The sequence below is a fragment of the Thermobia domestica genome, chromosome 3, assembly GCF_964235325.1.
Source record: "Thermobia domestica chromosome 3, izTheDome1.hap1.1, whole genome shotgun sequence".
In the NCBI taxonomy this organism is placed as follows: domain Eukaryota; kingdom Metazoa; phylum Arthropoda; class Insecta; order Zygentoma; family Lepismatidae; genus Thermobia; species Thermobia domestica.
Genome location: NC_137456.1, coordinates 101922646 through 102211003, shown reverse-complemented (window position 1 = coordinate 102211003; position 288358 = coordinate 101922646). Strand labels below are relative to the sequence as shown.

Here is a 288358-nt window from a genome sequence, read left to right as displayed (position 1 = left end):
TCTGTTATCCAAACAGCGGTATATTGTACAACTATACGGATTACATATGTTTACTACGGAAATCTGTACGGAGCATATGGTATTCATATGTTACGTACGCACAGTTTTTTTCCGCTTAGATGTTACATCATGCCGCTGTATGATATCTGACATCCAACAGTATTGCCTATATTACATACGTGTACGTATGTTCCATACGTCATATCCATCTGCATATGAGATACTTACCGCGTATATACAGTTCTTTGCTTCATATGGAAAGTACGTAGTGATCAATCTTAAAACCGGAAGCAGTAGATTTCTGCTACTTCCGGTTTGAATATAGAGTTAAGAAACAAGATGGTACGTATTCTTAGAACACTAAATCGATTCCAAAACAAACGGAAAAGTCTTATCATTTTTTTCCTTTTTATAGATCAATATCGAAACCGGAATTTGTAGTGGATTTTTATTACTCTGCTCTTAGTAGAGAGTTAGTTATGAAGATAAAATGTATTCTTGAAACGCTTTCATTAAAGCGGTTCTTGCTGCCTATCACAGTTTTCATTGCATATTTTTCAACGAATTATTTAAAAACGGAAATGGCTAATATCCTCCACTCCTGTGAAATGGATCACCTCCATCAAAGAGTTCTATTAATAACTTTTGACCCTGTACGTCCCGAACAAAGTTGGCTGTGATTTATCAAGTACTTCTTAAGATTTCGTGTCTCCTAGATGAACACACGAACACATAGCGTAAACATACACTTAGACGTGTTTTTGTTAAACCAAACTTCAAATGACCGAAAACATGTAGGCGTTTTAAAAACATGTAGCAGTTCGAAACTTTTTGTGGTCCCTAATCCAAAAACTTATTCTTGGCCAAGATCGCAATCTTTTGATTCATTCTTTTGGATCATCCCTAAGTTTCGTGTTCCTTAAATAATGTAATCTGCATATTTTGACTTTTGACAAAAAAAATGAGGTTTTATTTCTGTGCAAATTATAATGTAGGATATTTTGAGAATAGAGTAGGGTGCCGCGGTAACCCAGCAGTACAGTACTCACCTCTGATATGTGGGGTTCCTAGTTTGATCCTAGCTCACTACAAGTGGACTTGGTGATGGATAGGGGCCGCGGTGGCTCAGTGGTAGAGCGTTCACCTCTGGTGCATGGGGTCCCGGGTTCAAACCCTGCTCCCGCCAAGTGAACTTTGTGGTGGACAAACACCGTGTGCGTGGGTTTTCTCGGGGTTCTCCCGTTTCCTCCCACTTTCTTCATTCCACTATTTCATTCATTTCTCATAATCACCGTCTCCTTTAGCCTTACCGGCATAACCGTGGGACGTAAAACTCAAAGATTTCATTTCATTCCATTTTTGGTGATGGATAAAAACTGTGCGCGTGGGTTTTCTTGTTTTTTTTTTCTATTTCCTCTCGCTTTCTTTATTCCACCATTCCATTCATTAGCATCATCTCCGTCTCCCAGAATCTTGGTGTATAATCGTAGAATATTAACTAGACATTTCATTTTATTCCAGTTCAGAACGAAGTACTTGTACATAGATATGTCTATTAGAATCAGTGACGACTTTGTCATTGTTTAGTCGATTTTAAAAAAGAAAAACTTGGTCACCGACTTCTTTTCGAAAGTTCTGTATTCTTATCTATAAACGAAGTTAAAATAGTGATCTTCTATGAACAATGGAGAATTTTCTTCAAGCCTAATGATTATAATTTCCTACGTAGAGCTATGAGAACATCGTCTTTAAAAGACAAGAGAATGGCCAGATGTTTTAAACAAGATTGTATATACTTTGTGTATACTTATGTGCTTATTCTGTGAACTCGAAACTGTTTAAAATCAATTTCGTTCTACGGAAGGAATTACTATGCATTCTTTTGAATAATTCTCCAGTAAATTCGCTGGGCAAAAAGATTATGATGTATTCATTCCGGAACGATTTTGGACTGAATTCAATTATTATTGTTGCTCTGTCAGTGTGTATACATGTAACTAGATATGCATCTGTAACTTTATATATATATATATATATATATATATATATATATATATATATATATATATATATATATATATATATATATGTGTGTGTGTGTGTGTGTGTGTGTGTGTTGTAGAAACAAGAGTTTGAGCTCACCAATTCAGAAAATTAACTAATGAATTAAACAAACTGGTTAGAGCGATAAGCATTGCGGGTGGTGCTTTCTGTTATCGCGCATTGGTTTTAATACACTTTCTTTTGTTGTTTCTCAATTAAACGTGTCCGGTTGATACAATAGTAAAGCACAGTTTTCAATTTGTTCGCTGCATATATATATATATATATATATATATATATATATATATATATAATGTGTGTGTGTGTGAGAGTGTGAGTGTAGGATGTGACGGTGTCACAAAATCACATGTTGACGGCTAATTTTCCAGATTTGTTACCTCAATTATTGATGGAACGTAACGGTTTTATAAAGATGCAAAACAAACACAAAATGATATCAGAAGTCTATCTATCTCTATGTGTAATCATATTTACTATGGTTTGATTGCGGATGATATCAACATCAAAAATTTAATATGGAATGCGTGAACATGATTTGATATTTCCGGGTGTAAATCCCGCAGTATTTAAAATTGATATGCCAAGTGATTGTTATATGCATGACTGTGCGCATATTACGCTTAAATATCGTCTACAGTCTCCTTCCGATCTGTTTCATGTATTTAATTTGTTCCCTAACTCAATTAGATCTTAATAACAGCATATTTTTGACACACATCTATGTTCGATAAATATACGTTTTCCAATTATTATTTTAGCATGTGCAATTAAATAACTATCAATTTATTCCACATATTTTATAGGTTTTGCACTTATTTAGCTTGCTTTTGTTTTCCTAAAGATATACGATGTATACGTTACTCAAACATGTTACAAGTGGTCAAAATTTTACCGTAGTTGAATTTGTGGGTGGAAAATGAAAGCGAAATCTTTCAGTTTAATGTCTTACAATTATGTCGTTTTAGTGTAAAAGAAATGGATGATTAAGGCAAATGAATGATGATGGAAGAGCCGGTGGAATGAGAATGTGGAAAGAAAGGGGAGTACACCGAAAATACCCATAGACACGATGTTGTCTACCAAAAACTTACTTGGCCGGGGATTGAACTAGGAAATCCACGTACCAGAGGTAAGCGCTCTACCACTGAGCCACCGTGCCCCCAGTTTGTGGATGGATTAAAGTTGGTCATCCCTTTTAGCACTGAGGTAGGCGCGTACCCAGAAATTGTTTGTTGGGAGAGGCCCACGCATTGGAAGGGCCCACTACGTCTATGTAATATTCAACGGGTATTTTTCTACACTCGAAAATACGATAAGCAATTATAAAATATTTGAAACAATTGAAATAGCTTTTACTAGTTTGTCGAAACGGCAGCGAAATGAATCTAAAAGTAAATAAAACAGATAAATGTCCTGAACTAAATGATTTATAAAGATATCGGTATTTGCATAAATTTGGGCGATATAAATGCTATATGAGCAGTAAAAATTATCGAAACAGTTATTGTAAAAGTAGCTTTATAAACTTTGTAAAAGCCTATTATTATTATTATTATTTATATGGTATTCTGTCGTTAGTAAATATTTCCAGATATATTTTCGGAGAAAAATTATAAAACTAGATTGTTTTTATAAGAGAAAGACTACAGATGAAGTGTAAGATGAAAGTTTTGTGCTACATCAATTATTCCCCTGTTAAACAGGTATAGTTTTATTGAGAAATTGTACAAATGAATGCTGAGTTAGGAACTTTTTTGGAAGGGGGGGGGGGATCCGAGTCCCCGTGGATGTGTTCCTGCATTGAGGCATTATGATAAGGAATATAGAATGTGAATAAATGCCCACATGCGTGTTTTAAGGCGCAAGTTGAGTCCATGATATTATGGGGAGGACAATTTTTCATTCAAACTTGTACAAACAAACGCAAGAATGGTAAATCTGCGGCTGAGAAAAATATACATATTTGACGAATTGAATGGTAAAATGATCAGAGAATGAATGATTTGCAGGAGAAGAAGAATAATCTTAAGGAAAAATGGTAAATATGAGTGGTTATGCTCAAAACCTTTTCGGAGATGACATTCATGTGAGAATCCAATCTGGTACTACGCTCATATAAAAGTGCACGCGTTAACCACTAGGCCACGAAGGAGACGAGCCATTGCATGCCTGTCAACGTAGTTAACATTTGAATGAAAACATACATTATTCTAAGGAAGAGAAGAAAAGAAATAGCATAAAACTTCATAATATATTTTCGATAGAATTTTATTTATTTTGTACTCTTTCCTATGTAAATCTAAGGTACACTGTAAAAATAATAAAACAGCATTTTAACACTTTTAGGACAGATGTTGAGGGGTAAATATATCAAGTGTGTGTTTATAAAGTGTGCTTTGTGTGTCCAAAAGCGTTCATTCTCCGAAAACATTTTAAAACACTTCTTCTCGGCAAACAGTTCGAGAACAAAGTGATGACATACATTTTGCACGTTTTGTACATACATCTAGGACGTACTTGGAAACACAGTATCTACAAGGGGTAAATATGTGTCATCTAGAGGTGTTCAAAAAGTGTCGATAATGTGTACAGTGTCCTACTGTGTATAAAAGTAGTTTCAGTATTTTTTTTTGCAGTGCAGTCAATCGGCGGCCTGGTTTCGGTCTCTAGTGCGGGCAAGGTTTGTTTTTCGTTCTACAACGATTGGTGGGTTCCTCTTATATTGTCACCCACGAGTCGAGTTGTTATTTCTATGAGAAGATATAAGACAAGACAAATGTCATCTAATTTAAAAAATACACTTTCCGATACAAGACAGAGCTCTTCGAATTAAAGGTAGCACACTTTTCAATACAACACATTATAATAATATCTTCCCAATCGCGATAGAGCTTTCATGATCTGTTTCATAATACTTTCCCAAATGAAACGGATCTTTCCCAATAGTAACAGATACATTTTAGAGACGAGGTATCACTTTCAGTAATTACTCCTTTTAGAGACGACATAAACATCTTCCAGTAGATATGTACATTTTTCGAGACTGGATATCAATTAGACATTAAATTAAACATTGTACATTTCAATTAAACATTATACAAACATCATCTAATCTCTGTTAAAGAAAAAGTAACAGTTTTGTCTTTTGTCAACAGTAACGAGTCTCAAAAGCACATAGCAAAAGTTTTGCTTAGCCACATTGATTTATCATAGGTTAACAAAATCGTAAGATACTTTGTCTGTGTTAAATTACTGAACGTGCTTCTAATTCACTTTTGCTATTTGATAAATCCTTCAGAGTACAGTAGCTTAGCAGGAAAGCGTTCATCTCTAATGCAAGAGATCCCTGACTCGACTAAAGATTATGTGAGTTATAAACACCGTGTCCGTGGGTTTTCTCAAGGATTTTTCCGTTTCTTCCCACATATGCATTCCACCAACTATTTCATAATTATTTCTTTTCATTAATCATTCATTTCCTTTAGCCATCATAACTATTGGGTCGTAAAACTATAGATACATTCTTGTAGTCAGTCATTGTCAATCAGTGGGATAACAAAGGCTTGAGTAGATTTGGTTAGTTCAACAGTTTGTTTAGATGACTAGTGTTAATAAGACCTATTTTTATCTTTTAACCATGTGTTTCATTATAACAATTTATGACATATAAATGTACCCTTAAGGCATGTAGGACAACCTTTATATTCTGCCAATATCATCTTTATACTGACGATCTATTAATATACTACCCGTTTTCCTTGCGTGAACTACTATGTGTGTGGATATAATGCAGATTTTTTACAACTGACACTTTCAGTATAGAAAAAGATAAGAGTATTTTAGGTGCAGTCAAGTATTTCACCTTGTTTTGTAAGGAATCTCTCAAAGTTTGTATCATCCGTTCATTGTTTACAGTATTTGTATCACGACATACATTAATGTAGTGATTCAATTTGTCTCGTACCCATCTAACCTTGTGGATGTTAAAATTGTGGACAGATTGAGATGAAATCTTTTAACTTTTTGACCTGAAATTTCTTGATTTGCTCAAATATACAGTGTGACACAAAATTTTCTCTCATTTTTAAAGTTTAAGGAAACAAAAACGTAAGCTTGCTTATTCAAAAATATGAAATGGTAAAGAAAAATGTTTGTAATTACTTTATTATAATTTTAATTATTCTGTTCCTCTGTTGGCAATACCACAATTATTGCTAATAATACCCAATAAAACTTCCCATCTATTAATCGGCTGTAGCACTGTCTATGGAGAGGAGAGAGAAGTTGGGGTCATTGTTTCCGCTCACCACTATATTGTCATTTTCAATTGTTATTATGGTTTGGTCGGGTGCTCATCGCGTGTAAGCAGTCGAAATGTCTTCTTCAAAATGAGTATTTTGTGATTACGGTAGAAAGAGCTTCTCGCTTAGTTTTGTTATTCCTTGTAATTAAAATATTCCTGATCGGAAGACTATCTTGCAGTAGGTAAAAAATTTCGGATTAACGGGTTTAACGTTGAAAAACTCATCCATCCTTCCTATAAATGCTTCTACGTCTAATAATATTGAAGCTGTGAGACAGTTTGTCTCGTAGGTTCCATAACGTCCTGCAGGGAAGCACGTGTACCTGTTGGGCTTTCTAGGGAGAATGTAAGAATTTGACAAGAAGAGCTTCACATTCAATCAAACTATTTTCAATAGTATTTTGTATTTTTGAATAAACAACTTTCTATCTGTAAGACTTTTTCTTTTATTAGCCTGTAAAATGTGGGAGGTTCTGTTGAGTCATCCTGTATATACTGCCTTAAAGGTGGCGCTTTAACCGTATTTGGTTCTATAGTGCTAGTAAACGATAGTAATAGAGTTTGTTTTCACTAGTTTAATTACATCCAGGTAATAAGCTTTCTGAAACAGGATTAGCGGTCATCTTATTAAATAGATCACGTAACAAGACAGCTGGTGCTGACGTAACTACGAATTTCCTCTTTGAAAGTGTACATATTAGGTAGCTACGCATTTATTGAGAATGTAACGTAGCATGGGAAGTAGTAGCACTCTTGAGGAAGTAGCTGTATTAATGACGTACGTAACGATATGAGAGAGAAACCTGATGTAAATGAAACCTTAATAAATTTGCTATCATGTAATATGTTATTGTTTGTTGTTCCGTACCATAATAATAAACTGCAGTGAATATTATCAAGTCTATATTGGTGCATATTACTCCAAGTAGTATATGTACTGTCAGTACTATCTTGAGAAATAAATAGACGCTAACATGAAAATTATATTACTATTATAATAGTGGAAACTGGACTATTCTAGTTAATATTTTCACACATTCATAGGTGATTTTAAAAATTCGACATGAGCATGACAAAAAATATTAGGGCCGTCCAGTAAGTAAAGAATGATTCGATATAACTCAACAAAAACAAAAAATATCAAAACAAAACTTCATTTACAATACTAAACCTAAGACAACTTTTCCACATATTTGTCATTATTATTCAGACAATTATCATAACGAGATGAAAGTTTTTTTTCAATGCCGATAAAGTAATGCACGAATTCACCCTACACGTACAAATTTCCCTACCATGGCGACTGCGTGTTTTACAGTTAGCTCTCTTTTATGTTTCACTTTGAGCTGAGTCTCGTTTTTGTGCGAACACGTTTGTTGCAGTAGCACTTGTTCAAAATGGCGGTTGCAATAGTGAGTCCCGCCAAATGTGAAACAGGCAGTGTTATTCATTTTTTTGAATGCGCAAAATGTTCGGCTAATAGAAATTTATACGCAAATCGAGCAAGTTTATTATAAAAATGCAGTGAATGAGTCTTCTGTTAGAAAATGGTGTATTATGTTCAATGGAGGAAGAATAGACGTGCACTACAAAGATCACAGCGGCCAGCTTCATTCGTTATGAACAACTTGAAAGAAAGAATTGAAAAAAAAATCTGAGGGATAGGGGTTTCACCTTAGACTCTTTGCAGGAAACTCTTCGAGGAATTTCGAGATAGCTCCTACATAAAATGGCAACAGTTTATCTAGGTTACAGAAATGTGTGTTCGGTAGACTCGGTGGGAGAAAAGATTAAAATGGGACGCAAAGCTCTAATCATTCAACTAATGTGTGCCTAGCCTTATTTATACCAGTGGGTTTTTCGTTGGTATATTGTAAAAATCAAGATATTTTCTTATGTATTGCAATGAGACTTCCTGCCCGATTGCTGTGGGATATTTTTGGGTTCTTTCTGGGATAATCACAGGACGACTTTTCGACGTATTGTATTATTTTGTGAGAAGAGCATCCCACTGAAGTTCACGGATATTTCTATCAAGTTTTTACTGCAGCTTAAATAATTCAGGACAGGAATCGGACATGTGGGACATCCTAAGAAAGTTCAATAGACATGTTGTGCTATGTGAGAGAGTAAGAAAAAGTAAGTATTGTTAGTGTCTATAACATAATTTACATGGACAATTGTGCACCGTACACAATTACTCCCTCTTTTATCTGTTTGTGATACTACTGGATAGCTACACTACAAACACTTGCTGAAGCTGACTATGGCAGTGATTTGATTGTATAGTACTTGTGGAATGTTGTGCAATGAACATTCATACTCAGTTCTATACATTTTTTTACAAATCATTTATTGTATCATTAGAATAATATCAGCATGTGTGTATTAAGATCAAAATATAAAAGATAGGCTTTGGTAGAGTGCTCACTTCTGGTACTCAGAGTTTATGGTTCGATCACGTGAGTGTGTGGTAAACAAAATCAAATTCGTAGGTTTTCTTGGGATTTTCCAGAAACACATTCTTGGAATTATTTTCGCACATACACATTCTTAAAATGCTTTCACAGTAATTTACTTTCATTAAACATCCGTATCTATTACTCTACAGAGTATAATCATAGCAAAATATGATGTATTAAGCGAGACTTGCGTTCTAACAGTTTTATACAATGCATGAATTCATCATCAAATCAAAGGCTATTGTGACAAATACGTACAACAAACCTCACCTCTAGAGTAAATTTAATACTTCATTATCGCCAATGCTTGAGAGGGCTCATATTCCCTTTGATAAACTTCCATATTGAAAGTGTCTTTCAATTTTAGTCTCTACTCCGTTTATAGCAAACCACAAACTAACAGAGTTTATAACATACTTATCATATCTGAGAATTAGTTGGTTTCTTTTATCCTTCTAAACAAACTGTGGTCATTTAAAAAAAAATAATGGGATTGAATACTTTTCATGATTACAGTCACAGTTTTTCTTCCGGATACAATGTGCTTTTTTGAATCAGTATTTGCAAATGTTGGGTATGTTTTTCTTCAATATTTCATAACCCACATTGTCTTTACAATTCACACAATATTATTATGCTGTGTAAAATAGTTTTTAGTAAAGGAAGGTAAGGATATTTTATCCGAGTATAATACTTGCATCTTCTATACATTATATTTTATTCACTCCATCAAAGTTCATTTTACTATCTCTAGTTAAATGAATTTTCTGATGGAAGGGAGCGTTATGCTTTTTTCATCATTAATTTATGCTCAAGTATTGTCAACATATCATCTGGCTAGAAAATCAGAGTGCCAACACTTAGCAAATAATTAAACTTATATTTAAAAAAAATAACGATATGCAAACTGAAAGTGTGAGATATATTATTTGACGGTATGTAATAACTATTTTTTTACTGTCCATTTATTCTGTTCTGACTATAATGTAGAATATTATTATCCGGCTCAACATATCTTTTTCTCTTACAGAACAAATACTATTTTAAAACACGCACATAATGAAACAAATACCATATACTCAACTTGTATGTTAAAAAAAAAATAGAAACCTATCTCTCTCAATTGCTGAAAAATATCGCTTTTTTAATCTTTTTTCCCCCTGCCACACACACACACACACTTTTAGGTTGCCATGCTATATTATAAACGAGCACTCGTTAATGGCTAAGTTTTGTCGCACACACATTGTGTACGGAAAACTTCCATGAAATGTTAATAGCCTGTTGTAGAAAACTGAGGCGCGAAAATGCAAATATGTATGCATGAACAACTTTTTTTGGTGCTGGTGCTGTTTTTTGTTATAAGCATCCTGTGCTATCACATTAGAAAGTTTAAAGCTATGAGTACATTGGTACATTATGTACAGTGCAAAAGTAGGCTATGTTAGCAATGTCTATATATATAGTCTTCGTAAAAACCTAAACAATATTGTCGTACAAGATTTTTATGATAAGGTTCATGTTGTACACAATTTTTTAGAGCATCATGTTTTCTTACAATTGGTCACAATATTTTTTTGAACTCTGCAACTATTCACTAGGGATTGTAGGACCTCGATTATATTGTAAATTTACATTATGAATTAATTTTACCAGACCGATGAAAGTGTAAATTCAGTTTCCAGTTTCTCATACCACTCAAATCTACGTAATAAACTGTATTGATTTAAACCAGCAAGTCATTATTGCATGCTTTCCGAGTTTACAAAAACATTATATGAAATGATGTAGTATGTCAGGAAATACTCTCCTAGTACTTTTATGAATTATTTCTATTGGCATGAGTTTCATTTCTGGGCACTCCAGGTGCAGATTTACTTTTGGAGAGCTTGATCGTTATTGTTATAAATACAACGTCCTGACATATGCCATATAAACCAAAAAAAAAAAGGCTGTGCTAGATGTCAAAAAAGGCATAAATGATATCTAACCAACTAAGGCCAGGGCAAAGCTGATGGACCCACACAGAGGACGGTGAGCATGCATACAGGCTAGGATAGTGGAAACATACTATATGCTTCATATTACCAGACTTCTTACCTATGAGATAGCTTTCTCGTTACCACTTAAGATCTCAAGCCTAAGTCGTGAATGTTGTTTACACTCTAAAAACAATATATTTGGAACAACCAGAAGTATGATTGAATGCAACAATATGACTCCAGCAATAGTCTACTTATAGCTGGAATGACAATATTATATGGTTAAAAATATAGCAGGATCAACAAAATGTATTATTGTTTAAGTCAGTTTTATGATGTAATAACTATGTTAATTATGGTACTTGTAATTATAAAACCACCACATAACTGGAAATACCAAGACCATCATAATATTTTATAATTGCAAGTACCATAATTGACATAGTTGTTACCATCATAAAACTGACTTAGACAACAATACATTTTGTTGATTCAGCTATATTTTTAACCATATAATATTATCCTCCCAGCTATATGTATTACTAGAGCCATATTGTTGCATTCAATCATACTTCTGGTTGTTCCAACTATCCCATTTTTAGAGTGTACCAAGGTAGGATCCTCCGAGGACCTAATTTCATTTTCCTGTCAGTTGCTTCTTGCAGTAGATTACTCAAAGTAGGTTATTTGAGCGTCTGAAACTATATTTCGACATATTAGACTTTCAAACAATGATATACATAAGTATGGGTAGTCTACAGAGCGGATATGTGTACCTGTCGGTCGGTTCGTGGGTCTGTCTACCGGTATCAGTAGGAAGATATATAGAAAAGTCTTTATTAACGGACTCAAGTCCCAAGAATATGTTCCACCTCATCCATTGAAACAAGAAGTGACAGAAATTAGCCATTCAAGTTTTAATGTTAATCGCTACAGAACAAAAATTATAACAGTGACAAGCATTTTTTAAAAATCGATTCAATGTCTGAAGAAAAGATACCGTCGTCATTCATATCTATCTACTGAAATCGGAAGTTGTAGAATTTATATTCCGGTTTGAATACTGATCTCAATAGATAAGGGGAAAACAGTAAATGAAATCGATTCAGCGACAAAACAGTAGATTCCATTTATTCCTTCAATCCTCTATTCAAACTAGATGTGATACAAATTAAACATTAGCGTTATCGACGTTGATCAGCTTACAACTGAAACGGTAACATGTAACTTCAATAAATCATTTGCAATCTGTTCATCAGTTAACTCTCTATTCAAACTATAAGTGGTAGAGGTTAGCAATATCCGGTTTCAACGTTGATGTCGTTGTTTAGACATAGACATAAATAATAGATAGTGACCAAATTCTGTATACAGTTAGGTCTTCACCAGATCTAATTTCAAACGAAGCCACCATTTTTTTTTTTCGATTTCGACTCTAAAGGAAATTGGGAGGCCAATATTTATTTAGTATTATATGCACAATGAACTATAATGCCTGTAAGTTAGACAACCAAACTATTTTTCTTGTGGTCAAGGTTGCATACTTCTCAGAACTTTGAATATATTTGTATTAACCTTAATTTTTCGGTGCGGAGAACAAGCATGTCAACTGGCCCAACAATAGGGACAATGCCGAAGACAATGCTCGTCATCATATATATTTTATGAATTTCTTTATTTTCACAACTTTTATATAAACATTATTCTTCTCGGCTTGTGTATAATATGAAAAACGTTGGAAATGAAATGCAATGAAATATATTAGTGAATGTCCCATGATTAACCCCTTTAGGTTATACGTCTGTGAAGTTGTCCCGCCCACCTAATGAATTTTTCTTTTTCTTATCTACATCGTTAGTTTATCGTTAGTTTACGTTAGTTTTGCTAAAATTATCGTTAGTTTTGCAAAAATAACGATTTTATTCGAAAAATAAATGGGCAGGCCAACTTCACGGTTCCCCGCCCACAAACGAATTTCAAAAGTTTTTCATATCACATCGTTAGTTTATCGTTAGTTTACGTTAGTTTTGCTAAAACTATCGTTAGTTTCGCAAAAATAATGATTTTATTCGAGAAATAAAGTTTCCCGCCAACTGTGAATTAGCCCGCCCATATTGAATTCTCATAAAATTCCAACTCATATCGTTAGTTTACGTTAGTTTCGCTAAAATTAACGTTTGTTTCGCAAAAATAACGGTTTTATTCAAGAAATAAAGTTTCCCGCCAACTGTGAATTAGCCCCCCCCATATTGAATTCTCATAAAATTCCAACTCACATCGTTAGTTTATCGCTAGTTTATGTTAGTTTTACTAAAATTATCGTTAGTTTCGCAAAAATAACGGTTTTATTCAAGAAATAAAGCTTCCCGCCAACTGTGAATGAGCCCGCCCATATTGAATTCTCATAAAATTCCAACTCATATCGTTAGTTTATCGTTAGTTTATGTTAGTTTTGCTAAAACTATCGTTAGTTTCGCAAAAATAACGATTTTATTCGAGAAATAAAGTTTTCCGCCAACTGTGAATTAGCCCGCTCATATTGAATTCTCATAAACTTATAACTCATATCGTTAGTTTACGTTAGTTTTGCTAAAATTAACGTTTGTTTCGCAAAAATAACGATTTTATTCGAGAAATAAAAGATCCCGCCAAATGTAAACACAATTACATAGCAGGCACACGCCTATCATGTTCCCTCAGATACAGTACATGAGAATGTGTCCAGTATGTGCCTTATATACTTCTTAGGTATGCCTGTTATTTAAATGTGCTGTTAGGGTTTACATTTGGCGGGAACTTTTATTTGTCGAATAAAATCTTTATTTTTCCAAAACAAACGTTAATTTTAGCAAAACTAATCAAAACTAACGTCAAACTAACGATATGAGTAGGAAGTTTAAGGAAATTCAATATGGATTTGCTAATTCGCAGTTGGCGGGAAACTTTATTTCTCGAATAAAATCATTATTTTTGCGAAACTAACGATAGTTTTAGCAAAACTAACGTAAACTAACGATAAACTAACGATGCGATAGAAAAAATTTTGAAATTCATTTGCGAGTGGGAACCGCGAAGTTCGCCTGCCCATTTATTTCTCGAATAAAATCGTTATTTTTGCGAAACTAACGATAGTTTTAGCAAAACTAACGTAAACTAACGATAAACTAACGATATGAGTTGGAATTTTATGAGAATTCAATATGGGCGGGCTAATTCACAGTTGGCGGGAAACTTTATTTCTTAAATAAAATCGTTATTTTTGCGAAACTAACGATAGTTTTAGCAAAACTAACGTAAACTAACGATAAACTAAGGATGTGATATGAAAAACTTTTGAAATTCGTTTGTGGGAGGGGAACCGTGAAGTTAGCCTGTCCATTTATTTCTCGAATAAAATCGTTATTTTTGCAAAAGTAACGATAGTTTTCGTAAAACTAACGTAAACTAACGATAAACTAACGATGTGAGTTGGAATTTTATGAGAATTCAATATGGGCGGGCTAATTCACAGTTGGCGGGAAACTTATTTCTTGAATAAAATCGTTATTTTTGCGAAACTAACGATAGTTTTAGCAAAACTAACGTAAACTAACGATAGTTTTAGCAAAACTAACGTAAACTAACGATATGAGTTGGAATTTTATGAGAATTCAATATGGGCGGGCTAATTCACAGTTGGCGGAAAACTTTATTTCTTGAATAAAATCGTTATTTTTGCGAAACTAACGATAGTTTTAGCAAAACTAACATAAACTAACGATAAACTAAGGATGTGATATGAAAAACTTCTGAAATTCGTTTGTGGGCGGGGAACCGTGAAGTTAGCCTGCCCATTTATTTCTCAAATAAAATCGTTATTTTTGCAAAACTAACGATAATTTTAGCAAAACTAACGTAAACTAACGATAAACTAACGATGTAGATAAAAAAAGAAAAATTCATTAGGTGGGCGGGACAACTTCACAGACGTTTAGGTTATCTATGATGATTGATGCTTATTAAATGATGATAATAGAAGAATTAATGGAATGAGATTGTGGGAGGAAACGAGGGTAGCTCAAGAAACCTACGGGAACGATATTATCCACCACAAACTTACTTGGCCGCAACGATCCTACGCACCATAAGTATGTGCCATACCACTAATCCACCGTGCTCACATGAGAAACGTTGGTATTGGAATTAAAGTTTGTACCTACATTCAATATTAGGCATTGCTGTTTGGATACAAAGATTTTAATGTTTTCGTACTTATTGAGCGAAATTATCAGTCTCGAGAATCAGTGATGAAACAAGTCACGAAGACTGGGTAGTAGACAGACCTCTGAAACAACTGTTAACGAAGTGACTCGATTTTTCTGAGTTATCGAGCAGACTGGATCTAAGAACCAAAACCCAGCTCCAGATCAGGGTGACCTGGACAAAAGTGATCAAAATGACCAGATGACTTTTGACATATGTGTTGAGAATAAATGTAACAAAGAAACGGTAGATTTGATTTTTTTCAATTGTATATTTACACTCGCTAAAGCTCGCTGGGGGCTCCGCCCCCAGGCCCCCGGTCAGGCCTTTGCCATGAGGTGTCATGTTCTAGAAAACTATTCCTTCAGGAATTCACTTCCCTTTACAGCAGACACCTGTTACCAACACATACTTCAATTCAACCGGTATTATTTCTTCCATGTAACTTTGAAAAGCAAACACACAATTTATTAGAAAGAACTCTATTACAACTACTACTCTGGCAATCATGTGCATGGCTTATTATGTACACTTTGCGCACACCTATACATGTTAGAGACAATAACAGAATTTATTTTCTCAAACATAAACAGCGGACACTGTCTTCCAATAGCCTACCTATTAAACCTTGCATTTTGCGAAAACACTCACTGTTTACAAATGTGATTTTTGCAACCTTTCAAATATTTATTCGTGACATTTTTTAATATTATGTTTTGCAGTGTAATTTAGTACAATGTATTATAATAGTGTCCTTGTAGTTAATTGTACATATTACCTGCAGGAAAAGTAATTCATATCTGTGATATAAGGGTGGGAAAATATTTCAGTCTTCCTGCACATTTAGTCTTCTATTTACAATAAAGACTACAATTTACTAGATAATTTACAAATATGAATATTGTTGGAGATTGTTTAAATCTTTTTCATAGCATTTGAGTGAACACTACTTTTGTACTATAATGTAGTACAGTGGATTATAATGGAAACCTTGGGAATAGTTGTACATATTACCTCAGCAAGATTTCTTGAAAAGTTTCATATATACTGCACAAATTCCTGCAGTCTCCCTGTATACTTATTCATGTATTTTCAATGAAGATACAATTTGTAGGTGATTTACAAATATGATTATCATTGGAGGCTTTTTAAACATTTGTTGGTAACATTTGAGAGAACATTGCTTTTGCACTGTAATATAGAAAAGTCCCTTATAATGGAACCCTTCGGCATAGTAGTACATATTACCTGCAGCAAGACTTTTTGAAATATTTCATATTTACGGGACAATTTCTTGCAGTCTACCTGTATCTCTCGTCTTGTATTTTTATGAAGAATAAATTTGTTCGAATTTACAAATATGAATTTTGTTAAGGCTTTTTAAACATTAGTTCATAACATTTCATTGAACACCAGTTTTTGCACAGTAACGTAGTACATCTTATTACAATGCTGTCCTTTGGTACAAAAGTAATTATTGGGCAGCAGGACTTGTTGAAACGATTATTTATACTGGACAATTACATACAGTCTTCCAGTTTTTTTACTTTTATATTTTCAATGAAGACGATTATTTACTAGGTAATTTAGAATATGAATATTATTGGAGGCTTTTAAAAAATTTGTTTATAGCAACTTAAACAACACCACATTCTACACTTTAGTAGAACATTCTATTAGAATCGTTTCCTTCTAATTTCTTATTACAATCAAATAACAAGAAATCATTTCCTTAATCATCCTAAAAAACACATATATAACACGATTACAATTCCGATTTTAGAGGTGTAATTCCACGGACGCGGGCCCGCTACGTACCAGTAATATGTTAACAGTAAGTAGGAAGTCCAGAATCTAAGGAATTGAGTAGTGTAGGGGAACGACGTGAGCCTACTGTGCAAAAGACCTGAGTTCGAATCCCAACAAGTTTTTCTCTCACTTTTTCTTTCTTTGAAAGTTTATTTTTATAGCATAGGTGATTGAAAATAAGCTTGCCTTTATTATATACGGCATTTCATTCCAACCGGACCCGCAACTAAAACTATTAAATCGAAAGCGGCACTTTTCCACGTATCTTATATATTAAAATTATGTACGCTGCCGACGAGACAATTTTCAAACGGTGCCCATTTGTGTGTGTGTGTGCGTGTATGAGCGTGTGTGCGCAGTAGCGTACGCAGGAATTTATTTCGGAGGGGCCAAACTCAATATCAGTGTATTTTATATTGAAATTCCTAAACTTGTCCCAAAAATTAGGCTAAATTTACTCAAAAGTTGAAATTTCGGGAGTGGTCCGGACCCCCAGGACCCACCCCCTGCGTACGTCCCTGTGTGTGTGTATTTCCTTAAAATTAATATTTTATACTTTCCATTTGTGATATTCACTTCAAATTTGGTATACGCATATATCTTAGCAAGGAACATAAAAGGGGAGAGAGATATTTTACAATCGTTTCCGGTTTCAAGCAGACACTGTTGTCGCGAGACAAAATGTATTGTTGTCTTGTATGGACACTATATCGTGAAAATGATGCCCAATATTTTTTTCAGACCCTTTTTGGGGGACACTGCCTCCTCAGAGCGCCCCTGGCGAGTTCAAAATAATACGTTTATAATACAATAACAAATAGAATGTTATCAGCAGTGCCCCCGGGGTAATACTCCCCTCCCCCGAATATTGCTTCCGATAGAGACACTGGCGATGCTCCATTTCCAAAGCTACATATGTTTGATTTTAAATACTTCAGTATCGTTTCGAAACTTTACACGAACATACTGCCTAGCTTCGAGACCATCTCAACAGTTAGCGTATAAATATATCCTTTCCGTCTATGTCTGTAATAACGAAAATATTTTGTTCACGTAATGCCAACAGAAACTATTTTGATAAAACGAAGCAACGTGATAAGAAAAAAAGTAAGATAAAACAAGGTTCTGCGGGGAATCGAACCCAGACCTGCTACTCAGAAAGCAGACACTTTACCGCGGAGCTAACTAACAACGTTGAATTTTGTTTGTTTTATTCTCCTCAATATACCACATAAGAGTCCAAATGAAGGCAATTCAAAAATATGGCAATTTTGCATTCAAGATGGCGACTTCTCGAATCATTTGTTTCTTCACTTAAACTGAACTACGTCCTTAATAACATAGCGAAACCTGGCTTACCTACCAAGAGCACAACTTACAATTTTCATGGTTACAAATTTTTGAGATGCCATTTTGAATCGAAGATGGCGACTTTTCCAACATGGCGGATTTTTCCCCTCACATGCGCTGTAATCTACACACTTGAACGCAATTTCGTGATTCCACCATATCTACAAGTTGTGTAGAATTAGACGCCCCCTTATAATATTCCTAGCACTTTCTTACACCGAACATGACTATTTCTTTCAAGTTTAAGGGCGGATTCGCAAACTACGCATCAGAATAAACATCACCTCGAAATTTCAACGTCCTACATACAGCCATTACAAATTTCACATTTTTTCGATTTGCGCCGCGAAACGTAAACGAATTTTAATGCTCTTTTTTCTATCATAAACTATGTTCCTAGCTTCATTGCCTGACAAAATATGACGTTTCTATGGTGTGCGGAACTACTCTAAAAACCAGCATTTCGAAACGGCGAAAAATTTTGACACTTCATTTACATGGAAAATGTCGCCTTTTTCGTGATATCGGAATTTTCCCATTACTCACATCCCATGACGAATAAGTATGCAAAATTTGGTGTTTGTATGTTTTGTGGAAGTATGCAAACAATTAAGTGTGTTTCGGATTATAGAGGTATATAATTCCACGGACGGGGGCCCGCTACGTACCAGTAATATGTGAACAGTAAGTAGGAAGTCCAGAATCTAAGGAATTGAGTAGTGTAGGGGAACGACGTGAGCCTACTGTGCAAAAGACCTGAGTTCGAATCCCAACGAGTTCTTCTCTCACTTTTTCTTTCTTTGAAAGTTTATTTTTATAGCATAGGTGATTGAAAATAAGCTTGCCTTTATTATATACGGCATTTCATTCCAACCGGACCCGCAACTAAAACTATTAAATCGAAAGCGGCATTTTTCCACGTATCTTATATATTAAAATTATGTACGCTGCCGACGAGACAATTTTCAAACGGTGCCCATTTGTGTGTGTGTGTGCGTGTATGAGCGTGTGTGCGCAGTAGCGTACGCAGGAATTTATTTCGGAGGGGCCAAACTCAATATCAGTGTATTTTATATTGAAATTCCTAAACTTGTCCCAAAAATTAGGCTAAATTTACTCAAAAGTTGAAATTTCGGGAGTGGTCCGGACCCCCAGGAGCCACCCCCTGCCTACGTCCCTGTGTGTGTGTGTATTTCCTTAAAATTAATATTTTATACTTTCCATTTGTGATATTCACTTCAAATTTGGTATACGCATATATCTTAGCAAGGAACATAAAAGGGGAGAGAGATATTTTGCAATCGTTTCCGGTTTCAAGCAGACACTGTTGTCGCGAGACAAAATGTATTGTTGTCTTGTATGGACACTATATCGTGAAAATGATGCCCAATGTTTCGTTCAGACTCTTTTTGGGGGACACTGCCTCCTCAGAGCGCCCCTGGCGAGTTCAAAATAATACGTTTATAATACAATAACAAATAGAATGTTATCAGCAGTGCCCCCGGGGTAATACTCCCCTCCCCCGAATATTGCTTCCGATAGAGACACTGGCGATGCTCCATTTCCAAAGCTACATATGTTTGATTTTAAATACTTCAGTATCGTTTCGAAACTTTACACGAACATACTGCCTAGCTTCGAGACCATCTCAACAGTTAGCGTATAAATATATCCTTTCCGTCTATGTCTGTAATAACGAAAATATTTTGTTCACGCAATGCCAACAGAAACTATTTTGATAAAACGAAGCAACGTGATAAGAAAAAAAAACGTAAGATAAAACAAGGTTCGGCGGGGAATCGAACCCAGACCTGCTACTCAGAAAGCAGACACTTTACGGCGGAGCTAACTAACAGCGTTGAATTTTGTTTGTTTTATTCTCCTCAATATATCACATAAGAGTCCAAATGAAGGCAATTCAAAAATATGGCAATTTTGCATTCAAGATGGCGACTTCTCGAATCATTTGTTTCTTCACTTAAACTGAACTACGTCCTTAATAACATAGCGAAACCTGGCTTACCTACCAAGAGCACAACTTACAATTTTCATGGTTACAAATTTTTGAGATGCCATTTTGAATCGAAGATGGTGACTTTTCCAACATGGCGGATTTTTCCCCTCACATGCGCTGTAATCTACACACTTGAACGCAATTTCGTGATTCCACCATATCTACAAGTTGTGTACAATTAGACGCCCCCTTATAACATTCCTAGCACTTTCTTACACCGAACATGAATACTTCTTTCAAGTTTAAGGGCGGATTCGCAAACTACGCATCAGAATAAACATCACCTCGAAATTTCAACGTCCTACATACAGCCATTACAAATTTCACATTTTTTCGATTTGCGCCGCGAAACGTAAACGAATTTTAATGCTCTTTTTTCTATCATAAACTATGTTCCTAGCTTCATTGCCTGACAAAATATGACGTTTCTATGGTGTGCGGAACTACTCTAAAAACCAGCATTTCGAAACGGCGAAAAATTTCGACACTTCATTTACATGGAAAATGTCGCCTTTTTCGTGATATCGGAATTTTCCCATTACTCACATCCCATGACGAATAAGTATGCAAAATTTGGTGTTTGTATGTTTTGTGGAAGTATGCAAACAATTAAGTGTGTTTCCGATTATAGAGGTATATAATTCCACGGACGCGGGCCCGCTACGTACCAGTACTATGTGAACAGTAAGTAGGAACTCCAAAATCTAAGGAATTGAGTAGTGTAGGGGAACGACGTGAACCTACTGTGCAAAAGACCTGAGTTCGAATCCCAACGAGTTTTTCTCTCACTTTTTCTTTCTTTGAAAGTTTATTTTTATAGCATAGGTGATTGAAAATAAGCTTGCCTTTATTATATACGGCATTTCATTCCAACCGGACCCGCAACTAAAACTATTAAATCGAAAGCGGCACTTTTCCACGTATCTTATATATTAAAATTATGTACGCTGCCGACGAGACAATTTTCAAACGGTGCCCATTTGTGTGTGTGTGTGTGCGTGTATGAGCGTGTGTGCGCAGTAGCGTACGCAGGAATTTATTTAGGAGGGGCCAAACTCAATATCAGTGTATTTTATATTGAAATTCCTAAACTTGTCCCAAAAATTAGGCTAAATTTACTCAAAAGTTGAAATTTCGGGAGTGGTCCCGACCCCCAGGACCTACGCCCTGCGTACGTCCCTGTGTGTGTGTGAATTTCCTTAAAATTAATATTTTATACTTTCCATTTGTGATATTCACTTCAAATTTGGTATACGCATATATCTTAGCAAGGAACATAAAAGGGGAGAGAGATATTTTGCAATCGTTTCCGGTTTCAAGCAGACACTGTTGTCGCGAGACAAAATGTATTGTTGTCTTGTATGGACACTATATCGTGAAAATGATGCCCAATGTTTCTTTCAGACTCTTTTTGGGGGACACTGCCTCCTCAGAGCGCCCCTGGCGAGTTCAAAATAATACGTTTATAATACAATAACAAATAGAATGTTATCAGCAGTGCCCCCGGGGTAATACTCCCCTCCCCCGAACATTGCTTCCGATAGAGACACTGGCGATGCTCCATTTCCAAAGCTACATATGTTTGATTTTAAATACTTCAGTATCGTTTCGAAACTTTACACGAACATACTGCCTAGCTTCGAGACCATCTCAACAGTTAGCGTATAAATATATCCTTTCCGTCTATGTCTGTAATAACGAAAATATTTTGTTCACGCAATGCCAACAGAAACTATTTTGATAAAACGAAGCAACGTGATAAGAAAAAAAACGTAAGATAAAACAAGGTTCGGCGGGGAATCGAACCCAGACCTGCTACTCAGAAAGCAGACACTTTACGGCGGAGCTAACTAACAGCGTTGAATTTTGTTTGTTTTATTCTCCTCAATATACCACATAAGAGTCCAAATGAAGGCAATTCAAAAATATGGCAATTTTGCATTCAAGATGGCGACTTCTCGAATCATTTGTTTCTTCACTTAAACTGAACTACGTCCTTAATAACATAGCGAAACCTGGCTTACCTACCAAGAGCACAACTTACAATTTTCATGGTTACAAATTTTTGAGATGCCATTTTGAATCGAAGATGGCGACTTTTCCAACATGGCGGATTTTTCCCCTCACATGCGCTGTAATCTACACACTTGAACGCAATTTCGTGATTCCACCATATCTACAAGTTGTGTAGAATTAGACGCCCCCTTATAATATTCCTAGCACTTTCTTACACCGAACATGACTATTTCTTTCAAGTTTAAGGGCGGATTCGCAAACTACGCATCAGAATAAACATCACCTCGAAATTTCAACGTCCTACATACAGCCATTACAAATTTCACATTTTTTCGATTTGCGCCGCGAAACGTAAACGAATTTTAATGCTCTTTTTTCTATCACAAACTATGTTCCTAGCTTCATTGCCTGACAAAATATGTCGTTTCTATGGTGTGAGGAACTACTCTAAAAACCAGCATTTCGAAACGGCGAAAAATTTCGACACTTCATTTACATGGAAAATGTCGCCTTTTTCGTGATATCGGAATTTTCCCATTACTCACATCCCATGACGAATAAGTATGCAAAATTTGGTGTTTGTATGTTTTGTGGAAGTATGCAAACAATTAAGTGTGTTTCCGATTATAGAGGTATATAAATAATTCCACGGACGCGGGCCCGCTACGTACCAGTAATATGTGAACAGTAAGTAGGAAGTCCAGAATCTAAGGAATTGAGTAGTGTAGGGGAACGACGTGAGCCTACTGTGCAAAAGACCTGAGTTCGAATCCCAACGAGTTTTTCTCTCACTTTTTCTTTCTTTGAAAGTTTATTTTTATAGCATAGGTGATTGAAAATAAGCTTGCCTTTATTATATACGGCATTTCATTCCAACCGGACCCGCAACTAAAACTATTAAATCGAAAGCGGCACTTTTCCACGTATCTTATATATTAAAATTATGTACGCTGCCGACGAGACAATTTTCAAACGGTGCCCATTTGTGTGTGTGTGTGCGTGTATGAGCGTGTGTGCGCAGTAGCATACGCAGGAATTTATTTAGGAGGGGCCAAACTCAATATCAGTGTATTTTATATTGAAATTCCTAAACTTGTCCCAAAACTTAGGCTAAATTTACTCAAAAGTTGAAATTTCGGGAGTGGTCCGGACCCCCAGGACCCACCCCCTGCGTACGTCCCTGTGTGTGTGTGTATTTCCTTAAAATTAATATTTTATACTTTCCATTTGTGATATTCACTTCAAATTTGGTATACGCATATATCTTAGCAAGGAACATAAAAGGGGAGAGAGATATTTTGCAATCGTTTCCGGTTTCAAGCAGACACTGTTGTCGCGAGACAAAATGTATTGTTGTCTTGTATGGACACTATATCGTGAAAATGATGCCCAATGTTTCGTTCAGACTCTTTTTGGGGGACACTGCCTCCTCAGAGCGCCCCTGGCGAGTTCAAAATAATACGTTTATAATACAATAACAAATAGAATGTTATCAGCAGTGCCCCCGGGGTAATACTCCCCTCCCCCGAACATTGCTTCCGATAGAGACACTGGCGATGCTCCATTTCCAAAGCTACATATGTTTGATTTTAAATACTTCAGTATCGTTTCGAAACTTTACACGAACATACTGCCTAGCTTCGAGACCATCTCAACAGTTAGCGTATAAATATATCCTTTCCGTCTATGTCTGTAATAACGAAAATATTTTGTTCACGCAATGCCAACAGAAACTATTTTGATAAAACGAAGCAACGTGATAAGAAAAAAAAGTAAGATAAAACAAGGTTCGGCGGGGAATCGAACCCAGACCTGCTACTCAGAAAGCAGACACTTTACCGCGGAGCTAACTAACAACGTTAAATTTTGTTTGTTTTATTCTCCTCAATATACCACATAAGAGTCCAAATGAAGGCAATTCAAAAATATGGCAATTTTGCATTCAAGATGGCGACTTCTCGAATCATTTGTTTCTTCACTTAAACTGAACTACGTCCTTAATAACATAGCGAAACCTGGCTTACCTACCAAGAGCACAACTTACAATTTTCATGGTTACAAATTTTTGAGATGCCATTTTGAATCGAAGATGGCGACTTTTCCAACATGGCGGATTTTTCCCCTCACATGCTCTGTAATCTACACACTTGAACGCAATTTCGTGATTCCACCATATCTACAAGTTGTGTAGAATTAGACGCCCCCTTATAACATTCCTAGCACTTTCTTACACCGAACATGACTATTTCTTTCAAGTTTAAGGGCGGATTCGCAAACTACGCATCAGAATAAACATCACCTCGAAATTTCAACGTCCTACATACAGCCATTACAAATTTCACATTTTTTCGATTTGCGCCGCGAAACGTAAACGAATTTTAATGCTCTTTTTTCTATCACAAACTATGTTCCTAGCTTCATTGCCTGACAAAATATGTCGTTTCTATGGTGTGAGGAACTACTCTAAAAACCAGCATTTCGAAACGGCGAAAAATTTCGACACTTCATTTACATGGAAAATGTCGCCTTTTTCGTGATATCGGAATTTTCCCATTACTCACATCCCATGACGAATAAGTATGCAAAATTTGGTGTTTGTATGTTTTGTGGAAGTATGCAAACAATTAAGTGTGTTTCCGATTATAGAGGTATATAAATAATTCCACGGACGCGGGCCCGCTACGTACCAGTAATATGTGAACAGTAAGTAGGAAGTCCAGAATCTAAGGAATTGAGTAGTGTAGGGGAACGACGTGAGCCTACTGTGCAAAAGACCTGAGTTCGAATCCCAACGAGTTTTTCTCTCACTTTTTCTTTCTTTGAAAGTTTATTTTTATAGCATAGGTGATTGAAAATAAGCTTGCCTTTATTATATACGGCATTTCATTCCAACCGGACCCGCAACTAAAACTATTAAATCGAAAGCGGCACTTTTCCACGTATCTTATATATTAAAATTATGTACGCTGCCGACGAGACAATTTTCAAACGGTGCCCATTTGTGTGTGTGTGTGCGTGTATGAGCGTGTGTGCGCAGTAGCATACGCAGGAATTTATTTAGGAGGGGCCAAACTCAATATCAGTGTATTTTATATTGAAATTCCTAAACTTGTCCCAAAAATTAGGCTAAATTTACTCAAAAGTTGAAATTTCGGGAGTGGTCCGGACCCCCAGGACCCACCCCCTGCGTACGTCCCTGTGTGTGTGTGTATTTCCTTAAAATTAATATTTTATACTTTCCATTTGTGATATTCACTTCAAATTTGGTATACGCATATATCTTAGCAAGGAACATAAAAGGGGAGAGAGATATTTTGCAATCGTTTCCGGTTTCAAGCAGACACTGTTGTCGCGAGACAAAATGTATTGTTGTCTTGTATGGACACTATATCGTGAAAATGATGCCCAATGTTTCGTTCAGACTCTTTTTGGGGGACACTGCCTCCTCAGAGCGCCCCTGGCGAGTTCAAAATAATACGTTTATAATACAATAACAAATAGAATGTTATCAGCAGTGCCCCCGGGGTAATACTCCCCTCCCCCGAACATTGCTTCCGATAGAGACACTGGCGATGCTCCATTTCCAAAGCTACATATGTTTGATTTTAAATACTTCAGTATCGTTTCGAAACTTTACACGAACATACTGCCTAGCTTCGAGACCATCTCAACAGTTAGCGTATAAATATATCCTTTCCGTCTATGTCTGTAATAACGAAAATATTTTGTTCACGCAATGCCAACAGAAACTATTTTGATAAAACGAAGCAACGTGATAAGAAAAAAAGTAAGATAAAACAAGGTTCGGCGGGGAATCGAACCCAGACCTGCTACTCAGAAAGCAGACACTTTACCGCGGAGCTAACTAACAACGTTGAATTTTGTTTGTTTTATTCTCCTCAATATACCACATAAGAGTCCAAATGAAGGCAATTCAAAAATATGGCAATTTTGCATTCAAGATGGCGACTTCTCGAATCATTTGTTTCTTCACTTAAACTGAACTACGTCCTTAATAACATAGCGAAACCTGGCTTACCTACCAAGAGCACAACTTACAATTTTCATGGTTACAAATTTTTGAGATGCCATTTTGAATCGGAGATGGCGACTTTTCCAACATGGCGGATTTTTCCCCTCACATGCGCTGTAATCTACACACTTGAACGCAATTTTGTGATTAAACCATATCTACAAGTTGTGTAGAATTAGACGCCCCCTTATAACATTCCTAGCACTTTCTTACACCGAACATGAATATTTCTTTCAAGTTTAAGGGCGGATTCGCAAACTACGCATCAGAATAAACATCACCTCGAAATTTCAACGTCCTACATACAGCCATTACAAATTTCACATTTTTTCGATTTGCGCCGCGAAACGTAAACGAATTGTAATGCTCTTTTTTCTATCATAAACTATGTTCCTAGCTTCATTGCCTGACAAAATATGACGTTTCTATGGTGTGCGGAACTACTCTAAAAACCAGCATTTCGAAACGGCGAAAAATTTTGACACTTCATTTACATGGAAAATGTCGCCTTTTTCGTGATATCGGAATTTTCCCATTACTCACATCCCATGACGAATAAGTATGCAAAATTTGGTGTTTGTATGTTTTGTGGAAGTATGCAAACAATTAAGTGTGTTTCCGATTATAGAGGTATATAATTACAGTAATCATTCTTTCATTTATTTTTCAATAGTAAAAAGTTAAACCAAAGCCTAAGAGGGTTGTTTAATAATTGAATTTGTAAGTAATCAAATAACCTTTTCCTGAGTTATTTAATACAACTAACTATTAACAAAGACATACAACTGTCGAAATTAACACTAGTTCAGTTCTGAGTGAAAATTGCAGATCAGTTTTATGCTTTTTTTCTTTATTTGAAATCTTTCTCGTAACTTCAGACACCATGATGTAATGTTATTATCCTCATTACTGTATCACCCAAGTGACCCAACAGCTACAAAACTTCAACAGTTGACCTAACGTGACGAGTGTTTTTGTGCCGAATTTTGTTTGTCCAATCGAATCAAAACTGTACATGAATAAATGCCTAATGTATAGAAACGCATATCTATATACCGAGTATCTACGTATATATACACACACACAGACAGCTCTTTTGGGTCAGGGAATGGTCAAACGAAAAGATGAAGAGAGATAGGAACAATACACAATGGGGGGAAAAACGTAGAAAGAGGAGCGTATAAAATATGTTACCCACAAGGGAAACATAAAAATAAACGTTGTCTCTTGCTAATAAAACAATCCTGTGTTATGGTCTGCAGAGAGAGAGAGTGAGAGAGAAAGTGAGGACGGGAGGGAGAAGAGAAAAAAGACCTACTACTGGAGGAGGTTCGGTTGTAATTTCAGCGCTAGCAGTGAGGGAAGAAGAGAGCGTAGGTGAAAAATAATGGCAAGAACTGAAGCCAGGCCAGTGGTGTTGCGGTTTTTCATTTTTCTGCTCTATTTCGTGGTTTAACTGTATCTCATCTACGATACACACAATGTCTTTACTTCATTGTTGCATTCTATATACGTATATATACTGCACCCAAATGTGGAAGAAAGATGGATTACCGTTGGTTTACACAGTATCTGTTTTCGATCCCATTTAACACACACACACACACACTCACACAAAGTTTAGAAACCGAAAATTTAAATTATCATACACTACAAAAGCATAAATCAGTATTTTCATATACTTTGGATATATTTTAAGAAACAACTGGGTTTTCCGGTCATTATTTAACATTATTAAAAATGTCCTGAAGTGTTGTGTCAGTGAACAACAAAAATGTTTGGAATACGTCTTAATAATGGCTAATAGAAATTACTCTAAGAGTGTTCAAGATGTTTCTGAACTTCTGATGTGTCCAAAGAGTATGCGGGCATTAATGACTTTTTAAACTTTACTATGCCATTCTACACATTACCACTTCACGTTCACAAATCCTTTCTGTCCCTGCAGGAGTTCATGTGGTTTGGATTCCATGTTAATCAGTAGGTCCACGTCGCATATAACCTCGCTGCTGAAAGAGACGTTAAACTCAAAATCAACTGAACTCAAATCGCTTCTGCTCGTATGTTCATTAGATGCATCAGAAGTTCAGGTACATTTCGAACGTTCTTGTTAACCTCTATTAGGATACGTTTTAAACATTTTTTGTGTACACTTCAGGATATTTTCGGACATTTTAAACAATTACCAAAAGGTGTTTCTAAAGATGTCCAAACACTAATTTATGTTTTATAACGTATTTTTTGTGACATTCTGCTATTTTGAAAAATGATATAAATGCCTATACCTTTGATACATGAAGTCCTCTGCTCGATTCCCTGGTAGAGTCATAGAATTTACATTGTGGATTTAACACTGTAAGTAAATGGCTACGGTAGCTGAATTAGTGATAACGAACTGTAATCTAGGAATCCGGATATTGAGAATGGTATATGGAAAAACCATGCATCACCGAGTTGCAACATGATGAAACCATGTGACCAACAATATCATTTTTAAGCTAAAACATCGGAAAGAATCAAAGCTATACTAACGTATAAATTGAAGACTATGTATTAAAACATGTTTAAGGCAACTAAAAGAATATTCAAGGTTTTCGATTTCTTTTATTGTAATAGTTAGTAAAAATATACTTTGGATTTCTTTTATTTGTACAGCTAGAATTTTCATTGTCCAGGTGACCACCTGGATGAAAAAAGAGAAAAGAAAATTCGTTCGTATTTCTTATTGTTAGACCTGATTCTAATCAACAATCCTATCTTAGCAAAAGTCACATCGGGCCTAGGCTAAGCTTTGAGTAATAGAGTATTTTGATATTCCATCACGGTCTACTGATCTTGCCCTTACGGGAATTGAGGTTTCTTGTGTATTCTACCCCACTTCTCTTTCAAATAACGCAACTATCGTGGTTTCTTGTATAATCCTCTGGCTTAATTACAGGTTAGGTCAGTATGAGCTTGCTGTGACACGGAACCATCAAATGAATTAAAGTCACTGATAATTTGTATTTTAAAGCTTAACCTAGCAGGCCTACATTTGGTGGTTGATGACTTCTGGAAGGAGTGAGCCTTTATATGCCTATTAGAAATTTGTATATATTGTTTGATCCTCTGTCTAGAGAGGTGGATTATTTTGTACGGCATATAGAAGCTTGTAGTCTTATTCAAAAGCACCTGACCATCCACCTCTCTTTCAAGAGTTCTGAGTCTTTACCTACAGTTAGAGTTTTAAAAATGTGGACATTTTTTGACCAGTTAAGATATCTATTTAGTCAAAGTAATAGGAGTTTCCTATGTACGTTTGTCGAAATATTCCCCTTTATAGGAAGGTGGATGACCAAGAATTTTTGATGAAGACTGTTCATAATCCTGTGTTTAGACTTACGCGTATTACACATTCTGACATCACGCAAGATCAACTTAAAATTTGGAAGTGGAAGAAACTTGAAAGTTATGTGAAGACAACACCCTCAGAGTGTCCGACCTTGTATGAGTGATCACCCAGACCGTGTGAAATTAGACTAAGTATTCCTACTGTTAAAGAAATGTGTATTGAGTTGTCAGTAATATTTTCTCTTGCTATGACTTGTATGTCTAATAATACCTAATTGGATATGATGGGCCTTATGCAGAGATGTTCTGACGCGTGATTAGTGTCATACTAAAGAGTTCGACTAGCATATGTTTCCTGCAGCAGTCATGCCTTTAGTATGATGCTAATCATTTGTCAAAACGACTCTGCATAAGGCACACTATATCTAGATGTAAGCAAAGCGTTTGATTCCGCAAATAACTTATTTTTTTTCCTACAAATTACTCAATAGACTTATTACATCTGACACATCACTTAAGCTCACCCGTCAGTGTAAGCCATCAACATTTTATAGTTATCTCTGGTTACACCACTCTTCTCTCAGTAAAACCTGGTGTTCCACAAAGGCGTGTCCTTAGTTACTTACCTTTTCTCTTGTTCATAAATGATCTTCCTGATCCGACCCACATCTAGAAACTGTTACTTTTTGCTATAACTGTTGTCACTTGTTTCAGGGTAAAATGGGTAACGTGCTGTATCTGGATTTATATATATGTAGCCATGCATTTCAAGTAATAAGTGTAAATTAAGTTCAACGTCTCGGTTACTTTACTCTTTTACTTTAGTCCTTTATGAACCCGCTGATACACAATGATAGACTGGGTGGGAGAATACAAAATTTTAAATGAAGTGAGTATTTATTGGGAGTGATTAACTTGAAATATGACTTTTGATTATGAAAATTTACTTTGATAATCTTTCGACTGTAGCACTTTACTATACCATGTACTACAGTCTGTTCGACTGTACTATGAGTGACCATTATTTAATTTATACCATCATTTTAAAAATATTTACTTTTTAATGAGTTTCATGTGAAAAACAATGAAAGTTCACTGTTATACTTGCATCGCTTATTATACTTGTTTGAAAAAGACAAAAATTAAAAGATAAATTTGATTTTTTTTTACTTCTTACAAAGAGCAAACGTAGTGAAATGAAACCGATTGAAACAGAAAATAAGTAAAACCAATAAAAAATATTTGAAGAAAGAGACATTTTTCATTCTATCAAATTCAGTTTAGATAGAAGCAATTTAGTAATGGCCTGTCAAACACAGAACATGACGACTTTGTTAGATAAATTATAAAGAACGTTTTATCAAAGAGTTTAGAAGGGCTAGCAAAAAAACAGGAAGAATTACTAACGTGTGCAATATATAAATATTATATTTATAACATATGTAGTGACAAAAAATGTAACGTTTTTTGTCAATCAAACGTTTCCTTTGTGTTTTGCTTAATGTTAGTTTAATTCTAAATTTAATTGCTTTCACTGCTTGGAGGCTAAGAGAAATAATATTTGTATTTCAAACTGAAACTACATTTATATTAATAACTTTTTTCTATAGCGTTGTTTGTGTAGATATGAAATGAAAACGATAGAATAAATAAACTATACAGTGAGAAAGGCACTTACAAAATGAAAAATAATTACTGATCTACTAAATTGGAACGGCTCGATTAAAGTCTCTGGTCTTCCAGTTTATGAACATCATGTTTGTTTATCTAGACGGTTTGTGATCAGTGCATCATGTCAAATAACAGTATATCTATGGTTTCAGGCTGAAGTTCGTAACTCGTGTATAATTTAAATTATTTTCAAGTTACTTTACGATATTGGAGTCAACATTGGGAATGCTGCACCATCCCGAGAATTAAGCCAAATAATACAATTATCAAAAGTATATATTCTAAACATTCGATTGACTGTACGAGAGCACAAAAATATACTGAAATTCAAAGGTAAATTCTCTACGAGAAGATAAGTAATTCACTATTGTCATGCGAAGTCATTCGTTCCAAAATCTGAAACTATGTACATAATTGTTACTTCCTTGCCATCACACTGTGAAGCAGCATCTATAGTATACCATCACCATGAGGACAAAGTTAGACTGTTTTGAAGTAGTACTCGAAAGTAGCACTCGAAGGTGCTTTTAAATACTGATAGAAAATTAAAGTGCGTAAACATCACAGTATCTCAGGACGCAATAGAGGTGAGACAAAAAAATAAGTTAACATTAAATGGGTGTTCTTATTGTTTTGTTTTGCTGATTAAACCATGGTGTGCCGATATATTATTGAGGAACGAAGGAAAATAGCTGCCTGGATGGAGGACTTTTAGTCCTCAAGCATCGTACAGGAAAAATTCACTGCCTGGAATGGACGGGATGCACCTTCACGCCTGACAATTGGCATGATCTACGAGAAGTTTGTAAGAACGGAGTCCGTTCAAGACGATTGCAACGGACACAATGGTAGAAAGAGATCTGTCCGCAGTGAAGAAAATATAATCCTCGTCCAGGGAGCGATGGTAGCCACCCCAACCAAGTTCTCACGCAGACTTTCTCTGAAGATTAACATTTCTCAAAGGTTAGCGGTTCGAATTATACACCGTGATTTAGGAATGAAGCCATGCCACTTTCAGATTGTGCAGCATCTCACAAACGCGGAAAAGAAAGCACGTGTGAATGCTGTACAAATTATCTTGGAAATGGTGCACATGAAGCCGGACATTCTGTTCATGTTTTCTGAGGAAGCAATATTCCACATCAGCGGTCGTGTAAAGAAACACAACTGTGTCATCGGTTTGGTATTACCTTAACGACATGTTCTGTAAACGTTGGATTGGTAGAGATGGTCTCTTCCATTGCCAGAATGTTCCCCCGACATGACGCCATGTGATTTTTGATTGTGGAGCATGGTCAAGGATCGTATGTATGCCAGCAAACCTGGCAACTTGGACGACCTAAAGCACCGCGTCACTTAGCTCATCGCTGCTGTTCCTGCCAAATGGCCCAGAGGGCCATAGAATCAACAATGAACAGACACCATAAGTGCATACAGCAGGATGGGTGCCAAATTGAAACCCTGTAACCATACCCTGTAAACTGCCATTTAATGTTAACATCTTTTTGTCTCAGCCTGTATATTCGTAAAAGTCTCACTCTTTCTGCTTAAAATGATACAGAACTTTCGAAGTTTCAGAGGCAGACAAGTGAAACTTATTTCTAATATTTGTTACTTTTCTTTGCATTCATCTGTAAATCTACATATAATCACCTTCAGTTACATTATACACATCTAGAAGAAACTCAAATTCTTTCCCTATATTGGACAATATCCTTCTAAAGATCAATACTATGGTCAAGGATTATTTTTGTGTCTTGTACGTACGGTGTAAAATATAAAATGGTTTGTGTAAAATGTTGTGAAGAGAGAACTGCTTTGGATTTGTAACCCACATGTGAAATGACGTACTGATAATCTTTAACTTTAGGCAAAGGACTCACGCAATGTCGCTGTAGTGTCTTTTAATGCCGATGGTCTATCTTGTTTCATATCAATCGTACAACTTATGCTTTTACTGTAAGTATCGAGTTGCCGTGCTAGGCTTAAATTTTCTTTGAAAAGTTTTTGGCGACATATATATTGCTGAATATTACATTAAACAACAGAAACCTTTTTCGATCTAGAATAAAATATACCTTCAAAGGAGTATCAAGAAAACAAATCCCAATTTCTGTAAGAAATATTAATTCAATGAAATTGAATCATACGTTCCTTGGTTACTATGAGTTCATTATTTTGCAATTAATAACAATATTGCGTTATTATAAAGAGAACATCGTTTCTCCTTAATTTACTTCAGAAGATATGCTTGTTTTGTGTTGGCTTGATTCTTACAAGGTGAAAAAATTAAATATAAAATCTTTCACTTTTACATCCCACGCTTACAAACAATCAAATTAACTATCTAATTCTGTGGTCTGTGCTATCCGAAGGTTCAATGCTGCGTTCATAAAAGCTCTCTACTGACTTCTGTTCTTAGCCAACTCAATAGGGTTCTACATGATACTTCTACGAGATTCATCTCAATATTGTTCTTTCATCTGCGCCTAAGTGTTTCTAATGATATTTTTATAATTGGGTTTCCAGAGAGTTAAAATTTTTCAAATGTTTCTGCTTTCTTCCAATATGGTTAAATGACTTATCAACCTGAGCCTGCTGAACTTAATGACCCAAATAATGTTAGGCACATTTCATAAAGTATGCAGTTCCCTCGTTATATAAAATTTCCACCATTCTCCATTCTGGTCCCTCTTGGGTCCGAATATTAGCGTCAGAATTTTATTTTTGAATACTTTTAGTCTGCATTCTTCTTTCAAAGTAAGTCACCATGTTTCGCAATCATACAACACAACATGTGTAATTCTCGCTTTATACATGGTATTTTAAGCTTCAGCTACTTAGAATTCGCGAAAACATAAGGGTTCGAACTGATTACTAACATGAATTTCCTGCTTTTAGTCGACATTTAGTCTCTTTCGTGGATATAGGTTTGATCTGTTAACGTCAATCCTAAATATTTAAAGGTATCCACTTTGTCGAAAATACTGTTATTGCATATTTTTACGTCTCTATTTGCAGCATTATCGTCCGACAAATTTCCATGCTGGTTAACTATATATATATAGGGTGGTCCTAAAATAGGTATACTTAGTTCTTTATTATCCATTCTTAATGTCTTCTTACTTATACCTTAAGCTCAAAACACCCGAAGGAAATAAACCTATAAGCTAGAATGTTATACTTGATCAATGCAGGAGTGTATACCAACTTTTGGGCCATCCTGTGTATATATATATATATATATATATATATATATATATATATATATATATATATATATATATATATATATATATATATATATATATATATATATATATATATATATATATATATAGGCTCCCTTTGTTTTAATTGAAAATAGAGGAAGGAAAGTAATGTTCGATTTAGAACTATTTCGGCTTAGAAAAGTTAGAAAACCAGTTGGATCCGAATTAAATTCGGTTCAATAGCTGTTAGGAAATAGACATTTGAATGATATTAAGCTATTACTTTTCTATCATAAAATTCAAGGTTCGTTTCTTGGAGTGCATAATTCCAATTTTTGGTTCTTGATGGTAATACGGATTCAGCGCCTAATAGCAAGCCCCATATGGACATACTCAAAACCAGCTACCAGCTAAGAGAATCTGTAGAGTGACAGAGTTAGAATTTTTAAGAAATACAATTAACATTTATTCTTTCCCCTCTGCTTTGCTTTTCGTTATAAAAAAAGTATAATAAGACACTGTAATATTTTCCTGCCTTGTCAAAGATGCGATAAAAAAACTCAAAAATTTATTTGGAAATTTAAAAGCATTTAGTGATTTGGCGCGCAAAGCAAAATCTAGAAAAATACTTTTATATATATATTGTAGTATTCCACACATGGTTCTATTTGTAAACAGTAACACGTGCTCTTATTTACAAATAATACCACGTGCATTTACTACAAGCCTTACGAGATGCATACGACAGAACATAAGCACAATCACATGATGGAGAGGGACACTAGCGCCACCACCACACTGGAGCTGCAATACAATTCAAAGGGTTAACGCAACGGATATCAGTCAGTCCTTGGCTGGTCAAGCCCCCTCCCTTAGCTTGCAGTGGTGCTCTGGGAGAACCCTAACCTAATCCAAGCCTTCTAGGTTCCAGCGAAGCTCTAAGGATTCTTTTCCACTTAGTTTGCAACGGAGCGTTGTTGGGAATTCTAACCTTTCTCTCTCTCTCTCTCTCTCAGCTTACAGCAGAGCTTTGAGAGATTCATTACCACAAAACCACCCACCCTGTAGTGTAGCTTTGTGGTTCTCCTTTTCCGCTTAGTTTGCTGCGGAAGTCTGCGGGGCTCTAACATCGTTTTGCTTGCAGCGGAGCATTGATAATTCTACCTCACCTCACTTAGCTTGCAGCGGAGCTTTGTGAGTAATCCTTAGTTTGGGCATCTTGGTCTTGGGACACCTGCTTATCGTAATCGTTAGAGAACTTTACATATATATTAGTGAAATTGTGTTATACTGTATTACATCTGGATGTTCTGCAATAACATTGGTAGTGAGTGAAAACGATTTCCGCGTATTACTCTACCTTCTACCTGCTTCAGCAGAACTTTACAATATATATATATATATATATATATATATATATATATATATATTAGGGTTATCAAACCCCCTACTGTTCACAAAGTGACTTGTCCCTGGGCTAGAAATATTCCATTTATAGTATAATACAGCCCTGCGATTTTTAAAATAAAAATCAAAGTAAGTTTAGGGGGTCCGCCAGAGGCATAAACTTATATGAAACAGAATAGTTATCTAAAAATTTGCTCAACATGTGGCGCCACATAGCTTTATCGTGAATTTTGAATAAAACCTACATAAGGGTAAGATATTTTTCTCTTAGTATTTGCACTATTAAGATTTTAAAATCGTAAGTCCCCTTTTTATATACTGTTCACTTTTACGCAAAATTCTAAGTATTACGAACCAAGGAGTTTCTACGGAGAAGATGTTTCTTCCTGTTTTTATATAATTTCACAGTCTCCATTCCACCTTCTCTAATTCAATTTTTAAAAAATAACTGTTTTCGTACTGTATATGAAGAGATGACGTATGTTGGAATTAGGAAATCTTCTAGTGTGTTTGGATTAGGAAGTGCTAACACTGAGGACGACACCTTGCTCACCGGCTCTCGCTTACGAACATGCCTGTAAGTTTTAAGGTGTGTAATGTATCATGCTGAGGGTGGGCGAAAGATCAATCGGACAAGGTGAGAAGTTGCAAATCTTGTTTTGTCGCAGTTAAAATTTTTTTAAATAACAAAGCAAATATTTCATGATTTCAGAACGAAATTGTGTGAGAAAATAATGTCGTAACTAGATGATAATGCTAAGATATGGGCTATACTTAAAAGTCGTCGATCCAGTCCAGCCACTTTATCAAAAATTTAGGAAATGGAGAAACAATTAAAAAAATATTTCAGTTATGACCTGCCAACGTGAATAGTCTTATTAAGAATGAAGAAGTTAAACGTTTTCTGGAATCTATGAAAACCGACCGTTCAGCGACATTCGGATCATATGACAGAGTGCTGGCTAACAAAATCAGGCGTCAAAAGATTCGTGAGGAGGCACAAGAGAAGAGGAGGAAAAAGGCACATGAAGAGATGGTTGCATCCGCCATAGCTATTGGAACTGATCTTCCCTAGATGGACAGCGTGGACGAGGAACCAACCAAGAGTGAACCAAACTATACAGTAGAATCTGCAAATCCTTCTGTCACCAATTCAGCAGCACGCTCCAACAACCATCGTTCAGTGCGTACTGGGACAAGTGTTTTAGTCCCACATGATATTATCCAACGACCAAACATCGTACCTTTAGCAATTCGCTTGCAAATGACCCCTACACAACAGGCTATTTAAACCTAAGCGTTGATGAAGGAAGCAGTTGGAGATACATCAAAAGTCACTACGTCGTACTCCAGTGCAGATATGACCCAACGAAAGATTAGTCAACAGATATCAGGATCCTTAATGGAAAACTGGACTCCTCCAGAGCTCGCCATCGTACACTGGGATTTAAAGTTAATGTCATCTTTGCCCAATAAGTACATGAAAGAAGAACGTCTTACAGTCGTTGTTGGGAACAAGAAAGAACTAAAACTACTGGTACAGGTAAAGCTGCACACCTGTTTACAAACCTGTGGTTGGTATGGATACTGGGATCATTATTGCCAAACTTACAGTGGGTCTGTTGAATTCATGGCACTGTGAAGACAACATAGTAAACATGACATTTGACACTGCAGCATCAAAAACCGGCCATGTTACTGCTGCTTGCGTGATGTTACAGGAAAAGCTGAATCGAACTCTTATGTGTTCACCTTGTCGCCATTATATAGGTGAAATTATAGTTGGACAAGTGTTTAGATTTGAATATTGAAATCAATAAGTCACCTGATATTTCCCTTTTCACAAAATTTCGTGAGCACAATGACGAATTACCTCATATCAGTGAACACCCTCTCTCACGATTTGATACAACTCCGTTTAACAAAAGTGAACAAGATGTACTTAAAAATTACAAAATGATTTTTTTTAATTTCCCAATATTATTTCAAACAAAATGAAAATAGTTCAGTGCAAGACACAGTTCTGAGAAGTGACTTCCTCGAGTACATTGAACTCTGCACCACATTCCTCGACGGAGAAATAATCTAAGACTCCAGTTAAATTCAAACGACTGGGTCCTGTTCACAGAGCGAGATGGACGGCTAAATTGATCTATGCCATTAAAATGTGTTTATTAGAGAAACATATTCAGACCTTACCTCACGATGCCATCATTTCTCAACGACAGTTTACAAAGATTAGAGACTTTGTCATATTTGTTATCCATGTGTACCGTGTGTGGTGGATAACATGCAACTCTGCAGTTGATGCTGCGTGAAATGATTTGAAGCTCTATCAAAATCTGCTGCTGTACAAGAACATAAATCCATTATTTTCTGAGAGTCCTTTGCGATACATGCATTTCAACGGCACTTGTGGCATTTAACATCAGAGATGGTTCCTCTGAGTCTTTTCAGCAGCGCGCTGTCCTTCGAACAGAAATGCTCTCTTGCCAGTAGACTATTAGCTGTGAAACCTGCTACTCCTCTAGCAAATCCAAATGAACGTTATGGAACAGGATTTGGTAAACCTCGGTTTCCTGAACAAATTACCAATACTACATCTCTAACCGATTTGGTTGGATCAGACTGCTGGTTTACATTTCCCACCCTAAAACTCAAAGACGACTTCCTCGGTGACGAAGTTACAGGCTGGCCGGAAAAATCCTTTATTTCAAAACACTTCTAAATATCAATGCCGTGAATGTTATCAACGACTGTGCAGAACGTGGAATCAGGCTGACTGCGGATTTTCTTTCTTCAGCGGAACAAGAGGAACATTTCCAAAACACTCTGCAAGTGGTTGAACGCAATACGAAAGACAGTCCAAGTTTACGCAAACGACAACGGAAAGACTAGATGCCACGTGTTAGTAATGAAATATCTTTGTTTAGATTACGTTACGGATTAATATTGAAAAAAATATATTGCTATAAATATATAAATGAGATATAACTTTAAAATATATTGTTAAAATGGAAAAATGTGTATAATCCCTTCAATAAATACTTTTGCTTATCAAATTTTCATTTCAGTTTTTTAACACACTTTGAGTCTTTGACACTTGTAATATATATTATATTTTAACTACTTTATTTTAATATATTCTTAGAAATGAGAGAATTTGTGTAATCTTTGCAAAAAAAGTTTTTATTTACCAAACTCGCATTTCAATTATTTCAATATTTTTGACACTTCTATTATATGTTTGAGGTGCTGGTGGACCACCTAAACGTTCGTAAATTTTGCTAAAATCTTGTGTGAAGTATTAACTCCCGAAATAGAACAAAACTGACCTAGGGACAAGAATCCCCAGCTAATTTTTCAAAATTGTGGGAGGTTTGATGCACCCCAATATATATATATATATATATTAGGGTGGTGAAAAACTATTTGAACGAACTTCGGGAGCTGATTCCCAATTCTGAAACCAGCAAAAGCTTCCTCTGGAACTTTGGTCAGTGAGGGATAGTTTCGGCGATATATGGTACGGAAAGCGTGGAAAAATGAACTTCAGAGGGCTGTAATTCAAAAACAACGCAACGTAGAGAGTGTGGTTTAGAACATGACACACGAAATCATATTTTCTCGATTGAAAAATGTATGTTTCAAACCTCCGCAAGTTGTCTTCGAGGGATTCCTGAAAGGAATGTGAGGATTCTCCAAAGAAATGTAGGGATTCCCTTTAACCTGGCAAGTAATTGTGTGAAAGGATTATCCCTCGAAGGCAACTTGCGGAGGTTTGAAACATACATTTCTCAATCGAGCAAGTATGACTTCGTGTGTCATGCTCTAAACCGCACTTTCTACGTTGCGGGTTTTTTTTTTTTTTTTTTTTTTTTTTTTTTTTTTTTTTTTTTTTTTTTTTTTAATTACAGACCTCTGAAGTTCATTTTTCCACGCTTTAAGCACTTACATTGCCGAAACTATTTCTCATTGACCAAAGTTCCAGAAAACTTTTTTGCTGGTTTCACTGTCGAGAATCAGCTTCCAAAGTTTGTTCAATATTTTCTTACCACTCTATATATATAATCTTTGAGTTTTACGTCCCACGTTTAAGCCAGTTTGGCTAAAGGAGACTGTGATAATGAGAAATGAATGAAATAGTGGAATAAAGAAAATGGGAGAAAACTGAAGAACCCAGAGGAAACCCACACACACAGTGTTTGTCCAGCACAAAGTTCACTTGGCGCTACCTGGGATCGAACCAGGGACACCATAGGGTGTTAACGAACTATACCAACAAATTTCAAGAGGTGATTCCTCACATCAAAATAAGAGAAAATGTTCATATGGACTTATGGCGAAAAGTGCATAATTTCAGAGCTAGGGCTGTCCAAAATCGTTTAAAAAGCCAAATTTCAAGAGGCCCTGTTTCAAATTCGAGACACTGTGTGTGGTGGTCCTTATCAGCATAAAGGATGTCACGCATTCTCAATCCAAAAAAGCGTATTTCATTAATGTACAATGGGTGAACAGATTATTCTTCACAGGGTGAAATTCCCAGACATGCCATTAACAGAATTTTGAGATATGCTCTGACTTTATGATTGATCCAAAGAAGGCAAACGATAAGCCTTGATAGCAGTAAACACGGAATCCTTTGGCGCGATATCGGAAGTGTTAAGGATCGTCAGCAGCACGGTTTCTCGTACTCGGGAAAACGCAGGGTGCGATGTTTCCTTTAACGCTTATAAGTGAAGCAATCGTGAAATATACTGTGACGAAATACATATCATCACACGTTATTCCGAACACAAAGAAACATGGAGCTGTCGGTTCCTAACACTTCTGCCTTCCCTCCGAAGCATTGGATGTCCATTGTTGTCAAGGTTTACATCCTGCCTATTTTAGACCCTTCTTGAAATCAGGATATATCTGAAAACTATTCAAAACATATCTGGGAATTACACCTTGTAAGGAATGCCCTCTACACCTATTGACAATTGACGAAATATGCACTTTTGAATTGTGCATGCCTGCCTTCCTTTACACTGATAAGAACCACCATCAACAGTTTCTATAATTCGAAATAGGACCTATTGAAATTTAGCTTTTTCGCGAATTTGGACAGCCCTAGATCTGAAACTATGCACTTTTCGCCATAGGTCCATATGAACTTACTTTCTTGTTTTGATGGGAGGAATCATCTCGTACAGTTTGTCGGTATAGTTCATTAACAAATTGTATATATATACAGTATATATATATATATATATATATATATATATATATATATATATATATATATATATATATATATATATAGAGAGAGAGAGAGAGAGAGAGAGAGAGAGAGAGAGGTAGATAGGTAGATAAAGGGCAACGAGCAACATACTTTTAATCAGAATAAAAATTCATTTTTCTCGAAATTTACACCTGTGAATATACCTTCAATTATCTCATTTTGATCATGGTAATGACATCTATAGATTATACATACCTCATCTTCACACAATATTAATCATACTGTGTACTGACGTCTTGATAGTCTCGTTAAGGAAAGATCGGTGAGGATATAGTTCAGCATTAATTTCAACACAATAGCTGCCGTGGTTATCGAATAATATCAGTTTTTAGGTTTACAAAAATGATTATCTCGAAAATTGAGCATGATGATTTACATTCATCTGCTTTTTGCTATATTTTTTGGTTCGTGATGATTTGCTTTATGAGGGATACCACTATAATTTTTTTAATGGGTAACCTCCTATATTAAACAAAACTAACTTGAAGTTTACGCAATTTCAAGTCAATTTTCAATTTTCCAATCTATCATAATTTTATTCAGATCAGCGATTCTTGCTGCTGTTATACACAGAATAAACAAAAATTTAGACATAGTGATACACAGTACATTGTGAGTCCTATTTCTGGATTGCAGAATTGCCTTGATTAGTCGTAGTAATAAGCTACTACTGTAAAGTACAAACTCCGTGTGTCGTTCTTGGGAAATACTATTCTAAGCAGACAGGGTAGAATTTCTAAATTCCTGCTAATCTGTTGATGAAGATTGTCGTGGTCGGACCGCGCGTTGTACAACATCTCATCCGTTATCAATATATGTATGACGGTTGCGATCAGGGATCGAGGAGATCCATGGGAGCAATGTAAATTCATTACAGTGTTCCTCGAACCACTCTGATAAGACACCATTCTGATAATTGTGTAGAATGGAGCATTATCCTATTCAGAAAATTCGTTTTCTTCTGGAAATACAAATTTCATGAAGGAGTGTACGTGATCATAAATATATTGTAAATAGTCTGTAGCCCATCAATAGTTATCAGGGGTGCTAAACCATCTGAACAAAACAATCCCCCACTTCATCACACTTCCGTTATTCCTCTGTATTTGCAATAGTGACATTGAAGAATCGTTCACATTTTTTTTCCATACCCTGATTCTTCTCACAGCATGGAACAAAGTGAAATCACTCTCTGTCACTGCTCAACAGTACAGTCTCGGTGGCCCCTAGTAAACCTGCAGGCGATATTTCTTGCTTCTTTCCTTTTAACAATGGCACTATCGTAGAATGTGGCTACAATAACCCGTTCGTGTTAGATTTCGACGAGTGGTGTTTTCTGACACTGGATTGCTAGCATTGGTATCAGCTGTTACTCTGCTGTTTACCTACACAATTCTACTGACTCGTCACCGATCTCTCCCATTGACCCTCGTTCTACGGCTAGAAAGTGCTTTGTTACTGGTGCGTTTCTGCTCCCTGATCGATTCGTTACACGGACGAGAAACTGTTGTCCTTGAAATTGCTGTCACTGCCTCATTTTTGGAAATGTTCGCACCTACGTACCATTTCCCTTTCGAACGAGGTAAAGTAGTTTTACTTACCCATAGCACCAACACAGCACACGTTAATAATATTGACTGAGAACATGGCTCTGCTCAGTTACCTTGTCGACTTGCGTCACTACAAACTTCACTTTTTACTTACTAGTTACTTCTATTTTTTTTTTTTTTTATCTATCCTGAATATGTCTTATCTTCGGGCATTTTCTTCCAGTATACGGTAATACGATTATAGAATATTAGACCCATATAAAATAATTGAATTGAAACAGTTAATCTGAACTCCGGAGAGATATGAAAAATAAAAGTTTCAAAAATCTTCGATTCGTAAATATTTTAAGGTGATTAGTTCCAAAATGCCACCAAGTGGTTAAATTCGCAGCTTGTCGACTCTCAACGACGGACTTCGTTAGAAAACTTCAGTTTGAGGCAATTAGATTCTAGTTGACCGTACCCATTATTTCTTCTTCTTCTTCTTTCTAACTTTTGTTCTTCGTTTTCTTTTATTACGTCCTTTTTCCTCCTCTTGCTAATTGGTGGTTTTCGAAAGAAAAAAGTTTCTATTTTTCACAGAATTTCTCACAATTCCATGCTGTCTTCACTTTTTTACTTTTTACCAGCTTTAGTAGCGGTTACAAGTGGGTATTATATATTTTTTTTAATCTCAAACTTTTCTTTGCAATTTTGTAGTTAGAGAGAGAAAAAAAGTAGCGAATATTTTTCAGTTGCTTCTTCGAGAGAATCTTTAAGCTAATTGTATTAAATTTAAAGAGTGCAGAAGATGTGCTCTTTTTTTTTAAAGCATTTTCTTCGGCTTTAAGCTTCGAAATGAGCGTCTAACTGGGAACCAGAAATAGTTAAGAAGCAGCAAAAAAAATTCTCTCCTTCAGAAATTGTGTAATTTTGTGGTTTTTTAATATAAAAAAAGAATAGTTACTTTATCTGCTAGCTGCAAGAGGCCAAAGAAATTAAAGAAGCCTGGATGCACATTAACTAAACTGAGCGTAATTAAGAATTTTATGTGTACAGTACTTCTTTAAAAACGCGTTTCTTTTCGTTTTCGTTTTCCTAAATGTACACGTATTAACTATCCTGTGGTGAGAAACTTCACTTAAGAAGAACTTAGAGAAACCTTGCTTTTTCACACTATTATATATATATTTTTTGAAGGTTTATTTTTCAGAACAAGCAAGTGCAAACTTCAAAACAAAGTTTTGATGGGTTGGTACAAAGGATATAATACCTTATTGCTAAACATCGAACTGTGTTAATGTAGCTTATTTTCAGTTTCAGTTTCACGACTCACCATAATGTCTCTTACGCTAGCGGAAAGGATGATTAATGAATATAAATTATTATAATACAATTATTGGTGAAACTATAATGTGAAATGAAACATAGAATCGCGAGAAAAACTCTTGGAAAGAATGTTGTCTTTCACAAAGTCACAAGGGTAGGAATCGAACCAGAGACCCTCTCAGGGCTGACCACAAGTGGGCAACCCCTAGAAATATTGAGTTCAGTTCCTGCAAAGCTCATGTGGTTCGGATCCCATTTTAAACTGTAGGTTCATGAGTTATATACAGGGTGCGGCACGTAAAACCGGCCCGTCGTAATATTCTGGTATATTGTGTTTTTGGCAACACTTAAATAATCTACCTTCCTACCAAGAGATGGCGTGTCGAGGTCGGGTCGACTTACGTGACCTGCAGCAGTCACGTGCAGCCGCAGCCAGTGAAACTTGTCGAAACCAGTTGAGAAAAAGGCCTCGTTGTGTTAAGCCGGGTGAGTGTCAGTGTGTGATAATGCCGTATTCGATACCCGAGCGTGGTGCCATTGTTGAAGGGTTCATTCTCACTGGATCTTTTGTGAAAACAAAGAATTTGTTTCGGGAGAAATTTCCAGGACGTTCTGTGCCAGCAAAAAGCACCATTCAGGAATTGATTGAAAAATGGCGGCGTACAGGATCGGTTCAAAATGCTTCCAGGAACAGACGACCATCTGTCTGCACGACAGTGAACAGTGACGTGTATATGTGAATCCTGGAGGAGTTTTATACACACTTGACAGAAGAGGAGCGTCAGTTATGTTACTTTCAGCAGGACGGTGCAACATGAAACACATCAGTTGCATCATTGTCCCTTGTGCATGAGATGTTTACACCAGAGAGGACAAACAGCAAAGGCTTGTGGCCTCCTCGGTCACCAGACTTGTCCACGTGTGACTTTTACTTATGGGGACTGTTAAAGGGAAGAGTATACGAAACAAATCCACACACAATTGAAGAACTCAAGACCAGGATCCAGGTTGTCACCAATAGCATTACAACACAAGAACTGACAAGGGTATATATGAATCTCCTCAATCGTGCTCACATGTGTGTTGAAGTGGGCGGAGGACACTTTCAGCACCTGCTGTGAAGGTGAGTAGTCATATTCAATACGTTACATTTCATTTATGTGTTGTAGTTAATCATATTCAATACATTACATTTCATTTTATGTGTTCACTTTACGGGCCGGTTATACGTGCCGCACCCTGTACATTGCCGGATTTAATGTTTTTGCCGTTCCTAGGCCGAGAAGAGTCTTCAGCCCCTCGCCCTGACGTACAGAACTTTTACACAAGTGGAAAATTTTAAATGAAAAAAAATATGCATATCTTTGTTTAGATATTTTTGTATAAAATTTAATGAATTTTGGTACGATGATAAGGTGTTGTGAGGCACACACATATGCGAGGACCCGTAACGCACAGCACAACAGCGTCGAGTGCCTGCACCTGCGGAACTATCTACTGAAAACACTCGTACAATGTTAAAATTCCACTCAATTTACCACGTTAATAATAATAATAATAATAATAATAATAATAATAATAATAATAATAATAATAATAATAATAATAATAATAATAATAATAAATCGTCTCCTTTAGGCTAAAGCGTGTAACCGTGTGTCTTTAAACAAAATTTCATTTCATTACTTACTCAAATTCTGCAGTATTTTTCGTTTTGTTTATTAGGTCCAACTTGCGCCCTGAGAACATTGCGCCTATAGGTCCGGGTTTAGTGATGCTAGTGGCAAATAGAGCTCTGTTCATGTAGTCTCGGTGCTGAAAGGACGCTAAACTCAAATCTAATGCAAAACTAAGTGACTTAGACCTTCTCGTAAAAAAAAAAAATATATATATATGTAGGCTATATTTTCCAAAGCTTATTCATTCAGTTGAGATTTTCCAAGTATCAAATTCCCAACAACAACAACAGAATAATTATTACTTTTCTAAAGATTAAATTAAACAAAATTATATCTAAAAAAACATGGATTTATTTAGTTTCTAAGCATCCTGCGGCAACAAAAAATAAAGCTTACTCCTTTGATAATTTAGAAATCTAGTCACTTTTCATTTGTTACTTGATTATTTTTATGAACACGAAGTTAACAACAGTGAGGGCCCATGAAATGTGTCTGGGGGCCACACAAATATATGGTCTGCCCTCACCTCACACAAAGATGGAAGATCTATCACTGTATGTTTCAAGTGAAAATAATAAACGGAGTATGTAAAAATTCAAGAAACAAATTTGACAAATTTGCAGCGACGTTTTTGAAAAAGATGAAAATATTGTATTATTGTGAGCAAATTTCATCTTACCTTACCACTTATAAGTAAAAGAAACTTTGAAGTTACTGATAACTATTTCAGAGTTATTAAAGAAGGAGCATATCTATACTTAAATTTTTATGGGAATATTTTTCGAGCATATGTGTTTCTTCTATACATTTCAAAGTATTACTGCCATATTCTCTCTTAAGAAAATTACCATTATTTCAACTCATAAAAGGGCAAGTGTCCGCCACAAATTCGAAAATGCTAATGAGGTCGCCACTTCCTTAACTTCACCATAGTTTATAGGTGATATCTGGAAGCTTCAGCATTCTGGTTTCCCTCTAGTGGAAACTTGAAAGAGGCAAGGTGAGCCTCTACACCATGTATGAACTAAGAGACAATATAAGAATAAATCCTACTTCCAGCAGGGGTTGAACCCGGGTTGACCTGTCAGTAAACAACGCAAACGATACCGATACCTCTCATATAATTGCTAAGAATGCAGGAGAAACATTCGGTACATAATAGTACATGTCCACTGCAAATAGAAAAAGAATTCTGTCTGATACTGACTGTGGGAATAAACTTTAAGGCATAGTTTCGAGCAAAATGAGGAAGGAAAAAAAAAACTTTTGGTCACTAATGATGGCGGTAGTAGCTGTAATTCTCGTTTCCTCTAAAGGAAGAAACTCTGTATTTGTAGTTTTCCTCTTGCTCTTTGAGACTCCCTCTCTCTCTGTTTCTCTGAATTCAGAAGATTAACGTCCTAACAAGATATTGACCGGAGATTACCAGACAAAGGGCATTTTACTAAACGAAGGCACGCCCAGGACGGCAAAGAATAGAGTAGGGTGGCAAAGGCCCTTCGTCGCTAACTACCAAAAAGTTTTCATCCTATAAGCTTCAGTCGATCCTTGCGCCGTCTGTCGGATAAATGCCAGAAGCTAAAGAGAGAGAGAGACCTTGGCTTGCTTCGTAGCAGAGTTGAGTCTTCTTCTTTCCATCTCTCAGTAGAGCATTGATTCTGTTCGGTCAACTGGACTGATGACCTAAGCTGTTCCCGGATAATGGAAGAGGGGTGTTCATAGTTGAACAGGCCAAGACCTTGAGCTCTCGAGGCCTGACTGCTTGCTCCTACACAGAAGCAGACCTGCTGGGAAACGTGAGAAACCAGTAATTGAAATCTGGGATGAGAGACAGAGACAGAAAGTTAACCCAATGAAGGAACTCTGTAAGGGCAGAGTCCATCCATATAACGACCTTTCATTCAATTCAATACATTTGATTTTCTCTTCTTTCATTTTCATTGAATTATATTGACTCCTTGATCTTCTATTTGAATTAAGACATCTCCTTAAATTAAAGGGAACTCATCTTCTTGACTTAATTTCTTAAATTAAATTGATTTCTTTGTGTGTGATTGAATTATTAAATTATTGAATATTTGATTTAAAATATTACTTTCTTTAATTTATATACATATCTTTCTATTATAATTGTACTCAGTGTTTGATTTAAATTCGCCTTCCTTTTAATCTAAATATACAGGGCGTTAGAAAACAAGATCAACAAACTTCGGGAAATGATTCCTCACACAAAAATGTGGAGGGGGAAAGATATAGACCAATGTCAGGCACGTAGCCAAGGGGGGTCCGGACCCCCCCTTTCGAGACCAGAAATGAAAAAATTAAGGAAGGATGAAACAAAATGAAATGAGAAAAAGGAAGATCAGCGTTAAAATCGAAAAAATACAGGAAGCTTTTGTTTACTCTTTCTTATGAGGAGATTTGTATTGTTTGAAATACATGGTGGCGAGGTGAGCGAGATATCCTGGAAGAGTCAGGGAATTTGAAATTTCTTGAAAGGTTACGGACGCTACTAGTCAGGGAGATTTCAAGCGCCCGAAAGCATAGTGCCGTTGTGTAACAGCGTGGACATTTTTTACCATAATTTTTCGTCATCGCATCCTTGCAGTATTAAACATGTTATTTCAAAAACAATTTTGTACTGCTCCTTTATTAACCTGTCATTCGGAACACACAGTAGTTGACGGAATGATAAAAACAAAATTTTATCTGGAAAGGAAGTTCTGTTAACATTTGATTCTACACAGAAAGGAACGCAGATATTGTAAAATATTTTCCAAGAAATTATTGAGTATGCACTTTTCATAATAGTTGAGGTCATAATGAAAGGAAAATTGCTATATTTGAATGAACAGAGGAACAAACTAAACATTGTAAAATCTTTTTCAATATTTTTTTTTATTCTTTCACTCGAAATTTTTTCATAGTTTGTTATTAAAATACTTACCAACATATCATCATTTTATTGTCCTAACAAACCAATATATGTTTATAGTAAAGTAGTTTAGATTGATCGAGCTCCTGGGCCTTCAGAATTTCATGTCACGCCTCCTCCGCCCGTTACGAAATCCTGGCTAAAAGAACCAATATATGTTCCAGTAAAATAGTTTAGAATGGTCTAGCCCCTCGTGTGGTGACCACAGTATTTCATCTCACGGATACCCCTCCCCCCCCCCCTTCACGAAATCCTGGTTACGTGCCTGCCAATGTTGGTCGACAAATGCGTCATTTCAAAGTTGTAACCTGTCGAACATTTGTCGGAACTATGAAGTAAAATTTCATAACTTGATGATAAAATATCTGCTCAAGGTCAGGTAAGAAGAGTTAGGGGTTATTTCGAGTCCAAAATTCCATTAGTATACCAGTGATGATGAAGAAGTGCCAGAAACTTGAAGCACGCAAGAAAATTTGTGTTCTCTTCCATAAATATGAAAGTGATAAATGGATACACACACTAAATTATATATATTTCTCGACTTACGCCTCATTTCGTAGTAGTTCGACCAATTATCGGTGGGGCATAACTCCAAAATGACACATTAGACTACCCACATTGGTCTAGATCAGGGGTAAAAAGTGGATCTGAAAAGGTAGGAGGACGCATGACGTCCGCTGTGCCTATCTTTGGCCATTGTAACGTTTTTTTAGAAAGTGGAGGACGCCACAGATATTTTCTGGAAGTAGGGGGACGGCGTTCCCCCTCACTTTTATCCCTGGTCTAGATAAATCTTAACTAATGTTGATGAAAGAATATCTCTGTCGAACTTCTCTTCCAATTGCACTCTCCTCTATCATTTCTTCCCTTACTCTAACACTTATTTGTTAGTTCATACTGATAAAATAAATAATAAATATAGGTGCAGTCTTGAATAAAAATGTTGGCTACAAATCAACCACAAGGACTGTGAATTATATGGCAGCTTCTAATGAACTGATCTGATTTTGACCGAAACCTGACATGGAAGTAACTCTTGACTTTGCGTAGTACGAATATGGTATATTTTCGCGTACAGATATTTGTTTTCATAATCTATCCATGATTCCTTCAAGTTATGGACCAAGAAATGTGGGGTTGGATTTAAATTAGAGATTATATCGTATACAATCTACGAAATTTGGCATGGAGATAGAAAATTGGCAAAGAAATTTGGCATAGAGATTTCTTATGCATAAATGGAAACAAATTGAACAACCAAAGGTCATTATCTTTTCTTTTTTTTTTATGATGATTTCAAACCAAAACTAAATTTCCCTACATACCAAGTTCGTAAAAAAGTGTATACACACTTTAACGAAAGGAAACTGTATATTATCTGTTAGTACTATTTAATTATAAAGCACACGTTCAATACACATTACAATAAAGAACAATATAAGTATCCAGCACCTGAAGCAATCCTTTTCCGGAAACTTTTCTAAAACCATAGCCAAAGAACAAGGCTTACAGTTGTGTGAGATTGTCCGATTCTTTCTTTGTCCATATCATAAATGGTGTCGATGCTTCTCAAACTTGTTAGCAAGACCGTTTATTGTCAACCGTGTTGGAAGGAGGATCTGTTTCAAACTCAGATCTTCAATAACGTTGAACTTCAGCGAAAATTTCAAACTTGAAATATCACTTTAAAATGTCGCTGAGAACGATGTGCAGTGTGCAAAGGTAATTTTGTCTCACTGTCATACGTCATACAGCACGTATTATAGTCACGAGAGTAGTCATGACATTTGTTGAAGAAATGCAATATTAAATATCATAATGAAAATTGAACTCAACTTTTCTACACATACACAAATATCATTTATTAATAAATTGTGTACACATTTTTTGACGGAGTCTATACTGTTGCTAGAATGGTGCCTTTTAAAGGGAGATGGATGATTAACTTGTTTTTCGCAACTCACTTACCAATCTTCCATAGATTCTCTAAAATTTATAGAAGCATAGTTCCTTTGAAGGAAAACATGTATTATTTAGAGTTATGAATTGATAAGCGCAATACAAACTTATTTTAAGGTTTAAGTTCAAGACCACAAGAAGATAAGTTTCCTTTTGGTGGTTTATTTTTATAAAAACGAAGAAGTTGAATCAAAAAAAAGTTATCCAACAAAAATAATAATAATAAAAAAAGAAACCAAAATTCGAACCGACATAAATTTCTACATATAAATCAGCTGCAGTCAAGCTCCAATTCCCAAAGGAACTGAAAAAGAGATAAAGAACGCGACGCAACTGCTGCTCTGTACAAAACTTTAGAAGACCATAACTTCCATCTATGGCGTTGGGAACTTGCTATAAGTTTCTCGTTTTTCAAGCAATCCGTTTTTTTACAAACTATTACCATTTTCGATTTTCAATACACAACATACAAATACAAATATAAACATGAGGATTTTTCTTGCTAAATTATTTATACTATTAATAAGTTTTTTTTTTTTCTATACTTTAGCTTGCTTACTCAAATTTCTAGAACATCTGGTAATATATAGACTGTATATTCAGGATACCTATATGAGAACATGAAATAATATTTTTACATCTAATACGTACACCAGGTCTTTCAAACCATTTTAAAGTATAAACTAATAATAATAATAATAAACTTTATTTACGAGCTGATAACAGCTGAAATGCTGCAAGAATACAGCACTTTGTTCTACAGAAACCTAGCCACAACATTATTTTATTACTATAATATAGTAAACGAGATGAATAATGATTAACTTTTTAACGTGAAATAGTAAGAAAATAATGGTAAACAAAGTAATGTAGTCTGCCAATTCCTAAAACACTGAGACGTCAAAAATTAAAAGTAAAGATAAAAACAACTACTAAGTTATATTCTAAAATAAAGTCACATTTTAATACATGCATCTATTATAGCGTGTTAAAATCCTAGAGATTAAAATATGTTTCTCATTATGTGATTACAATAAAAAAAGATTCCCTTGTACCATATATTGGGGTTGTAAAACCCAAATTTTTAAAAATATAGTCTGAGTTACATCGGTTATCATGTATCTTCTCTACAAATACACAGTCGATGAATTTTCAAAGATAGCTCTAGGTCGCTTTTCAATTTACGAAAATCTGATGATACAGCTATTATATATATATATATATATATATATATATATATATATATATATATATATATATATATATATATATATATATATATATATATAATATAGATAGATATAGATATATATACAGGATGTTAATGAACTAGACCGATCAACTGTAAGAGGTGATTCCTCACGTCAAAATAAGAGATAAAGTTCATATGAACCTGTGGGGAAAAGTGCATAGTTTCAGAACTAGAATTATCGAAAATCACGAAAAAGCCAAATTTCAACGGACCCTATTTCGAATTCGAGAAATTGCGGATGGTGGTTCTTATCAACGTAAAGGACGTTATGCATACACATTCCAAAATTGCACATTTCATTACAAAGTACAAATTATTCCCTACATGGTGAAATTGAAAGACATGCCATCAACCGAATTTTGAGATATGTTCAGATAAAACCGTGGTATTCGTCGGGGTTCGGATTTACCTGTGAACATAAATACAACACTCATTTTTATTTTCTCTCTCTACGTAATTCGCCTTTCTCTCTCTCTCTCTCTTTCTCTCTTTTCGCCAGCTGTGCCGCGACGAATAACGCATTCTCCAATACCTACATCCTTGTCAAACCGAAGCTGGGAAACGACGACATAAGTACCGTAAAGTGAAAGTATGTGTACATTACTAAACTAGGCACAAGTAATGAGTTAGAGATTAACTTTATTAACTTTATGAACAAATAATAAAACTCGATTTAAAATATATAATACATGTAATAACACTTAGCATGAATTATTCCACATTCAGAATAATATTAAAATTTCAACCAAGCAAATGAACTTTCTGCTTTACAACGTTTACGGCCGTTTTAATTTATGTATCTGTATCGAGGTGGCTGGGTGGTGCAGTTAAATGATATTCTACTCACAATGGTCTTCTACTGGTCAACTCGTTCGGGGTCGTTGTGATCCTAATGGCTTCAGTGTTCCATGTTGAACAATTCCACGGGTCCGCTGTCGTACTCCGTAAACAGAATCTGACAATCGTCCAAGGTGATGCAATGGCCTCTTCCCATTCGGTGATCTGGGGTTAGCTGACAAATGTATTTAATCGAACTTTGTCAGTTAAAAATTGAGAGTAAAATGAGTATTGAGGTGCCAACAAATACCAAATAGCACACTATCTATAGTGCGTCGTTAATCACTACACTGCGAACAAACTGAGAGGTTTGCTTTCACGAACATTAACTTTCTTTCATATTTAAGGATAATTACGAACTTTCAAACAATACTTCGACTTTTGACGCTCAACCCTGACAAGGGGAGCCCGCTTCACTCACTTTTAAAAGAAAGAACTTTGAAGAGCACGGACGCCTAAGGTCCGGCGCCAAACAGCACAAGCGCGCGAATAATGTAAAATTTAGAGCAGCTCGGGCTGACAAGCCCGGCGGCTACGACTGAAAGAGCGCGAATGATCCTCTTGTCCAACTAGCTTTTAGATACAACCCAGCATGGGTGAAGGGTGAGAGTCCCGAAAATCAGACACAAAGAGACAGTCACCAAGCACATAGATGTCACGTGATCAGGGTCCCTATTTTTTGACCATATATGGCCGAAGGATTGGAGCTATACGCACCAGCACGTATACAAAACATACCAAACCGATGAGAGAAGGTTTCGAGATCTTTTTTCCATATACGATGCTTGGTCAATTAAGTTCAAAAACTAACGTTGGCTTTTCCATTTTACTTAAGTGCGAGAAATAAGCTTGGGGGTCGGTAATCCTGACTTTATGATTGGTCCAAAGTAGGTAAATGACAAGCCTTGATAGCAGGGAACACGGAATGCTTTGGCGCTATGTCAGAAGTGTTCATGATCGTCAGCAGCACGGTCTCTCGTACGCGGGAAAGCGCATGCTGCGATGTTTTCTTTCACGCTTATAAGTGAAGAAAACGTGAAATATACCGTGACGAAACACTGCATCACACGTTATTCTGCACACATACACACACACACACATACATACATACATACATACACACACATACACATACAAAACATGGAGTTGCCGGTCCCTAACACTTCTGACTTCCCTCCGAAGCATTGGATATCCATTGTTGTCAAGGCTTACATCTTGCCTACTTTGGACTCTCCTTGAAATCAGGATATATCTGAAATCTCCATTGAGACCGTATCTGAGAATTACACCCTGTAGGGAATATCCTGTACACCTATTGAAAATTGATGAAATATGCATTTTTGGATTGCGTATGCGTAGCTTCCTTTACATTGATAAGGATCAACATCCACAGTTTCTGGAATTCGAAATAAGGTCTGTTGAAATTTCGCTTTTTCGCGATTTTGGACAGTCATAACTCTGAAACTATCCACTTTTGGCCATAGGTCCATATGAAGTTTTTCTCTTATTTTAAATTGAGGAATCACCTCTTAGTTTGTCGGTATAGTTCATTAAAACCCTGTAGTTATATATATATATATATATATATATATATATATATATATATATATATATAGAGAGAGAGAGAGAGAGAGAGAGAGAGAGAGAGAGCTAGATAAATAGATAGATAGATAGTAAGATAAATGTTTAATATGATACATCACATTTTTTTTTACAAGATTTTCTGCTTAACAGACAATACGTATTAAATTGTCTTTCATCATTAATTCTTTGTCTGTACGTAAGTTATTTTGCTACTAAGTTAGATGAGATAGTTCTGTAAGATTTTGAAAATTTAATTACCTTATGTATGCTGTTATAGTTATTGGATTTATTTTACAGGCAATAATAATACTAATAAATAAATTATGTTATCGAATTAAAATAGAATATCTGAGAAATATCTTTAACGTATATTCTATGGTAGTTGAGAGAGACACCTATGAATTATTAAGATTTTTCAAGGTGTTTGATTTACCGAAAGTCTTTTTACACATCTATTCTATCTGTATGTCCTCCCGTGTCCGTCCAGGTGGCAAAGAAACTCTCGGACTACTTACTTGGATTAGCATCAATTTCCGTTAGAATGTAGAAGGTCGACAGTTAGGAATCGAGTTCTTTGTTAAAAGTTATATTCAAATCGAACGTGGTATAAGAATAATTTTTTTAGGATGTTACGTTCATGATTTAAGAGCAAGAAAGGTAGTAAATAGTGAGAAGCGGATTCTTGCAGTGGATTGATTGTCCGAAGAATATATTTCATTTCAGTTCTTACGTAACTGAAACCAGAAGTGTTAGAAAGAGATTACGCTATATCATTTCAATATTTAACTTCCCAGGCCAAAAACGACAAAGTAGCGAGTACAGGGTTTTCGGTATCGTTTTAGCGTTCTCAGAATAGAAACCAGCATCTCTCTTAACCCTATATTGAAACCGAAAGTTTCAGAAATCAATCACTTCCGGTTTTAACGTTAATTGCCATAGAGTACAAGCGACAATATAAAAGTAACCAAGGAAGTTCTGTAGCTTTTTGTGGAGGTCTGTGTTCAATTGGCTCTCACACCGTGAGTAGAATGCAAATGGAGATAAGGCGAAAGGCACTTGTTGGTGTGGGCATATCCAACATACTACCTGGTTGTGACAGTTCAGTTACACCGTGAACTTGCGTAAGGACAAAGTGAACATGGGACCTTCACAGAGCGTCATAAGGGCGTGTACGAGTATGCTGTACGAATAATTTAATCTGTGGTCAAACGCCGTTGCAACGGAGCGGAAGATATGACAAGCTTTTGATGAGGGTATCGTGACTACGCGGAGAGTACAGCGATGGTTTGATAAGTTTAACGATGGTAACAAAACACTCGAAGATGCACCACATTCCGGAAGACAAACACATGTACAAATTGATCTTCAAACAGCAATTGAGGCAAACAGTGACCAGACGTGTGAGGAGCTGGGACTGCAAATCAGTGTGAATGGAGAGACCATTCCTCAGCACCTCAACCAACATGGGAAACACTATGGGTCCCACATTCTGGTTTCGATGGGTCCCACATGATTTGACTCCGGGCCAGAAGGAAACGCGAGCAGATATCTGAGTTTATTTGCTGTCTCATCTTATGAAGGAGCCATTTCTGAACAGAGTGTTGACATATGACGAGAGTAGGTCCTATACGAAGTTCCATAGCGCCGTCATCATTGGTTAGCATTCCATAAACCGATTCCAAAAAGAGTCCAAACCAGCACTGCACTGGAAGAAGATCCTCCTTTGTGTTTGGTGGACTAGTCGTGGCATCGGGAACTGCTACCATCTGGTCAGAGCATCAATGCAACTGCATACTATCAGAAGTTGAGCCGTGTTCAAGAAAAACTCAGAGCTCTGGAGCCAGCACTTCTCAATCGCAAAGGAGTCCTCCTGATACAGGACATCCTTAGGCCCCACGTGGCTAGGATGACCTGGGACACCATTCTACGCCTTAGACAGGAAATACTATTGCATCCATCATACTTTCCGGACATTGCAACTTCCGATTATCACCTGTTCCATTTCTTGCACAATCATCTTAGAGGAGGTCAGTTAAAATTCCTAGTAGAGGTGCAAAATTCACTTGATATCTTCTTCGCTTTACAGCCCACCAAGGTCTACCACGATGGAATCCATGGCCTTCCAGAATGTTGGCAGAAGGTCGTCGATGCTAACGGGGACTAATATTGATCTTCCAGGTACATATTGATGTTCGAAGGTGGTAAATGAAAAAGCAGCATAACTTTCTTGGTTACATTTACAAATACCCCATGTCGTAAGTGTCGGTGGACCACCAGTGGGCAACTAGCGACATCTTGCTAAAAATTGGTGGTCCCGTAGCGACAGTCCACTATGTCACCACTTCCGTTTTGAAAATTATACCACTAGCGGCCCACCAGTTGCATATACGCAACGGAACGCCAATGAGCCACAAAATTACTCCCCAAAATATGTTAAATTGCCTACATGCATGTTTGTTTACATTAAGGTAAGTCTTTAAAAACCCTAGAAAACAAAGTACCCCAGGAGGGACGCGAACCACCGACCCTACGATTACTAGACGCGTGTTCTTCCGACTTCGCCTCGAATGTGATGAAGAAAGCCTCGCTTGTAAAGGGACAAATCGTTGAAGTCTTTTTAATTTTGCCAGTCAGAATGCTTCTTTAACTGTGTATATCCGACGATAACCGTTTGGGATCAGGGGAAATACGTGCACTATGTAATTTTATAACAAAATGATGCATGTCTACTTACTTTAATTCATAGTTCTCTCTTATTAACTTTCTAACGATTTGCAACAGTTGCTATATAAATTCATACAATTATACGCGCTCATCTCAAGATTTTTCACTTCATGATGTAGAGGTAGTGGTCACTCTTGACTTCCGGAGCTCACTTTAAGAATAATTCGTCAGGAGAATATAATATATAATAATAACCACATGAACATGACTGCCGATAGTTCGTGTTGGTCCCTTCGCGATTCTCGTGAAGAATGGAAGGAGCGTGGACTGAAATGAAGTCCTCGCTGGTACGCGGTGGTAACTTCAACAACCCCAATTCTCGATATATGGTTCAACTCGACGAAACCCTGCCACCAGTGGCACACTAGCGGCAATCCTTCGATGCATCACTATACCCATGATCGGCATTTACATGCAAGTGGGCCACTAGGTGTTGCCGACGTTTTTGGCATGGGGTAGTGACAATCTGTTTTCTTCAATCGATTAAACTTCCCAAGAAATTACTCCATCTCCACTCTATCTCTACTAAACCAGAAGTGGGAGAAGTCAATCACTTCCTGTTTTAATACTGGTTACTATTGAATAGAAACGGTAATAAATAGCAAAAAGTGATTATTTTGCAGTCAATTAAGTGCCCAAGTGTATATTCCATGTGTACTTGAATCTCTTTACTAAAACTAGAAGTAATAGAAATCTACTACCAGTTTTGATTTCAATGTTATTAAGAAAATATACCATACAAACCAAACTCCTTCACGCGGTGTACATGTGATACTGTTACTTACTTATACAATAATACAATATATGTGAGACGAGGGCGCACCTACGTGGAAGCTCAACTGGCCCGGACCCATCCCCCAAACTTTGTAACTCGGAATTACTTTCTTAATAAAACGATAGGGTCTACTTGTTTAACAGAGAAATGATTAATGTAGACTAAACATTTGATCTAAAACTTCATTTATAATACTTTTCTTCTTATGAAAACAAACTAGTTTTGTCGTTTTTTCTTTTTATTAAAACATAGTAGATAGAACTAATCGTCCTTTAAGGCGGAGAATAACACTGGTTCAATATTATATAGATATGTTGTCTTGTGTTATTGGAACTCTCCCCTGAATTTTTGACCCCTCCCAACAAAAATTTCTTTGAGCGGATGCCTGATGCCCTGGACTCCTAGGCCTCCGTGGCATTACTTGTATTTCTTAATTTATATAGCACCCAAGATTGCAAACTTAGCATTTTATAAGCTCTTCGATGGCACAGGCGAAAGAATAATGTGACATTTCCCGTTTGTCGGCAAAAATAGAAACAAACAGCAGCTAGAATCTGCATTATCGTCAAATCAACATACAGATATATGTATCTGTCTAATATCTAACAAATTCTAGAATCGCTTTTTTCCTAAACTCTGTTGGGAAAGATATGTCAACTCTCACGTCAAACTTAGTAACCACTTATAATATCAAAGTGTAAACAAGATGTCTTGATACAGCAACATTACTCGTTGTGTTTGAAGCCTGTTCGTGTTCTTATCATATTCATTATATAAGTAGTTATTTTAACATCTTGCTAAAATGGAATCATGGGTCAAGACTGGTTCTTTACAAAAACAAAGTAATCCGCTGCAAGAAACAGAAGATTCTGAACTGGCTTTTGTTACCGTAGATTCAGCGTGCAAAGCTTATCGTAGGGTTAATGCATCGACTTACATTATACGTAAATATATGCATAACTAAAGGGGCCAAAGTAGCGAACAAGGAGATATTGACTCTCTGGATTTTCGATTTCGACGTGTGTTCAGTTCTTCGAAGTGCATATCAAGACATACTAATTCGCTTACTCACATGCCATAGTGCTTATTTATATTAAATGCTATATTACAATGCTAGAAAAATATATGTACTGTAGTTAATAAGGATACGTAAATAACTGTTATTTTATGTTATGTACCCGTATTATTAGCCCGCGTGCATTTTAAGTGTGTGTGTGTGTTGACAACTCCACTTGTGTAGGTCTTTTGTCTCTCCCTGGATAAAAAATTGTACGTTTCTGGGGCCAGAGTGTTAGACCTTCCCAGAACATTCTTTTCCATCCTAGAGTACCGTTGTACCACAGGCTTAAACTTAAATGTGTTTCATGATAATCTTTTCAATCTATTTCTTTCATATAAATTACTCACTCGATTCTCTAAAAATCATTTTGTTACACACCTATTAATATATATATATTTATTAGCAGTTTAATTTAAAAGGGATCTAATAACAATAATAATAATAATAATAATAATGCTAAAAAGTTAATTAAATTCATTTCTAATTTATTTATAATATTTAATGACTTCTGAAAAAGGGGCACAATAATATTTTCATGATGCATTGAAATTTAAGTATGGATTCGATTTCTATCGTTTCTAAACCAAACGAGTAGGCTAATTCATTTGACCATTTACTTTCAACGTCAAAGATGTACATCTACTGTTTAACCTAAGAATCTGAATCATATGTGCTCCTACCAAGAATCAAACCCTGTTATCTCATGGCGAAGAGCGTTTGTTACCCATGTATCTACAAGGATGCTCCAAAATATACGTAAAGTTCCGCACGTATAGCGGGATCCGGATTTACTGAACTCACGTGAGTGTTTCTTGCCTTAAATCTGACCTATACAGCATAACAAATGACTGTGTTCTTCTTATAGGTAATGTATAATTATCTATTTGAATAAGAAGAGTGACACACATACGCATTTGTCTTCGCATGGTTGCTTTCACAGTTACATTTAAGATGTAAATAAATTTAAAATATAGTTCAAAAATATTTAATCGTTTCCGATATTATTAAATTCCGAAATTGTGAAGGGCATTAAGAAAGTATTCTATCTCTTCTTTTAATGTATCGTTGTGTATGAGTGTCGTAGAGCAATGCTTCGAAAATCTACTGTGGAGTCCCTCTTGTCTTAAAAACTATATGTGTCAGTCTGTTTTTCTACAAGAAGTGAAACGAATTTCTCCTACCTTCACATGAAGTGTGAGTTAGCACAGAGCTTCTTGGCTCCATCCTATGTGTTCCTTCACACTTGCCGCAAGGACATCGAAAGCAGAAGTTTTCAGTCACGATAAAAGTGTCATTGTATTGTATGGGAGGGCAGGCCTTCAAATGACTGTTCTGTGATACAAGCGAACACTGTAACGAGTCAAGCCATATCACATAAACAGAGACGAACATCAGGCATCGTGACTTACGCTATGTTGCCAAATCTCTCATGGGCATTAAACAATATTACAGACTTTCTATAAAATTTTTGTTCCATTATTCCTCATTCTTATACAAGAATGAGCTCTTTCGTAGCTATATGATTAACGTATGCGTCTTCCTTGCGGGAGATCATGGTTCAATTCCCGGCGGGAGCTCATGAGGTTCAGATTCCTCATTATCTATAGATACACGTCACATATAGTATCGGTGCTGAAAGGGATGAGAAACCTTAATGAATCAACCAATAAATCATGTCTATGAGTAATTATTAAACTATTTTGGTTCATTTAATTGGGATAGCACGTGACGTTGTGAAACATTGTGAGTTTATTTTTTAGTCTTTGTAAACTAGTAATTATTTTTAAGGTCCTTCGAAGAGTGTATAAATTTGGGCACCAACAGTAATGACGACATACACTGGGAACCCAAATTTCCAGACTGTAAGAAAATGGTTGAAAATAGTTATTAGCTTGTTTAATTTGTAAATCGTACCTGGTTTACTTTCAATGATTTTATATTATTCATTGTTTTTAAGTTATACGCTAAAATTAAAAAAAAAATAATAATGGGAGTAAGCTTTTTTAACTATAGAAGTCAGATACAGTACATGTGATGTTCTAGGATGAACTCAAAAAGATGTGAAAAAATAATTGGACTGAGCTTATCGAAGAATCTTAACGATATAAGTTAGATACAGTATATATTATATTCTGGGATGAACTCAAAAATAGGATGTGAAAAAAATAATGGGCTGAGCTTATCAATGAAGTGAGACGAGCTAACGATAGAAGGCAGATACAGTGTATATTATATTCTGGGATGAACTCAAAAATAGGATGTGAAAAAATAATGGGCTGAGCTTATCAATGAAGTGAGACGAGCTAACGATAGAAGTCAGATACAGTATATATTATATTCTGGGATGAACTCAAAAATATGATGTAAAAAAATAATGGGCTGAGCTTATCAATGAAGTGAGACGAGCTAACGATAGAAGTCAGATACAGTATATATTATATCCTGGGATGAACTCAAAAATATGATGTGAAAAAATAATGGGCTGAGCTTATCAATGAAGTGAGACGAGCTAACGATAGAAGTCAGATACAGTATATATTATATTCTGGGATGAACTCAAAAATATGATGTGAAAAAAAATGGGCTGAGCTTATCAATGAAGTGAGACGAGCTAACGATAGAAATCAGATACAGTATATATTATATTCTGGGATGAACTCGAAAAGATTATGTGAAAAAGTAATGGAGCGTAGCTTATGGATGAATCTTAAGGTTGAAAGTCAAATACAGTATATATGATAGTGCGGGCTGAACTCAGAAGGACTATGTGACCAGGAGAAAACATCCGACGAATGATACGATGTCTATAGAATAAATTTTCAATATTCCGTTTACATAAACTAGAAGCCAATTCCATCATGTCTGATTCTACAGTTACAATATATATATATATCATCTCAGGAGAAAAAAATATGTGAATTTTCTGCTGATTATATATCAAATGCGTATATGTATTTACATGTATTTGTAGTTTGGCGGCGACTAGTTTTCGATACCTGGATAATATTATTAGTAATAACATGAAGTGTGAGCATGAAATAAAAGCAAAGGTAGGAATGGAAAAAGAAGCTTTTAGGAGGAAAAAAAATACTATTTTGTGGGGCCTTGAATAAAGAGTTGAGAAAAAGACTTATAAAATGCTTCGTGTGGAGTATTGTGCTGTATGGGTCGGAGACATGCACCTTACGCAAAAATGATGACAAACGACTGGGAGCTTTCGAAATGTGGGTGTGGAGAAGGTTGGAAAGAATTAACTAAATCGAGCGGAAAACGAATCAGAGGGTGTTAGAAATGGTGGAGGAGAAAAGAACAATTTTAGATATTATTCAAGAGAGGAAAATAAACTGGTTGGGACATTGGGTAAGTGTTAACTATATCGTGAGGGATGTGCTAGAGGGTATGGTGTCAGGAAAAAGAGAGAGAGGGCGAAGCAGACTACAATTAATGGATGATATCAAAGCAGAGAAATCGTTCGTGAAGACGAAGATGTTAGCAGAGGACCATGGAGCATGGAAGCTTCTCAGTCCTTCTCAATAATGGCAGAATATTTATGCTGATCATATAGTTTGGCGTTTGTAGCCTATATATTTTGAAATAATTAAGAGAGAATTGTAAAATAATCACAACAAATTATATTAATATTGTTGATTTAGTAATATGCAGTATATTCGTAACATTATTTCTTTTTCACATGTTAGAAATGATTTAGATGTTGGAAACACTGCTGTCAGTAGATATTGTATTTGGTAGCGGTTTAGAATGAGTGGGTGGTGAATATTTGTCCAGCAGCTGTGTCCATAGCTCAGTAAACCATTCACCGGTCGGGGTATCAGTCAAAATTTTCAATCAACCTTCAAATGGTTTTTGATCAATGCTCCCTCCCTTCCTCCCCCAAACCCCTCAACTAAAAGGGTGTTTATGCATCAAATATCCACCCTGCTACTAGAAAGAAGAGAAAGAGAATGAAATGAAAACAAAAGTAGAATACAGCGGCAAAAAATTAAATTCCCGCTATGTTTTATGCTAGCAATTAATCCCCTGCCTTAATAATCAATTCCAAAAAAATAGGTGTTCGTTGATGGAAACGGTTTCATATCACAAGGCTAGAGGCAGAGGGGAGAAATTGAGAGATGCGGGATTGGAATGCAACACTGCAAATGGAAAAATGAAAAAAGGGAGGGTGAGGTCGAGTTACGGAGAAAGAGAGAGAGAGAGAGAGAGAGAGAGAGAGAGAGAGAGAGAGAGAGAGAGAATGCAAGTGGTAATATTCGACACTATCAGCTTCGAAAATGAGTTTAAATCACATTGAAAATAACATTAACGACATCTGGTGTCCAAATGGGAAATCAAGTTTCAAATTGGGGTTAAACCATGTTGATAGGTTTTTTCGCATGTGATAGGTATAAGAGCAAAATCTTTGAGTATTGTAAATAGATACGGACGGATTATAATAATACTACTATAGTGTGATTAAAAGTGTGATTTATATCGTAAGGCGAAAAATGCTGTAAATATATTATTGCGCTTGTAGAAATAGTACAAACTTTGACAAAAATGTTTATAACTTCTAAAATTAGGCGATTTTATGTCTAGATTTTTAAACTATGCATAAGAATGGCTATGATTGTCTGTCTCTGTCTCAGGGGCGAATCCAGGGGGGGGGGCGATGGGAACGATTGTCCCTCAGAAAAGGAAACTTTGTTATTTTATATATAAATAAAACCCAATCCAGAGTTCGCAGCTCTTAAAAGTAGCTCTAAGTAGCAGTATTACAACCCACCGTCCCCCCCAGATGTCCGTTTTGGATGCGTCCCTCCTCTATCTCTTTGTCGATGTACTGTATATCAGATGAAAAACAGGGAAAAAGATATGAGAAATTTGCATTTGATATGATTTCAATTTCCCAAGAGTGCGGCCGCGGTGGCTCAATGGTATAGCGTTCACCTCTGGTGCATTGGGGTCCTTGGTTCATTCCAGCTCGCGCCAAGTGAGCTTTGTCGTGGTCAAACGCCGTGTGTGTGGGTTTTCTTGGGCTTCTCCCGTTAATTCCCACTTACTTCATTCCACCATTTCATTCATTTGTCCTTATTACTGTCTCTTGCAGCCTAGGCGACATAAGTATGGGACATAAAACTTTAAGATTTCCTTTCATTTTCATTTTGTTTCGTTCCCCAAGAATAAGTTGCTTTTACTCAAGCCTGTAAGTTGCAGAAAAACAAATCCGGTTTTAACGTTTACCACTGAATAGAAACGATCATAAATAGCAAGAAGCGGGTTTTCTGAAATGGATTCGGAGTACCTAAAATTGGTATCAACCTTTGTCCCTTTACTAAATTCGGAAGTTGTTGAAATACTACCACTTCTGGTCTCATAAGGAGAAGGCGGACTTCGGTAAGTGAACTTCGGGGCCATTTTTTACGAGTTGGTAGTGCACATTTAAAGAGTTAATATTACAAACTGGGAGAGCGCAATGGGCAAAAATAACGGAGAAAAACCGTATTAAAGTTTTCTACTCGATGCATATATCGTACGACGCGCCAACTTATCAAGTGACGACGTGGCGAGTTTGCCGTGAGCAGCGGTGTAGTGAACATCGCTGTGGTGTGCCTCAGATCTCAACGAGCTTCTTACGTTCGTTTGAAATTGTTTGAGTGTTTAGTTTGCTGTACTCAGTCGTGTGTTCTCCGTAATAGGAAATACAGTGTACCAGTGAAAAATAACAGTTCATACCAGTGACAAGCAGTTTATTGAATATAGTACCCAGTTTTGTTGTTTCTTGCCATGAATAACCTTCGGAAAAATACTGTGCGGCTTGCATTTGACAAGACGACACGAAATATCCGGCCTTCGGTTGCGCCCATCCAAACTTGGTTAATTAACGAGTTACAGTTATCGATACACGATCTTGAAGCTATTCAACTTCACAATGATGATTATAGCTTATATTTAAAATTTAAATCGCAAGAGAATGTTGACACATTTTTACGACGACACCCGGAATCACTGGATTTTCGACATGAAAATGGAACAATAAGTCAGATCATACTTTCAAATGCTAGTATACAGTACACTCGTGTACGCATTTTGGATCTCCCGATGGAAATTAGTAACGATGAACTTAGTGCCGTCCTTTGCCCTTTTGGAAAGATCATGTCCATAAATGAAGAAATGTGGTCGAATACCCTCCCTTTTCCCATTTACAATGGCAATCGTATTGTGCAAATGTGTTTAGGAAAACATATTCCCTCAAAAATTGTGGTACGAGGTTGTCGTGCTACTGTGATGTATCAAGGTCAACCATCCACGTTGCAAGTTCCTGCCCTCGCAAAACGAAAACTCAGATGCCTTCCGTTCCCGTAACTGGATTTAAGATGACCGAACTTTCTACTGGAAAAATGCCCACCACTCCGAACTTTTATCCATCTTTTAGTGCAAAAACCATGACTAATGAGCCTAATGCCCAAAATATGGAATTGGAAAACACTTCAGTTGCCGAGGATGTTAATCTCCATGCTGATAAGGACTTCCCCCTTCTTTCAAGTCATTCTGAACCACTTGCCACAACAGACCCAGAGGAACGGAAAGAAGATAGTGGTGTCACCTGTGAGCACCCTATACAACTACGAGAGCCACAACAAGCTGTGCATACTGTTTCTTCGTCTGAGTGCCCACAAAAACAAGAAGAGTCTGTTAGCTCTCCTTCCCCTTCCCCCTCCACTGTGGTAGTTCCTTCTCCCCCTTCAGTGGCTGTAGTGAGTGACCCAGTTTTCAAAAAAAGGAAAACAAAAAGGTTGCAAGACAATGTATCGAAAACAAGTGAGTTGTCTGTGTGGAATTCTCAGACTGTATCGCTGCCAGCGGCAGTGACACGTGATAACATAGCAATAGTCAATGAATAACACGTTGCTCCGTGTATACCTGTCGATTAACACCATGGCCTCACGCAACCGTCAAAGCAAGTGTTCCATGTAAAGAATTCCTTCCTCTTCAAGGGCAGGAATGTTACTTGTTTATACTTGAGAGGTAAGACGCTCCTATTGTCCTTCGATCCACAATACATCGCTATCGTTGGTGTTTACATTCTATGAACATAACCATAGTGTTTACTAATGTGTCGGGAAGTCCAAGGTTTTGCAGGGAAGTGTTTGCCCTGTATTGTTTATTTATTTTTTTTAATTGTTTATACATTGTTTATGCAAGCAATTCCTAAGTCCAATTCACGATCCTATATCTCGTTAAATATTCGAGGGATTTCTAGTGATAGTAATCGTAATCTATTACGTAGTTTTATCATGCAAACATCGGCTGACTTCATATTACTGCAAGAAGTAGCGTTTCAGAATTTTGACTTCTTGCCTATGTATCGAGCCTATGTGAACTTGGGCCCTCAGCACCGAGGTACTGCCATCTTGTGCAAAAGAGGTGTCGAGGTTAGGAATGTTGTGTATCTTCCATCTGGCAGGGGTATCGCCGTAACTTGTGATGGTCTTAATCTGATTAACATTTATGCCCCGAGTGGTTCAAATAATAGGAATGCCAGAGAACAGTTTTACAATGAAGACATTTTGCCCCTATTTCCCACTATTCCCACAAAAATAATATTGGCTGGGGACTTTAATGTTGTGAATCGTGGGATAGACACTACCTCGAAGTTCATTCCTTCCCCTGCTCTCCAAAAATTAATTTCCTCCCTTAAACTCAAGGACGCTTGGGTTCAACACCGACAGGATCTTCAGTTTACCTATAAGACTCAAAATATGTCTAGTCGCATTGATCGATGTCATACAACACCTGACTTAATCGCTTCTGTCACCGATATTCATTTACGGATTATACCATTCAGTGATCACGCAGCAATACTCTGGACATGCAAATACAACCTAGGTGTTTCGGTTACTTACGGAAAGACGGAGTGGAAATTAAACAATCAATTACTTAATCATGTTGAAACGAAATGCATCTTTCGTCTGAAATGGGAGTACTGGCTCCGACAACGTCATTACTATCCAACTTTAAATGAATGGTGGGTTAAATACGTTAAGCCGAAAATGCAGAGTTTTTTAAATGGCAAGGTGCTGAAGTACAAAGAGAAAAACGAGAAAGTCTCGTATATCTGTATCGAGCTCTCCAGGAGTTATGGTTCCTTCCCAGTTCACAGCAAAATATGATAGCAATTAACAAAACGAAGGCTTGGATCAAACAAATCCAGGCTACTTCGGTCAGAAAATATGCCCATAGCCTGCCTCCTGGTGGTTGTCTTCCCGATGAACATATTACCCTGTATCATTACATTGCTCAACATAAACGTCGGGTTGCTAAGGTTATTGACGTAATAAAGCATGATAATCGAACGATCACATCCCTCCCAGAGATACAGCAGGTATTTTTCGATCACTATAGGAACTTGTACGCCAAACATGACGCACCTCAAGATGGATACCAGCAATACCTGAATCTCCCCCTTCCCGTCCTGTCGGACAGGGAGCGACAGTGCTTAATGTCGCCCATCACAGAAGAGGAAATAAGTAGGACGCTGGCTCAGTGTAATCGTGATTCCAGTCCTGGGGCAGATGGATTATCGTATGCATTCTATCAAAAGTATTGGGATATAGTCGGGAAGGACATGCTTGCCCTCTATAATGAACTATTACGATCTCCGAACTTTCTACAAAATGAGGGTCACGTGATATTTCTTCCAAAATCTGCAGACGTCACAGATGAAACACACTATCGGCCTATAACTTTGTTAAATACCGACTTAAAATTGTTCACCAAACTTTTAGTGCAGCGCCTGCGCAATCTCTTTGCTGATAAAATTAGTCCGTTTCAAGCAGCGCTCAATAAAGAAAAGAATGTGTATTATGCACTTACGAAGATACGAGATGTAGTAGGATACTTTCTTTTTGCTAGGAAACCGGCCTGTCTTGTATCATTGGACTTTCAAAATGCCTTTGATCGCTTATCACATGATTATCTTTTTGCAGTGCTCAGTGCATATAAATTTCCGCTTAGCTTCCTTAACATCATACAGCAACTGTATAACACGGCGACAGCTCGACTACAGATAAATGGTTTTCTCAGTCAGTCCATTTCACTGAACAGCGGAGTTCGTCAAGGATGTCCAATGTCCATGTTTCTTTATGGGCTTGCTCTTGAACCTCTCTTATATAAGTTGGCTGCGTATATACAACCTCCGCTTCACGACCTGCAAAATCTCTCCGTCACGGCCTATGCTGATGATGTGAATCTTAGTTGCACGACATTACAACAGTTTCACTATATTATTGCCCAATTACGACAATTCAATGATATTAGTGGTGAACGTATCAATTTCTGTAAAACAAAAGTGTTGACATTTCATAACTGGAAAATGGATGGCATTCCAGAGCCCTTCTCAACTATTGAAGTGGTAGATCAAGTTAAAATATTGGGTGCTACATTTTCGAATAGTGACAGTATCCATTATGAAAGAATTTGGGATCCATTACTGAATACTGTGCGCGGGCTGTGTCTCCAACAAAAATTACGCAAATTAGACCTTATCCAACGTATTTGGTATGTAAATAGTTATTTGTGTGCAAAATTATGGTATTACGCTCACATATATCCGATATCGGACCTATATCTTCGAAAACTTCATTCTGTTATTGGTTGGTTTATTTGGGCAGGACTTTATTTTCGTGTCACACGTAATACCCTTATTCTACCTTGGAAACAAGGGGGCTTAGAGCTGATTTCGATACGTGAGAAATGTAAGGCGTTTTTCTTAACCAATAATTATAAGCAATATCAATTTCCTGACAGTATTACACATCAGTGGCTTTCGTGCTGGATGGTCTCATTTCCAGCACCCAACCCCCCTAATATGGAATCCCTCAACGACGCCCCTATGTATATTAAAGAATGCGTACAAGGTTGGTCGTATCTACCTCTCTTGGATCCCACCAATTATTTCAATGTCAAAATTCTGGGTCAGTACTTACTTGCACCTCTGTACAACGAAATGGTTCCGCACGTTCAGCAAAAGTTTCCCACAAAAAACTGGAAGATGATATGGCATAATGTGCACAATGTCACTCTGTCAACGCAGGTAAGGAGTACCTGGTATATGATTGTGAATGAGCTTGTTCCTACTAATGTTAAATTAAAACGTATTGGAGTACTACAAACGGATATATGTCAACAGTGTGCCCAACCTGATACGATTGAACACAGACTGCAATTCTGTGCTCAATCCCCGGATATCTGGAGAACGTTAACACGAATGTTAAGTGTCATATGTCGTTTACATGCGACTGTGTTTGAACCTCAGTATATACTGTTTCCAGAATATCGTTTCTTTACGATCACAAAACACAATACTGTCACCTGGCTAATTGGACAATCACTTTTCTATATCATGGATATGTATCCGTGTGGCAATATCTTTGATTACATTATTTTTCTGAAAAATGCTTGTAAAAGATTTTCTGTACAGTGCGAAAACAAATATTTTGCTCACTACTTACGAATCTTGTATAATGAATATATGCACTGAGATGTTATAAGTTCCTGTAGTGTAACCAAATGAAAATATATAAAAAAAAAAAAAAAAACGTGGCGGAATAAGAAAAGCCCTCCCTGCACTGGTCTAGTGGCTGGCACGTGCGCCTTTGGTGTACGGGGTCCCGGGTTCGATTCCTGGTGGGAGAGCCTTTGTGATTTTAATTGTCCTCGATGTTTCTGTGTTCGTATCCCTGTCGTTCCTAGGTAAAGCCAGTTAACCGCGTAAAGCACGTAAAGTAAGTCAAGTTGTAGTTAGGTCAAGTAAGTTACTGAGGCACGTTCCGTGGCTCAGTTAACTTAAAAAAAAAAAAGAATCAGCGACTCAAGTGCAAAGGGTCCCGGGTTCGATTCCCGTTAGAATCAAACTTTTTTCTTGTTCTTTTTTTTTTGCTTTAACCAATAAAGTAGGCATTTGTAATTATAAGTAAAATATTAATTCACCATATTTTTATAATGAATAAAACAATAGAAATTTTCAATCACTTGTAAATTCTTTTGATGTTCCATGTTAACTAGGAACAAAATTTAATTTCTTCCGTAAATATTATTGTTACTGCAGTCATTGTGTAAAAAAGGTTCTTCAAGTTTCGTTTTTACATCTGTTGACAGTGTGGGAATTACAAGGGGAATGAAGGGGAATCTGCTTTGGTTATAGCAACATCCAGTATTAGCAAAGGGGATTTTCCTCCTCAACTCCTTTGTAAATCGTACACTGTCAACAGATGTAGACACGAAGCGTCAAGAACATTTATTACACAACAACTGTCGTCAAGGGCGTCGATCATGGGGGTCCGGGGGGCCGTTTTCCCGAAGCTCATATGGGCCCCATGTATTTTTATGAATATGTGTTTTCATATGTATTTTTTATTGTTACGTGTATTGTTGTATGTGTTTTTTTTTTATAAATGGGCCCCCAAATTTACAGAGAAATCGGCGCCGTTGATTGTCGTAACCATAATACAACTCGTGATATCAGTATATTTACGGAATAGATTAAATTTTCTTGCTAGTTAACATGGAACATTGAAAGATTTTACAAGTGATTTTAAAACTTCTATTGTTTTACTCATTATAAACATATGGTGAATTAATATTTTATTTATAGTTACAAATGGTTACTTTATTAGTTGAAGCTAAAAACAAAACAAGGATTGACGAGAATAGAACCCGAGACCCTTTGCATATGAGTTACACACTTTACTCACTCTGCCACGCAGTCACTTGATAAATTTGCGCGTTGAACAGTATATATGACGAGTAGAAAACTTTTGAAGACGAGTTTTCTCCCTTATTTTTGCCCATTGAGCTCTCCCAGTTTGTATGTAATATTAACTCTTTAAATGTGTACTACCTCCTCGCAAAAAATGGCCCCGAAGTTCACTTACCAAAGTCTGCCTTCTCCTTGTCAGTATTTTAACTCCTATTCAGCAAACATGGTAAGCGATAGCGAGAAATGTTTTTTATTGTGGATTCAGTGCTCTAAAAATAGATTTCTTCATCCCTATTCCACTACTGAAACCGGAAATGGTTCCAGTTTTCATTCTATTCGTCTTACAAGTTAGAGCGAAAATGACAATAAGTAACGATATTTTGTTTTCTCGTATGGATTCAGCGTCTGAAGAACAGGTTCCATCTCCTACCTTGTGCATCTATTACTGAGTTGATATACCCACTACTTCCTGTTTCTATATTGAGACCTCATAGTTTGGAAGTGTAGTGTAGTATGTTAAACATAAGTTAACTTATTGAACCCAATTGGAATATCTTCAGGCTAATATATTTATCGAAATACATTACACCTTTGTTGAAAATAATAGAAGTTTAACTTACATTTTACACACAAGGATTGAAGTTGGTTTAAGTGATATTAATACTTGAAATACTAGTATCTAATCGTTGTTTCATTCTTATGTGACAGATAATTGATAGTGCGGTTCTTCTAATGAAGCACCTACTTAAAATACTTATTATTTAGCAGAAATATATTGTATTTTATTTACCACTGTTCATATCACACATTTCATATATAAAGTCGTAGCTGATTGCCGTTAGAAAAAGTCACACTATCAGAAAGGAAGCAGATGAATAACCCATTATACGCTAGTAGGCCTTATTAATTACCAGCATCGATTACCCGCTTCGCTGGGTTAAATTAAGAAAAAGTAGTAAGATGTTTCGTTAGTCAGTCTCTTTTTACTATTACTAAAGCGCTTCTTGATATTGGTCCATTTTCGATTATTTTTATATATATCGCGTTGTATACCCCTGTCCTCCCCATGTTGCGGGCCACGACATCGGAAGTGTCATTGTTCATCCTAGCGACCCTGAAAAGTATGAATTCAACACTGATATTGGTAATTTTGATTATATATATATATATACCTCCCCTTTCACAATTTTTGCGGGGCTCAATTTGAACTTAAATGGCATCAGAAGTGGCACTGTTCATCTCAGCGACCATAAAAACTATGGATTCGACACTAATATCGGTCATTTTCGATCATTTGTATATGCCTTTCCCCTTCTTTAAGTTACATTGTCAAAGGGATATGACAAAAATTATCTCATGTTCGAACTTAATCTAGGTTGAAAATTTGATCGAGATTGGTCAAGTGGTTCAAGAGATATTAAGTTTTATTTATTTATATATATCTCCCCCTCCTACATCCACCCCCAAGTTATATCGTCAAAGTGAATAGATAAATGCCATCCCAGGCCCGAACCTCATCTATGTTGAAAATTTGATTGATATCGGTCAGGTGGTTTAAGAGTGAAGTCACATAGACAGTCACTTTCATTTTTATTTTTTTTTTTACATATATCTCCGCCTCCCCCTCCCCGAATTTGCACAGTCAAAGTTAAATGATAAAAATTATCCCAAGCCTGAACGTCATCTATGCTGAGAATTTGATCGGGGTCAGTTGGGTGGTTCAGGAGTTAAGTTTTATTTATTTTTTATATATTTGTCCCCTCCCCTCCCCTCTTCTAAGGTCTACCGTCAAAGTGATATGATAAAAACCACCCCAGGTCCGAACTTCATCCATATTGAAAATTTGATAAAGATCGGTCGGGTGGTTTAAACTTGATGAAGTCAGAAAAACAGTCACTTTAATTTTTACTTTTTTGACATATATATCTCACCCCTCCTCCTCCCCTTCGTTGCATTGTAAAAGTGAAACGAAGTAAACGTCCCCACGCCCGAACCTTATCTATGTTGAAATTTTGATCGAGATCGGTCGGGTGGTTCAAGAGTTATTAAGTTTAATTTATTTTCATATATTTCCCCTCCCCTTCCACTAAGATCTACTGTCAAAATGAAATGATAAAAAGAACTTCCCAGGTTTGAACTTCATATATGTTGACAATTTTTTTGAGATCGATCGGGTGGTTCAAAAGTAATTAATTCAGGAACATAGTCAATTTTAGTTTTATATTGATTGATTTTTGTATATCTCCCCCAACTCCCCTTCCCTACGTTGCTCCGTCAAAATGAAATGATAAAAATCATCCCAGTCCCGAAACTCATCTACGTTGAAAATTTGATCAAGACCGGTCGAGTGGTTCAAGAGTTATTAAGTTTTATTTATTTTTTCTATGTCCCTCTTCTCCGCCTCTCCTAAGTTATACCGTCAACGTAAATAACTAAAAACACTCCCAGGTCAGAGCCGCATCTACGTTGAAAATTTGATCGAGATCGGTCGGGCGGTTCAAGAGATTAAGAGTCACAAACATAGTCACTTTCAATTTTATAAAATAGATTAAAGAACTTTATTTCTCTACTGAAACCGAAAGGGTAGAAATTTGTTTACTGGTTTTAATATTAACTGAGAAAATATCATATTTCACAAACCAAATTTCTTCACGTGGCCTACACGTGAAGCTGCTACATGTTCTCTTATAGACAAATAATATTATAGAATTTTACATATCTTGAGAATGGGAATATTGTGTTAGACGTGATACAGAGTGACATTCCATGACAACAAAAACTTCTGCTCTAGTATGATATAAACCCAGTAGCACACGAACACATAGTCTATAAAAAGTTCTGTAGCTATTAAACAACTGGAAACCTCTTGCGTAAAATTTCGTTTAATTTACGTCGTGCTCTATGTATGTTTAGCGATGATGGACCACACAATTGACATCAAGTATGAGTGTTTGTGTCCATTTACCTAATAATAATGATCAGTAAATTGTAATAATAATAATAATCACAAAGCCTTTCTGGTGAAATCGAATTTCAATGGCGTCTGTAATGAACATCAACGTTTAGAAAAGCAATCAAAATAGCCCCATTGTACGCTCTCCATTGAGCAGAAAATACCATAAGTACTTGTTTATTGTTTATCTATAATTGGTTGATTTGTGTTCATGTGTGTGTGTGTGTGTGTGTGTGTTTTGTGTGAGTGTGTGTGTCATCGCACTGCTTACTAATGCAATTATCTTGTTCTCATATGTTGTTATACATATACTTTTTTTTAAAAAAAATAGAGCTTGATGTTACAGAAAGCTGTATTCCTTACTGGTTATCTGGTATGTTTTTTTATCTATTACGTATTCTTAATAGAGAAACCAACAGCGTACTACAATCGAAAGGGAAAGTTTAAAGTGTTGTCCGGTTATAGTAATTGATTGAAATGTATGACAGGCATACGTAATACTACTTTATATTTGATTACATGTCGCGCTTTCTTAGATACGATACTACGTAAAATACCTTATATATCGTTATTTAATAGAAAGAGATGTGTCTCGATATATTAGAATATTATACGAGGTGCATCGAGAAAATAAGTTCCAATGGACTGTAAACTAAAAGAAAAACATCATTAGAAAACTATTGTATTACTATGAAGTTGTTGACACAGATCGTTTCAACATTTGCACCATCCTTCTTGAGCCATGTCTTGTAACGCAGCACCAACTTTTGTATACCTGCGTCAAAGAGTTATTTCACCAAGGACCTGAAAAAAAGATGTGATAACAGTCCGCAACTCAGCTGCGCTGTCTGTTGCATAACCGTGGGATATAAAACTCAAAGATTTCATTTCATTTTCAGCTGCGCTGTCGACATGTTGCCAGGCCTGAAATCGCTTTTGGTGATGGTTGTGGTCAAGGAAATCCCACGAGCAGTGGTCGGCCACAACAGAGTTCATCATGCACATTAACGCGGTCTGGTGTGAATTTTCTGCTCTATCTTCTGCCGATACCCTTACTCATGACATCTGGTCCAGTGGCGTATTTAGGATTTTGTTTCGTTGGGGGCTATGCACAACACGTGAATAAACAATTATTTTTTTCCTTTTGGGTGCCGACAAATTTTAATGAAGTTTTGCATATAACAAACTTATTTCGGGAGGCTTGAGCCTGATTGCCAACCCCCTAAATACGCCACTGATCTGGTCTATATACTTAATGTAACTGCTAGTGGATCTCTGGTGCTGACAGCTTCCCAGCGTGAAGAAATTTTTATTGGCGTATCTATTTCGCACTCGGCTGGAGCTTTCACGCGTTCAGCTATGTTTATCATACCACGGTTCTCTCACTATTAACTCCATACACATTCGCGCCAAGTTCGCAAAAGTGTCCTGCTTTGATCACTTGTGCCATCTTGGGACACTTTCGGAAGTTACTTCCTTTATGAATTTCGTACATATGCACCAGGATCCCGGATTTAGTCAAGGGCTTCATTAGGTACGGAAAAAAGTACTACACGTGCATATAGTCGTGTATTGACCCTACATATACAAAGACGATAAAGTGAAGTAAAACAAACTTACAAAATTAGAAGTAATCCCTGTCAACAGCAATAATCCATTTCAAACATTCAGATAAATGACGAATCCCATTCAACGAAACGTGCACAACAAAATTCGTTCGGTACGAAGATTACCTCAAAGAAGGTTTGCAACTGTCATCTCCCCACATTGTTGTATAATGAATGAAACAAATAGTTATCCGATAGTCCGGTCCGGACAATATGGAGTACACAATAGCATTTACCAGTCAAATTTGATAATAGTGTCCGGATGGCGTTAGCAACATATGGATTTGCATTGTTCTAGCGAAACTCTAAAAAACTCAAAAACCACCTTGAATCTTGAAAATCTTCGATTACTTACTTCCGAACAGTATTTTCTTTGTATAATAATTGAAAAGATGAAAAACTGATAACGTATGCATATAACCATGAGCGTTGGCTTTCACGGATTAACTCTCTCTCTCTTTCTCTCTCTCTCTCTTTCTCTCTCTCTCTCTTTCTCTCTTTCTCTCTCTCTCTTTCTCTCTCTATATTTATATTGAAATGTTTTTCGGTAGGGTCAATAAATAGCACGAGATAAGCCCTTCACCAATTTATTATAAAAATAAGTTTCGCTAAACAATTTACAAAGTTTTTCTGTAATATTAATAAAAGCCTTTCCAAGTCCAGTTATATCCTTAACACATGGCAGCCGCTTCGGATATTTAAGGTATAATTAGGTTTGTACGGGAATTTCTTCGCTCAGGGCAGCCTCCGAGGTTTGTTTCTTAAAGGAGTTTTCTTTGTCCGTAGCGACCTCGGGAGACTGTTTATGAGGAACCTCCTTTACCCATGGCGACCTCCAGAAATAAGGTTTCATTAAGAACTCCCTCGTCCAAAGTGACCTCAGGAGAAGATGTAGCTTAATTGATCTATCAAGAACTGATACTTTAGTAATCTTGCAGTCCATTTTTATAGGTGTCTGGTAGGAGGTTCGTCCATCTTCAGTTTCCTCCAGATCAGCTTCGTATCTTCATGTTTCCTCCTGCTATCGTCTGCTCGTAATTGTGTTGGTAAATAATATCACATGCTTACAGTTATGACATCTGTTCGTAGAAGCAACGTACACTAGAAGACGGGCATCATTACAATATATATGCAAACTCTGGTGTTGAGTTTCCCTTACTACCCGGATTACTTGAATGATTATTTCGAACATACAGAGTGGATATAATAACATCGTTTTCCGGGAAGTTAACCTTCGCTGAATTCGTGTCTAATTACTACCAGGAATTCGTCATTCGTCTAATTTGCAAAAACCCTTGATACCACTTATAGAAGGAAAGTTTTATTATCTTCATAGTGTAATCACCGAGTCTCATAATCTCATTATTAATTTATTATTTAAAACGAAATACATAGTTCATTTCTCTAACTTGGTGTTTCCAAACTAACAGTATTAGAATACTCTGAAAAAATTGGCAATGGATGAATAAGATTTTGTCAAAAATGATTACATGGATGGAAAAAAATGATTACATGCATATTTTTTTTTTAAAAAAAATAAAGGAAACTAAGAAAAAGGAGGCAAAATTATGTATTTCAGATTTTTCAATTTTTGTGGAGTTACGAATAATGAACTTTGTTTTCTTTAAAATGAACAAGACAGAGATATAAAACAAGTTACTCATGTAATTTGTTTCAAATATTAGAAGCATTCCTGCTAAAACTTAGACAGATGCAGGGGGTAGCGAAGAACTCTTCCCTCCTCCCGCACAGCGGCACTTGCACCAGTGCTGCAAACGCCCGATGAGATAGAAAACTGTGCATCTTTCACCTCTCCCCTGAGGAGTTCATGGAAAATTATTTGAAGAATGTTTTCCAACTGAACGAGCGATATTACACCTACAGTGGAAACAGGGTCAGCTTAAATTTAAATTTCCATCGTCAATCATTAAAATGGAAAAGAAGTGTGGTAGACCGTAGCGTACGCAGGAATTTATTTAGGAAAGGGTCCAAACTCAATGTGAGAGTATTTTATATTACAATTCTAAAATTGCCACTAAAATAAGGCTAAATTTACACAAAAGTCGAAATTTCGACAGGGGGGCGTACGTCCCTGGTGGTAGACACTACCTAGAACAATGTTACACTTAAATGTGTTTGCTCTCTGCACTCTATATTGGAGTTGTATTGGGTATTGTGCTGCAGGTAGGATTTAATAAACGTAATGGGTTTAATAGATAGTATGATTATAATCAGTAACACTTTCCTCTATGTGTGGCTTTGATAATATCTACATGCACATTCCGAAACATGATATTGATTTTGTAGAGAGATTAGATGTAATAATATCCATGTTTTATGTTTGATGCGTGTTGGATAATAAACTAATGGTTACTAATTATTTGATCGATTGATTAGAGTTTAACGTCTTTTTCAGCACCGAGGCTATATGAGATGTGAACCTACAGCTTTTACGTGGGATTCGAACTACATAAACTCCTACCGGAATCGAATCCAACCATGTAACCATATAGCAATGAGAGAGCATACTAAATTGCGATTAATAAGATAAAATACTCCAAACTTAAATCACATGTAAATTAAATTACTGATAATTTACGATGTTCGGGTTTTGTTTCAAACACAAAAGAAGTATAAACTTAAGAAATTAGGGTCATTTTTAATTCTTGTTCTAGTCATATATTTAGAGCTTAACGGTTATCAAAGAGCATTACTATTTGTACTAATATTATTAGGTGTTCTTTACATATTTTGAAGGGAACAGTAATTCTTTCAGGTCGGGCGTGGCATTATAAAAACACAGCTAGCTATTCTGTTGAGGAGGGTGTGGTATATAAAGATAACACCTGAATGGAGGGGGGATCAATCTTATAAACCTCATTTGTATTTAATTTGTCAAATAAGTTATTCAATATCTAGATGGCTTGTGTATGTGGGGTCCCTGGTTCGATCCCAGCTTACACCAAGTGGACTTTGTGGTGGACAAACACAGTGTGCGTGAGTTTCTCAGGGTTCTCCCGTTTCCTCCCACTTTATTCATTCCACCGTAGCATTCATTTCTCATAATCACCATTCCCTGAAAGATTTCATTTGAAAGATATAGATGGCTTTTAAGGTGTAATGTTTCTTGTGTCTCTGAAGAAAGATTGATAGCTGTTCCTAGAGAATCCTTTAGAGACAGCGTGAAACAGAAATACATGGATATATACCACGTATTCTTAAAGGTAAGTGTTGTATATAAACACAACACCTGGATGGAGGGCACGGATCCGGTTTAGATGACTTGCCCTACAATTGGTGATGAATATTGCCTGCACAGCGTTCAGCTGCGGTGAGGAATATTGCAATTACTGATTGCTCTTAAACTGAAAATTCCACGTTCCTGGGCAATATCAGAAACACGTCTTACTCATTCAGGCACTATAAGGCAACTGCTGCCACCTATACCCTGGCCGGTGAGCGATGATTTCTGATAGCTTTGCACAAGGCCACAGCGAATGAGCAGAAAACAGCAGGTTAACCAACCTTAGGCTCAGAACCTGTCGCATTTCTATGGCAACCACCGCAGATTGCTAAACTTTCACTCACCCGCTCCCATCCTCAACGAGGAAGCAGACGATTCTCATCTTGCGTGAGACGCATATGGCAATATCGCACTCCTCAGTTGTCCTTGCGAGTTGAGCTGTCAGAAATCATCGTTCGCCGGCCAGGGCATTGTAAACAAAGTCTGCACTGCTTAGAGACTAAAAATAAAGGATTCGGAAGCCACAGGAATAAAAATAAAAATAAAGGCTGCGGCAACAGTTCGAAGCCACAGGAATGAATTTCTGCCATAGATGCAAGGGGCGTTTAACGCGCCGCGCATTGTCCTGATGATTTTCTACATGTCACAAATTTTAGTTACTTCCGCCGAATTAGCGTCCTGACAATTCTGCCGAATTGTCAGGACTTATAAACGATTCATTTGAAACAATAGAGAATTGAAATTGTACACAAAGGCTACAAACGGATATAGCTACGCAGCTAATGTATACAAACATAAAAAAATTGCTTGCTTCCTAGTCAGGTCATGAACCTTACAATCCACCCTCGTATATATGGTTGATAGTAGGACATCTTAATATTTAGCATTAAGTTCTCTCAAGGTTAATAATTTTACAAAATTGTATTCATAGTCACTTTTATACGACCATATTTTGAGTTTTCCTAAGACATTTTGTTTCGAGTCATAATTAAATGTTACCGGCGGAATACCCGTATCTATAACTCTTCCCTTGACTGAAAGTTTGGGGAGAAAGGATCACTTTATCAGTCGGTATTTTTGCTTTTTTCTCCGCATCTGGTATGGATTATTTTGTTTTATATACAGGGTGTTTCAAAACAACACCGACAACGTTTGGGAGTGATTCCTGACAACAAGACAAGACAAAAAGTATAGACCAACCTGGGTGCACAAACGATTCCTTTCGGAGTTAAAATGAACTTTAAAGGCCCATAGCTCCAAAACTAAGGAACGTATCGTAGTCGGGTCAAGACTTCACTTACGACTTATGTGCTCTATCCAAATTTCCAATTTTCAGAATCCTGTGGTACTTCCGCAACAATTTTTATAGAGGTGGTTGATGAGTACTTCAAATTATATGTTGACCCGACTATTGTAGGTCCATAGTGTTGGAGCTATGGATATTTAAAGTTGATTCTTTCATGTTTTCGGCAGCTTGTAACTCCGAAAGGATGCATTTGTGCACCCAGGTTGGTGTATACTTTTTGTCTTATTTTGGTGTCAGGGATTATCTCCCAAACGTTGTTGATGTTGTTTTGAAACACCCGATATATATATATATATATATATATATATATATATATATATATATATATATATATATATATATATATATATATATATATATATTACGATTATACATACATTAATCACTTACTGACTTTTTAGAATGATATTTTAAGCTGGTTATTAGTCTAAAGAGGAAGAACAATGTAAACCACTAACGCAAAAGGAAGAGTAAACAATTTCTAGTTAACAAAGTTCGTAGAACCACAAATGAAAGCACTCCTCTTCAGAAAATCAATCCCTTCATTCTGGCTATAAATTACTGTGAAGTGCAGAATTTTCGGTTTACGATAAACGTGTGCGTGGGTACGTAAATAGGAAATTCGTGGTAATTACGTCAATAGGAAGTTTCATATGTAATGCTTCGCATTTGCAGTACTGCTGTTCCTCTACATTTTAAAATTAAAATCAGTTTCAATGAACAGTTTGAGTTATTAGCGGACGATAAACATAAACGTGAAAACAAATATACAATATGTAAACTAAAAGTACCGGTACATTTGAAATATTGAGTTATCTACATCTGTGAATATGATTTCCATGTACCTTTCTTTAGATCTGTCCAAAAATTCTCCTACGGGTAAAATATCAAATGGTGCAAGAAGAGAAGGAATTTGTCTCCTGGTTACAGTTCTGCTACAGTTAGCTGTAATATCGAAGTAAAGATAATTTTATCTGCATGGGATAATTGATAAATCTCAAAGTTAATCCTTTATCGTTTTAAATCTCGTATGTGTTTTTGGAATTTGAAACGATTTGTTAGTTGTCCAGAAATCAATATGCTGTATCTTCAGTACGCATTTCAAAGATATCTGGGGATTTTATTGGGTAATTGAGTAGATTCTTAAGAAAACTCTTAACTGAAGTTCTGTTTGAAACTAAATTTTTATAAATTATGTAATTTTACTTATTTTTATTATCCACATAATATGAATTGTCAGGACTTGTATTATATAAACCAGGGGGCACAGAGACTCTGAGATAGAGCTCTTACCTCCGGTGTGTGGGGTCTCTGATTCGATACCAGGGGAAGTAAGTTTGTGGTGAACATAATCGTGTCCGTGAGTTTTCTCGGGATACTTCCAATTTCCTCCCACATTCTCACTTCACCAAATTCTTCCTTCATCATTAGCTTGTCTTAAGTATCCGTTCCCCTTAACCTAAAGGACTTAGTCGTACGACATTAAACTGAACTATTTCATTCCATTTTTTTTATTATATAACCGAAGCCGCCGCGTTTCCTGGAGGAGAAAGAGTATGATGACGAACGACCTATAATGTCAGCATTTATCTTGTATGATGGTCTGCACACTTGCCAGTTACTCTAGATTTAAGTCCCTGTCGTGATTGGATCCCACGTTCATTGTGTTATATGTCCTTCATAAGATTTGCGCCCCATGAGGACGCAGAGCACGAAAACGTAAAACAAAATAATGTTTGAAGAAACAGTAAATACTCTTTTTTTTTGGGAGTATTATTATCTTAATTTAATTTCCCTAGTAGCAAGAAAGCTTTCGGCCAGTTGGCGCGTGGTTGGCTTTTGGCTTTCTACGCTTGCACATGCTTTCATACAATCTGTCTTTTGTTGTACTTGCAAACGATGCTTTAGAACCTTCGCAGAGCGTCATAACATCACTGGCCGTTCATTGGCTATTGACTTGACTTGTAAAACATTTGCGTCATTCTTGAATGGAACACTGAATACAAGGTTGCCACCATGTAACTTCGTTACTGGAATCCAGCTTGCGGCATGCTTGCACGTTTCCCAATCAAGCTGGATGCAAGCTTGGCAGACTTGCAATTCAAGCTTAGAGCAAGCAATTTGCAAGATATCTTTGCTACTAGGGTTAGATTTAAAATACATATTAAGTTGATGTGAATGAAATGATCGCTTTGATATCTAGTGGAGTAACTCAGTAACACAACACAGTAATGAACTTAACGTCAAAGTTTATACACATCCAGAAACCAGATGGGGGTACCCAGACAGTCAGGAGTCAGTGCGGTGTTGAATAGGGTAGTATTAAAGACCACTATGGAAAACACAGTTGCAAGTGAACTCAAACTGGGACAATCAGCAGAGATATCTGATGAAAAGAAGAAAACAGAAAAGTTTTACTAGGAATGACGAATGATTGTACTATTCGGCATCAGTTTGTCAAAGTTTGTTCTGGTGACACAACATTGCAAAATAAGTCCGAAGGGTACCAATAAACATCATGTTCAGATGACTCATCAGAAACACTCCTGCAAAAGTCTTCGTAACAATGCAGACGAGTTAGACATATCAGACGGTACTTCCAAAACTTTTTTTTTTTTAGAAATAAAAAGAAAAGTTTAATTTTAATAAACTGGTTGTATTTTTTTTAAAGCTTGTACATTGATCTATTATTCTGCATAATTTCCATTTCGGTCGATGCGTTTCGTAAGCGCTCTTGCAGTTTTGGTGTGCCCATGTTATACCAACTTGCTGGCATGTGTTTGAGGAAGCGTTGAACCTTATCTTTCAGTTTGTCGTCACTTCTGCTGGCTAAATGTTCTTTCAACTTAGGAAACAAGTGGCAGTCACTAGATGCCAAGTCCGGACTATAGGAGACAAGGTGGCTTAGTGGTAAAGTGCTTATTTCTTGTGTGGGGGGGTCTCTGGTTCGATCCCCGGCCAAGTGTTTGTGGTGGACAACATCATGTCCGTGAACTTTCTCGGGATAATCCCGTTTCCTCCAACTTTCTCATTCCGCCAATTCTTCCATCATCATCCACTTGCCATAATCACCCGTCTACCTTACTCTAAACGGTACACTCGTGAGATGTTAAACTGAATTATTCCATTTACTTTCATTTTTCCGGGCTATAGGGTGGTAGGTGATGATGTCTCATCTTAACTGTGGCAAGAGAGTGGTGCTTTTCCTGACGATGTGTGGGCAAGCGTTGTGATGGGGAATGTTTATACCCTTGTTCAACATTCTTCTTCTCCGATTCTGAATCCCTATATGAGTTTTCTTCAGTGTGCTGTAATCGACATTACGGCTTCTAGGACAACAAGCTGTAAGGTCGATCAACAATATCTCTTCTCTATCCCAAAACACAGTTGGCATAACTTTACTGCAGATTATGTTTGTTTGAATTTTTACCGCCTGGGCGAAGAGGAATATCTCCACTCACGTGATTGTTGTTGGGTTTCAAATGTGAATTGAAATGTCTAGGTTCCTTCACCCGATTTTTTTTAAAGAGTGAATATAAGCATAAAGAGCCATTATTTGCATTGATATACGTCTTTTGAAAAAGAAACTAATTACAAAATTAATAAAACTATTTTTTTATTTTTATTTTTATTTTTTATTTTTTATTTATTTTTTTTTTTTTTTTTTTTTTGTCTTACGAATATTCGGACCAAGGAGGAACGGGAATGGGGAATGGCGGAAATTTCATAACGAGGAACTACATAACTTATACAGTTTACCCAACATTGTTAGGGTCGTCAAGTCCAGGAGGCTTAGGTGGACAGGTCATGTAGCTAGAATGGAAGAAAGTAGAAACGCTTTCAAAGTCTTGACTAGAAGGCCAATCGGAAAACGCCCATTAGGAAGATCTAGGCGCAGATGGGAGGACAATATTAAGATCGATCTCGCAGAGATTGGAATATAAAGTAGAAACTGGATGCAGTTAGCTAAGGATAGAAGTCAGTGGAGAACTTTTGTGAACGCGGCATTGAACCTCCGGGTTCCATAGGCCATAGAGTTAGTTAGTTAGTTAGTTAAATTTTTTTGTCTTATGAAACTCGAAAAATCATTACCACAGAACTACAAAATCTCATCATTAAAATCAATGGTGGCAAGTCTATTAATTCACGATTGTGTCTGCACAGTGAACTCCAAGTTCATTCCAATTATATCTACCAATCTTCTAGATACTAAGTTTACAATAGAGAAAAAACTTCCTTGCCAAAAAAGAAAAAAAGAAAGAAAGAAAAGAAAAGAAAAGAAAAGAAAAAAACGCTCCTCATGTATATTCTTACAAGCATAGAAAACATCCACCTGTTGAGCACGATCAAAAACATTTATAATTTATTGAAATTAAACAAGGAAAATCTATGTATTTAATGGGCACAACCAGTGGCGTATTTAGGGGTGGCTATCGGGCTTAAGCTCCCCGAAATAAATTTATTATATGCACAACTTCATTAAAATTTGTCTTCATCCAAAAAAAAAAAAGTACTTATTCACGTGTTGTCCATAGCCCCCCCAAAACAAAATCCTAGATACACCACTGGGCACAACATAACTTAAAATGTTAATGCAGTGCAATAGCCCACTAATTTGATTTAGTGATCGGAGAAAATGTTTCCTGTCAATTATATCGATTTAGCTTAACTTTCTTTTGTTTACTTTTGTCCACGAGACGAGGTGAAACAAGAAGTAAGGTTTGCTTGTCTCGTCTCGTGAGTTTTATACACGTTTTATTTCGTTTCGATTCTCCAAAAATCCTTTATCGCGTTGTCTTGATTAAAAAAAAACTTTTCTCGTTTCGTCTCGTTTTATACATTTACTTACACAATTTATGCTTTGATTTTTTTTTCTAATTTCATAATTTATACCTGTAATTTATCAGTATCATCCTGCGTCACAAGAGGTCTACGACTGCAATGACTTGCATATTTGTAATCGTTGACAAATGTTTTTCTTTCTTTTTTTTATGTCTTCGTACAAACACTTTACCAATTACGAGTCTTCATCCCGGCGAAATTAAAATACCGCTAATTTTACAGTAATTATGTGATATCTTCAAATAGATAAAAGATAATTGAAATATGGAACAAGAGCTCCCTAGACAATATTATTTTGCGTGAGGTACCGTTATCACAAGTCTCCTAGTGGCTTTATGTTTTCAGCTGTTTAGAAACGCGAAAATAAATGCCGATTTTCAAAATGGCTCGAAATCGAAAGCAGATAAGTGAGTCGTGATAACGGTTTCTCATGTAAAATGATATTGTCTAGGGCGCTCTTGTTCCACATTTCGATTATCTTTTATCTATTTGAAGATATCACATAATTAATGTAAAATTAGCGGTATTTTAATTTCGCCGGGATGAAGACTCTTAAGGTTTCGTACTATGAATCCTATTACACTAAACCAGCGTTCGTCCCGTAATACTTGGATGAACTATTACTGTTCACGAGACCCCGTAAAATTTCTCGTCTCGTCTCGAATCTAAAAAGAGACTTCTTGTCAGAGTTGCCAACCACAGAGGAGAAAATTATCAATTTTCACCTTTAAAATTATCGTATGTTACAAATAATCATAGTATATTCGATATGCGCGTGATAATTGTAGAAACAGGTATTATAATACTACTAATAATAATTGCAATAATATATGTAATAAAATTATCTTCAGTTTCGAACTCAAAATCTTCTTCACTCTCCTCACCTCTATATATAAAATCCTTATTAAGACTACGCTGCGATTCCAGGTTCGATTCCTGGTGGAAACACTCGGTTTAAAAAGTGCGAAAAGCTTTTTAAGGCCAATGATCCTGACTGAGGTTTTTCGGGGTGATCCTCATTCATACCAAGCAAATGTCAGTGTGGTACCTAACATATAGGTCCCAGGCCGCTTTCCTCTTCTCCAATCCTTTTGTTCCTTTCCTTTCCCCGGATAGTGTGCTCGCCGAGGGGCGGGGATGTCATACCTCACGCGTGACGGGCTAACATGACCATAGATGCCGAGAGCCTAGAAATCTAACTCTTAAATCCTAATCTCTTCTCTGAACAACCACATTTCTACCCCCTCGTAAACGTAATTGAATTTAAAGAATGAACGCAGCGTTGCTATTTGCCAATTCTCGAATTGTTATTGATTTATTTTAGCGGGAATGACTGTTTAAAAATTCGGTGTAATTGTGTACTTTATAATTATTTAATGAACATCTACAATTTATTTGCACAATCAAAAACTGCAAACAAGTGTGCGTTCTAAAATTATCGTATACTCACCTATTATTGTATGTGCCATTAAGACTTAAAATTATCGTATGCCACGATAAATTATCGTATGGTTTGCAAGCTGCTTCTCGTCTCATTTTCGTAATGATAAGAGAAATTTCTCGTCTGTACTTTCGTTACATCTTTTCTTCCCTTATACTTTACTGTCACATTCTTCATAACACAATTTCTTCCTAAAATTTGTAATATTTTATTATTACTACGTCATTAACCCTAACTGAATTTGTTTAACAAATCACTTTAACTTTATTGTTTTCTTTTAACTTTCAGCTTGACGCAGGATGGGAGGTCTACAGCTTGGTCTGCTGGGGCTCCTTCTGCTCCACGTGACCTGCGGAGAAGATGTTACCGAGACATCGCCTCCTAGTTGTCGTGTTTCGGAGTTTTTCTGCGATACGGGACAGTGCGTCGCGTTAGACCGATTTTGCGATGGCGAGGACGATTGTGGAGACAAGTCGGATGAACCTCGATACTGCTCACGTAAGTATGCTTTTTCTTTCTTTTTTTAAAATATATTTTGTTTTCTTTGTTCTGAAGATAAAAGCTACCATGATTTTTAAATGTATTCTAAAACTCTTGTTTCCGTACGCATTCTGTTATAAGATTTTTCGAAGTAACCTACAAATATTTGCATTAACATACGGTATTTATTTATCAGATATAAGTTACTGGAAGAAATTTTACATTTCAAGCTGTTTCAAGTATTTTGTTTCCGATAGGCTTTTTTTCTTAGCCAAGTTTGGTTAAATTGTTATGAGCATTCTTGCAATTAATTTTCGACATCATCTTTACCTCCTACATTTGAAATCTTCTGTTGCATATAATCAGTAGCGGAGCCAGAAGAGTTGTTTGGAAGAGGCAAATCACCTTCTAGATGATTATCGTAAGCTTGAAATAAAGATTTTTGATTTTTATTTATTTTGAGTTTAGCGTCCCGTTTAGCAGCGAGGCTATATGAGACGTGGAACTACAGTTTAATGTGGGATCGGAACCACATGAGCTCTCGCCGAAAATCGAGCACGGATCTCCCACACCAAAGACGCGTACGCTAACCGCTTGGCCACGAGGGAGCTCGCTTGAAATAAAGAGTTTTACATCGAAATTTGAATAAAGCAGTACAATATATTGTGTATAGACTTAAAGAAAAAGTGACATTTTAGGAGCGCCGTGGATCCCCCAGTGCATATAACTGACATTAACAAAATGACTTGTACCAGTTTCCATTATTAGGACCACTCTAGTTAGTACATCCGTTTGTCCGTTACTCCGCACAAAAAATCTTGAACGAGTCGAATTCGTTAATGGTTCCAATCAAGGACGCCGATTTCTCTGTAACTTTGGGGGGGTGCATCGTAACAACAACCATACATGTAACAATAAAAAATACATATAAAAATATATATTTATAAAAATACATGGGCCCACATGAGCTTTGGGGGGCGGGCCCCCTCGGCCCCCCTAGATTGGCGGCCTTGGTTCCAATCCGCTTCCATCATTACGGGTAACAATGGCTTTATCTCTCGCTATTCACATTCCATTTTCTACTATTGAAACAAAAGTAGCAGAAGTTAGAGGCTTTGACGTTAGATGGCGGCAAACATTCTCCAATGGTTTACATCTACCGAACGAAATTGAAACATTTAGGCATAATTCTTATTACGAACTTTTGTGACGCCAAAAAATATCTCGTCTGTTACCAGCAATAAGTAACAGATTGTACTTATTCTTTTTTGTCTTTTCTTAAGATAATACACATTCTTCTTTCCACACATGCTGTTTTGTAAAATTAAAACAAAAGACCAGACTACCAAATTAAGGAAAAGAAGTAGACAGGTAAGCACAGGTAAGCTACTCCATTTCATCCACTATGTATGAATTGAAATAGGGTTATTTCCTCAACTGTCTATTTCCCCAACTTTCCAGAAAGGTGTCATTTCCTCAAGTGCTTATCTTTCTTCTTAATCTGACGATCATTAACCAAAAGAAGGAGAACAACTTCTGAAATTCTTAACTAATACAAGAAAGAAGAGGGGTGGTACTTCGTTGCTGGCTATTTGAGCTGTTGCTGATAACTAGGGTTGCAGGGTGTCAAATAAAATCATACTTTGTCGAACAAAATTGCATATAATGTTACTTGTTTTATAATATTAATGCAACTGAAAATGAACGTATGAATTCATTGAACTGTTCTTTAGAAACAAATCTCAAGGCAGAATCAAAGTTTCCTTGAGCGCTTAAAACCTTGCACTTACAAGAAACATTATTTTTATTATTAAAATTGCTTATGTCTTCAGTGATTTGAAGCTGTAACTGTCGGGAACTTAAGTCGTGTAGTACCCAAAAGTTCCATAATACCTATTTACTTATCTATTTAATACCTATTTATTTTAAATTTATTTTCATCATTTGAAAACATTACAAATTCTAGTGAGATTAACAGTTTTCTTTTAAAAGCCATTCGACGTGGAATTGATGATATTCTACATTTTTAAATAAATCTAAAATAAGGCATTATTATGCTGTATAGAACATAGTGATCCAAAACAGTGCTATTCAACCTTTTTTCTCGGTTACCCCTAGACACAATTCGCCATTCAATTGTGTACTCCTGAAGCTGTTTAAGAGAAATTAAATCGAAATGAACTTATTAAACTTAATACACGTTTTGTTGATTAAAAAGGGGGACAAATAGAGACCCAACAAAATGACAATCTGTGGGCCAATCAAAACACTATTTATAGGGGGATAAGTGCACATCCGAAAAAATTAACATGAGCAATTTAAAAATATATGGGGGACATTCAGTTCTACTGAAGAGGATTTTCGCCTCATCCTCCCTGATAATTCGTACACTAAAGACAATGTTAAAAATTCAAAAACTAAAAGTAACTTTAGACCTAACCTGTTAATGAGATAACTGAGCTTGTTTCCGGAACGCCAACTACTCTATTCTTTGTCGAATCTTCGAGAGTGCGAGAATCAGAGCGGATTCTGGATTCAAGCAATTTCTGTTTCGTTTTTATTGATGTTAATGCAGAGAAACACTGTTCACACACACATGTTTATGGAGTTGAGTTGATTTTGAGTTTAACGTCCCTTTTCAGCAGCGAGGCTATATGAGACGTGAACCTACTGATTAACGTGGAATCCGAACCACATGAGCTCCCGCCGGGAACCGAACCCGGGTCTCCCACGCCAAAGGCGCGTACGCTAACCGCTTAGCCACGGAGGAGCTCTCACATGTTGATGGAATGGAAGAAATTGCCAAATAGCACTGTCACTAATTTCATTTTACTCTTTTCGAGCATAAATACAAAAGTCACAAATTGACAAGTTATCCAATTTCATTTGCAGTGAACTGTCAACGGACATTTCCAGCAGACCCCCAGAGGCAGCATTACGTACCCCCAGAATAGTGACGACGCCAGTTGTAAGTTCCTAGGGGGCAAAGGAGGGGCAGATACATTTTCGGGGGGCGGCTATTTTCCACACCAAAAATGACATTTATTATGTTTGACTTACTTTAGATTGTGTATTTCGTTGTTGTTTTTATATTACGCCTATATGATAAACTTATTTCAAGTAAAATTTGTAACTAACAAATAAGTAACGTCTGCACATGAAATATTTTTCAATGCAACTTTTGAAACCTAAATTGAATTACTTTCGCGTTTGCTACAAGTAACAAATTCGTCTAGTACTATATGCTACATATAAATTTACGAGAGGCTGCTGAAAATCTCCAACCCAGAAGAGGTGTAGGTACTAGGTAGAAAGATGAAACTGTGGTTTTGAAAAACATGTTTTCAACAAATTTTCATATTAATAATGAAATTTTTATTGCTTTCTCAGGCCTCTGAAGTGATTATGTGTGCCCAAACAGCGAATTTCACGAACATCCAGATCACAACTATTATAACATTTTTGTTCCACCAAGGATAGTCACCAAAGTAAATTAATGAGAAAATCAGTGAAACACTACGGGACTCTCCTCCATTATATACAGTGGTGAAGAAGTGATGGCTTAGTTCAAACGTGGCGGTTTCTCAACAAATTATGCTTTACATCCAGGATTACTTTACATCCACTGACTGTTCCCGAAATCATGGATGCAATTTGTGACATTATTCTTGAAAATTGCAGCATTTCAGCCAGTGGTAGATATAACCTGGGGCTGGGGTTCCTACGCCACCCCAGTTTTTGACTGTCAAAAAGAATTTAAGCTATTATTTATACACTTTTTAAAGTGTATAGTAAACTCACGATATACTTATTATAGTCTGAGGTTTGGCTGCAACCACCTTCCCCAGTTTTTACCGTCTCAGTAAAACTTGTGTCAGAGATTGTGGGCATTCTTTGGAACGCGTCGGTAGTATAATTCAGAATGGCTTGGGTATGCGCAAGTTCTTAACACAATGGGTTCCCAAAAAATCTGTCAGGAGAATAAAAAAGTGACGGCATTAAGAGAAGTCTTCTTCCAATTTGAATGTAATGCTGATCATTTCGCTCACGAATAGTAACCATGAACGAAATATGGTTGTACCACTATGATCCTGAAAAGAAACAACAGTCAATGGAGTAGTAGCACTCATTTCTCCCTCGCCCCAAGAAGTTCAAGACACAGAAGTAGTTTGAAAAACTGTTTGCAACATTCTTCTGGGATAAGTATGGAGTCGTACTTAGGGATGCACACGAGACAAGATTTATGGCTGTCTCGTCTCGAAAATGTGCTGTAAAAGTGATGTCTCGACTCAAAAATGTATATTTCTCTATTGGAAGAGCCATGTCTCGACTCGAATTTTATCAGGAAAATCCTGTCTCGACTCGTCTCGTGCGCACCTCTAGTCGTACTCATAGACTACCTCCGCAACGGTCAGATATTTAATTCAGAATCTCTACATTACTCACAAAACTGAAAGAAAAATTCAAAGTTCAACACCGCGGAAAATGAAAAGAAAGAAATTGTGTTCCTTTAAGAGAATAGGGTCTACACCTGTCCATCGAACCCCTGCGAACACAATTAGCATTGCATAATCTAGGATTTCAATGTCTAGAACATCATCCTTATTCCCCAGATTTAGCTCCGTCTAACTATTGCCTGTATTTATTTCCCAAACTTAGATCTGATTGAACTTTAGATCTGATAAGGGTAGTGTTACGAACAGTGGTGCGAGGAAGTCTCCAGATTTTTTTAACTTCTGCAAAACTGGAGCACTGTACAAGGTAGTATATTGACTCTCGGGGAAGTGTAAAAGAAGTAAAACTTCACAATTCCACGCGCACTCCTGGGTTGGGCTACGAATTTTTCAGCAGCTCCACGTACATTTCTAGTCAATATGGTAGACATCATGTCAGTACTTTGAAACAAAATAAGTAAGGGAGCACTAGTGCATACCAATTACTAACTAAAGATCAACACTCTGACAATACGTTTTATTGGGAGCTAAATAAATAATCGATTTAATTCCATACATTTATTATTATTATCATTTGCAGGAAGGGAAAACACAACTTTTTTTCCTTCAAAAAATTAAGCCCTGGTAGTCGCAAATTAAGCTGTTATAAGCCCATCCTCTGAATATTGAACGCCGAGAATAATGTTTCAGGAAATAGAAGTATAAAACCTTTAAATAAAACAAAATATGAAACCGAAAACTTCAAAACTGGATAAATACATACAAGTTATACAATTGGTTTTACCTTTCTTTTGTTTCTAATCGAAGTTGATCCAATGAGAAGAAAACAAGTCGACCAAATCTACTATTGTTCGCTAGGCACAGTAATTAAAATTGATAAGAAAGAACTGTAACTAAAATTTACCGGAAAAGGCGCTAAATTAGAAAACAGAAATATGCGTGCATACCCAGACGCTCAAAGAAGAAAGCTTGAGGACTAATCTGCCACATAGTAAATGCATGGAAAGTAGACTACAATTTGACAATGAGATTGGTTATGATACTGATATAAAATACTATATGTAGAATGTTTTATGATTGTAGGAGTCTGGGGGGGGGGGCAGTCTGGATGGCAGTCAGGGGGGCAGGAGTAGCCACCAGGGGGGCGCTCGCCCCCTTTCCCTCCCTCTGGCGTCGTCATTGCCCCAGAAACATCTTTGCGTACCCCCGGTTAAATAGCACTAATCTAGAACATGGAAAGCACTAAGAAATAGAATAGTAAGAATTTTGATATGGTATATTTAGGTGCTAAGCATAACACGATAGATTTATGAGGTCATAACATTATTATTAAACATATAATAATAAATAATTTATGGGTAGCAATCCTAGGGTTTTATTTACAGGAAATCTATCCTGTATCTCGTTCTGTCAACTAGACCAAAAGATCTTGTGATGCATGTACATTATTTGGTCAAAACAATGATAAATGTTTTTAAAAATAATAGCGTGACTCAGTTTTATCGAGATCTGTATTACCAGTGTTCTAAGTGAAAAAAAAAAAAAAGAAAGAGGCGGTATGTTTTATTATGATTTTGACTCAGCATACCTATTGAGTGCCAAATCAGAGAGCCTATCTGGTCATTTAAATATTGTCTTGATCACTAAAAAACCAGAGACGGTATGTCCTCATTACTGAAAAATCAGAGGCGGTATGGCATACCACCGTATATCGTCTCACCTCGACCACTGTGTGTTACCATATTGTTTTGTTTTCAATACTGGAGAATTTACTATAGTTTTCTTCAATCAGCTTATTCGAATTATATTATACACAATCCAAGAAACTAGTATGACTTACTTAGGCAATCGTGCGTATAGGACAGTTTATTTTAAACAATATCGCCTGTAATTATTTATTGAGTATTTAAAGAAACCTTTTGTTTTGAATGGTTCAGATGCAGGGTTTTGCCTTCGTAATTCAAATGGGATACTGAAAACGTGAAAACTGCTATGATTGAATTCTAAATTGAAAGCTTGTGTAGTCTATATAGTTTAGGAATATTCAGATGTCCTTTGATATAAAAGACCTTCATTCTTAAAATTTAATAGTAAAATTTTATCTAACCAACCAGTGGCAATATTGTATTTATTTTATCACGCATAGAAATCATATCCCCCCATTCTGGTTGTTGGCCAAGATTTGTATCTCTGTCTTGGATTTCTAGTTCATGATCAATATCAAGATAAGGCACTTGAGGAAATGTCCCACATTTTCTGGACTTGAGGAAAACGCACTTGAGGAAATAACCCGATAGCGTATGAATTTTTTGTATTTCTTTTCGTTTAATTTCTTATTTAAAGATAAAAATGATAGCAGTGGCAGACTCAGAGGGGGTGATTCGGGCAATCGTCCCCCTCCCCGGAAGAGGAAACTTTCTTATTTTTTATATATTAATAAAACCCTTCCTAGAGTTTGGCAACTAGGTAAAATGTCTATTTTTGGCTTTAAAAAATTTAAAATTTTCGAAATTTATGTTTATAAATCCGTAACTATAAGTAATAACGCAAGTCAACTTACGCCAGATGAACGTTAGTCCTTACTGGACAAAACCAAGTACAAATTGTTGCAATTGGGTAGTTAGGGGGAGCTCTCAAAACATTCGAATTTCGGTTCTAACCCTTGCTTTTCTTTACTTGTGATAGTTGGGATGTTTTTTTAGGTACAATGAGATTTTTAATTTCATGGTCAGCTTGTTAGATATCGACAGGATACTTCTATAATATGTTGGTAGTGTACCAACGTTTTTTAAAGATAGTTTGCATCTATTTTATGGCAATGTTTCCAACCATGAAAAATTTTAATTCCTGTCCCTCTATAATTTCCTCTTATTAACTAGATTGGAACAAACATGCCAGCATCTGAAAGCTTCGTCTTTGACCAACATAACGGACTATAGAATGTTTCAATAGAAGAATTAGGAAAGCTGCAACACCTGCATAACTTTTGGCTTTTGCTTCTGAGGCGAAAAAACTAAAGATTTCGTGTGTGTGAGAGCATTTTTTCTTTCAATCTCTGTATGGCATACAACAACTTCAAGCTTTAACTGTGCCTTTTTAATATACCACAAAATGTTTTAAAGTGATTTGGAACTATGTGGCAACAGTGGTTCCAGTTCCAAAAAATTTTGAATTTCTCTTATGGATTTTTAAAAAATTTTACTTCTACATTTCCCTACATAATTTCCCTCCCTTTAGTAACACTACAATCAAACTTATGTCATAAAATTGCCTCATTCTTCTCTTAACTATAATAATCGAGTAAATAGTCTTTGGTATACAATTCATTAACTGAAAGTCTACGAAAACGTCAGAAAGCGCCCCGTACCGCAAAAACTAGTATTTCGGAAACTTTGGAAGAGCGTTGAAACCAGTAGCGTCTTTTCAGATGTGGCTAGGAATTGTGGGGATCAAAATGGTCCATCGATGTAACAATTTCACGTTTTTATTACTATATTAACATACAAACCAATAAAAGCGTATGGACTTCTCAAATTCAAGATACATTATCCCCTCTCTTCACTCTTCAAATGCATCTCTGGTTGAAAGAGGGAATTAATAACACTTAGAAATCGATTCTATCAACTTTCTATATTTTGATACTATCAAAGCAGGATAAAATAATGTATAATTCCACATTTGCTTTGTCTTTTTTCTTTTTCTTTTTCTTTGTTTCTTTTTTCTTTTCTTTTTTTGAGTCCAAAATAATTTCTCAAGACCATTTTCCCGTATATCCTTCCCAGCAAACAATCATATAATGATGATTCTAACTTTGCCTTAATAAAACGAAGCTTAGAGATTAATGTAAATTGTCAGGTTACGAGTCCTAGTAGCCCTGATTTATACACCAGTAGGTACTTAGACTAAGAATGAACGATGTATAAATAATGCATTCAATCTACTCCACCTCCCATTTCAATACTCACATATCTAGACGTCTACGAAGGAATTTATTTCTGTGGGGAGGGGGGCAAATTCAATATGAGACAAATTATATTAAAATTTGAAAAATCACTCCTAAAATTAGACTAAATTTACAAAATAGTTACGATTTCGGAATCCCGGACCCTCAGGACCTACTCTCTGCGTACGTCCCTGTTCATGCCCTTCTTTTATCACTTTCACAGTGTTCAAGTGAGTTGAATGTAATTTTCCCGCGTATGTTCGTGCGAAGTTGTATACGTGTATTCCTGTTTATTTTTTATGGTTAAAGTCTAAAGCAATTTCAAACTGAGGAAGTACGTATATGTAATTACTACAGGATGGTTTTGGGGCTCAACTTTGTAATGCCAGTATATAATGGGACTACAAATTGAGACTGGAAAACATCAGTAAGATATAGGCTTAAGTCTCGAATGATCTTAGTTCGTGTTCATCCTCGGGCTGCGGTGGCTCAGTGGTAGAGCGTTCACCTCTGTTGCGTGGAGTCCCTGCCTGGTCCGATCCTAGCTCTCGCCAAGTAAGTTGGTAGTGGACAAATATCGTGTGGGTGAGTTTCCTCGTGGTTATCAGGTTTCCTCCCACTTTGTTCATTCCACCATTCATTCATAGTCAACTCGACCGTCTCCTTTAGTCTGACCTGCATTTAGCGTGGGACGTAAAACTGAAGGATTCCATGTAGTGTTCATCCATTCATTAGTAATCTTTTAATGTTTCCAATTCATAGGCTACTAGGATCAACATTAGTCATGATGATAAGAGCTCCTATATTGACTAATAACATGTATTCCTCGACATAGTGATTTTTTTTTTTTTTTTTTTTGCTTCATTCCACATCAGCTTTTGCAGAATTTGCTGATCAAAACGTAACGCAGTGCAAAAAATACAATAAGCAATTATAACTGTTGTGCCCGCTATCGCAAACTAAAAGGCAAATTTTGCATAGCGTTCATCCAAACCATCACAGAATGAGACCTCTTGACTACGTTTGTTTGTACGTGTGTACAGAGTTCTAACAGAGGACTTCGTTTCAGAATTTCGGTTACATAATGAGATTTCAGTTTGAAGAGGAAAACTTTGGTTAGTGCTTCCGGAGAAACGCTGTCTGTGATTTACAATATTTCAAAGCGTGAAACGTTTATTATTATTATTGTTATTATTGGCAGAGAAAGACAGAGGGTGTAGTGTTTCTATGAATTTGTGCTCGAGAACATTTGTCTAATAAGTTGTTGAAGTACTACAGTTAGATTTCTGTGTGAGTTTCCTTGTGTTCAGGTCCCCTTTGTTGCGTTTTGCAACCAACTGTGGGATTACTGTTTGAGAAGTAGAGAAATGTTTTGCGCTCTTCTACATTCTAGCCTTTTGCCTTGATTTTACGCCCTGATGAAGGGAGTCCTTTGATGACAAGAGTTATTCAAGGAGGATTGATCGTACTGCTGTAAAATTTTGCATCACGGAAGTTAGAGGATATGCTTTCAAGAGTTCTACCTGTCTTCAAGAGTGGGTAGCTACATAGAGTAAGGGTAGATTCTTCTCCTTATTTACTCCAGAATAATATAATGTTATGTAGTTAAACTAGTGATGTAATGAAGTTCCAGCTTGCTATATAGTGTTATACGTAGTTCAATAAAGAGAGGATGTATATATTTCCACATACTGAACAAGCATTTTGTTGAACTTTCTAGGTTATTTCCACATTATTTCCCTTTAATTACAAAATGTAAGAGTTAATATTAAAATTTTACAACAGTACTTTCGAGCATTGAAAATTATATCTAAGGTGTCCTATTTCGTTACGAGCTCGTGCACTCTAATTGATGAGGACTCACATACACGCTTCCTCTGAGTCTCGTGGAGTAGTTCGTTCCATATCCGAAAATTGTTCATTTAAATTTTAATTAGTTTTTTTTTTTTTTTTTGTACAAGAAAGGTTTTTTTCTCCACAAGAAACAATAGTAAATTTAGAGACTGAAAGACCATCAAAGAGACGACTTTCAAATGTTCAGTCTCTCTTCATACCACTTTTCCACCACCGCCTGCGCCATATCTAGCCATCGGGGTTCTTGATTATCCAGCAGTACATTTTCTACTGTAGAAGATTTCTTTGTAGGTACAATGGACATTTTATTCCACTCCTATTGAGATGTTTTCCAGAGATCGAAACTCTGCCCACATCACTACAAGAAAAGCTATGTTTGAGAAGTCCAAGGAAGCCACAGGAGTTCATTGCGCTGGAAGCAAGACTCTTTACTGAGATATCAGTGAAAGGAATAGCATGAATCCCGATCCAAGCTACCATCCATCTGTAGAATGCTAGGCTGTGTGACTGGACACGTTGTTCCGATGGAGTTCCAACATGCTGATATCTGCTCCACACGGCATGGGTTTTCGTTGTTGTAAATATCCGTCAAAACACGTTCCCCAAAACCTGAAGTATCTATTTTGATATTGTTGGCAATGGAACATAGCTTTAATTCTCCTCTATAAAACAGTCCAGCCACGACCACGAAATTGTGTGGATATCTGTCAGTATACTGACAAATGAAGGTGCTTCATCCTTTAGCATCGACACTTCTCCAAGTAATCAGAGATAGATATTTTTGTAGAAATTAACAGTAGAGATTATACAAATTATATACATAAAAAATGAAACTGCAATGATCTGGACATAAAAGAACACATAATAATTGGTGGATAAAAGCATTCTTTGAAGCATCTTTGATAATCACTTAAAGCATGCACTTTCTCTATGATTACGTGGGTCTTGTGGGATCAGCAAGACAACAATACACAGTATGATTAATAATATATGGTCCAAAGTTAGGATTAACCATTAAACTTTGGTGTAACTATAACATTGTCCAAATAGTATGAGACATATATCAATCTTTATAACTCACAATGAGCTTGAGAAAATGGTACATACTTGAATGTAGATCCTCATGTGTGATTTACGAGAAAATCAATAAAGAACTAATTTTATGGAACTAAAAACTACGTTGATCATTGCAAATAATAACTGATATAATTTTTATTCTGCTGAAACATGATGTTATGTTTATTATAGGGTATTCCATAAAGAATGCAACTTTTAAAATGCTTACCGTTTCTGTTCTAGTTAGTTGGCAGCACTGAACCTACACGATTCGCGTTACATTGAACAAAGTGTACATTGGAGTTCGGCAGTGGCTGTTGTAGTGGGTGCCTCGTGTCTGGTGGTGCTCCGTGAGGAAGAGGGTTAAGTGGGCCTTGCTATATACCTACACTACACTTACACTTTCTGTTACATTTACACGTACGTACATCCCCTTCTTTTTTATACGTTTTCTTTTTCATTTTCTACTTCCCACTTACCCTTACTTTTTTGCCCTGTTCATCTTGGGTTTTTGCCCTCTTTCCCTGTCTGAACTTCTTTCCCGATTTTGACCTTTCCCTAACTTTGACTATTTTCCTGACTTGTGTCCATTCTTCCCGATTGTGTCCTGTATATTATTCTATTTTGCTTTTGAATCCTAAATCCTCTTTTTGAGGTACACATTTGACCATTTAGCATTTGTAGCACATATGACTAGTGAGCTGGTGCACCTACCTATTTGACTGATAATAGTCATAAGACAAGACAAATGAACATTACACGTTACACTGAACTAAGTTGGCAACGTTGCACATTACACGGTTTCCATCTCTTGTCTTTGTGCTTAGCAGTCACGGAGCACCGAATTGTCATCTGTTTTCTGTACAGGTAGGAATGGAACGCTTCACGGCGGTACAGCGTATTGTCATAATGAAAACTTATTACAAATGTGGATGAATATTGTGCAGTGACTGTTTTCAAGCTCCGTGGAATGTTTGAGGAACATAATACACCGAATAAGACAACTGTGATGAAACTGATTGCTAAATTTGACAAAAACCGGTTCGATTGTAGACATTTAAACATTCGGGGCTTCCGCGTGTTAGTCATTCTGCGGAAAACATCGCCATCGTTAGTGATAATGTTGTTCGGTGTTCGTTGATGTTCACAACAATTGACTATTTTCGGAACCAGCATGCAACAAATTCTGAAAGAAGATCTTTATCCTTTGGGCCTATGAAATCCAACTGACACAAAAGCTGAGGCCAAACAATCACGAAAAGTTACAGTCTTTATGGAACACCCTATACTTATAGGGAAATACCCTATATTTATTATTTTTATGATATACTATTAATTTACAATTTGTCTTTGCATAACAGTGACACACACACATTCCTAACCAGGGGTAGATCTAGGAGGGGCGATTGCCTCCCCCCAGAACAGAAAAAATCTTATTTTACATATAAATAAAAGTTATCCCAGAGTTTGGAGCTCTTAAAAGTAGCTCTAAGTAGCAGTATTACAATCCACCGCTCCCCCCCCCCTTCAGAAGTCCGTCCTGGATCCGCTCCTGTTCCTAACAGTGGTACACATGCCAGTAGTTGTAATAACTTATTAACAGCACATAAGAAAAATGTTCTTAAAACGAGAACATGTAAAGCAAAACACGTTGCTGGGTAAAACTATGGAACGTTCTTTTTCGGGGGGTGGGGTGGGGTGGAGGGGAAACATTGTTTATAGTCAAGAGTAATTACATGAAACGGAGAAGTGACGTTTGCAAGTCTATATGTAAATAATTATCTCACAGAAATGTCTTCTTGTAGTTTGAAACGTGTACTCACGTATACTAAAAGAGAGAGATTCCTTGCGGTACACAGCTTGATGAATGCAATATTTAACTGCATTCTGGTCTGTTTTACTTATATCTGTTCTACTATGCATCTTGTACTACAAGTTCCTCTATTATGGTGGTCCAAATTCTGTGGAACCTCTGAGACATATAAATAAGCAGTGGAGGAAAATTCCCGGAGGTCCCTGTGTGTAACAGCGGAACCGTTCTTGTCTCTGTTACGAGCCCCAAGATGGTGGTATGCTCTTTATTTCTCTACATAAGAGGAAGAAGAGTTTGGTAAGAACCATTTCTTTACATCCTGTTTCTTTCCGTATATTTTTCTTAAGCGTCTTTCTTTGGCTTGGTTTCGTATGGTATAAATTTTAGAGAAAAACCCCCTCAGTAGCACCTCTTTATTTATTCTGTGAATCTAATTTGCATTACTGCTTATATGGAAGACCGAAAAAAATAAGCATGTTCCTCGAGGTCCTCTTTAGCTCCATACATGTTTCTCCTGAGGTTATATACTTTCAGTTGGAGAGCTTTTCTTGTTTCTCACACTTCCTGCTGGTTTTAAGACCTAAAGCCCTGCAAGTATTTCTCACATAGTTTATTAAGGAATTCTGATTGCTTACAGGTCTTTACGTGTTGATGTTGTTAGCGTGTAACTCCCTGTAGCGTTAAATTTCTTTCAGCTTACATGGCTGATATCTTCTAGAAGATCTAAATTTAGCTTCTTTCTTCTCTTGTTAAATAAATAAATAGATAAATAAAGGAAAACACACATGTTCAAATCCAAGCAGTGCTAAAGCAAATAAAATGAAATTAACATAGTTTACAAAGATTAAATTTAATTAAAGTAATTTAAACAAGGAAGTTATGATAAATAAATACATCGATTAGTTAGTTTTATAAGGGACAAAGTTAATGATTTCATTAATAAGAACATGCATTCTTCCAATAAATTTTGTACCGGAGAGAAAAATCAAAATGTGAGCGGACAGCACTAAAGACACTGTTTGCTAAAATAAAATAAAATAAAATAAAATAAAATAAAATAAAAGTATAAATAGTTCCCTGTAGAATGCGTAATCGCAATTAATTTATCGTACCTTTGGGAAAGGGGAGAAGCTAAAGCTTCTCCGGAAATATGCTTACAAAAAAAGAAATAAACACTGGCATAAGATGTTGATAAATAGCATAATACTATTTCGGAATAGTCCTCTCATATAATAAAGAAATGCAATATTATCCTTTTTTTTTTTTTTACGTTTCTGCTTTTTAAAACACTTTTTAAGGTTCCTTCACATCTTTTCTATATACACAATGTATTAAAATTCTCGATTTTACGTTTATGAAATTTTAATTTCCCTCTATTTACCTACACATTTGCTGTTTTGTTTGAGGTGTTACCTGTATTACCCGGGATAAATTTAAGCCAGTGAATACAGCATCAAAAATATCTCATCCTTCCTTGATCATTTGTGACAAACTGCATAAAAATCACACGTGTTAGAAATTGTATAATCAAATGGGAACTGTTAGTTCTAAAAGTAAATAAATAAATAAATAAATAAATAAATAAATAAAATTACCTTGTGAAATATGACGAATAAGAGGAAAGTTTACATCTGTAAAAAAAATATAATTTAATCAGTGCCATTATTATTCAGTATTATTTGCATTCAAAAATTGTGGAACATGTACAGGATACAGTTCGGGTAGCCCCTTTTATACGCCTAAAGCTATCGAACATGTGAAAGTCAGAGGTTCCTCATACTCAAGTTTCCGCCTGGAACAAGTTATTAAGAATAAAAGAAAGAAATATTTATATTCAAGAATGAAAAATTACAACGAAAATTATAAACAGAAAATTAGTAACGTTAGTTTATTGGCAGGTAGTCGAACAGAAGTTATGAACCTTTGAACCAGTTCAAACAGAGAATTAAGTCATTGATGGTGATTTCGCTGCTGAAAACACGAAAAAACATTTTAGCGATGGAATCATATTAATATCTCTGTACGCATAGTGGGTCGAAATTTGCTAGTCAGTGACATTTTATTTAAAATAATTTGGCCTCGCACTATATAATGTGCCCTCTCCAACCTCCAAGGCGTAATTCGCGCGGGATCTCTCACCTAATTTGGGATAGGAGGCAACCATAAACATGACAGCAAAGTTTGTTTCACCGCAATAAATATTCTGAAATCATCACCATTAGGACTGTTCTACCTATAACAGACATAACAAAATCTCTGACTTTTCTAATTCAGAAGATTGGATAGTCTGTGGGCCCGTAATCCACAACCAACCCACCTGCTTTGTAGGCCAGAATGTCATGTCGCTGCCACCAATGTTAAATCAAACATCAAGTTACAAGCACCAAAGAAAGGAGCGTTAATAATTTGCTGTACACAAAACCAGCAACTAGTAAATCAAATCTATATATATAAAAGAGAACGTACAAAATCCTTTGTCCGCTCATCACGCTAATACGGCTGAACCAATTTCTTTCATTTTTGGGGGGTTATTAGGATTTGGACCCTAGATGGTTTTTATCATATCACTTTAATTTTTAATTACCAGTGTCTTGAGATAATTGACCATTCAAGTGTCCATAACGTACAAATCCTTTGTTATTAGTTCATCATAGGTAAAAATAAACGTATTTATATGCAACCCGCATGACCGTGTCACTCGGCGGGTTAACATAAATGACAGGCGATATACAGCGGAAAATAGCTTGAATCTTCTGTTTAAAATTTTTTAATTGATTTGCTTATTTTTACAGACACTTTTACAATATGCCAGCACCGGGATGACCGCAGCGAAGCGGGGCGGGTTAACATAAATGACAGGCGATATAATGTTAAGATTTACTGCAATCTTCTATGGTTTTTATCATATCACTTGAAAGCGAAAAAGTAAAAATTATCTAAGTAACAAAGTTTATTGCGTTCCGGGGTGACCGCAGCGAAGCGGGGTGAACGCTGCTAGTATTTAATGAAGCAGCAAGATCATAAATAAAAACGAATATATCATAATGTCAAGTTATTATTATTAATATAACTTTCCGTACGACGAAATGAGAAATTTCAACGAAATTTAGATTTCGAAAAGACGTTGAGGAGAAAGTTTTATTTGAATATTGAAGAAAGAGTGAACGGCAAGGAAAGACGTTTCTTTGAAAGAAGTAATTTCGGCTTCCAGAGAATTGAGCATCACTTCATCCGAATGTCATCATTAAGTACACGACCAATTCTTTTTATTTTATTATTATTATTATTATTATTATTATTATTACTACTACTAAAACTGCTGCTATTGAGCAAACGAAAGGGTGACTTTCTTTGTGGCTGGTTGAATGGTTAATCACTTGAAGGTCTCTCTCGATCTTTTCTTAGTTTGAATAATGCATACTAATCAGGAAAATGGATTGAAGGATCGCGAAAAAGAAACTTAGAAAAGGGGTTGGAACAGATACGAAATTCGTTTTTTTTTTTGTCTCTGTTTTCATAGCGGTCCTCCTTCATTTCTTTTTCGTTCTTGTTTTGAAAACGATGACATCACCAAAGAACAAAAAAAGAAACTAAATGGAGGAAATAGATGAACGACGCTGCATTCAGAACAGCTGTTAATTTTCAGGCAACGATCCGGAGAATATATCGTGATATTATTGCTATATTTAAATATACATGTTATTAGAATTATGTATAAGTTCCGCATTTGTATATACTTCCGCATCATTCAGTGGTTAATACATTCATTGTGTGCTTTCATTTTTTTACTTAAGATTGGAATATATCTGGATAAATAATCGTCGAACAAAGAAAAATATTCAAAATAAAAAAGTTAATATTTTGGAAGAGGGAAATTTACCTGTGATAATATTAGACCTCCAATTCTTAGGAGTCTTCAGTACAGCGAAATTAAACTACCTCTAAATTTAGAGCTTTTCTGTAATACCTTCAAAACAAATAAAAATATTCGAAAAGCAGGAACGTAGTAAACTAGACAATACGATTTTTCATGTGATACCTTTACCACAATTCACCTATCTGTTTTTGGTATGCCACTATTTACAGAACCCGCAAGAAATGCTAAATCTATCTACAGTTCCAAATCGAAAGCAGATAGATGAGTTGTGAGAAAGGTATCACACGCAAAATCGTATTGTCTAGTTCACTACGTTTCTGCTTTTTGAATATTTTTATTTGTTTTGAAGATATTACAGAAAAACTCTAAAATTAGCGGTAGTTTAATTTCGCTGTAGTGAAGACCCTTAATGCAAATTCAAATTGTACGGGGAAAAAATAAGTAAATTTTATTCTAAGTTTATTTTTCAATTCGTGACAGATAGCTGTGTAATCAGTGGAAACTAGTTTCACATGAAGTTCTTTCCATAAGTGTCACCGATAGGGAGCTTTCCTGCGATAACCAATACCAACTTTGATCTTAAAATTTTAGCGACTAGTGATACATAGCACTACTTTTAATGGGAAGACACACGTTTTCGTTGATCAAAAGTTGATATGACGGCACCTGTTTTCTGTACGTTATCTCAGTATAAGAATGCTTGTTTTGGATAAGTGTCCTTGTCTCGGAGTGCTCAAATGGTTCATTTCCATTCTGCCTAAAGGCCCTGCAGCACTTTGTTGAAATTTTTTTCAATGATCTTATCTTTAGGCAGAACGGGAATTCTCGTTCTGCCTAATCTTTGAAGACAGGGAATTTTAGCGGAGAGGGAGTTTTTTTAAGGGAAATGCCGCACCGAAATGCTTGATTCCTAGCATGTTTTTGTGTAGATCGGATTATAATGGCTCTAATAACGAGGGCAGATATAAAATCCAAACGGTCAAAATCCAAGGAAAGTTTTGCCGAGGCAAACAAAATCCAAGGGACCAAATCATAGGAGTAAGTGGATGTACTAGTGCACACCCTATGCAATTATTTTTTCCATCAATTGTCAAATATTCTAAAATGTTATCTGTAATTTTTCAATTTATGAAAATAACTTTTTTTTTCTTTTTTTAATACTGAAAACCCAACAAAACATAAAAATATTGTAATAAAAAGGCAGATTGGCTTCAATTACTTTCACACACACCCATATGGAAAGTTCTGGGTACTCCTATTTATTATACATTTAATACTTTTAAAATACGTTCAGCTTATTTCTGTAAGATCATCCATTTTAATTACGAAAAGTAACTGTGATGTTATTTGATTATTTTTTTAAATCATCGTTATAAGGTAGCATACGGCAGCTGTTTATTTTCAGTACTGTATATTTATTTCTTTTAGTTCTGAATTACTGACCAAGATTATTTTAAGCAAAGATCAAGGTGTGCAATATATACTTACTATAAAAATTTTATGTGTTTTGTTGGGTTTTCAATATTTAGAAAAATGTTATTTCAATAAAGTGAAGAATTACAGATAACATTTTGCCCTGCATTCGTAATAATCTGTTCAGTAACTCGAACACGTTTAACTTTGTAACTGCAACGAACACAAAATAAACGTACTTCGGTTTAATATCAAGTCCTTTCCCAACAAAAAATTACTCGGATTTCCAATTATTTATTTCCATCGTGCTAAGCCTCGCAGTATTTATTATGTAAGTACTATAGTTTACATCCCCAAGATATGTTTAGTCATATAGGGGTCTATTAAGCAAACAATGGAAGAGGATACATAAGGCGGCTCTTAATAAAGACTCTTAGTCTTCTACATCACGACTCCTTTCTCGGCATCACTTTATCAGCTGATTGGGCTTTTGTAAATAGCAGTTAAACAAACTATCAATATCACATATCTAAATACTTGTAAGTTTTTGTAGTTTCAATCAAATCAAGAAGGGAAAGGGATTTATAAGATTTCCTTTCAGTTCGGTACTTTTGAAGATGGAAGACTGGAATAGCGTGTAATAAATGGACATGGCAGCGTACGTAGTTGTGGTTGCATACTGTTTACACTTAAAACAGTAATGATGAGATCTTGTTTTAAATTGTATTGGCTATATTGACGATATGTGGTATTTAGTATTGCTAATGTTTACATTGATAATATACCGTAAGTATATATGACATATTAAATGTAGTCATTTATAGAAGACAAATCAGCTGATCAGGTGATACCGAAAAAGGAGTTGTGATGTAGAAGATAGAGGCTCTTTTGGGGGGGGGGACGCCTTATGCATCCTCTTGCATATTGTTTTTTTTTTTTTTTTTTTTTTTTTTTAATACATGGACAAACATGTCTTGAGGATGTGAACTGTGGCATCTTAAAGTACTGCATTTCTTACCATGCTGGAGATAAACTACTGGAAACCTGAATAACATTTTGTTGTGATATGACTTGATATTAGACTGAAGTAATTTTGTTCCATGTTTGTTTCAATTACAATGTAAAACGGCCTTCTTGCAGCTAATTCAACCAATTTTCCATCCCTGCAGGTATTTTTAAAAATCACATTTACCTTAGGATAACACTGCTAATAACAAAACTGGATCCTAGTTATTTTTCCGAGAAGAACAAGTAGAATAACATCTACAATTTATGATGAAACTTGAAGAAATAGTTATTGTTCTTAACGAATACGTTAGAATTACTAAAGAAAAATTCCCTAGAAAAATCTCTTCCTCCACAGAATTCTTCGTCTTGAAAAATTAGGCAAAACCGGAATTCCCGTTCTGCCTAAAGATAAGATTATTTAAAATATTTTCTACAAGCTGCTGGAGGATCTTTAGGCAGAACATAAAGACACCGCTCAAATTGACTACACTGAGAAAAATCCGTTCTCCGGTCAGCGGTATATTGTATATACAAATATACGGAATCCTCTTCCTTACTACAGAAATCAGAATGGAGCATACGTTATCAATATGCTACATACGTACTGGCCTTATATGTTACATCATGACGTTGCAGGATGTCTGGCATCTAACACTTTTCCGTATATCACATACATATACTTATGTTACATTCCTCAGCTATATTTTATATACGTCCATTTGTATATGAGATCCTGACCGCCTATATTGTTTCATACGGAAAGTGCGTATAAATGGAACACTTATACGGAAAGTATTATAAAACATGCATTTTCAGTTATACGTCTGCTGTACGTTAAGTCCAAAAACTACAGGAATTACGCATGTGACCTACCTTTTTAAGTACGCCACCTACAATTTTTTTTCAGTGTACCTCCAACTTTCTTGATTTATTGATATGCAGTCGAATGATTGTACACAACTTGAGCACAAGCATTCCTGATTCGCTCCATCATATTTTCACAGATTTTTGCATTTGTTGATAAATTTCATTTTTTAGGAAATCCCATTAAAAGAAATCTGGTGGCGCAGTGGTTCTGATAGATTGTCCATAAATGAGAATCAATTCGATTATCTCTTGTACAGACAGATAATCCATATGTATGGAGTAACAGTAGGACTCAAATGACAATACGAAATATGTATAACAAAATAAAATAACGGAACACGACAAATATAATTGAAAAATAATAAAAAAATGAAGGAAGTTCAAAACTAATGAAGCAACGAATGTAGTAAAAAAAATAAAATCTAACTGAATGTAGTATCAGTAGCACTTAAAATGGGAAAGTAAAGCACAGTTCAAGAGTAATAGAAAATAAACGAATAAACTGATAAGCTAACATCTTGATCTTTTTCAATTACAGAAAAAAAAATGAAATCTTTAAGATTTACGTCCCATGGTTATGCCGGTTAGGCTAAAGGAGACGGTGATGATGAGATATGAGTGAAATGGTGGAATGAAGAAAGTGGGAGGAAATGGGAGAACCCCGAGAAAACCCACGAGCACGGTGTTTGTCCACCACAAAGTTCACTTGGCGGAGGCTGAGATCGAACCCAGGACCCTAAGCACCAGACGTGAACGCTCTACCACTGAGCCACCGCGCCCCGCTTTCAGTTACAGAAGTGAGTGCCTTATAAAAAGAGATCGGATATCCTCAAAAGGACAGTGAGCATGGACCTCTTTAGAGATGCAGTCAATAAAATGCTTGATAGCCATCCACAATTATCACCGCACGCTGCACTTAATCGCACTCTCACATACACATATCTGAAATGTTTGAATTCATGCCGAACGCAGAGCCACTTACCATGAATCGAGAAAACGTTAAAACAAAAGAGGGGTACTGTTTATTTCAGTTTTGGAGTGGAAAAATCTAAGTGAAACTAGTTTCCATTGATTACAGAGCAGCACAATCTATCACAAATCGAAAAAAATGTTTGAAATAAATTAAAGGTATTATTCTAGTATTCACCGGGTGCAATTATGGACAACAAGTGAAGATGCAGCAGCATCATTTCAAGTCTTTCCACCTACATAAAAGTTTTTTTTATTTGTATATTAGTATACAAACTATTAATATATATATATATATATATATATATATATATATATATATATATATATATATATATATATATGTATAATATAGTATTTCTAAAATCCTGCCCTCCCTGCATAATCCTTCTGTTTAGTTGGCTAAGCATAGGATTCGAAGGTAGACAGACTCTTCCGACTAAGAAACAGTAATAACACTAAAAATTTAGGAAAACACACGCCAATAATTTAAAAGAGGTTAGTTATTTTCTTTCCCTATTTCTTTTCTTATTTTAGTCTCCATGTGTACCATTACATAAGTGCAGAAGCTAATATCACTTCTACTTCCACATATTTCATCGCTGGTGTTTTAAGTGCGAAGCACAAGTTAATGTCATTTTCTCCAGCAGGCCCTTGCTCTTTCCTTCCTTCTTTTCTTCTTCTTTCGCTTCTTGGTGGATGATTTGGTGGAAAAAGAAATAAGTGTGTAAATGCATGTGTGTGTACGTGTGTGTGTGTGTGTGTGTGTGTGTGTGTGTGTGCCTATGTGTGTCACACAGGAGGCGGCAGTTAAGAGGACTGCTGAGTGGGAACGAACTGTCGGGAACTTCTGACTTTCCTGCTAGAAATCTTGGCTTCACGACAAAAGTTTCATTACTGCAAGGAAGCGAAACCAGCTGTGACCGACGCTGGATTACGTCACAAGACATCGTAGAGCTTGTCGACATTTTGAAATGGGTATCCTTATATGGAAGGAAAGGAGGAGGACAAAAACCATACGTATATATATATAGGGTACGAAAAATATAAAAAGCGAGAGAAGGAATTACTGAGATACCTATGTTGGCAGTGAATAAGGTTGTTTTCTGACGTCAAACCATAACATACTCTAGGTCATATTAAGGAAACTCTTTTCCCGAGCTGGTGGTTAAGCTAAGTCAAAATTGCTATCTTAAATAAAATTCTTAAATCGTAGACCGTGTCAAGTAGGACTGGGATTTTGTATATGATGAGAACATCTAAAAGATAGTATAAGTATAATAAATTACTATAAAATTTGAGACATTTTACCTTATATACAAATAATAGTTCAGTAAAAATTTTAAAGAATAGTGATCTTACTACCAATTTAACTCAAAAACTTCTAGATAATTTTCAATAGAAAACTTTTCCAATATCTTCACTGGAATGTCGGAAGAGTTACGTAAGCTAAAGCAGGGAGAAGGTTATGGAATATCAATATATCTGTTCTGCTTTGTGTTGCATTCTTACAGTGATAGTCCAAATTATCTCTATGAAGAAAGCATATATGACATCATAATATGAAGATTTTCTGTTACAGATTTTGGGAAGTAACGCAGTGAGAATAGAAGGGAAAACTATGAATTAGACACTAATTCGAAATCCTGGTATGGCCATCTTACTGAACAACCATTACTCCTTTTCTTCCATTCTAGATCAAATAAAATAAAATGCTCAGACATGGGTTTTATTATTTGAAATGAAAAGTATAAATACCAAACTTAATGTCTCTAACCTTAAGGGATTCTAAAATATGTAGATCTTATTATAATACTCGCAACCCTCATTCCACGTCAAATTTTCAAAAATCCTTTTTTTTTTTTTTTTTTTTTTTGTAGTGCCTTACGTCAAAAAATCCTATGCACTTCCCAAATTTCAAATTTCTGTCTTAGACAATGTGGGCAATCAGTCAGTACGAACTCCTTTCGTTTGGAGAGATTGAATCCTCATATAAAGAAATCGAACACCCGCTGCTTTTCACAGCGGATAATACCTGTCTCCAGGCAGACGGACAGAGTTTATTCTACACGTACAAAGACTTCTTATGCTGATGCATAGCATAGGTTGGAAGTCTAAAACCAATTACAAAACTTAGATTTGGTTACAAAGTTCAACAATACCCACTTTAACATTCCGTTGAGCAAAGTCTTTCTAAGTTGGACAGGGTTATATTTACTGAACCTAAAGGTATATTTTTATTTTGTATTCTATTAATGTGTCACTACTTATATTAAGCTAACACTGCTCTATCTTAAGAGGTAAACTGTGAGATCTTCAGGTGTGGTCAGAAAGGAGTTGAATGGCGCAAAATGCGTCATTGAAATTTTAGAGAAAGAAAACCAATTGATCTTACAGTACGTACCAAATTAAAAATGTTTTAAATATATAAAAATTATACCGAAACAATGTTTTAACTTCTTAGTATCTTAAAATAGAGGAAAAGGTAAGAAGCATTAATATATATACAGTATATATATATATAGGGAATATATCTGGAGAATTTTGAGCAAGTGCATCGTGAGGTTTAGAAAGGCGAGGGTAGATGGCATTTTCTTCTTCTTGAAACCTCATATGAGGTGAAATAAACAAATAAAATCATACGAGGCACAGACGTTAGTTCAAGATTCGCCTAGGTCCTGAGATATTGTTATACCATAATATTGTTTACATAGGAGTTTCATAGCAGTCAATAAATTGTACAATCAGTAAACACTCTAATTAATCATGAAATTGATTACTAAAAACAAAGTTCTCTCAGTAAACCTAAAGATAGCATCGCAAGTGAGATGAACTTTCAGATCTGTCGGTGGTCAATAGACTGTAAGCAGCTATTATTATTTTAATAATTTGTTTACATTCACACACACACACACACACACACACACACACATATATATATATATATATATATATATATATATATATATATATATATATATATATATATATATATATATATATATATAATGTTGAGGACTATACCACAAAGTTCACAGTGTTGGCAACCCAATATAAAGTTATATATTTTTTAAATGGCACTACGTCGTGTTATTACATATTCTGAATCTACATGTAGGAGAAAAATATAAACTACCACATTTGTCATGCAATGTTGCAAACTAAGGTCGCTATCAAAAACACCGTATCAGAAACATCCAACTAACGACGCTATACAGCGTCAGAAGCATCGACAAACAACCAAATTTCATACGGTTCTACCATAGTAGTAACACTAGTGAGACTGACGAAGTAATGCAGGACTATAATGTCGAATACTACTGTCATCATGTGACTTGTTTCGAGCAAGTTAATACAAAATTACAAGGAATTCAAAATTTGACTATTCTCCAAAGGCATTTAATTTGAAATATGTTTAGATGAATATCATATCGACTTAAATACCTGGTTTTCAATAGACATAAAGATCATTACAGTTTGATATCTGAAGCTATTCGGGAAGTATGAAAAATGATGAAATTTAGATATAGTATACTACTTAAAATGGCGTGTTTTTAGAAATTGTCTAAAGAAAGAATATTTACTTTCTTTCTGTAACATTGCAACAATACTTTTTTGTATGTATAATAACAGTAAGTTCCCAGAACTATATAATTTTAAGCAGTGTTGCAAACTAACAGTTTTAATGACATTTAAAAAATACAACTATCTTCTGTTGGCAACACTTTATATGGTGACCATATATATATATATATATATATATATATATATATATATATATATTGGATGTCATTTATATATAGAAAATAAATAGCATATTTGATGAAGTTCCATTTTCATAAAATTAATATCTACGAGGTACACATTGACGAAATCTATGTAGGTGTGTAATTCCTTTAGTGGTTCTCGATAAAGACAGGTCATTGCTATAGTAGTTAAATTCTATAAAGTGATAGTTAACACCCTTAAAAACATAACCTATTTTAATTAAATTTGGGCAGTGTACAATTGATAATCGTTCTGAAAGATGCAAATAGTTTTGCCACTTTATACATATATTCTTATTTAATGTTCGCGTATTTCACTCTCAAATAATTTATTTCGTATTATACTAACTAAATGTATGTTAACAATCATAGAACTTTCATTTGAACAAAAACAAGCGAGGTTAATTACTAGACTGATATAGAGTCGAAACTCTGATGTGAATTAAAGACGCTTTATTCAGCTTTCATAGACCTGGTCAGTTTTCAAAATCTACTTATCCATTTCTTAGAATATTCAAAATTAGAAGCATTAAATAATTTATTAATTTATTTAACATAGCAGACTCTAGTCCCTGTTACAGTATTGATTCTTAGAAATACATTTACCCACAGTTATATATATAGCTTTCTAACAAGATTATACATTTATCCATTTTCATTATCACATATATATTAAAGTCTATTCTTATACCGTCTCCGACATTGCAAAAACATCTATATAATTGCATATATCCTTTCAACTACATTGTGGGAAGCACTCATTCTCCATACAGGGACTTAGCAAAAATATTTGTACTTGCTTTTCTGCAATAAAATGTTCTCCTATTTCCTACACAGGTTTTACCTAACGGAACATGCAAGTGAACCTTCGAAGTAAAATTGGAAGAGTCCATTTTACCATGTAGTAATTTGCGTGAAAGTGAAAGGTCCATATGTTCTCCCCGTTGTTTCAAAGTATGTATATTAAAGTTTTGTACTATTTCTGGATATGACTCGTATTTTGGATACATGCCAGTTTTTCTATAAGCAAGTAATTTCAAGAATTTTGAATGAATCCTTTCAATCATATCAATGTATTTTAGTGTTTTTGGTGACCAAAACAGTCGCATATTTTAATTGCGATCCTCACATAACAGAAGTACATTTTCACTCTGATATTATGACCTCTGTACTAGTAATATTACAAGAATTGTACCTCTTCATGAATCTGGTTCTCAGCTCTGCCACCCAGCTAATTTCCTGGCCAAATTGAATTATATACCAGTTCAGTGATCAGTTTTGTGGGTTTTGCTTTTTTTGTTTCAACATACTTCAATGTTCTGCGTGTAAAAGCGAAATAATTTAAAATGCGAGCTATATATTGTCCATTGTTCCTGGACCGAGGGCGGAAAATCGTTATTCAGTTCTTCAATTATTTTCTAACTTCAATGCCTACTCTGAATGGATAAATATACTATGTAGCACTGGGCAAATGAATGAATCAGTTAGTTTCTGCCTGTTTTCCCTTCCTACCAGCTAGAACTCTTTCTCGTTTTATATGTGCGAATGTGGATGTAAGAGACATGTTGTGTGGTTGTGTTCGTACAACGCGAATCAGGGTGTTATAAACCATGAAAAATCATTTTCATTACACTTAACTGCGATACGCAATGCACAGCATCAATTTGTTGTTCGTTCCAGCTTTGGGTAGGTTGTCATCAACTGTAAAAGCTTATTGTTCCTGCCACTTTCATTTCATGTTTATCAGACAGTCTGCTTGAATTGAGATTTGTGTTCGATATCTGTTAAACTTAGTTGCAAACATTTGTTTGTTAGTAAACAAAAAACTAAGCTTGGTATAACTAAAGAAACAATTACAAAGTCGATTTTTTTGTGTGTATATGTATGTGAAGTGTCAGAAGATTTGAGTTGTGGAGTTAAATAATGACTGACTCTGGTTGGCCAATAACGAAATGCAGTAGTGTGAATTTGTATGGTAGTTTTATATTTATCGAAAATACAGAGTAAGAAAGTCTCTGAGGTTTTTCATGACGTTAGGAATATATTTGAAATTCCGATAAATGGAATATTAAATATGCTTAATACAGTAACGGATTTTAAATTGGTATAATGAAAGTGTTGAACACGGATAAGGAGTTAATATGGATAGTAAACAAGAGGGCATTTAGTTGTAGTATGATTGTGTTCACTTGGGTATACGTATATTGCTATTTACAAATTGCGTTTAAGGAAACTTTCTTCGTCTAAACATTCCTATAGATCTATCTTTTGATAACCTTTAAGGCTGTCCGTTGAAATTCACAGTGATTTTAATATACTGTGTATATATAGACACTTTAAAGAGAAAAAAAATGAGAGAGTGTGAAGCCATACGAGGGATAAAAGTTTGAATAAAGCTGCACTAGGCTGTAAACGGAAAAATGTACACACACTCATTTCAATGACTTATCTTCTTTTAGGACCCCATATTTACGAAATCCATATGTACTAGAGGTGCTGAAGAACACAGCAATCATAAATCCTATTTTTACTCATGCATGAATAGATATTGGTTTTTAAAGTATTTAAGTCGTTTATTGTTTTCGTTAAAGAAGTATTGACACTATTCACTATTACTTCTTATCCTCACGTACCCTCTATCGGAACTGAAGTTTATCTAGATTTTTAAGAATAATTTGGAAACAGGATAGGTTTGAACACCTTTTTGTTATCTGTGGTAATGGCGTTGCTTTCTGCTGAAGTTATTAAAGTGATGTAGTTGGAGACGAGCAACTTTTGCAGCACTATTGCATTTGTGTTGGGCGGTGAGTTCTTTGTGGCTAATGCTGGTATGGCATACGTATTGTGAAGAGCATCTAGTTATCCAAGACCTTGAATAATTTCGTGTTAAAAGCAGCACAGAAGTCTCCAGGAAGTTATCGATTGTTGTTGTATGACATCTTGAATATAGATGACGTTCAACTCCTCGTTCTACTGAGCAATACGACTGTTGTAGTTGGAACTTGCGATGATTCTTGCTGCTTGATTCTGTACACGTTGAAGTGGTACTTGGCAAGACGGCACCGTGTGCCCAGCCTCGGTGAGCATAAGTGAGATATCTTAAGATCATCATGTTATAGATGTGCATTGATCAATTGATTACTTGTTAATGAAGATATTAGTTACGAAGCTGTTTGTCCCCGTCACCATAAGGACAATGGCCAAAACATTGTGTACATTTAAAATCCAAACAAAATTCCTATACGCTTGGATTCTGGTGCTGAGGGTGAACTGACAGGATCTCGAAAGACAGTAGAGTTCTTGCAGTCAAAGTTGTCCTTTAAGTGTATTGCTGCAATTAGTTACACTAAACGTTGCCTGTCGATTTTTTGCATGTACTGATGATCGTACCTCAAACCACTAAGTATCTGGCTATGAGACGCTTAGTATTTTGCAGATAAGAACAGCGAATGAAATTACACCATCAATACCAGTATGGAAGGCTGTAACGAATTTAAACTATTTACACTTGAAGGAAGCATTAATGAAAGTTGGGGATTTCAAGATTGGAAGGCAGATCATCAACAAGGTCAGGTATGTGAATGATATGGTTATTACAGCTAAAACCAAATAAGGATTATATGAGATGACGGATAAAATAGTTGACACTGGAAATCAATATGAAATGGAAGTCAACATCGAAAAATCGAAAGTCATGAGAATATCCCGTGGAAAAATCACCCTTGAATAAGGAAAAGGTGACATTTGCTATACGGGTATATGGAGTATTGGACTGTATAGTTCGGACACTTGAACATTACGGAACTTAGAGAAGAAATATTTAGAAAGCTTCAGAATGTGGTGTTGGAGGAAGGTGGAGAAGATAAAATGCACAGAAAGAGTGACAAACAAAGATATTTTAAAACAGGTAGGAGATAAGAGGACGCTTTAGCCAGCATCCTTCGTAGGAAGGCCAATTGAATTGGACACATCTTGCGAAAGAATTGTCTTCTTCATAATGTCATGGAGAGACAGATGGAAGGAATGGGAAGAAAAAGAATACAACTAATCGATGATTTGAAACACCGAGAATATTGGGAGTTGAAAGAGGAAGCTGAAAGAACAGAATACAACTAATCGATGATTTGAAAACCAGAGAATATTGGGAGCTAAAAGGGGAAGCTGAAAATAAAAGAATACAACTAATCGGTGATTTGAAAACCAGAGAATATTGGAAGTTGAAAGAGGAAGCTGATAAAAAAGAATACAACTAATCGATGATTTGAAAAACAGAGAATATTGGGAGTTGAAAGAGGAAGCTGATAAAAAAGAATACAACTAATCGATGATTTGAAAACCAGAGAATATTGGGAGTTGAAAGAGGAAGCTGAAAAAAAAAAGAATACAACTAATCGATGATTTGAAAACCAGAGAATATTCGGAGTTGAAAGGGGAAGCTGAAGATCGAGAAACATGAATGAAACATTTTCAGATAAAAACCTAAGAAAAAAAGAAAGAGAAAGAAAACCCTAATTAATCCAGGACCTGTTAACATTATTATCACTAAATAATAATAAAAAATTCGGAAAATTTCGTTTCCAAAGGCACATAAAAATGTTAAGATAAACAAAACTGAAAGAATAAATCATAAAACAAGCAACAGCTAAGTGCTTTAGTGTGTAATCTTTTTTTCTTTTTCATTTTTGTATATTTTATTGTCCCTGTAACCTAGTCACTAGCTATGTGGTTAATCTTGAGTTCGACATCCGATGGGGATACAGACTTGGATATGAGTCCGAGTACTAGTAGTTAGGAATACTCTTTATGCAGTATACTCACTCGTCTTAAACAGGAAAGAGACAAAGCAAGTGTTATAAACTAATAAAATCGTTCATTGTCCCATTGCTTCTTCAAACCTTTCATGACACTTATTCCAAATGGTTTCAAATGAATATACAATCCTTGACATTTTAATAATTTCCAATGACGTTTGCTTTCTGAACCAAGCCCGCGATGGAAATCTGATGAGTTGGAGACCAAAGCCTAACTTCAAAGCCACTACCTGAACTACATAATATCGAGGCTGTATGAGACGTAAACCTACAACTTAACACGGGACTCAAAGGAGATTCTCTCTACTAGAGTTTTTGTTACTAATCTTAGTTGCTGGTACTAACCAAACTGTTCCTATTATTAAGTGACTAAGTCTACTATTATTGATTACTCTTTATCTAACAAGGGACCATTCCGATTTAGTGAGTTCAATTGATGAAAATTATTGCTAGCACTGGATTCAGCACTAAAAGAAACAGAGAAAAAGAGAGTGTTTACTGGCAGATCGTATACAGTGAGGGCAAAGTGCGAAGATAGGACATAGAAAATGTCTACAAATGTCATATTAGTTTTGAAATAAGGAGAGGGATTGAGGTCAAATGTTGAATATGAGGAATGCATGTAGAGCTCCACTGAATAGATGTAATGTGAATCATGGGGGACATCCGAATATTCACCATGTTCGAATTAGCGCAAGAAGAATATACGGAAAAGAGATCATGTGACATGACTCTTGACGCACAATGTCTATTAAAATCAATAGTGTTGAATACAATGTATTGATATATCTTGTTGTTTCCATGGACTCCATGGGAAATCAATGAGTAACATGTATCTCCTCTGCACTGATTCAAGTGGCCACTTTCAAGCCAACAAACGTCCCGATCCACCCAATATTCATTCATATGCTCGTAAAAGTGTAAATATAACCAAGGACAACCTGAAAATGTTCATGACTGACGTTTTCTGACCTATAAAACACATAAACCTGCGCTCCTCGTTGACACATGGAGAACCAACAACGATGAAAAGTTGGTACAGAAACCGGACAATGTTGAACTTACCCGACTCCTTATCCCTGATGGTTACACATCACTCATATAACCGTTGGATGTGCTCTTCTTCCGTCCACATAAACATTTCGTAAAATACATAACTAACACCGTTTTTCTGTCATCTGACTTCAAAATATGACAACAGGACAACATCATTAACTTGCAATCAGTAAGCCACATGTTTATAGCACCAAGGTTATAAGCTATGATTACATATGCATTCTACGAAACTTGATATTTACAAACAGCACTTGGCGCATTCATGACACCTGTCGACTACTGCTTCCATCTCAATACCGACGACAACTGTGACGAGTCTGATTGTCCATCTTTATCGTTTTTTAAATGTGCCCACTGTTGTCTACATTTTTATATGAACCACACAATCGTTCTTAAGTTCCACAATAGTTGCAATTAAACAGAGGTCTCAAATTGTATTGGCCACTATTGATTTCAATAGACTGTTGTGTCAAGAGCCATATGTCACATGACCCCTTTCCCGTATATTCTTCTTGCGCTAATTTCAACATGTTGGCTTTTCAGATGTTCTCCATGATTCATATTACGTCTATTCAGTGGAGATCTACATTCATTCCTCATATACAACATTTGACCTCAATCTCTCTACTCATTTCAAAATTAATAAGGCATTTCTAGACATTTTCTATGTTCTATCTTTACACTTTGGCCTCACTTATCTCCCACCTGTATACGGTCTGCCAGTAAACACCCTCTTTTTCTCTGTTTCTTTTGGTGCTGAATCCAGTGTTAACAATAACTTTCAGCAATTGAATTCACCAAATCGGAATTTTGCTTGTGAGCTTAATTAGTAAGTAAATTTTTACTGTCAAGTTTAATTACCTAACTTATTATTGTTAATTTGGTTCCTTTGGAGTTTAGCGTCCCGTTCAGCACAGAGACTATATGAAACGTGGAACTACAGCCTGTTGTGAAATCTACACTAAATGACCTCTCACCCGGAAATATAACCTAGTCTCCCATACCGAGGCTGCGTACATGAATCATGTCGACATGAGATAGTTCATACCTACCTTAGTTCTTAAATACTATAAATATTACTACTTGGTTTAACTATTGAACTTATTTACTAGCAGAGACGTCCGGAATTTTTATAGGGAGGAAGAAGGGGAAACAAAAGAACAATACACAAGTGCAGTAACGAATACATATAAATACTTTAATGCTTGTATGCAAATAATACTTTATGTGAAACAACAATTATTTACGCACATTGCATGGCATTATTAACTACACAAAACATACTATAATGTCAAATACGAGTATTATAAGAGAGCCGTTCGAAAGTAACCTCCGATTGATTAAAAAAGAAACATCAAAGTAAATAATAATTTGTTATAAACATCTGAAGACTATTTCTTTGCTCAATTTTTCAACATAGTTTCCATAAACATTCAAACACTCATTGTAGAAAAAAATATCTCTGCACTAGCTTAGAAATTCCATCAGCATAAAAATCTCCTGCCTGTGCCTTGAGCCAGAGTGTGACCGCATCTTTCAACTCCTGTCATATAACATAGTTCTGTGACACTTCCATAAGGTGTCTGGGCCACATCAACCGATTTTGATGAAACTTGGTAGACTAATAGGACACCTTGCCAAACTAATGCAACTAGAAGGAATTTGTAGAGAAAATTGTAGTTTCTGAGATACAGTCGATTCATTAAAGATTACATTTGTCGTGATATCTCGGGAACGGTTCCACCGAGAACAAGGAAACTTTGCAAGTTATAGTAGATACATGACAGCTTTAAAACAAAATTAAAACAAATTGTCTGCACCTGCGCAGAACTGCGCACAATGCGCAAATAATTATGCGCATGCGCATATCTCGAAAACATGAAGACTGCGATATATTTTTCTCTTCTTTAGTTTGAACTACATGACGAGTATAACATAATGCAAGAAAAAAACTAGACTCAAAAAGGTGAGCGTTTTCAAGCAACTGAGGTGCGGAGGTGTTGGGGGTGGTCTGCCCCCGGACACCCGCCTCTAGTTACGGCACTCTGTCTGGCTTCTCAGTCATACATTTGGATTACATCTGTGTAGAAGTCATATAGTTACCGTTAATAGTCGCCATATTCTGTAGCGATAATCAAGTACTGTAAGTCACCAATGTTGCATAGCAGTAATACAGTATTAAGAGAGCGTAGGGATAAACTATCATTCCTATGGTCGCGGTCTATTAGGACATCAGTGTGATGCAGGCATCTATGCATCAAAGAAACATGCCAAAATCGTAGGCCATAGGGTTACCTATATATAGTTAGTGTTGCCACAAGACGAGCCCTTCTACGTGTCTCGTCTCGTCTCGACAATGAGCAAACACTTCGGGACGAGACATGTCTATTATTTACGAGATGAGATACGCGACAGTGTTGTAAGGAAACGAGATGCGACAGCCCCCGTTTGTTGTATAAAGCAAAGGCGACGGTAAGAAATCCGCGACGGTAGTTACGCAGGTTGTTCGGGTCTTGACAAGCATATAGTCGGTTTTCCCTACATTTTTATCATGAGTTTTGTCTCGTAATGTTCTACGAGACGACACGGCACCAGGGACAGGCTTCGAGACAAAGACACGAGACGACACCAGCCTGTCATGTTTGCGACGGGACTGTTTCATGCACGAGATGAGACAACCCCAAAGGTTCCGTCTCATGGCCACATTAACTAAGATATCACGACAAATGTCATTTTTAATGAATCGACTGTATCTCAGAAACTACAATTTTTTCGACAAATTCTTGCTAGTTACATTAGTTTGGCAAGGTGTCCTATTAGTCTACCAAGTTTCATCAAAATCGGTTGTTGTGGCCCAGACACTTTATGGAAGTGTCACAGGCCCTTTGTGGAAATTCATCATAAAGCTGAGAGATTGTCAAACGTCGGTTTTCACAAACTTTTCCATCAATTTTGTGAACGAGTTCATTAGTGACCACTTATGGCTTGCCACTCCTCTCTTCGTCATGAATGTTTGTTCGTCAACTTTTAAAAGAACTAACCCATTCAAGAACAACTCCTTCATTCATCACAGTTGGTCCATACACGGCACAGAGTTCCCGATGAATAGCTGCTGCCGAGTATTGTTTTGCCGTAAGAAAACGTACAACAACTCACACCTCGCACTCGGTGGGGTTTTCTATTATAGCACGTATTTTGAGACGCTACAAAAGTGGAACTTGTGATCACACAACCTTCACTCTACCACGACTGAATGCAGATTAATCTATCGCGTACGTCTAAGCAAAGATAGTAGCGCTGCCCAAGGGCGCCAATGTTGTGGTTTCCAAAGGGGGGGGGGCAAGTATAAGCAACGTTTCAAATATAGTTTCAAATTTTGCTGTAACTAATGTAAAAATGCTATTGGGTTTTCGATATTCCAAAGTACAATTCCCTCTTAAGGGGAGCGAGCGCCCCACCTTGCCCCCCTGATGGGCGCCCTTGGCGCTGCCCCAACCACCTCACGCACAGTGACCAATCGGAGGTTACTTTCCGAAAGCACCTCATAGTATTCATTTATGTGATTAAACTAACATTACAACATATTAATCTAAATATGTCCTTTTTAATAAATTATAACTCCCCGAAATAAAAACTTTTGTTCGTGCCTACAAGTAAGCAGAGTTAAGTGTCACCACGACATGAAAAATTAGTATTATTTTGTGGGTGGCCATGGTTACTAATTCAAATGTTGATATTAAACTTAGCTACTTATTTTACATAATAGTTAACTGAGCTCTTGATAAGATTAATGCTCTGAAAAAAAGGGAACATTACATTTATTGCTTACTTATTCTAAAATAGGAGTGTGTTCGATTTGTTGACTACTCTTGCAGTCTGAAAACGGGGCTACTTGTGTTTCTAGTATTGTACGCATGGAATAACCAACGAAAAGAATATTGTAAAACGAGAATGCGCTGTAAACGAAAAGAAGGGCAAGTTTGTAGACAAAGGGGGAGAGTACATATAAGGAATGGCAGACACTACCCCTGAGAATGATACAGGCAAGACACAATAGGTTTCTACGAATGGACGAAGCGTCCGGGATGTGTTTAGAATTTTAATGTTGGATTTGTAGCAAACGAGGCCCAACATTCCGGGACTCTGGCTGCAGGCGAACGGAAAAGCGAGTTACTTTCTTCTTCTTCTTTTTTTTTATTTACTTTCTATGTGGCTCATATCTATGTTGCACGAACGTAGAAAATGAACAAAAACATGATAGGAAAGTATCTTGTATCACTCCCTATAAGTTCTCTTTCATAGCTTCGTGTTCTGTAAGAAGTGTTGACACAAAATTTGAAACCCTTTCTTGTGTGTTTTCCTTTAATTCTGGTAGTTGTATAGGTGCCAACTACATCAGTGATACAAACCCGTGAGAAAAATTCCATTTTGTGGGATTTTTGACATTAATTTCTTCAATAGGGATAAAGGAAATTTTCGTAGAAATTTGTAGCATATGAGATTTTGCATCATCGACGCCATCTATGGATGAGAAGTAGAAAATGAAATGAAATATAATCTTAAAGTTTAACGTCCCACGGTTATGCCGGTTAGGGTAAAGGAGACAGTGGTAATGAGAAATGAGTTAAATGGTGGAATGAAGAAAGTGGGAGGAAACGGGGGAACCCCGAGAAAACCCACGAGCACGGTGTTTGTTCACCACAAAGTCCACACGGTGCGAGCTGGGATCGAACCAAGGACCCCAAGCACCGGAGGTAAACGCTCTACCACTGAGCCACTGCGCTCAACGCTCTTCCATCATAATATATATCCATTTCTACCCTTTAGATATAAATATTCGAAGAAAACATAATTCGGAATATGTACTTTACTTCCATCATTGTGCGAACCTTACAATCAAGGGAGCCGATCCTGGAGGGGCAAGCCCTCCCCCCAAAGCTCATGTGGGCCCCCGCAGTGTATTTATGAATATACAATATTTGGCATAATTTGAATGCAATTTGTCTTAACATTCTCATATATATATTTTCTGCGTCTGAGTGGGCCCCCCAAATTTACAGATAAATCGGCGCCCTTGCTTACAATTATTCTTGTGCAAACTAGGCCTACCTCTTATAATACTGAAACCATATAATTATGTTATTGAACAACTTCAAAGAAAGAAGAAGGCTCTCAATTCGACTCTAATATAAACTTTTCAAACTTAATATAAAATTATAGATTGAATAGTAATTTTATGAAGCATTAGTTGCTTGTCTTCGTACAAACTTCAATTTTTTCCACCTTTTCGACCAAATGCCAGCACCAGAATTTTATTGTAGGTAAAGACACTGTTATTAAAGCCACTTAACCCTCCTAAAGATACAACTAATAAAATAAATTTAATTTGTGTGAAGATACAACCAACAAAATCGTTTCAATTTATGTAAAAATATCTGATGTCAAAATTGTCATGTTCGTTTCCTTGTGTGATAGCAAGGGTGCACCCACGCGGATCAGCGGGGCCCAGACCCCCAGAAACTTCTTAAGTCAACATACATTTGCACAGTTACTTAATAAAACTATACTTGTTTCACAGGGAAATAATGATGCAGCATGAACATTTGATTTTACATCTGTATTCATTTCTTATAAAAACAATCAAATTCTATCATTTTTCTTTCCTGAAAATATCGTATATTACAATTACTTATTGGGTACAAAATAATACTCGTTCAATACTACATAGACGTATTGGAGTCCCCTAACAAAAATTTCTGGGTGCTCTCACAATGAGTGTATACTCTTTGAATCCCATGTAGAGCTATAGGTTTGCGTCTCTTGTATACTAGGTGTTAAAAAAAATATATTAAACTCCGAACAAATAACTTTTTGTTAAAAAAAAAAAACACTCATACATACTGTGTAACAAGAAATACACAAGTGCAAAACATGTTCAAGTCTTCAAAAACAAATATTTCTCCGATTTTTTAAAAAAGAGAGAATCTAACTAATAATTTTTTCCTCTCTATCTGAGCGGTTTTTTTTTTTTTTTTTGAACATAGTGGTCAATCAGAACATGATTGACGTGTGGCTGAAACGGAACAATCATTTAACTTCTTTTTTTTAAAAAAAAAAGAAAGGAAGGAAGGAAAAATAGAATACGAAACGTGCACGAATTAGAACATTGAAATGATGACAAACGAAATATATATATATATATATATATATATATATATATATATATATATATATATATATATATATATATCGTGCAAATATAGAGAATGACAAAACCAAAAGAAAGGAAACGAGAGAGAGAGATACGATAAAAAAGACGAAAAGCAAATACATCAGTGGAGTGTGTGTATGGTAGTTGCAGAATGGGGATGCAAGAGAGGGAGTGAAATACAGAGAGACAGACAGACAAACTAGAAAAAAAAACGTTTCTGACCAAACAAATGAAATGCACGACGCGTTCCTCTTCGTAATCCTCACACACAACTCGGTAATCCTTCAGCGAGGGATGAACCTAAAATGTCAACAAACGCTGGCAGGATTCTATGCAAGAGAAGTTAGTCGTACAAAACAGGGGCGGGGGAGGCGAATGTAGCAAGAATTCGAATTCAACAGACAGGAAAAAAAAAAAGGGGGACTAAAACATTTACCTTTTTTGTGATACATGCAGAACTTTCGTGTTCATGATAGCGGAATTAAAATAAGGACCTCACTGTCTCAACGTCATGGAGTATAATAGAACAAGTCTAGATGAAAATGTAGAGAGAGAGAGAGGTAAATAATTTAGGTGTTGCAATATTATTTATTTGTAAATAAAACAACTACCTTTTCAAAGAACTTATAACAAGTTTGTTATTGAATTCTCTATGTTTGTGTGTTATTTGCGATTTTTTTTTTTTTTAACGATCCCTCTATTCGATAGAGCATCAAACAATATCTGAAAGAAGTGATGGAAATTTTCGCGTCACTCTTATCGTTCCCAAGATATCGGTCAAAAAAAGATCCGATTTCGTGAAATGTAAGGAGCTATATATCGGGAACCGTAAGTCATAAAGAGATCATAATGGTATTGATCAATATCTAAGAGTATGGTAAATATTTTGGTGCCAAATAGTAACCGGTGGCCACTGGTCAACTGACCACCGTTCATCAGATATTGGCCAAAAAGTTCGGATTTCGGGAGATTTAAGGAGCCACATCGCGGGAACCGTAAGACATAGAAAGATATTTTGTGAGTTTTTCAATTTTGAGAATGTGTCTTCGTAACATAACACAGCGTGGAACGTTTTAACACAACTCTTAAACAAAACATGTGCAAAAATTCAGTACCCAAGAAATTATAAATACTATAAATACTACAAGGAAATTATAAATATTATATACTTCAAGAATTGTTTAATGAGTATAATAATCAAGTACAAGAACAATTGGTAAGAAAAATTAGTTCTTTTTAAATTCCTTCTGGCAATGCACTTGGAGCATTCTCAACTGGCTATAGAGTGGATACAAATGAAGAGTGTCAAATGTAGAGTGTTACCACTACAGTTTTTCTTGATTGCATGACACCACTTCCGTGAAAAAAGTTAGTGAACGGATTGTACAGTTGACGTAAATCATAGTGAATCCTAATACACAACCATGTTAAAAATCAAGTAGAAAACATGGACTCTCACTCACTTTTCTATCAATTGTTTTTACTCACACCTGCAAAAAGTATGCTTTGTCATGTATTTTCGTAAGAAATGCTGAAGAGCATTGCTTTAACTTGCTGTATTAATCTTATGAATAAACGTTTGAGGAGTATACCATTTTGATTGCTGCAATAAACTCTCGAACAAGCACTTGAAAAGTACAAAACTTTGTTCGCTACATTCAACTTATAAACAAACACTTAGAGTACATGCATTTGCTTGTTGCATTCAACTTGCGAATGAAGTTTGTCCGTGGAAGTTCTAAAAGAGAGTTTGCGATCAAGTTATTGAAGATATATCACTTTTGAACAACGGTAAGAGAGAAGAAACTATGGTGGTCGCCAAAAAAAAAAAAAAAAAGTCAAATTCGAGATCCCCGTTGCTTCACACGTTTCATACTCCATATATACCAAAGAAAGTAATTTTTGGTGTCTGTTCATTCTTGTGTACACTAGCCTGGAGGCCATACCTTCCAACGTTCTTGGAACAAATTTTGAAGTTAATGATTTCGTACGAATCTCCTGGGAGAAGTTCAATTTTCTTCCTACCTCCAGAAATAAAGCAGCTTACTAAAGTAAAATATTTTTTTTCTCAAAACTGACTCTAATGATTTTCTTCATTCAATATTTTATTAACAACCTATAACAAAATATAAGTAGTTCTCCTGGAAATAATCCAGAAAAGGTACGGTAGTAGTTTACTTTTGGGGATTAGTTTTTTACGGACGATTTTCTCAAAACATTAGTCAAACATTTTTTCCTATATTTCATAAATAGATCTACATTTTCCATTAATAATTCTATAATTTTTCATAAATCACTTTTCATTTTAAAAAAATTACAAGGAAAAGTTTATTCTTAGGAATGAGTTTTGTCGGACGATTTTCTAAAAGAAAAAATATTTTCATATTTCAGACTATTTCTATTCATATTTCATAAGTAAAAGTTTTATTGATAACTCTAAAAAATGCGAAAAACTCGTAACTAATAAAAACACACACAATGGTTAATTTGCACTTAGGATGAGTGTTTTCGGATTATTTTTCAAAGAAACTAGTCATAAAAATTTGTTTATATTTCATAAATAAATATTTCACTTAATACCCTACAATAGAGCATAAGCCATTTTGCATGAAAAATTACAAAAGAGGTAGTTTATTCTTGTGTATATTTTTGGACGATTTTTTTTTATAAAAGAAATGTTCCATGGAAGACATAGGTTCCCGGCGGGAGCTCATGTGGTTCGAATCCCAAGTGTAATGGAACCACGAACTAAGAATGAAAAAGAAATCATCATTAATTTTATTCATAAAAATCATAATGTCAATTCTGTGGGTGAAACTGAACTTAGAAATTTGTAATATCTTAAATTTCGTGTACGTGCATAAGTTTTAAAATCACAAGGACAGGATTTGTAATCAAGAAATTGTTTGAAACAGAAGAAAGGTGTTTGCAAGAATCACCTGTGGTAAAATAACATAATTTGTCAGTAGTAATTAACATTTCGGATTAAAATCATGAAACAAAAAGTGAAAGCAAACCTCAGGGTAAATTCAAGTTCAAAATACTTCATATTTTCCCACCATTAGATAACAATATTTTTGTCATTAGGACTTTCCTAAGATTTTATAAATTTTTATAATGGCTTTTGGCAAATTAGAAAGGAAAAATAATTGAGACAAACAAGGACAATCACTTCATATAAAATGACCAGTTTTGCAACTAAAAATAAATCATCCTGCATCCTGCGCCGAAATGGAAAAGTTTTAGAGAAATTTTAAATACAGAAAGAGGGTCCACTGTCTGGTCAAGTATGACAACAGAAAACTGAAACTATCTGTTTACATATCACATGATATTGGAAGGTCTCTAAAAGTGACTCTGTTATAATTGGCTTAGCATTAAGTGAATTTATAAATTACCTGTTATGCTGTTAAGCTAACATACTATGTCTGGTTTTGAACTCAGCACCCTTTCATTTTATTTACGAATTACTGTTTCCTTTGAATTATTGATATAACACAGTTTAGTTTGATCTTTATTTCTTTAATCTTTCAATTCTTTAGAGTTAATGCTACATAAGTTAAGTTGTAGGTGCACGTCTCATATAGCCTTGCTGCTAAGCGAGCTTGAATCAAATCAAATTAAACATCAAAAACTGTTCATTTCATTTTGTTTTTATTTTATAGATCAAGATTTCATTAACAGTTCTACAATACCTCTTAAATAACTTTTCATTAGAAGTACACAAAGGGTAGTGAGTTTTTTTTTTTTTAAAATAAAGTTTTTCTCAAAAGCACTTATTACAATTTCGTTGAAATATTGGTAAATAAATATTGCTATAATTGCAGCATAACATGATCCACTTTAATAACTGAGAGCGATATTGTTTAATATGAAGGCTTATACCTGTCATTAAAGTATTATCTTTTAAGAAATATGATTGAATGCTATATGTATCTTTGTAGTCCAGAGATTTGTGGAATATTTTATCTTCAGTGAGTGACTCACAGTTATGATTGCATCATACGAGTAACTAGCCAAATAACTCGTCTGTGTTAATGATGTTGGTTTCCTTGGCTCCACTAGGCGAAAAGTGTAGCGGAAAATGCTCTATATGTACTTACCAACCATGATTTATGCTGAAATTGCAAGATATCCCAATTTGAACATGAAGTTAAAATTGAACTTTGAAAGTGGCAAGATAGGGTATATTACGTGATACCAACTGGAATAAAACTTTATCTCGGGTATAAGTTTATAACTGAGCCAAGCGATTCGCGTATGGTAGGATTCGACGGATAATAGCAAAACATCTTGAAAGATAGTACCGGATATACAACAGTAGTCTAGGATAATAGTCTAGATTCTCATACGAACATAATGGTAGGCAATTTCGTATGGACGGATCCAACACACGTTCGCGTAACCCCCCGACATATAATAGACTGATTGCAACACGTGAAGGTTTATGCCATACTGATTTATTAAAGTTAGTGTTGTACAGTTCTGAACTTGGAGTCATTTACACTTTCTCCAGCAATACGACGAGAAAGTTAAATGTTCTAATGCATGGCTTGTTTTTCTTTGGGTGAGTAGTGTATAAGTTGGTATCTTCAAAAGGCCAAACAAGGTAACTCCACTTTTATGCTAAAAAATAGGTTACCACACGTCCCGCTGGGACCGAGAGAATCCTCGTTTGACCTAGTATTCCGCCGGTTTACATTTTGTCCTGAGTTCCAGTCGTGACAATTTAACCCCTTTTTGTTGACTGATTGATTAACGTTTAATGCGTATGTCAACAGCGAAGATTCCTTTTTTGTTCGCTCTTTCTTGATTCAAGTATTTTTTTTACAAAAATATTTTTGGTATTCTGAAACACTGCATACTTTTACATTAACAGCTATCTCAATTTAGGGTACGCTTGAATATTGTCAGAATGCGTTCGCGTTACGGCATTTAACTCACATGCGTGTTATTTCTTTAACAAACATTACTGGTATATCTACTATGAATGAAAAAAATAGCTCTTTTACCGGTAATTTGTTTTCTACTAAGGTTAGGAGTGAAAGTATACCTGGTTTGGTCCTACCAAAGCGTCGCGGTTCGACATAGCAGAAATATGGTAAGGTAAATATATTACCTTAAATATGACAACATGGTAATATAAAGCTGTGGAACAGAGATTCTTGTTTTGAAATGTTCACCAATTTCCCAACTAAGTCTTCATAAAGACAGCTTTCTGATTAATGGTCTTACGATAAATATCCTATGAAAGAGTGACACGTCTTTAAGAAATAATTACTGTCACGCTTGCCAATTTAGCTAATTTTTTTGGCTAAATCTAGTTATTTTCACACGGTGTTTAGTCGGTAAAAATTTAGTTTAATTATCAACTACAATTTTAACCAATTCTCCACTTCACAACTGCAAATTTCCAATAATTTATCTTTAGCGGTAATTAAACTTTTATCTTAGCCAAAACTTCTTTAAGAATAAAGTGATTTCCTTCTTGTTGCAGTACATTGGGGTCTCGACTATTCGGCATCCGTTTTATCCAGTCTATTATAAAAATTTTAACAAACATGAACTGTTTGAATTTTGAGATTAAACTAAGAGTATTGCAATACCTGCGGAAGACCTCCGCATTTTTCAGAATTTCTTGTTTTAAATTTGAACATAACGTATATTAAAACAAAGGTATAACTTACAAAGTTAAGGTTGTCAATTCCTGATTACTGAACGCCATCCTCTGTCGCTCCAAGCCAGATGGTTCTACTCACTTACTATTGACTTCCACCAGATGAGAAAAGACCGAATGACCATTTGTCCATATCGGAAACAGTGCCTCGATTTTTTGTTTTCATTATTTATTTCCTATTTTGATATATTATTTTGAAGTTTTCTCTTTTGTTTATACTTTCTGTTTCTGTGGCTTTCTAGGAAAAGAGATTGGGTATTTTTCTTTTGAAATACACAAATGAAAAAATATAAAGTTTGATATACCTAAGTTTAATTTATATTAGAGATGTGTTGTGCTAGATTAATAAATGCATTAATATATAGTCAACCTTCCAATAAGAATTAGGAACGGGGGAAAGAATTCAAAGAATGTTTAACATCTCTGATCAATGAATGATACCAGTAAAAATTTTGTAAATAATTTAAATGTGACTTAAGGGTAAAAACGTTTGATTTAAGAATGTCACGAAAATTATTACCGTATGCTTTAAGAGTGCACAAAAAAATTATAAAAATTTTGCAAGTTTTATTGTTAGAATTTTATTGGTTATTACTATAGCCATAATTTTACCATTATGGCCATTTTTAAATTATATTGAGCAAGTCATTTAGCTTCGTTTTGATGCCTCTTATCTGACGTGCTTGTGCTGTACTAACTTCGCTTAGAAATGATTAATGCCTCATTGTTGTTGATGTTTCATCGTGCGCGGCAAAAATGACAGTCAGTGTGAAATTTTCAAACATGTTAAATCAAAAAAAAAAAAAAAAAAAAAGTAAACATTTCAACAAGAGTATCCTATTCTACGCTCTGGAGCAGGAAAAAAAAAACAAATGGAATTTTTCTGGAACAGCATATGAAAATTATGCCACATTCTTATTATGATTAGGGTAAATTCTCAAGTAGTAAGCCATTTAGTATTTTAAAAGCGCATTGAGCAAGCAAATCGGAGCTTCTCAGCAAACAAATCGTAAACGTAGATATAAATCGATCTCCCTAGTCAGATTCAGAAGTTCTGATCTGAAATACCATCTAATGAAGGACAACAGAATTTTAACAATTGCTATCTTCAGAGCATAAATGCATATTGAATATTGAAAATGTTACAGTTAGAGTATGATTATATCGAACTTTTTCTATTTCAAATTTCCCTTTTCAATTTTCCTAGCTCGAATTGCCGTTCATTTCTCATACAACAGCGTTTTTTTTTTTTTTTTCTTGTGCCGAGTCCTCACTTACGTGTTAGAGACAAATCAGGGTTGGCAGCAAAATCATTCAAAGAGGTCTCTGCAGTTCTTAAATAGAGCTTGAAAATAAAATGAGATATGGAGCTTTATTCAGCATGCGCAGTGGCATATTTAAGGGGGGGGGGACTTCCGGGCTTAATCCCTCCCGAAATGTTATTTACTATATTAAAGTAAACGTAATATTTTATAGAATTTTCACATTTCCAGGAATAAAGTTAGCAAAGCCCCCCGCCCCCGAAACAAACTTGTAAATAAGCCACTAAGCATGCGGTATAACCAGGTTCCATTTAAAAGAATATCATTGCTTTTGCTTTTTCTGTTCCGTTGAAAGAGAAAAAGGGAAGGATGAAATAGGAAAATTTTGGCATAATCCTATCCTTAAATTTGGAGGATATAATATTGTGGAGCAACAAGGTAACCCGACTACTGGTCTTTTTATATATAGTGATGAGAAACCTATCACGAGCGAGTAAATAATTCAATTTCACATGTAAAACTGTTACATATTAACCTCTCATTCCTGCTAATTACGCGCTAGTAAAACGTTATAAATGTAGATCCAAAAGTGTTATAAAAAAAATTACCTTTTAAAAGGGTAACTACCGACACATTTACCCTGTATTATTTAAACACTAGCTGAATCTGTGTTTTCCGGAAGTTCCACACACGTCTGAGAAAAAAGATCTTTGGTTTGATCGTTGGGACACGGATGGTCACTTTGTAAATATTCAAGTTTTTAATTAAAAAGTAATGATGAACAAAATACAAATAGTACAGTAATTAAAACTGCTGAATAGAACTGAATAATAATAATAAAAAGAATAACAGAAGGGAAAAGTCCAAACAAAAGAAAAATCAACTGAGAGTTATGATAACACAAACTGGGCTAATTATTTAAACAGAATGCAATTACTTTGTTGCTGATACGTCATTTTCATTGGTTAATTATGTAAAATATTGTTGTTTACTAATTTATATATACTGAACATGCATTGCTGAATATACTTTGTTGTTGGAAAGTATTTTAATTGTTGACTTAGTCAAAGAAATTATACACCACGTATGTATTCTAGGAGATTTTACACCAATAATGTGAATTCATCTTCAGTATTACTATATGTGCATCTGCCAATTAGCTACAGAAACAATGTCGCATCATATTTAAACATATTTAAAAAGGAATTATAAAACATTATTTTAGAAACAATGTCGCATCATATTTAAACATATTTAAAAAGGAATTATAAAACATTATTTTATATTGTTTTTAATTTTAAAGAAAATAAACTAAAATCATTCAGACCGATTTTAAATTGCAATATTTCAAATTTGTCACATTGACACCTTTTCTATACCTAGGTATTTTATTATTATCACGCTAATAGGTTTTATAATCTTGTAGTGTTAGTACGTCCGTCAGTTATTCGGACGACACTCAATTGTTTATAGAGCTCCTCCGTGGCTAAGCGGTTAGCGTACACGCCTGCGATTCCCAGCAGGAACTCATGTGGTTCGGATTCCACGTTAATCAGTAGGTCCATGTCTCATATAGCCTCGCTGCTGAACGGGACGTTAAACCCAAAATCAACTTAACTCAATTGTTTATAAAAGCCTTACCTCAGAACTTACCACTTGTTGTTCGACTCCTCAACCGAGATCTTAATACTATCAGTAGTTGGTGTATTGATAACGGCCTTTAAAATGTACTTATACTGTTATCAGCTGAACTAAATTGTTCCTGAGAAATTAGAATTACAAATAATGGACTCAAACATTAGCTAATCAGCTTGCGTAAAATATCTTGGATTCCAAATTGATGATAAGCTTTCTATGAATAATCACGTCTCTAAACAGTGTTCAAATGCTCTGGGAATACTAAGAAACTTTTACAAAATACGAGACTGTCTGTTCAAAAATACAAAGCTCCTCATGACAAACACTGATACTGTCTTTGATGATTGTGATGTTGCGTATGGCCCACTTCTTAAAAATAAAAAAATAAAAAAAGCAATGCCATTCTGATTCGAAAGGTCCAAAATCCATGCATTCACTTCTGTTACAATGTACGAAAATTCGACCATATTTTGCCTATTATGAACAACAGTAGCATGCTGACAATGTCCGGAAGGTGACATTTGCATTATTGCTCTCTCATTTAAAAAATTCTTAACACGTCTCAAGTACTTATACAAGAAACTCTCCGCTAGGTGAACAATTCACACTCACTTAACACGCAAAAGAAATATGTTTGATATTCCATACCTTACTTCACGTTCGGACCTATAACACAACAACGGCACAGAGTTACGAGCTGTACATTACCACATGATCTATATAGGTATGCAGGATTACACATATAAAATTTCATTGCTCTACTATATGTGAAAGTGGGTCAGGATGAAACTTTTTTGCACACCTCTCGTTAGCCTGCAAATTTCAAAGAAATCACACATGTGCAAAAATTACTCACAAACTATTGATTTGCGATGCCCGGTTCACATATATGAATATGTTCCATAGTACTTGTAGAACATCCCCTTGCAAGGAATGCATCAAATTACTCTCTCTATATATGGAGGATGGTAGGCTGGCCCTGCATACATGGAGTTAAATCAGACAATTGTGAATTTCCTTCGACCAGTCATTATTTCAAGCAAAAAAAGAAAAAAAAGAAAAAGAAAAAGAAAAAAGAAAAAAGAAAAAAAACAGCTGTCAGAGTATGGCATTTAAAAACTTGGGTGGCAAGATTTTTTGAACATTTAGTATTATGTGAGACCAACACATTTATTCTCAGAAGAAATTAAATGCAGACACTGGAGAAATATTGTGGAAACCAACGAATCTCATATTATCCACCAGAATTTTAGTTAACTCTTTTTACTCGGATTATTTCTACTCTTCCTACCCTATGCACTTATATTTTTTTCTGTCAAAAATAGTAACTAAAAAGTAACATTTTATATATTATGTTTTCTAGGATTTAAACACTAACAGAGCTACAACAATTATACATTTAGTATGATAGTTTATGTTATAGATGACTGTTCAGAGTTTATAGTTCTTTGGTGGTGGTAGCCCTGACACACGAGCTACATGAATGAAAAAGTTTCTGTGGGTCTTGTCTGACATACAAGCCCAACTCAATATTTAGGCTGCTGAGGTTGCCGCGACAGTCGAGCGGAAAAGGGGAAAAATGAACGCAAGAAAGTTTAGAATTAACAAACGTAATAAGTACAAAGGTATTAACATAATATTCAATTTAATGGAAAAAATAAATAACGTTGTCACCATATTTTCACAAGTTCATTGTGTCATTCTGTTTTGAAATGCATGAGCCGCCCTTGCATAATTAACTTTTCAATCTTAATTACGCATGAGGAGTTTTTTTTTTTGGTAGGAATGAAAAAAATATGTGAAAAATGTTAAAATTACAAGCCAAAGAACGAATCCAACAAAATTTAGCAAAAATTGAAATGAAATCGTTAAGTTTGACGTCCCACACTTTGCCAGGTAGGCTAAAGGAGACGGTGATGGTGAGGAATGAATGAAATGGAGGAGTGAAGAAAATTGGACGAAACGGAAAAACTCCCAGAAAACTGACGTACACTGTGTTTGTCCACCATAAAATTCACGAGCTGGAATCGTACCAAGGACCCCATGCACTAGAGGTGAACGCTCCACCACTGAGCCTCGGCGGCTCCAACAAAATTTAAAATTAACAAGAATAATAAATATACCATTATTATTAACGTAAGGTAAAAAACGATAAACTTTTATACATTTCCAAAAAATTCATGTGCCTGGTTAATTTGAAACGCACGAGTCGCCACTGCATTTTTTTTAAAAAAGTGGAACATCAAAATAGACGAGTAAAAGATGATTGCCTTGATCTAGAAAGGGAAGATAGTGATACAAGTATAAAAAAAAATCTATTGAATAAGCTGCGGGTGTGAAGGGAAGATGTGGGGATGTAGGTAGTGCTAACCGGAAAATAGCCTTGTCTTTTGTTCAAGAGAGATGAATGTTAGGGGGTGAAAAGAGAGAGGGGAACACTTGGTCTTCCACCGGAAATTGATTCCGGGAACATGGCAATAGTCGTCTCCCCATGCTAGCAGAGTTTCCAACCTGTAACAGCATTTATTTTTTCAGAAATGTATGTTTCACATCACGAACACTTTTGATATCGATTGTTACAGTAGAATGATCAGGCACTTGTAGAAAATATTTAAACTCAATAGTTAGAAACAACGAATGTATCAACATAAAGTTTGAACATGTTAAATGAAAATAATTTTTATTATTAAACTTTTAAAACTATTACTTATTTTAATTGTTTTAAAATATGTTTCAGTTCAATAATATGAATAATATTTTCTTTGAATATTTCCATCAACTATTTATTTATAAAATATTTATTTATTCGATTAGTTATTTATTTCTTTTCTTTTTTTTTTTACGTTTTACTCTCATGGTTATGCTGCCTAGACTAAAGAAGACCGTAATGATGAGAAATGAATGAAAATGGTGGAATAAAGAAAGCAGGAGTAAACGAGAGAACTCCCATACACGGTATTTGTTCACCACAAAGCTCACTTGGCGCGAGCTGAGATCAAACCAAAGACCCCATGCACCAGAAGTGAACGCTTTACCACTGAGCCACCGCGGCCCAGTTATTTCTTTTTTAGAGTAATTAGTTAATCAGTTGTACAGTCAACGTCAAAAATTCTTTCCGTTTGATGAAATTAGTTTCGTAAATACGTAACTTCAGAATGGAAAGACAATTTGAGTACAGTTTCCAGTAAATTAAAAAGAATATAATTTTGTTCCAGCCACACCACCGTTATTTCCAAAATAAATTTTACCGAACGGAAAGAACGTTTGTCGTTGACTGTATGTTTATTTCAATATAATTATGCTATTAACTGTTTTTTCTTCGAATAATTATTCGAACAATTGTTTCATATTCGAATAAGGAATAATCGAATTATTTGTTTATTTCAATATATGGTTGGATCAGTTACTCTAATGGTTATTTCCTTTGAATAAATCAAATAAAGAATTTTCGATGAAAACATTTTTTTCCGTTTGTTCATTTATCAGTTTGTCTAATGTACCCTGCATATCTGCTTTTTGCTCTTCTTTGTAACTTATCTAAAAAAAAAAAAAAAAAAGTATTGAGCCTTTCATCAAGTTATTTAAAAAGTATTGAGCCTTTCATCAAGTTATCTAGAAATGCATTGAGCCTTTCATCAAGTTATCTAAAAAGTATTGAGCCTTTCATCATGTTATCTAAAAATTATTGAGCCTTTCAGAAGTTATCTATAAATGCATTGAGCCTTTCATCAAGTTATCTAAAACGTATTGAGCCTTTCATCAAGTTATCTAGAAATGCATTGAGCCTTTCATCAAGTTATCTAAAAAGTATTGAGCTTTCCATCATGTTATCTAAAAATTATTGAGTCTTTCAGCAAGTTATCTAGAAATGCATTGAACCTTTTCGAAATCAAACTTGAGAGTACACTTATTGAAAATAACATTACGAAACAACATATGCACAGTCTTGTTTTATGATCTGCCATTTTTCCATCTACAACATAATCCCGTTGCTACAGAAATGATACAGAGACCGGAACAAATGATACTCTGATGATGCCGGGTCCAAGATATACGATAGATGCAATAAGAACTTATAGCCAAGTTCTTTAAACTTCTGACGGGTTGTTAAACATGTATGCCAGCGGGCAACACCATCATCCCATCGCTAAAGAAATAATACAGAGACCGAAACAAATGATACTCTGATGGTGCTTGGTCCGGGGTATACGGTGGATGCATTAAAATCAGTAGCCGCATTCTCTTAAAAAAAGAGGAGGTCGCAACTGATGAGATAAATTGAAAAAATGTCTATAACACACTGGCAGTTTGTCAGAATTTGAGTTGGTGGGTGCACTCGTGCTAACTATCAACGCTACAGATCTCAGTCTATAATTCTGCCCGGCCTCTGCATCTCGTGATTCAAGATGCCATTCTAATCCCACCAAACGCACAGCATAACCTTCCTGGACGTTCGTGTGGGCTTTGATAAAGGCCATGGAGCATCTCTCGCTTCGACCACGATCTTTTCTTGGCACTTTGTTGTCGTAAGTTACCCTCTTCATCACTAGTGATCAACCACTTCAGAAATGCCTCGAATTTTTTACATTTCAGCATAGATTCTCAAATAGAAATTTGATCGATTAAACGTTTTTGAGCTGACGTGATACTCAAATACAGATCGTTTTGTATCCATTTTAATCCATTCAATGTTTGGTGATGAATGTTTAGGTTACTGTCGATATCATGACTGATTACATGCCGACCTTGATCGCCTTTTGTCAGAGTATCATCCAGTTTTGCTGTGATCGGTTACCCACTGCGCACAACATCTTGCATATTGAAATTTCCAGAATGAAAGCAACTGACCCATATTTCGGCCATTACTTTTAATAACATATCTTGTCCATAAACAATACACATTTCTTTACGGACCTGTGTAACATTTGCTCCTTTACTGCAATAAAATTGTAAAATGTAGCGCAGTTTTGTGGAAAGTTCACTAATCTTCTCAACACACGTTTGATTTGAAGGATTGTAACATTTTTGGTACATCTACTAGCTTCAAATTTCAGCTGTCAAATCACGTTCCTGGCACTCTGCAACTCACACACGTACTGAGATTTTGAACACTAACGCCATCTCGTGCACAGAAAGCTCACTACTTTTTAGACTACCTGATAGTCTATTTGATACTTCGAATCCATATTTCACACTTATAATAAGTAAAAAAAAAAGTACACTTATATTATTACTGGCCTTATATAAAGTTTATATAGCCCAAAAAAGGAATAATATAATTTGGACTCTGAATTTGGACACGAATGATGATGCGGACAACATTGTTTGGACAGTTTCTGGATGATTAAATAATGAAGATAATATTGTAGTCTCCTATTATTTGTCCTGAGTACTTTGAAAGCAGTCCAGTCCACTCGGGAATTGTCATATGCCTACCAACGCTCCTGTAAGTGTTTGTTGAATGTAGATTAACCCTCTTGTATGATACTGCTTAGCTTGTGTGTCGTGTCCTCCTGGATATATCATGTCCCTATTCTATTCCCCCTTCAGTGGCTTTTTTAACTATGGAAAATGAAATGTATCATACGGAGGCATAGGAGAAGAAACTACGGAGAATATGCAAGAGTCTGGCGTTGTTATGACATACGTTAAGTCTTCGTTGCCCAATTGTTTCTCAGAGCGTTTCAATACAATAACATAGAGAAATTCGTTTATTGCTTAACTCGGAAGCGAAATTCTTGGTGGATAATACCTTTTGGCTCAATCGAAGCAATTGCTTTTTTTTTTTTTTTTTTTTTTTTTTTTTTTTTAATAGTTGCTCTTAACTTTCTGGATGCTGGCGATCCGTAATCTCGCCATTTAGCGTTTACTTGTGGGTTGAATTCATAAAATAATGTTTCATATCAAGCAATGACATCCTATACAAGGAAGGGATCACTTCGAGCCCTCTCCAACAGGTCTGAAGTAACTGATGCTCGGTGTTCCTTCTGTATGCTCATATTATACCAGCTCTCAGCCGTATGTTTGAAGAAGCATTGTACCCCATCTTTAACTTCGTCGTCATTGCTAAAGTGAATTCCGATCAAATGTTCTTTCAGCTTAGGAGTCGTGTTCTGGTCACTGGTTTGCTGATCCTTAGCAACTGTGCCGTCAGGAATTGATGGCCTCCCGTTCCTTTCTTCGTCGTGAACTTCAGTACAATTGGCTGCAAACTTGTCTACACCACTTGCGGATGTTTTTGGTATACACGCACTACTCCTCACACGTTTTCGTCAGTTTACGATGAATTTCAATCAGTTTAACGTGTTTTTCTTTCATTCAAAAATCGAACTTGGAGAGCTTCACTCTTGACGCTCTATTACAAATTGTTGATTAGACAAAACTGGGCGTCACCAGCGTGTCCACAGGCTAGTTTGGAAGTGGGAGAAATAACAAACACTATAGTGTTGCGAACAGCTGTAGGAAGAGTTTCCTTGCGTTCACAGCGCTTTGGAGACTTTAATTTTAGGATTACCGTCGTAGCAGTTACATAATTCTTTTACGAAGATTTTACTAAAGTCAAACATCAACTTCGATGGCTCCTAACTTCGAAACCAAAGAAATGTCATAGTATTATTTCATATATGCATTAACCTTGTCAAACTCTAACATCGTCAAAAGTTTACGAAAAACATTTTATAACTATCTGTAACTTGCGTGTACTTGTGGCTTTTCATTACTGTTACTCGTACTTTGCTAAATTGCAATGCTTCTTCCCACATTGAAGCTATCATACAGTATCAAACTGCTTTAGTATGCAAAGTTAGTTCTAGTTTGTAGATAAGATCAGAGGTACCCACTTCCCCCGTAATCTATGCCACAAGCCCCAAAATTCTTCTGTTTTCCAGTCTCACTCTGTTCTGCCCTTTAAGAGGCAATTCAACGTTTAATACCTATCCCCAAGTTTGGCTTGATCAAAGCGCACTTTTCCTATGTGAAATATACGCATTTTATGCCGTTTCTTACTTGCAAACTGGCTTTATTTTTAAAACTATTTTTTCTTAACCCCATTTAAAATTTCAATTGGATACTTTCTATAGTACTAGCAGACAATACCGAGATATCGTACAAGGTATCCACTTGTGCCTCACCACCGGATTATATCCCCGTTCTCCTAGAACCTGCAATAGCATAATAGAATGCTCGGACGGACAAGATCTTGTTTGCCTGTAACCAAGGTCTTTCATAATTTCAAGTTTTCTGTTTGCTACTTACTCTCTTCGTGTTGTTTGTTGAAGGGAAGCAGCGAACTATACGGTAACAGGGCATTTAGTTGGAAATTACTGGCCTATTCCGAGCTATAAAATTTTTGGAAGAAACCTGTTGACAGTCTTTTCGAAGTAAATGATGCCATCTGTGTACCCCTGGTATTCAAATTTTTGTCTTGTTTCCTCCCCTGTATTTCGTTTCACTAACACTCGCTTTTGGGTACTTACTATTTTTTAAAAAAGAAATGAAAGTTATTAAAACATAATAGAAGGAAACGAATAACCTAAAAATTAGTGGAATGTTTTTCTTATTACGAAGAACTAAACGAATATTTCCTCGAATAGAGTTTTTTTTTTTTTTTTTTTTTAAGTTAACGAGCCCCATTTTCAGTTTGACTTACCCTCTGCTCTTAAATCGGTTAGGCTTCCTTTGTGTTGTTGGATGTACGAAAAAAAAAAAAGCTGTTTAACTCTACAGAAGAGAAGATTAAAGTGTGTTCTATTTCTGCACCATTCACAGCTAATCTGATTTCGTTTATCTCGTGTCCAACATAAAAGGGAAGGAATCTATACGTCCCTCTTTCCAAGTGTTAGTGAGTGTGGTTCTCTTTTTTTTTAAGTTAGTTTCTTTCCTCGAGGGGGAAAAAAAGTGGAGAGTGAAAGATAGAAGAGAATTCACATGGCTATTCGTACCATCATCACACTTTTCTATAGTATTGTTATTAAATACATGGTTATTTTTGTACTTCTATTGCCCAATCTTTCGTGTTTTTTTCTTCTTCTTTTACTGCAAATTAACAACATTCAGTGTTGCTTACCCCATAGATGAGAAAATCTTCAACTAAGGATTTAGGATTTTGATTTCTGGGCTTTCGGCATCTATGGCCATGTTAGCCCGTCACGTATAAGGGATGGCGTTCCTTGGCGATCACACTATTCGGGGAAAGGGAAGAAAGAATAGGATCTGTGACCTATATGTTAGGTACCACCAGGGCCATGCCGTAGGGGGGGAGTGGGGCGACGGCCCGGGCGCCGAAGTAAGGGGGGCGAAAAATTCGGGAGAAAAAAGAAAAAAGATAGGAAAAATTGCTTGGAATATATGTATGGGGGCGTCGTCGTATACCCTCGCCCCGGGTGCTGATTTTCCATGGCACGGCAATGGGTACCACCTCGGCATGTGAATGAGGAAAACCCTGGATACAATTTTTCGATCGAGTGTCCTTACCGGGAATCGAACCCGGGACCGCCCACACCGAAGGCGAGAACGTTAGAGACTACCCTAACGTGGGGTCACTCTTCAACTAAGGGTTCGATACGAGTTTCTAGGAAGAAAAGCAAACACTGACACATTTTTAAAATTCTACAATTGTGCATGTATACCAATGGTTCTCAAACTGGGGGTCGTGAAGAGCAAGCAGTGGGGGCGCAAGCTACTGACAGAAATAGACCGTGAAACTGTGAATAAATCACCACATGTAACAACTATTTCATAATTTAGCAAACGTTAAAGACTTTCCGTGTTTGACGACTAATAAATACTAAATACTGCTCTCTCTTTCTCTACGTTCCTCGTAAAATAAATCTTCGTTTTAAAGTTTTTAAACAATAGCATTGTCTTTTATTTATTGTGGGAAGGGTTGTCGATGTTTCTGGAAGTGACGAAAAGCACAAAACCTACATTGGAGTCATATACGACCCATTACACAATGTATACATTTAGAAAACACCAGTAGAGTAAGAGCTGGTACCATGTGCTAATTTATTTTACGTTAGACTACAACATGTGTACGTCACACCTATACATGTAAAATTTCTCATAGTCTGGCAACAACTTTGTGAATATAAATATTGGGTTAATGGTTTACTATTAGATTTTCGGTAATCTTCTAACTGATGATCTACTGACGTATATTTATAACTATAACCTAACCTAACATGTATTTTTTGCAACTGGTTAGGTTAGTTTAGGTTATTGTTGTACCTCGTAGATCATCAGTTAGAAGAATACCGAATTATCTGTTCATTAATCATAGTACTTGAATAGTCATACAAATGTTAATATTTTTTTCCAGTTCAAATTATTTGAAACAGCTACACAAGTTTTGAAAATTCTGATTTGTCACAGCGTTAGTAAAAAGTCACGTCACATATCTTCTTTATCCTTTCTCTCGTTATTATTGAGACAGAAAACACAACGACCAGGTCTGATTCTTTCACAGCTTGGGGTTGATCCTCTTCACTCAGTATCCCAGATATCTCTTCCACTGTGATTCGCTTACTTTTTGACGCTATGATATATTACACTCTAGCCGCAAAGTGTTCAAAAGGTCAAAAAATATAAAAGATCTGCAACAATAGTATTTTCGTACCGCAAAGAACACCCTTGGGTCGTATGCGTCGCAGTTGCACTACACAAATAACGTACCGAAACAACAATTAAATGTTCCTAATTTGAGGTAGACAAATTATGAACTCTTTAACGCAGGTTATTTAGCGCAAGCGCAGATGGGTAAGTCAACACACGTGGGGTCGCCGGCGACTCCAGGGTGTCTTTCCAGGGTTAGATAATGTATTCCTGATTTACAAAGAACCAAGATGTATACTTAATTTCGCTTTTCCTATAATTACTTAAATTATAAATACTATGGAAAACCAATTAGGAATTTTTTTCGCTGTCTTTTATATTAATTCTGTCACTACCTGTATGTTCATAATGTCTGATGAAGCCGAGAGTAAATAGTTGGTGAAACTGTTACACGTTTTATATATATATATAATGTCCCACGTGATGTAGTGAATAAACAATTCTACACGCCAGTATTTACAAACACCACCACGTGGTTTGGCAAGAGAATTTCACATCAGATGGATCTGCAATCACCTGCAGACGATGGGCCTCTGGTCCTCCCACGGAGCAGACGATGTCAACGAAGCAGCAGCGCCACCGCCACCCAAGGAACCCTATAAATTGGCTGGTCGATGGCAATTCTGTACCAGTTTTCTGGTACCCCTCGTACTGTTTACCATTGAACATTAGGAGTAACCTACTCCCAGGCCTCTAGTCTGCTACGGGACTATGTCTATCCTATATCCTGGCTTAGCCTGCTACGGGGATGTCTGGGAATCCTAGCCTCAACCACTTGGCCTGCTACGGGGCTCTGTTGGCCACTTAACCCTCCTCTACTTGCTACGGAACATTGGGTCCTTAATTAGCCTCTGCTTAGCCTGCTACTGGGCTCTGTAGAGATCCTGTCTTCGACCTTACGGTCAAATACTACCTATAACTAACCTTGTATACTAGAGAAATTATTTGTACAGTATTTCGTAAAAGTACTTTTATAGTGAAAAGTTTTATAATAAAAACCGGTAGTGGGAGTCGATTCCGGACACTCTTTATTAACGCTCTACTTATACCTATATGGGACAAAGTTTCACAATATATAATATAATATAATATTACAATAAACGTATTGTTTTGCTCAGCGAATAGTTTGAATCAGATTTAAGTATGTTAAAAGCAAAGCTTGTGCAAATGGAAAATATTACAAATACTGTATTGCGAATGTTGTAACAATAAAGCGTTAAGAGCCTGCCTTATTAAAAATAATGCGAAATTTACCATTTTCTTTTGCTTGATTATTCATCACTGAAAAAAGATAATGAAACACAAGTCACCACAATCATAGATGATGCTATTCTACAACAGAAAATATGAACTTGAAGAATGTTCAGTGTAGCTATCCATAGAAATTACAGTGTTGCCAGAAAAACAATTTCCCTAAAATCTAAGTTAAGACAGCGAGTAGAGGAATGAACTCAACTGCATTTGATTAGGTATCATATTGTTTTGGTTTCTTGTGAACTACTTTTTAATTAACATTATTATTTAGTTTTAGTAACTGTATGTTAAAACTATTTTGTTTATTACAAACTAACTACAACTATTATTTAAAAAGTAGTTCACAGGAAACCAAAACAATATGATACCTAACCAAATGCAGTTGAGTTTTTTCCTCTAGTCGCTGCCTTAACTTAGATTTTAGGGAAATTGTTTTTGTGGCAACACTGTAATTTCTATGGATGGCAACATTGAACATTCCTCAGGTTCATATTTTCTGTTGTGGACTAACATTATCTATGATTGTGGTGACTTACGTTTCATTATCTTCTTTCACTGATGAATAAACAAGCAAAAGAAAAATGGTAAATTTTGTATTATTTTTAGTAAGGCAGGCTCTTAAATGGAATACCGTATAAAATAACTTTTCAGTAAGAACAGTGGTTTCATTAACAACCTATAAAAACAAGTAACACTAATCTGGTAGGCAAGGTACTGAACCTTGCTTTGTGGTCTGTGCAATGTTTATTTATTTACTGGATATTGTTATTCATGGGACCAACTTAAGTGAAAATCCGACGGGTGCCGCCTTGTCATCGTTGATATTCTAAATTGGCAACCATCCAATATGGTGGGTAGCAGCTAAGTGTAATCTTGGCTTTGAATACTTGTATCTCCTAAAGTAGTTTGCCAATCTTTATCGTTCAAACACTAAATTATGTACAGGATTACAGGTTAAAATATTACATCACCAATTGTTTATTACATTTAAAATTAGTAAGGAAAAAATAATTGAATTTAAAATATTCATTTTTCCGAAAAGGTTTTTCCCGATATATTGCAAAATCACAGGCAAACAGCTAGAATAAACGTAAAACATGTCAAATTGCTTTAAATTGACATATGTTTTATTTAAATACATTCAAAGATAAATAAGTTATTAGCAGTAAAAATTATTACTTGAAAAGATTTTTTTTTTTTTTTTTTTTGAGTGAAAGACATTAACAAATATTTCGCTATTGGTTTTACGTTTCGTGAACACGTAAGAATATGCAAGTGATATGTCTGTTTTAATCTCACGACCGAACTAAATAAAGTAAAATGAAACTTCTCATTCCCTCCTGTTAGACGAATTCAATATTGATGCTAAATATTTTTCTTGTTTTCAACGTAAAGTTAAAATATTCCAAAGTAACTTAACAAGAATTCCTAAAGCTAGGAAGATATCAATTTTCCGAACTTCCTAGCTTTACACTGTAACTTTGAACCTTTACTCGACTTGCGCATTTCAAACACACATTACCCAGTTTTCAAATTTTATGCTTCATACGTGTGAATGTTTCGACCGCATAAATAATATACATTTTACTTCTTACTACATAACTTCTCAATTTTTTAGAAGACATTCACATTTTCATGAATTTTGAATTTCATCATTACTTTTTTGTCATCGGTAGAATAGGTATTCGAAATTTTCGTGAAGCTATTCACACAAGTATCGCTACCATTATATACAAACAAAATTATACAACTATCTGGGGAACTATCTGTGGTTATGTTGTCTGGAAGCATCACTGGCTGTAAAAAAAATTCTCATGTCTCCTCGAAACCAACCATATCCTAACGGATTTAGCTGAGGAGAGGACATACCCGATTAAAAACTTGGTTGTTGATGGTAATGACCGTAAAGGGCGCCGATCCTGGGGAGAGGGTGCGGGGAACCCGGGCCCCTCAAAGCTCATGTGGGCCCCCTATTGTATTTATGAATAGACAATATTTGGCATAATTTGAATGCAATTTGTCTTAAAATCCTCATATATATACCTTCTGCAACTGAATGCCCCCCCCCCCAAAATTTACAGAGAAGTCGGCGCCCTTGATGACCGTAAGTAAGTGTAAAAGATATTTTCATTTTTCCCGACTTTTTTATTTCACGTGCTATACTGAACGTCTGACAGAGCCTTTCCTTTTAACTGTACACCACACAACAAGCTGAGATGAATTCCGTTGCTTCTGCTACTATTGTATTAATATTTGCTCTTCGGTCGCAAAGTTTATAACGTCGCGAGAGCACTTCAACAGTACTTCGTATTTCCCACACCATAAGAACTTTTCATGGTTCAGCTAACAGGCAATATGAACTCAATTCCAGGAATGCCACAGAAGCTTCATTTACCACAAGAATACAAGATAAGGAATTTGTTAATTTAGCAAAATATACTCTGGATGAAACTTTAGATATGTAGTTAACTTAGAATACAATACAATTTATTTATTTAAAAAATATACCAAGTTTACGACGTTTTCAAAGAATTTGCTCCATTCCTCAACGTTAAATTTTAGGATCTACAAAGAAGGTGATAAGAAAGATATACGAGTCTATTGAATAAAGGACAATAGCCACCCAACAAAACAAATCTCGTGTTTTGATGTATACAGTAGTTCCTCTCACAGAATGTTTACAGTTGTAAACATCGTTTTGATGTATTTATATTCATCATTGCACCCCTAAGGTGCTATCCCACACAATAACCAAGATCTACATCAGCGTTTCCATACCGGTGTGCCGCGGCACACTGGTGTGCCGCGAATGGACCGCTGGTGGGCCGCGAGGAAATTGAAACATAATTATTAATTCTATAGCAACCAAATTGGAAGACATAGGGAAAAAATTATATTTTTGTATTTCACATTACTATGAATTTCTACCATGGAAAAAATACTGTCTACATCTATTACTGTGTAGCAGACAGTATTTCGGCTCGTATACATTTCCACGGTTAGCTGCTATGTTACGTTTCAATTGAGAGTCATACTAACACCGAGAAATGGAAGCACTTCTACGGTACGCGTCAAGTGAACGTTCGTAGAACACTCATTCGCACGTGAATGACAGAACAACACTTTGTTCAACAGCTGTGTTTTGACTTCGACTCTTCGCAAGCTGTGTAGATTGCAATAATGTGCACCGGTTTTGGTTAAAACAGCAAGTTAAAAGTACAAGACATTTGTTTGTTCGTTCGTTATTTAGTGATCTTCGTTCTTACTGAAAGGTTGGATACAGTTTTCAAAAAAGAAAGCGCATTTTTAAAAATCTGAGTGCTATATTTCATTGCAATTGTTTTCTATTTTAAAATTAAAATAAAAAATAAATATAATGATTAGTATAGGGGAAAACCAGTGTTCAAGCTTTCATCTCTGTGAGAAAGAGATCAGTAATCACAGAAAAAATACCATGGTATTTTATATTTGCAAATAATAATAATAATAATAATAATAATAATAATAATAATAATAATAATAATAATAATAATAATAATAATAATAATATGTATGTGTGTGCCGCAAGAATTCAAATTACACCCGTAGTGTGCCGCAAGTTGAAAAAGCTTGGGAAACACTGATCTACATGTTAGTTAATTAATAACTATAATGCTATTGCTCTGCATTTAAGATAGTTACGTCTGCTGTGTGCCGTGAAACAACATAGACTCTCTCAGATAATTATATGCAACAACTCTAATGTTACTTACACAAAATACTTGGCTTATCGGCCAACCATTGAGCTACTACAATATCAATAAAAAATATGCGTCGCATTGTATCAATTATGGGAAGAATTACATTTACACGTACTCGTACTCACAACAAATTCTAGGGATGAGATCAAATTCAATTTACGTACATTCTTTTTCTTAGAAATCTACACACAATGTGCAGAAAATGTAGAAACTAAGTAGAAAAATAGTTTAATGTGTACAGAGGAAATAATAAGAAATGTATGGCGCTATCTTTACTAGTTTTTTTTCTATTGACAATTGGACCTTACTTAAAGAATAGTCCTCGTGTATATAAAATATAGGTTGAACAATTTATCTTAATCATCCGGTTTAACGGAGAAACCAAAGGAGGGAGAAAAGCGAGAAAAACGAAACACCCAATACACAGTGTTGTCAACCCAATATAAAGTTATGTTGTTTTTTTTTCAAATGGCACTACGCCATATTATTACATTACGAAAACTTAACCCTATAATACCCAGAGTGTGATATCATAGAGGCAAAAAAAAAAAAAAAAAAAAAAATATGTTTTCAAGTACTTGTGGGAGGACAAAATGACAAGAAGTTCAGCAATAATCCACTAGGTGGTGTTGAGCGTACTGTTACAGATGTGTCACAATGGGTATTAGCAGCAAAACACCATTGTATCAATATAAAGAAGTAAAATCCCAATGTTACATATATGTAACGCGGGGTATTATAGGGTTAAAATACTAATTTTAGTATTCAGTGTTGCAAACTAAGTATGTTATAGTACCACAAATTTCCAAAGTATCACCCATAGTATCACCCATAGAGCATAACGGAGATGAACAGGATAATGCATATCAAAAGTACCTTAGCCTTTGATACCATGGATATGGTATGACTTTTTTCGAATGAATAAGAACGAAGTTACCAGAGCTTGAAAATTGGAATTTTTTGAAAGGCTTTATTTCGAAAAAAAAAATGCTTAGATAATTATCATATCTAGTTACATGTATGATTTGCAATGAACGTACAAATTATTTTACCGTTTACAACACTTCGGTATCTCAAACCGTTCCGGAGATATGATAAACATTGATAAAGTTCGCAGCACTGTTGAAAATGGCATATTTATGAAAAATATTTAAAATAATTGTTGTTTTCTTTCTATTTTATAGCATTACAGCAATAACTTTTAGTAGCTGTTATTGCAACAAGTTCTCGCAGTTACATGATTTAAACAGTGTTGCAAACTTAAACAATCTTTACCATAACTCTCCAAAGGATTTAGATTTTGAAGTGCTGTAAACGGAAAAATGATTTGTATGTTCATTGCAAACCATACAAGTAACTAGATATGATATTTATCTAAGCATTTTTTTTTCGAAATAAAGCCCTTCAAAAAATTCAAATTTTCAAGCCCTGCTAACTTCATTTCTATTCATTCGAAAAAATTCATACCATGCACACAGCATGCAACGCTAATGTACTTTGGATCTGCATTATCCTATCTATCTCAGTTGTGTTGTGCGTGTGATAGAGGCTTCCAAACTTCGGATATTTATGATATTATATCATCCTTAGTTTGCAACACTGAATAATAAATATGGTATTTTAAATTTTCACTTGAGATGGTGATTTGAAATGTGTAATAATCTGACGTAGATTATTAGTGACGTATTGAAAAAACAATAACTTTATATTGGATTGGCAACACTATTTGTTGTGTTTTCTGTTTAATACATGCAAAGATGTCCCCCTTCTTATAGTTGCTTCGTGCAAAGTTTTGCTTCTCTCTCTTCTGGTTTCTCCATTATAAGGAGTGATCAAGATAAATTGTCCACCCCTGTATATAATTTGTTCTCTAACAGTTCAATTTCTTTTACATATACAATACATAAACAAACCAACTATTTCAGCATAATAAATATCACCAATTATTATTGGCAACGAACGCATAAAATGTATTTTACCCTGTTTTCTCGGAAACTACGCATGAGAATTTTACCATCAAGCATGTCATTTTCTTTTGTTCGATGTTGTCTATCGATATTAATATATGTGCCTCATCTTTCGGCAAATAGAGTTAATCAAGAATTAATGTTTAATTTAATTTTTGGGCTGTATTTAGTTCCGCCACGTTACTAGCGTCATAATAAATAATAGTAATAATAAACTTGGTGAAATCATACTTCTGTATCAGTTTCATCGTAACATGTGGCGAGGTTATCGTATTTCATTATTTTTTTGTAGCTTTACAAAGAATTCGTTTTTCTAAAAAAAAAAAAAAAAAAAAACTATGCATTGGGATGTAGTACAGGGTGGGTAATTATGTATATGATGTTACAATGAGTGCGGTAACGAAACCAGCAACATAACCTGAACATAAAAACATTACTCTGATACCTTTCGTTACAAGAAATTTCATCTTTGTTTTTCATGGCATGGTCCACCAATGCACTATCTGTAACGTTATATTTATATTTTAACTTGTTACATTTATTGCCCACAGTTATAATCACTAAATTGGTTAACACGATTAAATACCTTAAATTGTTACCTGTAATTGCATTATTTATTAAGTACCTTGAAAATCAAGCACATTAAATTTTTTGACACAACTGACTTTTATTCTTCTTATTTCATGAATGAATTATTCTGTTGCCATTGCAACAACAGACAGATACCTATCTGCTTTTCAACAACTGATATTACATGATTATCTATATAAAATCCAAGGATCTTATAAAATATCCAAGGATCCAAGGATCTGCCCTTACAACAAAATCTTGAAGCCATACGTCATAGTTTCGCCACAGTGAGAGGATCTGCTCACTCCACCCAATAGGATCGCAATGTTTTGAGCCAACAATCATGGAGGAAACGAAAGTAGCCAATCAGACGATGGCAGAAACGAGAGTAGCCAATCAGACGTGCCGATGCTCGGTTATTTTTTTTTGGCTTCATTGATTTAATAGGATGAAAATACATAGGGGCAGATCCTCTATTTATAACATCCTTGATGAAATCAACATATATATTCTAAATCTCTTTCTTATTATTATTATCAACAAATTATGCACTTTTAAGCGCCGTTGCCCAAAATAACTACAAGAAAATGGAAGTAATTTATAGATTAGATATACAATTTCGTTGTACATCTAAATCGATACACACCTGGAGACGAAGCATTATCACAAGCAGCTTGACAGACCCATACTGGTGTCCTGAGGAATTCTTTTCGACCAATTTGAGTATGTGAGGTGTATGAGATACACTTTGTCCTTAAAAACACCCCATAAGAAAAAGTCAGATGGTTCAAATCGGGAGATTGAGCTGGCCACTCCATCGATTCAACGGTTCACAAATGTTCCGTTCAGCCACTCTCGCACTGGTGTGACATAGTGTGTCGCTGACTCATCTTTACCACTATCCCCACTCTTAGGCTACACAATGTTGCCATATCGAAATGTTTTTTTCCAGAATTACAAATACTACAAGTCAGTTAAACATTATATACGTAATTACGAGTCACCCTGTACATTGGCTAGTATTATATTGTTCAGCACAATGAGATCTATCCCGATTATTTTCTGTTTTGTATTTTGACATTTTTTGCTATTCGCTGGAGAGGGTCCGACGAAACCGCCTCTATTACAGAATATGATATGGGCAGTTCCCTTAAATCCTTAAAATATAAGCACTAGAGTAAACATATGATAATTGTTATTTATAACATTCTCAATTCACATAATTCTATATTTGCAGTTCAATACCGTACATCAGTGCCCAAATTTAATACATACTTTTTTTTTATTCTAACTTCAAAATTTTACTACTATCCGATTTAATAATGAATAGTTCTAATGGAATTGCAAGAAATTGGAAGTATTTAATTGAATGACCGTATGGTACGTGATAAAAAAAAATAAAGATAAAATAAACGAAACGTAAATCTCTATTGAAACTTAGATAGAAAAATCCTTCAAGTTTATTTTCTTTCCATCTTTTGGAGAGCTTGTGTTTGACTAGACTACTTCTTGCTTTTCCCGTTGCTTGTGCGAGCGATTTGATGCCTGTTTGTATTGGAGCAGAAACGTTATCCAATCAAATGGTTACTTGAAGCTACAAAGGATAGTAAGAAAAGAAAGAAAGGAAGAGAGAGAGAGAGAGAGAGAGAGAGAGAGAGAGGAGAAACAGTATAAAAGAATATGGAAGAAAGTAGAGGAAACAGGATAAAAATGTAGGATAGAAGGAGAGAGAAAAATTAAGGATAAGAGAGAGAGAGAGAGAGAGAGAGAGAGAGAGAGAGAGAGAGAGAGAGATAGCATAAGGGAACTAAAAAAAAAAGAAATCCTCTTTTTCTTCGTAAACCTTTCAATTCTCTAGAGATGCGTCCTGATTTCGATTCCCGCCTGAAGGAAACGTGATTTAAGTTCTTAAGAGCTGGGTGCTCTACCCATGAGATTCAGAAATATAAAGAAAAAAAAGTAAAAGTTTAAAAAAAAAAAAGGACTTGAAGAGGAGGTAAACCTTGCGGAAAGAAGAAAATACATGAAAGTTACAATTCGAAGTGTTGAATTTGTCTCTGTCTACAGTCCCTGTGCACATCACTCCACGTACACCATGAGCCACCATTGAAATGAAATTTGAAAAAAGAAAAGAAAAAGGAAAGAAAGTACTCAGACGTTACTAAAACTCCAAAAGGGATTGAAGATAAGAAGAAAAAGAAGGGAAAAATCTTCAACTCTTGGAAGTCAACCATCTTCAATCCTCCTTTCACTTTTACGATGAACACTGAATATCGGTCCTTTTTTTTTCCTTTTTTGTTTTTATTCTCCCTATCTTTTTGTCTATAAAAGGATGAGTCGAAAACAGATACGTATAGTCTAGTAAGTATAAAGATAAAAAAAAAAAAAAAGAATGAAATGAATGAGTGACTGAAGAACGGGAACGATTGAACGAGAATATAGCATCAATTGGATAAAAGGTAAAAAGGAAAAGAATCATTCCGTATAGAGATCATTTTCGTGTAGATGGTAAAAGAGGAATAGGTCAAAATGGGAAGAAAGGGATTACGTAGTGAGCTTTCGGGAGCAAATTGAGAACCCAAAGATTCACTCATTCTTTTACTAGTTCCTATAATCTAACATTCTATCAAAACGTAGTAGCAGACGCTTCCGACGCATTTTTTCCTAATGCACTACTTTTTCTCGTCTCTTTTGTTCATTTACAAGAGAATCGACAGTTTTTATTATTATTGTTATTTAAAAAGAAATGGAATTTACAAAAATACCACCGTTTACCAAACGACTATATGCAGATGTAAAAGGAAGTTATATAGGAGATAGTTGAATACTATTTCGTAACTATTTCCTAGAGAGTCATTTCTAACTGAATGCACTCAGATGTCATAGTTTCCTGTTTCACTTAGTAAACTACAGGGAAAAGAGGAAGGAGTAGCATCTCTGTGTGGATTTGTTACTACGTGTATACAATCAACACTTCTTTATTGCAGAGCTCCTCCGTGGCTAAGTGGTTAGCGTACGCACCTTTGGCGCGGGGGACCCGGGTTCGATTCCCGGCGGGAACTCATGTGGTTCGGATTCCACGTTAATCAGTAGGTCCACGTCTCATATAGCCTCGCTGCTGAATGGGACGTTAAACTCAAAATCAACTCAACTCAACTTCCTTATTGCTTCCCGGCGGGAGCTCATGTGGTTCGGATTCCACGTTAATCAGTAGTTCCAGGTCTCATATAGCCTCACTGCTGAATGAAACGTTAAACTCAAAATCAACTCAATTCAACTCAACTTCCTTATTGCAGGCGCGCACCCACGCGGGAGGTTCACCGGGTCTGCACCCCACCCCAAAAGAACTACGTAACTCAACATACGTTGTACTCGAAATCATTTCATTTTTTTATTGCATTTACTTTTATTTAAATCTTCGCTTTAACGTTCAAAATGGTTGCATGTACAGCTTACGGGATCGTATTCATTATCTTTAGTGGAGGTTCATGTTCCTATTCTTGTTCAGACTTTCACTTACTTGGGTTCCGCACTCAGTATCCAATCCAATCAGATCGCACTCACTATCCAATCCAATCAGATCGCACTCACTATCTCGCGCTTAAAATAATTTCGTTGGGGCGTGTGTTTACGTGGGCTCGGGCTTATGAATCTCAACTAGGCGCACTATTCTCGTGCATACTCAGTTTTAGGCCCACATCTTTCAATTAGACTTGCGCTTAAGTCGGTCTCATGCTCACACTCTTCAATGTAGCTCACACTCACTAACCTTGGACATTGCCCTCACTATTAAACCCATGCTCACTTACGTTTGGCCTCACTTTTCTCCACTGGGTTCGGACTCACAATCATCAATGGGACAAAGTTCACTGACGTCAGTAGAGTTTGGACTCATTTGGGCTTAGGTTCATCAATTTCAACGTTGCTCGCACTTATTGTTCTCGTTGAGATTCGTGCTTATTTGCCTACGGACTCATATCCGTCTATTTGGTGGTGTTCTTCAAGGGCGTCGATTTCTCTTTAATTTTTTCGGGGGGGGGGGGAAATCCAGATGCAGAAAGCATATATGAGGATTTTAAGACAAATTGCATTCAAATTATGTCAAATATTGTAAATTTACAAATACAATGAGGGGACCCACATGAGGTTTTGGGGGGCCGGGCCACCTCGGACCCCAGGATCGGCGCCCTTGGTGTTCTTACATCCTTCAATGAGGCTCGCACTCACTAACCTGCTTAGATATCGTGCTCACTAATCTATTTAGGCCACGCACTTACTTCGACCCAGACTCACTACATTCATTCGAGCTTGGGTTCACTAATGTCAATTGGACCCACGCTAACTCACCGCTAAATCTCGTTTCCCTTAACTGGATCAGGTTCATAACAATAGGGATAAAGCTCACTGATGTCGGTAGGGCTTGCACTCATTTGGGCTCAGGTTTATTACCTTCGGTAGGGCTCGCACTCACTATTCCCGTTGAGGCTCGCGTTTACTCGGGCTCGGGCTCGCACCTTTCAATGAGGCTTTAAGTCACTAGCCTTCTGGAGCTCGCGAACACTAATTTCATTCGCGCACATGCTCATTAGGACGCGAACTTACTACCTCTCAGTCGGATTCGCCCTCACTATTCTCAATTCCAATCGCGCTCTAGATCACTGCGCTTATTGAGGCTTGCTCTCATTCAGGCTAACGCTCAATTTCATTCGGGTTTCCAGTCATTACCTTCAATGGAGCTCGGGCTCACGCTCAATCAGGACCGTGTTCACTAACATTTATGCTCGTGCTCACTCAGGTTCGGGCTCAGTAGCCTCAGATAAGGCTTGCATTTTGGCTCAATCACCGCAACTGGGTTCGGGCTCACTACTCTCAACAGGATTCGCGTTCACTATGCTCAGTTAGACTTATTCTCACTTGAGGTCGTTTGCAGTAATTTCGTTCGGGCTTGGAATCATTAGCTTTAGTGTAACTCGGAATCATTACTTTCAGTGGGACACACGCTCACTTATGCTCGGGCTCACTAACCTCAATTGATTACACGATCGGGCTCATTTCCAATCAGAATTCAGGAAATTACGTAATTTTCAGGAAATAGCACGTAAGATATTGCACTTTCTAGCTTTTACTTATGGGACATTGATTATAAGTTGAACCGCCGAAGATAGCGTAATAGACGTGGCGAAGCTGAGAAAAATGGGTTTATGAATTTGCAGTATGGGCACATCATCTCTTTTATAACATCCTTGGGTGTCACATTGAGCCGTCAGAACAGAAACAGACCTTATAAAGTGCTAAACAAGTACGTATCAGGTGACACACCGGTTTCAGCCAAAATTACTCAGAGAATTATACCCAATTATTTGCTCCTCTCTGGTATTACCCGACTGAGCTACTTTTATATGAGCGATCGTGTATTTACTTTCTTTCTTTTCATTCTTTTTTCTTCTTCTTTTTTTGTTTCTGTTGTCAGTACAGTACCCACGCATGTAATGTTATCTTTCGTTTCATATTCTTTGCAAATTTTTGTTCTTTGTTTAACTTTTGCCTGAAAAAATAAGTACCGGAACATTTAAACATCGTATAAGTCTAACCGGACTTATCGGAATTAAATTTGGCATGGTTGTACGAGGTGCATTCCCAGTTATGACACTTCCGTTTTTATTTTTTTTAAATTTTCACAGCTGCTAACAGATACCAACATACTGTTGCTTTAAAATATGCAAACTCATTGTCAATACGTGACAGAATGCCAACACTGTACGGCACACAGAACTTTAGCTGTAGCGGTGAAAGTGATGACTGTTTTTGACACTTACGATACTTGTAAAATGGCGGCGTTTTCATTACAAAAACAGCGTATAATCACTCGTTTTCTCCATTTGCATAGTGTGACACCGCTTAAAAGTTATCGCCAGTTGAGTGAAATATGTGGTGATGGTGTCATGAATGTGGGTGCGTTGGTGGGTACGGCAGTTCAAAGAAGGCAGGACGTCGTATAACAACAAGCCAAGACAATCTCGGCCTCGCACAAGCCGATCTGATAACAGTGTGCACAGATTCTACGGAAATGCCAACTTTGCACGGCTTCTACAATCCACACTCATTCGACGATCCTCCAAAACAACTTTTTCTACTCGTTTGATTATGTCGTCAGAACGGCTTGTACGAGGCAGAGATTGTCTTGCTTTGTTGTCACCTGACATTCTGCCTTCTTTGAAATGTCGCACCCTCGAACGGATATTAGGCACATCCATGACACCACCATTACATATCTCACTCAATTGGCGATGAGGTTTAAGCGGTGCCACACCACGCAAATATGGAAAACGAATGATTACACGCTGTTCTCTCGTAACGGAAACGTTGCCGTTTTACGAGTATCGAATCAAAAGCAGTCATCATTCTCACCACTGCCGCTAGAAATCTTTGTGCCGTACGGTATTGACATCTTTGTCACACATTGACAACGAGTGCTTGTGTATTTTTTTTTTTTTTTAAACAAACGGCACGTTTCTGTACCAGTCCTGAGAAAATAAAAATGGAAGTGCTATAACTTGAATGTATCTCGTAGAGTTTGACCTGTTATACAAGGTGTGGTGTTGCTTTTGGTTTCCGAGGTAAGGGTAATCAAATTTTGTGTCACATTTTCGGAAACAAACAAGAAAATTAACGGAACTCATCCAATTGGAATCAAACTTGTCATAATGATATACTTTGACTTACTATATAAGCGTGTGAAGTATTATGTTGTGCATAGTCGGTTTCAGAGTTACTGTGGGGGGAGGGGTGAAATTTTGAATCAGATTTTCGAAAACATGAAGCACACACCGAGTTCATGCGATTGGGATCAATTTGACTTCGTGATAGACTTTGACCTGCTATAAAGAGGGGGCGGGGACACAGTGGCTCAGTGGAAAGAGTGATTATCTCTGGTGCGTGGTGTCTCTGTTCGATCCCCGGCCAAGTAAGATTACGGTAGACAACATCGTGTCCGTTCGTTTTCTCGTAGCGTTTCTCTCCACATTCTCATTCCACCAAATTCTTCCATCATTATTAACTTCCTTTAATCACCCGCCTTCTTTAGCCTCACGGAACGTTACACTGAAATATTTCATTTTTTGACCTATTATATAAGTATGTTACATATTATGTTGTACAGGCATTTTGTCCTCGGGTTATGGGTGACGTAACTTTTCAAATCAGTTCATTAGGCATAACAAAAACATAATAAACAGTGTTTAAACAACAATCAAAATATCAGTCTTGGAAAGAAAATAATCAAATGAAATATGATTTTCTACAACTATGCTTACCTCTCTTGTCTTCAGATATACTAATAATTAATTAGTCTAATAAATAATAATCTCTAAAAGGTAATAATGATGAAACATAAAACATAGGCAGATACATTGTAGCCCTATGTTATGTTTGTACTGTTGAGAAATTCATTTGTTCCTCTCTCTTTGACATCATATCAACACAGCACCTCCAACATATTCCTAAGTGTAAGAGTCGACTACAAACAGTGTCCGGGTACCAGCATATCTTCATTTAGAGAATAATTATGTAATTATTTCACTCGAAATTGTTGGGAAATGCTGTTTTATTACATAAAGCGGTGGAGCCACATTGTAGAGAAACTTGAAATTTAATGAGCCCTTTGTTTAATCTAATTACTAACCTATACAGGTGGCAATATTGCATTGTTTATTGTCTTATCATAATAAGAATAACTAATTAACTAACTCTATGAACTATGAAACCCAGAGGTTCAATGCCGCGTTCACAAAAGCTCTCCACTGAATTCTATCCTTAGCCAACTGGATCCGATTTCTACTTTGTATTCCTATTTTTGCGCGATCCATCTTAATATTGTCCTCCCATCTGCACCTATGTCTTCCTAATGGTCGTTTTCCGATTGTTCTTCCAGTCAAGACTTTGAAAGCGTTTCTACTTTCTTCCATTCTGGCTACATTACGTGCCCACCTAAGCCTCCTAGACTTGATGACCCTAACAATGTTTGGTAAACCGTTTAAATCATGTAGTTCCTCATTATGAAATTTCCGCCATTCCCCATTCCCGTTCCTCTTGAGTTCGAATACTCGCCTCAGGATCTTAATAAAAATAAAAGTAGAAATACTACTCGTAAAAGAAAACATTTAAAGCAATATTTTTATAAATTACATACTTATATATTCATTTTCCTGGCGTAAACTGAATAAATTGGACTAACACTAAAATAATTTAATGCTCTTCCTAAGGTTGAGAGCAAAAGTTTTTTCTTTTCTTTTTTTTTTTTTTTAATCAGGAAAATGATTCGCTATAATACATTACTGTCAATTTCGTTCATTGGTTATAGACTTTCTCATATAACTCACAAAAATGTGTAGGCCTATTTTATAAAGCTATTTTTTTAAAATGTAGTTATTGTTTTTTTACTTTTTATTACACGCTATTTTCAGCCTCAATCAGTTCTTTATTAAAGTTGAGAAGGCATATGTTGTAATAAGTACAGTGTTTTATAATTTACTAGCTGAAATATCCATTCTTCGCTTGGATGGATAAAATATCTATGCAAACAAACTGAACAACGAAAGAAAGAATATCGGTCATTTTCTACTACTTTTACATGTCCCGGTAAATGTCCCCTAAGATCCTCCGGCTCGAAAAAAAAAAAAAAAAAGAAAAAAAACACTTCTGGCCTCCAGCCAATGGGAGCTGTATTGGGAAGTCAACGCCTGTGGGAGTATCAACATTCATCTCAGCGACCACAAAAACTATAGATTTGAGACTAATATCGTTCATTTTGGATTATTTTTACATGTCTCGGTGACCCCCGGCCCGCGTACAATAGTAACTGAATTTGAAAGTCATCGCTAATGAAAGTATCACTATTGATCTCAGCGACCACCACCATTGATTTTGGATAGGGAGGATACTAGTAATATATCCATACAAAAAAAAAAAAAAAAAAAAAAAAAATCCGTGCATCGCACCTCATGGTATAGATTTGATATATTTTGTTACACAGAATCTAAATTTCGAAACCCTAGGACGATTGACTGGGTCAGTTTTCTTAATGGTGAAAAACGTTAGCGATTTTGGATAGGGAGGATGCACGTAATACAGCCATACAATAAATAAAAAGTTCTGTGCACCAGATCTCAAGTTATAGATTTAATGTATTTTGTTACATAGAATCCAAATTTTGAAACCCCAGGATACACGATTGACCGTGTCAATTTTGTTTTATAGGCGGAAAACGCGTGTCTTCCCTATCCAAAAACTCGCTAAAGTTTTTCGCCCATTAAAACATTGACAATATCAATCATCCTGGAGTTTCCAAAGTTGGATTCTGTGTAACAAAATACATGAAATACAGTATGGTCCGCTCAATCCATACCCTGGGTTTGCTGCACAGTCTGTTTGTGTGTGTGTGTGGCTATGTTATCATTGACGGTGATCGATAGCTTTATAGCTTTTAGCGCAAGTAAAAGTAACACCGAAGGTCCAGTAAGCCTAGAAGATAGTAACTTTAGAGAAGTTGTGTCTGAGTGGCTTGCAGGAAGAGTTTTATCTTCTGAGGAAAGTCCTGAAGATAATCATGTGGAGAGTGATACAAAAATATACTTCGAAAACGCACAGGATACGTGATCCGTAACAAATACTTCAAGTGAAACCGAATTTTCTAGTGGCAACGAAACTTGTTTTCGGATTTAGAAACCAATGCATCAAATATTTTAACCGGAAGAGATGGTACAGTATGTTTTTCTATTCCCAATCCTATTACTCAGACTTGTTATCACAATATGCTTCACACACACCCGAACCACCACGCTTCCTCAAAACAACTACTCCACAGGACGCATAGGAGTATTTTATTACACAAGATATGTTTGATGAAGTATTATATTGCACAAATCTTCAAGGGAAGAATATAGCTTCAGAAAAGAGTAAAAACATGGTGAAATGTTACTCCTACAAAGCTAAATGTAAACAGTTAGTTGAATTTTATACTTCTTACAATAAAAATATCGAATATTTTTGTTGTCAAAATGAGTGTGGATATGTGCATATATTATTAGTACTAGTAGCACGTAATGCCCTTATGTTGTAGTAATCGAAACATAATTATAATTACTTCCACTGAGATACCCGTATGTCGTCTACTAGACCCAACTATGTAAAAGTGTAAAGATTTTGTGAGTATGAGTTCTAGGGTTAAATGTGCTTCTACTATTCGCAGACTTGCAGACTCCAGTGAACCACTTCGATACCGAATAGGTACAGAAGACCTGATTGCAATGGAAGCACACTATCATCCAAGTTGTCAAAGAAATGAATGAAGAGAGGGCAATTAAATTGAATAGTACTTTTGAAATCACTGGTACTTCACAGATGGTACTCACTTATACTCATGGAAACTCTATATTCTCTGAGAAGCTGGAAGGAGGCATGTTAGAAACGTTTGCACAATAAAAAAAATAGCATACACGTATAGCAAACTGAGAAAAGGAAAAAAACTGGCATTTCGTTGAGTTAGTAACAAAGATAGAAAAAGATATTATCTGAATATTATGTAAACAATATACAATTTCGGAAACAGATTTAAGAAACCTTCCTCTGCTTGTCTTCTCAAGAAAGTTAAGTACAATCGAAGCTGTAGAAGTTGTCATGGCTCAAGATGGCTCAAGATGAATTTTCAAGAAATTATTTCTCAAACATATTCTACAGCGCAAAGAAAATCTGATCAGACCTTCAATTTATTTCTGGGATTGAGGATTGCAATCAACTTTAAATGCTAAACACCAGTATTTGCCTGAAAGCCTGTATACTTTCTCCGCTAACATACAGTGAAAGAGGGAGATTATGTGACATGGCAAAAGACTTTGTTAGAATACGAACATGTTCAGAATGTATTCATACACATTAAGACTAAGAAAGAATGCTGAAGATGTGTAGCGCCTGCAAGAACAGTTTGAGAGATTTCGCTTATTTAGCTGGCCAGAAGAATCATTAATTTGTATCTCAACAGGTTATGTGTTACCCAACGAACACGTAGAAACGTTAATAAAGGCACGAGAAATTGGTGGAGAGACAATAGACGTTTTTATACATAGAAAGGTTTAGCCCAGATGCTACTGTAGACCTGCAAGCTCCTATTAAAAAATGAATATGGTGACCTTCATAAATATTATTTTAAACCAACAAGTTAAAGAAGGAACTAATTACAAAAATGACATGATGATTCACGAGAGACTTATAGCAGCAACATGTTTAGGAAGAACAGTAGATAGATATAAAGGACATCTTGACGTACAAACTTACTAGTAGTCCACCAGCAATTTCAAGACCTGATGGCTCACGTTCAACAGACAAAGCTCCAGTTTCCATATACTGACAGAAGAAAACTACACTGATTTGATTGCTTCAAGCAATTAGCACTGTGCTTTAATAGTAGAGGTATGTGTCTCGTATATCGACTTGGAAAACCAAAAGATGCTGCTATATTTGAGGACTTTCGTATGAGACCGACACGTATTTTAGGTATAACAAAGAACAAATATTTCAGAAGGATTGATGTTGTATTTGATAGATACCCCGATACACCTACTGTAAAAGATACAGCAAGAATAAGACGATTAAGTCTGCAAAAACTTGGAAGCATTAGACACCTCATTTAAGATAGGAATACGCCTTTACCTAAAAATTCGGAGGGATTTATCAATAACTCTGATAATAAAACAAATTTAATTATATTCTTTGCTGAGCAATTCATTTCTAATGGTACAAATCTGTCTGGTTTAGAGTTTATTGTTGATGGCCTAACAAAAGATGAAGTTTTACATTCACAGATCCAAAATGTATATTTTCCTTGGTTGCCAATAAGGTGAAGCTAATACATTATTTTGCACAGTTCATTAGGGGCCGCGGTGGCTCAGTGGTAGAGCGTTCACCTCTGGTGCTTGGGGTCCCGGGTTCGATCCCAGCCCCCGCCAAGTGAACTTTGTGGTGGACAAACACCGTGTGCGTGGGTTTTCTCGGGATTCTCCCGTTTCCTCCCACTTTCTTCATTCCATCATTTCATTCATTTCTCATAATCACCGTCTCCTTTAGCCTAACCGGCATAACCGTGGTACGTAAAACTCAACGATTTTTTCAGTAGATCATATCGACTTGAACAGGTAAATTTTCATGCGTAGTTTTCGAAGAAAAAAGATAATGGAAAACTGATTTTTATGGCGCTCAAAAAGTTTGTCGATCGATGTCAATAATAATAATTTATATTTATTTATGTACTGTTTCTATTGAATAAAACGGTGTTTAGTAACAAATTGTATCTATTTTTGTTGTGTGGCTTCTCCTAACGCAGATACTATTCCTAACATTTACTACCAGTCATGTATATACCATTTGCAAAATCAGTGATGATTTCAGATTTTCCTCGAGGAGTTTTTCAATACTACTACTAGTGCGAAAATACTAGTATCGCATGTTCGAAGCATGATCATAGATACATAATCCCCGAAAGGGGAAATTTACTAGCTCCGAGGGGGAAGTCACTTCTGAAATAATCACTGCTTGTAATAGATTTATCTCTGAAATACTGTCTAGAATATTTGGCAGCACTGCGTACGTCTCAGAAGGATGTACTATCCACAATTTCCATGATCACTTTCTCCTTACATTTTGGGTGAAACGTTTCTCTTTGATTTCCTTCTCTTTTTTTATTTCTAAGCTTACTCTGGCGTTTGTAGGGACGTCACTGCAAATGGTAGTAACGTAGAAAGCTTGACCTCTGCACAAACCACTGCACTCAGGGCTGTCGGCAGCAGGAGATTGAAATATTAACCTTCCAGGGGGGATATGGCGAAAACCGAGGGAATTTCCCACGGGCCTCACTTGTCAGAGCATTTCGTAGCTTCGGCTGTTGTTTCGCTTCTACCTTCAGTACTTTTTTTTACAGGTTTTTTTTTGGTTCGTGGCGTGTTTCTGCTGGGAATACCTCCCTTGTTTCCACATAGCCACAGCTGTGCTTCCAAAACTCTTAACGAAATGTTTGCGAATTAACGTTAGTTTGCCGAGTCCCTCCCTCACGTGATAGGTCCCCATTAGATAAATGAACGGGTTGACACATTTTACAATACATGGAAAAGTACTTGTTTCCTTTCTTTCCTTTTTTTTTTTTTTTTTTTTTTTTTGATGTAAACCAACACCGCACTTCCACAACATGTACGTGAACTACTGTTTTGTGTTGACATATATTTTTTTAAAAAAAAAAGTTTGTTTTCTTTCGTGGTTAGTTGCTGTTTTTACGTATTTTACATGAGACTTCAGAGAAATGTTAAAACAAACAAACCAGCCTACTTGCATTTGCAGGCCTTCATATGATAGATGCAAGACTACTGTAGACTTAATACTATAGAGCTTAATGTATGTTTAGACGCATGTACTTCCCTGTTATGTGTCTCTTGTATCATCATAAGGAAAACATAATAAAAACAGAACGAACTTATGAAGACTGTATTTACTTTTACAGGTATTATATCAACTGTTCTATGTACTTTATTATTTATACTCATTAAACCATTCTTATAATATATCTATCCATTTATAATTTCCTTGAGTACCAAATTTTATCCATATGTTTTGTTTGAGTACTGTTAAAACGGTCTGCGATATGTTATTTCACGAAGACACATGCTCAAAATTGAGAAATTCGCAAAATATCATCTCTCTATGACTTCAGTTTCCGAGATATGGTTTCTTAAATTTCCCGAAATCTGATCTTTTTGGCCAATATCTAGGGAACGATGGCCAGTTGGCCAGTGGCCACCAGTTACTATTTGATACCAAAATGTTCACAATTTTTTCTTAGATATTGGTCAAAGCCAATATGATCTCTCTATGACTTACAGTTCCGGAGATATGGCTTCTTAAATCTTCCGAAATCTGAACTTTTTTGGCCAATATCTCTGGAACGGTACACTGAGAAAAATCCAGTCTCCGGACAGCGGTATATTGTACAAATATACGGAATCCTCTTGCTTACTACAAAAATCAGTACGGAGCATACGTCATCCGTATGCTAAATAGGCATTGTCCTTACTCGTATATGTTACATCATATATCTGATATCTAACAGTTTCCTTTTTATACCGCCTATATTGCTTCCTACGGAAAGTACATACAGATGGAACACTTATACAGAAAGTATTATAAAATATGCGTTTTCAGTGATACGTTTGCTGTACGCTAAGTCCAGAAACTACAGGCTTTACAAATATATTCATTTAAGTCAAAACAACCCAGGTTAGCAATAACATACGATAATGTTACGATAATGCAATAACATACGATTACGTTCGCCACATAATTTTTTTCTCACAAGGAAGGGTCACGCAGTGACTCCGCTGCCATTCGAACGAGACAATTGTGTTTGCATTTGATATGTTATACCTAGATGAATTTCGGAGTTATACGTGACACCGAGCGGAATATCGTGAGTTACAACATATTTTGTAATGTAAGAACTACAAAAAAATTACCTGGCAGAATAGTTTGAACCGAGTCATTTGTTCGGAAACGGTTGGGTAAATGGAAAACTCGGCCAACGCGTATCCCATCATTTTCAACGACAAACATTTTTGGGGTTAAAACTTTGTCCCAGGGTCCCCAGCAGGGTCCCAGAAGGGGTCCAACTCAAAATTTTCAAATGGCAAGGGGAGTTAAGTGGAGCTGTTTTAAAATGAAAGAAAATGCAGCAAGTCTCGACTCTCTACAACAACCCTGTGCAAAATGGCGACGTGTCAAAGTGTAAACAAAAACTTAATTGAAAAGTCCATGGTCACCCCTATAAATCGGAAACGGTAAGACAAATGTGAAAACAGGAAAGGAAGTGTGGCATTATTTTCAAAGGAAGTGTGGCATTATCTTAACATACTGTATAGGTTCTAGGCCGCTTCCTTCCTCTCCTTTCCCCGGATAGTGTGCTCGCCAAGGGACGTCATCCCTCAAACGTGATAGGCTAATATGGCCAGAGATGCCAAAAGCCCAGAAATCTAAATCCAAAAATCCTAAATTTTTTATATCGGTGGGAGTCGTGGCTTGCTTCTGAGATCCAGGGTTCTTAGGAAGCCAGACGTAGTGAACGTTAAACATATTTTAATAGTCAAATCATGCAACTTCTTTCTTAGATCCTGGAATAGCACTCGGATAAAGAGATATGGAGGGTGAATAATAATAATAATAATAATAATAATAATAATAATAATAATAATAATAGTTTCTTTTATGTATCTGTGTTTTATTCTCTGTTTCACTGTGACTTTGATATTTTGGGCGGTAAAATCAACGTAAAGTCCTTCTTCCATTTTTAATAATAAAAAGTACGCCTTGTAAAAATGAAGGTAGCAGATGAAAAGAAAACGAGGAACAAAGAAACTCATTCAGAACAAGTGAAAGTAAAATTGAAAAAAGAAAAAAAAAGTATAGAGAAAGATTTTTCTTAAATGTAAACACAAAAGTCGACCTTGTACGGGTACGGATAATGCTTTTTTTTTTTTTAGATGAAACAGAGTGTAACCTGATTTTTTTTCTTAAAGACAACGTTATTCGTGCGGAGAGCTCCTATTTTTTGATCTTTGAAGCTGAATGTTCAATACTTTTTTCTATGAATCATTGTGTCTCTTTGATATTCCTTTCTGTCGTCTACGGTGCCGTTTCTTTGGACTATTCCTCCATCCTCGTACTTACTTTCATCTATCTACCTTGTATTTCTATTTGGTTCAATAATTTCAATATTACGAATTTCAATATTATGCAGTGTTGTAATCTCTCAAAAGAAGTTACTATTCATCAACCAGACACTAAGCAAATTGAATTGTGATATGTAAAGTGTTTACATGCATGGTCAGCGTAAAACAACAATTAACAAAATTTAATCATAGCTCCTTCGTGCCTGGGCGGTTGGCGTACCCGCCTTTGGCGTGGGAGACCCGTGTTCGATTCCCGGCCGGAGCTCATGTGGTTTGGATTCCACGTTAATCAGTGGGTACACGTCTCATATAGCCTCGCTGCTGAACGGGACGTTAAACTCAAACATAACTCAACTCAAAATTTAATCATGACTTGAATATACAAGTCGAACGTATGAAGCATATGTGAATAAAGCCATGACATAAATAGTCCCTTATTCTGAGACCTTTTCCTTATACAAAGTGCTTGTAAAAATCATTTCCAACGCTTGGAAGGTAGGGCTAATTATGGTGGATTGGTCATCCCTGGTGCAAGAGGTTCCAGGTTTGATCCCAGATCAAGTTAGCTCAAGATAAACAATATCATATCCGTGGGATTTTTGAAATCATTCACTTTCATTTTTTACTTGTCGCGTTTAGCTAACAGTTCATATTCGTAGTACGTTAAAGTTAAGATTTCACTTACTTAAGTAGCGAGGCTATATGAGATGTGGACCTGCAGCTTAACGTGGGATCCGAACCACGTGAGCTTCCGCCGGGGATCGAACCCAACTCTCCCATGCAGAAAGGTGTGTACGCTGACCGCTTAGCCACGAAGGAGCTCTTCATTTACTTCCATTTTGTCGTTACATTCATTCATTACTTTATAGATATACAATCAAGATCAACACGCATAAATTGCCGCCATCTGTATTCTGTTCGATATATTAACATCATGTGAACAATATTTGTTAATTGCTGTGCTGTAGTTCCATACACTACCAATCACACCCACATTTCCTAACCGAATATCTGGGTATCTTTCACTCCCTTTAGGAAATCCCTTGCACCACTATTGAATTATTTTTGTTCATGCATTTTTAGATAGAGCAGAATGACTATAACATATCGACTCAGTTCTATGGTTAGTAGCTTTGGAGGAAGTAACCTGTGTATTAGGGCTGAATTAATCCATGTGGAGGCCCCGCTAGAAAAAAAAATATGTGGCGTCTACTGATTTCGCCTTTTACATCTCTTTGAAAGTATAATAGGAAAGTTAAGGGAACATGTTTTACATTTTTAGTTATATTTATTTTATGATGACATAATAACCAGTTGAGATTTTGAAGAGAGTGGAGGCCCTTGTTCATCTGGAGGCCCGGAGCTACAGCCTTCCTAAGCCCTCTTAATCCGGCCCTGCTGTGTATGAAGCTGAATGCTTATTCATATGATAATTCTTTATACCAATATTTTATGTCAATTCTTCATACCAATACTTCATATGTTAGTTCTTTTTCTTTATACAGATACTTTATATGTTCTTTATACCAATATTTTATCAACTTGGTACAGTGGGCGAGCCGATCACAGAGCACTAAATGGCATCGCGGACCTCACTGTAAGTATATTATTTTTACGACAATTGAATAGTATAGTATTAAATGATGGAACATGTTCATCGTAATTTACATCACAATAACACAAAACGACTGTTACACTGGTAACCAAATTACTGTATTTACTCACTAAAGAGGAGCAGAATAATGTATTTAGATCTTTGTCGGAACATCTGGCAATCCTTATACCGAGAGAAATTTCCCCCAAGTACCTGCGCTTGCTAAGTGCTTGTCGTCAAAGCGTTACTACGTTTCGCACTGTGTGATCGATGAAAAATTTCCAGTTCACTCTTAATAGGTTTTGTAAAAAAGAAAAATTATAATTATTATTGTTTTCAATAACTGACCAGCGGGCCGGAAGACAGGGTTAGGTGGGCCGCATATGGCCCGCGGCCCGGCTGTTGCAAACGGCTGCTTTATATGTTAAGTTCTTTATACCATTTGTTTAGCATGCTTCTAGGTAACTGTAGGGAAGAAACCTCAAGCTATTTATAATGTAAGTGCATATCCTAAGGAGGAAGGCGGGTTCAAAATGTATCGAGTATCTCAAATGCCCCTCATCTTAGACAACCCAAACATCTCTTCTGTCTTCCCAGTTGCATACGGTTTATTTCGCAAGGAGTTTGATACTTCTGATAGAACCAATAGCATGCAACTCGAAAATATTCGGATCTTTATTTTACCACAAGACATTATTATTATTATTATTATTATTATTATTTACCTCTTCGTTCTATGCAATCCTAAAGGTACTGGGTAATTCTCTTTAATCAGTAGAATACACATGACGGACACAATATTTGTGTAAGATCATGCAAGGCTTACAACTGTTACTATAGTACTCGCGTCGAGTCGTGAAACTTGGGCTGTAAACCAATCATAGTAATATTTTGCTTGAGCTCCAACACATCGGAAAACTTCGGTACCATTCGTGGAGCCGCTTCCCGAGCGCACACATGGGGAAACGTCAAACAGCAGAATTTCAGCAACTATGTTCCCAAACTTTGAAGTCATAGTAAACAAATATATATATATATATATATATATATATATATATATATATATATATATATATATATATATATATATATATATATATATAAAGCATTTAAAATTACCAATAATAACACTGTACAACAATAACTACTGTAACAACTAGTCTAAAATGGTAACAATAGCACAAAATAACAACGAAAACATAACGGAATAAAAAAGAATTAGCAAAACGGAACTTGACGCCAATCCGACAACACTGTACTCTCGGGAGATGTTTTCCGTGTAACGCGAGAGAAGACACTGACAAAATGTGATGGGTGGGGGTTGAGGACCGGAACACACCCTCGCGTTCTATTGGGTGGTGAAATCGGTAGATCTAGGTCAAGCTTCACGACTTGGCGCAAGTACTATAATAAGCCTGTGCTGTCTAATGCTATCTAATAATAGTGCTTATTAATAAGGCCATCTTCCCTTATTAAAGATTATGGATATACACATTATACTCACAATTTATTACAATCCCTGAATTTAGAGATAATTCTGTATTTGAATTGTTATTAGTTAAAATGACGTCAGTCTATATTTTTAAACTTTTATTTTTTCCGCTTTCTGGAGTCTGTGGATACGGCTTTTATATATACAGATGACACAACATTGAAAGATAAGATTTACGAATGAAAGCACATTTTATCAGTATATGATAACCCTATCCATACAGTGCCTTAAAATTAGTAGAAATAATAGTCGGTGGAATAGTGACTGACATTGTTTCAACAAATACTGATTCATCTATGTGTATACATGAATACAATTTTCTCTAATTTAACTTCAAGTTATTAGCGATACTTTTATCTTTGAATCAACAACTTACAGGGTTTATTGCAGGAACCCTCTTATCAAACAGTACGCTATTTCGTTGCCAAAACACCTATCGCCTCGTAAGTTAAATCGATTTAAGCGGAATTAATATATCTTGCAAAAGAAGTAGACCTAATATTTGTTCACCAAGAATCATTCTACTGTAATGTTTCTGTTGGCTTTCTCGTCATTGAGTAGTTAGCGATGCAGGAGATCTGGGTTCAATTCTCAGTGTGACCTTCTGATCTTTAATTATTATATTAAGCTATGTACACATCTCGTAGAGCCTCGATGCTGTAAGAGATACATTAAACACCACACAAACTAGGAAGACATTGTGGTTCAGTGATAAATCTCTCTTCTCTGTTGCAAACAGTCTCTAAGTTTCATCCAGTGCGATTACAGTTTATTGTGGACAGAATCATGTTCGTGAGTTTTCTCGGGGTTCCCTACCACATCATCATTTGACTAAATATTTCATAATGATTATCTTTTATTAATCATCCGAGTTCTTTAGTCTACAGGGCATAATTGTAGGATGTTAAAATGAAGGTAAACGAAGTCTCCAATTCCGGATACGCACATAGAAGATCCAAGAACTGCGTGGAATTAAGGTTTGAGATAGGGATGGCCACAAAGTTTCGTTTCCGGCGTAACTGGTTCCGCAAGGAACTGGTTTCTGGAGATTCGGTTTTCAGAACCGGTTCCGGAAACGGTTCCAGAACCGGATCTTGGAAACCAGTTCCAGACCTGGATCCGAAAACCTGCTTCCAGAATCGGATCTTAGGAACCGGTTTCAGACCTGAATCCGAAAGTCCCTAAAAACCCGTAAAGTAAGCACAAAGTTCACCTTCAAAACACTGCAAAGAGGACTACGCGCTTGTGCTCTCCCCGCCCAGATCCATTTAAGCCCCCCAGAAAAAAATTTTGGTCCATCAGTGGGTGTTTAGGCAAATGAGTATGCCAGTTTGCCTGTTTAGTCAATGAGTTTGCCAGTTATCCAGTTTGTTTAGCCAAATGAGACAAGCGGCCGCCGCCTGGGCGCCTGACTATCGATTCCACCATTTCATCTAGCACACTGTTCACAGCCTGCCAGCAGCTTGAGTTTAGCGTAGGGATGGCCACAAAGTTCCGATTCCGGCGGAACCGGTTACATATCTGGATCCGAAGACCCAGTTTTGGAACCGGATCTTGGGAACCGTTTCCAGAAATTGATCTAAAACCCGGTTCCGGAACCGGACCCGTTCGGACTGAAAACCGGTTCCACCAGTAACCGGTTCTGGCCATCCCTAGTTCCAGACTTTCTAGACCTCGGCACACAAAGATAATGTAGTCAATAGAACATGCACCAGCTGGCTGCCTTTATGAACCTCACAAATTTCTCCAGGTGCGCATTTTACAAAGAAAATTCGAAGCAAAATGAAACATATTATTTCACGCGTCTCTCGGGCGACATTAGTTTACCCAAACTTTAGATCTCAAACACTGTTTTAGTGTCCATAGTATAAAAATACATAGCAAATATAGTATTAATTTACACAGTAAAAGCTATAAATTGATAGAGTAATTTTAGAAACAGAATAAAGAGCATTTATGAACTTCTAAAGATATAAAGTCATTTACTCAATATACTCCAATAATAATTATGGTTAAACTGTTCTTATATCCACTCTGCGTAGAACTCTTGTGACTCAGAGGGATTCTGATAGCATCTAGATGAAATTAAGCAAAAATCAGGGTATTTATATTTTATCGGAAAATATTCCGGACGAGACGGAAAATTTCGAGAGGTGACGAGAAACGTTTTTTAAGACGAGACGAGAAAGAATTGTCCAAGAATCTAAATGAGACGAGATTTGTACAAAACGTTAGCCACGAGACTGTATGTCTCGTCTCGTTTCAATCTCGTGTGCAACAATAATCCTGAGCTGTATGGAAACGAGGCCAAAATAAGAAGTAAAATCCGCCTACATTGATGATCGAACCAATCGACCAGTGACATGCACACTTCTTACTGACTAGACCACTGCAGTTCTTAAATAACTGTCCATGAAGGCTATTGAATGTGACTGTGGATATTGAAAACAATAACTACCATGACAGTACTTTCCTATGGAAACACATTAAATGCTACGATAATATTATCCCCTCCCCGTCTCTAGTTTGCTTAACCCACTTTAAGCACAGATTCGATCCCTTACTCTTGCGTGCTGTTTTACTGCTGAAGCACCATTGCTCTCTCTCTCTCTATGTCCATCAACCATTATCATTCTGGTCAAATTCTTCATCCGCACAAATTCGTCATACAATAACAATGCTCATCAAATCAAAAGAGGAGGATAAACATTCCATTTGCAGGATTTCAGTCAATCCAACAAATATTGCGAATTGTTAAATCCGTCCTCTTCCCCTTCCCATATCAGCTCACACGCATTCTAAGCATGCATTGCATATCCAGTATCCACATGAATGTGCATTGCGTATTTTTATGAGGTGAGATGCATGCAGAGAGCATTGAATACTGGTCAGTGGAAAGTTCAAACTATTTGTTTGTTCCTCATTTTACTCATAGGCACGATTTTTAAGCTTTTTTAAAATATTTTATTTTTTTTATTACAGGCATTGACAGGTAATAACTCATTCCATAGAATTATTGATGTTGCATACCATGTAGAGTGATTGTCTATCACTATAGTTACCTATTTTGCCACCATATACATACTTCCTCCAAATTTAAAAGCTTCCAAGTGTGCAGTCCTAATATCTTTGTCTCTGCACTAAGATTTTCTTAAATTTGATTTACGCAACTCGCTAAGCAAAACAATAAGTTTATCGTAAAAATTATTAACAGTTTCGTCAACTATTCAGTTTTGGCTTCATCAGACACTATCAATACACTGACACTTTATAGTGTCTGATGAAGCCAAAGTGGATAGTTGACGAAACTATTACACGTTAATAATTTTCACAATAATATTTCATTTTGCTTAGCGAGTAGTTTGAGTCAAATTTAAGTCAATTAAAAGCTAAGCTTGTACAGCACAATGGAAATTTTTAAAGATTTATTGTTTCTAGTATCATAAATTCAATTCTGTCATTCTTTTCTGTTTCTTTCAGTCATGTTTCTCAGAATTTTGTTTTTTTTTTCTATTAAATCATGTTCAAACTAATTTGATTTTCTTTTCTATCGTGTTCTTATAATTTTTTTCTCTACCTAAATTTTCCTGTACACTTTTAGTCTTTTTTGTTTGTTTATCTTTTCCATTCTTCTTTCCGTGTTCACTTAAAAGAAGCTTCCAATTGTATTTTCCTAATGTTTGCCCAGAAAACAAAATACAATATTTTACACGCAATATTTTATTTGCCTTTTGATAACTCTTTAATTTACGGTCCATATTTTCTTCCACCTCTATAAAAACTTATTTTTGTCATGTTTATTATTCTTTTATTTTCCATCCACATTTCGGATCTTCTGTCCAAGCTGATCCATTTCAATTTTTGGAAAGATTTATCAGGAATACGTTGTAAACATTTACATGCACACACACATACATACACATACACACACACACACACACACACACACACACACACACACATACACATAGTACGAAGACCTTTATTTTCGCCATTTATTGTAGAATTGTGACTGTCAAATATTGGCAGCAATGTGCCAGGAATTGAACTTCTCTATTGGATAGCAATAGAGAGAGACTAAGGAGAAAAATCAACATATAAACCTTTATGCAAACTTTCAACTTTAACTTTCGAAAACTTTATCCGAAATTTTTCTGCAAATTTTTTCGAAACAATAACAAAATCAACCATTTCATTGCTGGGACTCCTGTAGCAGGGTTTGGGTACAAAACCTCGCGGCCAGAACCTCGCGGCGACAACCTCGAGGATCAAAACTTCGCCTGGCCAAAACCTCGCCACCCAAAACCTCGCGGGCCAAAACCTCGCCTTGCCAAAACCTCGTCTTCCAAAACCTCGCGCCCCAAAATATCGCTATACCCAAAATCTCGCCCGACCAAAATATAAATGTTCCAACAGATGATAAGGATGACGGTATAAAAGACGCTGTTTCAGAAGTATCACAGGTATTTGACCAAGTCCCGCGATACCATATGAAAATTCCTTTTCTGTATTAGATGATTTCAATGTGAAGGTAGGGCGACAGGATGTTTTTAAACTGGTTATAGGGAAAGGAAGTCTGCATAAGGAAAGTAATGACAACTAACGAGGTTAGTTTCGTGAACTTTGGAACATCCAAAAACTTAAAATTTTAACAAAAATCTAATAATATTTATGAAAGTATGAAATAATATATCAGTTTTTACGACGTCCCTTGATTATGTCTTGTAGGTTAAAGGAGACGTAGATGACCAGGATGAAGGAAATAATCGAATAAAGAAAGTGGGAGGAAACGGGAATAACCCGAGAAAGCCCACGAACACGATGTTTTGTATCTTCTTCTTCTTCTTCTTCTTCTTCTTCTTATTATTATTATTATTATTATTATTATTATTATTATTATTTGTAATGTGGAATTGTATATTAAGAAATTCATTGGGTAAATTTTAAAGAAAACTTTCATTCGCGGCGAGGTTTTGGCCACACGATGTTTTGGGTGGCGAGGTTTTGGCCCGGTGAGGTTGTGGCAACGCGAGGTTTTGGCCGGCGAGATTTTGGGCGGCGATGTCTCAGCCGCGAGATTTTGTCCGTATCCCCTGTAGCAGTTCTCACAAGTACGTGGCTGCACTGCTGCCGATTGTTATAGTCAAATTACGAGGCCAAATGTCAATCAATCTGCTGAATGATCAATTGTCCTGGTCGCGATAAAGCGCATTGATTGTGATGCAACGTGAAATTCAACTATACCAGTCAGCAGCGGCACAACCATATACTTGTAAGAACTGGTGTAGCAATCGAGAAAGGGTTAAAGAAGAAGTTTCAGAACAAAACAAAATTTTTGATAAGGAAGAATGATCCGTCCACCCGATGAATATTACACACTGCAGCTGCAATAAGAAATGTTTTTAAAATATATCCTTCAACTGTAAGATAAATAACAACGAAGATGTCTAATATAATCTTAATATATTTGAATGTTCTTGAGTGTTCTGTCTTTTGCAGCTACATTAACTTGACAGTTCGTTTTCCAATAGTTTTTCCAACCAGTCGTTAGTTTTTCTAACCAGACGAATTTTAAAATCCACAATAATCACTTTAGACAAAGATTAACATTTAAAATAACACCATTTATAAAACTTTTATTTATTGACAATGGTCTTGTATTAATTAAGCATAATTAAAGATGGAAACTACATGTAGAAATTTTATATTTTTTTATAATGATTTGGTTAATTATGGACAAATTAATTAATTGAAATACTTTATGAAAGGCGCAGTAGCCCAGTAGTGAACAGGTAATCTCTAGAATGAGAAAATGAAAATTAAATGAAATCTTTGAGTTTAACGTATCATGGTTATGCCTTTTAGGCTAAGGGACACGATGGTTAGGGAAAGCAAATGATGATGAAAGAATTGGTGGGTTAAAAAATGGGAGGAAACGGGAATACTCAGAGAAAACCCGCTGATACGATATTGTCCATCACAAACTTACTTGGCAGGGATCGAACGAAGGACCCCATGCACCAAGGTAACCGTTGTACCACTGAGCCACCGTGCCTCTTCCCTCTAGTGTGAGAGTATCTGGGTTTCTTCCAGAGCATGTTTGATACTGAAATATCATCGTTTATTAGTGATTTGTTTTATTGTTAAGAATAGCAAAAGTTAGCAACTTTCATGAGCGAATCAGTGCTTTGTTAATCTTTTATCCTCATAGAAGAATAGAGCTACTTGTATTACGAGATATCTGCTCCAAGTGCAAAGTTATAAATAAGCTACGGCGTAATACTGAATTCATTAACGTAATCTTTGGATCTAATTTAAGGACATTACATTAAATATAACATAGACAAGGATATAACGGCAATATTTTTGTCAAAACTATAAAACATATAAATCGGTAAATCTTATTCAGCTGTATGAAGTTGCATATATGATGATAAACCTCACACAAGCTCCCTCGTGGCTAAGCGGTTAGAGTACGAGCCTTTGGCGTGCGGTACCCGGGTTCGATTTCAGGTGGGAGCTCATATGGATCCCACGTTAAGCTATTGATCCACGTCTCAAATACGAGCCCCGCTGCTGAAAGGGGCGCTAAATCTAAATCAAATCAAATCACAATCCCCACGCATAATTTTCGATACAAATAATAATAATAATAATAATAATAATAATAATAATAATAATAATAATAATAATAATAATAATAATAATAATAATAATAATAATAATAATAATGATAATAATAATAATAAATCATATGTATGCAAGAAAAGCAGATTCAAACGTATGCCACTATGAAACTGGTAGCTACTAAAATATAGTCCCATCAAGGTGTTTGCTATACCGCTAGTAAGACTGAAGCACAGACTATTAATGAGATAATAACTTGAAACCGTGTCACTAACTCTTTAAATATTTTTAAATTAAAATTTTGAGAGTTGTACGTATTTGTCGCAATAATACTACTTATTGTATACGTTTCAAAATAACTGCAGTTTTAAGTCGTATTTTGAAACTTACCCGATAAGATGTACAGCTCTTGCAATGATATCCCATTCATTTGCGGTCCGTTCTTAATGTTTCAGAATATGTGGTCTACCAGATTTCACACTTCAGGTGTGACTTTGAAGTATTTATGAAGCCTGTGAATGAATACACTTCGTTTATTATTTAGAACCCTGATTTAAATTTCTGTGTGTTTCTGATAATTCAAAGGAGGGCCGCTGTCTGGCCAAAGATACCAATCCACCAACCGAGCATTGCCAGTGTAATATAAGTTATTCATATTAGATCATTGTTTCGTTACAACCTTTACATCTTGCCACTAGCTGTCAAGCTGTAAGGAAACTAACAGAAACTTAAATCTAGATACATAATTTCTCTGTTTTTAATAAACTATTCACAAATTAATTACAAATTAATTCAGCAAGATACTAAAATGATCCCGAAAATAAAATTATGAAGATAGAAAACAGTCCTTGTTCATTAATGTACGAACTTTTATTGAAGAGTAATGTGGTTTGCCTACAGAAAGCATGTAAACCGACTTGATAGTGCATATTTGTTTCCGTCAGCTGATGTTAGTTTAGAGAATATTAGAAAATATGCGAACAAATTAAACAGTAGGTCATGAAGATATGAGCAGGCATAGTTCAGCTCTGCTAACTGTATACCGGATATTACTTTCAAATATATGAGCCTTGGCACACTTCTTTGTACCTTTTTCCTAATAGTTCTGTTAGTGTAGGTGTTTGTAAATGTGTTCATTGTAAATTACCATAACAGAGTTCCTGAAATGAAATCTTTGATTTACATCCCACGATTATGCTGGCTAGGCTAAAAGAGACGGTGATGGTAAGAAGTGAATGAAATGGTGGAATGAAGACAGTGAGAGGAAACGGAAAAACCCAAAAAATCCACACATACGATATTTGTCCACCACAAAATTCACTTGGTGCGAGTTAGGATTGAACCAAGGACCCCATGCACCAGAGGTGAACGCTCTACCACTTTTTTTAAAGTAAAAAGCTAACTGATTTACCGAATATGTCTCAGTAACTTACTTGAAGTACTTATTACTAATTTTTACTTGCTTTACTGGTTTAATTGGCTTTTCCAATCTCCTAGAACGACAGGGACACAAACTTAGAAACATCGAGGGCAGTTAAAATTACAAAGGCTTTCCCACCGGAAATCGAACCCGGGACCCCATACACCAAAGGCTCAACTCACGCACTTACTCGTGGTACTTTATTATTTATTTATTGTTCGCAAATATGACTACTCCACTGACGAATTTCGAAATGAGGGGTTCGAGGGTAGACAATGTCACATTTCCAATTTCCGAGTTAACTTGAAATGAAAGTTCAATATTCCTATTTAATACAATGCATACATACCAATCAAACTTCCACTGCCATCTGTAGGTACATTTCTAAAATTAAACTACTTAAATACTGTTCTGTCATCTGATCATAACCCGCTGCACCTAATAGCTCAGTTTCATCGTAAGTGGCTCGGACCGGAGTTTCCTCCTGAGTTGCTCAAATTTAAGGTCGAATGTATAGAGATCCACTATCTCCAATTTTAGCAGACCCCACTGTGAATAAAACATTATTATTATTATTATTATTATTATTATTATTATTATTATTATTATTATTATTATTATTATTATTATTATTATTATTATTATTATTATTATTATTATTATTATTATTATTATTAAACGCTTGCAGGGACATGGGTTTACAAGTAAATGCAGCGAAAACTAAATACATGGAAGTGCGTCGGGACCGTAATACGGCAAATTGTGGAGGCGTTAAAATATTAAATAATGCTTTTGATAAAGTGGATACTTTCAAATATTTAGGATCAATATTAACAGACGAAAATCATATTCACGAAGAAATTAAATGTCGACTAAAAGCAGGGAATTCGTGTTACTATTCGGTTCAAAATCTCTTGTCGTCGCGAATTCTGTCGAGGAATTTGAAGCTTAAAATATATAAAACGATAATCATGCCTATTGTTCTGTATGGTTGTGAAACACGGTCGCTTACTCTGAGGGAAGAACATAGACTGAAAGTATTTGAGAACAGAATCCTGAGAAGAATATTCGGACCCAAGAGGAACGGGAATGAGGAATGGCGGAAACTTCATAACGAGGAACTACATAATTTATACAGTTTACCCAACATTGTTAGGGTCGTCAAGTCTAGGAGGCTTAGGTGGGCGGGTCATGTAGCTAGAATGGAAGAAAGTAGAGACGCTTTCAAAGTCTTGACTGGAAGAACAATCGGAAAACGACCATTAGGAAGACCTAGGCGCAGATGGGAGGACAATATTAACATGGATCTCGCAGAGATTGGAATAGAAAGTAGAAACTGGATGCAATTAGCTAAGGATAGAAGTCAGTGGAGAGGGCTTTTGTGAACGCGGCACTGAACCTCCGGGTTCCATAGGCCATAGAGTTAGTTAGTTAGTTATTATTATTATTATTATTATTATTACTGTACCTGTTACAGGGAAATATTCGGTAGCGCGCTCATGTTTAATCTTTTAGCCAGGAAATATATCACATTCTTCATTTAACTCGCTTTCACTTTTTTTTTTCAATTCAATTTTAGTGGTAAAAGCGGAACAACAAACATTTAGAAATAGAGTTCGTTACATGGACTGATAATAATTTGTTTTCAAGGTTTTGGTATAGTATATAAATTTGATAGTCTAACAATTATGATAGCATTAATTGAACAACCAAATGTCTGCTCTGTTTTTCAATACTACCTGGTTCACTTTTGATATTACACATTGTTAATTAGTAATTCACTATATTTAAAAAAAAAATAGTCTATGAAATTAGGGAAAATCCTTTTAAGATTGAACATTTTGAAGTTAAGACTTGTGAAAATAAATAAATAAAGTGTATATATATATATATATAAGTTAAAGTGCCTTCTAAAGTGTTTCGTTTCTTTCTCAAATTTGCACATTTACGTCTTCTTTTGTTAAACAAAGAAAGAAAAGAAAAGAAACTTTGGTGTTTCTATCTAGAATTTTTATTTATTTATTTATTATTTCTTTACATAATGTTGTACCTTCTGAGATGACCTGTGGTGTGGAATATATATATGCATGGAGACAAATCCATAGCGTCTGAAACCCCCAAAACACAAAAGTTTCTCTTTAGTTAGAGATTGTTTAGCATGCAGCCAGGCATACAAAAAGCTTTACTCCTCCTTGTTCGCCCTATCTCCCAGACGTTTTCTCTACTTCCCTCACCTTTTCTCCCCTTTTCTCCCCTTCTCTCTCTCTCATTTATTTCATTTGTTCGTGACGTAGCAAGATTTTCACTCAAATGCAAGTACCGTTGAATACAGTATTTTGATATTGGTTTATTTAGTTTTGGAAAAGATATAGGCTTCATATTTCCATTTATTTAACCTACTTATCACCGAAAAAAAATTAAAAAAAGGTAATGAACGGTATAACCTTGACTAAAATTAAAATATGAGAAAATCTGAGCATTGTTGAGTAATAAACTAAATTTTTGTCAATGTTATTGCACTATGGTTACTTCAGATACACGTTATCTATAGCCGAGAGCGCTGCATAAATCGCTTTTATGAGCCCGAAAATGGTATAAATATTAATTCTACGAAACCCATTAGGGCTGGTTTGAAGATAAAATTTTCAGCCAAACCAAAAGTAGCTGTAGTCCAGTGGTTCCCAAACTTTTTGACTGACAACACACTTACTGGACATCCAGGACATCTTTACACCGTTGTTTGATATTTTTATTATAAATAATAATAATAATAATAATAATAATAATAATAATAATAATAATAATAATAATAATAATAATAATAATAATAATATCTATTATAGTAGTGAAATCAATTAGGATTTATAATAACTCTATATAGCACTGAGCATTATTGCTACCGCTGGAGGTTTTCACTGTACAGTCTGTCTCGATTTTAACTAATTGTTATTAAATTCTTCATGATTTTAAAATTCTAAAATTTTGCGACACAGCTCAGGGGAGTGCGTGATACACCAGTGTGTCACGACACATCGGTTGAAAAACTGCTGTACTTCCAAATTTCATGTAGTCTTGGTGCTGTTAAGGGACGATACATTCTAAATATTAATAAACATAAAAAATTGGGCAACACTAGAAGGTACACTCGCGAAGTGTCTCCGCGCGATTCGTGTAAAATTGATTCAAATGTAAAGTTCTCCGCTGCCCAATATGTATTGTACTAATTTTAGCGGCCGGTAATTTGCATATTTAGGTCCTTCATATATCCGAAATTCAAGCATACACTACTATAGCCTAATGTTCAGACACAAAATTGCTTTTAGTTTCCTTAGATGTAACTCGACATGAATGTAGATATGTGCAAAATAAATTGGATCAAGTACTGCTTCTCTGACACATGTTTCCCACCCCGGCCGCCATCTTGAATCCGCCATATTTTATTCAACTTTTGGTTTTTCAAATGGGAAACGGTACAAGTGGGAATGGATAGGGTTCATGTACAATTTTCTCGGAAATTCACTGGTCTATTGAATTTTAAAGTAACCTGTACCGTTTGAAAGGTATTGCATATTAAATCAATCCAGGCACTTCGCGAATAGACATTGCAGAGTAATACCAGTTTTAGATGTTGACAAATCAAAATAACTTATAACTGAAAAAATACTGTAGGTATAAACAAACTCTTTACCACATTTATGTCATACTCTTATTACATTTCTGTAAGTGATTGTTATTACTTCCATGTTATACTATAAAAAGGAAGTATTGTCTTACGGTCAAAATGCCTAATATAAATCGTATATGACCAGATTTCGCTGAAGACCTACCATTTCCCTATTGACGTCTGTGTATCTGTATGTATAAGTTCAGATAATATTTCGTCAACGAGAGATCACATAAAATATTACATATACACACGGGGCTGTGCACAACTTTCTATTTGGTTCAACGTTCTTGAAGTGCCTGCAACTTCAATGTTCTTGAAGTTCAACATTTAACATGCAATACCTTGCAACCGGTACAAGCTACGGTAAAACTCACTACACCAATGAATATCAGAGAAAATTGTACATGACTTTGATGTATCACTTGCACCTATTCCGGTTTGAGAAAACGAAAGTTGAATCCAAGATGGCGGCCGGGGTGGGTAACATGTATCAGAGAAGCAGTAGTTGATCCAATTTATTTTGTATATGCCCACATTCATATCCAGTTACATCTGAAGAGACTAAAAGTAATTTTGTGTTCGAGCGTTATAGTAGTGTATGATTGAATCCCGGATAGTAATATATGAAAGCCCATAAATAAAGCCCATAAGCCCATAATAAAGCCCACAAGTATATACCGCTAAAATTAGTAAATACATATTGGGCCGCGGAGAACTTTGTATTTGAATCAATTTTACACATATCCCGAGGGGACGCTTCGCCAATGTACCTTGTTAGTAATTTTACAATCAATCATTCTTTGACTTTGAATAAATTTAAACAAACATTCTTTGTTAGAAATCTTTATAAAAACGACATACTTTGTTTCATACAAATATATCAATTTTCAGAAAAACTAACGTTAAGCACGTATGGGGTGAATTTTCTTAACTGAAACTAATTTCAATCAAAAGTAATATAGGGATAATTGGAAGGAAACACATTAATACGTTTCATAAAACTTAGATATTTATTTTGTTTTACAAACTTTACAATGGAACAAATGTTTTGATGGATTAATTGGGTTTTACTTTCCATTTCAGTACAGAGGTTATAATGAGATGGACTTAGTGGTTAGAATGGAACCCGAGTCCTAACTCGTATTAGTATCCAAAGAAAGCACAGATGGTATAACTTCTGCATTGTTACGGATATTACAAACTAGTTCTTTATTCTTAACAAATTTCAAACCCCATCCACAAGCAGTGTAGATGATTGTATAGCTTAAACGTATAAACATGTCATATTTACGAAAACTGAATAACTTTTTTGCAGTGGTTATGGTGGAATATAGTTTCTTCGTCAACACATTAATTAAATGCTTATTCTTCTAACTTTGGGGTGATTTTACTTCCCCATTCTTGGCGATTTTCAACCTTAAATAAAAGGGGGACGATGGCTCAGGGGTAGAGCCCTTATCTCTAGCCCATGGGGTCATTGGTTTGATCCCAGGCCAAGTAAGCTTGTGGTGGATAACATCGTGGGTTTTCTCGTAGTATTCCCGTTTCCTTCCACTTTCTAATTCCATCGATTTTTCCATCACTTATCTTAATCATCTGTCTTCCTTAGCCTAAAGGGCACAATCGAGAGACGTTAAAATGAAAGATTTCATTATTTTATTCAACTCAAGCAATAAATAGGCTTGCTTCTTTTCTCTTGAAGAAGACTTTTGACAGGTTTCGTTAAAATCGGACAAAACTTATAACGGACGTTATATACATATCAGTGATAGATCGGATGACGAAATTCGTAACACGAAACCTGAAGTGACCTGATATGACTCATACAAACCTGTTGTGACTCAGAAATGTCGAAAAACTTTTTCATACATGTGGTATGCATGTATGAGACTGCTAATGTAATTGTAACAAACATGATTCTCTGTTTATGCTCTCTCTCTCTCTCTCTGTACTACACGTATAGTACAGGATGATTTTTTTAAAACTCACTGATTTTCTTTGGGTCTAGAATTTCTAACTGTAGTCCGATTTTCATGCTGTTTGTGGCAAATGATCAAGGAAGGATGGGAGATTTATAGGACTATGTTTACTTGTTTAAATTCATCTGGAATAATATCGATTACGCCTCAAGAAAAACAGCAAATTTTCGCCAGTGTATCTTACAATTAGAATGAGGTTTTGGATTTTTGAAGCGAAACTGCAGAAAACGAATTAAGTGTTAGTGGTAACGCCCATAAATCACATGTTGAATAGCTATAGCCGGTTTCTTGCCCCAAACGACGGAGAGATTTCTTGGGTGACCTAAGGAGTCGGTAAGTGACATCTTTCACAACACCTGCCTGCGGGATCCGATGCTTCCCTGTCTCACTCAGAGAACCGATCCTGTTTCTTCCAATTTATTCACTAGCGACCACATTATGTTCCTGTCTGGGGAAGAATGTGAGGCAAATTTGTTTCTGAATGCCCTTTGCACAGGAACAACATATTCCGTTCTCCAAAGTTTTAACGATAAATTTATGTTGTTCCAAAGAGTACACTATTCTCACCGTGCGCTCATCATACTTACACAGTAGCACAGAACTGTACGGTACAGCAGAATTCCCAATACAGTCGGCCCAGTTTCCTGATTTGTATTGACCTTGGCAAGGTTGCCATCTAACGAAGAAAACTCAAATCTCCACACCACACCGCACTTCATTCCAATTGTAAGGTACGCTGGCAAAAATTTGCTGTTTTCCTTAAGGCGTAATCGATATTACCCCGGATGAATTTAAACCAGTAAACATAGTCCCAAACAACTCCCGTATTTCCTTGATCATTTGCCACAAACCTAATGAAAATCGGACTTCAGTTAGAAATTCTACACCTAAATGAAATCCGTGAGTTTTAAAAGAATCACCCTGTCACATTCGTTACATTTGTTACATTATAGTATTATTTGTAAGTATATTATTATTTCTCTCCTGTTTTTTGAGTATGGATGTGTATGTGTCTAAACATTGCACTGAAAGAGAAGTACAAAATCTAGTAAACCATAAGCACGTTAAAAAAACACAGAAAATGAGAGTCTGAAAATTTTGTTCAGAACAAAAAATATACCGCTGACCCGAAACATTATTTTATTATTTTTTCTGTAGTTGGTGTTAAAAAACTTTACATTATCTTATAGTATTGGAAGAGGAATAAACATGAAATTATATTTGAAATATTCAAGACAAGATATCTTGATTAAAATACCTAGGTATTTAATACAAGAAGTCATTCACATAATTCGTGTACATAATCGTGTAGTAAACATCGTTAATCATCTATAAAAGTTTCTAGTAATGCTGTAGAACCGATATTTCTTCTATTCTTTGGTCATTGGGTATTTCTGGATCGATGGGTCTGTCTGAATCACCTGGTATATCTAGTGGAGACGATTTTGAGTAGCGAGACTCAGGCGCGGGTGACCGGCCTGCAAAAATCGTGACCCAAATGACTCAGGTGGCCGGTGACCTAGCACCCGTGTCTTCAGTGACACAGATAGTAACCTGTATAAAACTCGTGACCCAAATAGCTCAGGTGGTCGGCGACTCCGGAACCGAGACCTGTGCCTTTACTGACACAGATAAAAGTCGTGACCCAAATGAATCAGGTGGGCCTTCATTGACACAGAAAATGACCCGGATATAAGTCGTGACCCAAATGATTCAGGTGGCCTGTCACCTAGGATCCGTGCCCTCGCTGACATAAGTAATGACCCGAATAAAAGTCATGATCCAAATGACTTAAGTGGCCGTTGACCCAGGACTCATGCCTTCACTGACACAGACAGAAAAACAGATCATCAGAGAGAGAGAGAGAAAAAGACACGATTGCAAGTTACATCAAGTGATAGAATGTTGCTTTTATACGATTCACTTATTTTCAACTCAACCGTATTCTTTACCTTTCGTTGAATTGTAAGTTTTTCAATATCAGCACAGTAGATTTGCCAATCTATCGTAATTTTAGAAAAAAAAAAAGAAAAAAAGAAAACGATGTGTTGATTGTATTTGCTTGTAAGCAAAATAAAGGAACTAACCCACTATGTTTGTAGGTTGGAATTTGATAATAACGTGGTAAACAAACACTCAATTAGTTCTACATTCGAAGCATTCACAGGAAGTACGCCTTTGGTCTATGTTTGGAGTCAATTTGATATTGGGTCTTGATAATTGTGTACACGAAAGCAGTCGATTGTGAAACCCAGACACACAGCAAATTAAATCATCTTTGGGGTTATTGATGGTGAAATGAAAACCTGACTGGATTAAGGACAAAATGCATAGCTATACATACACCGTAAATGTTAACAAACAGACTTCTTGTTAATAGCTCGTCCCGCTATAGGGCATTACGTAGTAGTGACGTAACATAAAAACCTAACAGAGAGAAGGGGAAAATGTTCTCCTATATATATATATATTTAAAGGAAAATTATTTTTTATTTGAACCTCATGTTTAATCAGGAACTATTGATACGTCATAAGTTACATCTGGATGGTAACAGGTAGTCTAACTATAAATAATAATAATAATAATAATAATAATAATAATAATAATAATAATAATAATAATAATAATAATAATAATAATAATAATAATAATAATAATAATGTTTTTGAAGATAGGGAATGATTGATTAATTGAAATTTAATGGTGACGTCAGCATCGAGGCTATTTGTCCCCGTCACGATCAACACGACTGCTCAAACACGGACTGCCGTAAATAAAATTTAAAAACGAATACATCAAAATATAAGAAACAAAACATTGCTGCAAAATAGAAATAAAAACCTAAAAAGAAAATGAGATAATAAATATATGAGAGTAATAAGTACAAAACAATAACAATAAATAGTAAGAATAGTAACAATAGAGAAAATACAAAACAATAACAATAAATACAACAACAACAAAAACAATAACAATAACAACAATTGACGTGCGGCATTCAGAGCACAAGGGAATCAAGTCAAATTACCAAAACTTATGATAAAAAGTGTCATAAAGTTTGTACGGTATGTTAACTACATGGTAGCGTTAATACTATTTATTATTATTATTATTATTATTATTATTATTATTATTATTATTATTATTATTATTATTATTATTATTATTATTATTATTATTATTATTATTATTATTATAAGAATTATTTACAAGATCTGGACAAATCTTAAACATATCTAAAATGACCAAAAGTGGATTTGATTCCATATACACTGAGCGTGCAAAGGGTCCCTGGTTTGATTGTATGCATGTGAGTTTGTCAATTCCATAGGTTTTGTCGGGTTCTTTCATATTCAACCAATTATTTCGTCATTATTCAATTTCACTAATCGTAAACTCCTTTGGTTTATAGAGCATAAGTGTGTGACATAAAACTACAAATTTTGTTTCATCAAGAGGGAAAATGATAATACATTTGAATCCAATTGCATGTTTAGGTCTCTTTGGTAACTTCATAACAGTAAGACTGAGGTTTGGCTAAGAGTGCGCCTGGTACGAGGTTTGAACCTTCTTCAGTATAAAATGCCTCAGATGCAAACGTAGGCAGTAATTTGGAAAGCATTTAGTACCTATCGCATATTAATAGTAGATGCCCGTAATTCATTATGTCAGTGTGATGTTGGTATGTGTAGTAAAATCAGTAGTCAAATCAAGGCATTGAATGAAGACATAATTTTTTAAAAACAGACTTTAAAAAAAATCACGTACATCGATTGCATTTTTGACAGAAGGAAACAAATCATCAATGAAAGCAAATGATTATTAAAGAATTTGGTGGGATGAGAATCTGGAAAGAAAAGTCCCAAATACTCAAAGATACAATGTTGCACACCAAAATCTCACATGGTCTGGGATACCACTCGAGTATTGTACTTCCGAAAAATGGCATATTGTATAGACATTGCTTAAGCATTGATTAAATTCCCTCTCATAGAATTGCTCTTACATCAAAAAGGTCTAAATGACTCAGTCAATGCTCAGCTTTGGTCAAATTAGTAAGTAAACTTTTTAAATTCAAATTATTAATAGAAACGTGAAAACACTTTCATATACATATTGAATTTTGCAAGAATTATTACAAATTTTACATTTCTTCTCTAAAGTTCAGGTGAAGAAAATGAATGTATAAACAAACCTGACAAAAAAAGGAAACAATTTTTAGGACTAATCTTTTAATTTTGTATTTGAAGGTAAATATCATAAATATTGATTAGATAGGATGAAAAACAGATTTTTGTTTTATTAATCATCCTTCCCACACTTAAATTATACATCTTCGTTTTAATGAACATACTTTTAATGCTTTTTTAAAAAGTAGTTGAGTTACGCGAGAAAATGAAAAAGAAAAAAAACAAAACGAACGTTTAATGTAGATAAGAGAAACACTATATTAAATGACGAGAATAATTGGATACATTGCATTAAATGCAGCGAATGGGCTCATGAAGTCTGTACAATTTTAAATAAATGACAGAATAAAGATAATAATATTCGTTTCAAGAATGGTATCTAACTACCAATTAAAGTAAAGCATTCTATAATTGAAGGTAATATTTCTTCGTGGTGCTTCCAAGTTCTTTTGCTCTTGAATTATCTTGACAGAGACATCTCTTGAGAATATTATATAACGATCTTTAGGTTAGTAGAGAAGGATCTATTTTCTTCTGCTTCTGCTATAGGCTGTCCGAAACTTCTACTCACAAGAAATGTCTTTTTAATGACAACATAAAAATGAAATTAATTAGAGAATTGGTAGGAAGAATCGAACTTATATATATATATATACATATGCAGCATTGTCTCTTAGTGAATATAAATTCTATCCTAAATTGGCTTTAATATTCCGATAACGTAACATAACCATTTTACTGTAGAATTTCCTCCTATCTCCCTTGTTGGAACTAAAATGCTATATTTTGCCTGTCGTTAATGTTTATATTACGGAGATGATAAAACAATCTACTTTTGATGAGTTAACTTACTTACTTAACGTTCGAAAGCTTTTTGGGGTGGAGAGTAAGACAGGAGGAGGAGGAGATTTTATAGAAAGGAAGCAAAACGGGAAGGGTGGAAGATTTTCGATGTTGGAGACACCTGACAACGAAATAGAGCTGTGTTTCATTACTCTAGGGGTAGAAGAAGATCTTTATAAAATCGTTTTCTGATACGGGGGCGAATTATTAACCACCGTGAAGTGCCGTTCATGAATAATTATAAGCAGGGAGTTTCACTTGAGTGATTAAAACATCTACCTTGTACAGTAAAAGATAAAATGATCGCCAGATGTTTTCGAAAAGGTAGCGGTAATTTTCTTGCATCATTGAAGGCAGTAAAGGACGTAACTGGTACTGCAATTGAACACTAGCTTTAAATATATTGACCAATAAATCACGAAATACATAATTATATATATATATATATATATATATATATATATATATATATATATATATATATATATAATATTTTTGCACTCTTATTTGATACTTCTAAATAACTAACTTTGCAAATTAAGTTACAGTATACATTTTAGTGACAACCCATTTCATTCAAACACATCTAGCCCAATGACATTTGCTTTGGTAACAGTTAATCCAGGACATTTGATTCAATGTAAAATTTATTTAAAGAAATTTTTCACCAACGTACAGTTCTTTGTGGGACATTTTGTCTAGAACACTTTTGGACTAAATATCTTTCGGATGGAAGATCTTCATGGCCAAATGTTCGTGGCCTAATTCATTCTAAGGGTTATTTTGTCTCTGGACCAAGTGTTACTTGGACTGTCTATGGACGAAGTATCTCCCGACCTTCGGTTTTCTGTGGCATTATTGGAGTGAAGGAATATATTGATTCTGCCAAATCCGTGAGATACAAGTGTAGTAAAATCCATAGATCTGCAATTGCATATTATATTATTATTTATTTTTATGTTATACTTAAGTGCGAAATAATGAAAATAAATGATCATAATAATTATCATCATAGTTATTCTGCCATTATAGGCAGGTCACTTGTTGCAACTGAAAAGCTTCTATGCTCCACGGTTTTCAGGTAACACCTTCGTCTTCACGTACAAATTTTCCATTTTGAATCCTCGATTAATTGTAGTCTTCTTCTCCCCCTCCTTCTCTTTCTTGCTACAATACCCTCTAGCACGCCCCTCATTATAGAGACCCTTCTTTAGCCAATGTTCCAGCCAGTCTCTCTTCCTCTTCTCTTCCTCTTCCTCTAAAATTGTTCTTTTCTCCCCCACCGTTTCTTGTACCCTCTCATTCGTTTTCTACTCGACCCAGCTAATTCTCTCCATTCTTCTCCACACCCACTTTTCGAAAGCTTCCAGTCATTTTTCATCATTTTTGCATAATGTTCATGTTTCTGCCCCATACAGTACAATACTCCACATGAAGCATTTTATGAGTCTTTTTTTTTTACTCTTTATTCAAGGTCTCACAATATAGTATTTTCTTCCTCCTAAAGGCTTCTCCATCAGGAAGTCGCAGTCGTAAATAGGGATTGCCGCCGTCGACGGTGGCAGGCCGCCGGCACCCATCAGCGGCGGCACGACGATCTACTTGTTCAAAGTTGCCGACCTTTTGCCGAGGCAGCAGGTGGTCGAAAATCGTAAAATAAAATGCCCTTTGCCGACTGTTACCGACCGTCAGAGTCAGCAAAACAGTTGAAAAGGCCTATTTCCTACCCTCTGCCGACTGTTTATGCCGGCCTCTTTCCGACGGCGGCGCCGGTGCATTTAATGCTCAATTCCGGCTGTTTGCCGACTGCTTGCCAAAGCAACTATTCGTCGCAATCGAAAATCGCGCTTAAAGACGCCGGTGTTCGGCACCGGCAAGCCGACCGCGGCATCTGGTCGGCATGGTCAAATTGTCCGACTGTAGGCGGCAAGATCCTGATGGGGTTATTTCGTCATTCCTATTCTTGCTTTCATTTCTTGTCCACACTTAATATCATCACTAATAAATTTGTGTATATCATAAATAATATATGATAATAAAGGAAGTAAGGTGACTCAAAAGTAGTGTGCTCACTCCTGACTGCGATTGGGTCTTTGGTTCGATTCTAAGGCAATCGAGCTTGCAGTAGATAACATTAGGTCCTAGAGTTTTCTCGAGGTCCTCTCGTCTCGTTATCAATACTCCTTCCACTGATTCTTTCATAATAATTCATTTTCATTAATCATTTTGCACTCTGTAGCGTACAGAGAACATCAGCGAAGGCGTGGGAGTTAAACTTAGATATGTTATTTAGGGATGCGCACGAGACGATTCGAGACAGGATTTTCCTCACAAAATTCGAGTCGAGACACGGCTCTTCCAATAGTAAAATATACATTTTTCGAGTCGAGACATCACTTTTACAGCACATTTTCGAGACGAGACAGCCACAAATCTTGTCTCGTGCGTATCCCTAATGTTATTGTCCATTTGAATTATGATAATACAAGATATTACCAAAATGAGTCACAATATTTTGGAAATATTAAAATAAGAAAATAAGTTCATATGAGCCTATGTCCAAAAGTGGATAGTTTCGGAGTTATAGGATACCGAAATCGTGAAATAAGTGAAATTAAGAAGTTCATAGTTCCACTAATATGGAACATATCGTAGTCGGGTCAAGACATCACTGTCGAACTGTTATGTAAGCTATCCAATTATCCATGTTTAAGAATGCTCCAGTACTTGTACACCAACTTTTAGAGAGATATAGGTGGACAGTGATCAAGCACTTCCATACAGCCTGTCAAAAATGATTGTGCAAATACCGTAGATTCTGAAAGATCGGTATTTGGATAGTTGACATACTAGTTCCTTAGTGGTGTCTTGATCCTACTGCAATCGATCGTATAGTAGTGGAACTATAGACTTTTAAAGTTCCCTTTTCCACCCTATAACCACGAAACTATGCACTACCGACTACAGGTCCATATGCACTTTTTTCTAATTTTGAAGTAAGGAATCTATTCCCCAAAAATATTATGACAAACTTTTGTAACTCCCTGTTAAGACATTCGCAACATTTTCCACTGACATACCACCGTATAGGGTATATTAATGTACAGTACTTAAAGTTATTCTGGAAAAGCATAATTTCTGTGTCCTAGGGGCAAGATTCCATACCAATTGCCTTAGTTCGTAACTAACAAAATGTACAAATATAATTTGATAACGAATTCGCACGGTATTTCTTATAATGTTAGTATGTATATAATTGACAAAGACACGTATGTAGCAAATTTCATGTATAAAGAGCAGCAAATAAGAACAATAAAGAGAAAATAAAACTTTCTTTTTCATTTAGCAACATTTTGTTTTACTCATTCTAATTTTCGTATTTTAAATTCTTTTCCTATGGAATTTACCACAAATATACATTTCCCCATTATACACATAGTTTCAGTGTTAAAAGTACCCTGTAAAATCATTATCAAATTATATTCTTACAAGAAGACAGTTATAGATATGCGACAATCATTTTGGACATGAGTGTACATTGAAAACTCAACTAGCCTTTGAATTCCCTCGATGATTTGTTGATTAAAATCCATTTTTATAATAATTGAAAAAAAAAATTAAAATAGGGAACTCTTGCTTTACAAGAGTATAACGTAACTGAACGCAAACATGTCTTTAATTATGTTACTTCAGTTCTTTAATAAACTTACAATCAGCATAAAACAATGCTTCCCAGACCCTCCCTTTTTTCTTTTTTCTTTCTTTTTCTTTTTTCTTTTCTTTTTTTTCTTTTTTTTTGATTGTGACACGCTTTACTAAACGCTCACGACATACCGACACACTTGTTTGATATGTTATTAATAATAATAATCCAAATTATAGCAGCATAAGACGGCAAGTTTCCAGGCAATAGTGAATACTGTTCCCATTGCTAAAGACGTTGTCTGATTCAGTTGGTCTTGAAAATTAATTTTAACTAATTATTATATAGTTTATGATTTTCAAATCCTAAAATTTCGCGATACACCCTATCCTAAAAGCTCGCGACACGCCAGTTAGGAACCATTGAAGTAAACAATAAATGTAACAAAAAGGAAACATTTCAGAATTTACTCTCTTTCTTCATTTTGAAGATTACACTTGTTTAGGTAAATATAACTTTTCATTGTCTTCTTTCAATTGTGTTAATTTTAGCCTTAAATCGGGTCTAACATCTGACTTAATGATATTTCTGTTACTTGTCTTTGATATAAATGAGAGAAAAAAAATGCATATTCACAAAAGAGAAGCAAGAAAATGTATTTGCATAACTTCACTGTTAACTAACATATGGTATCTATTTTTATATGCGTAGCGTAGCGTAATCGCTAATGCTTTCGCCTTCGGTGCGAGTGGTCCCGTGTTCGATTCCCGCTGGAGGCACTTGGTCCAAAAATGTGTAAATAAAAATCTTTTTCAGACTAACCATTCTGAATGAAATTTTCCTCATTCACATAAGGTAAATGCTGGGGTGGTATCTAACATATAGGACCCAGGCGGCTTCCTTCCTTTCTCAATTTTTTTCTTCCTTCCCTTTCCCCGGGTAGTATGATCGCCGAGGGACGCCATACCTCATGCGTGACGGGTCATAGATTCCGAAAGCTCAGAAACCTAAATCATAAGTCCTAAAAATCCTGGTATATGTCCTCTAAGGGAGATACGCATATTACTCCGCACATATAAAATATTTGTAACAACAGCTCCTAAATACAAAGCCACGCTACGCCACTGATAGGTACAATTAAATCATAATGAAAAGAAAAAGAAAGAAATATTAGGAAAGTGAAGTAGCATATGGAGGACATGGGAGTACTTGAAGTAAATTTTGTATTTTTGAGACGATGTGAACAGCAACTTGGGAAGTTACTGGAGATTTATTGACAAACAGAATGAAAAAAAAAAGTAGTGTTTGCAAGTAAATTAGTAATTTTTATGTAATTCATTTTCGTGTAAACCTAGTGAGAAAACAAAGCAAGTACATATAACGCTTGAAACTTGAAAAAAAAAAAAGATGAAAAGAAGGGGATGGATGTAATGTTCTGAAAGTATTAACGAAATTGAAGCCTAAACTATTCAGTTCACGTACGAGCACCAAAGGTTTGATACAACTCTTTCCGCTTCCGCTGTCTTCATTCGTAACTCGGACGTGCTTTTCAGAAAGTTTATAGCTTTTGCTCGAAAGATTCATTGCCATATCGTGTCTTCTTCGAGTTAGATATCTCACAAGAGTGACCGCTAGAAAAAGCGAACGAACGTACGAAAGCGATCCGATGCAATGCGATGCGATGGTGAGCGACTTTTTTCCCCCTTAATTTTCCCCCTAAGTTTAGCTACGTTTTCTTCAAAAGAAAAGTATAAAATTCTTATAGTAGAAGACGTTAAATTCAAGAGAGATTTTTATGAAGAAGGCAAGAAGTGAACGTAGGAACGCTTATAGGAGGAGAATTTATTGGTCCGGGCAATTTTTGATTGCATCCACATGATTTTCGTTTTTATTTTTTCCCCTTTTGAATTTCTTTTCTTCTAAACCTTACTCTCCTTTCTACCCTTTTCCCTTAAAAAAAACTTAATCTTGTATTTCCAATACAGCAGATTTGATTTTTTTTATTATTATTTGCCTTATATTTTGTATTCCTGGGAGAGATATATAATCCAGAAATTCCTTTCCCATATAATCTTTTTTTTATTATTACTTTTGTAATCAAAAATGAAAATAAAACATAAAAGCAAATAAAATGAAAAACAGAAATCAAGAGGTACTAGCTTATTTTCGTATTTTCTTATTTTTAAAGAAGAAAAATGGCTGGTACAATGTCAAGAAAAGACCAACATCCATTTATATGTTGGAGGTTAATTTATTATTAGAAATCATTATAACACAAATGGAACTGATTTATTTTGTTCAATAACTTTTTGTAACAGTAGATTTTTATCAGAAATGGCGTGGGTCAATGAAAATTTGACCCATGACCCACTTACCCACAACCCATTGTGACCCATGAAGCACTGGACAATGACTCAGCATGACTCATTCCACCCACGATCCAGCATGACCCACTCTGACCCACAACCCACCAAAACCTATCGTCATCAACTCTGACCCATGATCCACGCCCTCTGCTTCATTGACTAAAGAGTTTATACTTGTAATAAAACAAGACTGTGAAATTACCACTAATCGGAGTTTGAATTTCTGCGGTCAATCGCTCAAGCGCCGCTCAGTTACAACACCGATAGTTCTAACCCTTACGATATAAAATGGTAAAGATTTTGTCATGGGTCATGTTACGATGAATTTCAATTTAATTATTATATACAATTATTTCCTTGTTGAATTACACGTACTTTTCAGTGGAAAATAGGATGAAATTTGAAAGTCTGAAATCAAAGTAAAGTAGGGCAACGTAAAGGAAAAAAGATATCTCGATCTAATATATATATATATATATATATATATATATATATATATATATATATATATATATATATATATAATAGTAGTGTTTACGAAATTATTGTAAACAGTTAAAGGCTGGCTTGAGTACAAGCTATTAACTGTTTGAATTGAATGAATTAAGTCAGGGTTGTTTTCAAAATCTAGTTTGGTTTATTGAAATAAGTAAGTGCAAAACTTATTTTATTCTATCAGATACACACGTGGAACTTCCAGACAAGGAAATATGAAAGGTATGTGGGTTCCAGTTTTATATAAAAGGGCCACCTATGTTCAATCAACAGAAAATTCAAGTCTTCAGCTCTATAGACTCATCATTACGTAAGTTACATAAATTACGTAAATTAAGAAGAGGCGGAGCCTTCGAAGTTTAGTTCAGCTACCACAAGGATCACAATGTAAATCTCTTTTCATATTGACCTTTTCTGATAGTTTCAGATTCCTTGTTTTATATCTCGCGCACAGCCTTTATACATCTTACAAGAGCAAGCAATGAAATGAAACCCTCTTTATCACTTTCCTATTCATTTCAATTCATCTGTCTCTATCTTCCGCAATATTCTATGAGAAATCATCCTAAGATTTAGATAGACTGAGAACCTACAATCAAGGGTTCGAGACACACACTCAGTTTACACTCCAGTATTTAGTATTCTTCACAGAATGACAAAATATTATATAGATTTGTAAAGCCAAAAAAAAAAAAAAAAAAAAAAAAACCTTTCATAACAATTATAAGTGATAAATGTTATGAAAAGTGTATTATGCTATTGAATAATCGGCACATTCTTCTAAACTGTCTGGAATACTCAGGCCACAGAGAACGTTTATGCTTAGTTAGGTTTTGGGTAATAACTAGGTTTTTATTCACTGTTTTCTTGCTTAATTCAGGTAGGCTACCTCGTCAGAATATTATTTGTATTCAGTGCAAGTAAAATATATTTCCTTCAAGGAATAATACATTTTACTTGCACTGGATACTGGTAATATTCTGAAATGGTAATCTACCTGCGATGTTGCAGGTTTTTTTTTTTTTTTTTTTTTTTTTTTTTTTTTTTTTTTTTTTTTTTTTACAAAATCTTGAAAATGTAATCTTCTTAAACTTCCAAGGTCAGCTCACTCATTGGTCAAAAATTCATTCTTATGTAACATATAGAATAATAATAAAAAAATTACTACAATTCGCAAATTAGAGCAGGTAGAGGATTCTTGCTTTATCTCGAGGCCCAAGAACATAGGACTGATTGTCTAAAACAAGTAAAGATAAGCAGACATTCAATGCCTTTTTAAATAAACTTTAAAAGCTTTCTCGTTGACAGACTATTCCCTAACACTCTTGATATTTTAGGTCACACTACACAGCGTGCCTGTCTATTTTTCCCTCTATTAATACATTTTATATATATGATTGATTTGAAGTTTAAGATTATTACTACGCTGATGTTACGTTACCTTTCTATTTGTATGTTTGTTTGTATAAAATTATGGAATATTAATTTCTCCCCACTTCTATATAAACTAGGATTCTGAAAATTTTGTACAGATACGTAAATCTAATAATGATACAATAATTTAGTTTTAGATTTAGTTTTCTCTTTAGTTTATTGTTTTAATGTAAAAATAAATAAGTTTGGACGAATGAGTTCCGTGCATTGGATATCCGTGTACGCGTAGGCCACGCTGGTTAATTAAACATTCATTCACTAGATAACAGAGTGGTTCTGTGCTGATTAGAGACCTTTATGTTGCGTCTTTTAACAGGAAACTTAGTAACTATCGCCTTCATGAAAGAGGTACTTTCAACTTAAGATAGCTAAGAGCAAAGAGTTGGGTCTAGAATATTGAATATATACTTAAAAGTGAATTGTAATCTCTCTCTCTCTCTCTCTCTACTCTTGTCAAGAAGGGCTGATATTTTTTTTTACGAAGGATTGGCAACACTGATGAAGTTGAGCATGCGCAGAAGCATGCCCTAATTTTTGTGCTTGCAACATAGATACAATTGTCCGAGTTGAGTTGCGTACTTGTGAGCAGCAGTAAGGGGAAATGACTGTTATAATATAAAATCCCATCAAATGTGAACTGAGATTTGTCATAGATTTCTGAACGCCAAAGGACAGAAATGTTACTGACATCTATTGCGAATTATATGTTATTTACGGACCGATAGTAATGAGCGAACTGAAGGTCAAGCAATGGTGTAGTGTTTCAGGAAGGGTATTCAAGTGACCGTGACAATGAGCATTTTGGAACCAGGATGAACAATTACGGCACATCTGTATTTCCAAACACTGAATAATCTACGACGTGCCATTCAGAGTCGGAGAAGAGAAATGCTACCCTCTCGAATTGTTCTGATTCATGACAACGCCCGTCCACAAACAGCTGCTTGTACTGTTGAGACAATTCAAAAACTTTAATGGGAACTATTTAATCAGCCCCCTTAGAGTCCCGACCTTGCCTCAGCGATTTCTTTCTTTTCCTTCACTTGGAAAAGTGGGTTAAATCGAAGTGTTTCAAAGACGATGGAGTGCTCAAGACATCAGTTCTAGACTGGATGTACTCAGGTGGCAAATTTTAAATAGAGCATATACCGAAGCTTGTGACACGCTACAAGAAACGTCTGAAAGTTCAAAGTGACTACGTTGAAAAATAGTCAAGGTGTGTACTTGTATATTAATTACAATAAAGGTCTTCTCCTATTAGTTTCTTGCTGTTTTTCAAAAATATCAGCCCTATTTTGAAATTATTGATACATCTATTCTTATTCTGCACCGTAGAGGTATCTAGCCAGGCCGGTAGCCAGCCCAAAAATGTAAGGAGAGCCCGACCCAACCATATTATAGTTCACCACCATATTATAGTTCATTTGCAAGCGTACCCTGAAACTTCTATGGGGGACAGTGAAAATTTAGAGGGGCGGCCAACTTTAGCCGCCCGTGGATACAGGCTTGTATCTAGCTGTACATCTCTTTTAAAGGTTGTAAGAGTTTATTTTGTCCAAAAGATGGGACATTTTTCATTATTTTGTATTGGTAAGTTACCTAGTTGAAGATAAATGTATAACGTATAAGTTGAAATAATCATTTGTGATTGTAGCTTATAATTATTACTTATTAGTATAAAAGCGGGCTGTGTTAAATAAACAACTGTCTGTAATTTATATACTGTGAGCTACTAGTTGCTTAGTTACTAAATTATATCCTGCTTGACACGGAATAAACATTTGTGGATTTTATTAATGTAATTACATTATTTCCATTTAATAGTGACCGTTAAAATTGTAGTACGCTTCGTGTGGGTTGACCGGTAAAGCTTGTTAAATATTGCACTGTTCTAGCGAACGTAGGAGAATGGCGATTGTTAACTATTAGTAATCAGTGTTACCCACAAAGTGTTGCAATTATAATAAGATCATGTTTAACATATTAGCTGCCAAGGGTAAGTTTTGTTGTTCGCTGGTAGTATGCCAAACGTACGTACTTACGTTATTCTGTTTTGTTCGTATTTTTTAAACATAATATTAATGTTGAAATATAATCTCAGGCAAGATATTGAATCCGTGCGCATGAAAGTTGGGATCCAATCGGATCTGTTTTTTCTTTTTTTTTGTGGGGGTTTATGGGCCAGGAGATAAATTACAGTTGAACTACGAACTCTGTTTTATAGTCGGGGGGCCGCGGTGGCTCAGTGGTAGAGCGTTCACCTCTGGTGCTTGGGGTCCCGGGTTCGATCCCAGCCCCCGCCAAGTGAACTTTGTGGTGGACAAACACCGTGTGCGTGGGTTTTCTCGGGGTTCTCCCGTTTCCTCCCACTTTCTTCATTCCACCATTTCATTCATTTCTCATTATCACCGTCTCCTTTAGCCTAACCGGCATAACCGTGGGACGTAAAACTCAAAGATTTCATTTCATTTTTCTGTTTTATAGTCATATGCTGATTATTACATGTGCAAGCTAGCTTTATGTGAGAAGTGTGGATTTAGGCCTATTCCTTTTGCTTTAAGTGCTAATAGTACTTTCTTTGTACAATGAAAAACAAAGAAATATATGCAAAACTTGATCTCGTTAGTAATAATAGTATAATCATCTAAACCTTTCTGAAAAATTCAGCAAATGACGGTGAATTCACTTACAACTCTGGAATTTTCTCAATATAAACTAGAATAAATAAGGAAACCATTGTTGAACTTTTGACATGTCATTCAAAAAGCAACACGTAGGTTCGATCGGTCCCTCAAAAACAGCATATTGTTGCTTGATATCCAGCGCCCCTAGCGGCGTTAATCAATAACATATAGAAACAAAATCTACAACATAAATCTTCCATATATATTGTGCGTTATAGGAACACTACAGTTCATTAACACTCGAAGCAGCACTTTACAATACAAACAATCGAACGAGAAGTCAATGAATTAGAAAATTTGGAGTCGATCGGACCTAGGAGGACATTTTCTTAGACCACTCAAGTGGGTCCGATCGGACCTATATGGTAGCTAACGTGTTAAAAATACACTAAAGCAAGAGCTTTTTGTGTGGAGTATAATGAAGAAATAGGATTAGCGGTAAAAGCATTGGGCGTGAATTAATGTTTAAGTGGCGTTTCTATTATCGACCATCACAGGTCTTTAATTCTGGACTTGTGATAAGATCACCACATCAAGCATAGGACTCGCTAATTATAATGGATTGTACCGAACACTTCCCTAATATCTATTTTTTAAAAAATAGCCCTCAATCTTAGTAAGAATCCTCAATGCTTTTAGTCTTAATCTCTTTTCTGTGTGTTACTTCGATTTTAAGAAAATAATCCCTTTTTAATGCATTTTGTAATGCATTGTTTATAATGTTTACTGTTATTTCTGATTATGTTTTTGAAAAAAAAAACATACAGTCTTTATCAACTTTGTACAGCTCTTTTGTGTTTTAATGAGATTATACTGGCTACTGTCATAATTAGTTCGAACGTTTCTATTTTCATTATCATTTTCTTTTTTTTAATTCCCTGTTAATGGAAAAGATTAGATGCAAAAAAAAAAGCCTTATCTAAATCTTGTCCCTCCCCCTCTTAACAGAGGCATTAGAATTACATCAATATTTCAATGCATTTTAGATTCATAATTCTATAATTTAATATTTCCATACAAAATTATGCTTAATTAATAGTTTAATATTTCTATCTCATGACTAAGCTCTTTGGTCTGGGAGACCCTGGTTCGATTCCCGGCGCTTCAGAGAAACATTTTTTTAACGACACCAAAGATATACAAGACAATATTATAGATGCATTACTTTGGTTTACAATATTCTTCAGTAGCAGTGATGTAATGCTTTAACTTTTTGTGGTTAAAACGTTAGATTGTTTTCAGAAATATAGCATATGCCCACCCAGCTCGGTCTTTTGTAAATTTAAGGTACGTGCACGATGGACTATAAAAATATTAGATGAATCTGCCCAGTATACTATTACGTATACGCCCCATTACAATCCTGCCCATTGGAGCTTCTGAGTATTTTTACGCTTTCAGCATATTACGTAAAACTAGTACTTAGATTCTCTCCTCAGATAATACTGTTAAAATGGCAATAACTCTTAAAAAAAAAAAAAAACTAGAAATCGGAAGAGGAAGAACAATGCAGAGGCTATACTGCAAAATTTGCTTAAAAATTAGGAAACAGTAGTATATTCTGACAATCGAATCAGAAGTTTGTATTAGGCCTACACAGCTGTGCTAATAAAAAGCTATGGTAATTCTGAGAGATACGTCCCAGTTATTGTATTCCCTCATTTAAACAGCAGATGACTCAACCAGTGGAGTATGTGAATTAGAGGTCTGCACGGGTTTGGGCCGAGCCTGCGGGCCGGACTCGGGCCTACAAAGCACATATCACGTCGAGCCCAGGCCGGGTTCGGGCCGTAAATATTTAAATATACAACCATATTTCTCGGGCCTAATCGGGCCTAACTTTGTAAATATACTGTATAATGATATTTATTAGACCGTTATTTCCGGAAAATTTTTGAAGCACAAGTGCAAATTAAAGCTCTAATTGTTGTAATATATATATATATATATATATATATATATATATATATATATATATATATATATATATATATATATATACAGTTTTGCGTTAGTTATTAATTTCTGTGCTTTGGGCTTATTTCGGGGCTGATACCAAATTGATTCCGAAACGGACGAGTTGATTCCCATTACCTGAGAGTGGATTTACCCCTAGCGTACGAGTTGATTCCCATCTGGTGAGTGCGTATTTACCCTTAGCGTACGAGTTGATTCCCATACCGTGCGATTCCGATTTCGCATACCGTACCGATTCACGTGTGCCAACCACATTTTGGCTGCTTGTGAAGTTATAGTTAAGCAAACTATCCTAAATAATTCCAACTTTCAACTTTTGAATAACTCACTTGACAGATGCAAGTTGCAATGTAAATTTGAGAAATTTTATACAGTGAACAAACTACAGAAAAAGAAGAAAATTACTTTTGACTCACCACTTCTGTTACTTGTAAGATGCTGGAGTAAATATGTCAATTTCATTTGCATCACTAAGCACACCACTAAAATATTTTCAATCACTGAACTCAGTCATTCACTAACCACAGCCAGGAAACACAATTATTAGCAAAGATGCCGCGGACCACCTATTAAGAAACACTAGTTCACATGCATTACACATTTTTATTTATTATATATATTTTTTTATTGTTACTCTCATAATTTACGTGCTAAGTTGCAACTGTCAAGCATAAGTAATGGAATTATGTACATGGGAGAAACTTATAACAGATTTTCCGAAGATATTTATAACGGGTAATGGTAGACTCTGTTAGTTTAATCATTTATTCTTCTATATAGTTCTGTTTGTCCCGCATTTTTTGGGAGTGGTATCTTCTCGCTTCTCATTTTAACATGAGTTTCAGTCTGAACCCCCTTCAATGTTTCTATCAGGTGAAAAATGCTTGGATGGGGAGAGTAAAATTGAGTGTTCAGTTTAGAGTGGAATGCTTCGCAACAGCTAGTAGTACGTTCAGAACTACTATTAAAGTCGGCCCACATTATGGGTGGGAAGTCGCTGTTTGCGAGAATATAGGTCTCAAGTAAATAATCAAAAAATTCATCCAGTTTTTCATGTGTAGGTTTGCGGGACATTAGATCTACGAAGCAGTCTTCAATTCGATCTGGTGGGAGAAGAGGCTGTCCAAACAAGGTTTTGAAAAGTGATCCTAGTTCAGAGTCTTTTGATTTAAAATCATTTAACAGTCCCAAGGATTGAATGTTTCTCCACCATGACAGACCGAGATGGAAACTGCAGCCCTTTATAGTCGTTTGGGGCCAAACGTAAGCAATTTCTTGGTGGATCGCGGTCTCAAAGTCAACGTATATAATGTCTGGATTGGTGATATTTTTAATTAAGCACAAAGCTTCCTTGTATGTCTCAGAGGTTTTGTTTGGGAGAAAAAAATACCAACGGGAAATAGTTCTTTTGATTTACACCGTGAATTATAAATATTTGGTGGAACAGCTTAGGGCAGCTCTTGAAAGTCCCATCTACATATAAAGTTTTCGAATTCTTAAGAAAATCCAAATTACTTTCACACGAGAAACCAACAATATTCTTTTTTGAGTCGTTCACAAACAAAAAGTTTTCGCCCCTGTTTGTGTTAAAAACACTTTTCTCTAGGGCTTCGTGCAGTTTTTTTAAGTTATTAAGCAACTTCGGAAGCTTGCGTGAGCGAGCAGCATTAATATTTTTCCCAATTCGAACTAAATCACGTGTTGTGAGTGTGTCGACATCACTATCAGCTAACTCGATGCGTATAAGTTTCGACGGGCGCTCACACAAATTTTCTATAAAACACTTACTGTACATGTTCTTCTCGTAATTTATATCTTTCAACCCCACCGACGAGACACTTATGGAAACAAAATTTGTAACCATCTATCACCAACAGTTGCTTGCCTTTTTCACTTGGCATCACTTCAAACTCTATCGCTGGCACACAATGAACTGGTTTCTCGCAAGTGAGTGGCGATACCTGCAGGAACTATGTGACAGCAGCCCGGGAATCAACATGGATAGTGAGGGTTCGTACTGTTAGGAATCAACTCGGATGTTATCGTTAGACAAACTTGTCGAATGCGGGAATCAATTCGTACACTACCAAAACCCCAAGGGACGCAAAACGGCAGCAGCGTATTTCGGGCTCATTTGATTATCACACGAGCTTTGGCCAGGCTCGGGCTTAAATGCTAAAACACATTTCGGACTCGGGTCAGGCCTTACATTATAAATTCACGGGCCGGGCCGGGCTAAAAATTCCGGCCTGTGCAGACCTCTAATATGAATTACTAAATTTTGGATCTTTTCAGAATCAAATTTGTAGCAACAGTTCTTATCAATTTGGGATACGTTTCATAACTTAAATTGCTATGGTACATGCACATCAGTACATCGAATAACGAGCTACACTATCATAGTTCCAATTGTTGAAAATACTATATCCCGAATGAAAGTTTCTCACATACAATGAAGCAAACCCCATCAACTTGTTTCATATCACTAAAAGAATGATACAGGGAATCAATTTGCAATAGTATTTAAATCAAAATTTATGTTAAAAGTAACAATAAAGCAATAGGAAACAAACTAATCAAATAAGACTTATCGAAACAGATTTTAACTTGTAGAAGAATCATTGGCTACTTTCAAAGTGTACAGAAGGATGGAAAGTGTGCTTGCCAGATTTTTTCAAAAGGAACAAGATTTTAAGAATTTTAGCATCGAAGAAAGGGGGCAAGATATGTGACATTCAGAATTTACATATAGCAAACACAGTTTCACATAGTAACACGTTGGCCGCCATGTGCATAATTCTGATGCACAAATAGTGGGGCACAAAATACCCCGAAATATGGCTTGGCGGCTATAGAATAACTTCAATTAAAAAATGAGACAGTTTCATGAAACATAATTACAGCACATAAAACACTAAAAATATATATTACAATTCCCAGTGAGAGTTCATGTGATTCGGATCTCACGTTAAGATGTAAGGTCATCGTCTCACATAGCCTCGGTGTTGATAGAGGCTCTAAATTGAAATTCAACCAATCAAATGTATTACACAAATCTTTGTTGCCTTTCAATTGTATTTTAATGTAGACTTTCTATGTAGACTTTCTATGTCTGTAGACATCCTTTTTTATACGTTCTAAAACTCCTTGCAGAACATCACGAAATTCACAAGCACTTGAAGTACACTGAGAAAAATGCGTTTTCCGGACAGCGGTATAATGTACAAATATACGGCATCCTCTTGCTTACTATAGAAATCAGTACGGAGCATACGTTATCCGTATCTACATAGGCACTGCCCTTAGGTGTTACATCATGCCGTTGCAGGATGTCTGGCATCTAACAGTTTTCCGTATACCACATGCATATACTTATGTTACATTCCTCAGCTATATGTTATATACGTCCATTTGTATGTGAGATCCTGGCCGCCTATATTGTTTCATACGGAAAGTACGTATAGATGGAACACTTATCCTGAACTATCATATATTTAATTTATTAACAAAAAGGAATAAATCGTTTTACAGGATAAATTAAAGCGTAAAACGTACCAGATAAACGTAAAACCTACCGGAATAACGTATTGTTTGACAATCCTTATATAAAGGGTGTTCTTAGCCTAAAAATTTCATAACATGTAAACTTGGGTAAGTCTATATCTGAGAAACGTTTTTCCTCAAAAATTATTACAGAAGTACGATTTCTTATTATAATTATTATTTTCCAATCTACAAAATAACTTCTCTTTAATTCATTGTATATATCCTTCTCACATTTTTCCTTAAAAATAGAGAATTGTTAATACATGACACGTTTACCAGTTCGCTTAAATTTTACAAATTATTTTGTTTCCCTGTTAGCTAATACCTTTAACTCTTTAGTTATCCAAGGAGTTTTGTAAACTAACTCGATAGTTTTTTTTTTTGAAACATTTGAAGTCAGTACAATAATAATAATAATAATAATAATAACTATATATATAAAATTGAAAGTGACTATGTTTGTGACTTCATATCTCTTGAATTATCTAAGCAATCTCGTTCAAATTTTCAACATAGATGAGATTCGGACCTTGGATGTTGTTTATCATTATACTTTGACGGTGCAACTTAGGGGAAGGAGACGAGGAGATACTTAAAAATGATCAAAAATGACCGATATTAGTGTCGAATCCATAGTTTTCAGGGCAGCTGAGATGAACAGTGACACATGCGATGCCGTTTAAATCCAAATTCACTCCTTTATGTCCAAAATGAAACATATTCTACCCGTGCGAAGAACGGGTATTCTGCTAGTAGGAATATAATAAATCTCTTCATTTCTCTTCCATGCATATATTCTTCAATAAACCTGTTAAGGGGGTAGACTACTAAATATTTTTGAAAAACTAATAATTTTTCTTTTGTCCGTTTTTCGTAAGTGGAAAGAGGTAATAAAATGTCATTTACTACAATAATAGATAATGTTATTCTACACCTGAAAATACGAATCGGAAGAATTTTCAGTGTTGCCATCCATAGAAATTACAGTGTGACCAGAATTTGAATTACTCAAAAATCTAGGTAAAGGCAGCGACTAGAAAAATGAACTCAACGGTAATTGATGACTTATCATGCTGTCTACCTTTTTTGTTTACTACTTTTTAAATAACATTTCTATTTATTTTATAAAATTAACATAAATTATTACAAAATAAATAAGTTATTACAAAATAAGTAGAAACATTTTTTTTTAAAAAAAAGTAGTAAACAAGAAAGGTAGACAGCATGATAAGTCATCAATTACCGTTGAGTTCATTTTTCTAGTCGCTGCCTTTACCTAGATTTTTGAGTAATTCAAATTCTGGTCACACTGTAATTTCTACGGATGGCAACACTGAAAATTCTTCCGATTCGTATTTTCAGGTGTAGAATAACATTATCTATTATTGTAGTAAATGACATTTTATTACCTCTTTCCACTTACGAAAAACGGGCAAAAGAAAAATTATTAGCTTTTCAAAAATATTTAGTAGTCTGCCACCTTAAGATATTATATTTAGATTTTTTTTTAATATTCAAGCATTAACATGCCAGAGCATATTTCCGTTTACATACAATATATTTCCAACTGATTTCATAAACTAGCTTTATTGAATGCCTTTTTAAACGGTACAAAATTTGCTTAATTTTATTCCACGTCGAGCAAAGGCAAACTTTCCATTTGCAGTGTTGTTGTTTGACCCGCATTGGATTTCTATTAACTCCGTGTTTCCTTGTCTCAGCAAACAGAACCACAACACTGTTTGTGGTTTCAACCTAACAATGTAGTACTGCAGTCTACATGTCATCTGCACCAATGTTCCAATTCTCTGTTCTACCGCATTTCCTTCTTCTCTTACTGTTAGTCGCTTACCAGAATCCCAAGAATGAGTTTTATTGTCTGGAAGTAACGGTTTTTATGGTTCCCTTACAACGTCTCTTACAAAAATGTATTATTTTATCGTCTCAGATTGTGCTTATTGTTTTATTAGCTATTATGTGACTCAACTTTGATATTTTAAAATTCCAATCCCCTCAATGCACACTAAATTTATTATGTCTGGAAGTTTGATTATTTTGCATTAATATCGTTTAATTGCTATTGGTTACATAAACCAGTGGTATTCAACCTGGAGTTCGCGTTTCAGATATAGTTTGATCTAGCGTCAATTACCGGCTTCGCTGGGATAAAATAAAAAAAATACTTGTATGTTGCGTTAGTCAGTCACTTTTTAATACTACTGAAGCACTCTCTGATATCGGTTATTTTCGATCATTTTTGTGTATCTCCCCTTCCCTCCTCGACTTGTGGGGCTGAATTTGGAATTAAGCAGCATTGGAAGTGTCAGTATTCATCTCAGCAACCCCGAGAACTATGGGTTCGGCACTAATATCGGTCATTCTCGATCAAGGTGTTTCAAAACAACACCGACAGCGTTTAGGAGGTGATTTCTGACACCAAGATAAGACGAAAAGTATAGATCAACCTGGGTGCACAAATGCTTCCTTTCGGAGTTATAAGCTGCCCAAAACAGGAAAAAAATGAAATTTAAAGGTTCATAGCTCCAAAACTATGGGACCTACCGGAGTCGGGTCAAGACTTCATTTAGGAACTAGTATGAACCCTATCCAAATATCCATGCTTCAGAATCCAGCGATACTCCCGCAACAATTTTTATGGAGGTAGTTGGTGAGTACTTCAATTAATATGGCCGTAGTCAAACTGCCTCTATAGAAATTGTTCTGTGAGTACCTTAGGATTTTGAAACATGTATCTTTTGGATAGTGTTCATATTAGTTCCTAACTGAAGTCTTGACCCGACTACGGTAAGTCCCATAGTTTTGGAGCTATGGACCTCTAAACTTCATTGTTTTTCATGTTTTCGGCAGCCTATAACTCCGAAAGGAAACATTTGTGCACCCAGGTTAGTCTATACTTCTCGTCTTATCTTAGTGTCAGGAATCACCTCCCAAACATTGTCAGTATTGTTTTGAAACACCCTATATATATATACCCTCCCTTAAGTTGAGAGGCAGAATTTGGATCCAGACGGTAACGGAAGTATCACAGTTCATCTCAGCGACCCCGAAAACAATGGATTCAGCACTAAATGTTGATTATTTTCAATCATTTGTATGTATCCCTTATTACGTTGCACCGTCAAAGTGAATTGATAAAGACTCAAACCTCACGTATGTTGAAAATTTGAATTTAACCTAGATCATTCGGGTGGTTCAAAAGTTATTAAATAATCACGAACATAGACACTTTTACTTATATATATATACCTAGGTAGATTAAAGGTAACTTAGATCTGGAGATGCACGCTTGAATATAATGTATCGTTCGGAGTACGCGAAAGTATACAAGCAAACAATTAGAAGTCGAAAATCACTGCCAGTGTTGTGTGTAAATAAATAAATAAATAAACAAAAAATAAAAGCAAATATTAGGTCAACATTAAAAGGTAGAAGTACACAAGAATTTATTTTGGCAAATGTCCAAAACTTTTGGAAGTGTTCAAATTCAATAGTATGAGGACAAATTATGTTAGAATTTGTAAACGTCGCCCTAAAAATATATTGAATTTACAGAAAGGTCGAGAATTCCTAGGTTTCCAGACACCCAGGAAAAGTTCGATGCCTCTAAGTGATCTTCGCAAGTAAAAGCACTGAGATTGTCAGGTGTTTTCTGACATTTAGAATTTGACAACAATGATTGTTTTGATATGTAGTAAGTTGATTACCTTCTCAATACTGCTGTTAGCTGTCTTTGGAATCTTCTTCATACCCGCGAAATGACACTAATGGTAATATGTATACATTTAATAACATGACTATAACTTTGGACAACCTTCAATCTGGCGATGGTGGCATGCAAAAATAATCGCAAACGACTGTTATTAATATTACATCTACATCATAGTTTTCGAGGTCGCTGGTATAGTAATACTCCCAGTTTAAGTCCATTTTCAGCCCCATCGGCATGGGAGGAAAGCATCCTTAGCATTCCTATGAGAGGAGGTGGAAATACGTATATGATAAAAATGCAGCTCAAGATGTACTATGTTCTAAAATTCATTTCGAACGGTTCAGTCATTTCCTTGTGATACGATCACAATTACCAGACAATGTCAATTTCTATGTGACTAAAGTAATTATGAAGAAACTCATGGAATTTTCGAAAACTCCAGATCACCTGTTAACTTATCATTATATTCCACTGCAATATATATATATATATATATATATATATATATATATATATATATATATATATATATATATATATATATATATATATATATATATATATATATATATATATATATATGCCTTCGGGGTCACTGAGATAAATAGTGACAATCATGCCATTTAAGTTTAAGTTCATCTCCCATCGGCATTAGTAAGAAAGTGTGAAAATAACATGTCCAAAAGTGACTGAGATTTCTGTCGAATTCATAGTTTTCACTAAGCTGATTAGTGACAGACGCGATGATATTGAGCCTCAATTTCAGTCGATTATAACGATAGACAAACAGATGATCTAGAGGTTTCGAAAATTACGCGATTTTTTTTTTGGTAATTACTTTAGTTACGTAGAAATCGGCATTGTCTGGTATTTGTGATCGTATTACAAGAAATGGCTGAACCGTTTGAAATAAATTTTAGAAAAGCTGCATTTTTATCATAACGCTTTGATCTTAAGAGAATAGAGGAGTGCAAAATTTAACAAAAATAAAGTATTTTATGGATATATTTCTTCATAAAATATATATTTCTTCATTAGAATGTATGTTCAAAGGGGGAGAGGAGTCAAATATTTTCCATATACTACTTTCCTCTTGCAAGGAACAGGCATTTTAGTTAGTTTGACAAATTTATTGTGGCCTTATATTGAACAAAGGGCGTTCAAGTTAATCCGCAGCACCTTTTTACAGGCTTAAAATTGAAATCCAGGGTGGAGGTAGTGCATGCTGTAGGAACTGGCAACAGCTTTCTGTTACTGGTAGGCTGCACTAATTTCGCACACCATTCCAGAGACCGTTATTCAAGATGGCGGGCAGCAGTGTGACGTGTATACGGAATAGTGTGTGTGATGATGAAGTGTTCAGTGAAGAAGGGCATAAAATCAGCTAAAAAGCAGAAGACTTCAGTCACAGGGATGTTGCTAAGGGGGGGGATCATATCTCCCGAAATTTTGGTCAAGAATAAAAGTAAAAAGGAGCTAAAGGGGTTAAAAGAAAATTGAGGGATAAGTAAAGAAAGAAAATAGAATACAAAATAATAATCGTAAATCTATACTTAGATTCAGTAGTACGATGTTAGAGTAGAATTTAATACTCAGAGGACGAGTTTTTTTCAAATTAGATTAAGCTGTTACTCAGGAGTAAATAGGTACTTAACCGAGAGTAGGACACTGTTGTGTATTTCTCGACGCGATTATTCCGAGTAAATCGTCCACTCTAGAGATAGATAATATTTTAAAGATAGCATTTACTCCGCCAAATGTAGGCAAGGTAATTCAAAATCCACGAGTAAGGTATGAGTTCCTGCAAGTTATGTAGCCTAGAAATACTTTTGCCAAGATATGCTGAGGACGGAAAACTTAAAAGACCTCGCATAAATTCAGAACTATTGGACTAATTTTGTTTCAGAATCCGTCCTCAAGGGTGAATGGTGTAAAAAATGGCATCATGAACCAGGTAATTGTGGATGTGCACGATTCTTGTAAATCCATCCTTCTGTCGAACAATCAGCAAGCTTCCTAATATCTTACCTGTGCTTGTTTGTTTCAACAGCGTCGGTGGGTTGATAATTTTCTTCAATAAAAGAATTAAAAAGTGTGGGGACGGCTTACAGGACGTGCACTCTCATCAGTTCATTCCCACCTCCTAGCTATATTGAGAATGTGATTGATGTTATGGGCACCAGCGGATTAGAAAATTGCTTAAGTGAACGTACAGATGAACTCTTTTAATAATGTTTTGTAAAGTAAGTGTATGCCTATACTTTAAGGAAAAAAATTAGAATTTCCCTTTTTGATTAATAGATAGTTAATAAATTGAAAGTTAATGAATTTAGGATGTGTGCTTCCCAGTCGCAACGTTCAGACCTATAGACTGCTGTATAAAGGAAGTTCCTGAAGCATAAACCTCGAAAGATTTTCACGTACTTGCTCCTCCCCGAAATGAAATTTAGTTATGTCTCTTTAGTCACAGTACAGTGATGAGAGACACAGCCAATTTTAGTGGTGCATTTTAGTAAGATATTTTAGTAGTGCATTTTAGTAAGATACTTTAGTAGTACATTCTAGTAATACATTTTAGTAGTGCAAATGCTTCGAGGATGGCGTGCGTCTGTATATCGTGGTGGATCCCAGCCCACAGTAGCCATTTCTGGAAACGTTTGGCGTGGAGAACAACATATTATTGAAAATCGTAGCATAGTCTGTCGTGAAATTGCGAAAGTGTGTAACACGTTTCACAAGGAACAGCGAGTACTATAATTCATGACCATTTCCGGAAAGTAAGTGTATGTTGGGTTCCAAAAGAGCTTTTCGCTTTTGAGCGGTGCAGAGGAGTTGAAGTTTGCACTGAATTGAAGGATCTCTATAACAAGGAAGGCCAGTATTTACTACATTGGACCTCCAAAAGAATTCGAAGGAGCTCAACACTTGTATAGTTATAGGTCTAACGAAGTGAAACAGGTTGTCCTAGAATGGTTCAGAGTACTGACATATCTTTGTATGCCGAAGCCTTTCAAGTTTGCTTAAATACCAGGAGAAATGGAGGGAGTTATGTGGAAAAATAAATGCAGATTCCATTCCTCGATTTTTTAAAACAAAAAGTCCAGGATTAACTTGGACGCTTTTCATATATAGGAATCAAAAAGTGTATGCACACTTAAGAAGTAGCAGTTTTATCTCCGAAGAGTATTTTAAAAATCCTAATTAAAGTACAGTGGCAATGTATGCTATGTTTCTAAAGTTGTCAATATTTGCACGATCGATGAAGCTATTCATTGTCTAGATAATCAGTCAAGCTTTGGATAAGTGGACAAAGTGGTGTTAAATTCTATTCATTGCAGTCATACAAAAAAACTAAAAATATGTTTAACTTTGGAGAAACAGTCATACTTGCTGCACTAAGGGAAGAAATTGAAACGCGCAAAACAATCTATATGGACCCTTTGTTTCTGCAATAACTACTGACATCAGAAGAGACTTGATGCTAATTGTGAGAACTTGGAGCATCTAATGTGATTTTGAGCGTCTAATCGAAGATGACTTACAGCTACCGTTGGATGTCTGTATAAATCTAGCAATTAAGCTTTCATGCAGATATTTTTTACATGTGATATATGAGTAAACTTTTAGATCTCACTGCATATAAGGTGCTGTAGCAGTCTTTGAGGTGAGATAGTGTAATGGAGAAACATATGTGCAGCATGGGTTAATGTTACATGTTGTCCATCCATCAACTGCACCAGATTAAAGCCCCGGTCGGGCTTGCATAAGAAGACAGAATATAAAACTTGAAAGAAAAACACAGTAGACTACCGCGTATCCGGCTCGCGACTATCCTAGGGATGGCCACAAAGTTCCGGTTCCGGCGGAACCGGTTCCGCAAGGAACCGGTTCTTGGAGATCCGATTTTCAGAACCGGTTCCATACCTGGATCCGAAAACCCGGTTCCAAAACCGGATCTTAGGAACCGGTTCCAGATCTGGATCTGAAAACCCGGTTCCAGAACCGGATCTAAGGAACCGGTTCCAGATCTGGATCTGAAAACCCGGTTCCAGAACCGGATCTTAGGAACCGGTTCCAGACCTGGATCCGAAAGCCCCCAAAGACCCGTAAATGAGGCATAAAGATCACCTTCAAAAATAATGCAAAGAGGACCATGCGCTTGTGCCTTCCTCGCCCAGACACGCTTGTGCCCCCAGAAAAAAACTTTGCTCCACCAGTGGGTGTTTAGCCAAATGAGTTGGCCAGTTTGCCTGTTTAACCAATGAGTTTGCCAGTTACCCAGTTTATTTAGCCAAATGAGACAAGCTACCGCCGCCTGGGCGCCTGCCTGTCGCTTCCACCATTTCATCTAGCATACTGTTCACAGCTTGCCAGCAGCTCGGGTTTAGCGAAGGGATGGTCACAAAGTTTCGGTTCCAGCGGAACCGGTTCCGCGAGGAACCGGTTCTGTTTCAGAACCGGTTCTAGACCTGGATCCGAAAAACCGGTTCCAGACCTGGATCCGAAAAACCGGATCTTCTAGAACCGGATCCGTTCAGACCCGAAAACCGGTTCCACTAGGAACCGGTTCTGGCCATCCCTACTATCCAGCCTAGTTTTCTTTTATCGTAATTAAATGAGGAAGGTAAGGCGTTGGAAGCGGGCGTCTGCTACGATCCTCCTATGTATCGTGTGCAAAACACAAAGGACAGGAAACTGTTTTGTGACAGGAAAAGAGCAGCGTTCTCCTCCTTGTTCATTGTTTTGTCAGTGTGTAACGGACCTCAATACAGTATGCATGCCACTGTTCCTGATTATAACTGTACAGTACGTACAGTACTGTATTCATAAATTGTTCTTGGGGTATGCTTAATGTCCATAAAGAAATGAGTTGATAGAACTCCGGTCTATCCGGCTTTTATGTTATCCGACCTGTTCTTCTGTCACATTAGGCTGTATACTCGTAAAACTATTTAATATGTAGTGTATAAGAACGAATCCAGAGTTTGGTAAAGAGTTTTATGTGTATCCATGTACTATTTTGACCATTCCTAATTATATATGATGAACTGTCATAAATTAATTCCATGCTGTCATAAGTTAATCCATAAGTCTCTTTTTATTCAGTTGAAAGGTGGTGACAATGCCATCTATACCCATCCTTGGACTGGCCTCAGTACACGTTAGGAACTACGTCAGTCTGATATCCCATTCTCTTCTTTACTCCTATCACTGTACAAAAGGAAATCGCAGAAGAGGCTTAGCTGATATTTAACCCGTATGGACTTTTTCCTGTGGCTTCGATGGTGAAGGGTTTCTTCCTGTCCTTTGGTTGACCAGAAGCAGAGCTGATATATATATATATATATATATATATATATACCTTTTAAGTCTCACACACACCACAATGTCTCGCAGTGTTACGTATCTTTGGTATGAATAGTGCTACTGCATTCCCCAACATCGTGGCATACCAGAAAAATGAGAGGGGATGAGGAAAAGTTTCAAATACGGTACGAGAAGAAGAAAAAAGAGGTTGTAATAAGCTCTACTTTTTTTTTTTTTTTGAAATTCCTGTGGAAAGTATCTTGGAATTTGTGTTGTGGGAGTATGTACTGTGGGTGTGTGTGTGGGTGTTTGGTAGGTATAGTACGAATAGCAGCTGGGCACGAGGCTACACGATTTTTACTTTTCTCTCTCTCTCTCTCTCTTAGGTTTCCCGCGCTCTATTCCTCCGTCCACACCAGGTACAGATCGATGGCGTACGGCAGCCTTAAAGAGAATAGGTCCGACAACGAAAGAACTAATAAAGGGAAATAGATTCTTTTATTTTTCTCTTAAAGAAATATTATGGGTTATTGGATGCTAATATCTTTAACAGTTTATAAAATGTATCTACAGGAATATTAAAGATTTTTTTTCCAGGAGAAATTGTCGTAATACTTTTGTTCAATGGTGTTAGGAGGTAGTAAGTTAAAAAGATCATGCTGGTTTATCGGTAGTTCTTGATATTGTAGACACAGAGTTATCATTTCTAAAAAAATGTCTTCAAAAGGGGTAAAAGTGCAAAAACAAAGTTTCGAAACACGATGTGTTCCAACACGTTGCCTCAAAATTCTCATCCACACGTTGCACTTTTTTCCGAAATGCTTCAGAAATACACAATATACTATTATTAATGTATAACGAAAAGAGTCCAAAGATGATATAGTACTAATTAATAGATCTCGTTGTACGAAGCAACAGGGCCTGCTCTACCATATTTGAAAAACATGCATTAGCTCGGGATGGCAAGTTTCGAAGGGCAGCAAAATCTATCATAACAATATTATTTACAATAAATATTTCTTGTTGGAGACAGACTTCATGATGATAGTAGCTAAATTTACTAAGTGGACGTATTTGAATACTACATTAATAAATCATGTTTAGATACATTAGTTTGTCACATGGTCAGTGCTAAAAATTCAAATGGTCAAACAAATCCCAGCATTAATTGCTTGATTGTTGCCAAATACAAGAACTCCATTCTCGAACGGTAGCAAACATCATTTCAATTTAGTTAGTTATGACAGTTTTAATATGAAAACTAAACAAGCCTTGTATTTGTCACAATCAAGTTCCCTTATCATTGAAGGTGGAAACAAGTTTTTTCAAACAGATATTGAAGGAAACTCAAGAAATAAAGGTTAATGAGCTAGCTGCACTGAAATATTGAGATTGAAGCTCGAAATTGAATTCTGTAAACAAGGATCACCATCTTTCCTCTGCAGGTGCGTTTCTCTCTTCTCAAATATAGTCACTACACACCCTGTGAGGGCATTAATATTCTCAAAATGGAACGGAAAAGTAACTGTACAATTGTCGAAACATTTTTCCGAAAGCAAATAGTCCTATTACAAATTAGTTATGGGAAAACTAATTTGTATTTCTCAGTTCTTCACATAATAGGGAATATTTTTTGCCGTTTGCCGTGATGCTAGTAATTTACTTGAATATATGTTCTCTCGCAATCAGGAGTGGGTTTAATGTCCCGCTGTCCTTAGATCGAGATGTGTTTGCCGCTCCTACAGGTTGAAAGGTATTTGCCGCCCCTCACTCGACGTACAAAATTTTAACACAATGGGGAATTGTTTTAAAAAGAATAAAGTTATTTTATGCATGCCTTTGTTTGAACTTCTTTGTACGCATTTTAATTAATTTTAGTATGGTGATATCGCATTCTGAAGGCACGTGCGCTTACGCGCAGCGCAACGGCTTTACATGCCAGCTACAATGCAACTGTCTATTGTAAAATTCCACTCAAGTTCAACGACCAATAACTGAAGCCAATTAGGGGACGGGGCGTTTACTCTGATTTTAATAATGGAAATAATAATAATAATAAAAATAATAATAATAACAATAATAATAATAATAATAATAATAATAATAATAATAATAACAACAACAACAATAACAATAACAACAACAACAACAACAACAACAACAACAACAACAATAATAATAATAATAATAACCATTATTATTATTATTATTATTATTATTATTATTATTATTATTATTATTATTATTATTATTATTAAACTTTTGCAATTTTTTCGTCTTGCTTATTAAGCTTTCGTGTAACATGCACCTGTAACAAATAAGAACGTTCCGCCCGATTCTAGTGGTAAACCCGACTCTGCTCGCAATAGGTACTGCAGCACAAACTAGGTCACTAAGTAACGTTTTCTAAATACTAAATAATTATGCAAATTATATTTTACTATAATTCTATAGACTAACCAAATAGTTTGAAAAATGAAAAATTCCAGAAAGGACGGCTATGCAATGGGAAGTTAAAAAGATAGCAAGCAATTATTAATGATTGGTTTTGTCTTCCCCTTTACTAGCGTTCTTTAAGTAGAAACAGGAACTCATAGTATTTTTCTAGTGTTTATATCTAGAATCAGGACGTTAATGAGGAGGAAATGAAATGATATATTTCAGTTCAACGTCCCACGATTATGACTTTTTAAGCTAAGGAAGACGATGATCAAGGCAAGTAAATGATGATGGGAGGAATAGAAGGAATAAGATAGTGGAAGGAAACGGGACTATCCCGAGAAAACTCACAGGTTGTTAGTCTACCAGAAACTTAGTTGACAAACTGAGATCGAACCAGGGACCCCACACACCAGAAGTAAGTGTTCTACCACGGAGCCACCGTGCTCCATTTGATGAGGAGAGCAACACACACCAATAGGCTTTCCTCATCTTAATATCTTCTCAGTTTCTTACTTGTTTTCCCAATTCAATTCTCCATTGGGGTTAAAAAGTAAATCTACTTAGATTCACCGTTGTACAGTAATTACGGGAAGGGTTCAACAGGCAGGTAGCTAGCCTAAAAATGTTGTGGGGGGGGGGTAGAAGCGAGGGGGGCCCGACTTAACCATATTATACCTCATCACCATATCATAGTTCTTTTGCAAGCCTACCGTGAAAATTTTAGGGGGGGCAGCAAACATTACCCCCCGACCCCCCTAGACCTCCCTTGGATACGGGTCTGGTGTTGTATGGCACACTGTCAGAGCTCTCACCTTTGGTGTGAGATATCCTTCATTAAATCTCAAGCCAGTTGAGTTTGTGGTGAACGTTCGTGGACTTTCTCGGGATTTTCCCATTTCCCCCCACAAATTCATTCTGTCAATCTTTTTATAATAATTTACTCTCATTAATCATTCATACTCTTTAGTCCACTGATTTTTAACCGCTGAATCCTTCAAATTATTTAACTTGTCCGCACTAGAGGCTGATTAGCTTTGTCCAGCGATGGGATTTTCTTTTAGATTTAACCGCCAACTTCGGATTTTTAAACCAAGTCAGTAAATCAGTGTGACTGTTATCTGTGAGTGAAGAATATTAGTGACTTTTTTAATTATCTACATGTAAAAACAACTTACTGGCCTATCTTTGCAAGTAAGACAAAATACAAGAACCAATTAGACGTAGATGTCACTCTATTCTTGCAGTTTGAACATTGTATCCACCAATCGAGAAGATATTTGACAAATGAACAGCAGCAAATGTCATTGAGTCCATAGAAACAACTTTTCATAGAAAATATATGAACTACAATAGTTGAGTGGTCAAAGGTATCTATCTAACTCAAAAGTAAAATGCAGTTTGTGGTTCTAAAATGTGTAATTTTTGCGTTCTGTATTTCAATATTAAACATTGTTAATATTAAATACTAGAATTAAACATTTAAATAGAGTGTGGTGCTCTGTACTTTGCCGTTTCCAATATTTATTCCTCTCTTTTCCCGGTACACGTGTATTGAAAAGTTGAAAACCACTGCTTTAACATACAGGGCGTAAACGTGGGCTGAAAAGAAAATCACTTCTATTCTTTTCGTTACTGGATTAGTTACAAAAATCCATATGATGGGTTTGGGAGCCATTACTCTGACCACGCACTATGGCATTTGACAGAGCATCCTTTGAAAAACTATAACAGGAAGCTTGGTATTCCATGCCTTCGCTTTGAGTACTCTGAGTAAAGTGTAAACTTTGTATCATGTTATTACATTCCACAAAAGCTAATGACCTTCCCATAAGGAATTTCATTAATGTCATCTCTGATTCTTTTTACGTGAAATTGTTTAATCTTAACTCAAACACCCTTGCAACTTCTGGTCACCACCAAAAATTGTGAACTTTCTCCGAAAATTGAATCGAAAATCACGTAAACTACATCAAAAAGCATATTACATAATATTCAGTTATGCAAAATATCTACTGGCTCTACTCGATGATCAACTGCAATGATTCTCAACCAGTGTGCCGCGGAACGTTAGAGGCAGTAAGTCGGTTAAGGTGAGAAATAGAAGTAATATCATTCAATGTAAGAAAAAAGTAACAGGAAAAATATTCCAAATTCGAAAGAAAAACAATCGAGAGATGTTTGAGAATGAACACAATTCATTCATGAGAATTTGGTACAGTGTTACCAACCCCTAAGTTAATATGACATGAATAAACTCAACAAGGAAGATTGTGGCGTGATCGAAACCAGATCGAGAACTACTGGTCTAGTTGTTAGTGTGCTTGCCACTAGTGCCAATTGTCAGGATTCAGATCCCGATAGGACAGTATCGAACGCACTTCAGTAGTTTTGATCCAACTTTAAACTGTAGATTTCTTATGAAACCTCGCTACTGGCATAGAACGTAATTACAAATCAATCAATCATTCCTAACGTATGTTGATATAGTGTCAAAATAATACAGTATAGGATATTCGAGAAGTCTCGTACGTCATCCTGAAACAAATACACATTTCTTCCAACCAAATATGTTTATTTTACAAGATGGTTCCTTGCCAAAGCAATATCTAAATGCAGTCATTACCTGCCTAATTTCTGCCTTGAGTGTGATCATTCGTGTATCCACACAAATGACACCAACCGGTCCTTGTCAAAGCGATTTCTATATGCAGTCATGTTTCTTCTGTGTGTTCACACAACTTCTTCACACAAACAACACTAACTGGTCCTTGCCAAAGCGATTTCTAAACGAAGTCATGATCGGCATTATTGTTTGTACTGTGTGTAGTCGTTAGTGTCACTAATCGCTCCTCAACCGTGTAATTATAAGGTTTCACATCAGCCTTGATTTCACAACTGAAATACACCGCGTGACCTTAAATGCATAGATACCGAATAGTACTTGAAAACAGCAATACCAGACAGTGCTGCCTGTGACCATGAAAGCAGTGTTATCAATACCGCAACTAAAATTACATTGATAGTGTTCTCAAACCTAGATACAGGAGGATTCCTCAGATACTCTGCACTTTGAGAGGTTAAACTGTGCTAATTATTTTTTCCCGGAATGAAATAAAATCTTTCAGTTTAACGTTCCACGAATATGTCCTTTATTTTAAGGGAGACGGATGATTAAGGCAAGTGAATGATGATGGAAGAACTGACGGAATGAGAAAGTGGGAGAAAATGGGAATACCCTGAGAAAACCCACAGATGCAATGTGTCCACCACAAACTTATTTGGCCGGGAATCGAACCACCCTAACAGCACAGGATGTGCTAGGCATGTGCCATTTAGGTGTCCCAGCTACCCTTTTAGGTATCTGACACTTGGCACATACGATATTCATGTGCTAAGTATGTAATTCAGCTACCTACAGTTTTAGGTACTTGTTACACCTAATTGATATTTGCAACTATGTACCATAAGAATAGTTTATATACCTGGCTCAGTTTCGCACTCTAACAGTCATTTGTTTTTATGTCGTCACTTGGGATATGTATCTATCATGTTCTAGGTACGTCCTTTAGTTACATACTGTTTCAGATACTCTAACAGCACAAAATGTGCTAGGCATTCGCCATTAGGGTGTTCTAAATTCATCTCCCAGATTTGGTGTATTTGTTGCTTCTTTTTCTAAGCGACTGTGTACTAGAAGCAACAAACGCATCAACTTTATTAGACGCAACTGTCGCCAATCATTTGAAAGTGAATATGGAAGAAACATGAAATAAAGTAAATAGACACTCGTCATTTTGTTAAAAAATTACATGGCGAATAGATTTTATCTGATTCCAAACGATTATCGTCGAATATACGCGGTTAAAGGAGCACTCTAATTAGCTAAATTCCAAAGACCTCAACAATTTATTCCTCTACGAGCGACATTATCTTCATCGCCTCCGTGGCCAAGTCGGTAGAGTACGCGACTAGTAATCCAAATGTTGGTGGTTCGCTCCCATCTTGGAGTATTTTTTTTTTTACTTGTTTAAAGTGTTTTTTAGACTCATGTTAATGTAAACACATTACGCATATAGGCGATTTAACATATTTTGGGGGGAGGAATTTTGTGGGTCATTGACGCTTATGGCACGGGGAACATACCTAGAATATACTAGGCACATTCCCCAGGTACATGTTAGGCATGTGCCTAGGGGCGGACATAGACTGTGACTATCACTTGCTATCCATGTGACTTATCTCTCAGAGGTACATAAGGCACATACTGGACACATTCCTATGTACCTGATGGAACATGATAGGCATATGCCTGTTATGTGATTGTGGTGTTAGGGCAGAAACCCCATGCATCAGAGATAAGCGCTGTACCACTGAGCTACTGTCCCCCCAACCCCCCAATTATTCTTCCCGAAAGCATGATAATGGAGAAATTCTTTCCTACTTGTTTATTTATGTATTGTTCTGAATGTCTGTGTGTGTGTGTGTGTGTGTGTGTGTGTGTGGACGTAACTTATAAAGTACAACGTAAGGTATAATCAAAATGAAACTCTTCCCTTGTTTCATTACTATCAAACATGTTACTTAAGTAACGAGTAGAGAAAAACAATGTGTATTGTTAATGTGCAACTCACAGGTCTTTGCGGTTAGCACCAGATGTATACGACACATTCTATTTTGCCATAGAGTTAAACAAAAAGTAGGACAGCATTTTTTTAAAAAGCAGAAAAAAGACAACCCTGGAGACCTCTACCGACAACAAACTGAGAGAAAGAAAGAGTCCCGTTCTTCTGTCTTGGCTCATTATTCATAGCAGTCTTTTGACAGGAGACGAATTGCGCCCTGAAATACCAATCCATCGTGTTTATACAACAGCAATTTTCTTTTAATCTTAAATTTCCCTCTACTATCCCTCCCCGCCTCTCTCATTCTCTTTTGTTTTCTTGTATATTTTTTATGTTTTTTGAAAATATATCCTTTTTTTTCTTTCTTTTTGCTTGTGACGAGGTGGCTGTCAAAAGTAATGAAGGAACGTTCCTTCCACGATACATTAACACTGGAAGGATGACGGAGGAGAGGGTAAAAGGAAGGCCGGTGGTGGGGGGAGGGAGCTAGAAAAAAGAGTAATACGAGGTGCTTCCAGAACCCAATCAATGTAATGGACGGGAATTTTCAAGAAAACTGGAAGTTATTTTTCCCTGGAGAAGGCAGACAAACAGTGCGAGAGGGAAAAAGAGAGAACGAAACAGGGAGAAAGAGAAAGAGAAAAGGAAAGAAGGATTTTCATTTCTGTTTTTTTATCTTCTTGTTTTTAATATGGGGAAACTAGCTGTTTCTGTGTGTACAAGTTATTTCACTTACTTTCAGTGAGTGGAAATGTTACATAAAGAAAAGAAATTTTCAAAAAATGAAATCTTCAGACAAGTTTACTTATGATTTCTTTAAACATCTTATTTATTTCCCAGTTCTTCTACTTCCCATTAAGTTATATCCAGACTGTGTATAGCCAATATACAGGGTGTTTCAAAACAACAACAACAATAACGTTTGGGAGGTAATTCCTGACACCAAGATAAGACAAAAAGTATAGATCAACCTGGGTGCAAAAATGCTTCCTTTCGGAGTTATAAGCTGCCTAAAACAGGAAAAAATTAAATTTAAAGGTTCATAGCTCCAGAACTATGGGATCTAGCTCGTAGCCAAACTCCCTCTATAAAAACTGTTACGTGAGTACCTTAGGATTCTGAAACTTGGATGTTTGGGTAGGACACATATTAGTTCCTAAGTGAAGTCTTGACCCGAGTACGATAGGTCCCATAGTTTTAGAGTATGGACCTTTAAAGTTCGTCTTTTACGCAGTTACGAAGAAGAGGCCTTATTAAAGTATAAAACAGCTCTCCCAAGCGAGAGAAAAGTTTTAAAATTTCCATGTTGCCCATCAACCTACACTATGTAATCAAAAGTATCTGGACACCCCTCCAAACATACGTGGGGCGCTCCACGGAATTCACGGACTTCGAACGTAGTCAGGTAATTGGGTGTAACTTGTGTCAGAATTCTGTACGCGAGATTTCCACACTCCTAAACATCCCTAGGTCCACTGTGTCTAATGTGATAGTGAAGTGGAAACATGAAGAGACACGTACAGCACAAAAGCGTACAGGCCGACCTCGTCTGTTGACTGACAGAGATCGCTGACAGTTGAAGAGGTTCGTAAAGTATAACAGGCAGACGTCTATCCAGACCATCACACAGGAATTTCAAACTGCATCAGGATCCACTCCAAGTACTATGACAGGCGTGAGGTGAGAAAACTTGGATTTCATGGTCGAGCGGCTGCTCATAAGCCACATATCATGCAGGTAAATGCCAAACGACGCCTCGCTTGGTGTAAGGAGCGTAAACATTGGACGATTGAACAGCGGAAAAAGGTTGTGTGGACTGTTGAATCACGGTACACAATGTGGCGATCCGATGGGAGGGTGTGGGTATGGCGAATGCCCGGTGAACGTCCTTTGTCAGTGTGTGTAGTGCCAACAGCAAAATTCGGAGGTAGTGGTGTTACGGTGTGGTCGTATTTTTTCTTAGATGGGCTTGCACCCCTTGTTGTTTTGCGTGGCACTCTCACAGAGAAGGCCTACATTGATGTTTTAAGCACCTTCTTGCTTCCCACTGTTGAAGAGCAATTCGGGGATGACGATTGCATCTTTCAACACGATCGAGCACCTGTTCATACTGCACGGCTTGTGGCGGAGTGGTTACACGACCATAACATCCCTGCAATGGACTGGCCTGGACAGAGTCCTAACTTGAATGCTATAGAACACCTTTGGGATGTTTTCGAACGCCGACTTCGTGCCAGGCCTCACCGACCTAAATCGATACCTCTCCTCAGTTCAGCAATCCGTGAAGAATGAGCTGCTATTTCCCAAGAAACCTGACAGCACCTGATTGAAAGTATGCCTGCGAGAGTGAAAGCTGTCATCAAGGCTAAGGGTGGGCCAACGCCATATTGAATTCCAGCAGTATCGATGGAGGGCGCCACGAACTTGTAAGTAATTTTCAACCAGGTGCCCGGATACTTTTGATCACGTAGTGTATGGTTGAGGTGGACAAGAAGAAGACGTCTCTTAGATTGAACAATTGTCCAAACAAGAGGAAAGAGAGAAATGAAATTGGACAGAAAAAGATCCCCTCCCTACCAAAAAAAAGTGATTGTGGTAATATATACAATTATATTAGCGATAAGTATGAAGCAAATGGAATAAGGTCCATAGGTACTAATCCTGGGGAGTCCAGGGGATCCGGACTCCCTGAAGTTTTCTTGGGCTAACGTACTTGTATGAAAATACTCACTAATGTCTTGTTAGATTATATCTGGCAAACCTAAATGGTACCCCCTCCCCAAAGTTATACAGAGATCGGCACCACTGTTAAGATCTAATATAGATAACAGTGGTTGCTATAGTCAATAATCGGAACTACGTTTTCAATATTAAAAATTTCATATTTATTAATTGCTTCATACACGTCGAAAAATCATTTGAGATTCTTCTTTATAGGCCAGTACTTCAATAGTAATCATTTACACAATAAGTGAGAAGCTTATATTCAAAAGGTAACATTTCCATTTCAAGTTATTTTGCTGAATTAACCGTTTAACGATTTCTTAATCTATGGGATGAACTGGCTCGTATTACGTCATAGAGTTTATGGAAACGTGAAGGTTTTTGATTGAAATCACAATGTAATGTTGATCGTGTCTATATATATATATATATATATATATATATATATATATATATATATATATATATATATATATATATATATAAAGAATATATGCATCGCGTTCGTTGTAAAATTATCAAATAAGAGATAAGTTGAACTTGAGAAACCGTTAAATATTAATTTTGTTAACCCGGCGGCACTGGTGCCAAGTCTCACAGGCCCGTGCCACATGTTTTTGTAGTCTGTTACTAGTAGCTGGCCGTTAATCCTGATTGGGGTTGAAATTAAAAATTTTAGTTTTAATGGACAATTCCAAACATGATTTATTACCTTTTCTGATAATATATTGAAACTGTGGAACGTTTTACTAAATAATAATTGTAATTCTACCACGTTTTTCATAACTCTTTAATTTTTCCAGAGATACAATAAAACGTAATACTTATATTGAAATTCGCAACATACCTGTGCAATATTCGTAATACAAAATAAAATTGTCAACAAAAAATTTAAATAAAAAATTATTAGGTAAAGTTTTAAAATTTAACAAGTGGGTCTGTGAGACTAGACGCCAGTGCTCCAGTCACATGAACAGGCACCAGTGCTGCAAGGTTAATAATAATAATAATAATAATACATAATGGTAAGGATCAAAGTTCCTTACGTCCTTTTTGTTAGTTAGTGTAAGACATAATACTAAGAAATTTCAATAAAGCACATAAACCACCTACTGTACCTCGCACCAAAAATCCTTTTCGTCACTCACCTCACAGAGGGCATAACCCTCTTAAAAGTTGCTAGCCGCTTTTGGCTAGCCGGTAAAAATAATAATAATAATAATAATAATAATATAATAATAATAATAATAATAATAATAATAATAATAATAATAATAATAATAATAATAATAATAATAATAAGGAATTAACTTGAGGTAAATTGTTTCTTTTCAGAATAAGCTTCACATTACATTATTTGGACAGTCTATATCCCAGTTATTAATGTTCATATAGAGGCACTGTTACTTTCTGTGACACTTCTCGCCACACTACTTCATATCTACAATACTTGGTTTAATTTTACTATATTTAGCTGGAGTTTGCAAAGAGAAAGATGGTCAATATTTTCAATCCTTATTTTTCTCTTTTGTTTTGTCTTTACAGCTTGTAATCGGACGTACTTTGGAGACATTGGTAAAACTTATGATTTGGAAATTCGGAGACCGCGGGAGGACAAATTACCTTTTGTTTGCCATCTAAATTTCACTGCTGGCGGTGGCGAATTAGGAGAAATAGTGCAGGTAAATATATCCTTTTTTTAACTGTATTTCTGGTAATTTAATTTCAATCTTATAATCTTGCTGTTTTCAGAAATCAAGTTAACATTTTTATCATTATAAGTAAGAAGTTGAGGTGAATTTGTTGTTTCTTTAAAGATATTTTGTGTAGTTCGACTTGGAAGAAAATTGGAAGTGAATAGTCATTTAGAGATGACGTATTGTCATGTTGTCACATAGTGAGTATTCAGCTGAATCATCTTTTTTAACTATCCCCTCTAACGAAAGGGTCATTACCAGATGTACTATAAGCTTAAATCCGCTGTTTGCTTATAGACGGCGTTCGTGGGAGTATGAAGCTACCATGGGCATGCTATACCTGTTGTTTGTATGAGTTTGACATCTGGCAACACGAATCAGTGCACATCGTCACCAAGTGTAGACAACAATAGACCGTGTTACGTTTGTAAGCATGTCTAGTTTTGTGCCCGATAAAGAGCGTATGCGGGAAGCTCTGCTTTTCTGTTTCCATTTGAAGAAATCGGCTGTCGAATCACATCGAACGCTTGTGGAGGCCCATGGTGACAGAGCTGTATCGAAAACAACGTAACGGGGCGACAAGATTAAAATCGCCCCCGGAAGTTTGAGGACCATCAATTGCAGGTTCTTTTGAACAAGGACGATACCGAATCGCAAATAAATGCTTACCGAGAAATTGGGTGTTACTCTAGCAGCCATTTCCATGCGTCTACGTGACATGAGAAAGGTTCAAAAGATCGGAAAATGGGTGTCGCGTGAAATGACCGATCGGCAGCTGTAGAGACGCCAGAACACCTGCGAAATCTTGCCCGTTAGACCCCCCCAAAAAGTCGTTCCTACATCGGATAGTGACGGGCGATGAAAAGTGGATACGCAAGAAATCGTGGGTTGATCCCTGTCAACCCTCAATATCTTCCTCGAGACCAAATCCCTTCGGACTTTAGATAATGCTGTGTGTTTGGTGGGATCACCAGGGTATCATCTACTTTGACCTGTTGAAACCGGGTGCAACTGTCAATGTCCACCGCTACTACTAACAACTGATCAAATTACACTACTAACAACTGGTATGTGTGAGGAAAGACCGGAGTATCAGCAAAGACACGACAAGATGATTTTCCTCCACGACAATGCCTCATTCCGTACGTTAAACGTGGTCCAAAACTACTTGGAGACACTCAGCTTGGAGGTGTTACCACATCCCGCTTATTCGCCAGAGCTGGCTTATTCTGAGCTTCCGACCACCATATGTTTGTGTCGATAGGCCACGTCCTCGCTGAACAGCATTTTGATTCGACGCAGACGTCCGCAAATGACTTGATGATTGCTTTGCCTCGAAAGAGGACTTCTTTCTTGTCATGGTATCCACAAATTGCCCAAAAGGTGGGCAAAATGTGTAGCTAGTGAGAGAAAGTACTTTGAATAAATTTCTTCTTGCTTTCTATGAACGAAACATGTGTTTTTCTGACAACAAAATAGCGATTTGAAGCTTATACCCCTAGTATACCGGACGCCTAAACGGAATTCTCACGATATGGCAACACTGTGAGTCTATTTGTTTCTTATTTTGCTGCAAATATAATTCCAGTCGAATTTCCTTGTTACAAAACTAGAACCATGGATCTTCTGATTACAAACAAACCGGGGATCAAACAAGGATCCCACGCACCAGAGATAAGCGCTCTACCACTGAGCCACCGTGCCCCCTACTGAGACAAGGAGTGCAGTTTATATAACAATAAATAATGATTGATAGTTATTGTTACTAAAATCATAAGTAATAAATACAATCAAGCGTAACATTATAAATACGCTTGATATTAAATAAACAATGGTTGACCATTATTATTATTACGATCCATAATAACACACGGAGAACGATTGCTATTAAATAAATAATGAATGATGATGATTCAAATTAGAATGAAGCCTAACACAGGAAATGCAGTTATCAAACAATGATTGATCATTATAATTATTATTACAATCGACTGAAAAACAGGGAAAACGATTAACTCTCAATTATAACACTTCAAAAATTATCACGTGGTGGGCACAAAAACCGGTTTTTCGATTTTCGGTTTTTAGAAAAACCGAAACCGGTTTTTGAAAAATTAAAAAAAACGGTTTCGGTTTTCTTCAAAACCGGTTCCGTTTTCATCGAACCGGTTATCGGTTTTCCACCGGATTCGGTTTTCTTCAAAACCGGTTCCGTTTTTTTTTTCAAAGTTTGTTCTATTTCTGACAAGAATAGTGTTTCGTTGTTCTAAGGATACAGAATCCGTTTCCATAGAAATAGTTTTATGTTTTCCAAAATTTTTCACCGAAACCAGTTTCGGTGAAAACCGAACCAGTTTTGAAGAAAGCCGAAACAGGTTTTGGAGAAAACCGAAGCCGGTTTCGGTGAAAAACCGAACCGGTTTTTGGAGAAAACAAACCGATTTCGGTGAAAAACCAAATCGATTTTGGAGAAAACCGAAATGTCGTTTTTTCGGGTTTCGGTTATTTATAAACCGGTTTCCGGTGTTTATGAAAACCGGTTTTGCCCATCTCTAAAATATAACACTAGAGTCCAGGGTTGCCAACTTTTCTTTAAAAAAATCTGGACCGAACAATCGGTGTTTGAGCGCCACATCCCTCCCCGCGTGGAAACGAATCCGGTACGACGAGTCGTTGAAAACAATGTAAATAATCAGCCGAATAACACGGACCTGAATGAATGCAGCACCTTGTTTCTTTATTATTATTACTTTGCCATCCACTGCTCATCACTATGTATAAGTAATATATACAACAAATTCAAACCAAAACAACTGCAATTTATTTAATATACACAAACTTTAGAGAGAAAAGTATATAGATTTTTTATATCACAAATGAGTGATAAACATTGTTAAGGAATTACTGACAAAAAGTATTCCTAAAATCAAGTCTTGTTCTTTGGCTATCACACAACAAATTAAAAAAAAAAAACAATTGCAATTTATTTAACGTAAACAACGTTTGAAATGAAAATTATATAGACTTTTTTTTTATCACAAACAAGTTATAGTTAGCGTGGCGGCCACCCGCTGAAGTGAGCGCTAGTGTTACTGTCACTGCGGTAGCAGTCGTTTTTATGCACAGGTTGCGAACCAATATTTTTAGCGCTGCATGGAATATAATATTATCATAATCGCCTGGATTATCACTCAAAACAATGTGGGAATAACTATAAGTTAAAGACAAGGTGCTGTTTGTTTCATGAGTCAAATTAAAACACAAATTGATTCTATACATAAAACTGTGCGTGCAAAAGAATAAGTTATTTCTTTGTAAAAAAGACCCAGTAAAATATTAATTAACTTTGAAAATCGATAAATCGGGACAATATGCGTCCCGACGAGTGTCCGGTCGGGACAAGTAAATCAGAAATCTGTACAGTCCCGACATAATCGGGACAGTTGGCAACCCTGCTGGGGTCTGAGGGACCCCAGTATCCTTTTTCATTCTTATAATTATGTTAATACATTTTTATGTAAAAAAAAAAGAGATGATTTTATACAAATAATATGTTCACACCTATTTTAATGGTACTAAATAAAAATGTTGAGTATTCTTAGTCAAGAAAGTTGATTATATCTAGGAAGTGAACTTCTATTGTTGTAAAATATAAGAGGCTAAGCCTGTTTCTGTTACATTCAAAATTCTTTCTGAAATAACTACACATACTATCAAAATGAAAGGCTAATATATGCATATTCATATAAAACATGTGACACCAAAAACTTTTGAGCCATCTACCTTCTGTTTAGGCTTGAAATGTGCATCTCATTTATCAGCATTTGTTAGAGGAGAACTTACAGATTTTTTAGAAAATAATTCTAGTAAAAACAATGAAAAGTCAAATTTCGCGTTATTGTTTTCTTGTCTAAGGAAATTACTTCTGTTCTTACTTAGAACATACAATACTCGATACAGCACTAAGGGCGCCCATGTTGTGGTTTCCAGGAGGGGGCCAGTATAAGCGACATTTCAAATGTAGTCTCAATTTTTGCGGTATTTTTTTTAATTTATTGGGTTTTCGATCTTCCGAAGTACAATTTCCTCTAGAGAGGGGCGAGCGCCCCACCTTGCCCCCTTGATGGGCGTCCTTGTACAACACTATCTTCGAATTATCGTGCTCTTGATTCGTCATCATGTTCACATTTTTCTGTAGCATAATCGGGATCCAAGTCTGAATCACCATCATCAAATAAACTTTTCTTGTCGGCTGAACTGTCATTAGATTAATCTACTTTGTATTAGCTGTCTTATTGCATCTACATTACTTGCAATAATTTTGCTCATTTTAGAGGAAAAACTAAAATCACACTCAAACAAACAAGCTTAGTAAATGCTACTACAAATAAAACATTGGGGTATGTCAGACCCCAAACATACTTCCACTTATCACTGTAAGTTTATCGGTGCAAACTGAAATATGCTTAGACATATATTGGTAAACTAGTATTGCGAAGTAAATTTACATGGACGGAAAAAAGAGTTTAATAATAAATAAAGAAATTACTACAATAAATAATTCTTGATGGGGTCTTGTGGACCCCAGTGTTGTAATTAAGGGTTAAGTAAACAAAGAATTCTTGTTATCAGGAATAACACAAGCAATGCAGTTGATATTAAACAATGATTGACCATTAATAATATTATAATGAAGCGTACGTAGCATGCGGGATAGTGTTGATTTTAAAGAACCGAACCATGGTGGAAAGACTAAAAGGTAGTTGCATGCGCATGTCGCCTGAAGCACTGTCGTGGCTGTGACGTCATCTGGGTTGCAAGGGACAACGGGAAAATGCGCGGCTGGAAGTGACAAGTGGAAATTCTTTGTTACTTTATTATGTTAAGTGATATCGAGAATGCCTAACTGTGCAGTGTACGGCTGTAGTGATTACTAAAAAAAAAAAAAAAAGGAAAAAAAAGTAAATTAACTAATATAAAATACAGTATTTTAGATTCCCTCAAGAACACGGGGGAATGTCTCCAGAAATGGATTTTAGCTTCCAGGCGACAGTACAAAATAAACCTAAAATATGGTAAGTTTTACATAAAAATGATAAATTCAATGTTAAATGAAATTATATAAACACGATTTCATTATGTAGTTTCTGTTTAGTATTAATAATATGTAATAGTAGTATATACAGTGGCTTGTGTTGATTCTACGTACAAAAATCCAATAATACGATTTAAAAAGACGAACTTCGAGGTAAGACCCGGTTTCGAAATCATGAGGGAGGGGGAGCGACAGAGGTTATCATTTCTATCATCATTTCCATAAGATATTGAGACAAAATTTTCTCCACAGAGGCAGGCATGTAACTTGAGAAGGGAGGCACGATGTCCTAGGGTTGATTACGTCTCTCAAGTTACGCATATGGAGAGCATTGAACGCGTTAAGGTAGATCAGATCCTATTTCATTCTGCAGGTCTGCATTCCCTGTAGCCTCGGTGCTGAAACGGGATGTTGCACTTCAAATGAACTAACGAAGAAGGTTCGTAATAACGACTAACGGTTACAAAGATATATAACAATGTATTAAATCAAGAGAATAAAATATCCATCTACCATATCAGGGCGACATTGTCGGGACATTTTTACACTCAGATTTTGAAATTTTTGTTCATTTTAATCACAACTTTGGATAATTATATATACATATTTAGGGGTTCCCTCCAGAATTACAAAGTTAAGAATGACTTGTAGTCATGATTACAAAGTTAAGAATGACTGGTGTAGTCTTTCTACCATGCTTTTGCTATTGTAAATATCTTCCTTTGAATTCATTTAGCTTAATCATTGATTACATTACGTTTATATAATTACTGTTTGTACTAACATTTTCACTTCGTTGAAGATCACTACAAATAGAAGTTTTCGTGTGAGACACCAGCGAGCAACCGCTTGTTAAAAGTTCATCTGCCTCTCGTTGGCCACGTCTGCGACCAAGATGACGTCATGCGCCAGAGCGACAAGAATGTAGCACTGCATTGCATCCATCTTGTAGTCTTTCCACCATGAAACGAACATTATTATAATATTACAGTCAAGGGTAACAGGGAGAATATAATAGACATTAAACAATGAAAGGTAGCGTGGGTTGGACTTAAAAGACCATGATTAATTATTACTCTTGTTAGGAGCGTAATATACCATATAAAACTAGTGTTAAAATGATCAGAGACAGATCATTATTGTTAATAGAATCAAACATACGTCAGGGAATGTAGTTGATGTTAAACGATAAATCCTTCTTATTACAATTAAAAGTAACACACGTAAAGGTTGATAATAAATATACAATGATTGAGTGTTGTTATAATTACAATCAAAAACAATTATAATTAATAGCACCAGAAATGCGGGTGACTCAGATTGGGTTTTTAAGATGTTATTTTCATTATAATGCTTGTTCTAAGAGGGACGGATTTTTAAAAAAAATTACGCCAGAAGTATAGTAAAGCACGATCCTCACTCATCTCGATTAGTTGAAATTATAAGGTAACAAAGAAAGTTGAGTTGATTTTGAGTTTAACGTCTCGTTCAGCAGCGAGGCTATATGAGACGTGGACCTACTGATTAACGTGGAATCCGAACCACATGAACTCCCACCGGGAATCGAACCCGGGTCTCCCACGCCAAAGGCGCGTACGCTAACCGCTTAGCTACAGAGGAGCTCGTAACAAAGAAAGTTCTGTAGCTTTTTCACCCACCATCTTCGAACATCGATATTTCACCTAAGACTAGGATTTTCATAATTTTTTGATCCAAAATACGGACAAGCCTTAAAATTACGATCCATCGAAGATACGGTGCCCAAACTCAGAACAAATATTTTAAAATTTCTTACCTAAAAATCAGCTCTTTAGGTTATCATACCTTGTTTGCTGTAATACTTAAAACACTATTGGAAACTGACTTGTTTTATATTTGTTTTTCATTACACAAATGTAGTAAATCATGCAATTAAATTACGTATATTAATTCTAACCAAAAGAACCCTGGAATGGAAAAACGAGACACTTTTTAAGAAAGATAACCTACTTTATTAATAGTAACTAAAATATAAGTTATATGATGAAACAATTCTTTTCGTCCAAATTTTAGCGATTCCCGACTCGGAAATTTTAAAGAACTTCAAAAGCTGTCAAATACGGACATTTTCCTATTCCATGCTTTGTACGATACGGACACGGACATAAACCCAAAAATACAAACAGTCCGTACAAAATGCGGACATATGGCGACACTACCTAAGACGTACTTGGAAGATCAAAAATAGTCCCCATCAGCATCGACGACCTTCTGCCAACGTTCTGGAAGGCCATGGATTCCATCGCGGTAGAACTTGGTGGGCCGTGAAGCGAAGAAGGTATCAACTGCATTTTGCACTTCTACTTGGGATTTGAACTGGCGTCCTCTAAGGTGATTATCTAAGGAATTGAACAGGTGATAATCGGACGGCGCAATACCCGGGGAGTATGGCGGATGTAAATAGTGTTTCCATCCAAGGTGTAGAATGGTGTCCCGGACCATCCTAGCCACGTGGGACTTAGCGTTGTCCTGTAACAGAAGGACCCCTTTGCGATTCGAAGTGCTGGCTCTAGAGTTTTGAGTTTTTCTTGAACATGGCTCAACTGCTGACAGTACACAGTTGCATTCATACTCTGATCAGCTGGTAGCAGTTCCCGATGTCTGATGACGCGAGCAGTCCAACAAACACAAAGGAGGACCTTCTTCTGGTGCAGTGCTGGTTTCGGCTGTTTTGGAACTGGTTCATTGGATGCTAACCAATTATGACGGCGCCGTGGAGCTTCGTACAGGACCCACTTCTCATCACATGTCATCACCCTGTTCAGAAATGGCTCCTTCCTCAGACGAGAAAGCAAAGAAACACAGGTGTCTTCGCGTTGCCTTCTGGCCCGGAGTCAAATCATGTTGGACACATCGACCCAACTTGTAATGTTTCCCAAGTTAATGGAGGTGGCGCCGAATGGATTCTCTACTCACACTGAATTGTAGTTCCAGTTCTTCACATGTCTGACCACTGTTCGCCTCAATTGCTAGCTGACGATTTTCATTTTGTACATGTGTTGTTCTTCTGGCACGTAGTGCGTCTTCGAGTGTTCCGTCACCATCCTTAAATTGTTAAACCACAGCTGTACTGTCCGCGTAGTCACGACACTCTCACCAAAGGTTTGGCATATCTTCCGCTCCACTGCAGTGGCGTTTGACCTTTTCTGCTGCCATTTTCTTCTGTTATACTTCACATTTGGGAACCATGGCCTTAGCAAATCGAAAGACAGTAAATGTAGAATGATAGATAATTTGCCCAGAGATCGTCAACGAATTGCTTAAAACGAACCCATCTTCACTATACCACAATGACAGTTTCCATGCTGATAGCAAGAAAATATTAATATGTAATTTTTAATTGTTCATCTTCAAAACTGGTAGTTTGCAAGATATTTTCTTTTCCTCGTATGTTGTCTTCTTCCATCTTTATTTCCGTAAATAAAGAATAATGATATCCTACAAGATATTATGTTTGACTTTAAATCAAATATTCCACAATTTCACCACACCCTCAAATAGTACTATTCTATTTATCATTGAACTATCGTGCTTTCTGAAAGAAACAAACATATGAAAAATGTTATATTTACTTCCAACGTCTATACCGTTTATTCTGTTCGTTATTAAATAAACGCTGTCAGCTTTCCATAGATTAATCGTATTGCTAGCAATATTTGTATTTGAACGTCATTTAGTGATAAAGCAAACCTTTTACAAAATTAAAAAGAGACAGGAAGTTTTCTTTTTAAAAAATAAAACAAATGCAATCGAGAATTTGGATGATATGTTATTTACATGTCTACGTTAAAATAAATATTTCGAGTAGTTTAGGTTTAAAAAATATTGATAGTTCAGTAGACATGCTACAGACTTTTTTTTTTTTTATTTAATAAAGACTCTATAACTAAAATCTTTTCTTTTTTTACTTTATGCTACGGTTGAATTGAAAAGTAATAAAATGTTGTCGTCATGTATTTGATAAAGTTTTATGTTTTTATCGTTTTTAGTTATTATATACGCATGAACAATCTTTATTTATTTTTTTTTTTTACAAAAAGAAATCCATTACTAGCTGAATAGAAAAACACATTTGTGCTTTGATTAAATATTTGGTACAGAAGTTTTACAAAGAACACTAACCAAAACTGTGCATTTGGCATTTTTCATATGAATAAAGTTTAATCCATTTTAAAGAGTAGCGTTACAATGTTTCTGCTTTTATGATTTTTTTTAAATTTTTTTTTATTTTTCTCTTATTTGAACTTCGTAGTAAAAACGGATTATTGTAGAAGTGAGACACATGGGACAACCCTTTCCCATATCCCGTTCTCACCAAACTGAAAAACTTTTTCAGTAATTAAAATGAATACTCCGTTGTTCGCCTACTGGATTAGCCGCAACATTCACAAATATTCCACCTGTTAGTAACAGAGCTTGTCGCAAGATGGCAATATCGAATCGTAAAAAGGCATGGATTGAATCACGTTATCCTATTTATAAAATAAAAGCATTTCAGTTTGGGAGTACCGTTAACACGAAAACTTTAAAAGGTTTGCATAAATGTATTTAGATATTTTTAATTCTTATTATGAAACACAAGACGCTTCAGTCTGTTAGTCAGGCTTGTTTCTAATAGTTCATAGTTAGACTAGCTAATAATTGTCTCTAGCTGCTCTGCCTCCTAAACTATTACCAACAGATGTCGCTAGCGTGCAAACACTTTGTAGGCAAGACGAATGCTTGGAAGGGAAATAATAATAATACACCAGAATCGAAAATTGAGTATTAGGACATTTTAAGAAGTCAGAATGTCGGGTGTACACCACATACAAAGAGTTTGGCTTATATGGCGAGATATTTTTTTCAATTAATATTAGAACCGAAAGTGGTATTAGATTTCTATGACGTCCGGTTTTAGTAGAGATATTAGAGTGGAGATGGAATATTTTCTTGTGACGTTTAATTGATCACAGAGAACATCTTCTCACCATCTATTTCCAATTTTACACTACACCGATCAACGTTAAAACCGGAGCCACAGATTTCTGGTAACGCCAGCCCTCTTTTGTTCCCCAAGATCTGCGCCGATGTCACTCGAACTTCTCAGAACCCAGAAGAATAAGAGACGAATTTGAAAAAGAATAATCATGAGATATTTGATAGCATCAGGATGTAAGAGAAAATGGGATATCCTCGGGAAAATCCATGAGCACGTTGTTGTCTGACACAAACTTACATAGATCAAAACAGGGACACATTGGTACACTGAGCCACACTAATCCCGCAGCACTTACTGTAACCTTCTGAAGTGATTATTTATATTCTCTTTTCATCAAAGAATATTAAACCCAAATTGAAATATTAATTACGGGAAAATTCATAATCGTACATATTAAAGGTTAAATAATGATGTCTTGATGGCTGGCATAACTTCAAATTAAACTAGTATGGTTATTCATTAAATCATCAAACGCAAAAGATATTAACTAGAGTCTATTTACTCTAGATAAAGTCCAGGGCCGCGGTGGTTCAGTGGTAGAGCGTTCACCTCTGGTACATGGGGTCCCGGATTCAAACCCTGCTCCCGCTAAGTGGACAAACACCGTGTGAATGGGTTTCCTCGGAGTTCTCTCTTTCCTCTCACTTTCTTCATTCTACCATTTCGTTTATTGCTCATGATCGCAGTCTCATTTATCCTAACCGGCATAAACGTGGGACGTAAAACTCAAAAACTTTTTCCGGATAAAGTGCTAAAACAAATGGAATATCACGTTTAGCTTATAAAATATAGTTATTTTCATGTCTCGCATTTGAAGCCATTGTAGGCTAGCTATACTATCTTTTAAAAGTATCCAATTTGAGTGACCATCTACTATAGGGCCTACTTGTAATTTTGGCACGAGAACTTTGCCCCCGCCATGTTCCAGAGATACATAAACGAACATAAAATTTGGGCAGTTTGATTGGGATTTGAGAGAGATTGCAGATTATACGTCTAATCATAATTCTTAAAATGGAGAGAAAAATTTCATATATATATATATATATATATATATATATATATATATATATATATATATATATATATATATATATATATATATATCGATAAATAGATACAGAGTGTTAATGAACTATACCGACAAAGTGTAAGAGCCGATTCCTCACATGAAAATAAAGAGAAAAAGTTCATATGAACCTATGGCGAAAAGTGATTAGTTTCAGAGTGTCCAAAATTGCGGAAAAGCTAAATTTCAACAGGCCCTATTTCGAATTCCAGAAACTGTGGATGGTGGTCCATGTTAACGTAAAGGAAACCACGCATACACAATCCAAAAGTGCAAATTTCATCAATTTTCAATAAGTGTATAGGGTATTCCCTACTGGGTGTAATTCTCAGATATGCTCTCAATAGAATTTTCAGATATACCCTGATTTCAAGGACGGTCCAAAGTAGGTAGGAGGTAAGCCTTGATAACAATGGATATCCGATGCTTTGGAGGGGAGTCAGAAGTGTTAAGAATCTGCAGCTTCATGTTTTGTGTGTTCGGAATAGTGTGTGATGCGATATATTTTGTCATTGTTAATTCACGTTTTCCCCACTTATAAACGTGAAAGGAAACATCCCAGCGTGCCTTTTTGCGAGTACTAGAGACCGTGCTGCTGACGATTTTTAACACTTCCGACATTATAACAAATGATTTCGTGTTCACTGATGTGTTCAATGATTTCTTAATTTGATGTAAGGAATTACGCTAACAAGACATCAAGAACTATAAAACGTGTAAAACTTGTTTTGTTTTGGATTTTCTGTTTCGTTTATGCTATGCAACAAATACTATATATAGTATATATATATAGTATTTGTTGCATAGCATAAACGAAACAGAAAATCCAAAACAAAACAAGTTTTACACGTTTTATAGTTCTTTATGTCTTGTTAGCGTTTAAAAAGCCAAAAAATACTGTTTTGAAAAGCATTTACGACGGAATATATACGACCTTTTGCACTCAATTGTCGCTCCGAGGGAGCTTATAGCCCATATGTAATGCTCGTCGCTGCTATTCCAATGAGAATAAATTAGGCTTATGTATACTTGTAAACACTTTTCAAACTTTGGTATTTTGGCTTTAGAAAGCTTAACATATTTAAAAGATGTACCTAACTATGAAACTTGGAAAACTTTCGAATTACTGTCACTTATCAATTCTCTACGTCTATATATTAAAGAAAAATAATATATTCATATTTTTGTATATATACAATGCAATATTTATTACAAATGGTCTCTTCGTGTGTTTATTTTAAGGTACATGATATATCATCTACAGTATCTTTCAGATTCCAATCATAGTGTCACAAAATTTTATGCTTTCGACAGGAGTACCTCTGATACATGGTACCAAAGTTCCTGTACCAAAAATAAGTCCACAGTAAATGCTCGCTCAAATCTGGGATGTTCAAAAACTTTTGAGAATTACTATGTGTATATACATGGTTGTAGAAATATATATTTTTTTTAATCTTGAAGGAAAATCCAATATATCTAATTAATACTGCATGTGACCACCATTAGTCTTTATAACAGCTCTAATTCTTTGTTCATAAAATATTTGCAGAGGAATATTGTATTATTCTTCATTGAGTGTTGTGTTCAATTCCGTCAGCGAGGATGGAGGAAATTCCAGAGTTATGTTCAATAATGTTGATGTTCTAGTCTTCCAAGAGATATGTAGTTCATCACAAAGATCATGAAACCACGCATCACCAGCTCTAACAGTGTGAATCCGCACATTGTCACCTTACGAAATTTCGTCATTGGCCGGAAATAGCATCTCGACCATAGGATCCAAATAATGAGCGAACATGTCTTACGTGTTGACATCTATATGTGTTTCCATTGTTTTGATAAAAATCTGTATATACGAATATACATTATGTAAGACTTTGACTTAATTTTGCTGGCAAGACGATCGCGGGTGCGAGTTTCTGTCATTATGGATACTAAGGGAAAAATATTAAAGTGCGTGAAGTCATATTTACCTAGTTATTGTATGTATATATATGATATTCAAATTCCAAATAGCGTATTCCATCAATCCAGCTACCTGATTTTCAGTTTTTCATGTGTATATACACTTGTGAACCAGAATGGGAAAGGAACTATCCACCTTACCCTTGTTCTACTGGCTTAGTGACTCAACCTGTATATATTAGTTAATTAATTGTGCTAGAATGTGTTTTTGAGCAAAGCACTCAGGCAATTTATTTTGTTTATTCAACTTAATTTGTCAGGTTTTGATAACCGAAAGTAAGCTTCTAGCGCAGTAGAGAATTAAATAGAATATTTACAGTGAGCAATTCAAACGAAAATAAATCATTACTAACAACTTGAAATTAAAACGTATTTTTCTGTAATGGCAATATTATTAATTTATTTACACATTGGAGTTATTTGGATAAACAACTAATTTTATATATAATAAAGTACTTTGTAACATATTACCCCATCATTCGCTTGCACATAATAAAATTATACTGGTGAAACCATGTCTATGCGGGGAAGCAATGCATGTTCGTTTAATTTATTGACAATTCTAGTTAGCTGAAAACAGATTATACTAAAATTGATTCTATTTAATTGCATTTGAGTTTGCTAGGTTCGGTTTCAAGTGTAACCTATATAAATAGTTACTGCATCGAATAATGTTTCTGTACACATTAAACCCAAACAAATACTTTCTCAATTAGGAGACAAATTAACTTCTTTATCCGTAACTAGGGCAAATCTCTCTCTCCTCCCCCAGAAGAAACCACATAAAATATATAGAAATTTTTTCCACGCTTTCTTGCCTAGGAAATTTATGCTTTTTTGAACATCTCAATTTTAATGAACAGAAACAAAAGTATGTTCTATGTTTTTCCTATTATTATTTATTCCATTTCCTATCTATCCTAGTTTTTCTACAGACACTTAATAACTGTATCCGAAAAAAGCATGAAAAGTTAAAGAATGAAGAAAATAGGGCACTCGATAGAAAGGGAGAAGAAGAAAAATTAGTGCACACAATTGATTTTCTACTTCCAACGTTATTATTTGTAGAGCTATTATCGTAATATCCCACAACAAAATGTCTAATAGTGTTCGCATTAACTGTTCTGAAAACATACTACATACAGGCAGTCCTTGAGTTAAGTATTATTTATTCAAAATACGTAAATTCCTAATTATGTAAGAAATTTCCGATGTAAGAAATATTGGTGAAAAAGCTTTTAGAGCTTTTTTCTACCATCGAGATTCTGTATCCAGAGTATTATATAATAAATAGGTGGTTATAGATAGATTTTTGTTTTAGATAGATTTTTGCATTGCAGTAATATTAAACTGTATTTGCTTCGAATATTTCCATACGTACTGGCGAAGAATCTTACATTATGGTTAGAGCCTCGACATTTCTAAGCCAAAAATGAAAATTTCTAATTAAAAACTTCTTGTCCTATGAACTTACAGTACATTTATGGTCATTTCACTTGCTTCTTACTTAAATTCTTGCTTCTTGCTTCTTTCCATTATTAAGTAAATAATAGTTTATCACTCACCAAAAGTAAGTGATAGAGAATAGATTATTTCTACCAGTTGGGTATCGACGACTAATAAACGGGATTTTTTTAAATATCATACGAACACTATTAATTTATCTTCTGGAGAAAAATCGGGAGTCTTAAAGAATTTGTAGGAGGACAGACAATGGAAAATCTGGGGCTGTTTTGGCTAAACCGGAACTTCTAGGAGCCCTAGTTATGTCAAAATTAGGCTTACCTATTTTTTCTTACACAAAGAATCTTGGAACGATCTATTAACCTAAGTATAGCACTGTCTGCAGTTAAAGTTCGTGGAACAATATGAAGGTTTACAATTTATGCCTAAACTAAAACTTCAGTAAGTAATATTTTAGGACTTAAAGACATATTGTATGTAAGAGATTACGCGAAACAAGCATATCTATTTACATTGCAATATTCTAAAGGTAGAGTCAGAGGTTGTAATATTCTAAAGGTATTAGGTTAAACTTCCGTAACCCAATGCGGCCTAGGGAATAGATACATTAGGATAGGTCTCCGTAACCCGGATAGGTCACGGGAGCAGGTATTATAAGTGAGCGATCAGCACTGCACTGATAACTTCTTGGTCCCGTCATTCGCTTTTACAGCCGTCCTTTTAGAGGGAGGGCTTATGGAGGGGTTGTCGGATTTTTTCGTAGCTTTCTATGTCCTCTTCCTTTCTTCCTGAAAGGCGCAGTTTCGTTCTGCCGTCTGCCATTGTTTATTTATAATCGTAAAAACATGTGTTTTAGTGAAAATATGTATCTTATAGCACATAAGGATGTACAGATCCCTACAATATACATATACATTATTGAGGTCGTTAAACTTCGAGGTGGGGACGATTAAAACGCTGTTTTCAAGTTTCACATTTCAAACGTATTGACACGATATAACACCAAAGGAAGAATAGTTCTGTGGCTATTGAAGTTTTATTACCGTTAAACTAATACCATAACAGCTTTAAGTTTACAGTATATAAGAACTTTTTAGAGATCTAATAGAATATCTGAAGCTCACAATAGTGTCTTTTAACGGAGAATGAAATGCAAGAAAATTTTGTGCCGAAACTAAGTTAGATTTGCGTTTGTTTCTAGGTTCGTGACTTTTTCTTGCTTGTCAGTTTGAATTTGGGAAATTCATAAACCACAAATGATAGGATGTGTAACTTTCAGGCACTTAATAAGGTGGGTAAGCAACCAAACTGATATTTCGTCGCGTCGCCTTCAAAAACCACTATCTGCAGTTTCTGCTCAAAGAGCAATTTCTGCGGATACAGGAACAGTTTGGTGTAGAGCATATGCATGCGAAGACCTTAGATACCACTCTGACATTTGCCTGGTGTGAATGAGGAAAACTGAAGAAAAACCTTACTCAAAATTGATGAATTGGGAAAGCTGTTGCACTTTTCCGACCGAGTGTCTCCACCGGAAATCGAAGCCGGGACCGCACGCATCAAGGGCGTTAAGTAATTATATGTATGTAATGATATGGAGACTTTGCTGGGGGCGAATGACCCCTTATTTTCTTTCAGACAACATGTAGATTGTAAAGGGCATTAAAAGAAAATACACTGACACATTGTAGGAGTCTTCTCCGTAGGCTTCTACACTTTATAGAATTTTAGTGAATAGCTTGAAGCATAAAAAAAAAGAAAAGAAAAGAAACGGATTTATTTAACACTTACGATCTACTGTCCTCACGACCCACCGTGACCTATCTTGACTAAAGACCCACTGGACCCACAATTACAGTGACCCACTCCACCATGGTCATCTACCCACCAAAACCCACCATCATCAATTCTGACGCTTTCCTGTCCACTGATTCAAAAGTTTACACTTGTAAAGAATTAGAGACTGTGAAATTATCATTAATCCGAGTTTGAATTTCTAAAAGTCCATTCAACGAACCTTCTGATCCAGAAGTAAACATTGCAGAATGGTATTACTCCGCCAGTCATCGAATGATTGGCTATCGGTCAGCACTCCTTTCGAGAAGCACGTGCTTGTACCCTGTCGATGTTTTACTTATTCCCCGCATGTGACCATATTGTTAACTGTGATTCGTGCGTAAGATGGGTCAAAGCCACCTTCTAGGCATGCGTATTCTCTTTTATTGCATTAATTCAATTTAGTTCTTAGATACAATGTTGTTTCTGTTATTTAACTGCAAGGAAATTGCATTTCTGATAATGGGCCTTATAAGCAACAAAAACATTAAAAATCAGCTTACTTAACAATGGACTATTTTCTTCTGCCGCATGGATGTTCCAAGGCTCTTTAACCAATAAAATGAAACAATTACCACGTGTATTTGTTTACATGAGGTACTGAACGTTCCTTGAATAAACTTTACAGACAATCGCTTGAGCACCACTCCGTTACAGTACCAGTGGATCTGATTTTTGCAATATAAAATGGTAAAGTGTTTGTCATGGGCCGTATTACGATGCATTTCAATTTAATTATCATATATAATTATTTTCTTTGTTGAATTACAGATGCTTTTTAGTGCAAAATAGTATAAAATTTCAAAGTCTCAAATCAAGGTAAAGTAGGCGAACGTAAAGAAAAAACATCAGTGTATATAAAATTTTACTGTGCTCGGAAAGCCAAGTAGTAAGCCCTATTGCTATTATTACGATTGCAGATATCAATAGCCAAAAGTGCCTAAAATTCTTTCTCACTTAGATATACTCATCTCAGGTAAATAAATAGAAACAAATGAACAAAGGGAGAAAAATGAAGACCTTGAAAGTAAAACGTAGTCAAATTCAACAGCGTTTAGGAGATGCAGTCTACAATACATTGTGCAGCGTGTGAGTCAATGGGTCGTAGTATTTCGGTGGATCAGAGTGAGTTATGGTGCATCAAAGTGGGTACGGTGGTTGGTAACTCGTAGTAGATCACGTCTTGCGATTCAGGACTCACTAACCCACTCTACCTCTGGTCTCCAAAACGGACCACAGAAAACCAATCATGAAGTGTTACGATATTCTGTTAAGAACAAACCATGTAGGTACTCGGAGATGCGACAAAACGTATAATAGCAAGATTGGTTGCCTTCGAAATTAACGTGCCTTCAGCATTGAAGCTATAAGAGGTATGGTCCTACAGCTTAACGAGAAATCCGAACTATATAATCTCCCATCAAGTCCAAAGCGCGTAAAGTTCGTAAGCAAATTGTACAGCTATAATGAGATAGCTCTTCGTGGTGGAAGAGAAACGGCAAATGCAGAAAAAATATGCAGTTAATGGACGGTGTAAAAGAAGAAGAGGTTACCTTAATAAAGTAGTGTGTATGGAAACACTTAACTTTTTTTGTGGTAAATGACTTCTATGTGATTGTATGTTATGTCATGATGACACCATAAAGATAATGGCTCAATTTTAGACGTATTGTAATGCATTACCATGTGTGTAATGAAACGTTTTAATGCTTAAATTCGAGGGTTTTATATATGAGAAAATCAGTAGAGCAAAACTAACATATGTTAAAGTAGATACGGACGACGAATATCCAACTAATAACTTTTCCGACGTATAGTACTTGTATAGTTGTCATTGAGTGTGTGAATCTGTTGAAATTTAACCATGACAAGATCGTTTTTATTTTTTCCAGAGATGCTTAGAAGTAAAAAGAAATCTTGTAAGAGATTTATTCTTTTCATGTTTCTTCCTTGTCATTTCATTTTTTTTAAAAAAGAAAATAATGTTTAATGCATAACATTTAACATTATATATATATATGTTCCAGTGCTTGAACACGTTTTCCTTCTTAAAAAAAGAATAAAGTAAAATACGTGCAGATTTTGTTTCTTTTAGTGCTTTTCATTCGGAAAAAATGAGAAAAAGAGCAAATAAAACAGATAAAAAAAATAATCTCAACTCGTCTTATTTATAACCCTTTCGCCGTCGCTGTCTGTTGGTTGCTCCCCAAAAATAAATAAATAAATAAATTGGTTGCCATAATTCAAGGGGAAAATAACGATAGCGGAAATGATGTCATCTCTTCTTCTATAATGATGATGAAAGACACACTATCTAGGTCTGGTCTTGTGATAGGGGGCTTGTTGTTTTTCTCTTTCTCTTTTTTCATATCTCTCTCTCGAAATACAATGAAGGGAAGTTGAAAAGGGGAAAAAATACGTATATACAAGGAGATAAAAAGAGAGTGAAAGAAGTAGGTTGAACAAAAATTTAATTTTTTTAAAAAGAAAAAAAAATCACTAATGTTTAACTTCAAATTTTATTGTAATGCCTTAATTTTAAGTTCCAGCAAATACCCTCAATGGTGGCAAGTGCAACATATACTAAAGGTGATGCATCATAAATGCATGTGTACACTGTAAAAAAAATTCATAGGTAAATTTACAAAGGAAAAAAAAACCCGTTGGCAATCTGTTTGTCAAACCTCTATGTAAATCAATTTACATCTATAAAGTAAAATTTAATAATATGAAATAGTGTAAAATTATATTTTTTAAATCAATAAAATTGTCACATTTTCTTGTAAATTTGCTGCAAATTTGTAAAAAAAAAAACAGCAAATTTTGTAATTTCATCTATGAAAATATATATCAATTTACAAAATGAAGGATAAATGATATTACATTAATATTTGGTAATTTAAACTACAGAATTTTTTTCCAATGTAGGTACGCAAGGGAAGGCGAATAATAATTAGTCCACGAAATGAAATAAAATGAAATAAAAATCTTTAACGTCCCATGATTATGCCCTTTTAGGCTAAGGGAGGCGGATGATTAAAACAAGTGAATAATGATGGCAAAATAGGTGGAATGAAAATATGGGAGGATACGGGATTACCCCGAGAAGATCCCCGGACATAATGTTGTCCACCACAAATTTAGTTGGCCGGGAATCGAACCGAGAACTCCAACCACCAGAGGTAAGAGCTGTATCACTTAAATACAGTGCCCTCTAATTAGTCCACGAAAATTAATTCGAGAAAGAAAAGATTATGCTGATTTGTAGCTATGTAATACAGGGTGTACCATAATTCTTCCCGATTACATTTGAAGTTTAAAAAGAAAGTAGTCTAACCAAGATTGAACAAGGAGGAATAAGTGTATCATTAGTATCAATTATTTATGCAGAAATAATCGGATATATAAATATTGACTTTCCTAAGCTGTTGACGTGGCATATACTCGTTCGCTCACAAACTATGACAAGCCCTGATGCTTTTCAACCAGCCTCTGGGAGAGAGAATTGGGAGTAGGAAATCTGTGGTCAGACTATTATATGTTTTAGAAAACGTTTTCTTTCATTTTCTTCTTTTTTTTAATCTCTTTTTTTACAATCCTAAATCCACCTGCATTTTTAAAGTAATATACTTTTTTATGTTTTTTAAAAATATTTTCTTCCCCTACCCTTTTGCATGTAGGTTTTAGATTTGATATTTCCTTGTATGTTATACTTTTAAAAGCAATTTACCTTATGCACTATACATGACCAAATAGTTTTGTACCTTCACGATAAATTATTTATCATATATACTGTAAAAAAATGTCATAGGTAAAGGACACCGTACAAAAAGCATTGCATTTCCTCGTGTGTCCGTCTGTCAGAAAGAGCATACTATATTACAGTATAACTTCTCCTTTCCCCTACCGGTAGTAGTATTGCGTCAGTTATGGTGTGTACAGGTTAACAGAAAACATTTTTCGTGTTTGAATTAAAAGAAAATAAATCCATAGGCACATACAGTATATGCGAGACAGCCACATATATTACTATTAGTTTAGTGGCAACTATTTACTACGTATAGTCCTATGAACAAGACAATGTTCTTGGATTGTTCTTTCTACCATAGGTTTGTTCTGTTTACCTCGTACCTCATACTAGGGTTAGAAGCGTCATTTCAGATTTTGGCTTGTGAAGAGCTGAGGGCTGGGGTTTATGGAAGACTCTCCGATACAAGTAAAGTTTCACGTCTTTCATTTTGGCAAATTATTATCGTATTAATTAAAATGGATATAATTCCCAAACTCAACAAGGAGCAATTGACTTCCTTGGAACCCCAAATAACTTGCCTGACTAGAGTGTGATTTTTTTTTCTCTTCCTTTGTTTCTCATCTAAACCAATTATTTTTGTCAATATGAAGTTGGAACTAATAAAACATATTTTCGCTTCTTTCAATAAGTCTTTTTTTCATTGAGTATACTATTGACATAAACTGGTATTGACAGTATACTGGTATACTGAAAAAATTCTATAGTTTAAATTACCAATTATCAATTTAATTTTACACCATTTCTTATTAGTAATTTTACTTTATAGGTGTAAATTGATTTACATGGAGGCTTGGAATACAGATTCCCCGTTTTTGTAAAGGACATCGTACAAAAAGCATTGCATTTCCTCGTCTGTCCGATTAGGGTGATTTTTGGATATGTTATAGTTCAGGACCCCCAGTCAATTGTTTATATGGAGCCAACTCCGTATGATCAACCCTGCGACCTCTAGAGCTCACCAAAGGCCACACCGTAGAAAAAGCATGCATTTCCTCGTCCGTCCGATTTGGGTGATTTTTTAAATAGGTTGTAGCTGAGAACCTCCTGGTTAATTGTTTATATTAGACCAACTCCGTATGACCAACCTTGTGATCTCCAGAAGTCACCAAAGGTCACGCCACGGGTGTTGGTATTACTGGTTCAAACTTGGCATACAAAAAATAGTTGTGTGTTATACTGGGCTATTCCACGCAATGGTGTGACGTGTGGTGACCTCTGGAGGTCACAGGGTTGATCATACGGAGTTGGCCCCATGTAAACAATTGAAAAGGAGTATCTCAGCTACAACATATCCAAAAATCACCCAAATCAGACAGACAAGGAAATGCAATGCTTTTCGTACGGTGTGACTTTTAGTCACCTCTGGAGGTCACAGGGCTGGTCGTAGGAAGTTGGTCCCATATAAACAATTGACTGGGGAGGCTTCAGCTACAACATATACAAAAATTACCCAAATCGGACAGACGAGAAAACTCAATGCTTTTTGTACGGTGTCTACCTATGACATTTTTTACAGTATATATGATAAATAATTTATCGTGAAGGTACAAAACTATTTGATCATGTGTAGTGCATAAGGAAATGGCTTTTTAAAGTATAACATACGAGGAAAAATCAAATCTGAAAAGTACATCCGAAAGAGTAGGGGAAGAAAACATTTTTTTAAATCACAAATATATTACTTTAAAAGGTACAGATGGATTTAGGATTGATAGAAAGAAGAGAAAAATCCAATCATCTTTTTTTTCTTGTTTTAAAAAAAGAAAATTATAGAAAATGTTTTTTTAAAGCATATAATAGTCTGACCACAGATTTCCTACTCCCAATTCTCTCTCCCGGAGGCTGCTAGAAAAGCATCAGGGCTTGTCAGAGTTTGCGAGCGAACGAGTATATGCCCCGTCAACAGCTTAGGAAAGTCAATATTTACACATCCGACTATTTCCCACTGAAATTTGGGATTTGTTTTTTTCTTCTTTCCTTTTAGCAAATGGGCACACACACAAACACATACACATACATATGCATACGCGTAAAGGCACTTATATGTACTGTATACTCTGATCTTTGAATTAAATTAATTTACCTTTGAAAACTACTTTCTTTTTTTAAATAGAAATTATCCTTCACTTTTTTTTTTTTTGCATCTATTAAACTTTACTTATCACAGCATTTTCTGCTTTAAATATTGCTATCCAATTTAGTAGTCATTCTGTTTTCCAGGAATCAATTTGTGGTTGACATTTTGTTTTTCCCTTTTTTATCAAATGAATGAAAGGGAAAAAAATATGTATGATTGCTCAAATGTTTTTCTATAAGTTTTTCCCCTTATACAAACTAATTTAAAAAATTGTGAATAATATATTTTCTAATTCCCTTTACTTTTTTTCACTTTTGAGAAGTCTAAAAGGTAGTTTACAGTTTATCCATGTATGAGCTTACAGTTCTTCCTTTGCGCTTAGCGCGTGTTATACTTAAATTCATGTTCATTTACATATTAGTATACATTTTCAGTTGAACTTGAAGAAAGAAATTTTCTATTGGAAATCAGTACATAATTTCTGATAACTTCTTTACCGTTTCATAAGCAGAGACGATGGAAGAAAATAATTTGACCTTTAATTATTTACTATCTTGATGATAATCTAGCCTAGTGGTTCTCAACTGATGTATTCCGACATACTGCTGGGTCAAACAGTCTCTTAACGTGTGTCGCAAAATTTTAAAATTTAAAAATCATTAAGAATTTAATAATAATTAGCCGAAATCGAGATAGACTGTACCAGTCAACACCTCCAGCGGTAGCCAGCGGTGTTCAGTGCTATATTGAGTTACTATAAAAATTATTGGTTTCACTATTATAATAGATAATATTATTTATAGTAAAAAAATCAAACAATTGTGTTGCGGTCCTGTAGGTTCAGTAAAGTGTGACGTGAGTTGAAAGAGGTTGAGAACCACTGGTCTAGCCTTGTGCTGTGGATTGGTAGAAGTGTCAACCCATACAAGCATTCTATAAATACTTCGTTTAGTTTACTGCGCAGTTCTATTGTATCTTGGTTTAAGTCGGTTTCAACTTAATAATTGGCAAACACAGATTATTGAAAGAGTTCTCCAAAGAGCCTCTTGACCATAAAACAGATTACTGATTTTTGTAGATTTGTTAGAAGATACTTTGCGTTTATCTGTTCCAATTGCTTTACAGGACTTTTAAGGACCATAGCTTTAGCTGAGATAAGTATTGTTCGTACTGTAACTTTGTGACATTTCTATGTTTTTCATTTTGTCTGCCAGGTCTATATATTTGCTGATTTTCGTACTAAAGTTCGTACATATTTTGTAAGTCAGTGGCATTACTACATCTATGATAGTCCCTTCTTGGTCCATTTTGTTGATGATAGTGATGTCGAGTCTGTTTGAAGGTACTCTTACATCTGTTAATCTTTCTCGATCCTAATATCGTATGAATGTGCGGAAACTATTATTATTATTATTATTATTATTATTATTATTATTATTATTATTATTATTATTATTATTATTATTATTATGTTCTTTTACATTTATTAAAGTGCTTGACGAAATCTTCTCATATATTTATTATATACAAAAGAAATTATTAATTTGCAATAAACGCCTAGTGGTAATAGATAGGGTGAACCGGCTTTCTGCTTTCGATTACGTGTTTAAAAAATACAGTTCATCTCTGTTCCTCACGCTGTACTAAAACCGAAATGGATAGAAATGCATTATAACTTAGGATTTCAATATACTAATCTATAAAGAGCAAAATCGATAACGTATAGCCTAATAAAAATATGTCTTTTTAAAAAAGAAATCGATTTAGCGTTTTAAGAATAAATATCATCTTCTCTCTTAATTCTATATTCAAACCGGAAGTGTAAGAAATCAATCGTTTCCGGTTTTAACGTTGATATGTTAGAGCCTTTTTATTTCAAATGTGCCCTCGGAAAATACGTGAAACATACTTTGTCCCCACCCCGGCACACTATTACGGAGGAAAATCCTCCCTTTGCTTAGGAGAAAAAAGTGATTGACCTCAGCTGTGTTGCCAATTTGTCATTCGGTCCTTTGGTCTTGACGAGTGAAGATTGTGGGCTACTTAGAATGGCTAACAAGACAGAGCACAGCCAAGTCCGTGAAATAATTCATTGTGGCAACTCTTCCGCATCCAACAATTGAAAGATCTCGAATACAGCAACGTGTCCCTTCTCTTTCGAGGGATGTACGGCAAAACACATATCGACAGCAGCGCCGGCAGGGGGTACACTTGAAATAAAAAAGGCTCTATAGAGTATAAACTGTAATAGATAGCGAGAATCGGTTTTCTACGATCAATTAAGCGTCCGAAGAATGTATTTAAATCACAACTCTATTGTCTCAAATAAAACCGGAAGTAGTAGAAATCGACTACAATTTCTGGTTTCGCTATCATGTTACACAAGCCAAAAATCTTCACATAATGTACAAGTCACTTTGCTACTTGTTAATACAGCCCTGTACGTGTTCAAGTAAAATGTATAATTACAGAAGAAAAGGAAAAAAAGCTTCTCTCTATAACAAAATTTGGGAAATGAATTATTTTAACTCCTAACATGCGCGTATACAATAAGAGAAAACTGTATTCATATACCAGTATGGAATATTCACCCAATTCCCTCCTTCGTTGACGCTATTTCCGTTTTGCATAATTCAAGTTAGCGGATGAATATTTTCTCGCACATATTTAACGCTAAGCTTAATTTGTAACACAGCGCACCATATGACCTTCTGACCAAATGCCTATCGGGGGGATATAGGGGAAACTTACTGCAAGTATATATATATGGAGAGAGAGAGATAGAGAGAGAGAGAGAGTTGCGGTGAAGAACGGAACTAGAGGGCGTGAGTGTGAGGTGGTACTATACATACATTTTTTTCCTGTACGTAGTTAACTACTAAGGGTTAAGCAGAGAACATTACCAGTGCAGACCTAAGGGCAGTTGCCTGTGTGTATTCGATTATGACCTTCTTTCCTTCTCCACTATATTCACACGCCTCACTGACTACAGAAACCACTACTATTGGCTACCTTCCAGGTTCATCAGCGTTTCCAACTTGATCTTCTACTTCCAGAACAACAATAATGTTAATTCAGTACGTTAGGGATAATTCAATGTGTCCTTTCTTTAAAGTCCCATAGGTTTCTTCATTTTGTTACTCACAAGATTGTTGTAATTTAATTTTGACTGTAAGTCCAAAGATACGAAGAGAGAAATTTCGCCTGGTTGCGTTAGATATTTCGCATTATTATTATTATTATTATTATTATTATTATTATTATTATTATTATTATTATTATTATTATTATTATTATTATTATTATTATTATTATTATTATTGATGCGTTTGTTGATTCTAGTACACAATCGCCTAGATGAAGGAGCAACAAATGCATCAAATGTTGGAGATGAATTTAGAACACCTAAATGGCGCATGCCTATCATATCTTGTGCTGTTAGGATATCTGAAACAGTATGTACCTAAAGGACGTACCTAGAACGTGATAGATATATGTCCCAAGTGACGACACAAAAACAAATGACTGTTAGAGTGCGAAACTGAACCAGGTATATAAATGCTATATTGTGGTACATAGTTGCAAACATCAATTAGGTGTAACAAGTACCTAAAACTGTAGGTAGCTGAAGTACATACTTAGCATATATCATATGTGCCAAGTGTCGGGTACCTAAAAAGTAACTGGGACACCTAAATGGCACATGCCTAGCACATCTTGTGCTGTTAAGATAGCTGCTATACTTTCAGAACTCCCAACATACAGGGTATCCCCAAAGGGTAACTCTGTTATTATCAGAGTTACAACAAAATACAAGAGGGAAAACCGTCTCCAAATATGATGTTTTCAATCTAAAGTGAAGGATTTTTTTTTAAAAAATCGGACGAGCAATTTGAGCTGTACACTCTTTATGCGCCCAATGTTAAAAGTGTAACATTGCCATTTACCTGGATCCACAACATAAAGTAAATGTTTGCATGTTTGAAATGGAGGCTGCCATCGACATGTTAGTTCAAAAGAGTCACTTCATTGACTTATGTTGTGGGTCCGTGTAAATGGCAACGTTGCATTTTCATTTAACATTGGGCGCATAAAGGGTGTACAGCCCAAACGACTCGTCCAATTTAAAAACTTCCTTCACTTTAGATTGAAAACATCATATTTGGAGACGGTTTCCCCTCTTACATTTTGTTGTAACTCTCATAATAATAGAATTATCCTATATAAGAGGACTTTTGAGACACCCTGTATATACCAACTTCGTTATGAGTAAAGATACGAAACAGTAGAAAGAAGAAGGTTGCTTTAAATAAGGCGTTTTCAATCTATGTGGAAATAATTTTTCAAATCACATAGACAGTGGCGTATTTAGGGGGGCTTCCGGGCTTAAGCCTCCCCCTCCCGAAATCTTATTTACTATAGTAAAGTATATGAAATATCTTGCAGAATTTTCACATTTTCAGGCAAAGCCCCCCGAAACAAAAACGTAAATTCGCCACTGCACATAGAACATTTAAGCACAACAATGCCAAAGCATCATCTTAAATGCAAAAACCAACATTGCCAGTTTAGCAGCCCTTGGGACATAATCACATCAAAATAGAACAAAGTTGGAAAAGTAATGCGAGGTCTTTTAGGTTCAATCATACAACAATATGCACTTTCTCCTAATCTTTTTCTGCGTACTCATATGTTTCATTCAAAAATCTGAACTGAACTGGAAACGTTGCTTATTCAGTCAACACAGGACTCCTTATAAGTATGGAACCCAAACGGCTGGATGTGATTGAAAAAAAAAAAAAATACCATTTTATATTGACTCATAATGGAGGTGGCATATGGCCCCAGATTTGATTTATAGGATAGCGGGAATTAACATCCTATTAAAAAATTTTAATAACATTTTTATACTTAACCAATTTTCATGAAACAAAAAGCATTTTGTTTCTTACAATAGTATAATTGTTATGCGTTACTAAAATTTCACATAAACCCACCATTAGCCGCCAGTTTTCGTAAAAATAAGGGGAATTTGCCACATATTTCTGCAGATAATCCTGTGGTACGTTTGTAAGAATTTGAACAATTCATAGAACTCCTTCGTGGCTACGCGGTTAGCATACGCGCCTTTGGTGCGGGAAACCCGGGTTCGATTCCACGGATCTCATGTGGTTCGGATTCCACGTTAATCAGTAGCCTCGCTGCTGAACGGGACATTAAACTCAAAATTAGCTCTGCTCAACTTGAAGAATTAATTCCTAAAGTCATCAAGAGTTTTTTTTTTTTTTTTTTTTTTTGGTTTTGTGCGATAAACTCCTTCTTTCGTGTGTGGACTTTGTGGTGGACAAACACCGTGCTCCTGGGTTTTCGCGAAGTTCTCCCGTTTCCTCCCACTATCTTCATTCCACCATTTCATTTATTTCTCTTCTTCACCGTCTCCTTTAGCCTCACGGCATAACCGTGGGACGTAAAACTCAAATATTTCATTTCCCCCTCTTTCGTCTATTTCCAGAGAAGTTCAAGACACCTTGCTGAGTATTCAAGGTAACCACGACGCCCCAGTCAGCGTCCTGGAAAATGAGTGTCGAGTCACGTACGGACTGGACGTGCAAAATTGTGCGGGGCCCCATCTTGCATAAATGTCATTATAATTGTTTCATATAATACGATACCGTGAACATAATGTTCAAGCACAGCAAGGTACCGTTGTATTCCGAATGATGAGTGAATCCACAACGTACGTCGATATCATACTGCACCACACTGGGACTTTTGATCATGTTTGTTTTTTCAACAACCACCTCGGATTCCCTTCTGCCTAATAATAACAATTGTGCGAGTTAACAAACCTCACAACATGAAACACGGCTTCATGTGGCCCCAGAATATTAGCGAAAAGGTATCAAGGAAGCATCAACTTCCAACTTCCCATACTCCAACCTATGATCACAGTCTTCTGATTAGTAAGTGGTTTTCATAGATGAAAACTCAAGTCTTCCCTCAGAACAGCTCGGGTTATGTGTCGAGTTAAACCACTTTCGCGATATGCCTATTTTTGTGACTTCTGAGGACTTTAGATAATCCTTTTTTCAACCACTTGCACATTCTCCTTTGTCCTGGATGTTGAGGGGCGACCGCGTCTCCCAATATCTGTTGCAGAATCATGTCCGTTACCTTCGAATGGCAACTCCTTATGATCTGCACCTACCGAGGCACGAGGTCCTTTTACATCTCTGTACTTGTACCACGGATTGCCATACTTCATACCAGGGTGCCAGCTGGCCCCGCAAGGTTACACATTGCGTCATGATCCGCGTGTGATAACTGCAATGATATAAATGAGATACGTATCTTGTAATAAATTTTACCATTGTGAGGAAAAAAATCTTCTTGTTTATGAATATTACTTACTATTTTCAATAAGGCTAAGAGTTTTTATTTAATAATGTATGTTATTATGCCAACATTGAAGTTGTTAATATGAAATACAATGAATATGCAGATAAATGGTTGTAGGAAGACATGCGCAGTATAGGTACAGCACAACATCAGAATGTTTCACAAGCGAAACACGTAATAAGAAACCAAAACTAATGTGGAAACAGAAGCAAGTATTCACACATACGAACGTGTATATATTGTGTTTAACATTACAATTTCTTGCATTTGAGAGAGAGTAACAATAGTCAAATTTTCTTTGTTGTTTTTTAGAAAACAACCAACAAACAATGTTAAATTTTCTTGGGAATAAAATACAACTATCAATGTATTTGAGATAAAATGTTGTTGCTGAGATATTCGTCAGATAATGATTTGTGACATCATAGATATGAATTAAAAAATTATACGTGACAAAGCCGTGACAAAATTTATACGAGGAATATATAATTTATTCCTGGTTCTTGAAGCCTTTCTTTCTGTGCTACTTGTGGTTCACTCGTTCCACACATAATTGTAGAGCACGTTGGTTCTGAGTCCACCAATTGATTGGATATCACCATCCAATATCTACCTTCTTCATTCGGGGAATGCTCCGCAACTGAAGAGTGCTCCTTATTGGGTCTTCAATGGTGTCTTTTCAGTTTATTCAATAAACTATCCATAGCCCAAACTATGCGCCTATCCACACAACTTGCCTGTCGTCGGATTAATCCGTTTGAACACTTTGAACTTGAAGATCTCGATATTTATATGAGTGCGAAGTTGCTGTCATATTTGTGCGACAATGTGGAATTTCTACACAAAATATACGCTAAGTATTTTTAGGCCAGTCTTTGAGCTCGACTCGAGAACTCGGCTCGAAAAATTTCCCCCAACTCGACTCAATTCGGATCGAGTTTCAAGTCGAGTCGTGCTAAAACGAGCCAATTCGAGCTAAATACTTTGTGTAGTTCCAAGTACTTCTCTTTTCAAGTATCCTACATAGACAATATAATTATCCATGATACTACTACTACTACTACTTCTATAACTAATAATTATTATAACACCGAGTATAAACATGGAATATAGGTGGTTTGTATCTGAATACTAGAAATTAGTTGACTGTCGATCTCGGTCGTCAAGAAATCTTCAGGAGGCAAGAACATCGGTCACGAGATTCTAGGTTTGAGTTCAGGAGGAGCAAGTATTCGGGCTCGAACTAAAAATCGTTAAAAGTTATAGGACTCCAGCCAAACATGTTCAAAACTGCTCGACCCGGGTTTAGGGTTGTTAACGACTCAAGCGGCTCTCTCACAGCTCATTAACTTATCGAGCCGAATAGAGAAGTGAGCCGAGCCAACAGCTCATCCAACCGAGCCAGCTCGAGCCGGTGGCTCACACGAGCTGAGCCGAACCGAGCTGATTGCTTACCCCAACTGAGCCGGTTCGAGCCATCGGCTCAGTTGAGCTGACTCGAACCCAGCCTGTGGACTCGTTTCAACGGAGCTGGTTCGAGCCATTGGCTCCAATCGAGCCGAGTCGATGACTCGTCCGTACCGAGCCGGCTCAAGCCATCGGCTCAATTGAGCCCAGTCGATGGGTCATCCTAACCAAGCCAGCTCAAGCTGTTCGCTCAGTTGAACCGAGCCGAGCCGGTTGACATCACTATCCCGGTTGGGCTTCTACTTTGGCTAAAAAAAATAGACCGTGCAATTCTCAGCCTTGATGGTAAGAACTACAGTATACTTATATTGGTGCTCACGGTATCATTAAATTTTTCCGCTACCAACGAATTTCGAGGTACTTTGGTTTGCATCTTGTGTGGTGTTCTGTGTCGCTTTGTGAGCCTATTCCCACATTTTGTGCGTCACCGAAAGTGGGTCAAAATGGGCTTACCAATATGGCGGAACAAGTTATTGCTGTTCCGCCACCAATGAATTTCAAGGTCGTCGCCTACACATCGTTGTATGCCGTTTTGTGTGTCTACTTTCACGTTTTGTGCGTCATGGGAAGTGGGTTAAAATGAGTCCCCAAGTTGGAACGAAAATGAATCACTGTTCCGTCACCAACGAATTTCGAGGTTGCTTCTTTCGCATCGTTTAGTATCAGTTTCTTGCCGTTTTGAGCGCGTATTTTCACGTTTTGTGGGTCACCGGAAGTGGGTCAAAATGGCCTTTCAAGATGGGACGAAAACGACCAAGAGTTTCGCTACTATCGAATTTCGAGGTCGTTAATTTCACATCGCGTACCCTTTTGTGCGCCTATTTCGACGTTTTGTGCGTCACCGGAAGAGGGTCAAAATGAGCCTCGAAGGTAGAACGAAAATGACCCACTGCTTCGCTACTAGCGAATTTCGAGGTCCTTCCTTTCACATCGACTAGTGAATGTTTCGTGCCGTTTCGCGTCCCTATTTCCACGTTTTATGCGTCACCGGAAGTGGGTCAAAATGGGCTTCCAAGATGGGACAAAAATGACTAAGAGTTCCGCCACTATCGAATTTCTAGATCATAATTTCACATCGCGTACCCTTTTATGCGCCTATTTCGACGATTTGTGCATCACTAGAAGAGGGTTAAAATGGGCCTCGTAGGTGGGGCGAAAATGACCCACTTCTCCGCCACTACCGAATTTCGAGGTCCTTCTTTTCGCATCGACTAGTAAATGTTTCGTGCCGTTTCGTGCCCCTGTTTCCACGTTTTGTGGGTCACCAAAAGTATGTCAAAATGGGCCTCCAAAGTGTGACGAAAATGACCCACTATTCCGCCACTATCGAATTTCTAGGTCGTTTCTTTCGCATCGTTTAGTGATTATTTTTTTAAAAGTTTTCTGTGCCTACTTCCTCGTCTTGTGAGTCACCGGAAGTGAGTTAAACGGGCCTTCAAAGTGGGAGTTAAATGATTCACTGCTCCACCACTACCGAATTTCGAGGTCCTTCTTTCATATTGACTAATGCCTGTTTTGTGCCATTTGTGTCCCATTTCCACGTTTTGTGCGTCACCAGAACCAGAAGTGTGTCAAGATTAGCCTCCAAGGTGTGACGAAAATGACCTACTGTTCCGACACTATCGAATTTCTAGATCGTTTCTTTCGCATCGCTTAGTAATTTTTTTTTCTGCATCACTCGAGGTAAGTTAAACGGGCCTTTAAGGTGGGAGTTAAATGGCTCACTGTTCCGACACTATCGAATTTCTGGGTCGTTTCTTTCGCATCGTTTAGTGCCTGTTTTGTACGTTTTGTGCGTCACCGGAAGTGAGTCGAAAGGGACCTATGAATATAACGAAACAAGTTAATGCTGTTCCGCCACCAACGAATTTGGAGGACGATTTCTTCACATCGCTTAGTGTGTATTTTGTACCGCTCTGTTCGCCTACTCCCACGTTTTGAGCATCACCAGAAATATGTCAGAATGGTCCATTAAGGTGTGAGAAAAAAGAGCCATTGTTCCGCCACTATCGAATTTGGAGGTCGTTTCTTTCGCATCGTATAGTGCCTGTTTTGTACCGTTTTGTGCTCCTATTTCCACTTTAGTGCGACAACAAAAATGGGTCGAAATGGCCTACAAGTATAGCGGAATAACTTAATGCTGTTCCGTCACCATCGAATGTCGATGTCGTTTCCTTCCATTTTTTATGCATGATTTGTGTCAGTGGAAGTGGGTCAAAATGGTCCTTGAATGTGTGATGAAAAAAATGAAATGAAATCTTTAAGTTTTACGTCCCACGATTATGCCGGTTAGGCTAAAGGAGACGGTGATGATGAGAGATGAATGAAAGGGTGGAATGAAGAAAGTAGGAGGAAACGGGAAAACCCCGAGAAAACCCACGAGCACGGTGTTTGTCCACCACAAAGTCCACACGGCGTGAGCATGGATCGAACCAGGGACCGCAAGCACCGGAGGTGAACGCTCAACCACTGAGCCACCGTGCCCCCTCTTGAATATGGGATGAACATGTCTTTTTCTGCCATATTTGTAGGTCTTCTCTGACTCACTTTCGGTGGCGCACAAAACGTGAAAATATGCACAGAAACGGTACAAAAGATGCACTAAACAATGCCAAAAAAAGCGACCTCGAAATTCGATACTGGTGGGAGAGTGGGTCATTTTTCTTCCCACATTGAATGCCCATTTTGACCCATACCATCGATTCGCAAAACGTGGAAATAGGCTTAGAAAACGGCAGAAAACACGACAAGACGATGTGAAGGAAATGACCTTGAAATCGTTCCTGACGGAACAGCATTAACTTGTTTCGCCATATTTGTAGGATAATATTGACCCATTTCCGGTGATGCACAAAACGTGGAAATAAGCTCACAAAACGACAAAAAAAAAAAAAAAAAGGAAATTTAGCTTAATTACATGGAAATTTTAAGTTTGTACGGTACGCTTAATTATATGAAAAATTTTATACATTTTTCCTTTACGTTGGTCTGCTTTACTTTGATTTGGGACTTTCAAATTTTATTCTTTTTTCAACTGGAAAGCATCTATAATTCAACATGGAAATAATTATCAATGATAATTATAATAATTGACTTCATTGTAATTTGGTCCATGACAAACACTTTACCATTTCATACTAGCTGTTATACCCGTTCTTCGCACGGATCAGATAAAATATCAATGTAAACAAACTGAACAACGGGAGAACAATTAAGAAACATTTCTAAAATTGGATATATATTTTGTGTAAATATATATCCAACAACGTACATGTGTTTTCATTGGGAAGGCCGATGGGGGCTGAATTTGAACGTAAACACTAACGGGGGTGTCACTATACATCTGAGCAACCCCGATAAATATGGATTCGACACAAATATTGGTCATTTTCTACTACTTTTACATGTCCCTGTGAACGCCCCCTCAGACCCCTTGGTTCGAATTGTGAAAAAAAATATCCTCTTGCACCCAGCCGATACTGCGGAAACTATCAATATGACACTAACATCTGTCATTTTCTACTACTTTTTACATATCCCGGTAAAAGCCCCTATGATCCTCTGGTTCCAATTTTCAAAAAACAACGCCTTTGGCCCGCAGCCGATGGGGGGCTGCATTTAGAAGTCAATGCCTGTGGAAGTATCACCATTCATCTCAGCGACAGTGAAAACTATGGATTTGACGCTAATATCGGTCATTTTCCATTATTTTTACATGTCTCGCAATTCTCCACCCCCGGTGACTCCCGGCCCGCATACAATGGGGGCTAAATTTGAAAATCATCGCTAATGAAAGTATCACCATTGATTTCAGTGACCGCGAAAACTACGGATTTAACACTAAAATCGGTCTTTGTGGATTATTTTTACATGTCTCTTGATTCCCTTTGTAATGCCTCCTTAGCTAATGGGAGCTAAATGTGAAAGTAAACGCGGTCTTGAGTTTCACCATTGAGCTCAGCAACCCCGAAAACTATGAATTTGTCATTAATATCGGTCATTTTCGATTATTTTACATGTCTCGGAATTCCCCCCTCTGATGACCTAAGGCCCGCATACAACGGTGAATGAATTTGAAAGCACCACTAATGGTAGTGTCACCATTGATCTCAGCGACCGCGAAAACTATGGATTTGACACTAATATCGGTCATTTTGTATTACTTTTACGTTTCGGTATGCCTCCCCCCTCCCCGTTGACCCCCGACCCGCAGCCGAATAGGGTGAATTTGGAAGTTAATGCGATCGGAGTTTCACCATTGATCTCAGCGACCGCGAAAACTATGAAATCGACACTAATATCGGTCATTTTCTACTACTTTTACATGTCCCGGTAAACGCCCCCTGAGACCCCCTGGTTCGAATTTTGTCAAAAACGCTTTTCCCTGGTGTGGGACCTGGACCAAGGTACCCGTGACCAAAATTTGGTTACTCTCGGTCAACTTGTCTGGTCCCCAGGCCGGTCCCGGCAAACGTCCCCCTGAGACCCCCTTAGTTCGAAATTTGATAAAGGAAAACTCTTCGTATTGATCTGGGGCCTAGACCAAGCCACCCGTGACCAAATTTTGAAAAGTTTTCGTCCACTCGTCTGGTCCACAGGCCGCACAAAGATAGACAGACAGACACAAACTAACTCTTTATTTTATTTATATTAGAAAGGTCAGATCTGCCGTTATTGTAATAGAGGAATGATTGAGCGATTGATCGTAGAAATTCAAACTCCGATGAGTGATAATTTCATAGGTTTGTTTTATTACAAGTTTAAACTCTTTAGTCAGTAGAGAAGAGGGCGTGAATCATGGGTCAGTGTTGATGACAATGGGTTTCGGTGGGTCTGTGGGTCACAGTGGGTGAGAGTGGTTCATGGTGGGTGATGGCTGGGAGTGGGTTACGGTGGATCGTGGGTCACGATGGGTGGTGAGTCAATTGGTCGTGGCTAAAGTTTTCATTGTCCCACGCCCTCTCTGGACTTGAAAATCAATTGCAATTGATCAATCAATTGAAAGTAATTGCTGTGGAAATCAATTGCAATTGAATTAATTGCCAAATAATTTCAATTGCAATTGATTGACTGAATTCAATTGCAATTACTTTCCACTGCAATTACTTTCAATGAATTGATTACTTGCAATTGATTCTCCATTATTAATGGCCAACTGCAATTAACAATTAACCATTACTTACTTCAATTGTTAATTGCAATTAACAATTAAATTTACAGATTAATTGTTAATTGTTAATTCAATTGAAATTTGCCCAACACTGGTATACAATACATTGTCTTTGAAGAAATGTATTTTGTAGAATATGGCGGAAGGGAAGGAGAAATGGGGAGTGAAAGAAAATATTGAAATTGATTGATATTAACAAAGGTGCTATTGAGAACCACTGTGAGTTTAAACTTCCAAATGTATTTAGAAAGTGATTTTCCATAAGGATTATGCAAAATACTTTAACTTTTCCTAAAGAGTGTCTTGTTATACGAACAATAATTTAGCTAAAGATGATAAACTTAAGAAATTAACAAAATAAAATTTGAAAACGAGTTCTGTTGATACTTTGTTATGTTAAAATTTACTGTTTAATTTTGAAACTACTTAAAGCATTTTGTTTGTCTTGAAGAAAGCTTGGAATTCTTGCAAGAACGTAGAGAATTCTAAGAATCCTCTAAAGAACTTCAGTCAAGTAGCAAACGGAGAACGGTTTAAGATCGTTCTCAAGCAACACGTGTGTTAGCCACCAACATTACCGTAATTCTGTGGGTTTTCACATCTTGTTGAAAGTACTGAGAACTGTTCTCAACATTTTCTCTAATATATTCTGCCTCTTATTATTAACGGTAGCCCAGGACTATGTTTCCAAGCTTACATGATTCGGTTTTCGTATTGTTATCATTGCAAATGTGTGGTAAAATTTATTACTCACACACATGGATAAAGTAAAAGGCAACGAATGTATGAAAACAAGAGATAGTGAAGAGTCATCTTTCAAGTTCAAGAAGGAGAGAAAATTGGAGGTTACAATAAGCAGTGGTAAAATTGAATTATTAATCAATATTATTATTGTCAATACACATCAGTGTAGACTAGGGATAGCCAATCCGGAAAGTAAAATCGGAAAAATTTCGGAGTTCAGAAAATTCCGCATTTCGGACAAATTTCGTAGTTCAACAAAATTCCGATTTGGGAGATATTCCTGAGTTCGGAGAAATTCTAAAAATTTGAAAAAACTCCAGAATTAGGAAAAAATCCGGAATTTCGAAAATTCCGATTTCGGAAAAACTCCGGACTTTTTCCGAACTCCTGAATTTTTCCGATTGACATAGTTTGGTATGATTTGTGTTTAACATTTCTTTCAGTAGCGAATATATGAGACGTGGATCTACAGTTTAACATGGAATAAGAACCACAATTTTCCACCGGGAATTGAACCAGGGTCTCTCGCACCAAAGGCGTGTACGCTGACCATATAACTACAAGCGAGTTCCATCTAAAGACAGTGGTATGGTGTATATTTGACTCTTCTGCAACATCACGAATACATTTCTGAAGGTCTGTTACTACGTTGTTTCTGGGAAATTCATCCGAACATGATGTTGGTCGGTACCCACGTTATCAGTTTTGCAATACTGTGTCATTGGGACAAAATATCACTAGCAACTGTGTTTTCTCCATGGTACATTTCAATGTATCCATATTGAGCACTGGACTGCTTTTTGATTGTTTGAAAACCCAGTAAATTTACTGTAAATGTACTGAATTTTTGATGTTAGTCGCTTGACCTCAGTCCATCCCTGTGTTATGTTGCTGAGAAGAGTTTTTCACACCAGTCATCAAAGCGAACACTTCATTCACACTAATTGATATTCAATCCTCAATATCGCATACGAATATAAAACGTAAAAACACACCAAAATATTATAAACTGTTATAATACCATAAGAAGAATTAGAAAAACTGAAGTACCACCCTTAATGAGCCTGTTCTTCCACAAAATGATCATATTTTTTTGGATTTTTAAATATTTGTCTAGGTTTTTAAGGGTACAGAAAATAAGAGGCTAACAAATACTATATATATATAATATCGGTATCACTGCATGTCCCTTATTTAGCATCAGAACTGGGAAGAAATCAGTGTTGTCGAAATTATGAACTGAAAAAATAGTTAACGTAAGTTTAGTGTTATGCTTAGGTGATAGTATGAATTCCTGAAATTTTTGTAGAATCGTATATGTTGGTTTTTACTTTTTTTCATTTCTCTTATATTACTAAGAGGTCAATTGATTCTGTGTGGTACAGGATCCTCAACAGTTTCATTATCTATGTGTTTGAGATTGATTGAGTAATAAAATATCTGAATACCATGATCATCGGTTGGTTTGGAGTTTAATCTTCCTTTGCACCACTGAAGCTATCTAAGGCATGGACCTACACCTTAAGTCAATGGTTCTCAACCTTTTTTGATTGATGACACACATTTCTGATCGCCTGCTGCATCACGACACACTTATTTGACCTCCTCGTATAAATGTATTATTAAGCGGATATTATTTAAGTATAGTAGTGTAAAACAATGTGTTTTTCTGAAGTAGTGATTTTATGTAGTGCTGATTATTGTGCTACCGCTGGACGCGTTGTCTATCTAGTACAGTCTGCTAAAATATTGAATTTAACTAATTATTAACTGCTTCATGTGTTTTTTCAATTATATAAAATTTAGCAACACATCTCATAAAACATCTTGACAAGTAAGTCTGTCGCGGTACACCATTTGGGAACCACTGCCCTAATCCACACGAGTTTCCACCAGCAGTCGAATCACGGCATGCCGAGGACATATTGGATTCTACTTGTTATTCAATTTTAAACTTGAAAAAATAAAAACAGTTGAACTTTTTATTAATTTTTTTAAAAAATCCATACCTTTCATATTTTATTCAAACCAATACAGCCGGAGGCACGGTGGTGGTAAAGTGCTTACCTCTGGTGCATGGGGTCCCTGGTTTAATCCCACGCCAAGTAAATTTGTGGTGGACAACATTGTATCCGTCGGCTTTCCCGTGGTTACTCCAGTTTCCTCCCACATTTTCGTTCCGTTAATTCTTCCATCATCATCATCATCATCTGTATTCCTTAGCCTAAACAACATAATCATTAAGTATTTCATTTCTTTTTTTTATAGAGTAATAAAGTAATTTAATCCTCATAACTGAAACTAGTTAAACAAATTGTATATTGAACGATTAGACAAATTGCTAATTTTACTTTACCACAATAATTTTACTAAATTTAATTGAACCATATTTTTGTGTAGTAATATTTGTATATACAGACATCTCTCGATTATTGCATGCATTGATATGATCTTACGTATGAAATCCACACATGATTTCAATTTCTGAGAAAAGTTGACTTCTTTACGGAAGGTATTTAAAATTAAGTATATTCCGCACGTGAGACAGCAGAAAGACCCGTGGCTCAGTAGATAGCTTTTATAAAAAAAAAGTTTAACGTCTCAAAATATGCAGAAAGTGAGAGAAAACGGAAGAATCCTAAGGAAATTCCCGTATATGGTGTTTGTCCGCCACAAAATCTGCTTGGAAAAGAGTTGGGATTGAACCAGAAAGCATACACGTTCTATCACTGAGCCACCGTTTCCCTGGCTCATTCACTTTTGTTGCAAGATCCGGACCTAGAGAATAACATCGTATTCTTGAGTTTTTTCTCGGTTTTTCCGTTTCCTCCACACTTTCATTCCACCAATCTTTCACTTTTATTAACTACTAGCCTACATTTAGCCTCTCGTACAGAGAACGTTCGAATTAGCTTGGAACGTAAAAAAATTAATTCGATTTCAGTGGCGACAGTAGGCAGAGAATTCAGTTAGAATAATAGTACGTAGAAATTTGTTCATTGTTCATCTTTGGAATCTAGCAGAGCAGATTTTTAGCTTCACCTTCGGTTATTGAGTTTCCACTCTTCTTTAATATATATAAGGTTAATGTGTGTTCTTGGTTTTCTTATTAAAAACACCGTTTTCTTTGGCAATCCAATCAGAAAATATATAATAGATTTTTTTCATCAGTAGAAAATTCCTTTCTATGCAGTCTCCCAGTATATAAATAAGTAGGAATTAAAGAGATCATCGTGTGATATAAACATCGATTAACAGTACCTAATTAATTAGTAATCCGCAAATGTGTGGGCAACGCTAACAAAGTAACATTACCAAAAGATAGTCACTTAAATTCTTTCTTTTTTTTAGAATTAGAAAATTAGATTTTGTTGTTTTTAAAAAGAATCACACGTTTTTTTCTTCATTATTGGGCGTTTAAATGGATTTACTACTAGGTAAGAACGTTTGCCGCAGCATTATTTTAAACTAGTTTTTTTTTATCTTAATGAATTTGTGTGTTTCTATTTGCTTACTTATTTAGAAAAAAAAAGTTTTGTAAAAGAAACAAAAACAAATACTTTCAATTACTTTTAGTTTGTCCTCTTTACGATTGTGCAATGTAACAGTAAAAAAAAGGTAAAAAAAAAAAGAAAACTGACGATCGAAACGCTTGGAAAAGTACTTAGTTTGAGGTACTAAACAATAATTAAGAACAAACTTTGTGGCTTAGTTTTAATTGGGCTTGGGAGTAAGTAAGGATAAAAAAAAAAAAATAAATAAATAGTTTGAACTCGAACTTTTCTTTTTTTTCCATTGGCCAGTAGTTTACTAATTCTCATTCCGGAGGCTTATTCGTCTTAATGTGCTGCATTAGTTAACACAAGTGATACTTTCTTTCATTTGTTTTATCTCTCTCTCTTTCTCTCATGATTTTCCCGAATCTATTTTTCTTTTTAGATAAAAACGAAAAGGAAAAGATGAGACAGAGAGAGAGAGAGAGAGAGAGAGAGAGAGAGAGAGAACTTTCATCAAACTTTTTCCATTTTGGACGGTTTTCAATAGAATAGGAGTAATTATATAATTAAACGACTTCTTTTCTTCTAATAAAACATATATATATATATACAGGAAGGATCTCATTTTCTGGAAGGGGGAAAATATCTAACTTTCACAATACTTTTTCTTTTTTTTTAAAAAAAAAAACATAGCTCATATAACTGTATATTTCCATATTTTATTTTTTTCCTCATAAGTAAAGAGAAAAAAGATATTAGAAATTCTAATATTGCAAGAACACTAATGACAATTCTAAAATTTCTTATTGAAGTTAAATATTCTTAAATATTTTTTTCTAAAGAAAAGAAATCTATATATTTTTTTAGTTTTTTTCACTTCCTCTTTTCTCATGTTCTTCGTATATTATTATGTAAATCATCTCCATCCAGTATAAGTGTTGAGAAAATGTTAGTTTTTTCCTAAGAATAATTACTAAGTACTTTAGTATACGAACATGATATTGTGATTCAAATAGGTATGTGTGCTATTGTCAGTGGTAGAGTGTTGTTTTTCTAATAGTTAAGTGTTAAATTTTTAAAAACAAAAAAAAATGTACCAAAAGATTACGATCTTGGCCAAAAATTTTAGGAATGGTCCAAAAAATTCTTCAAAAGATTGCAATGTTGGCCAATAATTAGCTTTTGGATCACGGCTGAAATTTTTTGAATGGCCCCTAAATCGAGTTTTCGTATTTTCAATGGAATAAGCACTTCATACTGAGTTAAGTGATAGTTTGGGTTTCACTACACTAGTAGTTCTCTAGACATAATTCGTACAAGACAATTTTTGATTGAAAAATATTGGATCTTTTGATCCGAAAAATATTTTTAAAAGTCTTGTACTTCGTCCTTAATAATCATTATGACAAACAATATACTAGTAATCCTAAGGAAATATGCAATAATCACATTATTTTACAGGGTAAGTAAAAAACTTTTGTGCTAATAATTAGATTCTTCTTAAAAAAGCAAAAACTGTTCTGTCAAAAATATTTTCTTCCAGAGTTTCATTTAAAATTTCATATATATTTTGGATAACATCATTTTATCGTAAAATTTCAGTATACACTCCGAAAAACATTAGTTTGTTTCGTCCCTTATGAGATGACGGACAATATATGAGAATTTTATATATATAATTGAATGAAATTAACACAATACTGGCACAATTCATTATGCATTGTCAGACAGTCAGCATTTTAACTAGCAAACAAGATCGATTTTGTGTGTTTACGTGTTACTCATTAGTTGGTTGAATTTGAATTTAGCATCCCTATCAGCTATGTAAAACGTAAACCTACATCTTGACGTGGAAACCGAACAACATGAGCTGTTACAGAGTATCAAATTTGAATTTTTGGTGCCAAAACCACATGTGCTCACTATATACTCAGGAAGGAGTTCCTGTGTTTTATTCGTAAGTGCTTAAAGCTGTCGGAACAGAAAGAATTCTATAATGTTTATATCGAGGATACAAAAGCCCTCCTTCTTAGCTAGTTGTTGGAATTTTTCATAGAAGAGAAGAACATGTAACGTTTCAAAAATAGGACCAGAAAATTTGACATTTGCAATTTTTGGCTATTCATTCAGCGCATTAATCGCATGATAGTTTAGAATGTGTAGTTGCCGAAATCTGGGGAAATTAGCATTTAAAAAGTTTTATCTTGTGAAATATGAAACGTAGAAAAATAAATGAAATAAACAAATTTATATCCAAGTTTTGTAATCGTTTAGTAACTGTAGAACGAATTTCAGAAAGAAAATTATATCACAGAAGAAACCTCTAATCGCAATAAAGCTTTACATTGGAAATCGTGTTGAATAATCACCTCACAATTCTCTCTTTAGCAGTTATTAATAATGCTGATATTGTTCTTGTTTCAGGATTTATAGTTTCCAAGTTGACCGTTTCTAAATTATTTTTCCAATTGTTTGCAGCATAGAACTTTAAGAGGATTTATTTCTTTTGGACCACTTTTGGTCATAGTGATATTAACGTTTCGTTACTGAAGAAGTCATGGGGAATTTATGTTTACAATGTAATTAACCCTTGAGTACTAGCTCAGTGTATTGTTAATATCCCGAATTTTGTGAAAGTATTTTCCTTAATTGAGTAATGTTCATTCACTAATATCCCTATTACCCTCTTGTTTGATCAAATTAATCAGTAACTTAGAATAAGTTATATCATTAACATCACTTTGTAGTAATTTTGGGAATTAAAAGTCTATCCATTAGGGTCATTACAGTATCAGCGAAAATATTTTATCAATGCACCAAACTTTATTTGACACACATATTACTGTATAGCGTATTTATCATGAAAAGATTATCCTGGAACAATATTTCTGAAATGAATTCTTTTCTTTTTATCTTTACAGTTGACTTTCGATACCTTCACAGTGGGGAGATTTGTTTCTTTCACCACCGATGGATGCCCCGATGGTTACATGACTATCAAAGAAGCCGGAAGACCATCATCGGGAGGTCAGTGGTGTGGAAGCGCGTGGGGATATACTGTGTACTATAGCGAGACAAATTCTGTGAACCTTACGCTGAACCTTTTCAGACTATTTCAACAAGGTATTGGTTATAATTTTGATTTTAAATTGGCGTACAAATTTTTGAAGCGTGGTCATGCTACATTACGCTATGGTGATCACAGAAATCAATCTTATCGCGGAGACTTAGTGCCTGGAACTTATTGTGATCGTATTTTTGAGCAGTGTGATCACAAACATTGCCGTGTTCAATCGCCTAACTATCCAGGTGTTTATCCACGAAATATCACTTGCTATTATCGCATTCTTCAACGAGCAGTTCCTGCTGGTAAACATGCCCTCATTGCCGTCCGTCAGACAAACAGCCAGAAAATACATATTAAGGACCAAATTGTGAAATATGATAGAAGCCAGAGAGTTCTTAAAGTGTGGGACGATTGTAATATAGTCCAGGATTATTTGACTGTTTACGATGGGTCCTCAACACAAGATCCAGTTCTGGTACGGTTATGTGGTGGTGATATTATTCCTGATATCGTGTCCAGCAGAGGACAAATGCTTGTTGAGTTTCACACGTCCCCTTATGATAATCCTTTTCATCCAGTTCCTCTTAGTTATCTCCCAGGATTTGAGTTGGAAGTTGAGGTTCGTTTCCTAGATACCACTTCTCATGAGTTTGTCAAGAGTAATGGATGTGAATTCCTCATAACCAGTTTTGACAGTACTGGTGGTATTCTTCAGAACCCCCAACATTCTCTTCCTCCCAACACAACATGCAGATATTTCTTTCAAGGCAAAGAACAAGAGATAGTATGGGTATCTTTTATCAAGTACCATGTATCGTCGGCAATAGATCAACTATACGAAGAAGAAGATTGCAAAGCAAAATTAAAAATATGGGACGGACGCATTGCTCATACAGGTTCTAGAGAAGTTAATGTGACTCTTTTGGGAGAGTTCTGTAAGGACGAAATTCCTCGACTTTGTGATCATACTTTGTTAAGCAACAGTACTAGATTTACTCGACCGTGTACTTTGTCAGAAAGCTACATATCTACAGGATCAGAATTAACGCTTGAGCAATTTCTGAAAAAAGGAACTGCATTATATCCTGTTAATTTTGTTCTTCGGTATGAATTTGTTGATACAGTTTTAGAAGGTGCACCATTATCGGATAATCCATGCGATAGACTATTCAGAAGTCCTGGGGGTAGCTTAGGTTCGAATCCAGGATATGGCCGTTTTCAATCTCCAAGAAATGTTTTCTTCTACGGTCGTGGTGGTTCACAAAATGTGAGTTGTACAATTAGATTTGAGGCCCTACCAACAGAACGAATAAAATTGTCATTTACGAAAGCTCGTTTTGGGGACAGAAACTGTGAAACTTTAATGGATTATCGAACCGAACGACGGCGATGCAACAACAAGGGAAATACTACAGCTGAAGTATGGGTATCTGAATATCCCTGGCCAGGTGTTCAAATTCCAAGGGATTGCTTATGCAGCCGGATACAACCTTTTGTATTTATGTCTGTGTCATCATTGGTAGAAGTAAATTTTACTGTTACGTTCATGAATATTACGCACGATTATTCCGACTTTTTCTTCGAAGGTGAATATGAATTTGTTCCCGGGGATGAGTGTGTGAGAGATCAACGTCTTCGTGGCTCAAGTGGGGATATAGCTATCAAGAGTCCTTTGGATCTTAATGAAGACGAAACTTTGAATTGCAACGATCAACCGTGGTTAATTGAACCAGAGGAACTTAATAACTTCCTATATTTGAAGGTTAGAGGATTTGAAATGATTCCTCCGAAGAAATCAAACAAAAATAGAAATAACAGTACGTCATACACACATAATGATTGTCCAACACCTAACAGAATAATAATTTACTCAGGCATTGACACTCGGCATCCCAAAGTTGTATGTCCAGACACGGAAAATCTTTCATCGTATGTGGAAGCCTTTTCAGATGGTTGGAAAACCCCTACGAGTTTCTCATTATATCCTACGAATGCTAGAAGTTTCGTGGTAGAATTCATTGTCAGAAAACCAGGTGTTTATGTTGTCAATTGGATGGAAGTATCGAAACGCCCGTTCCAAACAGCTTCCAGTTACATCATGTCGGATCAAAACATGGACTGTCTTCATAAGTGTCCTGAATTAAATGCTTGTATTAGTGCGGAATTGTGGTGTGATGGAGCAAGACATTGTCCTTCCGGTTATGATGAAATGGAGGATAATTGCACTCAGTTTACAATTCCTTTGCTGTACATTATAACTGGTGCAGCCTCCTTAGGTGTTCTTGTGCTGCTCATTTCAGTGACTGCGTGCCACAAATACAGACAACGTCGAAAAAATAAACAAAATGGGGCGAAACGTGTCCCCACAGAAGAAGTCATTATCGACGGCAAAGATAGTATATGTTGACAAAACGCCAATTCTGTAGACTACATTCATTTTACAGCTGTTGAAACTACAGTGTAAATTAACATAATAAAAAAAGAAGAATGAAATACTGTCATATAACCGTCTCTTTTCTAAAATTTTCGTTTTTCTTGAAAGTGTTTTTACGTCTTAAGCAAATTAACCCAAAGAAAATGTGTAAAAAATTTTCCACTGCAAATTATTGTACTTTTCAAAAGGCATTGGTACACTTGGAGTTAAGTATAAAAAATAGTTTTAGGTGATAAAGGTGTCAGGTAACAGGAGTTACAGGTAATCAGGAAAGATTTAAAAAAACGACTTTGGTGTATGAAAATATTATTAATGCAGTTGATGTTGAATTGCAAGAAACATTAATTATATTTATTGTTTGTCTTATGTTTTTATGTTTATAGTATTTCAACAAAAAATTTCGTAAATATCTCTCGCAATTGCTTGTAGCATTTCTACAAATAATTTATGTTGGTTAATGAACTGTATAATATGACGGCATACCAATAAGAATATAAATGAAAATGGAAACAGTTTCTTGTTTTGGCAGTATGGTGTAATATAGAACATATAAATAGAACGAGTATGATTTATGTATTTAAATGTTCACATAATATTAGACTCCGAGAATAGGTTTCAGACAGAAAAAGGGAAGATATGTACAACCATTTCAAAAAGAACTTGGACATCTACTTTTTTAAAAAAAAAAAAATATTACCCTTGATTCTCCAAATTGCATATTCTGCAACAAAAATTGTTAAGAACTACCTTTAAGATTCCTTCTACAGTTTGCAAACAAGAGACAAATGCTCATGTTTTTTGTACTTATCTAAAAAAACAATATGCTGTAGTGTTGAGTATCACAGTAGACATTTAATGAAACTAACTTAATTCTTCAAATTGAAAACTACTAATCGATATTTATCAACAGTATTGAATAAGGTTCGATCAATGTATGATTGTTCAATAAATGAACGTTCATATTCCTTTTTAAAATATAATCCTATACCAATAATAGATGCATGTAACATGAGAGACAAGTGAATGTTCGAATAGTTTTGAAACACTATTGCATTCTTAACTGTGTTCCTTCAGCATGCATAACAGGTGCATATAAAGAAAGATCAGTACTCAACAGTAGGCATCAGAGTGCAGTTCCTATGTGTAGAAAGCAGTTTGGCATTGTTCTTACAGTTCTTTTACAGCAACTTTTTTGCTGGGTTACATTATGTATATTGAAGAATTTCAGTATTTGGATATTCTTCATTAACATTTAATACAAACTCTGTCTACTATAATGTTTTTCTTCAATAATGCTATTTTGTTGATCGTCATTTCATTGGATAGAATCGACGTTAATCGATAGTATACTTAGTGAAAATTTAAGTAACAAACAGATAATCTGAACTAAATATTGTACAACGGTACACTAGAGAATATTTACGGATCTAATCAGCCTTCGTCAGTCTGAAAAATCTATAAGGTATGTACATTTTACGAGTTATGGAAACAGTACATAAACTACTATTGGTCTATTATCGTCATGGGTATGAATAAAATATTGAGAATACTTTAAATAGGCTTTATTTCAACGGGTTTTTTGTGTTGAATTAAAAAAGATCAAATAAGTAGTATACTACATACTACAATGTATTAAATTATTGAACACTTAACTAAGTTATTTTAATATAATGTTTTTATCTAGAAAGGTTTCAAATCAAGTAACTTTGTTTATTAGTAAGTTATCATAGAAAGTATTTTATAATGGTTGTAATAGTTGAAGTTATTATTTATTTCATTCAAATGGTATTAATAGTCAAGAAAGCAAGTCGCTTAACAAAAGCAGTATACAATATAACGTTTTGATAGTGTAGCAGTATTTTCATTCTGGAATATTCTTGCAGTATTGAAGAAGTATTCTTCTGTAGCCGATGAAGACACTGTCATATTATCGGAACATTACACGTTATACTGATTTTCTAGTGCGAAGCATGTGCAGTCTGTTCAAAATTGGTATTATCTAAATATAATGTGATCATAGGGTCAAAGAGTTATTTAATTGAAATCATTTTTTGAGTGTAAAATAATACTTTACACAATAATTTGAACAGTCTTGTTTATGTACTTACTAGTTATATACCACATGTCATGACGCAAATATAACGTAAACAGTTCACAATGTACTGGATTCTGTCTAAGCATAGTTCAACTTAAACACATTAAATGAAGGTATGACATCAGTTTCTTTAATAATACTCTAATATCTGGTCCTGTTATAGTAAACAATATTATGTAAAACCAAAATGTTTTATAGTTTCATCTAGTGGTAAATGTGTCAATATTTCTTTGAAATCATGTTAATCATTGTGTTACTAGTTTCAAAAAACTAAGTGCAGGAGATGTATGCCTTAGTGGCATTTGTTATCATGTATTTCATGTTTAGACGGATTTATTTTAGAAGTTTGAGTGTTCGTTATAAACAACAAAATATATATAACACTAATCAAAGTTCAACCAGTGGTTTATCTTGAAATGCTAAAGTGATCCTCTTTATTGACCTTTAATAATAATAATAATAATAATTCAATTCTTTAATAATGTCTTGTTTTTCCACCTAAGGCCTTACTGGGTAATCCGTAGAAGAAAGTTTTCTTTCCTTTTTTTAATAAAAAGTCTACATGGCTTTATTCTTTATTGGTCTTAAGTATTGAAATAACATTGATATATTCTTTTTCAAATCAATGTTACAAATTGACAATCAAAATCTAATTCTTTACCTTATACTCAAGTGTAATTGCGAGAAATGTGAGGACAGACACGCGTGTCATATGAAATGATAGTGAAACATAATAATAATAACAATTATATATATATATATATATATATATATATATATATATATATAAAGTTACTGTAATCAACAAATTATCAATGTGAGATAGATAACACAGTTCAGAAAATCTGTCTAAATATGTATTACATATAAAAGTATTAATGAAATCTAGTATATCACTAGTCTATATACTAAGTCAAGGGCGAGTGTTCGAAACCAGTTCAGTTCTCGGGGTCATTAACATAAAGTTTAAGGATAGAAAATGAATTCTGGAAGATCAAGATGATTTATAGTCATACTTACATATAAATTTTATAAATATTTTATTTTACAGAAATTACTTTAATATAAGTGTTCCTAATGTGTTAAATTAAATGACGTGAAAATTAAATAAAATTAAGAAACAGGTGAAAGGAGAAAAATCTGTAATGATGATTAGACGTGTGATACAGTGGATAAACTTAATTTCGGTACTGAAAAGCAGTGGAAAACATAAGAACTATCAAAATATCACGTTAATTTAATAACAAATGTGTTTTACTTATTATCATACTTACTGTTAAGCTGATAAAGAAATACTGGTTCTATCTGTAACTTTCTGATAACCCATCCATTTGTGTGAATGTGGTCTACAGAATTGGCACAAAAGGACTACCGTAATAATAAGTAATCAGAATGAACAGATATGCTGCGATTCAATAATATAATAATTAATAATAATGATTAAAAAAACTTTTGTATGTTCGAATATATAAATATAAGTCAGAACTGAATATACATGCATATAAGTACATTTAAGGTTTTGGAGAAAGAAAGCAAGCTGTGTTGAGTTGTGTATGTATATATATTTAGATTTGAAAGTGACATTTTTTGGTGCTGTTGAGTATATATAATTTATATGTGTGTTTGAGAATGACTGGGTTTGAGTATTGTATGCATTTAAAAAACAATTATACATACTAAGTCTTAATATACTTGACATTATACCATGCGGCATTTGATATTTTAACAAATTGTCTTGGTTTTACTATTGTTTTTCATAAACTTCATAAATAGTACCTTATTTGTATTAATATTGTTTGCAGAACATACAAAATAAAATTCTGCTATCACTTGCCGAATGCTTACAATTAGTTATTTATTTAATGATTAATTTATATATTAACAATAGAGTATTGCATTTTAAAAATCTGTCAGGTGCTGCAAATGAATAATACTAATAATTCTAAACATTAAACACTACTATATTATACACAGTCAGTTCTTTCATTTCAGTTTTTAATTCTTAAAAGTTGTCAATTAGGTAATAACAGATTATCGTGTTTTGTTTCATCAAATGATTCTAAGCGCATGCTACACGACATTAAATATCATAAATTGAATGATACTAAATATCCATTTCTGCTCAGGAGAATGAAGCATCTCTATTATGTACTAATGAATGTCAATACTTACCTATCTCCTGTTATGATTTTGTGAGCAGAACTGCCTTAGGTAGTAAAGCGTAACTGTGTTGGATATTATTTATCTGCTCCCTAATATCACCGCATTTGTTTAACATATTATTTAATGTCAAAAATAATTACTCAATTGACCACATCCGATCATGAAAATAAGATATTTAAAATAGGCATCAATCGACTCTTTTTTTCTGACACGTAGATACACTTACTGAAAGAAATTAATCTTCTGACTAACACTCTTTGTGTATGATATTGATACTATTAAACTCTTTCAAAGTAGTCATCCATACATTAGTAATTTTATTAATATTTTAACGAGAAAAAATATTTCAGGATATTTATTTTGAGTCTGGTAATGAATACGGAAAATGATGTATTAAATATATCAGAAAGAACTGACGGCTGCTATTCTTTAACAGTATCATTACTCTTCATACGTTTGAAACTATTAAACTGTACGTTTCCGTAATCTGACGTACTGTATGTTTCCGTTCTGCTTTGAAGTAAATATAGCTACTTTGTATTACTTACAACTTATAGAAATATATTAATATTCACTTTTAAGTATTTCCTATTCTTGTCTAATTGTTTTTAAAATAAGAAGAACTATGAAACACTAATTTGATTTCACATTTAGTTTTGTCTGCTTGTACCAATTACGCGCACCCTCACATTTCGTATCTCGTACAGCTTCACATTCTAGTAGTAAAAATACGTATCTATACGTAAAACCCAAAAGAATTTATATGAGTTATGTCTAAATTAAGTGTTAGTAATGAGATTCTAATTTAGTGAAATCGTCATAGTCACTAACATTTTTCTTCTTCTAGCATTGGAAGACTACTTTCCAAAAAAATGAGACCGTCATTTTCTTCTCCTCTCTGTGTTTGTTTCACTGTAAAATATGCACTATTTTTTATCAAACTTAATCCTTCTAATTTATTTCTAATTATCTCCAACATCGTTTTCAAATTCTCTTTATTTTTGAATACTTCTTTACTGGTTTATCAGCTAGACCTTCAGGATTTTTCATTCTCTCCATATCCATATTCATTTTCGTGTCGTAATTAACATGTTTCTGCCCTTTGATTGTTCAATATTACAATTTACATGTTTGACAAGTCATTTTCTAACACATTGCTCTGGAACGTATAATCAGATACGTATTTTCCTTCTTTCTGCAAACTTCTTTTAATGTTTGAATCTTTTCTTTCATTGTTGTTCATACTTTTTCACAGTCAATAATAATAATAATAATACCTTGGTTCAAATTAGGACTTTGACTACCTCTTTTTTTATTCCGTATCAGGGAACAAATCCCAATCAGTGAGAAGTATACGAGATGCTAATAACTTAACCGTTCAAAGATGACCACGTAACTATCTCTCTGAAGAAAATATTCAGATATTTTTTCATTTATTATGAATATTTATTTTCTGAGTCTTGAAATACTTCTGAAGGAAATACAAAATACAGTAGCAACAAGTGACAATTTGGAGAAAAATGGGAACTAAAATAGGGAGCCAAAATCTGATAAACTTTACGTAGGAACTGAGAATTGTTCACATGTTTGTAGTTATTTCCTATATGTTTTATAGGTCACACAAAATATGCTTTTGCGTTTTCAAAAATATAGTGATTCATTTGGATTAATTTTTAATGAACAATACTGTAAAATTAAACTGAGACGTTCCAATTATAATCTGTTAGAATAAAATGAAATTTGAACATTGAGATAAACTTCGTCTTCTGTGTAGAAATATCTTACAACAATCATTACACCAAGTGTACTGTTGAAGGTAGTTGATTTAAAGCATTATTTTTCAATGTGTATCATGTATTATAATGCACAAGATTTTTTAAAAGAGTTTTCCTTGTTTACGTTTATCTCAAAAGAATCGTTAAATGTTTATTTTTTAAATAAGCGAATGGGAAACAAGTCTTAATGCTGGTATTTTGGTCTCTGTGTTGTGTTAATAAGTGTGAATCAAATGCAAAGTTATTTATGTTTAATATCGCTGTATTAGTTCGGGAAACTGATTGTGGTTATGTGATGAAAAGTACACAAGAAATGATAACAGAAAAGAAAGAAAGTAGAAACATGATTGGTTTCAATTCCCGCTCAAATCGGGGACCAGAGAGTTGTCAGTGTTTGGTGTACCAGAAATGAACAATAAGTTAGCAATGAAATATGAAAGAAAAAATGGATGAAACATTGTTGTGTCATTATAAATGACTGTAATATTGTTGTGTGTGAATGGAGTGAAGAATGTTTGTTTCAAAAGAAATGAAAAAATTGCTGTCAATAAAAAAAGTATTTTATAATTCAGTGTTTTATTTCAGATGAAAGTACTATATGTGTTTTATGATTATAACTGAGTTACTGAGAGTAAACTTCTTATTTTGCAGCAAAATATGTTTTCCTTTAAGTGAACATACATTTTCATTGATACACAAAATACATGTATGAAGATAACATAAGGACATATGAAGATTTTAAAAGTAGTTAATACAACTGTGCGACTAATACATTTAAATGAAGAAAGACAATAAGTTTTTGAAAGTAGTTAATAAAATTATGTGACTGGAATAGGTCAACATACGAAGATAATAAGATTTTGAAAGTAAGTAATAAAACTGTGTGACTCGAATATCTCTTAAAGTAGGAAAATAATAAGATTTTGAAGGTAAATAATACAACTGTATGACTCTAATATATTTAACGAAGACAGACAATAAGTTTTTGAAAGTAAGTAATAAAAATATGTGACTTGAATATGTCTTAACTTAGGCAGATAATAAAATTTTGAAAGTAAGTAATAAAAATGTGTGACTTGAATATTTCTTAAAGTAGGAAGATAATAATATTTTGAAAGTAAATAATACAACTGTATGATTCTAATATATCTAATGAAGGAAGATATAGGATTTTGAATATATCTAATTATTCTAATATATCTAATGAAGGAATAGGATTTTGAAAGTAAGTAATAAAACTATGTAACTGGAATACGTCTTAATGTAGGAAGATAATAAGAGCTTGAAAGTAAGTAATAAAACTGTGTGACTCTAATATCTTTTTAAAGATAATAAGAGTGTGAAAGTGAATAATACAACTGTGTTACTCTAATATATCTAATGAAGGAAAATAATAAGAAGACAGTTTTTCTAGAAAAGTCAAGTAATTTCTACTGTAGATCAAAAAGTAGGTCTATCATTGGTGCTCGATTTTAAATAAATCTAAGATTACCTCTGTGAACAATTAAATTCACATCGACTTACGTTGTCAATCTGTAAAAGGAATTCACAGTGTAAATTCAGTGTTCAGGCTAGTTCCTAAAACTTCAGTGTGTGGTTGCAGTATTGAGATATATTTGTGAGGAATTAGCTTGCATACTGGTACCTGTTGTGCATATTAGTTAACATCTGTTGAAGATTTAATAAGCTATACAACATTTCCTGATGATCCATATTTTATTCGAAACACTGTATATAACTAGAATCCGGGACACCGTATGAACATTTATATTATATTCATTGTTATGCACTTGCTCCTTGTGGCAATGACACCCATAGTTGAGGCTATTCTAATGGCCAGTTGTGAATTTGACTTGTTTGTTTCTATTTAATAATTATTATTTTCCATGTGTAGAGAAAAAGGAATAAAGTAGAAGAAGCAGTTCCGGAAACACGTAAATAGTAGAAATCTACCACACATTGCAGAGGTGTTCAGATGTACAATCTCGTTGAGTAACAGAGCATAAATTATTTCCATCAGTTATGTATCGGATACGAATAAAAGTGGGATTTTTTAAAATATATATATATATATATATATATATATATATATATATATATATATATATATATATATATATATATATATATATATATATCACACGAATTATTTTTTTGAAGGGAAATGAACATTGTGGGCCACGACAATGCAGTCGGGACACGGGGAGAGACAATGGAAATCTAGAAGTGTCTCGGCTAGACTAGGATGTCTGAGAGTCCTAACTTAAGATATTTAATTACAGCATGTGCACCCATTAGAAAACAGCAATCAACATGAGTGTAGTATACACTAAGAGAAAAGTGGTAAGTTTAAATAATAGTTTTGATTTTGATATTAAGTTTATCGTCTCGTGCTTTCTTACTTCAGGTATTAACAATGGTTAGTAGAAGTGATTATACCATTGAAGAACACAAACACTTAGGTTCAACAATGGTTAATAGAAGTGATTATATCATTGAAGAACACAAACATTTGGGTTCAAAAGAGACTCAGAACAGGAAAAACGTTGGAAAAGGTGCATATGGATTTCCAGCTATGATCCGAACGAGAAACCCCTTCAATAAGAACATTCTTATGTTGAGAACATTAACTATTTTCTATCAACAGTGTTAAGGATAAAGCACTAAGTGGTATACCATTAACAAGAGAGGAAGAATGAAGAGAAGTCGCAGCATCAGTAGAAGGATCAATGAAGTGAACTCGCAAACGGTTCGCAGAACTTGATATAACCCAGTCAACTCTGTATAAACACATGAAACATAACTTACTATTACACCCATATCGACAAAAATGTGTTCAAGAATTATCTGACAATTATTTAAACAGAAGGAAGGAGGCATGTGACGCATTTCTTGACGTGTTTGACACTATCCCGAAACGTGAAAAAGTGATTTTCAGTTTTAAATGTGCCATATACAGAAGCTCTCGAGAAAGAAATGGCTTCTTACCCAAGAAAAACTCTTATTTTAAAGAGGATATTGACAATAACGTTCCCCAAGTGTCATGATATGGGCTGGTGTGGAGAGCAAACAAATTTACGGTCCATATTTTTATGATGGAAAAGTTAATCAACATTGATATCTGGATATGCTAAGAAATGCGTTCATTCCCCTTTTTGAAACCCAAGAGGTCAAAGGGATATGTTAGTTTCAGCAAAATGTTGCGCCTTCTCATTTTGCCACTTAAGTGGCAATGAAGTGTTTCCAGGTGGCTTGGTCGCAGATTGCCTTCATTGCCCGCTCCACTTGACTGTCCACCTCGAAGCCCGGACTTAACGACTGTGACAATTCGTTCTTGTATTCAACAAGATTATCGTTGCAGCACAACGTTATGCTGCGATTGGTATATTGAAAGAAACTATGAGATACTTTCAGAGGGGTACTTCAGCAATACTGAGATGATGTCCCACAGTACCTGGCGGCGCATTGTGTTCGGAGCACGACAAAACCCCATACTGATGTATCAGACATTAAAGCAATAAGCGTCCATTATATGTAAAACCATATGGTTCGGATTTCACGTTAATCAGTAGGTCCATGTCTCATATAGCCTCGCTGCTGAACGGGACGTTAAACTCAACTCATCTCAATCAATAGTGTGTACACATATAGTTATAATTAAAACTTGAGCAGTTTGAATATTTAATACTTCAAATGGGGTTGAAGGGACTTTGTGGATACCCTGTACACTAACTTATACAGAACTGCATCATGTTTGAACTATAAGGCTTTTGTTCCTAACATAAGTGTTAAAAAACGTATACAAAAAGATGATTCAAGTCCAGACGGTGTTATCTGTAGCCTGGAAATGGTAACAGCTGTGGCTTCATACAGCACCGTATAATACAGCAAAAACATAATCACCCGCATAGTATGTGTCCTTTCCAACAGTGTCATTAAAATGAAAACATAGTTACCAGTATGTAATGAATTAAAACTGTGCATAAACTTGATTCCCTTTTTTACGCTACTCTATGCTAAACGTGTAACACAATATTCATGGTAGACTAGGAAGAAAATAACATTAAGTATCAATCAGATAATACACCGAAGTAAAATTCTGCAATACACCAAAGTATAATCATGCCTGTACTTCTGTATGGTTGCGAAATATAGTCGATTACTCTGAGGGAAGAACATAGACTGAAAGTATTTGAGAACAAGATCCTGAGACGAATATTCGGACCCAAGAGGAACGGGAATGGGAAATGGCGGAAACTTCATAACGAAGAACTACATAATTTATACGGTTTACCCAACATTGTTAGGGTCGTCAAGTCTAGGAGGCTTAGGTGGGCGGGTCATGTAGCCAGAATGGAGACTGGAAGACCAATCGGAAAACGATTATTAGGAAGACCTAGGCGCAGATGGGAGGACAATATTAAGATGGATCTCGCAGAGATTTTAATACAAAGTAGAAACTGGATGCAGTTAGCTAAGGATAGAAGTCAGTGAAGTGCTTTTGTGAACGCGGCATTGAACCTCCGGGTTCCATAAGCCATAGAGTTAGTTAGTTAGTTTAGTAAAATTCTGCAGCCATATTTAACTAAAAGGAAGTACTATCGTGATTATCCTACTTAGTAGTAGTTTCGCACTATAGTTCTTAATTTATAGACACTGACCAAAATTTAAAGCTTTGTGACTGGTTGTTTAATATTATTTTTTAATACTAAGTTTATGAGGTTGAGGTCAGCGGAGTAGTAGAATTTCATGCGAGAAAGTAGTTCTGCACTCTCTTTAATTTAGAAACAATTTACGGGACAACTCAGCTTTGCTTTGTTCGTTTAAGTTCAATGTGCTTTTATATCATCGAGACTATATGACATATGGATCTACAGTTAAAAATCTGAACCACCATATGTGGTCAATACTCTCCCACCAGGAATTGAACACGGAACTTCGTGCACCAAAGCCACATCAGTAGCTACTAGACCAGAAAAGAGCTACCGATATAACTCAATTTATCAGTTCTGGTTTGAATATTGAACCCCTATAGACATTTAAAATTCTACCGTAGTTTATTATATGAAACGAAATTTATTTGCTTATTTTGAAATCATTTTGGTACGTTATGCAACTATTAATAAGAAGCACTTGGGGAATTTTCTTTTATTCAATAGTGCTTCTTGGTTTCACCACAGCCAGGGACGATAAAATATTTTATATTAATCAATCAAGGGTTGGTTTCGATCACTAATTATATCTTTGTATTCTCAACAAAGACAGTTCATACTTCGTGATGTAAACTCTTACTAAATTAAATATTAAGCTCTTAATAGAAATTCTACTTTTCTACAATCATACTGTGATTCCTCGATTAATTTTCGAGTAAAAAACATTCCGCCTTATACAGAGTCGTTTTGACATATGATTAGCGTCATACTAAAGGCCTGACTACTGCAGGAAACATATGTTGGTCGAACTCTCTAGTATAGCACTAATCACGAGTCAGAACGACTCTGCATAAGGCCCATTATGTTTATTATATAACTTACTAGACTTAAGGTGACAATAAGAAAAGAATCTACACAATAACATTAGCATATAGTGAAAAAGAATCAGTTATACATGCATCAATATATCTCATTGAGTTAACTATTCGTTAGGGTAACTCATCATGCGTAGTTTACGAGAAAATCACCAAAAGCAAATTTTCATGGTGCTACAAAATATGTTATTCGTAGTCAACAATGCAAGGTCAATAACATGTCTACTATTGAAATGAAATTGATACCAAAACACAGCATATTTAGGCTTTCATTATGATTCTAGGAATAGAATAGTACGCACTGTGGTTACCGGGATGTAATAATTTAAAATTATCATTTTAACTCTTAAACTTTAATTTTAAATATATTTTAATTAATGTTTTGAGAATTGTAAACATTTCATGTAACTCTACGATATATTTTGCAGTGTATGACGCACTTCTTTTTCCTTATTCAAACAAAATCGCTCTCGATGAAAATCGAATTCAGGTCTCCTGATGAAAAGGCTTAAAAGTAAATGATTTAACTACTCACTAACTCCCATGAATTAAGATTTGATAATGCAAAGCAAAAATTAAAAGTACGTTCTTCCTCACCCTGTTACCTTTCCGGCTGCTATCGGGTCGAGTCAGAGCCTTTAACCTTACTCTTTTTCTCCATATTTTATTCCCTAGAGATTTTATTTCCCATGTTTCTGACCCTTTCTCTTTCTTCGTTCACTTTCTGCAGCTATCTTTTCCTTGACCTTCTTATCTTCATTGTTCCTAACTTTTTCCGTGATTCCTTTGTGCTTTTATTCTTTTCAAGTGACTATCTTATTCTTTCCCTTCAGTTTATTCTCCTACATGTTCCACTCTCACTTTCTCCTTTATTTGATCGATTTTGATTTAATCTCTTCTTGCTTTCCTCCTATTCCTATTCGAAATTTAATTTCTTCTGTTTATATCTTGCTTTGTTCTCTTCCAGTCGTTATCCAGGTCTCAGATCGTATATAAGGATTGTTATTTTACATGCTTGAATACATACTCCTTGCATTATTTCGGTATCTCATTTTTACATAACCCTGTCCCTTACGTCTTAGTATATCCCCTTGGATTGATGTTTTCTCCTTCCAACTTTTACTCCAATTGTCCTTTTCTGTCAATCTCTCAGATCCAGGTAGTTATACTTACTACCTGTACTCCTAATTTATTATATTTTTTTTACACTAGTTTAATTATTCTACTGCACTGAAGGGTAGAGGATACAGATGGAAAAAATGCAAGGTCGTTTGAATTTTGAAGTCAGTGTTTTGTTCTGTGAAAGCGAGATTACCTATATCCTAACCGGAAGGTCCACGTTAGAATCGCGGTGGGGAAAGGAATTTCTCATTCTACCCTCTATCCAAAAACAGCTCAGAGGCTCACTCAGCTTTTGTAAAATGAGTACTAGGAAACCCTGTACGGTGAAGATGTGCAAAGCATATTATTAACTACGTCATATAATATGCATGGAGCCCGAAATCCACATCAACTAGTCACAGATGAGAGCATCACTTCATAGAGTTACGATTAACTTTTATGTGATGCTTAACTGAAGTTTATGGTGAGATCTAATTCATATGTGCTTTTAGCCCTTGTCGCTAGTCTAGTGACTAGCGATTGTGCGAGGCTCGTAGCCAGCGCGACTTCTTAAAGGAGTTAGAAATTAATACGGGAGGGACAATGATAGACACCAAAGAACACCTCAGAATTGTTTATGTAATCTGTATAACCCAGCTGTAGTTCCAATTCACCATATATCTTTCACTGTTTATTTTTCTGAACATAGTTTATCTAAATAATAACTGGCGGTTTCAAGGGGATGAAAGAGTCTGCAGTTTGTTTTATTATGCTTACTTGAATATATTTATGTTAGTAGCTTATGTTCTTCTGGATAAAATCCCCGATACACTAATCTGTTCTCGATACAACTGTTCTTTGAAAGTGCATCTGATCTGAAGACTTTGGTGCTTCTCATGGAGCAATAATAGGTTACTTAAGTTTGATTCTTTTCGAATAAGAAAATTTCAATCGGAGATATTTGGTACATTTAACGATAAGAATGTTATTTTATGTAGAAACGAGTAAAATGAGCTAAATTGAATTTAATTTCGTATATAAAATGGCAATAGTTTCATTTCTAGTTTCGCAGTAGTCTAAAAATTGTCTACAATGTTCTGTTGTAGAGGAGGAAAATAAAATAGATCTGACACTGCTTCTTTAGCCTTTCCCAGGCTACTATCTGATGTGTATCCATGCTGAACTAGATCTCGCGTTACATTACTGATGGGAGAGCGTTGAAAACCTAAAACTGTAGACCTTCTCTTATACGAGATCTGCCAGAAATGTTTCTGCAAACTACCACTTTACAGTGGAGTTAGTGTTCCGATATTGTAAAATTCAGAACAATAGACCTTTATACTATTTATTATATTTCTTTATTTAAGCTTATTCGTTTATTTTTCACAGTAGTTCGAAAACGTATTCAGAAATTACCGTTCGGAATACGTCAACAGTTACTTCAGGGTACACAAATAACTCACCACGCTTCTTATTTGGCATGTGTGGGAACCAAAGTAAGTCATTAGGTGTTAAATCATATTTTTATGGACAATGAGTCATTAATTAGTGAGTTCTACTGAAAATAAAATTAACAGTTTGCTTTCTGAATGGAAACTGGTATTGCGGTTTTAAAGAATGACTCAACTATTTGGAATTGCCTTACACAACGCATTGATGAAACTTGGCAAACAAATTACCGTCTTTCACTCAGCGTTTACAATCCTTCAATCTTCTAGAGTTATGGTTGTCACATGTAACGTCTAACCGAAGAAACAAGCAATAATTTTCTTGGCAGCACTCCTCGAACGAACAGCTTTTGTTGGTTTCGGTTCACTTTGAAAATCCAAACAGTGGATTACTTATTTAGTTCCTGGTTTTTCTGAATAGATCAAAGTTTCGTTCCCTGCAGGACTGCAGTACACTAAATTTGACTTGACTCAGTTGATTTTTTGAGCATTTCTTTCGACCAGCTGACACTGGTCTGTTTTTGAGCATCCGTCAAGTTGTGTGGGATCCAAAGACTTGAAAATTTCCGTACTGCTTTCATGTTAATGTGCAAGGATACCTAAATCCCAAGGTATTTCACATGCTGATCTCCCTTAATCCTTTTATGCACAATATCAACATTACTGGCAACAAAAGAGGTGGATAGATGACCTTCACGAAATTCATACATTGAGAAATGTATGACCAAGCTGAAATTCGAACAACCAATTGTACACAGTTCTACTTGATGGTGCTTTATCCCCAAAATCCAAATAAATTCATTCGATGCAATTGTAGTCTTAAACTGGATTTGAAATAATACAGAAATCATTGTCCTAAGGTGTTTATGAGTAATTTCCATTTCTCACACAAAGATACTCCTTTAAATTGCTATGAAAAGTAAACGAATTCGCTTAAAGAAACAAATAAACAACTATCGAAAAGGCTATTCTTTCAAATCTTCTGGTAACAGAACACTAGCGTCAGTTGAAGTAGTACTTTGCAGAATCTTTCCAGTAACCCTCGTATAATCTCGCTGCAAACCAAGGATGCAGATACAAATCAATCAATCAAACAAACTGTAATGATTGAGTGATGAAATAATTTATTGAATAATAGTACTGATAGGGAAGCTAGAAGACTCTTTGCCTCTGTTTTTTACTTTGGATAAGAAGTAATTACTTCCATCTGGTTTAGTGGCGAATTAACCGTAGAAACATCAGGTTGTTACAGTCAAACTTGAGAACAGATTTCTATTTTTTCAAGAAAAAGAAAAGTGACTGAAATGAAAGTAGCCTACATATCTGTTGCAAGTAACTTCAAACAGAAAATAGAACCAAGTAGAATTGAACCTAAGATCTATAAAAATTAGAATATTTTCCATATTCGTTACTACGCTTGTTACATCATCAACATTTTACTAACTGTATAATCATGTGTATTTTCTTAAGGTAAGAATTCTAATTAGTAGGGTAGCGGAAAAGCGAAAATTGACTCATTTCCTTATTCCACTCAATGGAAGCCTGCCCTGTCATGTGCGTAGCTGCTCTTTTTAATTCTACTGACGAGCATACTTAATCTTAATTTTGCAAGTTCATTTACCTGTTTCGTAATCATCATCGTTTCATCATCTATACACACACACATCACATTGAGACATCTCCCCCTCCCCTCGCCTCTCTTTCTCTTTACTCGAAAATCTCTTTTACTTATCAACTGGTATTTTGCTGTGATGATTTTAATTACTAAAACTGGAAAACGAGGCAAAATGCTTACCTTTCTGATTGTGCTTTTTATCCCAGGGGGAATTTATCAGATGGAAGAGAGACAGAAAGAGACAGAAATGGAGATAGACTTCTCTACCTGTATAATTAATCAGGTGTTTACAATTGTCTTTGCGTCTTGCAATATGAAAAGGGTTTCATCTACCCGAACTACATCTACGAACAAGAACCAGGGTAAGTACTAAAGAACGACGTCTTCCTTCAGTTGTTATGGAAACATGGAATAAGGAAGAAAAGGTTTTAATTTGTATTTCCTTATTTTTATTTTATTCATTTTTCCTCTTAGATCATTTGTTTTAATTTTCCCATATCAATACTGCCTTTAACAAGAATAAAATTGATAATTGAAATTCTATTGATTTTGCAGCAAATATGAAGAATTATATAAACACAAACATACACACATACATATACATCTATGTATCTATAACTTCTATAACTTCAAATATATATATATAAAACTTCAAATGTAACTTCAAATTCATCGAGCATCTCAGCATTTTGAATTTCGTCAGCATGTTCTCAACTATGTCGGTATAATCTGGGATACGGTTGTTTCACAGGAGGTATTGAACTACAACACTTTAAGACAGTTCAGGCTTCTCCCTCCACGGCATTCATTGAATGAAGGAAACCTTCATCCAACATTAGTTTGCGAATATCGCGACCAGTAAACAACCTTCTTTAAACTTAGCACCTGACAGATTGGGGAACTTGTTACATAGATATTTGAAAGAGTTGTCACACTTAAAATATCTTACGTTCAGTGACCTCTGTTTATAGAATGATCATTTCAGTACAACAAGTAAACAAGATCATTGATAGTAGAGTTGTAGGTCGACAAATTAGCAAATTACCTCCAACTGTGGAAGCGCGAGTTGTCAGTAGGCGCGACTTGCCCTTTGCAATCTTTTAATTCATTTCGCTTATCTTAATACGAGCAGAAATACCATCCTAAGGAAAGAAACTGGAGATCGCTACTCATTCTGGTCCTCGAGTTGTAGGTTTTTAACTATTGTGCTTGGCAATTTTGTTGAGTGGTTGCCGCGCGCGGAAGAAGCCACACACAAGAGTATCATCAATGGACTTCGTTAAGTATACTATTCTTAGAAGTTACCACACTTAATTATAGTTTTCAATTAATCAGAAAGGTATATCACGGGTTTCGATGCTGGAGTACAGGATTTAAGCTGGAACCCTAGCCTCATATTAAAGGAGGCGAACATGTGGAATATCGGCATATGTCTTGACACAGGATACGTAAATCACAGTTTTCTTGGATACTTTTTTTTTTAATCATGTGGCTTGTGCTAATGAAATTGAAGTGGCGTTTGTTTTCTTGAGCAGCTGGTAAGGGAGACAAGCGTGGTTGCTGAAATGTTATATACTATACGCTCAAAGTACCAGGCGCTGAGAATAATTCAAAATTCTTTTCTGAAAATAAACAACATAAACTCGTTGAAATTAGAAAATTCATCACGTTTCTTCTTCTTTTTATTATTATTATTACCGTTGTTAATAAGAAATTATCATTTTATAGAAATATATATATATAAAAAAGTACATTTTAATTGTGTCGTTTCTTTTAATTTACACCTGGAAATTTCAATTTAGCAATAACCACCAATGACGAGCTTTATTCATTATACCGTAATATACTTTTAAATTAACTATCTATTCTAACCACTATCTGTCTCCATGCTAAATTTGTTTATTGATACAATGCAAAGCATGAGATGTTCATTTGTGAAGAAAAAGAACATTCTTTACAGTGAAAATCCTACCGGTTATTCTAATGCTTATTAGCTTTTTGCGGTTTGCAATTAAATAGTTGAAATAGTTGCTTATTTTAAAACATGAAGAAAAATGCTTCTCTTTAAAAGAAAATAAGTGCCATGTTTATTTCCGAGACTAAGGGAGACAGAAATGATAATAATGAACAAAGAAGGTGTAAAGAAATTGAAGAAACCCGAGAAAATTCATGTACACTGTGTATATTTACCTCAAAACCCACTATGCATGAGATGGGATCAAACAATGAACTTCAAGCACCAGCTGTGAACATTCTAACACAGAGCCCTCACAGACCCATAATGGCTTCTGAAAACAGCAATACCAGGGAATTTCTCACAGGATAAGCTCGTGATGTAGTAAATAGAGTACAGAGGCAATTAAAAAGTATAGTGTATTCCGCTTCAATGCTAGATCATGCTAAATGAATTTTGTAGGACACGGCATTCTACGCATAGATTTTATCAAGGTTTTGCCTTCCGTCTGGTCGTTTTTTCCTTCATCTCATTACCTATATTTTTCAACCCGTTTCATTTAACTTGTGGTTATTAGCTCAGGGTCAACAGAAACTACAACTTCTATTTTAATACATGTTGCATAGACCAGTAATACTGTGTTTTCTTATTTTTCAATAGTGGAAGTAATGTGTACTGCTTCTTATATCACTACCACCAAGCGTAAAATGGTGGTGGTAAGCCTGACCTCAAGAGTCCATGTGCAGATATAGATTGGTATCTTGTATCTCTATACTATTCTTTGCTCACAACGCGTGGTAACCGTACACTCATGCCCAAAATGATTGTTGCATATCTATAACTGTATTCTTGTAAGAATATACTAATTTGATAATGATTTTGAAGGGTACTTTTAATACTGATACTATGTGTACAATCGGGAAATGTATATTTATGGTAAATTTCACAGGAAAAGAATTATAAATACGAAAATTAGAATGAGTAAAACAAATTTTTCTAAATGAACAAGACAGTTTTATTTACGTTTTATTGCTTTTATTTACTGCTCTTTTGACATGAAATTTGTCACATACATTTCTTTTCGGATTAAACACATACTAACACTATAAGAAATACCGGGCGAATTCGTTATAAAATTATATTCCTACAACAACATATTTATAGACATGCGGCAATAATTTTGGACATGAGTGTACCTGTTCGTAATAAAAATGAAATCTTTCAGTTTTATGTTCCACGGTTATGCCATGTAGACTAAAGGAGAAAGGGGACGATGAGAATGAATACAATAGTGGAATGAAGAAGTTGAGAGGAAACGGGAGAACTCCGGGAAAATCCACACATACGGTGTTTATCAATCACAAAGGTCACTTGACGCTAGCTAGGATCGAACTAGGGATTCCACGTACCAGAGGTGAATGCTTTACCACTTAACCACCACGGCATGGAGACACGGCTAACACTTCAGTGCAACTCGCGAATAAAGACAATTGGTAGCGGATAGTCTTGTAGTCACACACTACTGACAACTTTGACTAAATATTTCAATATGCTGATAACTCGACTTCTACCCTCGCATTTGCACCATGTTTCTTCTTCTTCTAAAAGGAAATAGTTAGTGCTCTAGGATAAACAATGATCAGTCAATAAAAATGAAGGACTCAAATAAAGCAGACACTTGTTCAAAATTGGACAGGTTTGTACACCTGCCAAAAGGAGTGGTGAAAATACACGGAAAATCAATTCGCAAGCAATATTAATATCTATTAATGCAATGTGTTTAGTGTATTTCAGTCTTCTATTATTATTTGCTGTATGCAAAATAGGTTACAGCTAAATACATTATGTAAATTATAACCCACAATTATGCTCCTATGATTAAGGGAGCGTGTGATTAATGAAGGTAAATGGTAAGGAAAGAATCTATGGAACGAAATGGAAGAATCTGGGAATTCCACAGACACTATGTTGTCCATCACCAACTCACATGATATGAGCTCGAACCTGGGAGTCCTTGCATTATAGGTAAGCG

At 35.7% G+C, this 288358-nt stretch overlaps 1 protein-coding gene across 1 annotated transcript; it reads left to right on the top strand.

The window, feature by feature from the left end:
* Positions 1-86285: 86285 nt before the first annotated feature.
* LOC145680630 (uncharacterized) lies at positions 86286-275262 on the top strand. The gene is made up of 3 exons (XM_081751320.1): positions 86286-86491; positions 223379-223515; positions 266069-275262. The coding sequence occupies exons 1-3, from the start codon at positions 86293-86295 to the stop codon at positions 268619-268621; spliced, it is 2889 nt and encodes a 962-aa protein (XP_081607446.1). The 5' UTR covers positions 86286-86292; the 3' UTR covers positions 268622-275262.
* The last annotated feature ends 13096 nt before the right edge of the window (positions 275263-288358 follow it).

What these genes read in the sequence shown, in the direction of transcription:
- LOC145680630 (XM_081751320.1), top strand. Translation starts at nt 86,293, where the DNA reads ATGGGAGGTCTACAGCTTGGTCTGCTGGGGCTCCTTCTGCTCCACGTG. An exon ending in TGAACCTCGATACTGCTCAC is followed by an intron (nt 86,492 to 223,378) that starts GTAAGTATGCTT and finishes TTGTCTTTACAG; the next exon opens with CTTGTAATCGGACGTACTTT. An exon ending in AATTAGGAGAAATAGTGCAG is followed by an intron (nt 223,516 to 266,068) that starts GTAAATATATCC and finishes TTATCTTTACAG; the next exon opens with TTGACTTTCGATACCTTCAC.